This window comes from Sciurus carolinensis, chromosome 7, assembly GCF_902686445.1.
Source record: "Sciurus carolinensis chromosome 7, mSciCar1.2, whole genome shotgun sequence".
NCBI classification, from domain to species: Eukaryota; Metazoa; Chordata; class Mammalia; order Rodentia; family Sciuridae; genus Sciurus; species Sciurus carolinensis.
In genome coordinates this window covers 99,932,106-100,220,463 of record NC_062219.1, presented here as the reverse complement: position 1 = coordinate 100,220,463, position 288,358 = coordinate 99,932,106, and the positions used below count along the sequence as shown (strand labels likewise).

Below are 288,358 nucleotides of genomic sequence, written 5' to 3'. Positions count from 1 at the left end.
CAGAAATTCATCACTGTGTAAAATATACTTTGTATTCCCCTGTGCTTAAGAGCATTTGTGTAAATTAAGAATACTTGAGATCAGGGCCATGTCTTATTTATCTTTGTTTCCTAGCACCTACTACAGAGCCCAAAAACCCATCAGCATTTCAATAATATCCATTTAGTAATATTGAATTATGTTGGTTAGAAGTGAATCATTTACAGTTAAGAGACTCCCCCACTGAGACTAGGTTAAATGCAAGGGAATGTGTAGAAAGGAAACAGGGGCCTCTCAAATTCCAAGAGCAGGAATAGAGTTGAGTCTCAAGTTCAACTGGGACCAGGGGTCTGCATGCTGTCAGAGCTTTTCATCCATCTCTGTTCTTAGCTCCTCTCTTGCATCTCTTTAATTTCTGCCTTCTCTATTATTTTTCTGATTCATGCAAAAGAACACAGGACTGCTAGAAGACACCAAATTTTGAATGCTGCAGTTTTTTCACCTCATGTACAAAGCTTGCTTTGATTAGTCCCCAGTTCAGCTTCTCTAGTGGACTTTGGGGAGAGGAGATTGAAAGTCCTAGAAGAAAGCAAAGAGCAGATATTCCCACCAGAATCCATTCTGTAAGAGAATGAATGCATGAATGAACAAGTGAATAATTTGGCACCAGAATATTAAAACAACACAGATAATACAAGAGCATATACAAGGACCAATTCATAAATTAACATAGTGATTCTCTATGTCAGATGGTTGTGAGAGGTTAATGTACTCAGTTAATTTGGCAAGCAATATACATATGATCAATGTGATAGTTAGGAAAAAAGCCAGAAAGATTAAATAAACTGAAATTCCATTCACAAATGGAACCATTTTATGGTGAAGTTGAGTCTCATAAAACTTATTAAAACATAAACATTTTTCCTCTAAAAACCCTGACAATCATAAATTTATTTAACACACAGGTTATGTAGACTATAATATTGGACTATTGGAAAACAGAAAAAATACTTTTGGGGGGCATCTGGCAAATTTACTTTGGTTTCAGCCACATTGTCACTGTTTTTCCCCCAAGTAGAATTAGCCAGATTGAATGTGAATTTAATGTGTTTTTTTTTTTTTAAACAGGATTATTCCTTCCATCACAAACCTTTAAAAAATAGCTTCTGTGGGTTTTCTAAATAATTAAAACAGTATTTGAACATCATCCAATAGCCTGATGCCTAGTAGATTCTCAGTAAATATTTGTTCCAGGGGCAAATCTCCCCTGCTCACTTTCAGTTCTCTGGCAGCATGCACAGTGCATTTCTCCAGTTTCTAAATGGGGAAAAAGATGGGAGAGACTAGTGGAGGGCAAAGAGTAGAGAATGAGAGGACTTATATGATTTCAGAAGTCAGAGAATTTTCTAGGTTAAACGTCTGTGGTTATATAGTAGATATTCGGTCTGTACTTTAGATAAAACTGATATTCAGGAAGTAATGACCTCATAAAATGGAGCTCTCTAAGGTTTGAGGGATTCTGAGCAAATTAGTGATTCCCTAATGTTCCTGTGCAACACTTAGGACTAACCAAAGTTCAAGCCACAGAATTGTATTAGCAGAGAATAAATCATCAGAAAATAATTCAGTTCTCTAAAATCTCACCTGATAAATTTTCAGGAATTTCTAGGAGAGGGAGAGAGAGGGAGGGAGTGTGTATGTATAATAGATATGCATATATGTATATAATCCTTAAGAAAATGAAATAACCACCTGGAAACTTCCAAACACCCATGTGCTAATGCACCCTAATGAAATGCAGGTGACATGTCTGCAAGGTTGACAGGCAAGCTACCATGCTTGGCCTGCATTCCCACATTTCTGTGCGTTCCTCCAGTTGATGTGATAAGGTAAAACCCTCCCTCCCCATCATCCTCATTTCTCTTGGAGTGGAATGGAGCTTTCATTTCTCTTCCTTTTTATCTTCCACACAATGGTCCTTTCACCAAATAATCTCTCATTATAGCCAAGTAAAATCCTGGATTATGATTTGTATTTCCCTTGTTTTTATTGAATAACAGGATTGAAGTACTACAAATCCTACTAGTTTGTCCTGCATAGTTGAAGTATTGTTAGAAAAGGGCATGATTTGTTTATACAGGGATAGATTTCACTTTCTTTCCTTTCTCTGTTTCATCTAGAAACTGGGAGTTTAATCAACCTCCTCTGACTAAAAATTGCATGGTTCTATCAGTATGATTCAAAGCACAAATTAGGCTTAAAGATCCTTTATAACATGTCCTGGGTCTCAGTTTCCACATCCTAAGAACCATTCACAGAAAGGTCAGATGATTTGTTGAAATTTCCCTTTCAGAGTATTCACTGAAGATATACAAGAATTTCTATGCTATGATATACTTGATTAATACCCTATTAAATGTTCTAAATTATAAATCTGGTCCATTTATCCAGGAGTTAACTTTCCTTAAAAATAGGGAAAGTACTCTTTATATTGTTCACTGTTGTTTAAGGATTTTAATGTTTGAATTATGTCATAATATTGTGTATATTACTATGAGAATGTTACTAAATTGTTGAATTGCCATTATGCAGTGTTAAAGATGAAATCACCATTGAAACTCACCTTAAACCCTGAGCTTCAACTAATTAATCATTTTAGTTTCACATTTACTCAGTATGATGTTAATGTTGATTTATTTTTATTCAAATTGGATTTCGTGGTTCCAGGGATCAAACCCAGGGCCTGGCAAATGCTGGGGAAGTATTCAACCACTGGGTCACATTTCCAAATCCTACAAATAGGTTTTTCAAACTGCCTTTATTCCACTCACCGTGTCCACTCAAGATCCAAAATACAGTACTGATAATTTAATAGAATTAGCTCTTTAGTTATGTTGGTCTCCAGTGTAAACATAAGAATTTAGTGCCTAATAGTTTATTTGATACTACAAGGTATCTTAGTAAATTAGTAATCTTTGATATTTTACTTCATTTAGAACCAGTCTCAAATAGATTAGGCAAGCATTCAAACACTCACATAGTTTATAAGCACTTAGGAAAGGTGTTGCCTGAGGAGACCAGCACTACCTCTTAAGATGGTAATAAGAGAAAAGACAGGACACCCCACCTTTTCTCGGTACCCTAATATTCTCTCTTCTAATTTCATGACATTCTTCCCTCCACACACTTTTTGTTCCTCCTCTAGCGTTCACATACAAGAGAAAACGGACTTTTTGCTTTGAGTCTGGCCTACTTTGCTCAAAATTATGGGATGGGGATGGGGAGATGCTGAGGGGAGGAAAGAAGGGTCTTAGTGAAATTTTTCAAATTGTGGCTTTTGTATATGTGTAAATATATAATAATGAAATCTACCTTTTTGTATAGTTGAAATGTACCAACTAAAAATATTTTGTTCTGATTATAAAAATGAACAATATAACTTCATATGCCAAAATAACTTTTTAAAAATAAGACATTTGTGTGCAAAAAAAAAAAAAGGCAAATAACACTCTCAAATAAAAATAAATTTTTGGAAATTAGATCTAAAATAAAACTTCTTAGGATATCTATAATAGACTTGATTTTATCTATTGTTGATTTTGGATTTTATTTAATATTAAAATTAAATCTAAATTAGTAAATTTATAAAATCAAAAAATTTAATTACCCAATTAGAGACCTTAACATGTATAATTCCATTCCTAGTACCTTCTAAAATTATTTTTCAATTCTAAAAATTCTTTAAAAATTCACTCAGTGTAAAAAAGAAATGGTTTTAGATTTAATAAAGATGCTGTAGAAAATTGGCTTCTTAGCAAGGTTTCATACATTAAATATAGCCTGTTATAGTTTTCCACAGTCCACTTACATGTTTTAAACAAAATAATTATCTTATCATGGTGTCTATTAAAATGAGGGCAAAGAAAATTAATGTATTTGGATATAACTGAAAACAAAAGGAAATTTGACCAGTTGTCTCACTCCAAAATGGTTTACTTCTGTGCACAGGAGAAAAATTCAGGAAATATTTATATTTCTCAGATTAAATGTGACTAACCCTTAGACTAGGAGTTTTTTAGTTCCCTTAGAATTCACAGAAGTCACATAAAAATCAGTGTACATTTCATAGGATATAAGTGGGGCTTGTGCCAATTTTATTCACATTTCCCAGTAAGCCTTTCAACAAAGAAATTAACACACACACAAACAAACAATAACAAAATTTCAATTAAACAATACTTAATGAAAATAATAACAATGAGAACACTGTGTAACAAAATCCATGTGATATATTTAAATTGGTGATCAATCCATAATAATACTGAATACAAATAGTCTCAACTCCCTAATTAAAAGACATAGATTGGCAGAATGGATTAAAAAACAAGATCCAACTATATGCTGTTTGCAAGAAACTCATCTCACAGGCAAAGATACCCACAGGCTAAAAGTAAAATGATGGGAAAATTTTTTCCATGCAAAATCAAGTCTGTAAACAAGCATGAGTGGCTATTCTCATATCTGACAAAGCAAATTTCAAGTAAAAATTAATCAGAAGAGAATGATAAAGAAGGTCACTACATACTGGTAAAGGGAACAGTTCAACAAGAACATATGATGATAGAAAGTGAAGAAGGACTTACTTAAGGAGATGGAAAGACTTCCCACGTTCTTGGACAGGCAGAATTAATATTGCCAAAATGGCCACATTACCAATAGCATTAAACAAATTCTATATAATCCCCATCAAAACCAATAACATTCTTTGCAGAAATTTTTAAAATCTTAAAATGTATATGGAAGAATAAAAGACCCAGAATAGCCAAAGCAATTCTGAGCAAGAAGAATGTTACTGGATGCATCACAATACTGGATCACAAATCATATACAGAGCTATAATAACAAAAATGGCATATTATTGTTGTCGAAATAGACACTAAGACCAATGGAATAGAAAACACAGAGACAACCCATCATAGTTACAGCATTTGATACTTGAAAAAGGTGAAAAAAAAATATGTTGGAAAAAAGATAGCCTTTTAAACAAATGGTGCTGGGGACTGGATATACACATGTAGAAGAATGAAACTAGATCCCTATTTTCATCCTGAACAAAAGTCAAATCAATGTGGATCCAAGACCTAGGAATTAGACCAGAAACTTTGCAACTGCTAGAAGAAAACACAGGGTCAACACCACCATATTGGCACAGGCACTAATTTCCTCAACAAGATCACTAAAACTTAAGAAATAAAACCAAGAATCAATAAGTGGAACTTTTCACCAAATTAAAAACCTCCTGTACAAAAAGGGTAATAATTAGGAGCATAAAGGGTGAGCCTACAGAATGAAAGAAAATATTTGCCAACTACTCCTCTAATGGGATTAATATCAAGAATACATAAAGAACTCAAAAAATATAATACCAAAAAAATGTAGCCCAATCAATAAATGGGCAAAAACTAAACAGACATTTCTCAAAAGAAAAAATAAAAATGACCAACAAATATATGAAAACATGTTCAACTTCCCTGGCAATCAGGGAAACACAAATAAAAACTCCATTGAGATTTCATTTCACTCCAGTCAGAATGGCAATCCTTAAGAATACAAATAATAATAGATGCTGGTGAGGATATGGGGGGAAAAGTACACTCATACACTGTTAATGGGACTGCAATTAGTATACCTACTTTGAAAAGCAGTATGGAGATTTCTCAAAAAACTAGGGATAAAACCACCATATGACCCAGCCATTCTACCCCTTGGTATTTATTTAAAACAACTAAAATCAGAATTCTATAGTAATTCGGGCACATCAATGTTTATAGTTGCACAATTCACAATAGCCAAGTTATGGAACCAGTCCAGGTGTCTGTCAATAAGTGAATGGATTAAGAAATTGTGATATATATATAAATATATCTATATATATTTATATAGATATATGTATATATATTTATATATATATATATATAAAACACAGAGTGGAGTTTTATTTAATGAAATTATGATATCTGTTGGTAAATGGATGGAAATTGGAGAAACATCATGCTAAGTGAAATAAACCAGACTCAGAAAGTCAAGGGTCAAATGTTTTCTCTCATATGCAAAAGCTAGAGCAAGAATCAATCATTAAAATAACTCAAACAAATATGATACAGTATGGCAGCAAGACATATAATTAAAACCTTTAAGCACAAATAACCAAGTAGAGATACATAGTGAAGAATCCTCACTTATAATAGCAATAGAGATTAGGGAATAGCAAAAAGAAACTTGTAAAACCTATATGAAGAAAATTCTAAAGCACTTCTAGAAGACACAAAAAGGAAAATTTGAAAAAGCGGCAAAACATTCCCTATTCATAGCATGAGGACCATTTCAGAATGACTAAGTTTTAAACATGAGAGAACACATCCTACTGGCAAGGCTGTGGGGTAAATAGGCACATTCATACCTTGTTCCTCGAAATACATCTCTGTACTATTTTTGCAAATTTCCTGTAAGTCTAAAGCCTACAATTATTTTTAAATAAAATATTTGGAAAAAAAAGTCTCCAGGAATTATAAGATGACTTAAGTTGATATCTGGGCAACATGTAAAATGTAAATAATTACTTATGTTGCTCAGAGATAATATATTTGAAAATTCACTGAAAGATCCTAAAGTATTACATAAATGTGAGGAATTTTATCAAAATTCTGAATCAGTCACTTAACAGAAAGATACTACTGATTTTATTTAGGCCTACAGATCCAACTTAAGGAAAGGTAATAAAAACATCAGTATTTTGAGGGCCAGTTCTTTCAATATTGCCTTTCAGCAACAAGTCCAACCTCCTAATGCTGTCTTCCTGGATGCTGGAGCTAATCTCTGCAAACTACTTTCCCATGCCCTTTGCCAGTTTGCATTCTGCTAGTATATGCTAATGGTAGGCAATCAGAGAAAATTGGAAGGCATGAGGCAGAGAGAAAGGACTACCTTCCTGTACTCTACTTCCTGTCACCATTGCCTCTGTAGCTGCGGACTTCTATCTCATCCCTCAGCATTGCTAATATGGGCTTCTCCACAATGCCTAAGAGACACCAACAGCAGCTAGCAGTGCTTTCACAGTTTGAGAATCAGCCAACCCATGTGCTTTCCAAGTGATCCCTAGCCAGGGACCATCCAACAACCCATTCATCACCTCTCCATCAGCAGTCTGAGTGCCCACCAGGCAAAACCCCCTTTCTTGGTCTGAGACCACTCTACCAAGTCACCCTCTTCAGAATCCCAATACAAATTATATAGAGTTCCAAGCACCAGCCTCACTAAGCCCTTCATTAAACTCCTAGGTTCTATAACCCACTTTTCCCTGTTATTCCTTGTGTTAGTCAGTTTTTTGTCAACATGACAAAATATCTGAGAAAATCAACTTAAAAAGTAGAAGGTTTATTTTGACTCACAGTTTTAGAGGTTTCCTTCCATGGACAGTTGGATCCATTGTTTGGAAGTCTCTGGGGAGGCAATGTTGTGCCTGGGAACCTATAGTACAGCAAGGCTGCTCACCTCATGACAGCTGGGAAGCAAGAGAGAAAAAGGGTGGGGCTGAGGTCCTAACAGCTCCTTTCTCAACCATGTGCCAGTGACTTCACTTCCTTCCACTGGACCCCGCCTCTTAAGGAGTCCACTACCTACCAATAGCACCATAGGCTGGCAATCAAACCTTTGGGGAACATTTGAGATATAAATTATAGTATTTCCCTAGCTTCTTATTACAGTCATTAAATGAAATACTTTAATATTTATCTCCTTTTCATTTCTTAAGCCTGTGTAGTCATTCCATAATCAACTCTGAAATTCCCAGTAAAGTTTCTATTTTCCCATACACAATAGTCTGAGAAAGAATTTCTGGGTTGAGTGGAATTTTGTTTATAGTTCATTTATTAATTGATTCAACATTTATTAAGCAAATGCTTGGTCATAGTGGCAGATGATAGAAATATAAAGATGAAAGAGACATAGTTCCTGCCTTTAAGTATCTACTACAAATAGGTAAGGTAGGTATTGGAATGAGCAGTCTCCAAGTAGAAAAGGTCCTTAACAGAGCAATGCCCAAAGAGCCGTGAGTGACACAGGGCACCAGGGTGCAAGAGAAGGCTTTTTGGAGGGGTGATGTGAGAGCCTCACAGTCATGTAGAAGACTGAAAAAAGAGAAGGACAACCTGCCAAAAGACAGAATATCTGAAAGAACACTATAGATTCAAAGACAGTTGAGTAAGTCCTGTGACATAGCATAGAAGGGGGAAATGAGTTGAAGCCAAACAAGAAGACAATTGTGATCATGGGTGGCCTTCAAAAATAGGCTATTTAATTTGAAATTCACCTAAAGCAATGGAGGACCACTGAAAGATTTTTTTTTTAAAGCTATCTCCTCTTAAATAGTATAAAATGGTACTTACATTTTGTATTATTTTTTTAAATCCTTCAACCCCTTGACCCACCTTCCAAGAAAAGGTTGACTAATGAACAATTTAGAGTAAATATTAATATAGATCTTAAAATACGTGAGATGCTACTCAAAATAAGTAATATATGTATATTTCTTTTTTTTTTTTTTGATACAAGGTCTCACTATGATCTTGCTATTTTGGGGACTGTAGGCACCAGTTGCTATGCTTAGTAAGTTATAATTTGTTAACCCATTAAATTCTCACAACAGCCTTATTTGGTGATTACAATTATAATTCCCAATTTTCAAAGCAGAAGTTAAGGCTCAGAAAGATTAATTTTCCCAGGAATGTAGAGTTAAAAACAATGTTGGAATTATGTTTTCAACCCAGTGAGTATGGTCCTATGATTTACCTAGTAAGCAACTATGCTACAGTAACTTATGTGTTTTTCATGAATTTTTATGTGTGAAAAGATGAAATATTCTAAATATTCTAACACATGACTCATACTACACATTTTACTCTGCACCTTGCTCTTCCTGTTGGTAATATACATTGAAGATATTTCCTTAAGAATACATTTAGATCCCCTTTATATTTAGGGACTACCCAGTAGTCCATTATGTGAACATTCCAAACAGTATTTATAAGTTTTTATATTGATAAATATTTCAGTTCTTTTGAGTTTTGCCCTTAAAAACAATGTTGCATCAAAATTAATACCAGTGGAATTGTTCAATGGAAATATTAAGAGAAATATTGAAAAAAAAATGCCCAAACCTAAATGGAGATACCCAATAGCCTTACCACAGTGTATGAGAGTGCCTAGCAACATACATTTTGAGCAAGAGTGAATTTTCAACAAATTTGTTTTTTTAATTTTTTTCCCATCTGATAAGAAGTATTTTTCAAATAACATGATGCAATGAAATGCATATTTTGGTAAGAACATACTAAGATGATATGGAGATTAACTTTGTCATACCAAGACTCAAGGCAGAAAAGATAGGAGGCAATTACACAGACTGTGTGAAATGAGGACAGCTTAACAGGAGCAGTGTCTTCAAAGTATTGGAGGAAAAAGGAAGGGAAAGGCTTGTCAGAAAGGTCAGCTATGGAAGAGGTAGAGCAACAGAACTGATACTCACTACAGCATTAAGGGTGGATGAGAGAGGAGAAGGACTCAAGAATATCTCCTCAGCTAATGAGCTGGGAAGCCAGAAAGATTAAAATGAAAATAACTGTACTACACAACAGAAGAAGGCTGATTTGGGAGTATGCCACAGGAAATAGGGATGATAAACAAAAGTCCCCTGCAAATTTGAGAGTGTACAGTTTGTCTATGGCAACACCCTTCTTCTGTGGCAGAGACTATTTCAGAACATGCATATGTATTTAGTGTTACTGAATCACCCAATTTTGCAACCATACAAAAGCCCTTAAATCAAAGTACCCTACACATTCATAAACTGGAGTGGAATACTCTGCCAGAGTATTCTTTTAGTATTCTGCCACCTAGTGAACAACAATCATTTGTGCAACCTGGCCTGTAAATTGGTTCTTCAGAATAAAGAAACCTGAATTTTACATGTTCTCATTATGCAGCTTTTCAGTTTTCATATGCCTGAAAACTCCTCACATTCTGGCAAAAATCTTTTCTCATGATTATTCTACAGACAGAATTCCTAGACTTTTGGGCTGGGATTGTGGTTCAGTGGTAGAGTGCCCACCTAGCATGTGTGAGGCACTGTGTTAGATTCTCAGCACCACATAAAAATAAATAAATAAAATGAAGATATAAAAAAAAAATTCCTAGACTTTGAAAAAGAATAGAAACCATTTGACTCATCATAAAATTTATCTTTGGACTTATTTTGAAAATTTGTGTTTTAAGGTCACAGAAAACTCATGAGTTTCCTTTACATTTTGCCATCTCTTTGCATCATTGTAAACAAGAAAAACACAAAAGCAAAACATTCACCTATCAGTAACTTTCTCTTTTATGATAGAATACCCTTTAGATAAATGATCTTTGTCCTCCGTGAGCATTCCTTAATAATATTATCAGAAGTTTACCATTTGAAAAATTATTCTACCTGACACAGAAGAGATTGTGCTTAAATGCTCTGGATGTCTCTTAATAAGAGTGTGCTTTCTTGATATTTATTTTTATGCAAACTTCCCTGATTCCTCCTGAGTTTATCACTCATTTTGTGTCATTAATGTAACGTTGTGCTATAATGTATGATACATATTTTAACTATTTGTTTGGAAGTTAATCTTACCAAAGGACCCATGTACTTCCTGATTGAAAAGAATGTAACATTGTTTTGTATCTTTAGAAATTCCCAGGATATATGGTACCTATAGGTTTTCATTAAATGTCAATGGACAAATGGTTTGAAATAACTAAATTATTGACTAATGTTTGAAGTTCCCCTAATTTTAATTCCAGCCAAATTAATATATAATTTAAAATAAGCAATCACCGTACTCAGTTTCCTTCATTAAGCCTATGGGGAAAGAGAAATGAGCATATTGAGTGAGTACCTAGAGGGCCCTAAAATACAGATAAGTTCTCATTAGACTTATTGGACCTACATAAACAAAAATTCTCCTTTGAAAGTTGTCCTCACAGGCCATGGCATTATTTCCAGGCTTGTTAACTTCTTTCCTTTGGCCCATCTCTGTGGTCCATCTGCTAAATGTAAAGGCTGAAATGCTCTCAAAGTCACCATGTCTTATGGACACCCTTATTCTGAATGACTATACCAATAGAATACATAAATTTGAGCTAGTTCAGATTGCAAATAAAATTGTTCTCAGGAGAGTATGTCACTGCCTCACGGATAAGAGCTTGGGTCAAAACACCCAAGTCATTAAGAGTTCAGTTGATATTAGTAGTATGCATTGCCTGCAAGACCTCTGCTTGTCTAAATGTTCATTTTACTATTTCCAAGCCAATTCTAAGGAGTTTAAACATAAACTACTTTGTGGTTTTTTAAAAATAATGTTACCATTAGGTTGGAATTTAGTCGACTGTAGAGGGCAGAGCAGAACAGCTGAGACAAAGGCCAGCCCACCGAACGGTGACCGATCAATTGGGCTAGAAAATTCCACTGACCCTTAACATCCACCTGTCACTCAGCAGGACCCCCTCCCATTCCAGCCTATAAAACCCTGGGCAGCTGGGGCCACACGCGATTTTCTCTGGGTCCCTACTTGATCTGTACTCCGGGGGTCAGGAAATTTCACCCGAGAGCCAAATTCCAATAAAGCTTGCTTCTGCCGCTTTCTGTCCGATTTTATTTGGCCGCTAACCAAGCTTAGTTACCAATTTTTTTCCCTTTGGAGTGTTTTGGGATTTTGTGTGTGTGTGTGTGTGTATGTGTGTGCGTGTGTTCATAGTTTTAGTGCTCTTGCTTTTGAAGAACAACCTAACTGGGAATTTTTGGCTTATCAAAACATTTATGTACTTCACAGAGTGTTACCTCCATCCAACTTGTGGTGTAGGCAGTTTCATGAAAAAAAAAAAACAGTATTTCTCCTAAGACATTAGTATGTTTTTAAATTTGCATCCAACTTCCACAAGATACATTTCCTACATCTTCCAGTCACTTAAATAGGCATGTCTTCAGGGCTATTCCTTTTTTTTTTACTTTTTAATTTTTTAATTTTATTTGTTCTAACTAGTTCTACATGACAGCAGGAATGCATTTATACATTTTGATGGATCATACATAAATGAACTATAATCTCTCATTTTTCTGACTGAACATATTTGTAGGATCACATCAGTCATGCAGACAATATATGTACATGAGGTAATAATGTCTGTTTCACTCTACTATCATTCCTTCTCCAGACCAGTTTAGCTATTGTGCATTGAGCTGCTATAAACAGTGATGTGGTCTGTGTTACTGTTGTATGTTGATTTTAAGTCCTTTCTGACTGGTGAGCACAGGAGAAAGAACTTGCCGCAGTCTCCTTCCCCTCTTCTGTGATCTCTCCCCTTTTTTCAAGAATGAGTTGTTCTCACTCTTCGTGAAACTGTATGTTTCACAAGGGCACACACTGTTTACTGAAACTGGGTGGTATGAGGAATAAAACAAGTAGGCATCCAATTCTGGCTATAATTGGATAGAACTTAAACTCAGAAGTAATATTAGAAAAATCCATTTGACCCCAGTTTCCCATCCACCATTCCTATTAAACTATCTTTAATAAGACTGCTAACTTGGTAGGCATTTGTCTGACATGTGTCTTATTTCTCAATTAATCTGAAATTGGAGGTAAAGAAAAATAGAGTAACTTATTACCCTTTAGATATCAACATAGGCTATTAATACTTTCTTCTTTTAAATTATTGCTAATGAGCCAGCTTTTGTTTTCATAATTATCATAAGGATATATGAAATAGACTACAGCTTCTGTTACTATCTTGAACAGGAAAAAAAAAAACATGAAAGTTGTAAACATAACCAATAAGTATGAAATAGGAAAATAAGACTTAAAGATTTCTTTTAAAAGCAGAAAAATCTTAAATGATTACATAAAAATGAAAACTAATTCTTACAAAGATTCATACTCAATATTAAGTAAAGAGTCATAATTTGAAAGAGGGTATATAAAAAGGAGTTTCCATTTTCAGAGAACACCCAGGATGAAAGAATTCTTCCATATGACTAGGAGAACATTGAATAATCATGAATTTAAAGAATCAAAGATTTCCCAGATAATAAAGTACTCATGGCAATTCCAACTCCACAAAGAACGACCCAGTCAAGCCACTGCCTAAGCAATGGGTGAATCAGGCCTATAGTGTAAGTAGCACAGAGGACCTCTAGTGTCTAAAGGTTTTCCAAATGAAGGCTATCTGCAAGCTATAGAATGAATTGGACACTGATTTGTTAGAAAAGCCCAGACAAGGTCTTTTGCTCTTTCAAGATACATTTACAAATCTTTGTTTATAGTCATTGTTTTGGGTCAGTAAGATTATCTTTTTTTGTAAGTATACTGGACTGAACCATCCAGAATACCCAGCTTTTGGGTGACTTCCTCCATTGCTAGGCACTAATGTCTCTGACTCTACAAAGTTCAAATGTCCAACATCTTCAACATGTCATATTCTCTTTAGGCATTTTCATTCTAACACCTACTCCCATACTTATCTATTGTTACTCTTTTTTTGCCTCAAGGCTTACAGATTTTGATGATGATTAATCCAGGTACCAATTGTTTCCCTGCCTGATAAATATATGATTGTCATTAAGAGTGCTTGCTTCTGGGAAAAGGAATTGCAGTGTATGAAGAAAGTCAGGAACATGTTCTTGTACATGTATGTGTTGTAATGAACTTTTATATGTAAACACAGTATTTTAGAACTTAGGAAATTCAATTTATTGATGAAAATTAAAAATTAAGTGAAATAGCAGTGTTAACATTTTTTACAAAATCCTTACCTGAGCACACATAAGTATGCTCTCCATGCCAGCAGCAGCAACATCACCTGGAAAAACCATCAGGAATGCAAATTATTTTTGCCCATCCTAGGTCTTATGGATTTGAAACACTGGGGAGGAGGTCCAGCAGTCAATGTGTAACAAACCCACCAGGTGATTCTGATAAATGTGAAGTATGAGAACCACTGACCATAAATGAATCAAAATATTACCCAAGTTATGGTTCAGAATTCCATTCACTTACCTAATAAACAAATGTTGGAATTTTAAAATAAAAAAGTAAAAAACTTAAAGGTACACTCTTACATTGCTGGTGGGGCTGCAAATTAGTGCAGCCACTCTGGAAAGCAGTATGGAGATTCCTTAGAAAACTTGGAATGGAACCACCATTTGACCCCGCTATCCCACTCCTTGGCCTATACCCAAAGGACTTAAAATCAGCATATTACAGAGATACAGCCACATCAATGTTCATAGCTGCTCAGTTCACAATAGCCAGATTGTGGAACCAACCTAGATGTCCTTCAATTGATGAATGGATAAAGAAAATGTGGTATATATATATACAATGGAATATTACTCAGCCATAAAGACGATAAAATTATGGCATTTGCAGGCAAATGGATGAAACTGGAGAATATCATGCTAAGTGAGATAAGCCAATCTCAAAGAACCAAAGGAAGAATGATATCGCTAATAAGTGGATGATGACACATAATGGGGGGTGGGAAGGGTTAGTGTTGGGGTTGGAGTTGGGTTTAGGGAGGGGGGCAGGAATGGAGGAAGGAAGGACTGTATAGATGGAGGGGAGGGGTTGGAGGGGAGGGGGGGAAGGGAAAAAATGGCAGAATGAATCAAACAACATTACCCTATGTAAATTTATGATTACACAAATGGTATGCCTTTACGCCATGTACAGACAGAGAAACAACATGTATCCCATTTGTTTACAATAAAAAAAAAAAAAAAAGTAAAAACTTTAAATGGTTACATGGTAATGTGACCTAGTGTTATACTAGCTTTATACCATATTATACTAGTATTATATACCATGTTATCTTGCTTAATTTACTTCTATTAACCTATACTTGCAAAGAAGTCAAATTTTTGAAGGTAATGAAGGTTTGGTTCCTGTAATGAAGCCAAACCAATGAAGACAAAATCAAATACAAATTCCTTGTATTTAAGAAGAAAATCTCAGGTGTAAGAATACAGAACAGGAAAAAGACAGCTGGACTGAGCAAAACACTCAGCTCAGTGACCCAGCCAAAATACATCACAAATCTCAGATACCCAAGTTCTAGCTTACAAAATGAAGATAGCGCTTCGGTAAAGTGAAATTGAAGGTCTCAGTAATTGTACTATACTAATGACAGGGCCGACTGACTACCAATTCTGAATCTAGGAACATAGCTAATAAGGGAGGAAATGGATGGAGGTGAATTAAGTTCAGCCAATGAAGAACTAGCGACTGGCCTAAGAAAACTGAAAGTGATGTGTGTCTCACAAATCAAAAACTGTATTAAGAAGAGATTAAGGGGGCGGGCCAAGATGGTGGACTAGAGGGTGGCTGCATTTCACGCTGCTCCAGGACGCAAGATTCAAAAGAGGAGATAGTGAGAGGCTTGGGACCAACTCAAAGCTGCCGGGTGAGTCTCTCCTGTTGGGGAGGCGTCCCGGATGGGGCGGTAGCCCCAGAACGCAGGGAATTTGTGAAGTGGAGTTGCTCAGCGAGACGCCCCTCCCCCGCTGGAGCGGTAAACACAGACAAATGGGATCATCGTAGAGGAGGCGGCTCAGCATAGCGCTTGGACTCGAGCAGCCACTGGGGCTCCGGGCGGCTGCCTGGGGAGGGGCTGCGTGGGGAGCTGTTTGGACCAGAACGACCGCTTCTGAACACCGGGGGGTTGCCCGGAGGAAGAGGAGGAGCGCGGCGGGACGCTTGGTCTGGGAGTGACTGCATCAGAACCACAGGCGGTTGCCAGAGGAGGAGCTGCGTGGTGAACTGTTTGAACTCAGAGCGAGCGCTCCTGAGTGCCGGGAGGTTGCCCGGAGGAGGAGGAGGAGCGCAGCGTGTTGCTTGACCTGGGAGTGACTGCATCAGAGCCGCGGACGGTTGCCTGAGGAGGAGCTGCGTAACGAGCTGTTTGAACTCGGAGCAGCTGCTCCAGAACACTGGTGGCCTGCCTGGAGGAGGAGAGCGGTGGGACGCTTAGTCTGGGAGTGACTGCATCAGAACCACAGGCGGTTGCCAGAGGAGGAGGCGAGTGGTGAGTTGATTGGACTAAAAGCGACCGCTCCTGAACACCGGTAGCCTGCCTGGAGGAGGAGCGTGGTGAGTCACCTGGTCTCAGAGCCACCGCTCCTGAACACCCGGGGGGCTACCCCAAGGAGGAGGAGGAGGAACAGGGCGGGTCACTTGGACTTGGAGTGACTGCCTAGGGCTACGGGCGGTTGGCGGGAGGAGGAGACCCGAAGTGAGTTGTTTGGACTCCTAGTGACTGCGTCGGAAACCGGGCGGTTGTCCGGAGGAGGAGGTGTGTGGCAGGTCTCTGGGTCTCGGAGCTATTGTACGGGGCTCCAGGTGGTGGCTCAGGGGAGGGGCTGCATAGCCAGGCGATTGGTGCAGAGCAGGGTCCCAGGAGCTAGGTGGCTTCTTGCTGGAAGAGCCGCACAGAGACACGCCTAGGGGTGGAGCGAAGTTTCCAGGGTGGCGGGCAGATTCTCTGGGAGAGGCAGCCTAAGGAGACTCGCCTGCGAAGGGTGAGGCTCCCAGGCCCAGGACGTAGGTCCAGGCCCCTGGGATCGTTGCAGAGGAAGACAGCCCAGCCCAGGTGGTAGTTGTAGATTGAGGGGAACCCCTAGGAGGGCAACTGACCAGCGAGACGTCCCCACCGAGTGACTCTTCCCAGCTGGGGGAGGTTTTCCCACAGGGACGGTAAAACCAGAGACACAGGCACAAACAGGCCTTGCCTCAACCCGCAGTCTAGTTCCCCATAGGATGACCATTGGTCAACAAGTGGAGGCACCTCTGCCCACTAGCAGGGAATATACGCCACCTGAGGGTTACCACCCCTAGAGAGGCAGCTTCTTCGTGGAGCTCTGCATTATCAACCTCCTCCAAGACTTCAGGCTACTGAAGGATAAGAGGGGATATACTAGCAATCTTCAGGGACATTATAAGTTGATAGAGGAAATCTGCAATATCTTAATGACCCACTGATTCCTGAACAATATGAGAAAACAAGGGAAGAAAATGCCCCAAACAAATTTAGATGTTACATCAATAAAATCCAACGACAGCATGGCAGAAGAAATGACAGAAAGGGAGTTCAGAATGTACATAATTAAAATGATTAGGGAAGCAAACGATGAGATGAAAGAGCAAATGCAGGCATTGAACGATCGCACCAATCGACAGTTAACAGAGCAAATTCAGGAAGCAAAAGATCATTTCAATAAAGAGTTAGAGATATTGAAAAAAAAACAAACAGAAATCCTTGAAATGAAGGAAACAATAAACCAAATTAAGAACTCCATAGAAAGCATAACCAATAGGATAGAACAGCTGGAAGACAGAACTTCAGATATTGAAGACAAAATATTTAACCTCGAAACAAAGTTGAACAAACAGAGAAGATGGTGAGAAATCATGAACAGAATCTCCAAGAACTATGGGATATCATGAAAAGGCCAAATTTGAGAATTATTGGGATTGAGGAAGGCTTAGAGAAACAAACCAAAGGAATGAACAATCTATTTGAAGAAATAATATCAGAAAATTTCCCAAATCTGAAGAATGAAATGGAAAATCAAGTCCAAGAGGTTTATAGGACTCCAAATACACAAAATTACAACAGACCCACACCAAGGCACATTATAATGAAAATACCGAACATACAAATAAAGACAGAATTTTAAAGGCTGTGAGAGAAAAGAACCAAATTACATTCAGGGGGAAGCCAATACGGATATCAGCAGATTTTTCAATCCAGACCCTAAAAGCTAGAAGGGCCTGGAACAACATTTTTCAAGCTCTGAAAGAAAATGGATGCCAACCAAGAATCTTATACCCAGCAAAACTTACCTTCAAATTTGACGATGAAATAAGATCATTCCACGATAAACAAAAGCTAAAAGAATTACAAAAAGAAAGCCAGCATTACAGAACATTCTCAGCAAAATATTTCATGAGGAAGAGATAAAAAACAAAGAAGCAAATCAGCAGAGGGAGGAATTATCCTAAAGGAACTGTCAAATAAAGGAGGAACCAAGATGTGTCAAAAATTTTAAATATGAACCAAATGACTGGGAATACAAATCATATCTCAATAATAACCCTGAATGTTAATGGCCTGAATTCATCAATCAAAAGACATAGACTGGCAGATTGGATTAAAAAGAAAGATCCAACAATATGTTGCCTGCAAGAGACTCACCTCATAGAAAGAGATACCCATAGACTAAAGGTGAAAGGATGGGGAAAAACATACCATGCACATGGACTCAGCAAAAAAGCTGGAGTATCCATCCTCATTTCAGATAATGTGGACTTCAAGCCAATGTTAGTTAGAAGGGATAAAGAAGGACATTTCATACTGCTTAAGGGAAGCATAAATCAGCAAGATATAACAGTCATAAACGTCTATGCCCCAAACAGTGGCTCATCCATGTATGTTAAACAAATCCTTCTCAATTTTAGAAACCAAATAGACCGTAACACAATAATACTAGGTGATTTTAACACGCCTCTTTCACCACTGGACAGATCTTCCAAACAAAAATTGAACAAAGAAACCATAGATCTCAATAACACAATCAATAATTTAGACTTAACAGACATTTATAGAATATAGCATCCAACCAAGAGCGAATACACTTTCTTCTCAGCAGCACATGGATCCTTCTCTAAAATAGACCATATATTATGCCACAAAGCTAATGTCAGCAAATACAAGAAGGTAGAGACACTACCTTGTATTCTATCAGATCATAATGGATTGAAGTTACAAATTAATGAAAGAGTAAAAAACAGAAACTACTCCAACACCTGGAGATTAAACAATATGCTATTATATGATGAATGGATAACAGAAGATATTAGGAAGGAAATTAAAAAATTCTTAGAGGTAAACGAGAACAAAGAAACATCATATCAAAATCTCTGGGACACTATGAAAGCGGTACTTAGAGGAAGATTTATTTCATGGAGCGCATTTAATAAAAGAAGTAAAACTCAAAAAATAAATGACCTAACACTACAGCTCAAAGCCCTAGAAAAAGAAGAACAGACCAACACTAAAAGTAGTAGAAGACAGGAAATAGTTAAACTGAGAGTTGAAATCAACGAAATTGAAACGAAAGAAACAATACAAAAAATTGACAAAATAAATAGTTGGTTCTTCGAAAAAATAAACAAAATTGATAAACCTTTAGCCACACTAACAAAGAGAAGACAAGAGAAAACCCAAATCACTAAAATTCGGAATGAACAAGGAAATATCACAACAGACACGACTGAAATACAAAACATAATTAGAAGCTATTTTGAAAATCTATACTCCAACAAAATAGAAAATTTCGAAGACATCAACAGGTTTCTAGAGACATATGAATTGCCTAAACTGAACGAGGAGGACATACACAATTTAAATAGACCAATTTCAAGTAATGAAATAGAAGAAGTCATCAAAAGCCTTCCAACAAAGAAAAGTCCAGGACCAGATGGGTTCTCAGCCGAGTTCTACAAAACTTTTAAAGAAGAACTCATTCCAATACTTTTCAAAGTGTTCCATAAATAGAAGAGGAGGGAACTCTCCCAAACTCATTCTATGAAGCCAATATTACCCTGATTCCTAAACCAGACAGAGACACATCGAGGAAAGAAAATTTCAGACCAATATCCTTAATGAACATCGATGCCAAAATTCTCAACAAAATTTTAGCAAATTGCATACAAAAACATATTAAAAAGATAGTGCACCATGATCAAGTGGGTTTCATCCCAGGGATGCAAGGTTGGTTCAACATCAGGAAATCAATAAATGTCATTCACCATATCAATAGACTTAAAGTCAAGAATCACATGATTATTTCGATAGATGCAGAAAAGCATTTGATAAAATACAGCACCCCTTCATGCTCAAAACACTAGAAAAAATAGGGATAGTGGGAACATTCCTTAACATTGTAAAGGCCATCTACGCTAAACCCATGGCTAATATCATTCTAAATGGTGAAAAACTGAAAGCATTCCCTCTAAAAACTGGAACAAGGCAGGGATGCCCTCTTTCACCACTTCTATTCAATATCGTCCTTGAAACTCTAGCCAGAGCAATTAGACAGACCAAAGAAATTAAAGGGATACGAATAGGAAAAGAAGAACTCAAACTATCCCTATTTGCTGATGATATGATGGTTATACTTAGAGGAACCAGGAAATTCCACCAGAAAACTTTTAGATCTCATAAGTGAATTCAGTAAAGTAGCGGGATATAAGATCAATGCACATAAATCGAAGGCATTTTTATATATAAGCGATGAATCTTCAGAAAGAGAAATTAGGAAAACTACCCCATTCACAATAGCTTCGAAAAAAATAAAATACTTGGGAATCAATCTCACAAAAGAGGTGAAAGACCTCTACAATGAGAACTACAGAACACTAAAGAAAGAAATGAAAGAAAACCTTAGAAGATGGAAAGATCTCCCATGTTCTTGGATAGGAAGAATTAATATTGTCAAAATGGCCATACTACCAAAAGTGCTATACAGATTCAATGCAATTCCAATTAAAATCCCAATGATGTACCTTACAGAAATAGAGCAAGCAATTATGAAATTCATCTGGAAGAATAAAAAACCCAGAATAGCTAAAGCAATCCTTGACAGAAAGAGTGAAGCAGGGGGTATCGCAATACCAGATCTTCAACTCTACTACAAAGCAATAGTAACAAAAACGGCATGGTATTGGTACCAAAATAGAAAGGTGGATCAATGGTACAGAATAGAGGACATGGACACAAACCCAAATAAATACAATTTTCTCATACTAGACAAAGGGGCCAAAAATATGCAATGGAGAAAAGATAGCCTCTTCAACAAATGGTGCTGGGAGAATTGGAAATCCATATGCAACAGAATGAAACTAAACCCATATCTCTCACCATGCACGAAACTAAACTCAAAATGGATTAAGGATCTCGGAATCAGACCAGAGACCTTGCATCTTATAGAAGAAAAAGTAGGTCCAGAACTTCAACATGTCAGCTTAGGACCAGACTTCCTCAACAGGACTCCCATAGCACAAGAAATAAAAGAAAGAATTAATAACTGAGATAGATTCAAACTAAAAAGCTTTCTCTCAGCAAAGGAAACTATCAGCAATGCAAAGAAAGAGCCTACAGAGTGGGAGAAAATCTTTGCCAATCATACTTCAGATAGAGCGCTAATCTCCAGAATCTATAAAGAACTCAAAAAACTCTACACCAAGAATGTAAATAATCCAACTGACAAATGGGCTAAGGAAATGAATAGACACTTCACAGAAGAAGATGTACAAGCAATCAACAAACATATGGAAAAATGTTCAACATCTCTAGTAATAAGAGAAATGCAAATCAAAACCACCCTAAGATTCCATCTCACCCCAATTAGAATGGCAATTATCAAGAATATAAGCAACAACAGGTGTTGGCGAGGATGTGGGAGAAAGGTACACTCTTACATTGCTGGTGGGGCTGCAAATTAGTGCAGCCACTCTGGAAAGCAGTGTGGAGATTCCTTAGAAAACTTGGAATGGAACCACCATTTGACCCAGCTATCCCACTCCTTGGCCTATACCCAAAGGACTTAAAATCAGCATATTACAGAGATACAGCCACATCAATGTTCATAGCTGCTCAGTTCACAATAGCCAGATTGTGGAACCAACCTAGATGTCCTTCAATTGATGAATGGATAAAGAAAATGTGGTATATATATACAATGGAATATTACTCAGCCATAAAGAACGATAAAATTATGGCATTTGCAGGCAAATGGATGAAAGTGGAGAATATCATGCTAAGTGAGATAAGCCAATCTCAAAAAACCAAAGGAAGAATGATATCACTAATAAGTGGATGATGACACATAATGGGGGGTGGGAAGGGTTAGTGTTGGGGTTGGAGTTGGTTTAGGGAGGGGGGCAGGAATGGAGGAAGGAAGGACTGTATAGATGGAGGGAGGGGTTGGAGGGGAGGGGGGGAAGGGAAAAAATGGCAGAATGAATCAAACAACATTACCCTATGTAAATTTATGATTACACAAATGGTATGCCTTTATGCCATGTACAGACAGAGAAACAACATGTATCCCATTTGTTAACAATAAAAAAAAAAAAGAAGAGATTAAGATGGAGACTGTTGACAACCTGTGCTGTGTGATGAGCTGCCAAAGAGGAATGAACTAAAAACACATAAATAATTTGGCAAGTGATATTTTTTTTCCTGGGGGTAAGCAAAATTTGACCTGAAAAATAAAGGCACAATTTTGCCTCAGGAAATGGAGAACCTGGGAGAAATCCATGAGCAAACAAACAGACTTGACTGAAATAAGCTGAATCAAGAAATGTATATATACTGGGGCTGGGGTTCTAGCACAGTGGTAGAGTGCTTGCCTAGCATGGGCCAGACCCTGGGTTTGATTCTCAGCAGCATTTAAAAACAAATAAATAGAATACAAGTTGAATTCTTTTTTTTTTAAGTGTATATACTAGAGAAGGAAGAGGGAAGGCATAGGTGCAGAAAAGAGCAGACTTTAAAAAAGGAATTTACCAAATAGAAAATGAATTGCAAAAAGTGAAGAGACCCCACTGAAACTAGTTGCTGAAGCCAGTCTGTGCCAGTGTCTCCCTACATCTCATGGCTCTTGAAGTTACAGCACAGGAAATCTGCATGGTTTCTTCCCGGTTGTTGCAACTTGATTATCGACAACTGTCATAAATTCAAGCAACAAGAAGATATATTGCCTTTCAATGAATTTTAAACAAACAAAGATCCCATAGGTTTTCACCTGTATGTTATTGGCCTGTTGTTATTAAGGACACCAATTTAGATAGATACATTGTGCATAAATTTGACATAAATTTTATTTATGTATTTTTGTTGCTGTCATTGTTTTGTCTCATTAAGGTTCCTTAATATCAAAAGGATTAAGGACAGAGTCATGCATTATTGATATATATTTCAAAATGAAGACTTTGTCCTTGATACTAGAAGCACAAATTATTATAATTCTTAAAAGAAAACAAAAACTTGATGATAATGATAGAAAAGCACCAAATAGGAAGTAAAGGAGTGAAAAAGATAGGAGAAAATGTGTTAAGATGTGGTGAGAGTAAGAATATCTGTATAAATGAATGAGAGGGACATGATAGCAGCTCTCCCTCTTTTTTAAAATTTCCAAAAAAAAGTTTTAGAACATTATAATTATACATAGTATTTGCACCAGAACTAAATAACCATGAACCAGTTTATTCTGCTGAGATGCTAATTCTGTCAAGTGAGGGGTGGGATCTCTTGATTCTACTCTCACCTGCAAACACACATCAGACTCTGTTCTCTTGATACCTCTGCTTATTCAAAATTTAGGAAAGTATATCATAAAACATTTTTAACACCTGTCTTGGGGCTAATGTACCTTCATTTTTCACCCTCTTAGAAATTATGCTGTGTATTTTCACATTAATTTATTTTAAATTAATTTAGTATATTTTTTCTAACTAAAAAAATCTTTAACTTTTAGCAGAATTGCATTATAGAGATGTATTAAGGGAGTACAAAATAAAAGTGTTGACTCTTTGTAGGAATATAAATTAGTACAGTGAGTATGGGGAATATGAAGTTTCCTTTAAAAAAAACTAAAATTAGATCTATCAATCATCCAGTTATCCCATCTGGGTATAAGTCCAAAGGAAATGAGATCAATATAGCAACAAGATAGCTACACATCCATATTTATTACAGCTTTATTCACAACACCTAAGATATAGAATCAGGGTAGGTGTCCATCAACAGACGAATGGATAGAGAAAATTTGGAATATTATTCACGAAAAAGAACAAAATCCTGTCATTGGCAACAAAATGAATAGAAATGGGGGAAATAAGCCATACACAGAAAGACAAGCACCACATGTTCACTTTAATACTTTTATACATAGATGGTCAAAAAAATTTTTTTACGTTTACCTAAATGTTAGAATAGTGATTATTAAAGGGCAGAGAAGGGCAAGGGGGTATAAAGGGAAGCTGGATTTGATTAGTGCATGCCTTATTTATGTATAGAAATATCACACTGAACCCCATTCATATGCACAATTAATACATGTTAACAAAATATTAGTTGGAAAATAAAAGAGAGTGACAGTGATAACTCACTACTGAGTCTTCTTACCCAGGAGCAAGGTACACCTTTGTCTTTGCTTTCACTTTAGTCCCTTTTATTCCCTTCATTAGAGTTTTAAGTAATCTTTACATTTGTAGAGCACAATTATTTGTGTCTTTTACACATTTCAGTCATGTGCCACATATCAGTCATTAATGGATCACATGGTGGACACATAAGATTGCATGACCTAGTGACATCGTGCCCATCTACTTTGTGTAAATATACCATATGACGTTCATACACTTAACCACACATTTCTCAGAACATATCCCCACTGTGTGAAGATGTATGACTATTTTATTATGTTTTTCATCTTGTTATTATTTGTATGAAGACCCTGATGCTTTCACTGCTTTATAAATAACTCACTCAAACTTGTCATAATTTGATATGTATTTTTCAGTTCAGAAAACGAGTTCTTATGTTTTGCAGATGTGTAATTATAACAGCTGCAAAGGCTGGAGATTTGCATTCCTGCCATTTATTTTGTACACCTTTCTAATTGTATGAGAAAATACTTACAGAACACCCCCAACTAACAATCGTGATAATGTCATTTCTAATGTCATTCATGACAACTAAAGGGATGATACTGTTTCTTTAATGTACATTTTGCTATCATATTTTAAATTTATTCCTATTTTGTAAGATTGTTGACATATATTAGTAATTTAATATGGTTTTTCTTCACTGTGGTTCTCAAATGCCTCACCAAATATGGTTGCAGACTTAGAGTTATGAAATATTAAATGCCAAATGCAAACCAGTCCAACCTATTGGTCAACCTCTAGTTCTGAGTGAAAAGTGCCTCTAGTATCCACTAGTAACTCTCCTGATTTCCCTAAGACACACTATGTCTGAAAGATTCAACTCTGTTTGGCTAAAGGGAGGTAGCAGGGTTGGGTGTTTTTCATAGGTAGGTTGCAAAGGAGTCCACGGCATGGCCCACTAGTGATTGACATCTATTTTGTAACAAAATAATATGATTTGCACATTGATTAAATGACTATTACCAAGCATATTCGTCACACCCAACCTACACCCAGAAGAAATAATTCTTGAGGTGTTACCAATGATAGGAAATGAAAGCCCAACCAGTCAGAAGCCAGGAATATGGACTAATCACATTTAATTAATTAATTAACTAATTGTCACTAATTTCAGTTCCATAGATCCTTCAACCTATTTAGATTAGGAAAACAAGTATGTTTAAGGAAGAATCCCCAAGATAAATGAGTTAGTCATTCATTTGGTAAACGTCACAGAAGAAGAGTAAATTTAAGTCTGAAACAAGTGCTTCCAGGAACAAGGCTCTGTGCTCAGTAAGCAAGACTCAAAGGCAGAGAGAAGGGAATTCTTCATTCCATGAAACCCCTCTCAATAAACTGAAGTCAACAGTCCTATGCTAAGAATGAATAGTGTCAAACCAAGTAAACTGAGAAACCATTTTACTTCATGCTAGACTTCCCATGCTAGAGGGATTTTCCTTTTATTCTCAAGGAAAAAAAGGCACAGAAGATAAGGGACTTTCCTTGGTGTCAAATCAAGTTTTAGGTCTACAGCATAACTGTGAAGCCATATAAAGTGGGAGATGAGAAATAGAAACAAAGAACAAATAAATTTATAATAAATGAAACAATCTATTTTTATAATATGATATATGAAACATGGATTATTTGTCTTCTCTGTGGTGAGTCACATTTTTAAAGGTTTAGTAAGTTCTCATAGGCTATAAAATATTCTATATAGAAAGTGCTGAAACATGAGTTAGTATATAGAATCATTTTTTAGCTCTTCATTAAAATCACAAGATTGGTACAAAATAATAAATAAAACTTTATAATTAGGAGGCTTGCATACTTAACATACTGCATTTTGTTTTCTAATATTTTTAAGGTTTTATCTTTGAAGAGCATGAACCTTAGTAAAAAGCATCAATAATAAAAACAAACAGTAAAATGTGCTGTTGGAAGAATGTGTAGTCAACCTCTATGTCCTCAGGTTCAGCAAGCTCTTATTCACCCAACATGAAAAAATATTCACAAAACAAAAAATTGCATCTGTACTGAACATAGACATTTTTCTTGTCATTATTCCTTAAACAATATGACAACTTTTTGCAGCATAAATATGCTGCATCAGGTATCAAAAGTAATCTAAAGATGACTTAGAGCACACAGGAGGATGGCATAGGTTATCTACAAATACTACATCATTTTATATAAGGGACTTCAGCCGCCCAAGGTTTTGTTATCATCAGGGACCCTGGAATTGAGCCCTCATGCATACTGTAGGAGGACTGTAATTAATAACATACTACTAATAGGTCGCATTAAACAACTAAGAACAAGAATTCAGTTTCATTTTTTGCATGATACTAATAAGAATATATTTGTCATAATTGCTCATCTTTCCTTTTGGAAAGGTTTTAGGAAGCAATGCTGCATAATAATTAATTGGTTATGTTTAACATTTGCACCTCCTTTTAAAACATCTTATTCAAATTAATATCTTCCCCAAATATGAGACATAGTGGACACGATTTGATTACAATCTAAAACTTTTTTAAACTATCTTGTGTTTTTACATTTTATTTTATAACTTGATGGATCAATAGGAGACATATCCTTCTATCAATATTTTAACAAGGGGTAAGGTAGAGTGCTTGTCTGGTGTGTGCAAGGCTCTGGATTTGATCCCTAACACCACACACTTTTTTTTGTTGTTGTTTTAATTTGAGAATACACAAGCTACCTTCCTGAAATATAACTTAATAAATGGTTAAAAAATTTTAAAAATGTAAAATGTGGTGCGGAACCTAGTAGTACTTTACCCCTGAGCTACATTCCCCAGCCCTTTTCTGGACAGGATCTCACTGAGTTGTGGAAGCTACCTTGAACTTAAAGATCCTACTGCGTCAACCTTCCGAACTAGTAGACTTACAGGCATGTGACCCCACACCTGGCAACAACATTTTCTTAAATTCATTGAGTTGACCAACTATAACTAGTAAAAATTATAAAATTTAGATTTTAATTCACCCTGGCCAAGAAATGGATCCTATAAGGATTCACTGATAGACAGCTAACCAAGGAAGCCCACCCAAACAAGAGGCTGCACATACCCATATCTTTGCCAAAAATGATAAAACCCTGTACTTACACATTTCCATTAGGAGCCTTCTGTATTGTTTGAAGAAGTAACCTGATGGATAGCAGAAATTTTTTCATCACATTTGATTCCTTCTTTTCTTTCTTCTCCTCTTCCTCCTCTTCTCATTCTCCTCTCTCTCCGGTCAAAATATGACATATTAACAAAAATTGAAGATAACATAGATTGTTTTCCAGTACAAACTGGAAAATGGATTGTTAGGAGAAAAAATGTGATGCCTTCTTCACTGAAATTCACTGGACAAAATTCCAGTGGATGGTAAGGGAAAAGGCTTACAGTGAGCCCCTAGAGCAGTTCTAATCAGGTCACATATAATTCAGTCACAGAAGTTTTTCTTTTTTTTCAATAAAACTTTACAGTTGACAGATGTAGAAGTTGATATATATAGAAATGAAGGCTAACAGAACATTCAATAAATGAACTGTAAATTTCAGAAATGAGGAAAGCTCCTTAAGACACCAGGTTATTATCAATCAGAAAGTCCATAACACCTGGCTCAAAATTTCTGCTGAAGAGCTTTTGGCAGTGAGAATACATAGCTACCTTCCTGAGAACTGAATAGATGCTTCAAAAATTAAGAAACTTAAAGGTAATTCCAGGAATAGCTGCTCATCTGGTCCCTCCATAGAAAGATGTCCAAAAGACAAGTTGGCTCCTATTTTAGTCAGCTTTTTTGCTGCTGATTAAAAGATATGACCAGAACAATTTTAGGAAAGAAAAGTTTATTTGAGGGCTTGCTGTTTCAGAGGTCTCCATCTATAAGTGATTGGCTCCATTCCTCCGGGTTCAAGGTGAGACAGGACATCATGGTGGAAGAGTCTGGCAGAGGAAATCAGTTCACTTGATGATCAGAGAGCACAGAGAAAGACTCCACCCTCCAAATACAAAATATAAACCCTAAAGCCACACCCCCTAATGCCCTACCTCCTTTGGCCACACCCCACCTGCCTTCAGTTATCACTCAATTAATCTCATCAGGTGATTAACTCACTGATTGTGTTAAGGCTCTTGTAACCCAATCATTTCTCCTCTGAACCTTCTTGCATAGTCTCCTCACACATGAGCTTTTGGGGGACACCTCACATCCAAACCATAACACCTCCGTTGTTCCAAGTTGCTCTATTTTACTACTTGAAAAATGATCCAGCAAATTTCTTTTTTTCTTTTTTTCAACTTTAAAAAAGGAAAACACTTAAAATCAGCTTCTGCATCTGGATAATTGCCCACCTGCTATAACACATAAATTGAGTTTTCTGGGTATATGTTTGCCTCTGAGCTGAGCTGAGGTATGACCAAGAGGACTTTATCATTGCTCTTTCCCTGTCAGTAGGGGAAGATCTAATGACTTCTTGTTCAGAGAGATTTAACAAGAAGTTATCTAACAAGTTCAGAACTGCTACCTTCTGGTACTGTGAAACCAGCTGAGAAATAAAGGAAAATACCATTCTTGCATAGGGAACTAGGGCTACTTCATTGATGAGCAGGGGATTAAGCAGTTTTTTGCTCACTCTGAGTAGTAAATATTTAGTCCCTTACTGGAGATGAGGTGGAGAAGCCAGTTGTCCTGTTTTGTCTGAGAAATTCAAAGTCCACACCCCAGGAAACTTGCAGCTTAATGCTACAGTTGGTCACTGTTGATTTGAGTCAGATGTCTCTGCATACATGAGACATGTGACAAGGCCAATATGACGTGGTGTACAAGGTTCCACACAGGTACAGGTAAATCTGATAGAAATACAGTGTTCTGGGCCCAAATCCACAAAGGTCCTTGTTATGACTCCCTGCTTCTGGAAAACTCCAAAAGTACCAATTTGCTCTCAGAAAATGAACAAGTCACTTTAACAACTCTACTTCTTCTGAATCTAACAGATGTGTCCTAAGATGATGTGAATATGCTGATCTATAGAACAACGTCAGCTATGTGTACATCTGTGGTCCCTACCATACTTCCCTGTGGGATCCTTGGAATGAAATTTACTCTGGAACTATTTTCCCTGATTACTTGCATAAGGGAACTATTGTATACCTTTGCTACAAACTATTTAACTGATTATATATTTTTAAGTTAAATAAAACAGCATTTAAATAATGTTCTACAGTACTTTCATAGTTCAAAGTGAAAACAGTTCTGCTTTAATTCGGTTAATGAAGCTCAGGTAAGTGACAAATTATTTTAAGTGCCATTAAAAAAACTTTATTTAAAGCTTATTATGAAAGATCTTTTCATTTTATTAACTTTTATTCATGAAACCCACTGGGTACAGAGGACTCTGGACAAATATAATTCTTTGAAAAACTGGTTGCAAAGCTAATACAACGTAATTCTAAAATTATAAGCAAAACAAAACGAAGAAAATAGATTTGGAGACTTCAAAACACTTCTCTGCAAGGGATTGCAAATGGAGAACTATTTCAGGTCTTTTTGTATTGCCACACAAAAATGCAGGGTCCAGAAAGTAGCATTTATCCTCTGAGTTTTCCTCAGTCATAGGGAAGATACAGTTGCATGCTCTGTTTTATTTTTATTTTTTGAGACAGTGTTTGCTGTTGCTCAGACTGGTCTTGAACTCCTAGGCTCCTGAGTGAGGGACTACAGATCCATACCATTGTACCCAGTATAATAAATGCATTTTATTTTTGATGACACCTTTTTCTGGTTTTTAAAGCAATGAATGTTAATTTAAAAATTTATGAATAAAAATTTAAGTAAATTTTCAAAAGAAACAAATTAAAATCACCTACGATCTTTATGGTTTTTTTCTGTTCAGCATTTATGCAGTAAATTTAATGTCATATTTGGAGATACCTTTTTTAAACTAATTTAAAAACACAAAAATTAGATCTCTACTGCTCCTGATTTTCTGTGGAGGAGTGGAGTCCAGGGAGCAGTCCTGTCAGAGCACTTTCTTGTGGATGGGAGCAGTGAAATCATGCCTGGAAACAGGATGGCCACTCTTGCCAGGTTGATTACATAGTATATTCTGCCATCTGTCACAAAATTCTCCACAAAGCCACTTCTACCCGAAAAACACCAGGAAAGTGTGCTACATCTTCTGAGTATGAGTTATTCATTTAATTAATTTTTTTTTTTTTTTTTTAGCTAGAATTTTATTTTGTTGTCCCACACAAATAACCATTTTTCTTAGGAGAGGGCAAAGTGAAAAGGAAAAGTTGAAAACAACCTTTAATATATAAAGTGAAATTAATATGCTGAGAGAAAAAGGGGAAAAAATGCATATTAAAAATGCATTCTGCCAAACCCGGCGGGGCATGCCTGTAATTCCAGTTACTCCAGAGACTGAGACAGGATGATTGCAAGTTCAAGGCCAGCCAGGGCAATTTAGTGAGACCCTAACCCAAAATTAAAAGAAAATCATAAAAAGATATAGTCCATAGAGGGGAACGAAATACAGATAAAATCTGTGGGATCCATTGATGGCAAACCACAAAATAAAAGTATCTGAACTCATCAGGAAGATGTATTTCATAAAATCCTTCCATGAATTTCATTCACCTTGTCTTTATTTATTTGGATATTGGAAATGTGTTTAATGACAGCTCATAAAGGAGGCGCCCCCCAAAGGGCAGTTACCCTACTATGAAGGCATTCTGAATAAGAAAGTGTGTCTTATTCAAGCAATCTCTGCAAGCACTCTCTTTAGTATGACCTTTTAGTAACAGTCAAGAAGTTTATGTCTGCAACAGAATTTCATGAAATAAAGCCCAGCATCCACTGCTACTTCCCGAAAATACCATACCCCAACTTGTTCCTGATTTTGTTGGTTTGTTACAACCAATCTGACATCAAGAAGAAAAATCATTATTGAGATCCAAAATTCTCTGTGTCATTAATTGTTTCAATATGCAGAACAATTCTTGTATTTTTCCCTATCTGGTATTTTTATACTTAGCAACCTAGAGAGTTTATTTCAATACTTAGCAACCTGGAGAGTTTATTTTTCCTAGAATTTTTTTTAACCCATCAATAAATGAATGTTCTGTGTAATGTTGTAGGGCTTCTTTTCCACAAATCTTGAACCTCAAAGAAATATTCATTCTCACACTTCCTTGCCAGTTATCTTCCCAATATTCTGCAAACTTTGGAAAAGAAAAATTAAACATAACCTACCTGAAAGAGAAAGAAAAGTAGTGGGAAGCACATTAAGCATTAACAGTAGAGACTACAGCTCTCATTTTCAGGAACTGTTCTAAAGTACAATCAGTACCTTCATCTAGGGCCTCACTGGTTGACTTTTTCCTCTGGTGGGGTAATTCAAACCTTTGTCTCCCATGTGAGGAACTCTGTGGTATACGATAGTCCCGTGTTAACTTTCCTATTGAATATAGCTGTGGAATGAAAAGCTCTTGGGCACACATCTTACCCTCCCACCTCCACCCCTGCCAGATCTCCATTTAGTTGTAACAATCCTGTTTCTCCTAGATTATCACAATCATTAATATGGTATTTTCCTGTTTCCAAAATAGTATCATACATTCAGAATGACCGTTAAGCAGTCTCACACTCGAATTTAGAGTAGAGAGAAAATACATGTGTCCTCCACTCCTGGCTTTACCTTAGGGAAAAGAAATTTTCACTGTCTAATAGATGCATTCTTTGACCACTCTCTCACTCTTCTTTTTGTACTGGGAAATTTGGGAAAAGAAGTTTTTGACATGTGTCAATTCTCAAACTTTAGGATACAACATGACATATATATTAAACTTTTTAAGAATTGTGTTATTTTGTAAGATAAGGCACATTTCTTTCTTAGAACTTCATAAACCAATTAACAAAAGGTAATTTTCACATGAAATCTAGAATAACTTCAAAGCATCATTCCTAATATTTTGAAACAGGTTTGTTTTTTATTATTATTTTCTAAATTTTATGATGATGTAGAAGTGGTTGTGTATATTTTTACTGTGTGAATATATGTCTAAAAACTGAAGAACTACCTTTAAATGATCAAAGACTACTATGGTCAGTCTTTTTTAGAGAAATGTTATTTTCTAATTCATTTTACTAAACAACAAATCAACTGAATGCACATTAACAATTGCCCATGAGAAAATGGATATTATATTATACTTCATGTCAAATCATAAGATCATTATTTAAGCATAACCATGAACATGGTTGATTTCCCTTTGTGCCCTTAAGATGGGTTTTCCTACAATTCAGATATGAATGTTGACTCAAAGAAATACAGACTCATAATAGGCCACCTTGATTTAGAATGAATACTCTGAAAATTAAAATAATATCCACATTGCCTAAATTTCTGAATTACTACATTGGATATATGATTGTTAGATTTTAAAATAAAGTAATTAGAATGGATAACTGCCAGATGTGCTTAGACTATTTATTTTGAAAAATTGTACAAACCATGATTAAGCATGTGTTCCTAATAGCTTCTCTGTCTTATATAAATGGTTTTGAATTTATCATTAAATATATTACTCAACTTTCTGTCTTCTGATGACTTTTTATTAATTTTTCTCCTGATTTAAATCATACGATATGTTAACCATTTGCTGCCCTAGAAGAAATAAAATTCCATTCTGATCAAGTCTTTATAGCTCTGTAATGATGAAATAGATACATAAACTGCCCCATTTGGTTCCTAACCATGAAACTGACTGGTGAGCTCAAAGGAACAGGGAAAGTTTTGCCAGTAGCCTTGGTAGTTGTTCCAGTGGAAATAGGGAAGAATACAGGTGAAGGAGAAATAACATAGAGTACCTTTATTCTTTAGTTCTCTTGGACATATATATGAGGTAATATATTAAAATCCAAATGCTATTCCTTTAGTACTCCCAGTTGCTTCTTTGTATTGGTATATCATGTTTCTCTGGATTTAACGTTTGGAAAATAGTTAAATAATAGTAAAGTATTATTTCTATTTTAACCATTTTTTAAATTTTGTCTATTAGTTTTGTATACAATAAAACTTCATTAAATTTTGGGGCAAAGAGGAAGAATTATTTATTTTTATTGATGTATATTTATCATGAAAGCAGCAAGTTTCAATGTGGCATATTTGTATGTTTACATAACATAATTTGAGCAGTTTGACTCCCCAGTACTTTCCCTTACCTTTCCCTCAACCATTCTGCTTAGCCTCTTCCTCTATCCTAATGGTCTCCTTTCTACTTACATGATATCCCTTTTCTTTTTCTTTCTTTCCTTCCCTACCTTCCACATATGAAACAGAACTTACAACACTTGTCCTTCTGAGTCTGACTTATTTTGTTTAACATGAAGTTCTTCAGATCCATATGTTTTCCTGAAAATGGCAAAATTTCATTCTTCTTTTTGACAAAATGCATTTTCTTTATACATTCATCTGTTGATGGAATCTTGGACTGGTTCTACAACTTGACCATTGTGAATTGTGCTTGTGTGTACAAGTGTACAAATATATCTCTACAGTATGCTGACTTTAATTCTCTGGATAAGTACTGAGAAGCTGTACAGCTGGATCATATAACAGTTCAATTTTTAGTGTTTTAGAAACCTCCATACTATTTTCCATAGTGGCTGCACCAATTTACATTCTCACCAACAATGTGTAAGAGTTATTTTTTTCCTCCAGCACCCTCACCAGCATGTATTGTTATTGTATTCTTGATTAGTTTAGCCAGAGCAATTAGGTAAGAGAAAGAAAGAAATGGGAAACAAATGGAAAAAAAAAAGTCAAATTATCCATATGGGCAGGTGATATTATGCTACATTTAGAATACCTGAAGGTCACACCAGAAGACTTCTAGATCTGATAAATAATTCAAAAAGTAGCAAGATAAAAAAATCAACATACAAAAATCAATTGCCTTTCTATACAGCAAGTGAGAAGAAAGCAAGGAAATAATTCCATTCACAATGCCTTTTAAAAAGTAAAATACCTAGGAATAATCCTAAGCAAGGAGGTGAAAGACCTCTACAATGAAAACTATCTAACACTGAAGAAAGAAATTGAAAAGACACTAGAACATGGAAAGATTTCCAATGTCCATGGATAGGTTGAATTGATATGATTAAAATATCCATACTACCAAAAGTGATCTAAAGATTCAATGCAATCCCCATCAAACTATCAAAGGCATTCCTCACAGAACTAGATAAAATCCTAAAAATTAATATGGAAGAAACAAAACACCCAAAGTAAACTTAAGCAAAAAGAGCAATGCTGGAAGCATCACAGTACCACATCCCAAACTATATTACTGAGTCATAGTAATAAAAATAGCATGATACTGGCATAAAAAACAAAACACAGATCAATGGAATAGAATACATGATACTGAGACAAACTTACACAGTTTCAGTCATTTGATTCTCAACAAAGGTAACAGAAATCTATGTAGGAGAATAGACAACCTCTTAGACAAATAGTGTTGGGAAAACTGGATATTCATACATAAAAGAATGAAGCTAGATTCCTATTGTTGCTCCATATAAAAGTCATCTAAAACTGGATCCAAGACCAATGTGTAAGATCAGAAGTTTTTCAACTGCTAAAGAAAACTGAGGTCAACATTCCAACACATAAGCACAAGCAATGACTTTCAAATAGGACACAAATAGCTCGGGAAATATAACCAAGAATCAATAAATGGAATGGCATCAAATTAAAAAGATTCTGCACAGCAAAAGAAACAATTAATAACAAAGAGACAGACTATAAAATAGGAGAAAATCTTTGACAGTTATTTGTCTGACAGAAGATTAACATTCAGAATATATAAGGAACTCAAAAACTCAATACCAAAAAAATCAAATGACCTATTTAATAAAAGCACAAATTAAGAAGTACATTTTCATTTTGATGTGAAAAAATGGTCAACATCTTTGGCTACCAAGGAAATGCAAATCAAAACTAAATTGAGATTCCATTTCATTCCAGTTACAATAGCAATCATCAAGAAAGAACAATTCTATCTGATCATTTTTTTTAATTTTCTGATTTACTCTTATAGTGGAAAACATTGTTTATAATAGCAAGAAAAACCCATTTTATGTTATGAAGCTTTATAGATGCCATTTTCCACACACCAAACCAAAAAATCTGAGTTAGAACAAAACAAAGTATTTCATGGGGCAGTGGTAGAAAGGAAAGTGGCAAAAGGGGAGTAGAAAAAAAATGGGCTTTGAGTTGAGACAGAACTTCAGTTGGATGTGGACTCTTTCACTGTGTATCCTGGCTTCCAATTTATTCAACATTCATAAGTCACACGTTTCTCATCTCTAAAATGAAAATAATAGTACCCACCCAATGACGTTGTAATGTGTAAGTCTAGACACCAACACACATGGTATTTTACTAGTGATTCCATTGGTATTGTTTTAGTCAGCTTTTTCACTGTTGTGACTAAAAGACCTGACAATTTTAGAGGAGGAAAAGTTTAGGGGCTCACAGTTTCAGAGGTCTTAGTTCATAGACAGCTGGCTCCATTCCTCGGGACTCAAGGCAAAGTAGAACAACATGGAGGAAGAAAGCAGCTCACATAATGATCAGAGAGAAGAGAGAGAGACTCCGCTCACCAGATTCAAAATATATACCAAAGACAAGCCCCTAAGGACCCACTTCCTCCAGCCACCTTCAGTTAAAGTTTTGTTAATCCCATCAGGGAGATTGATTCACCAATTGACTTAAGACTCTCATAACCCAATAATTTCTCCTCTAAACCTTCTTGCATTGTCTCACACATGACCTTTCAGGAGGCATTTCAACAGGTATCAAAATACTCCTTGCTTCTTTACCCTCCAAATTGCCTTTAATTAATAAACATATTTTCAGGGAAATATTACTGATGCCAGGAATAGCAAAATACAGAAGATAAAGAGATAAGATTTCTTCTATGTAAGTCGTTTTAAAATAATAAACAAATGGATGTCATATTCTAACGAAGGACAGCTTTGCCAAGTGTTCTTACCACTTGAGAAAACATATCTCCTAACACTTTACTTCATTAACCAAATTAACAGGATATAGCTTCCCTAATCCTCCTGTGCGATATGATTATTAAAATCCTTGGCAGCTGAATGTGCTGGAGATGAGAACAGATTAACTCAATTATAACTAGTGAAGCATGCATTATTAGAAAACTACCTCGTCTCTTATTACTTGGGTTTAGCTTGTCAAGAGTAACAAATGAAAGACTTGACCTTCTATAACTTTTTCCTGCTGTTTCACCTATTATATTCTTAAATGTTCTCAAAAGTACTTTTTAATGCCCCAGAAAAGAAATCTAGACTTAGATAGTCTTTGAATTGCAATATTGAAGTGTTCATAACATTAACTTTGCCAGCCAAAATTTGAGCTTTCTATCAGAGGATAAGTTCTGCCTAACAATTTTTAATTTGTTTATAAAGATGTTCTGTTAGCAACACTTGACTCTGGGGAGACACAAAGGAAGTCAACTCTATCTAGTGCCCAACTAACTACCTCATTGCTCCTTTTTTTAGCTGCGAATGAAAAATTGTTCACTTCATCTTGTAAATTAGAAGTATTTCTAAACTTGCTTTTGATTCTAAAATCTTGTGTATCTATTTATATCACAACTTATTAGGCACCCTACATGGTTTTCCCTAGTAAGGTACAAAATAAGTCACAAAATAAAACCTTTGAAACAGGAGATTAAAATTCAAGCTTCCCTTCAACGTCAATCCTTAACTAATGATAACTGGGTTTATTTGCTCAAAGTAAAAGTAAGTGAATTTTCGCTTTTTTTTTTTTTAATTACATAACTATGCACAAGGGACTGTATTGCAAAGGTAAACAGATAATCACTGTCTCCATCCTACCCAAACCCAAAGTCAAAGATGGGAGATAGGCAATTAATTAATAATAATAAGATCTGGGACAAAGATTTTGAGAGGAACAAAGATTCAAAGTCTTTGTTTCTGGTTCTGGTTTCTGGCTTGGATAACTGAATGGTAATCACTGTCAACCCCCAAGAGAGCACCCAGAATATTAAGAGATTAGAAGAAAAATGATGAGTTGTTTGGAATATGTTAGGTTTTAAGTGACTTTTCCAGAAGAGCTTTAGAAAACTTATTACATTTCTTGAATCCTACTGTTGCGCTAATCTGGAATCTTCTGACAAGATTAAGGAAAATAGAATCCCCTTCGGTCATTATTTTTTATTCCAATAAACCCTCCATCATGGAGAGAGATGGAGACCATGTTCCATCACTGGTGGAGGTAAGATGAGTCCCAGACATCAAATTCTTTTATAGATACTACAAAGACAAGGAATGTAAAATGTAGTACAACACGAGAAAGATGATTTGCAGTTTGGGATACATTTTATTCATTTTGAGAGCAAAGTTTAAAATTCGCCAATTGAAAAGAATATAGCCACAGGAGTCTCAAAATCAGTGGTCAGTTTCTTCATTTCTTCTTTAGTCATATGGGTTGAAAGAAATATTTGAGTCAAGGTCTGTAATGTGAATTTTTTTCATTTTGTAGATGAACACAATACCTTTATATTATTTATTTTTTTATGTGATACTGAGGATCGAATCCAGGGCCTCACACATTCTAGGCAAGCACTCTACCACTGAGCCACAACCCCAGCCCTGTAATGTGGATTTTTATAGCTGCTCAGCAGGGAAAAGCAATAAAAGACTTCTTTTTTATTAGGTTGGAAACAAAGGATCTCAAAAGAATAGTACAAATGGACATTGCTGTGGGAAAGGAGCCCCAAACTCAGAGATTTTGATAATCACTTAAAACTCAAACTGAATTAACACAGGAAAAGATAAAGACACTGTATTTCATTGATTCCAAGTTCAAATTCTTTCACTATAAAATGTTAAATGACCTCTGAAATTGGCTTCCTGATCTGCCATCTTAAATTTGGTGTTGTTCTGATGGCATCCCAATGTAACTTTTATGCTTAAGTATGCACAAACTTGCTAATAGATATTTTGTCATAATCTGAATAGTTTTGTGCATTTTGGTTATGCATACTGAGTTTAATCACCACAAAATGCCCTCAGACAGTTATGTTATGATTTATCAGTGAATAAAATGTTACCATGCTGGTGCAGTGGTGCATGATCAGGAAACTGAGAGGAGGATCTCAAGTTCAAAGCCAGCCTCAGCAACTTACAGAGACCCTATGCAACTTAGTTAGACTCTGACTCAAAAAAAAGAAAAAAAAAAAAAAGGACTGGGTATGTGGCTCAGCAGTTAAGCGCCCCTGGGTTTAAATCTCCAGTACCAAACAAAAACAAAAAAAAAGTTACTACATACCCCATGTACCAGGAAGGCATAGAAACAGAACAGTGTAATATCATGTAAATATCCATGTCTGGTAATTACAACTTTTTCAAAAAGTGTAATATAAAAATTCTAAGAGATAAGAAACATTGTATCATTGTTTATCTGACAATGTCTTTTCCTTCTTAGTGGTACATTAAAGAATGTTACCAGTTACAGTCAAGGACATCTTACACTTGAAGAAATGCAATAAATGAATGTATTTCCAAAGCAAGGCATTGTCTCTTTAAAATGTCAGTTATGTATCTGTTGAATGTTGATTATGTTTAGTAGATTTTTTAAAGTTATTTCAAAATCTAGAGTCTGTATTTTAAAGAATACTTGTACTCCCCTTTTTAAGGTACTTCATTTTTAGTGGTACCTGATGACTAGAATTCCTAATCATTGGGGAAAGTGTTTAAAAGAGAAAAAACAATTTCTAAAGTGCTAAAATTTTAAATTTTAAATTCTAGCTAATGATGGCAGGCACTTTTATGGACTTGGAGGAATAACTTCACGGGAATGTGTACATGAAGTGATATAGTAGATTAAGATTCTGCAATAATTTTTCCAGGTATTTCAAAGAACATTTCTAAGCCAAAGTTTGTAATTGAGGAGGGATATAAATTTCAGTAATTCAGTTTTTCTAAATTGGTAGCAAATAATTTATGAATTCTACAACTACTGAACACCTGTTTATGTAAGTAACTACACTGGACTCTGTAGCAGATGCAAACAAATGGGAAAAGTTTTGAACATCAGGGAGCTCATCATCTGGACAAGAAATCGGGTGTTTATACAAATAAACATGACTATATTATAAAGAGCTTCCAAGGTCACATAACCCAAGAACCCTGGCAACAAGATGATCATATGCCTCTTATTATGAAAAAAAGTAGAAGGGGGTGGGGGAGATCAAGCAGCAAAATATGATTATGTAATCCGAGGAGCTACTCTAGAAAATGTAAATGCATTCTTCCTCAAAGGTAACTTCAGTGTACACTTTAGAGTGACTATTTTATTCTGTGAGACTGTAAAAGGAAAATAGAAAATATCACTTTTGCTTATGATGCCACAGCCTTGGATTTTTTAGATAAAATTTAAGTCATACAAATTGAGTGAGATCTCTCCTTTAAAAATTGTGTTATCATTTCAGAATCCAAGCTCAAATAATTTAATTTCATAATGTTTCATAAATGATTTGATGGTCCTTACTCCAATAAATAATCAGCTTTGTGTTAATGGGCTAATACACTGATTTAGTGCTTTCTTTTTTACTATACACTTCAAATAAATACATTTGGTGTCCAAATCTTCTTTTGATTTTCTGTGCTATGACTTTTGTACAGACCTATTCATTTCACTTTCTACCATAATTATTTATTTATGCAATTATCCCTCTAAATACACCTAGATAGAGCAGCCAAGAAGTTGAATAGAGGTAATTTGTACCTGCTACTGAGAAGGGCCAGAGCAATAAAGGAATAATTGTGTTTCAAAAAAACTCAAGGAGAATGTTGGAAAACAGCAGGGAGGTGACAGGAACCCTAAAGAGCACATTCAGAAAGGCAATCTAAAGAAAAGAACAAAGCAAATTTCAACTTTCAACCCTGGGAGAAGAGGGCACTGCAGGGGAAAAGGCAAACTGAAAAGCATGAACACCAATCTTAACAAGGGAAAGTCCTTAACTGCAGGACTCCATAGTCCTTACAGATGAGTAATCCATGCTGTGGAGCTGGCTGGTTTAAGACTGGCTGCTCTACTCCACATAGGAACACATGGGTCTTCCCCAAACTCCAGAATCCAAACTGCTACAATGGTCACAGCTAGATGTCATCTTGCCTTAGGGGACAGCACCTGGGCCCTGATAGAAGCCTCCAGTCAGTGTGCCCCATTGGGTAAAAAAGTCCCCCTCAACACCCTGAAGCTTCTGGACCAGAGGCCATAATGGTCACCAGTCTGAGTGCCATCCATGCTTGTCCTAGTGAGAACTAGGGAAAGTCTCCTCCGCAGCCCACAACCTTGGGCTTGTAGCTACTGTTTCAGAGTCCCAGCTTCACTGGCACCTGTCCATTGGAAGCTAGAAAATGTTATAGTCAAGTCCTGTAGCTCCAGGAATATTGCTACCAGTGTCCCCAATCCCCTGGAAATGCCTGTGTTCACCCAGCCAGAACTAGGCAAGGTCTTCCCAGTCCACTGCCTTGGAAATGCAGCTGCTGGTGCAAAGGCCTAGGCATCACTCAAGCTGGTCCTGGGAATAAGGGAAAGGACCCATCTCTGTCTTGCAGCTCTAGGACTATGACTATCAACATCATAAGCCTCATTTTAAGGGAAGGTCCCCTCCACACCCTACAACCCTAGAAGCATGGATACCAGTGTCACAAGCCAAAGGCTACCTGCCCATGCCTAGGGAAGTTCTCTTCCATGGCCCAGAGATTAAGGACCATAGCCACTGATGTCAGAATCCCTGGTCCCACTTGTGCTTGTCTATTAGGACCTAGAGAAGGAATCATCTGCATCTCACAGCACTGAGACTATGGTAACTGCTACCACAAGACCCAGAGCCATCAGTGCTCAACCCTATGGAGCCAGAGTGCACATACCTTTGACCTGGGATGCTGGGAAGGATTGTATTGAATCTGTAGATCAGTTTTAGGAAATTGCTATTTTACCAAAATTAAGTCTTCCACTATATGAACTCACAAAACTTTTCCATTTATTTAGACCTTCTTTAACTCTTTTCAACTTTATTTTCTAGTTTTTAGTGTATAAGTCTGAAACCTATTTTAGTAAATTTATTCCCAAGTACTTTTTTTTCTTTTTGATGCTATTGTGATTATTTTCTCAATTTCATTTTTAGATTGTTGCTAGTGTGTAAGAAATGCAATTAATTTTTGCATATTCCTCTTTTGGATCTTTTGTATCCTCCAATCTTACCAAATCCATTTATTAGGTTTAGTAGTTAATTAGTGAATAAATATTTAAGTCCTTTTTTAACAACATATAAATATGGATAAATTGTCAAGTCAGTTTATACATGTTTTTGTAACTTCCATTTTAATAGTTGTAAGGTATTCCATATTACATGACAAAATTTGTTCATTCCCCTATTGTTAGGCATTTACATTGATTTCTCTTGTTTTTGCTTTATCATTACAAAAAACTGAATTAAATATTCTTGATCAAGCCTCTAACTCCATAGTTACACTCATACTTTTATAGTCTGATTCTAAAAAATGAAAATCAATTGGCTGTAGTGTATATTTATCTAAAATTTTAGTAAATATTGTAAAATTATCCCCCAAAACTGTCTAAAATTTCTTTCATCAAAAGACAAGATACTTGCTTTTATTTCTTGTGCTATGGGAGTCCTGTTAAGGAAGTCTGATCCTAAGTCAACAAGTTGAAGATTTGGACCTACTTTTTCTTCTATAAGATGCAGGGTCTCTGGTCTGATTCCGAGGTCCTTGATCCATTTTGAGTTGAGTTTTGTGCAGGGTGAGAGATAGGGGCTTAATTTCATTCTGTTGCATATGGTTTTCCAGTTTTCCCAGCACCATTTGTTGAGGAGGTTATCTTTTCTCCATTGCATATTTTTGGCCCCTTTGTCTAGTATGAGAAAATTGTATTTATTTGGGTTTATGTCCATGTCCTCTATTCTGTACCATTGATCTACCTGTCTATTTTGGTACCAATACCATGCTGTTTTTGTTACTATTGCTTTGTAGTAGAGTTGAAGATCTGGTATTGCGATATCCCCTGCTTCGCTCTTTCTGCTGAGGATTGCTTTAGCTATTCTGGGTTTCTTATTCTTCCAGATGAATTTCATAATTACTTGCTCTATTTCTGTAAGGTACATCATTGGCATTTAATTGGAATTGCATTGAATCTGTATAGCACTTTTGGTAGTATGGCCATTTTGACAATATTAATTCTGCCTATCCAAGAACATGGGAGATCTTTCCATCTTCTAAGGTTTTCTTGAATTTCTTTCTTTAGTGTTCTGTAGTTCTCATTGTAGAGGTCTTTCACCTCTTTGTGAGATTGATTCCCAACTATTTTATTTTTTTCGATGCTATTGTGAATGGGGTAGTTTTCCTAACTTCTCTTTCTGAAGATTCATCACTTATGTATAAAAAGCAAGAATCAACAACTGGGATAGATTCAAACTAAAAAGCTTTCTCTCAGCAAAGGAAACTATCAGTAATGTGAAGAGAGAACCTACAGAATGGGAGAAAATCTTTGCCACTCATACTACAGAGAGAGTGCTAATTTCCACAATATATAAAGAACTCAAAAATTCTACACCAAGAATACAAATAATCCAATCAACAAATGGGCTAAGGAAATGAACAGACACTTCACAGAAGAAGATGTACAAGCAATCAACAGATATATGAAAAGATGTTCAACATCTCTAGTAATAAGAGAAATGTAAATCAAAACTACACTAAGATTCCATCTCACCCCAATTAGAATGGCAATTATCAAGAACACAAGCAACAATAGGTGTTGGCGAGGATGTGGGGAAAAAGGTACACTCCTACATTGCTGTGGGGTTGCAAATTAGTGCAGCCACTCTGGAAAGCAGTATGGAGATTCCTCAGAAAGCTTGGAATGGAACCACCATTTGACCCAGCTATCCCACTCCTTGGCCTATACCCAAAGGACTTAAAATCAGCATACTACAGAGATACAGCCACATCAATGTTCATAACTGCTCAATTCACCTTAGCCAGATTGTGGAACCAACCTAGATGTCCTTCAATTGATGAATGGATAAAGAAAATGTGGTATACATATACAATGGAATATTACTCAGCTATAAAGAATAATAAAATTATGGCATTTGCAGGCAAATGGATGAAATTGGAGAATATCATGCTAAGTGAGATAAGCCAATCTCAAAAAACCAAAGGATGAATGATATCGCTGATAAGCAGATGATGACATATAATGGGGAGTGGGAGGGGTTAGCGTTAGGGTTAGGGTTAGGGAGGGGGGCAAGAATGGAGGAAGGAAGGACTGTATAGAGGGAAAAGAGGGGTGGGTGGGGAGGGGGGAAGGGGGAAAAATGGCAGAATGAATCAACAACATTGCCCTGTGTAAATTTATGATTACACAAATGGTATGCCTTTACTCCATGTACAGAGAATCAAAATGTATCCCATTTGTTTACAATAAAAAAAGATAGATTTATTAAGGATAAATCTCAAAATATCTAACAGAATCTTATAAATCTTTAGCTTAAGTAAAAAGAATTCTCCTCCTCCACTGTAAAGTAGCAATACTCTTCCTTTGGCAGTAAAATAAACTTAGAGCAAAGTATATACACCCAGAATAACTGCTGGAGAATGCATCTTCCTTGCCCAGAAAGTTTTAATCAGAAATATCAAAAAGGAACTAAGAGGATTTACTTAGGTTCAGATGATCAATCATAAACTCTGTGAAGCTTCCTGACATTTTTTTTTCCTTACTGACTCCCAGGTGAATATGATTCACCAGGTCTCAGAATAAAAGGCACATGTTTGAAATGCAGAAACACATGATACAGACTGGCTATACCTGTATGCTCAAAAAGTCCATCTCCAAATAAATAATTCCCAAGTTTGCATATACCTACACACTGATACACAGAAAAAATATATATGTATATACACACACAGGAGCTCCATATATAGGCTCTCCATATGAGTTTTGGTATGAAATCATTAAACACTCTTGAGTTTTGGCATGAAATCATTAAACTCTCTTGCTGCCAGAGAGATAGAGTATGGTCATATTCCAAAGAAAGTATCATGGTACTGCCACAAGGAGATCCTTGTTAGGTGCCACAAACTTCTAAAGAGAGTTTTAAATACTTCATTGCCCAGAGTGGGAGGGCTTCAGACTCTTAAGAAGATACAGATCAGAGGCATAATGCCTATACCTTGTTAGCGTCACAGTCTTTATTAGATTATGAAACTGTCAGCCAGAATTGTGCAGAGGAAATAGAATGCAGGAAAAAATATTCAAAAGGAATCATATAACAAAAACTATATGATGAGTAAGTGTATCAGACTCAACATAAAGACTGAGGTTCTTTCTGCCTTACCAACAAGTTCTCAGAATCAAGAAGTGGACTAAAAATGTGAACCCCACATTAAGTGGTCAAAAGAACCTGGAAAGAGAGAAATACAGGCCATTCTAACCCAGAAATTATACACTTAGCCACAAATTTAAGATTTATTGATGATTTTTTAGTAAGAAATCACAAATTGAAGGCAGAATCCAGGGTATAGGATTTCTAGTTGATAGGTACATAGGGCTAAATTGATACTAGAGTGAAATCTAACTCACTATTAGTCAAGATTTATTTTCCTTGATTCAAAATGGTTTTTTAGCTTTTATCTAATCAGGAAAACACATATCTACTAGGGTATTTCCATATGACAGCCATCGTGTTAGGAGCAGAGGGCAAAACAACCTCTACAATGAAAACTACAGAACACTAAAGAAAGAAATTGAAGAAGTCCTTAGAAGATAGAAAGACCTCCCATGCTCCTGGATAAGCAGAATTAATATAGGCAAAATGGCCATACTACCAAAAGCATTATACAAATTTAATGCAATTCCTATTAAATCTCAATGACAGTCTTCATAAAACTAGAAAAAGCAATCATGAAATTCATTTGGAAAAATAAGAGACCCTGAATACCCAAAGCAATTCTCACTTAGCAAGAAGAATGAAACAGGAGGCATCACAATATCAGATTTTAAACTATACTACAGAACCACAGTAACAAAAACAGCATGGTATTGACACCAAAACAGGCACATAGACCAATGGTACAGAACAGAAGATACAGAGACAAACCCACATAAATACAGTTATCTCGTCCTAGACAAAGGTGCCAAAAAACATTCACTAGAGAAAAGAGCCTATTCAACAAATGGTGCTGGAAAAATTGGAATGCCACATGTAACACAATGAAAATAAACCCCTATCCACTGATCTTCTATTCTTCCCTTCTCCACCTGCCTTGTTGTATATTAGCATCCACACGTCAGAGAGAACATTCAACCTTTGATTTTTTGGGATTGGCTTATTATACTTAGCATGATACTCTCCAGAACCATCCATTTATGAGCCAATGTCATAAAGCCATTCATCTTTATTGCAGAGTAATACTCATTGTGTATGTATATAACATTTTCTTTATCCGTTCATCTGTTGAAGGGCACCTAGGTCGGTTCCCTAGCTTAGTTATTGTGAGTTTGAGCTGCTATAAACATCGCTGTGGCAGCATCACTATAGTATGCTGATTTTAACTCCTTTGGATATATACTGAGATGTAATATAACTGTGTCAAATGGTGGTTCCATTCCTAGGTTTTTGAGGAATCTCCATACTGTTTTCCAGAGTGGTCACATCAATTTGCAGTCCTACCAGCAATGTAAGAGTATAACCCACATCCTCACCAACATTTATTGTTACTTGTATTCTTTTAATTGTTGCCATTCTGACTGGAGCGAGATGAAATCTTAGAGTAGTTTTAATTTGCATTTCTCTAATTGCTGGAGATGTTAAATAGTTTTTCATATTTTTATTGACCATATTTCTTCTTTTGAGAAGGTCGGTTTAGTTCCTTTGCCCTTTTATTTATTGGGTTATTTGTTTCTCAGTATTAAACTTTTCAAGTTCCTTATATATTCTGGAAACTATTACCTTTACCTGAGGTGCAGGTGGCAACAATTTTCTCCCATTCTGTAGGCTTTCTCTTCATGTTCTTGTTTCCTTCGCTGTGAAGAAGTTTTAAGTTTGCTACCATTCCATTTATTGATTTTTGATTGTAAAAATTTCCTTTTGATTTCTAATTTTAACGTTATATCAAAGTTCGTTAAAAACCTAAGATAACACAAGTATATCTCCTTAACTTCTCTAGTTCCACTTTTTACTTTTAAATTTCAATATAGTGACTATTTTAATATGAACATTGTGAGGTATAATTTTGAATTTCTTGTTTTCCTCATCAACCAGTTATTCTATTACCATTTGATGAATAAATCAATATCATTAAAATGTTACATTTGTAATACAAATACTGTAACTATAGATTTTTTTGGTTTTTTTGTCCCTTATCTTAATGTCTACTTAGACAATTGACATTAATTACTTTTAAACAATAAACATTTTCTAAACATTTAATACTTTTAAAACAACTGTATTTTTATGTTATCTTTCATATTATGTTATCATTTTTATTAATATTTTGTTGAAAGTCTCCTCTCTTTAAGGTTAGCATTCCAAAGTTTCTGGACTGTTCTTTCATGTTTATTTTTTCTGAAAAATATTAAAATATTTTAACTAGGTCTTTCTCCTTAAATCTTATTGAAATTAGTTCTGTAGTTCTCAGAATATTGTTTAAAAATTTCTCCTACAAGTAGTTACTTTGCATGAGTTATTAACAAAATTTTAATAGATATAGGACGTTTTGCATGAAAAGGTAACCAGTGGAAAAATCAGATCTGGATGGGAAAATTCATGATGTCAAAAATCTCAACAATGACCCACAGATCATTCCTTTGTAGGGAACCTTGGGACAAACATTCCCAAAACCCAAAACAACAACCACAAACCTGTATTTTAACCACCAGAGGGCAGTGCACGCTCAATAATGGAACTCGGTAATCTTAAAATGAAACCCAGAGTTTTACTTATATTGAGATGAAATTCATATAAGAATACCAACAGATTATAGATTTACTTTAAATTCTAAATGATCACAAAACTTGATTATGGTGCTAAGAATATAACACACACATATAATACTTATATAATATTTATAGAAATGCAGTCAACGTTGAATTATTCATATTAACATGTCAGGCACTACTTGTCCAACCATATTGCTGAAGACCTAAATGAAATTGGGAGCCATATGAATGAGAACTCTGAAGACAGGGACTGTATCTTGCTCACCAGTTGTTTCTTCTGTACATGGATAAGACCCAGTTTATAAATAAATATTTGATGAAAGAAAACATTTTCTCTCTTTATTCCTTATATTTCTGGATCATATAATCTTTAACAACCATTATATACTACTTGCATAGTTTTTTTTTCAATACAGAGAAAAAGGTATAGAAGTAAAATCTACTTGAATTAGGGCTGTCCATAATTGGATGTTGAAAGTGTCAGGGAGTAATTGATTTCATGTACCTTCCTGGCTTAGGGATTGATTGAATGTCATCATCCATTGAAATTAGGAATTCAAGAAAGTGAATGGAGTTGTAAAGAATGATGAATTCCACAAAGAAAAAGTTATAATGAGGACCTGTGTAATGCTCACATGCAAATGTTTGAAAGGCACTTAGAAATTCTAGCAGAGATGTCAGGGGAAGGTTTTGACTAGATCATGTGTCTGGAGGTATCTGTGTATAGCTAACAACACAAACAGCCCACCCAGGGAAAATATATATACTACACAGCAAAAACAGCCAATGTCAGCATTTAGGGAAGTAAAAGCCACTTAGGATAAAAGGGAAGAAGATAATGAATGATCAGACAGAAAGAAAAAGGACCAGAAGAGTAGAAACCAAGGAAAAGATGCAATGAATACAAAGAGTTATTGATGTCAAATGTCGCAGAGAAGTCATATGTGACACTGTCTGGGTTTGATCACCAGGAGGTCACATGTGACCTTGGAGAAAGTCGTGTCAAAGGGTTGTTGGGGTGAGCTCAGAGTGCACCTGGCTGAACAATGGACGGGAGGTGGGAAGAGAGCTACCCGCAGTATCTATGTTTTCAAGATTTTGTCCCTGGAGAAGAGAAGGAGGAAAAAAGTGCAGATACTTTCCATCTTGATAGGAGAGACTACATCTAGAAGATGCTATAGATTAATAATAAAGTAAAAATATCATCTGGAAGACTGTCCCCAATGCAAACCCAAGCATGACCTCTCACCTTGGTCTTTTCCAGATACCTCTTGATTACAATTGCCAAGATCCGTCCCTAATGGTACCAGTTAAAAATATGGCTTTTCTTCATCACCATTTAATCATTTTCTTAAAATTTGAATGTGGTAAATGAATTCTCAATTAATTTACCAGACATCTAGACAATTAAGAGTTCTAAACAGTAAAGAATAAGTTGATAGGCAAATTTGGTAGTGCCGAATCTGAAGCTAGTGTAAGAAACCTAAAGGAAGTCAAGAGAAATGTAGGCAGACCAGAGATTGTTTTAGATGGCTTTGATCTTATTTCCCTATGAATAGATTAGTAAGCAATGAGAGTTTAGTGTGATTTATGCCCACTTGGACATTAATGGGTTAATTATTGGTCTAATTCAAACATCCCTGCTCACCTCTTTCCGGAGTCACCTTCCTCTGGCATATACTTCAAAACCCCCTCTCACCCTGCTCCTCGTCGTCTCTTTTTCTGTCTCACATGCCTCTAGCCATTGCTAGTGGAGCAGTTGGCATCCTGCCACTCCTATGATGCTTAGCGAGCTGCTATCTATATAGAGAGGAAGCACAGCTGTAAATTCAATATGAGACTTCTAAAGTACAAGGGGGAAACCCTAAGAAATTAAAAGCTTTGCCCTCTTCAAGTGCTTTGTGCACTCTACAAAGTAACTCCTTCTCAGTTCCCCTGTGAGACTGTCCATTGCTTTTTGAAAATCAAATTTTGCTTATGACATGTGCTGTGGTTCAGATGTGGTTTGTCCCCATCAGGTCATGCTGAAGCTTGGTACCAAATTAACAGCATTAAAAGGTGGCAGGACCTTGAAGTGGGACCTAGTGAGAGGTGATCAGATCTTGCCAGCCCTCCTAAAGAGGATGATTCTGGAGTGGGTTAGACAACTGTGATGGTTTGTCTGTGAGGTGCCTCAAAAGCTCACAGGTGAGAAAATGCAGGAAGGTTCAGAGGAGAAGTGATTGAGTTGTAAGAGTCTTAACCCAAACAGTAGGTAGGGTGTGACTGGAGGAGATTGGAATTGGGGCGTGGCTTTGGGGTATATATTTTGTATCTGGATAGTGGAGTCTCTCTCTGCTTCCTGATGATGTGAGTTGCTTCCCTCTGCCACACTCTTCTGCCATGATGCCCTGCCTCACCTGGAGCACTAAGGAACAGAGCTGGCCTTCTATGACCTAAGACCTCTGAAATGATGAGTCCTCAAATAAACCTTTGCTCTTCTATATTTGTGCTGGTCAGATCATTTAGTCACAGCAGCAAAAAGCTGACTAAAACAACATTAATTATGAATTAAAAACATTAAAAATGAATTAATTTCCACAAAGGTGGGTTGTTACAAAAGAGTAAGCCTGGCCCCTTCCCATTTTCTTGCTTAGACTTATCGTGCATCTGCCCCCCTTTCTTTTTCTCTTGCCTGTGTGCATGTTCATCTACCATGTGATGCTATCCGCCATGCTGTGATACAGTTAGAGGCCCTCACCAGATGAACCACACAATTTTGGATTTTTAGCCTTCAAAACAATGAGATAAATAAACTTCTTTTCTTCATAAAGTACCCAGCCTCAGGTACTTTGAAAAAGTAACACAAAATGAACAAAGATAATATCCAACCACACTCTCACCCACTCTCATCTTACTAGTGGAACACTCTAAATCTGATTCATTCCATCCCTTTAATACTTTGAGATCGGGGTCCAGGGAGAGTTCAGCAACATAACTGATGAGAAACAAATCCTTTTTTTTAAAAAAAGGAATACTGTGTGAATTGGAACAAAATCCAGCTGGTGCTTCACGTTTCACAGGGCCTTTAGAATTCTATAATTGGATGCCCATGTATAGACAGATCTATGGGACAAAGAGCACACCTCTCTAGGTCAAAGACAAATTGTCAGACACTACAGCTTGAACCCAGAAGGAAGCATAAAATAGTTTCCCAGTCGCCTCGTGGTTGCTTTAAAATTTGGGAGGTACCACAGCCTCCTCTGATACAGTGAGTCACATTATTAAATGGAGAAAGAATTGTATTTCTCAAGGGTGGATCCCTTAGAAAAAAAAGAAACTTCGAGATAATTGTTCTACCAAGTCCTCAATAAACTTTTTTGCCAAATACCCTTGTCCTAAATTTCCATCCAGGGGAGTGGAAAGTGGTTATTTATTATTCAGTTATATCTGCTTATTTCATCTAGGAAGAAAGAGACCAAAATCCACCCATTGTGATATGATGCCTAGGATGCCAACTGAAACATCTGATATGTCAACTAGTTTTACAGTAACCAAAACCTTCTTATCACAGCATCTCATCACAGTGAACAAAAGACGTGTTTTTGGAGTTATTCTTGCATATTTATATAGCACTTGTGATATGATTCAAGGCATCCTAAAAGAATTACCAACACTGGATAAGATATTCATTCAACAAAACTATTTTACAGTGTCTAGCTACAGTTGTGGGAATTATAGTTGACATTAGGAATATAAAGTAGAAAAAGACAGGGGTCCCTTTCCTGGAGGAGTTACAGATAGGAAACTGCCAAACTCCAAAAATTTGACCTGTGCTGTAATAGAGTAAGGTGCAAGAGGCTATGGGGTGAGGAAATCCAGGATGGTTTCCTTGAGGAAGTGTCACTAAAAGAGAGTCTAGATGGAGAAATAGGAGTTATTCTGGCCTAGAAAAGGCCAAAGTGTGTTCTGATAAAGGGATAAACCAAAGCACATAGAAGTCCAAGTCAGCCCTGCACAGTGAGAAAGCTAAAATGGTTTAGTATGACTAGAATGCAAACTTTAAGGTAAGTAATTTTACTTAAGTTTAATAAATGCAGGATGTATAGCAGAGATGTAATTTGTTCAAGAAAAAACAGTCAGTAGTAGAATCTTAAATAGAATTATTGATCTTGATCTTTAAAGTACAAGATTTGAGCATGTAAAATTTGGGAATTTGGGCTGCTAACATTTAAAAAGCCTCAAAATACATTTTCTGAGACACAAAAACTTAGCAAACTTTTTTATTTTAGAATAGTTCTAAATTTTCATAAAAGATGCAAGACATCAGAGTTTATACATACCCTATGAGCAGTTTTCTCTATTGTTAACATTTTGCATTATTATGGTGTATTTTTTATAATTAATGAACCATTATGGATATGTTATTATTCATCTATACTTAGTTCAAATTTCCTTAGTTTTACCCCCACATCATTTTTCGCTTCCAGGATTTCAAACAGTATACAACTACCCACTACCCTTGTTTGTCACATGCCTCTTGGTGCAGACACGTGTCATAGCTTTCCTCACTTTTGATGACCTTGACAGTTTACATAGTACTTGTCAGTAGAATCCTGCAGTTTACATTTGCCTGATGTTTTTCTTTGAATTGATGAGTGATTTTAATAAACTTTAATTTGTAAAGAGGTGACTGATAGAGGAGTATAAGACAACAGAGAAGGTGCCAGAAGCTCAGTGGTGTCGAGGAAGCAAAAAACCACAGCAGCAGGATGGAAGCTGGTCTTGGTGAAACCCATCTGGGTTACTAACTGCTGCTTTCGGTAGGTAGGTTCCTGCTTTCCTGTGAATGGAAGTGGGAAGGCAGACAGGGACCTCATTTTCAGGTATTTACTGACAAGCTGGAGTTTCTTCACAGCCTTTGGTTTGCCCAGGTGGGCACTTTAAGTTGTGATAGGGGTTATTCCCGGATTACAGATCTTGAGAAGTCAGAAACTCTATTAGTGTTTGGCTCAAGTCTTCAGAGACCAAGGTTAAGATTAGTCCATAACAGGACTCAGAGGAGCAAGGCCAGAGTGTGATCAAGGAGAAAAGCCTTCTCATTCACAGGATGGATGATATACACAATTAGAGTACACAGAGTGGCAGTCAATGTCCCTATCTTACACAAAGAGACACTTCCTGAAAAGTGCCTCCTGCAAACTTGGAAGGGTAGACAGGGCAGTTCTAACCTCTGCTTTATCAGTCTTCCCTTCTTATCCTGGTGGTAACCCTCTACTCTTTCAGCCCTGGAGTGATCTTCAGCTTTTACCTCCAGTCTCAGGGTCACATAAACAGGGAGACTAAAGGAGGAACTGAGTGTGTGATCAAGCAGATGGGAGGGAGTTCAAGAACCCAAAAGTGAGAGGGTGTCTGATGTTTTCCTCATAATTAGTCTGAGGTTATGAACTTAAGGGAGGATATCTGAGCATTTTAGAATATCTCATGGGAATAAGGGTAAGGCTGGTCTTAGTTAAAATAGAGTGCCCACTAGACAATCACTTTACCACTGTATCTACACATGCTTCCTCCTCACTTCCCCAGCCCAAACACCCTGTGCCTTCTCTGATTTATCTCTCTATGCCTCTCAGGTTCCTCTCATGGAATGCCCTGCCTATCTCCTTCTCTCTCTTACTGTTTTCTTCTGAAGTCACAGCTCATTTTAAGGTCTTAGACTATGCATCCCTCATTCCAGAGCTATTGCACATGCCATTCTCTGTCTGGAAATTTCTCCACAATGTTCCCCACATCCCTTACTATCTACCTCATTGCATCCCATTCCATTGACCTGATAACTTCCATTCACATGTCAGGCAAATATCAGCTTTCTGGGAAAGATCATCAACTGCCTCTGAACAAACCCTGCCTTATAATTCCAGAGCCTTCCTCTCTAAGAGTGGATCAGCTATCCTTCATAACATTTGTCTGAGGTTGTGAAAGGGGGCCCATGTGATTCTGTGATTAATGCCAAAATCTTCCTGTTGTCTATAAGCTATATCAGGGCAGAAATTATTTCTATTTTTTTTCACCCAATATTTTCACCCAAGGCAGAGTCAGTGCCTTCCACAGGCTCTGGTAGATGCTGCATATTTGTTAGAGGGAGGAAAAGAGAGAAGACAATACTGACTTGGTTCTTTGACTTGATTAATTTGCTCTCTGGGATCTTTAGTGCAATTTCAGTTCTTCTCAGTGAATGTGCTAAGAAGCATTCAAAGGCAAAGCTTAGAGAGGATGTTTTAAGGACCCAAATCACCACCCTATGTACCATAGTATGGGCTGATAGCACCTTCAGAGATAAGAACTTTCTTCTTGCTTGACACATGCTCTTCTGCCTTATGAGACAGAGAACACCTTCAGACCAACATCCTCTATATATCCAAAACCATCTCAAACATAATTACTGTAATTGGAGTTCATAGAAATAAAAATATGCTAAAGATGCCATTGTGAATAACATTTTCTGATTATCGAAAGTATAGAAATAGAGAAAGCAATCATGAACTTCATCTGGAAGAACAAGAGACCTCGAATAGTCAAAACAATACTGAATAGAAAAAGTGAAACAGGAGATATCACAAAACCAGACATTAAACTGTACTTCAGAGCAATAGTAACAAAAACAGCATGGTATTGGCACCAAAATAGGCAGGTAGACCAATGGTACAGAATAGAAGACACAGAGACAAAACCACATAAATACATTCACCTCATAGTAGACAAAGGAGCCAAAAACATACAATGGAGAAAAGATAGCCTCTTTAACAAATGGTGCTGGCAAATCCATATGCATATGGAAATCCATATGCAGTAAAATGAAATTAAACCTCTATCTCTCACCCTGCACAAAACTCAACTCAAAATGGATCAAAGACATAGGAATTAGACCAGAGACCCTGCACAGAATAGAAGACAAAGTAGGCTCTAATCTACTGTTGGCTTAGGATCACACTTCCTCAACAAGACTCCCAAAGCACAAGAAATCAAAGCAAGAATCAATAAATGGGATAGACTCAAACTAAAAAGCTTTTTCTCAGCAAAGGATACAATCAAGAAGAGATTGCTACAGAGAGAGCTACAAAATGGGAGAAAACCTTTTCCACATGCACTTCAGATAGAGCACTTATCTCCAAAATTTATAAAGAACTTACAAAACTTTACACCAAAAATACAAAGAACCCAATCAATAAATGGGCCAAGGAACTGGACACTTTACAGAAGAAGACACACAGGCAATTAATACATATATGAAAAAGTGTTCAACATCTCTAGTAATTAGAGAAATCCAAATTAAAACAACTCTAAGATTTCATCTTACTCCAAATAGAATGGCTTTTATCAAGAACACAAACAATAACAGATGTTGGTGTGGATGTGGGGAAAAAGGCACACTTTTACATTGTTGGTGGAGTTGCAAATTGGTGCAGCCACTCTGGAAAGCAGTATGGAGAATCCTAAGAAAACTTGGAATGGACCCACCTTTTGACCCAGTTACCCCACTCCTCAGTCTATACCCAAAGGACCTAAAATCAGCAAACTACAGTAACACAGCCACATCAATGTTTATAGCAGCTAGTTCACAATAACTAGATTGTGGAACCAACCTAGATGCCCTTCTACAGATGAATGGATAAAGAAACTGTGGTATATATACACAAGGGAATACCATTCAGTCATAAAGAAGTATAATATTATGGCATTTGCAAATAAATGAATGGAATTGGAGAATATCATGCTAAGTGAAATGAGCCAAGCCCAAAAAACCAAAGGTCGAATGTATTCCCTGACAAATGGAGAATGATATATAATGGCGGTGGAGGTAGGGAATGAGAGAATAATGGGGGAACTTTAGAATAAGTAGAAGGAAATTAGAGGGAGGCGGGTATGAAAAATGGTGGAATGAGACAGACATCATTACCCTATGTACATGTATGATTACACAAATGGTATGAATCTACATTGTTTACAACCATAGAAACGAAATTATGTACCTCATTTTTGTACAATGAATCAAAATGCAGTGTGCAAAAAATTAAAAGCTAAAAATAATAATAATAATAAAAGCAGTTAGAATAACTCTCAATCAACCTATGACAGTAACTTCTAAAGTGACCTCCCACCAGAAATAATAGTTTCACATTTGCACACACGTGTGTATGTTTTATGAAGACTATAGCAGCAAGGAAACCAGCTTTAAGTATTATTTGGAACCTCAAAGAATATAAATAATTAATTAGTGAGGAATTAAATGTATTTTATGTATTAAAAAGTTGAATAAGCAATTGACCTGAAGTAATATTACTCATAAAGAAATAAATAACATCCAAAATATCCCCAGTACCGCAAAAAAAAATATATATATATATATATCATAGATGAAACACTACAACCACATATTCCACTATGGCTCCCACCTAGAATGAATGCTAATGTAAGGATTACAGTATTCTAATTACAGGTTTGGAACACTGGACCTAACCCCAGTTGCCTGAGCTGACTAAAACCCACAACCTCAAAAGCATGCAGTTTTTCCATACACATACACACCTCCCTAAATCCAGATTAACAAACAGTGGTTTCTGGAACTGAATCACTTAGCAATTGCTTGTTTGTCTACAACTGATACAGTCTTGGAAAATGTGAGTCTTCTCATAAAAGAGAAGTTCATAAATTGCCATAAGGTAACAATTTAGGTAATTTCAGAGTTGTCATGAAAAATCCAATAAGCAGGTCTTCTTTGCACACACACACACACACACACACACACACAATACATATTTTTTTCTCTCCCTTTATTCTTTCAACTTTGCTAGAATTGTTTTCAAATACCTAAATTGGCACATTTTCTCTTTGTTCCTCAGTAAGTCAATAAGCATTTAAATTAAATGCCTGTGCTCACTGTACCACGGATACATGGATATGGATAAAGATGGTAACCATTCTTGCTGTCATGCAGTTTATACCCCAGAGGCAGAAGACAGATACTGAGGGACTGGGGACACAGCTCATTGAGAGGATGCATACCTAGTATGCAAGGCCCTGGGTTCAATCCCGAGAACCAAAGACAGATCAGAAGACAGAAAATGAGCAAATAAATCACACATATGTACACTAGTAAGAATTTAAATTGGAAAGTTCTCTTTAAGCTGGAAGTAAGGATTAACAAGAAAAACCCAGCCTTGAATCCACCTGATGGAAACATTCCAAAAGGAGAGAAACCCAAGCACATGAGCCCCTAAGGCTGTAGCAAGCTGAGTATTTTTTTCTAAAGACATTTTTCAATTGTTTTATTTTATTTTCACTTTTTTTTTTTTTTTACAGACTGCATTTTGATTCATTGTACACAAATGGGGTACATCATTTCATTTCTATGGTTGTGCACGATAAAGATTCATGCTGAGTATTTTTGAGAAGCAATTCAAAAGCCAGTGACTAGGACATCCTATGTGAGGGTAAAAATAATAAAAGATAAAATTAGGAAGTCATCAGGACTCAGATATTGTAGTATTTTGTAGTCACCAATAAGGAGATAAAATTTTATACTAGTGAAGTGAGAAATCATCAGAGGTTTTTAAGTAAGAAGGTGAAACCAAAATATAATTTACATTTTTAATATATTATCCCAGGTACAATATGGTGATAGATAAAAAAGGATAAAGGTAGAATCAGAAAGGATAGTTAAGAAGCCCTTTTAGTAATTCAAAGGAGAGGTGACGATGGCCTGAACTAGGATTGTAATAGAGGAAATACAGAAAATGAATCCATTTGAGGTACGGCTTAGAAAGTCAGCTGAGACTACCCATGGATGGGTTAAATGCAGGAAATGGGGAAGAAAAAAATGAGGGATGACTCTTACATTTTGAACTGGGCTTCCAGTAGGGTAGAAGATGATACTGTATACTAAGACAGGGGAAAAAAGTTGGGGAGGAGGGAAGAAGAGGGAGCCTTGAGTTCTCAGTTAAGCATGTGAAGTTTTGGATGCTGAATAAAGTCATGATACAAACAAGAAATCCAAAGATAGTTGTTAGATAACATTCCCAGGATTGTACACGATACATTTTCTAGTTTTGGGAGTCCAGTCCTCATTCCAAAGGGAATCCAGTTTGAAGAGGACCTCAGAAAATACCTTATTCATCTCCAGCATTAGACTACCTACTGTCCAATACAGGTGGATTTCTCTGTATTGTTTCAGATACTTGCTGAGCATTATTATAGACAATAATAACAAAAATAATGAAAGCATTACCATACAGAACTCTTCTTCAAATTTACTTAAGTTAAGGATCACTTGGCAGTTTCTCTGCTCATGACAGACTCAGGCAAGTGAAAGTTGGTTGCATGAGTTTGAATGGCTTCAGGGAAGAGGTAACTAAAAAGGATAACTGGTTCAAATATCATTTGGACTGGATCCTGGAAAGCAAAAAGGACATTACTGAAAATACTGTTGAAACCCAAATAGAGTCTAGTTTTGTTAATAGTATTTACTGCATTGATATTTATTTCTTAGTTATGACAAATATATAATGGTTATATGAGATTTACTCTTAGGGAAAAGGAAGTGCAAAATATATAAAGACTCTGTAATATTTTTGCAACTTTGTGTAAGTAAAAGATTCCTTCCAAAATAAAAAAATACCTAAAAACAGACAAAAGATACTAACATATCTTATGAAACCCAGGTGATTGAAATCCCTCATAGGGAAATAGAACCTGGAAAACAGAATTAAATAGTGCTGACAAACATATGCAAAATATTCTATATTGTTAGTAATTGAAAAAACACAAATCAAAATGAGATAGAATGTGTTTCCCATGAGGCCAGTCAAATTATAATGATAACCAGTACAGAGTAGGGTATGGAAAAATGATACTTTAACACACTGCAAGGGATATTGAAAATATCAGGATCTTCATATAATAGCTAATCAAAAACTTAAGACTACATTAGAAAAGGGAAGGAATTTTGGGCTCAGGAATCTTAAAAGTTTAGGTTGTTTCAGGTGTGGGATGGTCAAGTACATTATAGTTCAAGTTCTTTCTGTCACTCCATTCTGCTTTCCAAAATGATTATTGTGCCCTAAATTTGACTCCCCATGTGCCATAGGACCACCAGCAGTTCCTACAGTCATATTTTTCCTCGTTTGCACCAAGAAGCTAAAAGAATGATTTTCCCAATAGTGCAGAAAAAGAAAATATCTCTCACCTTAGTGGCTTCAGTTGTTATAATTTACCCCTGAGTCATTCCCCATGGCCTGGCAGACAGCCTCATAGACAGGACCAAGTCCTCCAACATCCTCTGAATAAGAATATCAGAGGAAAGTTCTACCAAAGAAAATGGTCTACACTATGGCAGGCACTGGGATACATCAGTGAAACAAAATAGCAAAGATATCTATCTGCTCTCCTACGCTTAACTTTTGAAATAATATTACAAAAATAATATGACTGTTTAAAAAGACAGTATTCTCAGATGCATGCACAAATACTTGTGAAACAACTAGATTTTCACATGCCTCTGCCCACAAATATCTGCAAAATTCTATATTAATGTTATCAGTGGTTTTCTCTGGTTGATAGTTTAAAAGGGATAGTTTTTATTCTTTTTGGTCCTTTATTTTCTAAATTGTCTACCACAAATATATATGAGTTTGCTACTTTTTAAAGAGTGGATACTGACTTCTACTGATACCTTGTCACAGGCAAAATACCTGTTAAATGCCTAATTCTTTTCTTTTCATTCTTATAGTTTGGGATTGAGTGGTAAGAAAGGAAGAATGTCATACTGATTTTTCTACACTGGAGAACCAATGCCATTTAATTGTATCAAGTCAAATTTATTTTTGGACCAAACTTTTTATTTTAGTAAATATTGCTGATGGATTTACATTCTCAAAGTAAAATTGCTACCTTACTCTTGTTTCTTTCTGGGATAAATCTTAGACTAGTTTTGGATTTAGGAAAACCCAAACTGGATGCAGAAAATGGACATCACCTACTTCTACTCAGATATGATTGCAGAGAGAGATTTCACATATTTAATTCACACAGCATGATTTCTGTCATGTATTTTAAATAACTCCAATGCTGTTCAAATCATTCTGTATTAACCTTGGTTGTGAATTCCAAATCCATTCCCAGAGCAGAGATGTTTTTTAAAGGAATTTCCCATAAGAAAAAAAAGCAAATTAATTTGGTGATATGAAAAAATAAATGTTCATTCAAATTGTCATCTTTTCTATCTTAAATTCTCACTACCATCATTAGTGCTAAGAACCTCCTTAGGAGGTACAGGCTAAAGATAAGGTTTATGAGGAAGCTTGTCCTATACAATGAATTCCTATACTGAGTTCATATGATGTATTAAATGACTTGATACACTTTGACCTTTTAGGGTTGAACATTTGGTCAAACAAGACTATAAAGATTCCTGGAATTTGTTGCCTGAGTGATGAGTGAATACAAATTTATTCCCAGGAGTATCATAATTAAGTTACTATTCCCTCACATATTGAACAAAAATCCCTGGAAGTCCTTTATGGTCAGGAAAGTTTATAAAGGTCTTATGCATGTGAGGTGTTTTCTGAGCATTCTGACATTCTAGTTTGAAGGATAATGATTCCCTAATTCCCAGAAGATTCTGTTGCAAAGTTGGCCTACAAGTTGCCCCACAAAGAAATAAGAACAATCTTCCCACTAGACCTTTGACACCTGTCCTTTTGCTATTTTTAAACACCATTTAAGGAATTTTAAATCATTAAAAATAAGTATCAGACAAATCAATTATTTTCATAAACAGGATACCCAATGAACAAGTTTATCTCATTTCAAAATATGTTTGAAAATCTTGGGTAATAACAGATAACAGATTTATAATAATTTAGTATGGGGAACTGCTCAAAGTACATGAACTGAAACAATCACTTCCAGAGAATTGAAACATTTATTTATAACAGATCCAGGCAGGCTAGTCATTTCATAGAGATTTAGCTTCTTTTGACTCAAGGGCTGGTTAAGTGACAAAAACCAAAGCAAGTCACATGTGCCTGACAGAAAATAATTTCTGCAAAAAAATTCTGAAAAAAAGAGAAAGAAAGAAAGAAAGAAAGAAAGAAAGAAAGAAAGAAAGAAAGAAAGAAAGAAAGGAAGGAAGGAAGGAAGGAAAGAAAGAAAGAAAGAAGAAAGAAAGAAGAAAGGGAAAGGAAGGTAGGAAAAAATTAGAAATAATATCAGGTATAAATAGATTTAAATAATTACTAGATTAATAGCATATACATTTATTGTTAATATCTTTATGATTTTCTCAAAGGTGTGAAACTGTTTTAGTTAGATGAACACAATATCTTCATTTTATTTATTTATTTTATGTGGTGCTGAATATCAAACCCAGAGTCTTACATGTGCTAGGCAAGTGCTTTCTACCACTGAGTTACAACCCCAGCCCAGGTGTGAAACTTTTAATGAGCCAAAATCTCTTACAATATTTAAGAACAAATATACAAAATCAAGGTCCTCAGAACAATAGCAGTCAGCCTTAAATGTAATTTTTAAATTCTTTTGCAAAAAATTCTAATAATAATGACCTATTTAACCCACAGCTAAAGAGGAAAATATACATTGGACATTCATAATTTAGTATTAAGAAATCCATAAAATAGAAGACCAGGAAGAATTTCTAATGTCTAATATGAGCCACAGTGCACAAATACAAATTAACACTCTGAAAAAAAATCTACTCTGGCATTTAAAAATCACAAATTCCCTTTTACTGATTATAATGAAGTATTCTATTGTATGACAAAATGTACAACTGTAAGCTTTATAAAAATAAACCCTTTAAGTTTGAGAAATAAAATAAGCTAATTAACCTAATAATCAGGTAATTAATTGCTTAGTATACCCCAGGTGGGTATCACTCCTAGCACTATGCAAAGCAATTTAAATTTTCTTGGCCTTGATTTTCTAGGAGATTGCACCCTGGACAGTTCAGGTTAATATGGATTTTGTGGGTGGAATTTTCAAATTCTGCCGTTTACAAAGTCAACTACCCAAAAATACATTTGTCATGACAAAGCTTAAATACACTTCAGGATCTTTAATATGCAGGATTCTCTTTCAAGGCCCTGGAAGGTGCTTTAGCAATGTATTTACATGGTGTTAGGTTTTTGATAACTTAACTGCAACCAGGTAAGATTCCTGTTTTTTTCTACAAGGATCTCCTCTCCTTCATTCCTCTCCTTACATTGAATAGTGTGGGAGGTATCATGGGCATCTGGGGGTGGTCATATTAAGAAGATTTTTGAGGATTCCATTAATTTTGATTTGGAGGGATACATTCACATATTTTGTAGTGATTCTCATGTATAGTTAGATACCCTTAACCACCTTACTGTAGGCTTGGTGTCCAAGAACTGTCCTGTTGCTTCAGCTCATCTAGTATCGAGGCATGAAAATGCAGGACTTAAAGGTCATCAAACAGAAATTTCCTGTGGTATCTGGCACTGGAAATATGAGAATGAGGAAGGGGAAAAATATTATCAGAGAAATGTATTTCAGATAAATTCATACATAATCTAATAAAATGGCAATGTGGTTTTAGATTATTCTGATATTTTAAATGCATTCTATTTTAATATTTCACATTATATATTTATAAAGGATGTAATATGTTCAGGCTAAGATGTATAGATATGTGGATACCCCTCTTTGTATTTATATTTGTTATTGTTTGAAAGTTGTGCAATATTTCAATGTTGCTGACAACTATATTTTATTTTTGCAAAGTTATTTCAGTTGTTTCATAACAGTATAGAATTTTCCAATTTGGAGAAACTTCCAAAGGCATAGCTAAATCAGTTACTTTGCTCCAAACCTTAGACACGGGTGGTGGCAGATCTGGGAATACAATCTAGTTGTATGTTTCACGTTCCACTACTGCATTAGGTCCCAGAGTAGAGATCTTCCTCTCATAAAATATGGAACTCAAAATTATGTTTTGAATTCAAAATTATGTCTTTTAAAAACACTTCTTTATGTATATTCATATTTGAGAGCAAATTTGAACATTAAAATGCCCCATATTTTCTTTTGTGATTTTTCTAAATAAAAATACCAACTGATAATATATATATATGGAGAAAACTATGAGTATCATTTTTTCTATTAGAAATTCAGGGTTGTAAAATCTTTAATTATTGTGAATGAATTTCTCATTTTTTAATTCTTTTTATAGCAGAAGTGTCATACATTAATATTAGGATGAAACTGGAGTTTCCAAATACAATGCTCATAACAAGAAGCAAACTAAATTTTGAAAGTCATGTTCTATGGAAATTTCAAATTAGAATCCTTAAAGATCACTCATACTCAGAAGCTGTTTGTCATCTGAATGTAATTTTTCCTGCATTTCAACAAACTGTAAATTACTCGGCTGCAGAACAGATGACTTCAGCTATTTTAGTATTAAACCAACATATGTTTAAATCACTTTCTAGTTTTTGTTGATGAAGCTAGTCAAACAATTGAGTACGGGTAAACTTCCTATTTTGTGGGCTAAATGAATTTGCAACTTTAAATGTTAGTAACTTTAAATGAATCATTGAAGGATTTTTATCTGGTGGGATTCGCCTCATTTGTTTTTGTTCTATCAGGGACCACTATCTTGTCTAGTATCTTGAAAAGTTTTATTATATATATTTTTGTCTGTTTTTCTTACTACTACTTGAAGGAGAGGTAAATTTGGTTCCTGTTACTACTTTTAGACAAGAAACAAAGTATTTGAATTCATTTGAACAAGAAAGAATTCATATAAAGTTTTTTCAAGAGGGAAAGCCTATGTTGAGGTAATCCTACGTGGTAACATAAAAAGCACTGTGGTAAAATAGCACAGAAAACAATGATTAAACATTTAACTGACGTATTGTTTAACTCAGGCACAGGGAGATTTAGTCTACTATAGAAAATACGTATCATCATACTTACAAGTTAGCTTAGCATAATTTTTACAGCAGACACAAAGAAAATCCTTAAAAGTTATTTATTGTTCCCACATAGGACTCAATCTGATGGGGCAGCTCAATCTGGGATATGCCTAGCTTGATGGTAGAGGTAAATTAGAGAGGGCTGGAAGCTTCTTCCTGGACATGGCACAAGTCACATTCACCCATATTATATCCACCAAGCTATTCATATGCCTGTCTTCATCTATGGAGGACTAAGGAGGAACCCACAGGTAAGGTTCTTGATTATATTGAGAGCAATGATAAAATCCAGCATGCTAAATACAAACTAAACTGGTGGGTCTTAACCTCTTTTGAATTCCTATGAAGGTTTGAACTCCCTTCCCATAAAAATATAAATGTGTAACAAATATAAATTTTCCATATGATATTCTAGGCTTTGTAGAAACCCTTATTACAGTACCTCAGAATCTATCTAATCATCTGGGGCTATGGCCCAGAGGTCATAGACTCTAGGTTAAGAACGTCATTTAAGTAGCTCTAATGATCTATAGCTCTGGTGCCAGGAGAAATCTTAGGCATTACATTACAGAATCAAAAGGTCTTGTTTTGAGAAAAACAGAATACACTCTCATTCTGCTGACTATAAACCCTAATCTGTTCACAAGTATATCAAAATAGTTCATTAAATAAACATAAATGAACATATTAACATTTGTAATGTTATTTACAACTAACATTTAATCTAACATGGATTCTTCTTGTCAGAAATATTAGTTGAGCCATCTTAACAAAAATGTCTTTAGACTGAAGCAAGTTTGCTAAACTTCATTTGAACTCTTAACTCAGTCACTTGATTGAGCCTGTGAGAATAACAAAACACCTGTTGGTCAAGCAGTGTTACTTCTATTTATTTTAAGAAACCTTGCCAAATTTGTTAGACTGTGAGAACATACAGGCTCCATTCAAACTCAGAAAAGACCATAATAATATTAAAATATGAAATGAAAGAAATGTTATTTCATTTGCGTTTGAAGAATGGAAAAGAAAACAAATGAAGAAGGAGAAATGCCAAAAAGCCGAAGATAAATTAAATATTTTTATGGTACAAGTTTACCCATCTCATTTTAATCTGTATTTTTGTTGTTTATACCAATAATCATTACAAAGTATACAAAAATAAGTGAGAAAACACTTATTGGTTTCAGGAAGAAATATTATTTTGATGAAATAGATTTGTTCATAGTTAGTTTCAGATAGCTTGAAAATTATAATTTCAAACAAAAACAGTATATAATTTTTCTTAGTTCTTTTCAGGATAAGGCAGGAAACAAATAAATGAATAAGATATAAGATAGTTGAACAAACACTACAATAATCAGAGTCCCAAATTTCAAAATAGAGAAATTCTAGGAACATTCACTTACAAAGGAACTATTTTTTAAAATACATGCAGTCAGAGGGCAGGGGAACCACAGACTATGGCAGCTGGTTACTGCAGAGCTCACTGCTCCAGTGTTCCTAGACCCATGAGCAGCTAATAGAACAGGAAATTGGAGAGTAATCTGCCTGGAGAACATTGACTCTTGGTGGAAAGACACTGACCCAGGGTGATCCTCTAAGGAGGAAGAGATCCAGACTTTGCCCTACTCCCTTGCTTCCATCTCATCTGCTAGGGCTTCCCAATAGTAAAACCCAACTCGAGGAAGATGGAAACTAAGGAAAACATTCCATGCTGGGAATAGATGGGGGAGGGGAGAAATGGGAGGTATCTGGCCCAAATATATAAATAGAGAATTGGATGATTTCTGGGGGAACAATGAACATATGAGTGGATTACACTGCCGACATGTCTGGAAAAATAACATTAAATCTTGTTTTATCTTTATTTTTCTCTGATACTACCACAGGCTCAGGAGGAAGGATGAAGAGGGGGAGCAAGTGTTCTCAATGACTTACCATCTCAGTGGTCTGTAAATTCTTTGCAGTAGGATGCCACAATTTATGTGTCTTTCTGTTCTGAGCACCTAGCACATATTTTGCACACAATAAACATTTATTGAATTAATTGAATGGATAAGTGGACAAATCACATTTAATGGGATGGGACTGATATAAATAAATCCTAACAGTAAAAACGGAAATCCACATAACACAGGTTGTTAATCCTAACGTAACTCCTTCGGTGGTTTCTCGTAAATCTATAAGAAATAAAAGTACTATAATTCTGTAACACCCTAGTCTAGGTTTCAAAATTATTCCTTTAGGTAATCTCATATGATTCTCTTTATATCCAAATACATAACAGGCCCTATGTTTTTAATTTATTTTATGGTAAGATGGTTCTCAAAATATATCATTACTATTTCCTCCAGTTTTCTTTGGGTGTTATATTGTAACATATTAATCTCTAAATGAAAACAAGATGATTTGTTGGAATGAATCACTACTCACTTAAGCCACCCCAGAGAAATAAATCTCAATACTTTCAGAAGAACCAGGGGAACCTTTGTTCCTTTGGCCTCAATTTGGCTCAACCAGAGAGCAATCATCTTTAAACAACATAAGTAAAAGTTGAGTCCCTTAGAGACCTAAAACGTGTAACTAAATCCATTTCTAAGTCGCTTTTCACTTGACCGAAAGCACTGCTCCCTATGTAATCCACACTAAGAAATCTTATATCCTCAGGCTAATTATGAAGTCATTCTTCTCTTTTCCTTTCCCTTCTCTCTTCTCTCCTTCTATACCAGGAGACACATATAAAATATTCACAGTCACTTGTGTGGAAAAGGAAAGAGGACCATAAATGTGTGTATAATTTGCCAACTCCATTATGATGTAGCCTAAGGTTTTGTTTTCAATTTTGTTAAAGTTTACGCATTTTACCTTGAACATGAGTACAACAAAAATATCACCTATATAATAGAGGGTGGAAGGGGAAATTAAAGAAAGGGTAGGAGGGAGAGAAGAAAAAGAGGGGAGGAGGAAAGAAAAAGTATTTTCTTTCTATCTTACCCATTCATAATTCTTGGATCAGATTCTTCATATCAAAATAACAAGATAAAAACTGGAGAAAATACTTAAGGGAAACAATATATCACCCCAAATACTCCAGAACTCTAAATAGATCATGGTCTTAGCTTGATGGATCCTAAACTATAATGTAGAAATTATTGATTTGGGTAAACTCTAAGGTAAAGAGAAGGATTTAGGGGGAAAAAACCTGTAAATTCCATATAAAAGAAAGACCATTGATTTGGAATTAGAATGTGTAGTTTGGACTGTGAATATAATTTTTGGTTGTGACTGCAAAAGTTCTTTTGACAAAGCAACACAGGATTCTGATGAGTTGCACAGTTAGGTGTCCATAAGATGAACTGAAAAGAATTTCTGAGTAGAAGATTCTCCTGTGACTGAGAGAATTTCTTCTGTGGTTTCTCAGTAAAAAGACATTATGTGATGCAAGAAAAATGAGATGAAACAAAACAAAAACCCTAAACAATAAATACATGAGATTAGTATACATAACCTATAAAGACTCTTCCAACTCTTCCAGAGTGTTCCAAGTACTCTGAGGTCTAGTTGAGTTACCTCTCTAAATCAAAACATTTATCTTTGGAAAGCTGCTTTCAACAATCAACCAATGTACAACTAACGGTCCTATAAAACGATTCAATGCAGTTCATTACCAAAGGGTACATTTTGACAACTAGTTTATCTTAGAGGTTATAGTACAAAATTATATTGTTTAAAGCAAAGCATTCTTTGTGTGATTGAGGTTTTAGCGGTAGGAATTCAATGACATCATTTTTTAAACTTTTTTTTTTAACATTTTCAAACATACACATGTCCTAGGATATGACAGAAACTGAGATGGGTAGAACACAGTAGAAACTTGAAGCATAAGATGAGACTATCAAAGTTAAAGTAGGGAAAAGACTAGATAACACAGATACTTCTAAGCCATTATTAGAAAACTTATTTTAATCTTGGGACAACATGAAAAATTTGAAAGGTTTTAATCAGACGAATACATGTTCTAGTCAAATATGTCTACATAACTTACTAAAAACTGTTAAATTTCATATGTTAGACCACAAAGTTTATCAGGACAGTGGCAGAAAAGTTGTCCTTTTAAAACTCCTCCAACATCTAGCACAGTGCCCGATATATGGTACTTTCCAAACAAACCTTGGTGCCTTTCTGGGTGATTAACAGTGCTTTTGAGGGGTGTGGTAGGCACCCCCTCCAGTGATCCCTGCCTCCTGCCATTCACTCCTGAGTAATCCCACCTTTGAGTGTAGGCAAAAACTCTGACTTGTTTTTAACAAACAAAATATGTCAAATATGATTAAGAATCATCAGTTAAATGATTATAATTTCCATGAGTAGGTTAAATAAGATAACAACTTCTCTCTTGCTAGCTGACTTTCTTATTCCTGGTTTACATATTTCAATGAAGTAAGGGGCCATGTTGGAGAGATTCACATGGCAGAGAATAACCTACAGTTGATTGAGAACTGAGACCTTCAATTCAACTTGAGAAACTGACCTTTGCCAGTTTCTCCATCTGCAACTAGATCCTTCCAAAGCTGAGTCTTCAAATGAGACCCCATGCTGAGCAACAGCTTGATTGCCTCCTGAGAGATCCTGAAACAGAACCCAGCGCAGCCACATCCAGACTCCTAATCCACAAACATTGTATTACAATAAATGTTTGTTTATTTTAAGTCACTATGTTGTAGCAATTTGTTGCATAGCAATAGATAACTAGTATTGGGGGTGCATGTGCTCAATTCATATTAATTCATTCTTTTCTTTAATAACTAACATACAGGTATGAATAGCCAGGAAGCATTTTAGGGCTAAGAGACCAGGCACCCTGGCCACACTATTAATTATGACCTGAATTGGGTCATTCAGAACCTGTCTCCCAGGGATTTAATATTTGTGAGAGATAATGGTGTAAGTCATATTACTATAGACAATCCAGAAAAAAGATTGAGGGACTCCTGTTGCCTAGAGTGTAATTCACATATCTGCCTATGAGAATGGAAACTGGATGGATTTTAAGCAATCTTCTATAACTTTAGACCAAACAAACAAACAAAACCCTGGAATTTATCCATACCATGATTTTGATCATAATTCAGGTATGAGATAATAGTTACAGAAATGCATAACCTCATGGCTAAGTTTCCCTAAATCAAGAAAGTCTTTAGGAAAATGCCAGTTTTCATAATGACTTTATTTTATATTAAGGAAAGAGTTGAGTGAAATTTGTGGATGATTTTTTTAATTAATAAATCTAAATCACAAAACAATGGTTAGAGAAAGTAATTAATGACAACATGAGCTGAAAGTGGAGAATGACTGAAATTACTTACAAACAGTTTTGAGAGAATAATATGAAAAGTACAGAAGAGCCTTCTTTCAAAAGACAAAGATAAAGGCTGTGATAAAAATCCATTTCTCAAGCTGTAAAATAGTTTGCATGGAACTACTGCTAAACTCCCTTGAAGCGCTAACTTTTATAGCCATACAAAGAACTCACTATAAGAAAAGAAAAGAAAACCGAAAAAGCACAAGTGATAAAGCAGTATGTACCCTGCTGCCACCCTTCCAAGTAGAGGGGAGCACTAAGGTATAAAGGTGGAAAATGGAGCACTTGCCTTGTAAATTCTGGAAATCCAGTTACATTAAATGTCATAAATAGGCCAAGTTGAAGAGATGCCTGGATCCAAGAAAAACAGATAACACATTTAGAAATTTTTTTTGGCATAACGCAAAGGTATAAACCTGAACAATTAATTACTCTACTTAGTTAATCCTGCATCACCCATCAACACAGTTACAATAAACAAATCTAATGGAGATAAATTAGGGTTAGGATCAGGCTCCTTGCTACTTAAGAAAGTTTTGTGGTTCAGTTAGATATTATCTACACTTAAAATTTCAATGCTCATTCAGGACACCAGGGGGCAGAAGTAAACCTGAAAAGAGAGACTAGAATGCAGTTAGCAGGCATTCCTGGCTGTGCAGTGAGAGCATGGAAATTTCAATAGCTGCTTTCCTTGTCTTCAATATGTATTTATTATCACAAGAAATGGGGAAACTGACTTATAAGATTGGAATGAAATGAAATATTTTTTCTGTGTATTCTTTCTTCTTAGAACTGAATTCAATTTATTTACGAAATCTACCAAAGTCATAGCAGAGAAAAATGGAGAAACTCTGAATTATTTCAACTCCTGCTTTTTCTTTTTCAATCCCTCAAGCTGCATACAGACATAACAACCAAGATCTAAATTTGGCTCTTAATTGTGGCAAAATACTTACAGAAAATCTTACGTATGGATGCATAGTAGAATTTGGCACCGTATCCTCTCTTAGGTGGATTCAGTTTTCTTTGTCATATTTTTCTGGTTCAGTAGTCATGACCTTGAATGTTTTTGTTGGTGTATTTGTTAATGTATTCTGAAAAAGCATAAAATTATGCAATGCATTTTGAAAACAGGAGATATTAAAAATATGTTCAGTCCAGGAATATTTTTATAGTGTATGGATATGCATTTTCATCATCAATGTTTCACATTTTTCACATGCACTTTACCTACAGACTACAGCTTTTAGCATATTCACTCATTGGAATAACTTAGAGATTCATTATTGAAATAATTCAAGAACACAAATAATTCAAAGACAAAATAATTCAAATACAACATAATGTATAAAAATAAATAAGGCAGAATTCTGAATTTTATGAGTACTATTTAAGAAAAAAATCTTTCAAATTTTTAATAAAAAGAGAATTATGTTTTGAAAAATGTGAATGATTGCTTAGATAAATACAATGGAGGATATTTGGAGTGTATAAAATGTGGACTCTGGAACAAAATAAAATAAATCATTTGTATAATAGCAAAAATTATAATGCTATAAATATAAAGATTCTGGAATGGAATTCAGGAGACAAAGAATTAGACTAGGGCTAGCAAATAGCTTCAAGTTAAATGTCAATTCCGAACAACACAGATTTATACCCCTGAATGCTTTGCTGAGGATGAGCCCCATCTGGGTTCAGCACTGTTTAGCACTATTTGCTCTAGATAAGTATGGAAGAATATGTATTGGGGGGAGTCAAGGAGCGGAATGTATGTAATATCCCTAAGTAATATTGCCCACATCTAACCAGCTATGTGATTTCTCTTTATTTCTGTTTCCTAATCATCAGGGTTGGACTATATCAGGTCTATAACTCTTCCCAGTTATATAATTTTAAATCCAGTTCATTATACTTATGTATCTTAAGGTATACGCAGTTAAGAGTATGGATAACATAAAAGCATTGTAAAGATATACCTCAACTTAGCATTTTTATAGAATTGAGAGCAAAGAAATAATCCAGGATTATCATAAAATCTGATTCAAAAGATGTGAACAATTGTGCTCACTAAATAATATTTACAATCCACTCATGGATTTATTAAAACAAAACGTTAGGGTGTTCCAAGGAGAAATCATTGCTTATTGTTTTCCCACCAGTAGTTAGAAAATCTTCACAAATAAGTCTCATGACATTGCAACTAAAACATTGAATACACTTTAGAGACCGGCCTAACATCCTACCTACTCCCTTAACTATCAAGGATTACATACCACCAGTAAAAATTTATAAGGCACTATTAATCATAGATAACTTTTAAAACTCTGAATCTATCAATATTTTAAGTCCAAACATAACAAAAGGAAAAGGATGTGCTTATTATAAAAAAGAATATCAAGATATAAAAGGAAAGAAAAACTAGTAATAATGAGAAGCACCTTAATGTGGTGTGACTAAAACCAAACGTGAACTAAACTAAACTAATTTGATCTAGGGATGCCTGTGTACTTTGAGTCCTCACATAAGGACATGAAACCTAACTTAGTACATAAACTAACAGAAATCCTTAGGGTTTTATTTTTATAACAAAAGTCTGAGTCTCATCCAATCACAGCAACCAAGCTTCAGTCTAATCACAGGCTGCCAACTGATCAGATCATATTTTGAGAAAATGAAAATATTCAAAGGGAAAATCTGTGTTAAATACATAAAGTAATTTGTAGAGTAGCTGAAATTCTACTTCCACAAGCCAGTACTTTTAGTTAAGTGTGGATAGGAATCAGGATTAGAGAGTTGGAGGGAATCATTTGGAAACACTAATGCCAATATAACCCTTCCTAAGTTGGGGAAAGATCAACACAAGCTCTAATACATACAAATAAAATAATTTTCTCTTCTCTTCATTCTTTGTTATAAAAAGGCAAATGAGAACACTTAGTTGAAAGGGGAATTTTGGATCAAGTCAAATAGAACCGAGAGATTCATGCATTAGACAACTAAGTTTCCTTATATAGGATATTGATAAACAGTGGTAAAAAGTTAAGAGATTCATGAAAGCTGTTAATTCTTTTCCTTTTAAGGCTTAAGTACGTTGTTACATGAAGTCTTTGAACCCACTGAGAGCTAGAAAAGGCATATTCTCTAGAGTTTTCCTAAGATGCAGAATTTTATCTTTGAAGTAAGAGTAAATGGTGATCCATACTTTTGTGAGGAGGGAAGAATATTTTATTCAGGTACTTAAATCTTATTAAATAATCCTCCTTTGTACACATTTTGATAAAGTACCTTTGGAAGTGATGGCTAGTTTTCAACAAAATCCATCCCCCCTTCTTCTACCAAAAGAAATAAACTGGGCACTTCATCAAGTCAGAAATGCACTCCCCAGGACCTGTTACAGTCTGGTCTGCCATGCGTACTCAGTTCTTACTGCAATGAAAACAGAGGACATGGGAGCCATTTCCTGGTCTTGGTCTTCTTTTAACAGTGGACATCCATAATCTTTCCTCCCTTCCTGTGAGCTGGGACAAACACACACCTGTGACCCCAGTGTTCAGCACGCAGATAAGGACAACACCTTGGGGAAAGAGGGAATGCTAAGGGGAAAGAGATCTGAGTCCCTGAAGGACCGAATGGAGTTGAAATTCCCTAATAATCTAGGATTCTCAATAATCTAGATTATTCCTCTAATAATTGTTACATATGAGAATAATAATCTTTTAATTTTTTCTTTAATTCACAATATCTGGGAGCCACTTTGTTGTAGCAGCTTAAATTTTGTACTGAGGATTTTCTGTACGTATGTTAAAATATATTATGCAATGTCATATATATCAATAGATTTAAATACAGATGAATATAGATAATAAAAAGTAACTTCCCTATAACCTCACTTATAATGAATAAAACATTACCAATATGATTATGACTCCCATGTATTTTTCTTGTTTTATACCTTTATTTTATTTATTTATTTTTTATGTGGTGCTGAGCATCAAACCCAGTGCCTCACAGATGCCAGGCAGGCTCTCTGTCACTGAGCCACAACCCCAGCCCCCATGTATTCTTTATCAGTCAAAATCCTTCCTCCCTCCAACTTCCAAGGTCACCACCAGGCAGTCAGGACTGATGTAAACTTGATGTTTACTGTTTTCACACATTTTCATAGTTTGAGTAAATACATGTTTCCATATATGATAAAGAGTTTTATTTACAAGTTTTGTAGGTTTATATAAGCTAAGAATCTTAATTGCAAACACAAAAGAACTTACCTAGTTTAAGTAGAAAAAAAAAATCTATATATATTGTAGAATATCGTATGGTTCATAGAATCTCTAGGATTCTTGGAAAGGTAGACAGTAAAACTGCCCATTTCCATCACATTACCAAAGCTTCTCTAATGAAAACACTCAATCACTAATCATTTTTGATGCTATGGGATACAGAGGATATATTACTGTGTTTTTGCTCTGTTTGGGCTTTTCAAATAAATTTTCTGAAAACTTGGAATCCTGGTTAAAGCAAGTGTTGGGAAGTTACTTTACAACTGGAAAGACAGTGAAAGAACTCCAGAGAGATTTGTTTAACTCTGGAGGCATGTGCTTATGTTTCAAGAGAAAATGAGCCCATGTTGGCAACATCTGTAGGTCATAAAAGCCAGAGAGACACATATATGGCCCCTGTGTACATTCCAGAAGGTTAGAGTGAGAATCCAGGATCCTTTTCACCCATCTCTATACAAATTTTCTCTATCCTTTTGGGAGGGAGAGGGGAAAGTTACTTGTCTCTTTTTCTTGTATATAAGAAAAGAATCCACTTTCGTGCCTCTCACCAATGGAGTGTCCAGCTATGCATAATAGCGGATTTTTCCACCTGGCTTTCATCATATCCCTCCAGAAGTGAGGACTGAGATTAGGGGAGAATCACAAGCTTATTTATTGTAAAGTAATAAATAAATCTGTCTTTGATCCGGAACACCTCATGTGGACATTTTGAGTTAAAATTAATAAAGATGAACATAAAAACCCCAACAATTTCTGGGACCAGATGCTATAAATTCCAAGACTTCTTCCTGCAATAGTGGAGCACCACCACTGTACTTAGTCAAATGTCTTAGGCCAGGTTATGAAGAAGTAGACTCTGAGGCAGAGATTTCTACACTGGAAGTTTCAGGACTGGGAAAAGATGCATTGGGTTGGGGGACAAGTTGAACTGAAATAAAATTGTAACAAAGGCTTCAACCAATCCTTTAGGGAATTGTGGACACCTAGAGTAGTTCCAGATTAGGATCTTGAGTTTGGACTCCCAGAATTGATTAGACATTGGATACAAACTTCCTGTGGGCAGCCACCGAAGGCAGCCTTTTTTTTTTTTTTTTTTTTTTTTTTTTTTTTTTTTTTAAATGCTGTTCTCTGAGAGTAATGCCTGGAGACAGACTCCATTGAGAGCTAGCACAAGCAACTCTCCTGGAACTCCAAGATGAGGGCTTTAATCTTGAAGGAGGATCTAGGCAGTGCAATTGGGCATCTGCTATACTGAGTCACTTACTTTCAATGTGTCCACCTCCTCACATTGCTCACTTCTGAACCTATGGACTGCATGAATGTATCTGGTTGAGGGAAACACTAAAAATATGGTGGACAGAAAAATAAAGTTATTAAAATTACATTGTATAATTTGACTAATGAAATAAATATGGGAAAAAAAAGGTGCATCAACATTAAAGTTTCTGTTCCAACAAGAGCAAAATTATTAAACTAACCCGCTATCAGTTGACTTGCAGTCCTCCAGAGTATGCAATGGTTATTTTGGCAGGAGAAGAATTGGGGTAAGAAGGAAGGGGATGTCAGGATTGGCTTCTGCTGCTCAAAACCTAGGCACTTAGTGTTGTCAGTAGCTCGTCAACATTTATTAGAGAACATCATATTGAGTTATGAAAACTTATTAAAATATTCAGACTGATGGTAAATCATACAGAGATATGTCATAGGTAAGTGAAATTAGACTATACTGTGTTTCCTTATCTTACTATAGAAAAAAAAATAGTGTAATCAGGACACTAGAAAGAGACCAGGATGATTTTCCTTTCATAGATAATGGTATGAATTTCCATTTTTCCCTAAAAAGAATAGTTTGGGGTTAAAAATCTGATTAAAATTTATGGCAAACTTTCCTGAAGCTCAAATACTTCTCTTCTAGACATCAAATATATTTAAACCTGTGAAGCTCTTGAGAAGCATCATGACTGGGAACCAAGCCTTTAAGGCACCAGCATGTAGGAAACCTCCCAGATCCAAATTATACCATCCTCTAAATCAGGTAACTTCATCATCTCAGTGCTTTATAACATAAAATGTGATGCTGGATTAGAGTACAGATCAATGGAAGGGTTCATTATCAAGGGTTCATTTATCACCCATAGCCTCCCTTGTTTAAGTGTTTTTCTGAAATCAGAGTTAAGAAACTAGAGCAATGATTACACCCGGAGTTGTGCTAAGAGATCCTATCCCTGTTGACATTGAAGGTGCACTGCTATTTTTTCCAGAAGAAAGTTAACTCTTTCAGGACCATTTATTGAAATGGAGAAGGGGTATCATTATTTAGTTCAATTTCTCCATATCAAGTACCAGAAACTGAGTTGATTTGCTCTGGTAAAGAGACAGTGGAGTGACCACTCTATTAAGCTAACAATCACAAATATTATTTTCCAAGGTCCAAGCAAAACTGGTGAGCTAAATGAGTCTGTAATAAGGAGAACCGCACCTGCATTTCTCAAGTTTTGGTAGTGGAACTAATCCCTATGATTCCCTAGAGATGTAGTACTTCTTTGGTTTATATTTTGATAGAAAAGCAGTATCATTTCAATAGCTACCATTGGAATATTCTCCCATAATAGTCCTTATGCCATTTTGGATATTTACTGAGTATATATGAAATACTTAAATAGGATAAATATTGGAAGACAGAGTTTGTACACCTGATAGGCTCAGAGTGACATGGTCTTGAGTCAAAATTCCATTTATTACCTGATGTCAGTTTGTTTTAAGCCTACAGTGACTGGTGAACCAGAAAAATGTTCTGTTTATCTGTACCAGATTCATTTAGATGATTAAATAATTTACCACAAATTTAGCAGCTTAAAACAATGCTCATAAATTATTATATACATTATATTGAATAACAAACTGTAGATATGACAGTGGACACAAAGCATTTAGTAATATATGCAAACTAAACAAAGTAAATGCCTATATTAAAGCATATGTACACATAGTATTGTACTTCATGTAGGAAAAATACTACAGTTTGTATTAAAGAAAAGATAGCAGTATTTGTATATACACAAACCAATTACATTGGTAGTCAATTTGGTATTTACTAGAATATAGATTTTGTAGTGTATAACAGAGAACTAAAGTAGTATTGGCTTGAATAAATTTGCAATTTATTTCTCTGTCTTGTAACAGTGAATTGCCCATGAATTGTCCAGGGCTGGAATGACACAACTGTGCTGCAAGGTCACCTGGGTGCTTTTCCATCCCTAGTATATTGTTCTTACCAACTTGCTCCAAGAGGATTTGTTACTGTGTCCATGATGCAGTTCAGGAAAATGTCACCAGAGAGCTTCTCTCCCTCCCAAAGCACAACCTAAATAGAATACACCTTTTCTGACAACTCTCCATGGGCAGAACTCAGTCATAAGAGCTATAAGAAAAACTGTAATACAATCAACACTAATATTTACATTAAATTTATTAAACACCTATTAGTCATTTTATTGAGTCCCAGAGGTAGAATTTTGTTTATTTTCACTTAATCTTCATAACTAACATAGGTTCACATTACGGTTGAGTTGTCTGAAGTGACAGGTTGGAAAACTAGGATTATACCAAGTTTCCTAATTCCTTGTTCTTTTTTCTTTTCACTCTATAATACATTGACCATATGTGTAATATACATTACATATTATACATTAATATTACATATATCGTCAATGAAATATATTTGTATATGTGTGTATATATTTTACATATGTATATAAAATTCACTGTATAGATCATATGATGATTTTTGAGTTTAGTGCAGAAGGGGCATCACATGTAATATGATGTAGACTTAGGTACTAGCAAAGTCAAAATGCAGTAAGTCTTTTCCAAAAGGTATTCTAAACAGAACACATTTTAGGTGCTTTTGCACTTGTCCATTGAGACAGTTAATAAAAAGTGGGAGGCATCTTGGTCCAGCCTGAACATCTTTCCAAATACCACTCATGAGGATGAGCATATTGAAATTCATGACCAAGATGTTGATCTGATGATGCCAACTACAATAATGCTTTTTCAGTCTGTCTGGCACTTTCTGTTCAGTACAAGTTCCTGTAACACAACTGGTACTATAACAATCCCTCTGCTACGGAAATTTACCTTCCTCAGGGCAAAATAAGCTTCCACTTAAATAGCTCTATTTCAGTTGCAAGTTAATGAGACATTAAATAACAACGCAATGCCTTGTTAGAAAATATATAATAATACACAAAGACTTCATTTATAGAAAGCATGGTGTAGTTCAGGAGTTGGAATAGGACCAAGATGAAGACTTAGCAATAAAATATATTATGAATATCTATAGAAAATCTATAGAAATAAATATCTATAGAATGAATATCTATAGAAAAAAATTGAGCAGTTTACGAAGCTTGTATCTTTTATGAGAACAGAAAACAGCCAAATTTCAAGAGTGAATAACCCAATCAGGAAATTTTGGTAGAAAAGAATTGGAAAACTCATAGCTCTGAGTAGGGAAGCTGATGTTATGGACACATTCAAAGAAAACTATTGAAATAACAGAGCTCAAGCACTTTAAATGCCCCAATATAGAAATGATTCCAATGGTTCTATTCTCCACTTTGTGTGTTGGGACAGAAAACTAGGGATTGAACCCAGGGCACTCCACCACTGAGCTACATCTTTGCTTTTTTTTCTTTTTTTTTTTTTTTTGAAACAGAATCTTATGCTTTGTCCAGCCTGGCCTCAAACTCCTCCTGTCTCTGCCTCCAAGTAGCTGGGGATTTGCAGGCATGAGCCACCACACCCAGTTTTCTCCACTTTTAAAAAGGAAAGAAAAGAAACCATAGCAAAGTGCCATGTAATCTGGTATAAATTAACCCTCAGAGAAGAAACTGTGCATTTGGCATCTCATTGTTTGGCTTCCCTTAACTCATGGTATAAAGGGACATGACAAAAACAAAGACAAATTATCTTCTGCTGAAGCTACTCACCCACTATTCCAATTCATGAGAGCAATTCCCTCTTTTTAAACACATTACCCTTAAGCAGAAATTATCCAAGGTGATGAGTAGGTTTAAAAATTGATTCAAGGACACAAAGAGCTCTATCTGCCTACAGACATGAAATGAAATATGGAACACTCCGTGTTTCTGCCTCCTGAGAGTTTATGGTCTTGTAGGTAACAGATAAAGAGATTTTGTTATCTTAAACGCCAAGTGCAAAAGTTTTTTGTTTCCTTTGTTTTACTAATGAACTCTATTTTTTAGAATTGTTTAAACTTCACAGCAAAATTGAAAGGGAGGCACAGAGATTTTATGGTATATAATTCACTTTATATGTCATTGGGTTCAATTTGTTAATATTTTGTTGAGTATATTTGCACCTATGTCCATGAGTGATATTGGTATGTAGTTTTATTTTCTTATATTTATATCTTTTTCTGGTTTTGCTATTAAGGTAATTCTGGCCTAAAAGAATGAGTTAGGAAGTATCCCCTCTACTTATATCTTCTGAGAACTGGAATAATTTCTTCCTTTAATATTGGTAAATTTGTCAGTGAAGACACCTGGGCTTAATGCTTTGTTTTAGAAAGTTATTAATTATTGACCCAATTTTATTTATAGATATAGTTCTGTTAAGATTGGCTATTTTTTCTCATGTGAGTTTTGGCACACTGTGTGTTTTAAAGAATTGGTCCATTTTTATCTACCTTCTAAAATTTGTGGGCATAGTGCTATTCATAATTCTTTATATCATTTTAATGTCAAGGGATATGTAGTAACATATTCTATTTTCTAATACTAGTAATTTATGTCCTCTTTTTATTTTTTCCTTAGCCTAATTAGAGGCCTATCAATTGTATTGGTCTTTTTAAAGATCGGGCTCTGGTTCACTGATTTTTCTCTATTGATTTCTTGTTAAAATTTCACTGATTTTTGACTCCAGTTCTTACTACTTCCTTTCTTCTGATCACTTTGGATTTAATTTGTTTTTCTTCTTCTAATATCCTTATATATAAGCTTACATGGTTGATTTTAGAATTTTAATCTTTTCTAATACATGAACTCAATTCTATAAATTTCTAAGTACTAACCTCACTTCATCCCACAAATTCCAATAAGTTATAATTTAATGTTCATTTAGTTCAAAACATTTAAAAATTTCTCTTGAAACTCCTTCATTGATCCATGTATTACTTAGAAATGTGTTGTTTTAATCTCTTTTTTTCCATATATCTTTCTATTATTAATGTTTAGTTAAATTCCTTTCTGGTCTGAGAGTAGACATTGTAAGATGTCTATTCTTTCAAATTTGTTATGGTCTGTTTTAAGACCCAGATATGGCCTCTCTTGGTGCATATCCCATATGACGTTGAAAATAATGTATATTCTGCTATTGATGAATTAAGTTGTCTACAGAAATCCATAATACCCAACTGACCAAAATGATCGATGATGATATTGAGTTCAACTTTATCATAATCTTCTGCCTGCTGAATCTTCTGATTTCTGATAGAGAAGTACTGATGTCCGGGGCTTTAATAGTTGATATCAATTTATCCATGCAGTTTGGCCAACTGGTGCTCTGTTATTAGGTGCTAATGCGTTAAAGATGGTTACATCTTCTTAAAGTGACCCATTTTTCATTAAGCAATATTCCTCTTTATGACTGATTCTTTTCTTGTAACATCCGTATTTATTATAGATACTCCCACTTTCACTTGATTAGTGTTAACATAGTATGTCTTTCTCTGTCCATTTGCTTTTAATCTATATGTGTATTTATATTTAAAGTGGGTATCTTAGTTGCTAATAACAATTCCACACACTGAAAATCTATAAAGAAAAGAGGTCTGTTTTGGCTTATGGTTCTGATCCAAGGTTGAGGGGCTATACCTAAAGATGGCTTTCTTGCTGGCATTGTCCTGAGACAGCATGTGATATCACTCAACTGGTTTTTAATAGCAGACCCACTCTAGAAATAATACATGAATTTATCAATCAAGTAATGACATGAATGGATTAGTCCATTCTTGAGGTAAGAACTCTAATCACCTCTTGCCTCTTAATATTTCATAATGAGTATTAAATTCCAACATGAGTTTCTATGTACTGGTTAGCAGAACCCAGGGGTTCATCTACTGTTTTGTCCTGGGAACACTGTACATTAGCATAAGGAGAACTGCCACAAAAGATGTCTGCCTGGTTGACAAAAGGAGAACCCCTTGCTGAAAACAGTTTGCAATCTTGATTCTCATGCCAGCATCCACAGAATTTCTACCTTTAAGTCTCTGAAAAATAAACTTCTGGTGGCAGTATTCCACAGAGGACACTGTCTCAAGCCTTCTTTCTTTCCTATTGCTGTGAGCCACTAGGAAAGATCTCTTCCTTTAGCAACTTCCTTGACAAGGTCTCAAGTTGTCACTGCTAGCAATTTCCTCATGTTAGGATGATTTAAAGGCTTCATGATTCTTATTTCATGAGACAGTTTCTAGAGACTGGAGTTTTATGGAATCTTGTCAATGATCTTCACAGTTACCTCTTTCCCAGTTAGGGCACACCAGGCCATCTTCTCCTTGACAAATTTACTTTTGGTGATGGTTTTACAAAGCTGGCGGCTGCCCATACGGGGTCTCTTCCTCAGTATACATGACTAGTTGAGAGACGTTGCCACATATTGCCCTCTGGGCCAGGAGTCAAGATGTCCCAAGGTCTGCTTATGATCAAAGAAAACTGATTAAAAACGTGGTCCAAATTGCCTTGAAAGAAAATCACTTCAAAAGTCCACTGATGAACTGATCTTTATAATGGATTCAAAACATTGCCAGACAAAAAAAAATGTTTAAGTGACAAAAAATAATAAAAATGAAAAAGTGGTGAAAAGGGGAAAAAATAAAATTAAAAAAATGAGAAAAATAATAAAGAAAATTAAGTAGAAAATGAAAAATAAAAAAGAATAAGATGAGAAAAAAATTCAAAGTAAAGAAACAAACAAAAAGAGAAAACATAATAACAAACAAAATAGGCAAAACCTCCACAATGCCAAAGAGGAAACAAGCTAACTCTTCCTGATGGTCAATGAAAACCAACTTCTTGAGCACAAAGGACAACTGTAGCCCAGCAAGGATTTAAATGGGGGCTTGGAATTCCAAGGTAGCAATGAGCAGGAAGCTACCAAGTCTGGGGGTGAACCACAGTGCTTTCTTACATTTTGTTTTCAAGAACCCTTTACTCTAAAAATCTTGATCGAGGTCCCCAAAGTACTTTGGGGGTTTGAATCGATATTGGTTCTATTGAGTATTAAAACTCAAAGACGTCTCAGTGGCATTTTCATTTCTAGTTTGAAAAACTTACAAATTTTGACTTTTAAAGAGCTCATGATGACTATACTTACATTGTTCAATTCCTTTTTCTTTAAACTCTGAGCAATTAGTCCCCAAATGATTCCAATGTCAAACTCATATTATGAAGATACACAAGTGTCCTATTGCATAAGATATGACATGTATTAAACATATATTATTAATATTTTTAAAACTGAGAGAAGGATAGCCTTTATCACATTTTCATTCCTGATTCATACTTTTAGCCAGTTTCTTTGAAGTAAATGCCTCCTTTCTGTGAGTCAAGGAACTCATTATCTACATTTCAATGTCTTTAAATATCTAGGCTATAGCTATAGATTGAGAAAGCAAGGTTTCTTCTCTTTCTGGGTTTGTTGTTGTTCTTTTCAGTTATACATGACAGTAGAATATATTTTGACATAATTATACAAACACGGAATACATCTTATTCTAATTAGGATCCCAGACTTGTGGTTGTACATGATGTGAGGATTCACTGTAGTGTATTTACATATGTACATAGGAAAGTTAAGTCAGATTCATTCCACCGTCTACTCTTTGATCGAGTCACATACCCCTTCTATTCTGCATGGGTAGTGGAGTCTAGATGCTGGACTTGGTACTGGTGTCTCAGAGGGTGAGCCAGGATGCTCCCACATGATTTTAAAGAGCTATTTATCAAAGTATAATCTGAACACAAGAAAGTGCAAAAGGCATCAGTGAACAGCTCGGTGACTATTTACACCAACGTGTAACTATGGAGACTAGGAAACCACCTGTTTAATGAGCATCCATCTTGAGACACAAAACACTACCAGCTCCCCTTCTCTTCTGTAGTCATTTCCTCCATAGTGGTCACCCACATTCTGTTTTCTAAAAGCGTGGATTTGTTTTGTTTTTGAACTTTACATAAATAGAGCCATGCAGTATTAAAACTTTTGTGTCTGCTTCCTTTGTTCAATATTTTGTGTGACTTGTATATATCATTTACTTTGTTATTCTAAATGCTGTATTGTGTGACTATGAGACAATTTGTTTATTCATCTATTCCTGGGCGATTGGGTAGTTCTGAGTTTGGCCATATTAATAGTGCTGCTCTACACATTCTCATTCAGGTCTTTTGATGAACACAAACATCCTTTTTTGTTGGACATAAGCCTAGAAATTTCTGGTTTTTAAGGTATTATATTTTTAATTTTAGCAGATCCTGTACTGGATACCAATTTAAGCACCCAACACCAGCAAATGAGAATTCTTTTTCTTCTCTACTGCCTACTTTTACCTGCCTTTTAAATTTCAGTCTTTGTCTTAGTCTGTTTATTGGCACTATAACTAATTAGCTCAGATTGGTTTGTTTATTTATTATTTTACTTTTATTTGTTTCTAATTAGTTATACATGATAGCAGAATGAATTTTGATTCACCATACATGAATGGAGCACAACTATTCATTTCTCTGGTTGTACGTGACATAGAATCATACCATTCACGCAATCATACGCATACCTAGGGTAATGATGTCAATCTCATTCCACCATCGTTCCCACTCCACTTCCCCCTTCCCATCCCTCGCTCCCCTCTGCCCAATCCAAGGTTTATTTTTAAAGAATATAGGGTCTGATCTGGTGAGGGTCTTCTTGATGATGAGAACTATTGAGTCCTGAGTTAGCAGAGGGTATCACTTGGTGAGAGGGACACAAACAAGAGACAGAACCACACTGATTTTTACCATACACCACTCTCAAGATAACCCATTAATCCACTAGTTTATCACCTCACCACCTAAAGGTCAACCTAGTTGCCCCTCTTAATACCTCACAAGAGGAATTAAATGTCAACATGAGTTTCGAGGGAGCATCCACATCATAGCACTGTGGAAGTGTAGTGCTATGGTTTTAATTTGCATTCTCTGATGCCTAATGAACTAGAATAACTTGTCATGTTTTTATTGCCCACTTCCTTTCTATGAAGCACACTTCCAAGTCTTTCAAACATTTTTTCTAGTGGGTTGCCTGCTTTTCCTCCTGGCTTGGAACTGTGCCATTTTCTGTTATTTTAATATGAATTCTTTGTGAGACATGATCCTGAACGTATCCTTCTCCTCCCTACCCATCCCTGTGAACACCACTTCCCACTATTTTATGCATTTCACATCTTCCTCCAGCCTTTGGACTTGGTGTTCCTGAACCTGACAGGCTCACCTCCACCTTGCAGCTCTGCGCTCATTCCTACTTTTGCCTGCACACGTTCTTCACCACGTAGAGAACCACGTAGCTGTCTCCTCACACCCCATCTCCCCTTTGCTGTAACATCACCTTTCCAGTGAGTTCATACCTGATCTCCCTGTGTGATTTGCAGTCTTTTAAATATTCTATCTGATACCCCTATTCATTACTTTCTCTTTTATAAAAAGTTTTGTATTATGGATATTCTCAAACTTCTATAAAGAAAGAATGATACAAAGACTTATGCATCTATCATGCAAACATTAATATTCAATATTGTTGCAATCTGAATTTATTTTGTCATACTTTTGTCTGCACCTTTGAATATATTTTTGTTTTTGTTTTGTTTTTAATATTGTTTTTGGTTTTTGGTACTGGATGGAACCCAGGGGTATTTAACCACTGAGTTACATCTCTAGCCCTTTTTATGTTTTATTTTGAGGCAGGGTCTCACTAAGTTGCTTCAGACTTAAATTCCTGAAGCTGGCCTCAACTTGCAATCCTCCTGCCTCAGCCTCCCAAGCCACCAGGATTACAGGAGTATACCACCACACCCAGCTAAAATGCAATGTTTTTAAACACAGACACCATGTGCTATCACCAAATTTAACAAATTAACAGTTCCAAGTAATAGTTCATATTCAAATTCCCCAGTTGTCTCAAAGTTATCTTGATATGTTGCAATTGATATATTTGAATAAAGTTCCAAACAAGGCTAAAAAATGTAATAAATAATTAACTTTTTATCTTTCCTTCTAACCTTCAAGCTCTATTGATATTGTTTTAATTTTGTTTTGAAGACCTAAGGAATTATACGCATTTCAGAGGAATTATGAATGTATTTTCTGTAAAAGCAGAAGCTACAGTAAAATCAGTTCCAAATATGATCTTCCCTTAATATTATGCTTATTCAGACTGGTTATTAAAATACAGAGATACAGAAGATGGGCCAACATTCTCATAACTTGAAAATCCAAGTTAAAAAATACTTGTAATCCCCAGGGTGGACAGATTCAAAGTTCACACAAATATGTTACATTGTCTAAAATATATCAATAAAAATTAAGTATGCTGTAATCCTGATATTTAAAAAAGAATGACATTTAAAGTTCACAATTGAGAAAAAGGGATTAATTCAAGAATTAATGTGCATGTACATGCCAAACCATTCTAAGAAATTTATTAAATTTTTATTGTTCAAATGCAGAGTCCACAATATGTATGCTGCATCTATTCATAAACTATTAAAACTAAAATGGATGTAAGACGATTGTTAAAGGTTTTTGACATGAGCACACAGTTAAGAAAATATGTTGCACTGAGAATTAAGATATAAAATTTGTAGTACGTTCTCTAACTAGATAATTGACATTAGAGAAGTCAATGCTTCTAATTCTTCAGCATCTTTCCCTAAAATGACATTAAAAAAAAAAAGAAAAGAAAAAAAACTTGTCCTATTTAGTTCATGGGATTGTGAACTTCCTTTGTAAAGTGAGATTTGTCTACATATACCAATAGCACTTTCTTCCCAAACATACCCTCTCTTTGACAGACTGTTTTCAACAAATACAAGTGTTTTATAACCTGTTTCTTTTTTTTTCTTTGCAGAAGCTGTAGATATCCACATTGAATTTTGAATTTAAAATGAAGCAACTGTACTCTGAAGCTCATGAGGCTGAGTTTTCAACACTTGATATGTTTGGTGGCTATAAACACTGGGGAGCTGTGGCCATCTGTGATGGGCTACAATCATTCTTTCCAGTCACAGCCACATCCAAGACCATTTCACCACTCTCCCCACACAATGATTGAAATACAGTGTTGTGGTGCTTGCAGTAACATTAAGATACCCATTGTCCTCATTTCAAAGTTCAGCCAACGCCTATGCTTTTACTGAAGTCCACAAACAACATGGGGCTTCACCTGACTTTAGAAAGGACTCCTGTATAAATGTTACTCTTTTTTTCTTTCATAACTACTATTCAACTCATCCCCCAACCTTCTTCCCTCTAATTTTAAAATAGTTTTAAGAAAGTTGGCTCTCCTACACTGCACTTAGAAGCAGTCCTGAAGGGTGCTGTAGGAAGAGATGACTGTATCTGAATATTCTAGAATTTCTTTAAAGTTCATTCCAGATTTGAAGACTCCCAAACCTTTCTCTCAACTTTTATTATGCATCATCATGTGGGATATTGAGTTTTATAAGTTTATAACCTGCTATGCAATGTGGTACCATATTTCTCCTTTGATTTTGCTTAAAACCACCCCTTCTCCACATGAGGAAACGGGCTTTGCTAGCAGTAAGCACAGAGATTATCAGAATGTAGCCAGACTGTGATTGCCAGAATCTGGGTCAGCATGAAGTGCAAATTCTGGGGAGCGAAGGCATGGCAAGATTCAGATGCCATGGTTGGCTAGGCTGGTGTGAGCCTGGCAGTTGCAGGGTTAATTGCAGAAGAAAATATGAGATCTTTCCTGCACATCTTTCAAAAAGACACCCACGAAGAAACAATTGAATCTCTCTCCTATTTCCTACAGATTTCATATATAGGTCACACACACACACACACACACACACACACATATGGAAAGTTTATATATACATATATATATAGAGAGAGAGAGAGAGAAAGTTTTTATTATTCTTAAGGAATCTCTTGTATTACCCTTTCCTTTAATTCAGGATTACAATAGCCTTATTATGCTTTATGGGCTTCTCTGTCTTACTAATACAATTGGTTAGTCATTTGGATAATATTTTTTATTGCTTTTCCATTGTTGCATTGCTATGCAGTAACTTTGACATCTATTATGTTTGCTAAATATTCAATTTCATAGTTTCAAACTGTCTATAAACATATTGCTGGTTAATTTTTCTAATATATACTTTTCAATGCTTCTAAAATCAAATAACTATATAATGAATTTGCTTGGACTTTTTTCCTATCTTAAGTAGACTTAAGGATATCATTTTTTAAAGGTAGGTGTACATAAAGATCAATTGCATTTTATGAGGTAAAAACGACACGGAATATCGCCCCTTCTTTACCATAATTTAAAAAGGCAAAGAAAATACAGATTAGCATTAGACATATTAGCATCTTTAAATCATGTGTTTCAAGACCACTGCTGTTTCTGAAGATTACTTCACCAAGAGCCTTAAGAATAGATTCACTACTTAAGTAAGTTTCAAGATAAATATGGGTATACACATCCATTCATATACATAAACACACAAAAACTGTTCAATAAAATTTCATAACATCACTTATTAAGGAAAATCTATTAAAACACAGCCAGAAAAAAGAAACATTGTAAACAAAAGAACAAAGATAAAAGCCACCACAGATTCTTCAGAAATATGCAAGCCCATTGTTCTTACCAGCAGACCTGCACACAATAGATGTTAAAGGAAGTTCTTCAGATGTAAAGAGCATGATGATGGAAAAGTAAACTTATACGAAAGAATGAATAGTTCCAGAAATGATTAACACATGAATAAATTCTATGTTCCCATTTTAAGTTATTTAAAATAGTAGTGACCATTTAAAACAAAAAATGATAATGATGCATATATGGGGGTTAAAGAACCTTTAAAGGGGCTGGGGTATAGCTTAGTGGTAGAGCACATGCTTAGCAGGCATGAGGTCCTGACCTTAACCTCCAGTATGAAGGAAAAAAATGTAGAAGTAAAATGTATGATAGTAGCACATAGAATGAGAAGAATAAAGAAATCACTCATTGTGTGTTAAATGAAATGATATTATTTTAAGGTATACTATGATAAAGATACATATTATAAACCCTAGAAGTGCTATACAAAAATAAAGTACATAAGCATAGTTAGCCTCAATATTGGAGATGAAACGGAACACTAAAATATATTTAATCCATCAGAAAACAAGAATAAGTGGGGAGAGGTATAAAAAATATTTGGAATAAACTGGAAACTAATAAAAATAATAGCTATACACCCAATCATGTTAACAACTACTTTAAATATAAATAGTACACCCCAAACCAGTTATTAGAAAACTTTGGCCTATAGGCCAAATCCAATCTGCTACCTGTTTTATAAATAAATTCATATTGGAACTTAGCTATCCTCACTTATTCAGGCATTTTCTACATCTGCTTTCATACTCGTGTTAAAGTTCACTAGATTCAAGGAGGGACTATATGGCCCAGAAAGGTTAAACCATTTACTATCTGACATTTTACAGAAAAAGTTTTCTGGCTTCTGGTCAAAACAATCCACATAAAAACAGAAATTGGGGACCACCCACAACTACCTGCTGCTTCCGGAGTCGGTGCCCCGAGCTGCAGTTCCCCAGCGTGTTTGGAGGCTGGTGCAGCCTTCTTGAATTATTCTAAGGGGGAGGCCACCATCTTTGGGTGGGGCAGCTCTATCCTAAGATGCTGACTGGAGACTGGAGGCTCATGGACAGGTACCTCACTTGCATCAGGATACAGAGGACTGGGAGGTTTGAGTGGAGGATGACTCTTGTATCATAGATATTGTTTTAATTTTCAACTTTTTATTTCTTCTTTTTTCTCACTTTATTTTCCTTTTATTTACCTGTCTCCTCAGAGTCTCTTTCTCCTTTTTCTCATGTTAACGACCAACTTATTTTATTCCCACTCACACTCCTCTCATGATCTAGTACCTCATTTCTTATCCCATTAACAGTGACATCTTATGCCCCTCCTGATCCTCTTTGCCCACCATTAGAAATAGTAGAGCTCACTGCAAACCTATTGGCTATATTGTACATAATAATCAAATCCATTCTGTTTATTACAATACTGTTAATATCTCTATAGGTGCTATGTGGCTTAGGGCTGCATATTGTTTATATTGGGTGCTGCTAGTATTGATCTCTCCCTGGAAACCTGCAGGGTCACAATAAGCCTACAGGGAGAAATGGCAATACCCCAGATCTTCACTGCTAGAGAGGATGATACAGGAACAACATGAAAAAAACAGGGGAAGAAAGTGTCCCTACCAAACCAATATGCTATTTTGATAGAATCCAATGACAACATGGCAGTAGAAATGACAGAAAAATAGTTTGGAATATACATAATTCAAATGATCCAAGAAGCCAAGGATGAGATAAGAGAACAAATGCAGGCAATGAATGATTACTCCAATAAATAGTTAAAAGATCAAATGCAGGGAGCAAAACAGCATTTCGGTAAAGAAATAGAGATTCTGAAAAAAAAAATACAGACATACTTTAAATGAAAGAAATAATAAACCAAATTAAAAACTCAATAGGAAGCACCACAACAGAATAGATCATATGGAAGACAAAATCTCAAATGATAAAGACAAAATATTAATTTTGAAAACAAAGTTGACCAAACAGAGAAGATGGTGAGAAATCACGAGCGGAAACTCCAAGAATTATGGAATATCATGAAAAGACCAAATTTAAGAATTATTGGGATTGAGGAAGGCACAGAGATGCAAACCAAAGAATAACCTGTTCAATGAAATGATGTCAGAAAATTTCCCAAACCTGAAGAATGAAATGGAAAATCAAATACAAGAAGCTTAAAGAACATCAAACGCACAAAATTACAACAGATCCACACCAAGGCACATTATAATGAAAATACCTCACATACAAAATAAAGATAGAATTTTAAAGGCTATGAGAGAAAACCATCAGATTATATATAAGGGGAAACCAATATGGATATCAGCATATTTCTCAGTCCAGACCCTAAAAGATAGAAGGGACAATATATTTGGAAAAATATATTTCCAACTTCTGAAACAACATAGATGTCAACCAAGAATCTTATATCTGGCAAAACTAAACTTCAGATTTGACAATGAAATAAAATCTTTACTTGATAAGCAAAAGTTAAAAGAATTTACAAGTAGAAAGTACACACTACAGAACATTCTCAGCAAAATATTTCATGAGGAGGAAGTAAAAAACAACAATACAAGTCAGCAAAGGGAGAAGCCAATCAAAGGAGAATCCAAGTGAAGTTAAAAACCAAAAATAGGTGAAAATGACCAGGAATACAAATCATATCTCAATAATAACCCTGAATGTTAATGACATAAACTCATTAATCAAAAGATATAGACTGGTAGAATTAAAAAGATTCTAAAAGAAAGAAAGACCCAACAATATGCTGCCTTCAAGAGACTCATCTCATAGAAAAAAAAAATCCACAGAATAAAGATGAAAGGATGGATAAAAACATACCATGCAAAGATGGCAGACTAGAGGTAAGCTGCATTCCTTGTTGCTCTGTAACTCCGGTTTCAAGCAGAGGATATCTTGTTTCTCCAGGAGGCAGTTTTTGCTGCTTATTGATCCCCTGCTGTTTACCCCATTTGTCTGCTGTGATGACCTACAGTCTGCCAGGATATCAACACGTTTTTTGAGTGCAGATTGCTCACTGTCAGGTGTCTATCATCCGCCATTTGCCTGCCTTTCACCTGTCCATCACCTGCCTTACAACTATCCATCACCCAAAGCACGAGGTTCACCTGATCGCCAACCGCCAGTGGAGCACCAACTGCCTGCTGTTGCCTGGAAGTTCTCTGCCATAGTACCTGCAGGTTTGATTACACGGGGCTGCCACCATTTTCAGACAACAGCCAGGCTCTGTAGGACCCCTGGCCGGACTGACTGAGCCCCATCTCCAGGATCCCTCAGCCGGACAGATCACTCCCTGCCTCTGGGACCCTCACATCGACTGACTGCTCCCTGCCGCAAGGACCTCCAGACCAATTGACTGTGCCCTATCACCGGGACCACAGACCAACTGATTGCACCCAGCCTCCAGGATCCTGCAACCACACCAAACACACCCGACCTCCAGGACCCCTGCCTGACCAACCGCACCCCACCTCCGGGACCTCCAGCTGACCACCTCCACATCCTGAGCTGCAGCTCCCCATTTGCCAACACATTTCGAATCCAGAGCGGCCATCTTGGATAATCCTGGAAGCCGTAGCTCCAATCTTTAGGTGGGGCAAAACCCATCCTGAGACGCCTGCTGGAGGCTTGAAGCTCATTGTCAGGTACCTCTCCTGCATCAGGTTACTGAACTCTGGGAGGTTTCATTACTATATGACTGTTACACTGTAGATTTTCTTTTTTCTCCTTTTTGAAAAAATTTAAGTTTTTGGTTTTTGTTTTTATTATTTTATTGTAAACAAATGGGATACATGTTTCTCTGTTTGTACATGGCGTAAAAGCATACCATTTGTGTAATCATAAATTTACATAGAGTAATGCTGTTTGATTCATTTTGTTATTTTTTTCCCTTCCCCCCATCCCTCCCACTCCTCTTTTCCCTCTATACAGTCCTTCCTTCCTCCATTCTTGCCCCCCTCCCTAACCCTAACTCTAACCCTAACACTAACCCCTCCCACCCCCCATTATATGTCATCATCCACTTATTAGCGATATCATTCGTCCTTTGTTTTTTTGAGATTGGCTTATCTCACTTAGCATGATACTCTCCAGTTTCATCCATTTGCCTGCAAATGCCATAATTTTATTGTTCTTTATGGTTGAGTAATATTCCATTGTATATATATATACCATAGTTTCTTTATCCATTCATCAATTGAAGGACATCTAGGTTGGTTCCACAATCTGGCTATTGTGAACTGAGCAGCTATGAACATTGATGTGGCTATATCTCTGTAATATGCTGATTTTAAGTCCTTTGGGTATAGGCCAAGGAGTGGAATAGCTGGGTCAACTGGTGGTTCCATTCCAAGTTTTCTAAGGAGTCTCCATACTGCTTTCCAGAGTGGCTGCACTAATTTGCAGCCCCACCAGCAATGTATGAGTGTACCTTTCTCCCCACATCCTCACCAACACCTTTTGTTGCTTGTATTCTTGATAATCGCCATTCTAACTGGGGTGAGATGGAATCTTAGGGTGGTTTTGATTTGCATTTCTCTTATTACTAGAGATGTTGAACATTTTTCCATATGTTTGTTGATTGCTTGTAGATCTTCTGTGAAGTGTCCATTCATTTCCTTAGCCGATTTGTCGATTGGATTATTTGCATTCTTGGTGTAGAGTTTTTTGAGTTCTTTATAGATTCTGGAGATTAGTGCTCTATCTGAAGTATGATTGGCAAAGATTTTCTCCCACTCTGTAGGCTCTTTCTTCGCATTGCTGATAGTTTGCTTTGCTGAGAGAAAGCTTTTTAGTTTGAATCTATCCCAGTTATTGATTCTTGCTTTTATTTCTTGTGCTATGGGAGTCCTGTTGAGGAAGTCTGGTCCTAAGCCGACATGTTGAAGTTCTGGACCTACTTTTTCTTCTATAAGATGCACGGTCTCTGGTCTGATTCCGAGGTCCTTAATCCATTTTGAGTTTAGTTTCGTGCATGGTGAGAGATATGGGTTTAGTTTCATTCTGTTGCATATGGATTTCCAATTGTCCCAGCACCATTTGTTGAAGAGGCTATCTTTTCTCCATTGCATATTTTTGGCCCCTTTGTCTAGTATGAGAAAATTGTATTTATTTGGGTTTGTGTCCATGTCCTCTATTCTGTACCATTGATCCACCTTTCTATTTTGGTACCAATACCATGCCGTTTTTGTTACTATTGCTTTGTAGTAGAGTTGAAGATCTGGTATTGCAATACCCGCTGCTTCACTCTTTCTGCCGAGGATTGCTTTAGCTATTCTGGGTTTTTTATTTTTCCAGATGAATTTCATAATTGCTTGAAGAAATCATGAACAGAATCTCCAAGAATTATGGGACATCATGAAAAGACCAAATTTAAGAATTATTGGGATTGAGGAAGGCACAGAGGTACAAACCAAAGGAATGAACAACCTATTCAATGAAATAATATCAGAAAATTTCCCAAACCTGAAGAATGAAATGGAAAATCAAATACAAGAGGCTTACAGAACACCAAATGCACAAAATCACAACAGATCCACACCAAGGCACATTATAATGAAAATGTCTAACATTCAAAATAAAGACAGGATTTTGAACACCGTGAGAGTAAAGCATCAGATTACATATAGGGGGAGACCAATACAGATAGCAGCCAACTTCTCAACCCAGACTCTAAAAGCTAGAAGGGCCTGGAACAACATATTTCAAGCTCTGAGAGAACATGGTTGCCAACCAAGAATCCTATACCCAGCAAAACTAACTTTCAGATTTGAAGATGAAATAAAATCCTTCCATGATAAACAAAAGTTAAAAGAATTTACAAGTAGAAAGCCTGCGCTACAGAATATTCTCAACAAAATATTCCATGAGGAGGAAATGAAAAACAACAATGGAAGTCAGCAAAGGGAGGAACTACCTTAGAGAAAAACCACTCAAAGGAGAAACAAAGCCAACTTAAAAACCAAAAATAAGCCAAATGAATGGGAATACAAATCATATCTCAATAATAACCCTGAACGTTAATGGCCTAAACTCATCAATCAAAAGACATAGACTGGCAGAATGGATTAAAAAGAAAGATTCAACAATATGCTGCCTGCAAGAGACTCATCTCAGAAAATCACATCCACAGACTAAAGGTGAAAGGATGGGAAAAAACCTACCACGCACATGGACTCAGTAAAAAAGCAGGGGTTTCCATCATTATATCAGATAATGTGGACTTCAAGCCAAAGTTAGTCAGAAGGGATAAAGAAGGACATTTCATACTGCTTAAGGGAACCATAAATCAGGAAAACATAATGATAGTAAATATTTATGCCCCAAACAATGGTGCATCCCTGTACATCAAACAAATTCTTCTCAATTTCAGAAATCACATAGACCACAATACAATAATTCTAGGTGACTTTAACATACCACTGTCACCACTAGATAGATCTTCCAAACAAAATCCAACCAAAGAAACCATAGAACTCATTAACACAATCAACAACCTAGACTTAATAGACATATATAGAATATTCCATCCATCCATGAGCGGATTCACTTTCTTCTCAGCAGCACATGGAACCTTCTTGAAAATAGACCATATGTTATGCCACAAAGCAGCCCTTAGGAAATGCAAAAAAAAATAGAGAAACTGCCTGGTGTTCTATCAAATCATAATGAACTGAGAATAGAAATCAATGACAAAATAAAAAACAGAAATTACTCCAACACCTGGAGACTAAATAATATGCTATTGAATGAAACATGTATAACAAAAAACATCTGTACCTTACAGAAATAGAGCAAGCAATCATGAAATTCATCTGGAAGAATAAGAAACCCAGAATAGCTAAAAAACAATCCTTAGCAGGAAGAATGAAGCAGGGGGTATCGCAATACCAGATCTTCAACTCTACTACAAAGCAATAGTAACAAAAACGGCATGGTATTGGCACCAAAATAGACAGGTAGATCAATGGTACAGAATAGAGGACATGGACACAAACCCAAATAAATACAATTTTCTCATACTAGACAAAGGGGCCAAAAATATGCAATGGAGGAAAGATAGCCTCTTCAACAAATGGTGCTGGGAAAACTGGAAATCCACATGCAACAGAATGAAACTAAACCCCTATCTCTCATCCTGCACAAAACTCAACTCACAATGGATCAAGGACCTTCAAATCAGACCAGAGACCGTGCATCTTATATAAGAAAAACTAGGTCCAAATCTTCAACTTGTTGACTTAGGATCAGATTTCCTCAACAGGACTCCCATAGCACAAGAAATAAAAGCAAGAATCAACAACTGGGATAGATTCAAACTTATCGCGTCCCCTCTGGCCGCAGAGAGAGACACGACAAATGTCTGAAGCTTTGGAAGTTTATTGTGCACAGTCCCTCTCCTACGCTTCTCTTACTCCTAGCTCCCGCGTACTCCCAGCTTCCAGCTTGGCTTCAACCTCCGCCTTTGCCGCTTTTGCCGCTTTTGCCGCTTCTTCCGCTTCTTCCTCTTCTTCCACCCCCTCGCTCTCCCACCCACCAGGCTTATATACACTTCAACCAATCAGGGGAGAGTACACGAGATAAACGCGGACAGCTGCAGGCATAGGATGGGTACACGAGGGGGGCATGCTCTAGTCACATCGTTAACTAGCCAATCATTGGAATTCGCTGGTTGTTTACTGTATAGCTGGCCGCTTTTGGCTCAGCGTCAGGCGCCATCTTGACCATGCCTAAGGCTGGGGGCCCTAGAAACCCCGACAGATCCCCCTTCTTTAATATTAAACTAAGGCTCGGGACCGTGTCTGTCTTAGGCTGAGTGGTCAGCATATGTCCTTACCCGTCATCAGAGCCTGCAGAGCATGCTGCAGCTCCTGTCTTAGGTTGGTACACAGCCACCTCCTTCATTACCCGTCTTTGACTACCGGTCCAGCATCAAGAGCCATACTAATGGGGGGCTGTCGGCCTTTAGGGCGGTCATGGCCTGATGAAAGATAATTTGATCTCTCTATTGGCTAGCTTGTAGATGCATGCCAAAACGAGTGAAGAGAAGGAGGCCAAGGCAGAGGAGTACCACCATAGCTCCTAAGCCTGCCTGCTGTTTGACAAATCTATAAACAGAAGAAAAACCATATAGCCATATTAAATACAGAAACAATATACATCCCAATGGAGTTACAATATGGGCAACACAAACAGTTCTCAGGGAATAAACGCATCCCAGTCCCAAAAGTTCTTGCAAGGTATCCACTTGTTCTTATAATGAGTCCATTCTCTGATAGAGTCTCTATGGTCTGTAAGGCTGCAGCTGCATTTTCGGCCAAATTATCGTTGTTGTGGTTGTGTCAATGCTGCTACTGCAAGGACTGTGGTGGCAATGATCACGGCTGTTGCAATGTCAAAGCCTCTTCTGTTTCTTGATAATAGCGCTGGCAATTCTATATCTGCAACAGAAACTAGGACTGGTAGGAAGATAGAAATGTGCAAATTGCACAGGTGGCAAAAGAACCATTCCAGTATTGTGAGAGATAGCACACAGTTAGTGAACAGTTAAGAGGTGTTATTAGAAATGTTAGTTGGTAGAAACATAAAAAAGAGGAAATACACAAGCTGACGTGGGAGGAAAAGCAACATCATAGCTAGGGTCAGCAGAACGAGTTGCTCTACTCTGGATCTGATTTGTAGTATGACTCCAACGGCAAAGTGCAGAAATTCCTCCTGTTAAAGCAAAGAAAGGCTAGAAATATCCTTATCTCCAAAAGCAGCACGACCTGAAAAATCATCAGTAGATTGGACAGGCTTGTAGAGGAATTGGTGAAAAGCAAGAAAAGGAAGGATAAAAAATGTGTTAGTTAGAAATGAAAAATATGGCCAGGCTAACAATGGCCCATAGGTTCCGGGTTTGCCTTTCCGTCTGAGTTTTTGTTATTGGAGGAAGGCTCAGACTCGCCATTGTGAGGAGGAGCAGCATCACTTGCATGCTGTAAAACTCTGATTAGCCTTTCTGGAATCCAGACTGGAGTCTGTTGATCCTGTGGGAAAATACAAACAGACCCTCGGACCCAACGAAGGACTGGATTCGGTCCTTTCCAACAACCTGTCAGGATATCTTTCCATTTTGCCCATACTTGAGGAGTATTATGGGGATTATAATGTCGATCAGCTGCAGAATGGCCATCCCTATCCAGAGTTAAGAAATTTAGAATGAAAAGAACTAAATTAAGTTTATCTTTAGGAGACTTGTAGGAGGCTCCTATTCCCCCTTTTTGTTTATTTAGACAATTTTTTAAAGTAAGATGTGCTCTTTCCACAATGCCCTGTCCCTGAGGATTATAGAGGATGCCAGTGACTAATTGGATGTTAAATGTTTGTAAAAACAACCGGAAGCTTTTGGAAGTATAAGCAGGACCATTATCTGTTTTAATAACTTTAGGTATGCCCCAGCCAGCAAATGCTTGTAGGCAGTGTTGAATGACATCTTTTACCTTTTCTCCAGAATGAGCAGAAGCCATAATGACCCCTGAAGCAGTGTCTACTGACACATGTACATACTTAACAGTACCAAATTCAGAAATATGGGTTACATCCATCTGCCAAACATGACCAGGCAGCAGTCCCCTGGGGTTAACTCCAAAGGATTGTACTGGGATTAAAGGAGCACAATGTTGACAATTTTTTACTATTTGTCGAGCCATACATTTAGATATAGGAAATTTTCTGCTCAAAGTAGTGGAATTTACATGAAATTTTTCATGAAAGAGTTTTGCTTGTTCCTCTATGGAAAAAACAAAAATTGATTTGGTGGCCATATCTACCAAGTCATTAGCATTGGCCAAAGGTCCTGGTAAATTAGAATGAGCTCTAATATGTCCTACATAGAATAGATGTTTATGCTGTAGGATAAGGTTTTGTAGCGTTGTAAAATAAGAAGCTACCGTGGACATGGAAGAAATATGGGGTACCGTTTCAAGAACCTGTAAAGCGTTAACGATATATAAGCTATCAGATAGAAGATTGAATGGCTGATTATCTGCTAATTTAAAGGCTAATATTACAGCTGCAATTTCAGTAACCTGTGCGGAGTTGGGTGGAACTATTATGGTGTGAAGTTGTTTACTGATAAGTACTGCACCTACTCCATTTTTGGAGCCATCAGTAAAAATGGTTACACAGTCTTTAAGAGGCTGGACACTAGTCACTTTTGGAAAAACTATGGGAGTATTTTTACAGAATTGAATCCAGGGATGTTGGGGATAATGGTTATCGAACTGAGCTGAAGTGGAACAATATAATACTGACCAATCATCATCATTATTAATTAACCACTTAATTTGCTGAGTGGAATAAGGAGTTATAATAATAGACGGATGGATTCCAAAAACAGTAATGCAAGATTCTATTCCCTTGAATATTACCTGAGCAATAGCTTGGGGATATGATTGCAATGTTTTAGCCAGAGAGCTAGGGAGATTTATACTTTGCAGAGGTCCTCCTTGCCAAACTATGCCAAAAGGGGTATGCTTCTCTGAGATTATGATTAAACTTAATGGTTGAGTAGGATCACAACAATCAACGTAACACTGCTGAAGTCTATTCTCTACTAGCTGTAAGGATATCCGTGCTTCGGGAGTAAGTTTCCTAGGGGAATTCAAGTCAGGATTACCTTTTAATATATGGAATAAAGGTTTTAATTCTCCTGTGGATAATTTTAAATAGGATCTGATCCAGTTAATGTCACCTAAGAGTTTCTGAAAATCGTTCAAGGTATTCAATTGATCTGTCCTGATGGTCAACCTTGTTGGTCTGACTGTAGTAGCAGTGAGCCTTGTACCCAGATATTCTTGGATCTCCTCTAATTGTAATTTTTCAGGGGCTATCGTTAGTCCTCTCTTTTCTAATGCTTGAGTTATAAATTGTAATGCTTCTAACAAAACTTCTTTTTCTGGATGGCAAATAAGTATGTCATCCGTATAATGATAAATCAACAATCTCTTAAACTTTTGTCTAGTAGTTGTTAACGCTTTATCTACGTATATTTGACATATAGTAGGACTGTTAGCCATACCTTGAGGCAACACGGTCCATTCGAATCTCTGGTCAGGCTGAGTGTGATTAAGAGAGGGCAAAGTAAAAGCAAATCTCCAGCAATCATTTTTGTGTAAGGGTATAGAGAAAAGGCAATCTTTTAAATCCAGAATAATAGTAGGCCAATTTTTTGGTAGTGCAGTGACAAGAGGGAGTCCACATTGGATGGGTCCCATAGGGTACATTTGTTCGTTTATGGCTCTTAAATCCTGTAATAACCTCCATTTTCCTGATTTTTTCTTTGTTAAGAATATTGGAGTATTCCAAGGAGAGGTAGAATGTTGTAAATGACCTGCTTGTACCTGCTCTTGTACTAACTTATGAGCTGCCTCTAGCTTCTCTTTTGTTAGGGGCCACTGTGGAATCCAGCTGAGGCTTATCATCTTTCCATATTATAGGGATTGATGGTTTATCAGTGGCCCCTAGGAAAAACCCAATCCATGAGAATCATTTTTTGGTGGAAGTAAAGGCAGTGGTTGGGTAGATCCTTGACTATGTTTTCCTAATCCTTTTTTATCATCATAGTTCATATTTTGTAACATATTTCTTACAGGAGTCCCTTGGTAAATCTGATCAGTGGTGAGTTTCATATCCATTTGCTGCAGGACATCTCGTCCCCATAGGCTAATAGGAACATTACAGACATATGGTTGAAATATTCCTGTGTGTCCCTCTGTATCTTTCCACGATAATGAGGAAGCACTTTGATTGGGGCTCTCTGCTACTCCTAAGCCTCTCAAGCTCTGAGCTGCTGTGATCAATGGCCAGTGCTTTGGCCAGACCATTGCGCTAATAATACTTTTGTCTGCTCCCGTATCTAATAAACCTGTAAATTCCATATTTCCCACTTTTAATTTTAGGAGGGGCCTCTGTTCCATATCCATAGTAAGGTTTATTAAAGTGGTTCCTGTTGATCCAAAACCTCCTTGTCTTTTATTTGTATTTTTACTGGGCCACAAAGAATGTCGACTGGGCAATATAAGCATTTGTGCAATGCAATCCCCTGGAGAGATGACCGTAATTCCTTTTGGTGAAGAGACCAAGGCTTTTATTTGTCCAGTGAAATCAGGATCAATAACCCCTGGGTGTACTATAAGTCCTTTTAGTGTTGAGGAACCTCTACCTAGTAATAGTCCTACACTGTTCTGTGGGATTTTTTCATGCCAATCAGTATCAATCATCTGCACCCCCATATCTGGGGTTAGTATGAGTCTGGAGGTGGCACAGATGTCCAATCCGGCACTTCCTGAGGTGGCTCTGCGCTCCCCTTCTCTGTGGGAGGATACCACCGTCGGGGAACTTGTTGAATTACCCCGTATATTTGTTGCGGGCCCCAGGGAGGGCCCTGTCTCCCGTTTTTTTGAAGTTCAGGATTCAACCCTAGGAAATTATCCTCCCTATCTCTAATAGGCTGACAGGCACTATTCCGATGACTTCCTCTTCTGCATCTTGGACATAGCCCTGGAGCATAAGGTGTAACAGATTTTACTATAGTTATCTCTTATCTTTTGTTAGGGCATTATCTCCTTGCTGCTGATTTTGTGCATCTATTGAAGCGTATTGGTCTTCTCCTATTAACATTTCTATCGGGAAACCTTGCCACTATGTTTCTGCAAGCAGTTTCAACAGCTATTTCTTGCCACTAAGCTCTCCAATAACACTGCTCTGCATACCTGTTTCCAAATAGTCTTAACTGCCTCTTTAAAGTTTTTCTAATGGTTGATGGTATCTCCATTTGCTCCTCAAATACGGGCAGGTTCTACAAATTTTGAAGCTCTTTTTATTAGGCTTAGGTTTCTCCTACCTTTTCCCCTTGTTCTTAAGTTTTCACTACCACTTGGTTATTTCTTTTGGGTGTTCTTTATGTTAGACTTAGTTCCCTTTTTTTTTTCCTTGTTCTTAGATTTTTTGAGCAATTATTTTCTAGGTCACCACCACTCAATCTTTCCTCACTTTATTCTCTTTAAGCGTTCTTTTCTGTTGCTATTAAACCCTGTTCATGAAGATCCCCCTTGTGGCACACTGAGCAGCTTTTCTTACTTTAGCTGTTTTTTTTTTTTTTTTTTTTTTTTTTCTCTCAATGGCGTCCCATTGTTTTTTAATAGTTCCCTGAGGGGTTGCTGCATTCAGACCCTATTGTTACTAATTTGAATAGCTTTAGTTATGGCAATTACAATAACAAACAGTGGCCTAGCTGCCAGGAGCAAGGAGATTACTGAAAGGAAAGCTATCAAGTGCGCATTAGAATTTTTATAGCGGCTTTTCACGTACTACCTAATTGGACCGCTCCAAGCGTGTTCCTACTTTCACTTTAATTAGACCGCGTTCCACGCGTCAGGACCGCTAATGGCGTGTCCCGATACCCCCCGACCCGCGTTCTACGCGTCAGGATCCCGATACCCTTCAACCCGCGTTCTACGCGTCAGGACCGCTGATGGCGCGTCCCGATACCCGCGTTCTACACGTCAGGACCCCGATACCCTTCAACCCGCGTTCTACGCGTCAGGACCGCTGATGGCGCGTCCCGATACCCGCGTTCTACGCGTCAGGACCCCGATACCTTTCAACCCGCGTTCTACGCGTCAGGACCGCTGATGGCGCGTCCCGATACCCGCGTTCTACACGTCAGGATCCCGATACCTTTCAACCGGACCGCACTCCGCGTGTCCCCAGGACCGCCGATGGCGCATCCTGACACCCTTTAACTTTTTTATAACCGGTTTAACTTGTATACAAAAAAAATTTTTTTCAAATATCTTACCTTGTTTTCTTTTATAAGGCCTTCATCTTTCCTTCATGTCCCGGGTTTCGGCACCAGTTATCGCGTCCCCTCTGGCCACAGAGAGAGACACGACAAATGTCTGAAGCTTTGGAAGTTTATTGTGCACAGTCCCTCTCCTACGCTTCTCTTACTCCTAGCTTCTGCGCACTCCCAGCTTCCCTTCTCCCAGCTTCCTCCAGCTCCCGCGTACTCCCAGCTTCCAGCTTGGCTTCAACCTCCGCCTTTGCCGCTTTTGCCGCTTTTGCCGCTTTTGCCGCTTCTTCCGCTTCTTCCTCTTCTTCCACCCCCTCGCTCTCCCACCCACCAGGCTTATATACACTTCAACCAATCAGGGGAGAGTACACGAGATAAACGCGGACAGCTGCAGGCATAGGATGGGTACACGAGGGGGGCATGCTCTAGTCACATCGTTAACTAGCCAATCATTGGAATTCGCTGGTTGTTTACTGTATAGCTGGCCGCTTTTGGCTCAGCGTCAGGCGCCATCTTGACCATGCCTAAGGCTGGGGGCCCTAGAAACCCCGACACAAACTAAATAGCTTTCTCTCAGCAAAGGAATCTTATCAGCAATGCGAATAGAGAGCCTACAGAGTGGGAGAATATCTTTGCCACTCATACTTCAGATAGAGCACTAATCTCCAGAATATATAAAGAACTCAAAAAACTCTACACTAAGAATACAAATAACCCAATCAACAAGTGGGCTAAGGATATGAACAGACACTTCACAGAAGAAGATCTATAAACAATCAACAAACATATGAAAAAATGTTCACCATCTTTAGTAATAAGAGAAATACAAATCAAAACTACCCTAAGATTCCACCTCACCCCAATTAGAATGGTGATTATCAAGAATACAAGCAACAATAAGTGTTGGAGAGGATGTGGGGGAAAAGGTACACTCATACATTGCTAGTGGGGCTGCAAATTAGTGCAGCCACTCTGGAAAGCAGTGTGAAGATTCCTTAGAAAACTTGGAATGGAACCACCATTTGACCCAGCTATCCCACTCCTCGGCCCATACCCAAAGGACTTAAAATCAGCATACTACAGGGATACAGCCACATCAATCTTCATAGTTGCTCAATTCACAATAGCCAGACTGTGGAACCAATGTGGATGTCCTTCAATTGATGAATGGATAAAGAAACTGTGATATATATATATATATATATATATATATATATACACATATATATATATATATAATGGAATACTACTCAGCTATAAAGAATAATAAAATTATAGCATTTGCAGGCAAATGGATGAAATTGGAGAATATCATGCTAAGTGAGATAAGCCAATCTCAAAAATCCAAAAGATGAATGATCTCACTGATAAGCGAATGATGACACATAATGGGGGGTGGGAGGGGGGCAAGAATGGAGGAAGGAGGGACTGTATAGAGGGGAAAAAAGAGGTGGGAGGAGTTGGGGGAATAAAAAAATAACAGAATGAATCAAACATCATTACCCTGTGTAAATGTATGATTACGCAAATGGTATGCTGTTACTCCATGTACAAACAGAGAAACAACATGTATCCCATTTGTTTACAAGAAAAATAAATTAAAAAAAAAAAAACATACCATGCACATGGACTCAGTAAAAGAGCATGGGTTTCCATCCTCATACCAGATAAAGTGGACTTCAAACCTAAGTTAGCCAGAAGAGATAAAGAAGGACATTTCATACTGCTTAAGGGAACCATAAACCAGTTAAGATATAACAATTGTAAATATTTATGCCCCAAACAATGGCCCATTCATTGTATGTCAAACAAATCCTTCTCAATTCCAGGGAAAAAAATAACACAACACAATAAAAGTGGGTGACTTTAACATACCATTCTCACTACTGGATAGATCCTCCAAACAAAAACTGAACAAAGAAACTATAGAATTAATTAATACAATCAATGATTTAGACTTAATAGACATATATAGAGTATTTCATCCATCATCGAGCAAATACACTTTCTTCTCACCAGCTCATAGATTCATCTCTAAAATAGATCATGTGCTTTGACACAAAGCAGCCAGTAGTAAATACAAAAAAAAAAGATACTATGTAGTATTCTATCAGATCATAATGGAATGCAATTAGAAATCAATGATAAAATTAAAAAAAGAAAATATTCCAACACCTGGAGACTAAATAATATGCTATCAAATGATGCAATTATAACAGAAGACATCAGGGAGGAAATTAAAAAATTCTTAGAGGTAAAGGAGAACAATGATACAACATATCAAAATCTCTGGGACACTCTGAAAGCAGTACTAAGAGGTTAAGTGCGTTGCATTGAGCTCATACATTAAAAAAAATAAAAAGTCAACAACTAAATGACCTAACATTACATCTCATGCCCTAGAAAAAAAAAAAAGAACAGATCAACACCAAAAATAGTAGAAGACAGGAAATAATTAAAATCATAGCTGAAATCAATGAAATTGAAACAAGAGAAACAATTCAAAAAATTGACAAAAAGTTGATTATTTAAAAAGTAAACAAAATTGATAAACTCTTAGCCACACTAACAAAGAGAAGGAGAGAGAAAACTCAAATTACTAGAATTCATGATGAAAAAGGAAAGATCACGACAGACATCATGAAATGCATAACATAATTAGAAGTTACTTTGAAAATCTATACTCCAACAAAGTAGAAAATATTAAAGACATTGAAAAATTTTTAGAGACATATGATCCTCCCAAACTGAATCAGGAAGACATACACAATTTAAACAGATCAATTTCAAGCACCAAAATAAAAGAAGCCATCAAAAGCCTACTAACCAAAAAAAGCCCAGGACCAGATGGATTCTCAGCTGAGTTCTACAGACATTTAAAGAAGAACTAATACCAATACTCCTCAAAGTATTCCAGGAAATAGAAAAGAAGGGAACCCTTCCAAACTCATTCTATGAAGCTAGTATCCCTCTGATACCAAAACCAGACAAAGCCGCATCAAGGAAAGAAACCTTTAGACCAATATCCCTGAAGAACATAGAAGAAAAAATCCTTAACAAAGTTCTGGCAAATCGCATACAAAAACATGTTAAAAAGATAGTGCACCTTGATCAAGTGGGGTTTATCCCAAGGATGCAAGGTTGGTTCAACATCTGGAAATCAATAAACGTAATTCATCATATCAATAGACTTAAAGTTAAGAATCATATGATTATGTCAATAGATGCTGAAAAGTGTTTGATAAAATACAACACCCCTTCATGCTCAAAAGACTAGAAAAAAATAGGGATAGTCGGAACATATGTCTACATTGTAAAAGCTATCAATGCTAAGTACCCAGCAAACATCATTCCAAATGGAGAAAAACTGAAAGCATTCCCTCTAAAAACTGGAACAAGGCAGGGATGCGCTCTTTCACCACTTCTATTCAACATCATCCTTGAAACACTAGCCAGAGCAATTAGACAGACCAAAAAATTAGAGGAATATGAATAGGAAAAGAAGAACTCAAACTATCCCTGTTCGCTGATGACATGATTATATATTTAGAGGATCCAAAGAACTCCACTAGAAAACATCTAGAACTAATAAGTGAATTCAGGAAAGTAGCAGGATATAAAAACAATATGCATAAATCTAATGCATTTCTATTCATATGTGATGAATTCTCTGAAAGCAAATTTGGAAAACCACTCCATTCACAATAACCTCAAAAAAATAAAATACTTGGAATTAATCTAACATAGAGGTTAAAGACCTCTACACTGAAAATTATAGAACATTAAGGAAAGAAATTGAAGGAAACCTTAGAAGATGGAAAGATCTTCCATGTTCTTGGATAGGCAGAATTAATATTGTCAAAATGACCATACTACCAAAGGCACTATACAGATTCAATGCAATTCCAATTAAAATCCCAAAGATATTCCTCACAGAAGCATAGAAAGCAATCATGAACTTCACCTGGAAGAATAAGAGACCTCAAATAGCCAAAACAATCCTGAGCAGGAAGAGTGAAGCAGGAGGTATCACAATACCAGAACTTCAACTAATCTACAGAACAATAGTAACAAAAATGCCATGGTATTGGCACCAAAATAGACAGGTAGACCAATGGTACAGAATAGAAGACACAGAGACAAACCCACAAAAATACAGTTACCTCATACTAGACAAAGGAGTCAAAAACATACAATGGAGAAAAGATAGCCTGTTTAACAAATGGTGCTGGGAAAACGGAAATTCATATGCAGTAAAATGAAATTAAACCTCTATCTCTCACCCTGCACAAAACTCAACTCAAAATGGATCAAGGACCTAGGAATTAGACCAGAAACCCTGCACCAAACAGAAGATAAAGTAGGCGGGAATCTTCATCATGTTGGCTTAGGACCAGACTTCCTTAACAAGATTCCTGAAGTGCAAAAAATAAAAGCAAGGATCAACAAATAGGATGAATTCAAATTAGAATGCTGTTTCTCAGCAAAAGGAAACAATCAATACTGTGAAATGAGTGCCTACCATGTGGGAGAAAATCTTTTCCACACTTACTTCAGATAGAGCACTAATCTCCAAAATTTATAAAGAACTTACAAAACTTTATGCCAAAAATACAAAGAAACCAATCAATAAATGGGCCAAGGAACTGGACAGACACTTTACAGAAGATATACAGGCAATTAACAAATATATGAAAAAGTGTTCAACATCTCTAATAATTAGAGAAATCCAAATTAAAACAACTCTAAGATTTCACCTTACTCCAATTAGAATGGCTATTATTAAGAATACAAGAAGTAATAGGTGTTGGCATGGATGTGGGGAAAAAGGTACACTCATACATGGCTGGTGGAGTTGCAAATTGGTGCAGCCACTCTGGAAAGCAGTATGGAGATTCCTCAGAAAGCTTGGAATGGAACCACCTTTTGACCCAGTTATCCCACTCCTCGGTTTACTCCCAAAGGACTTAAAATCAGCATATTACAGTAACACAGCCACATCAATGTTTATAGCAGCTCAATTCATAATAGCTAGATTGTGGAACCAACCTAGATGCCCTTAGACAGATGAATGGATAAAGAAACTGTGGTGTATATACACAATGGAATATTATTCAGCCATAAGGAAGAATAATATTACGGCATTTGCAGGTAAATGGATGGAATTGGAGAATATCATACTAAGTGAAATAAGTTGATTCCAAAAGACCAAAGGTTTAATGCATTCCCTGATAAGTGGATGATGATACATAATGGGGGAGGGGAGGAAGAGAAGAATGGAGGAACTTTGGATTACATAGAGGGAAATGAGAGTGGGGAGGGGGTGGGGGTATGAAAGATGGTGGAAGGAGACAGACATCATTACCCTATGTACATGTACGATTATACAAATGGTGTGAATGTACATCTTGTACAACCATAGAAATGAAAAGTTGTACCCCATTTGTGTACAATGAATCAAAATGCAGTCAGTAAAAATAAAAAAAATAAAAAAATTAAAACCAGAAATTGGCAGACTAAATAAAAAGCAACATCTACATGCTCCTGAGACTGGGGCAAAAGAACAGGCAATCAGTGCAGATGTGATCAGGTTGGATTGTGTAAGAAGGGGCTGGTTTAAAAGGAAATGGAATGCTAATACTTCTTCCTCCTCCTCACCTGTCATCAAGATCACCTGCCTCCAGGGAATTGTTCTTCCCAGTAAGGAGTTGTTGATGTGTACTGCTGGGTGTCTCCTTTCCTGCATTTTTGGGCAGATATGGAAAATAGGGAGATGTACCCACTAGACTGCTCTCTTCCTTATTCCTGCCCTTTTGGTCACCAAATAGGTGGGATGGGAGGAGGAAGTATGAGAAAAGGAAACCTGAAATCTATAAAAAGAGCAAGACACCCCCACTCCCTCAGGCACCAGCTCTGGAACCCCTCCTCTCCTGAGGGGTGTCTCTCTCTCTCTCTCTCTCTCTCTCTCTGAACCCCTCCTCTCCTGAGGGGTGTCTCTCTCTCTCTCTCTCTCTCTCTCTCTCTCTCTCTCTCTCTGTTCTATCCTTTACATAAAACATTTTGCTCTTCCCTCAGAGTTTCTCAGGTGTTCAGTCTTCAACACTGGGGGAACAAGGTTCTGATCCTGTTTTTTAAGACCAGTTTCACTACCTATAAGAAATTCACTTTTGATATGAACAGGTAGATAAAATTCAATGGATGGCAAAGTATTATCTTGCAAACTCTTTTCACAGCAATGCTGGAGTGTCCATATTAATGTGGGCAAAGTGTATTTCAGAAGAAGAATGATGGTCAAGGGTAAGAGCAGTATTAATACTGAAGAACGAATCATTGCATGAAGGAAACAACATTCCTAGAAGCAGATGCACATGGTAAGAGAGCTGTGAAATACATGAAGTAAAACCTGATAAAACTAAAAAGACAAATCCACAACTATAAATGATTTTGTGACTCTTCCCTAAGCAACTGAGAGAATAAGTAGACAGAAAAATCATTAAAAACAAAAAAGTAAACAACACTATTCACCAATACTAACCATATTAGCCAATATGGCTTAACTTATAGAAACATGCCATCTAATGACAATAGAATACACATTCTTTTCAATTGCAAATGATATTCTTCCAGAACAGATCATACACTGCTTCATAAGGTAAGTCTCATTAATTTGAAAAGAAGTGATAGAATCTGTTTTCAGAAAATGAAATTGTTAGAAATCCATAACAGAAAGGTATCGGAAATAAATCCAAATATGTAGAAATTAACAATTTTAATTGAATCTTCTGTTAAAGAAGAAATCATAAGGGGAATTAGAAAACATTTTGAACTTAATGAAAATTCAAAAAGCAATATTATCAAAATTTTAGAATGTAGCTAAAGCAAGATTTAGAGGAAAATTGGTAGCATTAAGTGCTTCTTTAGAAAATTGGAAATACACAGTCAGGTAAACAGTACCTACCTTAAGAAGTTAGAAAAAGAAGAAATTAAATCCTAAGTCAGAGAAGGGAAAAATAAAGGTAAGAGTAGAAACTAATAAAATACAAATGGGAAAAATACAGAAAATTTATGTAACTAATATCTGGTTCTTTGAAATTATACAAAATCTACTTGAACTAAATAATAACAAATGCATTTAACAAATTTACAGGACAAGAGTCAATATATAAAAAATCAACAGTATTTCTATGAACCATATTAGCAAGGAACAATTAAAAATTGATGTTTAAACACTGCATTTACAATAGCATCCATGAATACATATAGTTTGTGAATAAATTGTATTAAATAATGTGTTTAAACCTATACAATAAAAACCACAAAACAATACTTAGAGAAATAATATAAAAAGATAAATAAATAAATAAAGAGATACACCATGCTCAAGGATGGAAAAACTAAATATGTTTTCATGTGAATTCTCCCCCAAATGATCAATAGATTAACTGAAATTTAAATCAAAATTCCATCACGCTTTTTTTTTTTTTATAAACTGACCATTTTTATAGAAACTATTTTTGCTTTTTTGTGGAAATGCAGAAGACTTGAAATTGCCAAAACAATTTTGGAAACAAAACAAAGTTGAAAGGTTTATGCTACCTAATTTTGTCTCCCTATGCAGCTAGAGTAATCAAAGAAGTGTGATATTGGTACAGGGAATCCTACGCCACACTTATGACCAAGTAATCATAACTATAAATGTACAGTCTAAACATTGATAAAACATAAGCATACCCAGCATTCATGATAGTTGATTTTTGATAAAAATACTAAAGTAATAGCAATCTTTTCAAGGAGCAGTACTGGATAACCTTTTTTTGGCAATAAAAATAAAAATATCTAGATATGTGTTGTCCAACTGAGTAGCCATTAGATCTATGTGACTATATAAATTTCAATAAATTATATTAAAAATTTAGTTTCACATTTGCAGTAGGCACATTTCAAGAACTTGGCAATTATGTGTGACTGCTGGCTACTAATTTGAATAAGTTTTTCATCATTGTACAAATTTCTATTCAACAATGCTATTCTAGCATAAAATTAAAGGGAAATCTCCACAATCTCAGCATATACAAAATGTCTTAACTAGAACACAAAAAGTACAAATTACTAAAAGAAAGATAAAATCATACTTTATAAAATGTTTCAATTTCTACTCTTAGAAAGATTACTTTAGGAAAATAAAAATGCATACCACAGACTTGGAAAAATATTTGCAATATATATCCAAAGGCATGATCCAGAAAATACAGTTGCTTACAAAGTTAAGAATACACTTATATTCTCAGGAGAAATAAAAACATATCCCCTCAAAAGAATTATAAATAAATGTTGATAGCAGTGTTATTTAGAATAGTCCCACACTGGAAATAATCCATCTGTCCATAAACAAGTGAATGAATAATCAAATGGAAATACAGTCATGCAAAGGAATACTACTTGGTAATATAAAAGGAATAAATTATTGATATGCACAAGATCATGAATAAATCTCGAAACCACTGAGTGAAGGAAGCTGGAAACAAAAGAATCCATAAAGTATGATTTTATGTTTATAGAACTCTAGAAAAGAAAGTGTAATTTATAGTGACAGAAAGCAGGTCAGTGATTGGTTATAGCAAGGGAAGGGTACTGGGAACTTTTGGGGGGATGATGGAAATGTTCCAAATGTGTATGTGGTTTCATGGGTGCATATATATGTCAAAACCTGACAAATGTATACTTTTATAGAATTATTTTATTGTATATAAGTTATGCTTAAATGAAGCTGATTTTTTAAAAGTTAGCTAGTTGTATTTTTTAAATATATGCAGTTAACAAAGTCAAGTTTTGATTTTTATTTTGGGCTTTATATAAGCAAGAAGGAACAAGGAGAAAGGTAGGAGGTAGGGAAAATAATAGAATTCAGACCAATTTCAGTTTGCATCAAAATTATGAAATCGGACAGGGAAGAAAGTTATTTGATTTATTTGAATTTATTTTTATTTGAAGTATCTTTTGTGCAATCAGAAGTACAAAAGCATCACATTTTTGCTATTGGTATTTTCTTTCCCCTGAGTGACATTCTGTATAGATTTCACTTCATAGGTATTTAGGCAGATTTTCATGTAAATACATATTTGAGGAAGAACTTTTTTTGCTGATTTCCAATGTAGAAATTAAATAATACTCAGCATAAAAAGTTATGTATTCAAATATTTTTCTTTAATATCCATGCCAATAGGCAAGAATATCTAATATTTTACAAACTCCTCTAATTTCATTGACAGTGAGTCTTTTGGAATGTAGTTTGGTGCCAGAAAACCATATTATTCCATTAACAATTAGGCAACACTGTCAGCCCTTATAGTGCCAATATTAAGTAGAACATCAGAAACAAATGAAATTGAAATTAAGATTTTCCTAAAGATGTATGTATTTTTTTTTTCCCTCTATTACCTGCAAACCTGACTTTTCCTCAAACAGATAAATGTTCAGTGTTTTCAGGTCATTAAATTAAGCTTGATGCTTAAAATTCTTAGAGCCTTGTTTTTCTACTTACTATGAAATAATGTAGGATTTGGAAATGCTAACAAAGACAACACAGCACATTTTGTTTTTTTACAAATTTAACAATGGGAAAACATGTTTGAGCACATTATTCTTAGGTAGAAACAGTCTGATTCAAATAGTAAGTTAGTTTTGCCAGAATCACAGAAGAAAGTAAATGCTTTCATTTTTCCCATGGAGTTATTTAATGAGCACTTTTAATGAGTGGATTCATTAAATAGTAATAATCATTTACAAACTTCACCCAAAAAATCCTAAAAATTCACAATCAGATGGATTTATTCAGGAAAACATTTTTTCACATATTTCAGGAAGCAGAGGAACAGAGCAACTTATCATGGCCCTGCCAAAAGCAACCACAGAAGCCACAATCTAGATGTGAGGAGGCCTGTTCAGTTACTGTATAAAGGGAGCAATTCCCTGGCTGATCTGGGGTCATGGTGGGGCTACCCTTAGGGATGACAGCAGTCTAGTAGTCAGTTTCTTGATACCTAATGGTAGAACATTCCACTATAGAGAATTCGCTTATTCTGTTATATGGAGAACTAGACAAGAATAATTTAGAATCAGAATTCAGAGATGAGGTCTGATCACTGTACGAGTCAAACTTGTCCCAATACTTCAGCAATTAGCCAAAATAACATTTTGGTGGCTAACCTCAGACCCCTAGTTCCACTGGGGATCATAACAAGATGTTATTAAATCATCACATTTAAAAGCAATCCTCTATTATTGCCATTCATTCCCCTTTCAGGGATAAGAACGGTGGGACTTATCAGAATTAAATTCAAGGCCACACAACTAGGAAATGGTGGGAGGTCTGTGTGAATCCTGCGATGTAAAAGATGTTTTGGTTTCTATACCTTGTTCTTCACATAACTGCAAGCTGTTAATAGAAAAAGTCAATCATCAGAAAGTTGTAATAATGATAGCTAATATTTATTGCTCTGTTCTAGGTTCTCTTCTAAGAATTTTGGCTTATTAACTCACATCTTTGGTTTATTAACTCAACACCTTAGGACTATAGTCATCATATAACCATCTTTATATGATATTTATACTCACAAATAGGGCTCAAAAAAGAATCTCAAATCAAGCCTTGGCAAGAGGCAGTCTGCAAAACGTATTTTCCCACTGCAAGAGGCTTGCCTTTAACAGGCTCTCAGTCTCTCAGGAGAGTGTAACAAAGAGCAATTGTAATGCATGGTTAAAAACAAAAATTGTAGCCAGGTGCGGTGGTGCATGCCTGTAATCCCAGCTGAAGCAGGAGGATAGTGAGTTCAAAGTCAGCCTCAGCAAAAGCGAGGTGCTAAGCAACTCAATGAGACTGTCTCTAAATTAAATACAAAAAAAGAAAAAAAAAATAGGGCTGGGGATGTGGCTCAGTGGTTGAGTACCCCTGAGTTCAATCCCAGATGCCTCCCCACAAAAATCATATTATAGGAGATTGTAGAGGATGTCAGTGGAACACTTAGGAGAAGTCCCCAAATTGGGAGAGTCAATTTAAATTTGCAAATGACATTCCAAAGGACAGAAAAAATGAAATGCAGCAATGTAGCATCTCCCTCTTTGATAACTGAACAAGATGAATTTCAGGCAGTGAACATTTCTTCCAGATGAACACAGCTATGAAATGATTAGTTGACCTGCAGAGCCAAATAAACATTGTATTGCAATATAGACTAGAGAGTCAGCCCACTTTTGTTTGAATTCTGGATTCATCACTGTCTAGAAGGATGAAGCTCAGTATTTTCATTTATAAAGTGAAAATAATGCTTACTCCTAAGGAAGCTATGAATACTAAAGGAGGCACCTTTCAAACATTCTCAAAGTCAGTGAATCAATAGTCACTTTTGTTACTAACATAGGTTGTGACTTCCTAAGGTGACATCCTCCTTGACAGGACTCAACAACAGTTCAGTGTTTCTTTCCTTTCAGGCTCTTAAGACCCTTATAATCTTCAGGGCCCATTAACATTTCATGGGGACAAACAGTGGCATTCATCTCTTTTACTCTCAGGGTGTTTTTGGAGACAGTGATAATTTTTTATGTGAGGTTATGACCCTAAAATTTTAACTAGTTTGCCTTGAAATGAACAGCAGAATCATAGTGTCATGTGGCATAAGAATAATCAGAGCCAGCTGTCTTTCCCCCTTTGCCTAAGTGGGTGCCACTCATTCATATGATGTCTTGAAAACATCTTCCCCACTTCCCAGCTCTTGACAAGGTATCAGGAGCCTTTGTCAGTTAAATGAAAGGCAGAGTAGGGGCTGTCCCAGAACTTGGAGAAGATGAAAAGGAAAAGTAAGATTTCTTAAACTAAAATATGAAAATATCATCAAAGGATCCCTGAGGAAATAGAAATGATTTTAGATGTCTCTAAAATTTTGAAGGGGATAAATTCAAAAATTTATGCTTGGTTCTGTATATTCTTTCCTTTTATGCCCAACAAATCACCATCTTTAACCAAAGACTTCTTTTTCTTCTACATAACTCTTTTGCATTGGAAAATACTAATTAGCATTAATACTTTGCATCTAAAATTAGAAAGTTAATTCACAAGATCCATGATTAACCCAATCCTCAGCGGTCCCACTGATTCTTTCCTCTTGTTCCCTAATTTTATTTTGACCAGATCTCTGATTTCCCTTGACTCATAATTAAAGTAGAATGGGAGAATACTGCCCATATTTCAGTCTTTAAGGTGTGAGCATAAGGAGGCTCATCTTTGAATACATCCAGCCCATTGTCATGAAAACCTATTCTCCATTATAAAACCATCCCAGCCCCAACCACTACTGTTCTGTGTTCTCACTCAATCCTTCCTGAATAATATCAGAAGCACATTTCCTGGCCAGGTTTAAGCCTCTCCAAGTTCCCTTGAGGCTGTGCTCTTTCCAGTGAGCCACTTCCTACCGAACAAGCTCCCTGCCTTTATTTTTTGCCCCTCCGTTGTGAGCATAGTAAAGAACTGTTTCCTTCCCAAAGTACTGAGCAACCTCCAAGGCTCGATTATCCAAATAATTCTTTTCAATACAAAAGTTAAATACTTGAGAACAAGTCTGATGGTATTTCTGAAATGACATGAAATACTTCTCTAAATTGCTTTCACTTCTTGACTAGTCATTTAAATGAAGTTATTACACACATTTCTTAATCTACGATCTGGGACTCTTTTACCACATGACCGGAGAAAGAGGTTTTCACTAAGAATTTAGGGGTAACCACAAACTCATCTGTGACTGGACATGTCACCCAAGTTCTACTTCTTCTTAATAATTCTTCAGGTTAAGCTCAGAGATTTATTGAAACAAAATGTATCACGAAATTCACAAGAAAGAGTAGGGAATGTCTTTTAAACGGAGGAGTAAAAACTCTCACAAAAATTCACTTTACCTAGAGAGGGGAAAAAAAAGAAAAAGAAAAAGAAAGGTTGGGGAAAGTTGGGGGAGGAGTCTCAAGAAAATCAAAGGGAGATCAGTAGAATAGAGGAAAGGGACCTGGGGATGGGAGGAGGGAAGGAGGGGGAATTATCGGAGTTTGATATTTGGCCAAATTATATAGGTGTACTGTGTCCTTGTGTGAATATGTAATGACAAATGCCACCATTATGCACAACTTTAATGCACCAATAAAAAAATGAAAAAATTCACTGTGCTTTTAATTCTCAAAAAAGAGAAAAATATACATGACCTAATCTTTGGAGATAGGACTTAGGTTTGAATTCTTGCTGTTTGCCTAATTCTTGTGTAAACAAGAAAAATCTGCACCTGTGTTTCTTTAATATGCAAAATGCACAAATTTTATATAGTTGATTCTGAGATTAATTAGTATTAAAGTTATGAATTTAAGTTTGTTGTTCCAAATCCCTAGTTCACAGATGGAAAAAATCAATTTCAAATAGATTCTTTCTTCTAAATCCAACCCCACCCCACTTAAAACCTTTCTTTCTCCTCTATTCCCACCCTTTAATCTCACCACTTTGTCCTTAGGGCAAGGAAAATCACAGCTCAGCTTTTTTATTCCTCTAAGCAGCCACTTAAAATCACTGCCTTTTAGCTCTAACAACTTCTATTTACCCTTTCTGGTTTAAAGACTTGAATTTAAATAATGATCTGGGGAGATTGGAGTGTTTCCTTTTATCTTAAGTATTCAATTTGATGTACTGAGCATTTCCAGCCATTACATAAACTTTCAGCCATTACATAAACTTTCAGCTCCTCATCCAACTTCGTGCACTTTACCTTAGTGTCATAATGAGAAGGCCCATCCATCACATCCTTAACACAGGTGAGGTTGACAAATGCCACACACACACTTGCCACTAGGTGTTCCTAAAAGATCCCAGCATGAGCAAAATAGCATTCTCTTGAATCCTCAAGCATCTTGGAGAAAGAGAAACAGATGCCTTGCAATCAGTAAAATGTGATGTGAATAAGACTTGAGAAGAGAGACTTCTGGTCACCAACAGAGGTAGTCAGAAAATAGTTTGGCACGTTTTGCCCCAGGGGAAAGACCTAAATGAATACTTTTCCATTCACATTTCAGATCACAACATCTTCAGAGGAAGTCCCTAAAAGATGCAGCCCCGAACGCTGTAAACAAACTTATCCTATGTCCAACCAAAGGACAAAACCTAAAGTTTGGGTCAACATGTTAGTTTCACACTCTGTAACAATAAGTTTTACCTTCCTGGAGTCTTTGAAGACTGAAGTTGTGGGCACATTCTGAATGTTATGCAGATTTAGTAGGATAAATTGATTTTTTTTCTACCATCCTCTCTGCTTCTGTCTTATCCTCCTATTTTTTCACCATCATCCCTTTATGCCACTATAATGAAGTTTATTGAGCTTCTCAATTTGGAATCTTGCCTGGTTTCATTTGTTTTCCCTGCAATCAAAGTGGTCCATCTAGAAGGCAAATCTCTTCATACTATTTCCTCCTTAAAATCTTGCAAAATTCTTTGACATCTCTTCTTTCCTTTTCTATTCCTTTCCCATTCCCACAGTGCGAGTGGGAATTATTCTTACTCTTAAGGTGGAGTTTTATTCTGAATGACAAGGAATCAGTTCAACTTTACTCAGTTACACATTTAAAATTTTTTTAATAAGTTTTTTCTTATTTTTTGCCATGCCACACTATCATTGTTCTAGATTTGAAAATACAGAAGGACTTTCACTCCCATTGAGCTGGGCACTGGCTCAAAACCTTTGCAGAAGCTATTTCCTCTGCCTGGAAAGCAAACCAGTCATGCCAGAATCTCTGGGCCCAAGTAAGGGAATTTCTTAGAAGGTACCTAAGAAATTATAAAGTATAGCCACGGTTGAAAAGCAGAGTAAATACGACCTTTTGTTTTATATATTAAAAAAAAAAAAAAACCCACACAAGTGATTCAGGGAAGTTTTAAGATTCACTCAAGGTCACATGACACAGAAATTTTTCCCCAAATGATTTATGCTAAAATTAATTTTACTTTGGATGTCAATAAGAACTACAGACACTTTCTAAACATGATTTTAAAAAATATATTATTTTGAAATGGCAGCTGAACTGAAGACATGATGGAAAACACTTTTACTGCTTCTCAGTTCTTCTCTTACACAGAATGATCCTAGTGTCTATTGCTAGTTGTATTTTTTAACCTAAAAATACCAATATAGGACTTTTGGTGTCTGTTTATTCAAAATTCCTCTTTGGAAATCTTCTTTGGGGAAAGTAATAAGCCAGGAATAATTTAATGAGCTATCATTACAGTAATGTTCCTTACTTCAAATGTGTTATTTGGGGCAAAATTAAAATTTCCATGGAACTTTAAACATGAACTTTTGTTAAAACATTCCAAAGAGAAACCTTTGCAGCTCAATTTAACTAATGTAACTAATGTGTGGGTTGGTTTCTACCCTTTCCATTCACAACTACAGAAAAGGCTTTTAAATTTGAGGTTCTATTTGTGCTCCCCCTTCTGCTACTTAGGGTCGTCAAACAGCAGGCTCTCAGTGCTTCAGGCACAGAGCTGGTCTCTCATGCTGACATTTGATGAAAACTACTGTACCACAAGAAAGCATGTCCTTCAACAGCTGGCTGAAATATGTAGACAAATTAAGGACAGTTTGCCTCCCTCATGCTCAACACAGCTGAAATCCTGCCAGTGGGCCAGGCCCATGACTGTTAACAGGGGTGCCCTTTGAATCTCTCCTCTGAAAATCTAGTTATCAATCACCACAGTACTTTAACAAAGAGAATCACATAAAGGTAAAGTAGACAGGCAGGGCATCCAAATATAAATGTATCATCTACAGTGATTTAGTGTTTACTTCTGAAAAGTTTTTTTTCTTCGTTGGAATAACTGTGTTTTTATGGATGTAAACCTAACCATACTTACAAATATGAGAAAATTCCCAGGCTAAAAATTTATAGTAATAACTTCTATGATTTTACAATGAGAAAAAGGTTATAATAGCTCAGAAAGGGTGGGTAGGATTTATGTGTTTTGCTGCCCTCTGCTGGAGATCAAGAATGAGGTCCAGATCCATTCAAAGTATGTCTTCATGATGGAAATGAAAGCAAGCACCTTGTAAAGTTTTAAATACAGAAACAAACTACAGGACCTGAGACTATATACTCCAAGGTATTTTTTTTTCTGCCTAAATTGTTCCTACTTTACACTTTAGACCAAGGTGGCCAAATGGGGTAAAAACAGCCTTTACTGAGAATTATTCTTACTCTTAAGGTGGAGTTTTATTCTGAATGACAAGGAATCAGTTCAAATTTACTCAGTTACACATGTAAAAAATTTTTAATACATTTTTTAAATGTTTCACTCTGCGGATCTGCTAACCCCACACTGTGTGGTTCTGGCAAATTGTATTATTTTGCTCCACTGATAATTTCTTTCATTTCATCTCACTTAATCCTCTTAATGCTATGAGGTATTATTAACATTTCCCCCTTTAACATGTGGAAAAATTTAAACACAATGAGTTAACTGAATTTTCTGAAGACTCACAGTTAGAAACAAAGTAGGAATTTGAACACAGGCAATCTCACTACAGAAGCCATGCTGTTTTGGTTGTGGTTGTGGCTGCCATGCTAGGGAAGAACCCAGGGTCTCATGCATGCTACACAAGCACCCTACCCCTGAGCTACCCACCAGCCCAGAAGTCGTGCTTTTGATGACAATACTAATTAAAAGATGCTGCTGTAATATAGTGCTGAGGAACTACTGTGGTGCAAAAATGACTTTGTGGGACAAAATCATTCACTTATACCTTCTTAAAATTAGGTGCATTATGGGTGTGTCTAAAATTTGACCATAGGAAAAATATGTTGGGACATAAAAATATGCCATGATAAAACACAGAAATAATTCCTCTTGATACTACCAATTTAAAAAATAGATACTGAAAGAAAATATGGTTTATATCCCATAGGTTTTCTTGTTCTTAGAATCCCCCACGCTTGCCCTGATCCTCTGTGCTGTTCTCCTTTTCACTATCTTTACATGATTTGATTATGCTAATGCCTCCTAGACTTTCAAATCTCCATTTATAATCCTTTCCTTAGAGAAGCTTTCCCCAAAGGCACCCACATCAGTTGGCTTGGACTTCCATAAAAAGTATCACAGACTGAGTGGCTTAAGCAACAGAATTCTATTTCACACAGTTCCAGAAGCTGGAATTTCAAAATCAGGATGGCAGCATGTTTGATTTCTAGTGGGGGCTCTCTCCCAGGTTACAGAGAGGACTTTGGACCATGTGCTCCCACAGTAAGGGGAGAGAACAGGCGAAGGAGAGAGGCAAGCTCTTCTTATGAACCACCAATCCTATCCTATTTAATTAGGACCCATCCTTATGACCTCATTTAATCTTATTGTCTCCTAAATGACCTACCTCTAAATATAGTTATATTAGTGTTAGACTTCCAATAGGACTTTAACATACAAACTGAGAGAGTGCAGTGGAGTCCTTGATATCATCTTATACTTTTCTGTAGCACTTCTTTCTTAGAATGAATGCATTTGCATTTTAATCACCTAATTACTTACCTGTGTCTCATTAGACATGGGTTCTCTCAGGCCACATTCTATCTCTATTGCCATTGTATGTCTGGCACAGTGCCTAGCACTTAATGGTCATGGGGTAAATGCTGGTTGAATGACAGTATGATACCAACTATCTTATTTTGTTTCTCTACAAGGTCTTAGAAGCAAAGGCCATAATTAGAACAGGGGTAGCAGGATTGTAAGGCCTAAGCAGATATTTGGGCGGTGCTGGACAGAACATAAAAATAGCATTATGCTCACTTGGTTACTAAACTTCATGGATTTTATCTCCAAAGTCCTCGTCAAAATTGTAAAATTTGCACATCGATGTACCTAAACACTGATCAAAGGCCATGACTGGGCTAGGAAGCTGGAGCTCTGTTCTACCTTTTTGGGTGAGTAGCTCATCAAATCAATTTGTAGGTTCTTATTTCAGATGAGTCAATTATTTGAGGATAGGGTAAATAATCTAGTAAGTGAAATGATATACAAATCACTCTACAATGTGGATAATGTACTCAACAATCAGTTAAAGTTAAATATATATATATATATTTTTTTTTTTTAAAAAAAGACCACACTCAGGCTTGTACAAAACTTTATTGTACTCTGAATAACAAGCATGTAACAAAATTTTGAGCATGACAAAGACAAAATATCTCAAATTCTGTTCCTTACAAAAGCATTAAGTACACAAAGACTGTTCATAATAGTTTGAAGTATACTAAAGATATGAAAACATACTAAGATTTGTGGAATATTCTTTCCTTTAAACTATAGCATTTATTCCCACTAGTTTTGCTAAAATGAAAACTAACATACATGAACATACACAAGTGAAATGGAAAAATGAAGTCATACAGCAAACATTTCTATTAATCAGTAAGTATAAAGTCTTCTTAGTACTTCTGAAGTGACATTTCCTTTGAATTACATTGTACAATGAAACATTTCTTTTAAAATGTTTTTAATGTGAGATAATTTTGACCATTCAAACGTAAGCAGTACTCTTTCTTAGCATTATCACAGATCTGAATTTAGGGTTTGAAAGTGAAATAAGAAATACACTAATCATATTCAGAGGTGATATTAAGAACACTGAACAACAAGCAGTCCACTGACCCCAACCAATAGGCACAAACACCAAAGTAAATGGCCTATGTGACAACACGTCCTATCTCAGCATCGTTGGGGGGTTGGTTCTAGGCCTTCTACCAACGTTCCATGGATACCAAATCCACAGACACTTAAGTCCCTTTTATTAAAAAACGCATAGTATTTGGACATAACTATGCACATCCTCCCATGTACTTTAAATAATCATCTCTAGATTACTTACAAAACCTAAAACAAGGTAAATGTTATGTAAATAGATATTATACTGAATTGTTTAGGGAATAATGACAAGGAAAAAAGTCTGTACATGTTCAGTACTGACACAGTTTAAAACAATATTTTCAACCTGCTGTTGGTTGAATCTGTGGAAACAGAGGGCCAATTGCACCATTTATCCCAGATGAATATCAGCCCTGATCATGTTTCCAATGACAAGATACATTATGGCTAATGTGACACATGAGCTATGAGATATGCAACATGAAATACACACAAACATGAACTCAAATCTCCACGGCATGGAGACTGAATGTGAAGTATTTCACAGTGACAGACTGACTGGCTAACAGGCAATGGTGGATTTTTATATTCAACTCTGATTCAAACAAATGGACTTTACAAAATACCCTTGAGACTTAATTAATGCTACTGATCTCAAGGCTCCAAATTATTGTAGAGCCTTTTAAATCATTATGTGATCTTTTATATATTTTTCCTTAAGGAAAAAAATAAAAACACCGAGGTACTTTAGTTTCTTTTCAAGGGATTACTGCTGGTTATCTTCCTGAGATGTAAAAGACCACAAAAGAGAAGCACCATGCCTAGGTTGCTGAATGAGGCATCAGACTCTAATAGTTTGGTCCTTTTCTAAAGGGATCTCTTCCAACAATTACACTAAAACACAGTGATGGATCACAGATCCCAGGGGGTCCTGGCTGCCCTTGGATTCCAGGCTTCCCATGATCTCCATCTTTGCCAGGGATTCCTGGGTCTCCTGGAGGACCTTCTTTGCTTATTCCAGGAGGGCCCTCGGGACCTGAGATGGGACATGAGCAACAATGTGAGTAGGGCACCTGGACTTTGATGGGGGAAAAATTTGAATCTGCAAGAAATTTAAACTGAAAAATAATTCTTTGAACATTTTACTTATTTGCACTAATTCTCTTGGGATTCTACAAGCTTCTCAGTTTGAAAAAGAACCATGAAAAAGTAAATAGCAACTTTTGTAAAAATAGGCTAAGCCTAATCATGTTACAAATTAAGACACTGAGTTAACATTTTAATATTCCATTTTGTGGATTGTTCAAACATATTTTTTCCTTTCTGCCTACCTTTTGTCAATAAATTAAGTTAGCAGGTGATATATAAGTAAGCCAAAGCTTAATGAAGTCAGTTTGTGCCATATTTGCAGTAAAAGTGACTATTTCAATTATATATATATATTTATATTTCACATCTAAATACATTATCATAGTATACTAGTCTTCAATATGTACAGGTATTACAACACTAATTTATCAACATAACTTGGGTAGTTCCTTTAGTATATTCAAGGACAGATAACTTAGGATACTGGCTTTCTAAAGATGATGATATGAGATGAAAATTCAGATCAAGAGACTGAGCAGAGTGATTGGGAGCACTTCCTATGACTCTACTTCCTGCTACTACTATTGATAAATATTTGCTTAGCACTTAACCTTCATTATAGGTAATGTTTCTAAGTATTTCAGATAAATAGTATTAAATCATTTGTTCTACTCAAAAGCTTCATGAATTATCTAAAATAATAGTAATAGCAAACATCTATTGAAAGTACAACTGATTGCTAGGCACTGTTCTGAAAGCACTGCATACATTAACTCATTCAGTTTTTTAAAAATGTTATAATACATTATCATCACCATTTTAAGAAAAAGGTAACAGGCACAGTAAAGCTAAATAGCACAGGTAATAGAGGTTACCTAAGACTCAGCTTTAGCATTATTTTACTCCCCCAGGAGTCAGAAAGACTAACCAGCCTTACACACCAGATAGGCAGAGGTGACTGAAACCACTCTAGACTTTCCAAGGACTCCAAGCAACAGATAATCATAAATGATTCATTGATAAAAGGTATGCATGACAAAATTCTAGTAGCTAACCCTCCATGTTTCAACTGTGATTAAAAAAAAAATGTCTTGGCTTCAAAATATTTGACATAGGTTTATAATGATTTTTCTTAAAACAACATTCGACAAGCTAGATATGGTGTTACATGCCTGTAGCCCCAGCTAATTGGGAGGTTGAGGCAGGAGGATCACTTGAGCCCAGGATTTCAAGGCCAGCCTGGGCAACTTAGTGAGACTTCAACTGAAAACAACAACAACAAAAACAAAACAAAACAAACAAAAAACAGTGTCGCAACACTTACCAGCACACACCAGTTCTTACCTGGGGGACCAGGAGGACCTTGCTCTCCAGGATACCCAAACCCTTGGCTCCCCTTTGCCCCATTTCTCCCTGGTAGGCCTGTAGAGTGTCAAACATGTGAGTAAGATGGTTTTCTGTAAAATCACTGCCTTCTAGGATGTTTCCCTCAAAGCTAATAATATACATATTAAAAGAAAATTATCTATTCAGATATAATCTGCCATCTATTCTTTTTTTATTACTAATAGAAAACAGAATTTTTGAAGCAAAATTTTAAAAACTTATCAGTGGTCTAGATGAAAGACATAATGGAAATTAAATATTGAGAAAAGGTAAAAATCTGTCATCATTTGTTGTGTTAATCATAATTGTTTTTTTAATTTCATGAAATGTTCAAAATGTTCATAAAATATTAAATAAAAAGGGAAGAAGTACCAAGCAACATTTCACATAGAATTTCAAAGGTGGAAAAGTAAATTGTGGGCTATTGGATGCAAAACATAATTTTTCCTGTAATAGAAAATAAATTTGAATATGACGACAGTGCACAAAGTACCAAAGTCAAAGTAAAGGAAATAGTGTCTGTGATTTTCTTTTAAAGACTTTATTAAACTCAATTAAAATTTCTAAATGTATTGTCAACATCTGTAACTTCACATGTTCACAATTTTAACCTCTCTGACAGAGAATATTGCTTCAATAAATTTTTAAAAATTCTTTAATTCAGTTGACAAATTATTTAAAGGTTTAAGGGTTTACAATTTTTTTTTTCATTGTGGACACAAAGATGAACTTTTGCCTACTAGGTAAATGACAGGGTTTAAATTTTTTAAATGCCCCTTTGTTGTTCATTATCTTACTCAAACAAATTGAGTACCTTTTAGTCCTCTAGCACCAGGACGTCCAGGAGCACCCATTAGTCCAGGAACACCATCTCTTCCTGGCAAACCAGGAAATCCTCGAGGACCTTCAGGGCCTATGGGACCAGGTGGCCCAGGAACACCCGGAGAACCATGCTGGGATTGGCAATGATCACAATTTTGAATTCTGCCACTCTGAAGTAAGACTGGTAGCTGGGCTTAAAAACAAAGAACCCCGCCTCTAATGTTTAAATGGTGAAATGAAGTTAATAATATTTCTAAGCTATTTTTAAATGTATGGAAAAAAAATCTGTGATCACTGACGACGTGCATATCTCTTAGTCAATAAATTTAATTTCTAGGAATTTACAGAAATAGTCATTATTCTCAATAATTTTATTATAGCAACTGTGTAAAATAGGGCAAAAGGTAAAAGTTACCCCAACCCCAAATTGGTAACTTACAGACATTCATATTTAGGCATTATCATGATGTCTATCACAAATTTAATTAATGGTGAAATAATAATAAATAATAATAAATTGCTTCACTAAAAAACAACAAATACATATAATATTTCTTCTTTATAAATCTATCCATACCAAAAATGCTTATCACATCTTATAAATTCTATTTCCTTCTTTATCTTGGTTATGTCTTCCATAATTTCTACTAAGGATCTGCATTATTTTTGCACTTTGAAAGAAGTTATTAAAAACTATGTTTGAGACTTACCTCTTAACACATCAGTGCAAACTTGACGAATAAACTGTTCTGAAAATTCTCTTCCCTGCATTAAATTATCAGGGGTTATAAAATGCACATACAGCATAAAAAGCAATGAAAATACACAAACACTGAAAGAAGCAGTATACATACCGGCTTTCCATCCAATCCTGGAGGTCCCTGAGGACCTGCTTCCCCACGTTGTCCCTTGGGACCCATAGGCCCCATCAAGCCATCCACCCCAGATTCTCCTTTTGGTCCAATGGCACCTCTGATTCCAGGTTCTCCCTTTTCACCTCTCTAAAGCCAAAGCAAATCTTTTAAAGTTCCATTTAAATACTTCAGAAGGCATAACTGCATCATAAAATCATTAAGGTTATGAACATGAGTATATGCAGGTATATACATATGTGTATATATACATATAACAAGTTATGGGGGAAAATATCATCATTGACCAGGAAAGAAATTTCATACCATCTGAACTGTCAGTTATCTGCCCATCCAGCCAGGAAACCCTACAAGGTACACTGTTTACTGTGCATATTGCACAGCAGCAGAGCTGTAACAGTGACTTGCCATGGTCCTATTCCGAGGCGCTTGCATTCTAGTGAGTCAAATACAGATATGCACACTACTCTCCCTTGAAAAATATGTAGAAAAATGCAGCTCCCCATTGTGAATAATAATCAATGATATTCCTAAATGCATGATCATTTATACTTAATTTAGTATAAATGTCCATATTCTTTTTTCTAACTATTTTAATAAGCATTTATCCAATATCCATTATGTCCCAGGTACTGTATCAGGAACTAGGGATATTTAAAGAATCATCATATATGACCTCTGCTCTCAAAGGCTCACAGTTTAGTCAGGGATAAATGTCTATATTTGAAGAACCACTAATTAAGAGCTTCTACTGAAGATCATAGAAGACATTTTCTATTTACAACACCAAAATCTTAGACAAGTACAGTATTGAAAACCCAAACAATGAGAACTGAACAAAGAGAACATCATATGTGAAGAAACATACCTCTCCTTTTGCACCATGATGGCCTTGAATTCCCTTTGAAAATCAACAGGAAAAAAAACTAATAAATGTATAAACCTACAGTACTTAGTAATATGACAAGTACCTTTACCACATATTTAATTGAATATCAATTTTCAGTTTGGAAACTACTGATAGATAGAACTAGTGTCATGAATAGACATAAGAAACCATTTTTCCTTTATAAAGGAGGCTAGTGACTAGATAATGTTATCTGAATAATGCAAAATTTATAAAAATTGTTCATTATCAGATATTGATATTTAATATGCTACAGTTCAAATCATGAAGATTAGAATGGAATTATAACTGGATTTAAAATACATTATTATTTTAAAGAGAATAAAAACTCAACGGAGAGTAAATATAAGGCATATTCTTTTTATTCTGTGATTCAGACAGGTAGTCTATTTTCCCAAGTTTATGTTCTTAAAATTAAATTTTGATTGAGTACTATAAGGAATAAATTAAAGATACTATTAAAAGTGATTAGAGACATTCCATGTATGTATAATATATCACAATACACTCTACTGTCATATATATCTAAAAAGAACCAAAAAAAAAAGTGATTAGAGAGAAAATACTTATTTCTCCAGTGCCTAAACCACTCATTGCTAATAATTAAGAGATTAGAGAGGTAGTATTATATACAATATAGCATTTTTTTTGAAGTGGTAAGAAACACTGGGGATCATTCACTCATTGTTATAATTACCAGATACATATGAATGGCTCATTAAATTCTTTCCTTCTTATCTCTTTCACATATTCATTCCAATGACATATTAGATGATAAAAATTCTCAGGAAAAGTATTAAATTTTTTTATTTTTAAAATTCATTGTATATTCAGGTTTCAAAATCACCTTCCATCAGTTCAGGAAAAGGAGTACAACTTTTACACATACAAGTAGAGTTTCATATTTTGGCTTTAAAATTAAAAATCTATGTTAAGCAATTCAATATGAAATTTAATATATAACATTTTACGTGATGAAGTTTAAGTTGGGGTGTACCTTTTATTTTCATGTTCTTTAAGCATGGATATTCAAATTAAACAAAGGGAAGAACACATTAAGTAAAGTCAATGTTTGTTAGGAAAGAAATGTAGAGATTTGCATATTAAAATGTGAGCGTAAAACCACCAAATTAAATTTAGTTTTCATATAAAAGTCTATTACAGGTTAAGCATCCCTAATCTGAAAATCCAAAATCTGAAGTGCTCCAAAATCTGAAATATTTGAACACTAAAATGATGCCACAAATGGAAAATTTAAAACACTATACAAGGGCTGGGAAAATTTAAAACACTATACATGGCTCAGTGGTAGAGCACTTGCCTGGCAAGTGCAAAGTACTGGGTTCTATTCTCAGCACCACATATAAATAAATGAATAAAACAAAGGTCTATCAACATCTAAAAAAAATTTAAAAAAGAAACGCTTTGCAAATTTCCTTAGGCCTATGTGTCTAAGGTGTATATGAAACATAAATGAGTTTCACATTTAGACCTGGGTTGCATCCCTTAGATAGCTCACTATGTAATATGCAAATATTCCAAAAATTTTTTTTTAAATCTGAAATCTGACTTACACTTGGTCCCAAGCATTTTAGCTGAGGGACACTCAATCTATAATGAACAAAACACTCTCTGTAAGGCCACTCTTTAAATATTGAGGCTTGTTTCTGAAGATGCAGAAGTGACCCCTATCAGACAAAATCCTACAAACTGGAGTCAATGTAAGAGGATAGAGACGGATGTGCCATCTATTGGGTTTGAGTCAAATTGAGGAGCACGAAAAGTAAAAGAGTCTTTTAATTTTACATAGGCAAACTCAATATCTCAGTGACTTTTGATCTTATTGTTAGCTTCTAAATTCTTAACATCTAGCACTTACCTCCATTCTATATTACAGACAAACTAATACAAATGTGTGTGTGTGTGTGTGTGTGTGTGTGTGTGTGTGCACACACATGCACACTTTACTGGGAATTGAACCCAGTGTCATTTTACCACTGAGTTACATCCCCAACCCTTTTTGAGACAGGGTCTCACTAAGTTCCTGAGGCTGGCCTCAAACTTATAATCCTTTGGCCTCGGCCTCCAGAGTCACTCAGATTGCAGGTTTGCACCATAGTGTCCAGCCTGTAATATACTTTCAAACATTATTCTATGGGCTATCATATTCCTCCAAGTGAGGGACCCAGAGAGCCCTGTCCCTGGACACAATGCTACAGTTTTATTCCCCTATCTCCAGAGTTGGCGTAATTACTCAATCTTTCTTCTACTCACATGTAGAGCAAGAGGGCCACCTCACAGGAAGACTCACATATACTACTTGCCCTTTCAGTCCAGCCCTAGCAGGAATTGAGCTGACACTGAGGTTATGACATGCTACATAAGTATTAATCACTTCTGTGCTTTTGGCTCTGACCGATCTTACATACCACGTGGCATCTCACTGCAGAATTACCTAACGAGGAGAGTTGGGTCAGGAGAGAAGCAAAGTGACCTTCTTATGTATGTGTTTCACAATGCATTCCCTCAGGAGAGCATTTTAGTAAGTCTCTGGAGTAGTAAATTATACCTCTGAGCAAACTAGAGGGAAACAAGTAACATTCCTTCACCATATGTGCCCCCAACTGTGAACATTTCAAGAAGAAAAGATGAAATGGCAAATATGGAGATGTGGTCGTTGTTCAGCCAGCTGCCTCTGGTCAGTCACTACTCCAAGAAATGGGTGAAATGTTCTACTTTCAGTCAATTACTTAGTCAGGAGAAAAAAAGAAAAAGAAAAAAAAAAACTATAAAACAAAATTCACAGCCACTACTTTTATCAGAATTAGAAAATGAAAATATGAAACAAAATCATGATTACTACTACCACACAGCATTTTTGTCCTTCTATGCTTAAAATGTGTTACATCTACACTTATCTCACTCATTTTTACTTCAAACTAACCTTCTCTCAGCATGGCCCCGTTACATGGCTCATTATTTTATTTTTTATCAAAGAAAAACAAAAATACCTGTTGCCCAGGAATCCCTTGTCTTCCAGTTTCTCCCTTTTGACCCTTTAAAATTTAATAAACATTAATGATTAGTTTATACATATGGTATGATCACACAAATATGTTCTATATTTCCTGAAGTCTCAAAGAAATGTCACAAAGGCAGTGATACAAATGTGTAAATTAATAGGAAAGCTGGTCAATCAGAGGAAAAAAGAAGTGAGAGGAAGTCAATCTAAAGCTTATGGTTAAATGGATAGAGATGGGAATAAACTACTGACTTCAGGGGAACGTATAAATAATTTTAGGTAATGAAGATATTCTACAAGAAAATGGTTGTTTTTTGTTTGTTTGTTTGTTTGTTTGTTTTGTACTAGGGATTGAATGTAGGGTCTTGCACATAATAGGCAAGATCTCTACCATCCACAGCATGAGAAGAGTTTTGAAATCCAATGGATATGAACATTTTAATAACTTCAGTGACACAAGTATATTCCGTTTTAACTACTTTTAATTTTTTCTTTAAAAATATGAAAAATGTACTATTTTAATAAGATGTTTGAAAAAATCTTTAAAGCAGAATAAGAGAAAAATAAAAAGCTGAAAACACATTTCTCTATCAAAATTTTTGATATCAAAATAAGACATTATGCCAGATTCAAGCACTACATCCCTTTAGTATACAAGATAATTAGCAATTTCTAAGATGATAAATGACTAGATAATATAATTGATGAAAGATCTAGTGACTAAAATTTTAAATCATTCTTGTCTAGTTATTTATTCATTTACTTATATAAGTGAATTCCCAATATTTATTGAGCAGCACCTATTTGCTGGAATGCAGGAACAGCGACACAAAAGTATCATTGTTGCTTACTATGTGATGGGAAGGTAAGCACATCAAATGAGGAAAATAGTGTCTGATAAGTATACAATATATAGTTAAATATCTGGGCTGGGAATTTAGGAAGGCATATTTGAGAAGGAAGGGAATGTGACTCACCCTTGAGCACCCTTGAGCACCCCTGAGCACAGCCCTGAGGGATAAGTAAGAGGCAGCCATTTAGGGAAAGGACTGGGGAGTGAGACAGAGAGATCAGGCATAGGGCAGAGCAAGCAGCTCCTTTTTGTTAAAGCAGCTGAGCAAGAACAGATAATAGGGGGCAGAGGCACAAAAAAAAAAAAAAAAAAAAAAAAACGCTTTCAAAAGAAGACTCCATCAAACCAGGAGGCATTTATGAGACAAACCATCTCAAATGTGTGGAGCTCCATTAAAGGATTCCTAAGTAGGTACATGATATAGGTGTTGCACGCTGGAGAAAGTCCTGGAGGAAGAGAGTCGACTGGGCTCAAGAAAGCATTTAGGAAAACATCACAGTTACCCAGGATGCCCAACAAGAAATCATTAGGACAGCAGGGACAGGATAAAGGGACCACATTCACATTCAAGATTGAACAACTGGATGTGAAAAGAGAGAAAGAAGGTTTGGGGTCGATCTATAATATTTTTGTGAGGGGGAGGTGTTTGTGTGGTGGTACCAACTACTGTGACAAAGAATAAGGAGCAGGAAGTGGTTTATGGGGAAAGATGACAAATTCAATTTTGCACAAGTTGAATTTGAGGCAAATGAAGCATCCAAATGTAATACCAAGAAGGCCATTGGAACATACAAGTCTGGAACTCAGAGACACTAAAAATTTACCTCACTACTAATCTCAAGGTTAACTTAAAGGAATTAGAATACTTGAAGATTTTCAATTAAAATGAAACCTAGAAAAATCCCTGAATTTTGTCATGCCACTCTATAAGATTGCATACACGTAATGAAGAATAAATTCATGAGAACAGATGATTGAGACTATGAACTTAGCAGACTGCATTATTACTTCAATTTGAAATTTCTTCCTGCATCTCCATGATTTTATATTTGTGAATTGTTTCAAAGTGTTTTTTGTTTTACATTAAGCATAATTTTTAAAATTCATAAAATTTAAGAAACAATAGATATAATTTATTTCAGATCAGTATATCATTGACTCAGCTAAGGGCTTCCTATTCATGTGTGATTCTTCAATTAATGAAAAAAATCACTCTACAGTCATTTAAGTTAGTTAAGGTGGAACTATCCTTGTCTTCCAAAGTAGAAGCATGGCTCTTCTCTTTACTTTGTTGCTAGGACACCTAAAACTAAATGTCTTTCTAAATCACCTAGGATTCTTCAGTGTAACATAACTTTCTAGTATAATTCTCCCTCCACATATTAGCTTGAACATACTTTGTACTTGGTATTAGTGGTTTCTCATCAAATTTTTTTGCCATAAAATATGCACACTATAAATACCTAAATAAATTGGTTTCAGAAGTATGTAATAAAATCTGTCATTATCTTGTTGAATCATTTGGTTCTTAAGTTTTCTACCACAGAAAAATGGTAAAGAACCTTGAAGTCACATTTGATATCTGAGAAACTCAGTAGCAAAAGGAGAATGATAAGATTGCACCATTAGAAATTGATGGTAAAACAGGAAGAAACTGTAAAAACTTTAAAAGAATTTAATAGAACAAAGTCCTGATTTTACTAGTATGCCAAAACAAAAGCAAAGCAACATACCTGACTGCCTTTTTCTCCTTGACTTCCTTTGTCCCCCTGCAAAAAAGCAGTTAATATGTATTATAATTTAGCATATTCTGTATCTTTTAAAATGAGCATGCTTTTCTTTAGCAAATTCCAACAGTGCTTTCATATACAAAAGCCAACTCCAGACCCAATTATTTGGGGAGACAGTAAAACCATATTGTGCCAAAATTATATTCTGAAAGAACACTCTTGTCTGCCTACATTTGAAAGCAGATTTCCCACAATTTCTATTTTACCAGGAAGAACATGTTTCTATATTGTTCATAGTCTGAGGTTAAACAAAATAACAGAAGAGGGCTTATTTTGACAAACATTGTTTTTTAAAATCAAACTGAAAATCTTCCATTAAGCTAATAGTAGCCACAAGTTTATAGGAAACAATGACAAAGTAAAATATGCTGCTGTTTAAATGATATTTTAGAAAACAAATACTTAAAATGGGCTTTTGAAGGAAAATTCATGTTCCATAATAATAAGTTTCACAGAATTTCTCAAGTAGAAGGGAAATAAGAGACCAACTCGATGCCCTCATTTTCATAGATACAAAACTGCTATCAAGAAAGGTAAAAGACTTGCTCAAAGTTGGAGAGACACTGTTTCCAAATTTTATTTCTACCTCACCATCCTATTTAATTGAAGTTGAGGGTTTACAAAAAATGCAAATTTTCTTTTAAATGACATGTTTTTTAATAATAAATTTCTCTCAAGCCCAAACATACATCCACAGAAGATCTACTTAACATCCACTAACATTTTATGAAGGGTCATCCCTGTCTCAGCAAAGGCTGCCTCCTGCCCATTGGAACAAAAAGGTCAAGAAGTGTGTATCATAATCTAGAGGCAAAGTAGCGCATAAAAAAGGGAGAGCAAAATGAAATGATAGAAAACTGATGTCACCAGGGAGATGGAGACATGAGTTTGTGAATTTCCAGAGTAACAGTATATTTATTTTTAACATGAATTTGCAGTAGCATGGACTCCTTTGGCACACATGGCCATTGTTGCTGAATCTTTTCCAACAAGCAATGGTTTTTAGACAGATACAGTGCGGGATTCCTTTACTTGACCAAAATGAGAGAAAGAGGGAGGGGAGTGGGAGGACACTTGGTGTAACTGTCCCACCTCACCAAAACATTTAAAATAAGATGTATGATTTGTTTTTTTAAATCACTTACATTAATTTTAAGTGAACCTCTATGTAATATAGTTATAAACAGCAACTTCATGGTCAAACATTGGTTGTAAGTTTTACCCTCTCCGAATTTTTTTCCAGTTTTGGTAAGAATGGTGTTCATATTTTGGTTTAGAGTGCCAGATGTTGAATAAAAGCAAATTCTTGACTCATTTGGACTGACTGCAAAAAAAAAAAAAAATCTGAATTTATAGGATATTTTTTCATCATATGTTTATATTTTCTCATCTGCATGCCTCTTCCCAGGTCTTCACGTAGGAGACAATGCCCACAGAGAGAAACGAGAGATGCCAGAGCTATTAGCATGGGACAGAACACATTCCACACACATCAAACATGAAAAAGAGGCATCTCATTATAAACGTAATCAGCCCTGTGTGCCAATTTATGAGAGGAAAATTTAAATGAATATGACTGAACAAAAGAGACATATAAGTCCTAAACAATGCATACCATTTTTCCTTGAAGTCCCGGTAAGCCCATGTATCCAGGTTCCCCAGGGAGACCTCTTGCTCCTGCTTCTCCCTAGGAGACACAAAAATTCTATGAATTTCACAGATCTGCTTATGAAAAACACTACTGCTTTAATCTCTACCTAATATCTCAAATTTAAGATACACAGTTTAAAAATTGGTTGACATTTAGAGTTATTACCATAGAAACTATAAAGAATGAAGTTTATTGAGTCCCAGTAAAATTTTCTATATATTTCCTATCTTTGCCAGCTGAAAAAATGATAGCATTCATATTTTAATGACACTTTTATTATACTTCATAAGCATAACAATGAACTAATCATTTAATAAAAATACACATTTTTGTTACCTATTTACTACTACCTTCTTCCATTTTTTAAGATTACTTTTTCTCATATTGCTACTTTAAAAAGAACCTTTTTTGTTACAAAGCAAACAAGAGTAATAAGTGATTGAAAACCTCATTACCCACCATTTTTACTTTATTTCTCATTCCAACTCACAAATATACACACGGTTTAGCTAACAAAATGTGCTCACTACATATGCATAATTTTGTCTTTTAACTTTCAAATATATTAACATTGTAAAGCTCTTTATATCGCATTAAATATTTTATAAAATTTTTCAAATTTTTTTAGTCGTTGATGGGCCTTTACTTTTATTTATTTATATGCTGTGCTGAGAATTGAACCCAGTGCCTCACACGTGCTAGGCAAGTGCTCTACCACTGAACCACAGCCTCAGCCCTATAACATTTTTAATTACAGAAGAATATCCAATTTTTTAATTTACTGTTTTACCTAATAAAAATTCATACTATTTGCATTATAGGTTTCATGGTCTTTATATTGTTGGAACAAACATTCTTGTACATATATTTATGCAAGTTTACATTTTGTTCTTTATACATATGGAATGTTACTGTCTTAGAAAAATTCATGAGCTGTTTTCAGTACAGGGAATATTATATGAGTTAACTCAATTTCTCCACTCCCCATCATCCTGTAGAGATTTTCCTTTCTGAAATAAAGGTTTGTAAAAAGCATTGACAATATTTAAAATATGTGTGTGTGAAAACATGCCTCATGGGATTTTGTTTTGTCATTAGTTTATCCCTTAAGTATAGTCTGCTCTCTTATGAAAACCGAGTTCATTCTCTCTCTCTCTGTGCGTGTGTGTGTGTGTGTGTGTGTGTGTGTGTGTATCTCTGTCTCTTTCAGTGCTGTGATGGAATTCAGGGTCTCACACATGCTAGACAAGGGCTCTACCACCATGAGCTACATCCCCAGGTCCCAAGTTTTATTCTCTTTGCTCATTATGCCTACTCCTGAGACACTAAATATTGCTCTAAATTTTTAAAGACTGAAGAATTTTAAATTCTGCTGAAATAAACATCAATCTTTTGGCTTGAAAGAAAACCAGTAAAAAGTATTTGTAAGAATCACATAACCTAATTTCCAGCCATTTAAGAAAGTTGCACACTAGGACTAGAAAGTATATTCTCACTAGTGTATACCTTTTCTAGAAAAAAAAATCAAGCCTAAGTTTATTTCATGTCTTTATTACCCAAGGATACAGTATCTAAAAAATAAAAGCAAAACCCTGTATTGACCATTTCCTTTCATGTATATTAATTTTGTGATATAGGTAATCCTTACTTTCAAGTATATTTTAAAGGATAAAAAAATGGTAATCTTCTTAATTAATACATGGAGTGTATAATTCCTTTAAAAATATTCTAAGGGAATCAAAAAACAATTACCTTGAGTCCAGAAGCTCCAGGTATCCCTTGAAGTCCAGGCTCACCTTTGCTCCCCTATCAATGCATCAACAGCATTTGAATTAAAAACAAATTTAGTCACAACATGTCCAATACAGACACTTAAAGGAGTGTATTTAAAATAAGCTTTACATTTTCACCTTTCTAATTGCTTGAAACAGATGCTATACATTAAACCTATTTATTAATAGAAACTCATTTAAGAAAATTAGTGAGCCTGCATATTTATAAGGCTGTTTAAAAGCAAGTGTTAAAGCTGGTAGCTCTAAGAATAAGGGAAGAGAAGGAAATCTTTTGAGTTTCCACATTGCATAGGTGGGAGCCATAAACTTCAATAGCATCTCCTGGGCTGAGAATCCTAATCCTTGTCTTGTTTCTGGTTTTTTTTTTGGTATGACTGACCTTTAGTATGTAATTGAAGAAAAGAAAGGTAGCTTCAAATATATCGTGGGTTTTTGGGAAGAAATATGAATCAGAAAATGTTTAGTTTCATTTCTTTTTGAGGATTCTGATGGAGTTCTTACAGTTGAAAACTTGGAGAGTAAGACCAAATTGACAGAGCAAAGAAATTAATACAGGAAAAGAGAGCAATATACTGTAGAGAGAGAGAAAACAAGACTGCTGGCTAATAAGATGAGTTGTCCAATGTAGTTATGGTTTTCAAACACTTGGATATCTGAAATCACAAGCTCATGTCTGACTAAAGCCCCTAGTTAAACAGGTTAGTGTGACATCTAGCAGGGGAAGTAATCACCCGGCATCAACTTGGGTTCACAAACAAGTAAAGAAAACGTTAAGCTTTTAAAATGTTTTCTGGACGACTTAGTAAGAAACATATAAGTGTAATATTTGGATTTAATTTAAGCATTTAAGCATAATATTATTGAACCATAAAATAATGGTTCCTTAAAATTTCTAATTTTAGTTAAAACGTAGAGGTAACAAGACTTGCCAAAAGTTACATGATTTGATTATGTTAATATATCCTAATATAATTTAATGTTAAGAAACTTAAGTATACAGTAGTATGGAAAAGTAGGCTAATAAGTGGTTAATAAATATTTTTAAAAGAGGAACTGTAATCTAACTTGGAAGATTTCTGAGGATCAACTAGACGGTCAGCCTTACCCATACCCTATTTAAAACAACATTTTTGTCACACTGTAGTAGAATTTCTACCAATGCTACCGAAGGCACAAAATTGATAAAACTAATGATAAAATTCTCAGGAATATACTAATACACAGTTCAGTTAACTGAGCTAAATCCAGCCAAACACATGTTTTTGAAATAAGGTTTTACCAGAACACAACCATATTCCAAATTCATTCATTTATATATTACCCGTGGATGCCACATATTACAACAGCAAAATTAAATAGCTACAAAGAGAAAATATGACCCTCAAAACCAAAAATATTTAGTACCTGGTTCTTAGCAGAAAATGTTTTCAATACCAGAGATAACAGATTATATGAAAAGAAGTTGAAATGTTTCACAGAATATACTAATAGGTATAATTTTAAGTTCTTTGTCTTTAATAAAATAATTGCATAAGTACAAGATGAAGGAAAACAAACCATTAGGAAATCATGTAAAAGTAAACAAACATGAATAAATGGCTATTTGCTAAGCCAGTTACTTGCCTGTAGATCTAGCATCTACTCAAATGGTGGATGCTGTAACAAAAGCATTGTTCTAAAGTCTTTTTATGGAAAATACAGATTTAACAGACCTTCAGCTCAATGTGAGCCAATAGTATAATGGAGCTAATAAAAAAAGATGGTGATGTGTCAGGCTGCAATCTTAGGAATTAGAGTATCCAGAAGACCAAGGGAGAGACCACTATTGGCCCAGTTATTAAGAGGTATTTAACTACTCTATATCCTCCTTACTTAAGAATTTCCACTTAACCAGTTCAGTCATTCAGGAGTTTCATACCAATTCTTATATCAATACCTACTGCTGACTCATGATACTCCAAGTATCCACAAGGATTCACCACCAATAAAGGACTAGCTACTTTTCCCTAATCATTGGACTCTTATAACATTTCAGTATTTCCTTTTTCTTTAATATCTTAGAAATTAAAAGTAGACTAAATTAGATCATCTCCTCATCTGGTATGCCAGGTCTTTTGCCCTGGAACTACGTCTGGTCAAAGGCCGAATGCTTTCAAAACAGTCATTCTATCACTTCCTTTTGGAAAGTTAACCTGAAATCTGTTCACTAAATAGTTGGGAATGGTTTCCTGAGTTTAGCCAGAACGAACCTGGTTTATTCTCTGTCTGATATATACAGCTGCTTTGTCCCACCTTAGAACTTCTGCAAACAATATGGAAGGTATAGTTAAGAAGTAGTTCATTGATAAAACTGGCAGGTATAAGTTCACACAGAGGTTGGTAAATTGGCCCAGAAGCTAAATCCAAGGGAGGAAAAAAAGTAGGTCTCTTAGCACAAAACTCTATACTTACAGATTGGTCAAACTGTTATATTAGAGAGTTTCAGTTTTACCTTAAGGATAACCTAACCTGATGTTCTAAATATATTTGTCAAGCTTACCTTACATTTTTTTTTAAAAATCTGAAAGTAAAAAAATCTGAAATAAAGATATCTTAACCACAGGAATAAGGGAGTGTGTGTTTTAATAAACCTTATTACAATGGATTTTACAAAAATCCATATGTATTCAACTAAATAAAAATATAAAAAAGAAGACTGGAAAACTGATAAAAGACTTCTTCAGCCATAACTATGAATGCTCTTGGGCTTGGTGCCTTTGTCACCAAGTTCCAATAAGCAATAAACATCCCTCAATGTTCCCTGAAACACCAAAAAGGAAGGAGGGACCAACTGATGAGGGACCGTTCCCCCTCCGCAGCTTAAGCCTGATCTGATTTATTTTAGCATGTTTCAAATGCTGAACTTTTGCCTAAGGTTTCATTCTTACAAGCAAGTGTTTGTAGAATGAAAAACACACTCGTAACAGAATCAACATAGTTAAAATTGTCACTATAGTTATAAATGGTTACTGTGATCCCATAAACTCTCAATCTTGTGACCCACATCATACCTACCTTCAATCCTGGTATGCCCGGCTGACCTGGTGAGCCATTGCTTCCCATCAAACCCTACATTTAAAGCAGAAATTTCAAGAGTGATTTAGAGAAAAATATTTTAAAATACTAAATGCATTTCCATGTTACACATTCTCATAATTAATCCACTAAATCATAATGTAGTATATTCAAACAAAAAATTTTAGAAATGCAAGACAGAATGAAGGCCAGCAGAGACCTTTTAATGTTGTTGCTCAAAAAACCTAAAAGAGCAAAGAAATCTGTAAAAGAAAAATGTGAAGAAAAGTTTATTTTTTGCAAACTCTTCAATTTATCATGATAGCTAAGAAGTAGTTTTCTTCATAGGTATTATCTTGACCAACATTGCTTAAAATTTATAGTATCTTGAACAATATTTTAAAGGAATTATAATGCAAAAAATTCTCTATGATAATGTTTCCTCAAGTTATAAAATTGCCACATTTTTAACTAACCATATGGTTCAAAACAAGAAAATGATAACTGCTTTGGCAATTAGGACCTGATTTAATTTAGATTCAACTTTACTATTATTTGATAATATATGTATATACATACATATATATGTATACACTATAAATAGACATGCATGCATACACATAAACACTTAGCAAAGGAAATGTGATTTGGAAATTTTTCAAATACTAGAAAACAGAAATTCAGTATGGTCATAATAAAAATACCATGACACTAAAAGTCTTTGCTGTCAACATAGGATATTATTGCCACTACAAAACACAAAATTTGCTAGTTCATAGCAAGTACACAAAGTATTAGAAATGTTACAATAGATATTCTTGAGGGTCAATGAACACTAGTCAAGTCCTTCATTTTGCTAAATAGCTTTTACTGATAATTAAATTTAATTATTTTAATTAATACATAACTTGGTAGTGATGGTGAAAGTAGATAAAGAGTATTCTATTTTGAAGGGAAGAAACTTCTTTAAATCTCCTTAAAAATTAAATTCCTATTTAACAAACACTTTCCTTATTTACTCTAGCAGCAAAATTAACCAAATCTTTCATTCACTGTCAAATGTCTATTTTTAAATTTATTTTTCATAATTAAAAAGTCATCAATTTTCAAATACAAAAAATGATCCGTTTTACTCAAAGAAAAAGCTATTAGAGGCAGTTTGATCCATAAATTAAAGTCAACATCATGTCTAGCAATGAACTTTCAATTTCTCTGGAATCTTGTGCACACAATTGAATTTTCATAATTTCTAATATCAAACTCATATGTTCCTTCTACTTCTAAAAATTCTAAAGCTATTTCTTTACTGGTTTAGAAATTTTTGCATATGACCTCTTCTGAATATATTCTTTCATTAATTTAATACATCTGTATATTATTAAAAATGAAAAAAGAATGTTTATTGAGTCATATTTTTTGATGGTACTTAACTTTCTTTTTTAATGAATACCTAACATATGTGTTTTCTGATTTATCTACAGTAAGGGCCCTGATGTTTGTTTTTAAGTAAATGGTAAGTGTGTGTATGTGTGTTATGGGGGTACTCTACATGTGAGCTACATCGTAAGTCTATTTTATTTTGAGACAAGTTCTCACTAAGTTGGCCAGGCTGACCTCAAACTTGCAATCATCCTGCCTCAACCTCCCTAGTTACTGGGATTACAGGCATGCATTACCATGCCTGACTTTGATCTTAGAGTGGCCAACTCTTCAAGTATCTAAAGAAATCTTGACACCTACAGAAAAATGGAAATAAATATAATTTTTTTTAAAAAAAAATGGATGGAATTTGCAGACTTTAAAATATCATTGTTGTATCTTATTCAGTTTCATGAACACCAAAACACAAACTCCTGGTTCTTGGTAACAACATTTCAAACACCATCATAATAATGATTTTGACCTACTGGTATCCCTGGAGCTCCTTTCTTTCCTAGTGGTCCTGGAGGTCCAATTTCTCCCTAAAAATAAAATACAGACCATATTTTAAAACTTGCATATTAACAATTTATTCTCAGAAATTTTCTACCAAAGCACAACAGAATGAAAAATAAATACTACTCAGTACAATTTGTCTGTCTTTCCTTCCTCTGAGCCAACAGCTGGGTAAAGCAGAAAATCAGGGATTTAACACCTTCAAGACCTAGGTCTAGAGTATGTATAATTGCTGTCTTATAATTTCATTGTGAAATTTGGAGTGACACTTGCCATTCCACTAAAGGCAGACCTAGTAGCTGAAAGTTGATGAGGTGAGACAAGAAAAACTTTTCTTATTTAAGTGCTATAATAGGGAATGAAAATTATTAAAGAAAAACTAGAATATAAAATAACAGGATTTAGATTTCAATTTTTGGTATTGTGACTGACTAGACACTCTGAGGGACTCTCTAAATTCAGAACAAAAATTCTAAAAAGGACATCCTCCACGAGAGAGTACTGGTCTTCTGAGCAGTAGGGGAAATATTCAAATATCTCTCTTGTTAATAAAATATACCATTGGATCTATATTTGCTAAGGATTTGGAACTGTGAAAAAATCTTACCAAAGACAGAGATGCAGGACTCAAGAACGATGAGTGTTAGCAGATGCATGCTTAGTTATTGGGCAATGATATGGATCAGACATGGGGAGGAAGCAGAAATCTCAATAGCTATGACAACCTCAGATTTTCAAAGTGGGCTAAAATGATATCTACTATCTTCTGCCAGGTGTCAGTTCTCCATTTGCGAGCAAGGTTGACAGGACTCCCACCAGATCAAATAAAGCAATGAGCTTACAATTAACAATAAAGCAATAGGAAACAGCAAGCCATGAGATTGAGAGTGAACAAGAATAACAATCAACAAAGTACAAATATTGGAATCATAAGAATTTAGAACTATACATGAAATCTTTAAAAATTAAAAAATAGAATCATGAATAACTATCAGGACTGAAAATATAATGAGACTCTTAAGATATGGTTTGAAAAATTTGAAATTCTAGAAGTTAAAAATGATTGCTTCTAAATTAAAAAAAAAAAGAAGACAATTGTTGGTTTGAAAAAGATTCAACATTGTAAAGAAAGAATAAGTAAAGCAGAAGACATGTCCAAGAACATTCAACCAGAACATAAGATAAAATAAAAGGTATGAAAATTGAAGATGGTATTAAGAGACATAGAGCATAAATTTAGAAGGAATAAGATATTCCATAAATAGAGAACAGAGAGAATGAAGTAGAGGTAATATGAAGATAACAGCTGAATTTTTTCCAGAATTAACAGAAATTATTTCATAGAGCCAGGAAGAAAACTGAATTCCCAGCAGGATGAATACAGAGAAGTCCACATGTAGACAAAATGTAGTAAATTTCAGAACACTAACAATCAAATAAAATATCTTGAAAGAATTTCAAAGGAAGGAATAGATCATTTACAAAAGAATGATAGTTAAAATGACGGCAAAATTTTATGGTGTTAATTAACAATGGAGGTCAGGAGACAATAGAAGGAAGACTTCAATTTATTAAAAGAAAATGAGTCAACTTTGAGTGGCATACTGTACAAAGTTATCTCTCAAAAATAAGTAAAATAAGGTAATTTATAATTAAATAAAAACTGAAAAGTTTGCTTCCAATACATTTATACAAAGGAACATCTAAAGACATGGTTCAGGAAGAATGAAATTTTCCGAAAAAAACTGTCTTAAAGCACAAGATAGAAAAGTAATCAAGTAAAACAGCACACATTCAGGTAAATCCAAGATTAACAGCATCTATATACAACAAAGAGCTTCTGAAATTATATTTGAATTACTAACTGTTGCCATGTATGCTGTAAAAATGTATGCTGTGTGAAGGCAAGCATACAGTCTCTTCATTCTTAATAAGCAGATCCACATCCACTCCTTCCAACTCTCATTAATACTTGCCTTTTGGCCCATTAACCCTTGGTTTCCAGGAAATCCTGGGATTCCCTAAAAACAAACAAATATTTTAATTTAAAAATTACAAACTATATTACTAAAGAAGAATCAGTCATCATTGAAATTATGTAACTTCCAAATACGTCTATTTGTAAAATATGTATAAATACGTAAATTTGTAAATAATGCATAATTTAAAACTTTTGTTGCTTATATTACAGTATAAAAGTGTTATCTGCAATAACCCAATTTTGGGTAAGAAAAAATGTGATTCACCATTATGTGAATTACTGATAGTTAAGCCTTGTAATAAAAACTTTTTAGAAAGAAAAAGTTGCAAGGAATTAAATCTTGGTTCTTCTTTCAGACCAACACAAGTGATAATCAGGAAATTTCATTTTAACATGTCCTTATGTTATTTATAATGGATAATTCAAGAAAAACTATCAATTAATAGGAATTTGGATTCAGTACAATAGTTCTCAAGGTTTTTACAATCTCAGACTTAATTAAAAATTAATGAAATGAAATTATTTCCTCCAAACTGAGTCTTTAAACACCCAGAAACCTAACTATGTATGTAAAATGTTGTGATCTCTCCTTATGATCCCTACTGGAGCAATTATGAAGAATCTGTTCCAGTCTACCAACAGAAAGAAAGCAGCACAAAGAACTCTTTTAATGTGGCTTAACCTGAAAGTACAAGTTCTCTAGCAAGATTTGAAGAACAATGTTACATTTATAAAAATGGATTTAGCACATTTATTATTAGTGGGAAAGTAATTCAATGATTAATCATTCAGTGAATTTACTCAAAATGACCATTTGTCACCCAAAACAAAAATGATATTAATCTATTTTCATTTCTTATTCACTTTTCTTAGCTCCTTTTCTGATGACACTCCAGTTGAAATGATTAACATTATTTTTATACACACATATTGACTCTCTGGCAGAATAGGGAAATTGAAAGACAAGGAAGTTAGACCCATCAAAATATCCTTGAAAGACCTCTACATCATCAAAGCTTTCAAAGAACAGCAGCACTCTCCAATAACTGAGGACAGGTGGTAGAGTCACCACTATCCGTAAGATCAAATACTTCTACTACATGGAGAGTCTGCCATTATTTTACTTTCTTTCACATCTTCAGTTTTCAAATTTAGCACTGACCAATGTTTAGACACAACCATAATGTGAGACACAAGCACATCATTCTCCTTTTAGAATCTGAACTTGGAATTCAGTTAGATTCTATTCACAATTTGATTCTATTCCTCTCAATTCATTTTCCATTTCACTACACCCTCTCCAGAAAACAAAAGTTGTATCTGAGTAATGCCTATCAATAGGGAGCTCAAAATCTAATGGAAAAGACAAACCTTTACAAATATACTAACTAGAGAATAAAAAATACAAATTGAAATTTTAAGCATTAGAAAACATGAACACATTATACCCCTAAGCTTTTTAAAACATAAAGTAAAAATATATCATTGAGTTATAAGAACAACAGATGGAAATGAGTTAAATTCTTCTAAGGCAGAAAATGTAAATTTTTTATGCAATCGATTATCAAAAAAAAAATGTTCAAAATAAGGCCATGATTGGGTGAGAAGCCACTCCTCCCATTGGAATCCACACACATAACACACCCACACATACAAATTTACTGTAAGCTTAGATTAAGTTCTGAATTGAATTAAAATTTGTCTGTAAAATATTATCAGGAGCAAAGGGGCTATATGCTGTTCTACACTGGAAAATTGGTGCAATTGTTTCAGTAAGATGTCCCCGGCCCCCAGAATCTCTAAAGGGGACATGGAGTTAGTTGTCCATGATACTGTCAGACTAGAGCAGCTGAATTGCTTGCCACCGAGGGTTCTTTATTACATAGGGTTACTATCACTATTCAACTTTCTATGCCCTTACACCATCTATGATATGAATAGGAATTATTTACAGATAACCTGACTCTACTGCTGATTCTGCATCCAAAGTCAGTCTCTTCACATACTTGAAGGACTATAGTTATGCCCAAGTATCCAATAACAGTACCCTGACTTCCACCTCCCAGGAGCCCTTGAGAACCCATTTCCCTACAGTTCTTTCCCTGAATTTGACACTCTTTTATCTGAAATCTCTTAATGTTGAACTTTATCTACATTAGAATATAGCCACATATCTTAAATCATTTCAACACATCAGGTACTGATGTCGTTTGGAGAAGATCCAGATTAGAAAAAAATTCTATTGTCTGTCCTCTCAAAAATAATATACATTTCATAGAAATTAAAATAAGCCCGAATATTTTCTATAAAAAATATGCTAAGAAATATTACTTATTTTAAAAACTCCAAGTAACATTATATAATATTAAAACAATGTAAAGCTTATTTAAGCAAATTTTGGCAAGACTAATATTACAAGCAAATATGAAATAGAATATTGCTGAGAGAGAGGTTCACCAGAACTGAAATCATTCAGAGCTATATTAGTTAACAAAACTCTCTGAAGTAATATTTTCCTGGGTTCCCAATATGTGTACTGAAATACACAAAACTTTGCCAGATTTACATTACCAGAAATATCATTTAAGCCGAGATCATAAATCCAAAAGCATTTAGTGACAATTACTTCATAGAGCAAACGTTTGTCCAAGAAAACTATTTTATATTTTACATTCAGACTGTGTGGTTATGGGTCCAGACAACTGTGAAAATGTTTAAGTATAGACAGAAACAAGTATTTTATTTGTTAAGAAAAAGTGGACATGTTTCCTCTACTACTGTGATTACAGTTTGGGTTTGAAGAAGAGCAGAAAGTCAACTGGAAAATCTGCATACTGCTGTGGTGAAAGAATGTTGACAAGGGAACATTTCTAGAAGCTTCTCTGTAACCATTTAAACCATTACTATGTAGCAAATAAGTCATTGAGAACAGAAACATGTATTTTAGAACAGTTTGGCCTCTATTTCCTAGAAGCTGTTTTATAATGAAGATAATGTGTTCATTATGCATACTTAGGAAAAACAAAATATCATGATACTGTCCCTCATGCAGTAGATGTGTTCACCTTACCCCTGATATTGAACCACCTTGGATCAAATTTCCTTTAAATAATGTAATATTTTCAATCCACTAAAACGGATATATTCCATTGATGGTATTTAACCTTTCTACACACTGGCAGACATACTTAAGATTATAGTTATGAAAATATCAGAAACATATTGTGTGCTTTCTTCTGTTGCATCAAGAAGTGATTGATTCGTTACTAAGGAGCCAATAAAAGAAAATGACATATGTTGCAAGCCTCATTCTTATTACATGAAAAGCTTAGAAAATAATTATTAATAGGAAAGAATGAAGCAGTTAAATGTGTAGATGCTGGACTCAGCCAACCCATTTCCCAGTGGCTGATGGACTACAGCTAAGTGAGACTTAGCTGTGAAGTCTCGGTATCCCATTTTGTACATGGAGAAAGTAACATAACTTACCTCACAGGGCTGGTACATTCTATCAGTTTACTTTTGCAAGTATAGTCCTAGCTCAGTATTGGCACTAGAATGAACCAATTTTATAATCATCTTCATAGCTCCTCCCTAACCTTTAAAAATTATGAAATAAATGAAGTCAATTCTTTTCCAGGTCTCAAAATTTTGTTCTCTTTCTCCATTTTGAGGATTACCCTGTGTGTGTGTGTGTGTGTGTGTGTGTGTGTGTGTGTGTGTGTGTGTGTGTGTGTGTTGCACTTTGCCTTTCCCCACCCTCATTTTCCAAGGTTTCCATAGTACACAGATGACAGACAATCTACCATTTCCCACTGGGGGGCGCCAACAAGTCGCCATCGCTCAGCATTGTTTGGCTTTTTATGTGTGGGTGACTTTGATTATAGAATACTACTACAAAGACTTTTGCTTTTTAAATATTTAATAATTTTGTCACCACTTGTTCAGAAGAATATGATTGAGATTTTGAAATATGTTTGCAGTTAAGTCCCACAATGTTTTTCAATTCCTTTATTTCCACAATAACTGACAGAACATTATGAATGATACACAACAGATTGCTCTGTGGTAAGATAACTATAATAAGAAGTAACTCAAAATCACAGTTGCCAGACCTAAAAGAAACCAACATACAAGTACTTGTAATAAACCCTTAAAAGGAGATTGCTAGTTTTACTACTCCCACATTATGCTCTAATTAATCTCTAAGGGGAAAAAAAATAATCTAAGAAGAGTGGACAGATTTACTAATTCCAGTCCACAGGTCAGGACCCACATAGAACTGGTCCCAAATTGTCAATATTTTGGGACTACTCATGTTTATATACATCAGAAAGTGTCACCAATTTGACATTATATGTTGTAGGAAGAGGCCAAGGACATCATAGGAAAGAAAGGCTATTTGTATTTGCAAAGTTATTTCCAGTTTTGGCATGACTCCTCCACGCCTAAAGGCAGTTCTACCATCTTTAAAAACCAAGATAGTCTAAACAATGTTACTGTTACAAAACTGCTGTTTTTTAAGGTCAAGACTAAAAGACATGTTTCCTAAGCTAAAATAACCCTTACCTAAAAACCCAGAGAAGGCAGAGGACCACCCACAGAGGAAAGAACAGGATTAAGAGCCTGGGAGACAGTGCACAGACTGTCACATCATGGGAAAATCCTATCACTGCCCCATCCAAAAAAGTCCAGAAAAATCACCTGCCCCTTTATGTCAGTAAGTAAAAAGAAATACCTATGAAAACCATCAATGAGTTCAAAGGAACATATACAAAGAGCTATAGAAAAACTGAAAATTGATACCATTTTAAAAGAAAATATTCCAAATAATACCAACGCTATTTTAAAATGGGCTTGACCCTCTGAAAATCTGAAAAGGGTAGATCACAATTTTTGGATACATGGACTGTCACTGTATAACTCAAAATAAATTATGGAGAGCTGTTCACTAAGAAAACCAAAAATGGAGTTTTCAGAGGTCTTTATAGCTGACTCAGTTGTGGAATAACAGTTACACACCATTTTCCCAAGAAATCTAAAAACTAAATAAATTCTCATATGAGATAAACATTATCAAACAAAAAATACTTTAAAACACCAAATCAAGGGTGAAGGTAGTTTGATGAAGAAAATAAACTAATGAATGAATTTGAACTTTAATTTATACAGTAAAAAGTGAACGCTGAATTTTTGAAAATTATATCTATTATCTTCTTTGCATTTTTACTTATAACCTCACATTCTTAAGTATATGTGCTACTCCACCTAAATCCTTGCACTGCTTAATTGTTTAACTGAGTTCATGGTGAATTTTGTTATGTTTATGTAGTACATATCCCCACCTTCCTATAGAAAAATAATGATAGACTAATGAGTATCAAATAGAAACATTTAAAGGAAATTACACTAGTTTTCTACTGATCCATTTAAAAAAAAAAAACTGCATTTAGTGACTTAAAAACACACAAATTTGCTGTCTTACAATTGTGTGGGTCAGAAGTTGAATGAGTCAGCAGAACTGTGCTACTCTCTGAGTCTGTAGGCAAGCGGCAGTTTAGTTTCCTGACTGTTCTGGTCATTGGTATAATTCAGTTCCTTGCAGTTGTGGGGTCAAGGACCCCATTTTCTTGTTGTCTGTAAGCTGAGGGTCATTCCCAGCTTCCAGAGGCTGACATATCTCTTGGCTTATGATCTCATTGCTCCATCTTCAAAGTCAGGAATGGTGGGTCAGGTTTTTCTCAAGTCACATCTTTTTGACACATTCCTCTTTTGCGTTTTGCCAGTTTTAATCATTTGTGATCATATTGGGTCCCCTTAGACAATTCAGGAAAATATCCCCTATCTCAAGGTCATTAAACTTAATCACATCTGCAAAATCTCTTTCCACATAAGGTAATATATTCACAAGTTCCAAGGATTAGGATGTGCATATCTTTATGGTGGAGAAAAAGAGGATGTCATTATTTTGCCTACCACAAAAATATTTAATATAAAAGGGTCAGATAGTTTCTACATGATTTAAACTCCCTTAAGCCTTAACCAGATGGAAGATAATCTAAACTAAAATTATGAGGCTACTAATCCTAAAACTAGTCAAAAATAATACCTCAGAGAAATCTACAAATTAATTTGTTAATGTAAATACAAATGGATTCACCATAATAAGTAAATCATGTAATAGTGCATTAGACCAATCAAGACCAAGTAGGGTTTGTTTCAGAATACGAAGAGAGTTCAACCTTAAGAAATAAATCCAATATCACCCAAAACACTCCTCCCCTCCTTTGTTTATCATGTGCATGTATGAATATGTAACAAATCCCATCAGTATATACAACTATAATATACCAATAAAAAATGTGGGAAAACAAAAAAAGTAATAAATCCATATAATATGTTATCTCATCATTGATTACTATTTTAATAATGTAGAGAAGAAACATCCAAAATCATCTTACAAGATACTAAAAATGCATCTTCTCAAACTTTTCATGTAGTATTTGTGGAAAATCTCTCAATCATCTAGGACTAGAACTTTGTAAACCAGAATCTGAATAAATAAGAAATATAAATTATATCATACTTGGGGAAATACTAGATATTTCTGCTTAAATTTAGAAATAAAGCATAGACTACGTATTCAACTAGCAATTCCCCTTGTAGGAATATATCTTTCAGGGAAAACGTTGCATAAGAATGAGGGAATATATGTATCATCAATAGGGTGAAATATAACCATGTTATAGATAAAATCAAATGAGATTTTATATTTTGTCTTATAACCTGATATAGTAAAACATTCACATCATAGTCAAATAAAAGTTTCTGTGAAATTTATTTTTTCTTTAAGAAATGTGTATAGCTGGGTGCAATGGCACACACCTGTAATCCCATCAGCTCAGGAGGCTGGGTCAGGAGGACCACAAGTTCAAAGACAGTCTCAGCAACTTAGGGAGGCCCTAAACAACTCAGGTAGATTGTTTCAAAATTTTTAAAAAAAATTTTTTTTAAAGATCTGGGTACGTGGTTCAATGGTTAAGTGCCCCTGGGTTCAAACCTTGGTACAAAAGGAAAAGAAAAAGAAACAATGTATGAATTTTTGTTCACATATTTGTATGTACAAAGAAAAAGTTTGGAAGTAATCTTGTAAAAGGGATAACAGTTGTTACTGATAGGAATGGGATTGAGGTAATTTAGGCCAACTTTCAAATTCAAAGTATAACTTTAGTATATTATGAATATTTAAATAGTTAAAAGCTATAATGATAAATAAAAATAATAAATTCATGCAAGTAATGAATATAGTTAATAAGATATAATAATTTATATAATAAAAATGGCTCATAATTTTTGTATCAAAATCTTAAAGAATAGCCAAAGAATTTTTTTTCCCCTCACATAAATCATCCAAAATTTCTTTTCAAAATGTTGGACTTTCAAAATAAAACAGTAAAGGGTTTAAAGGCTGTGACTGTCATTTGGTCAAAGAACTTAGACCAACAAAAAGAAAGGCTCTTGCAGACTCAAAGATCTAAGTGGGTAGATCTTAATACAATTCACTTGCCGTGACCTCAGAGAGTAACACACTTGATTAATTTTCATGCATCAGTAGGTTATTCTTACAAACAAGTCTCACACATTGCTAAGTATACTGTGTTCCCAAAGGCATCAGTATTTTTTAAGGAAGGAAAACACTGTCATTAAGAAGCACTTTCTTCAAAAGAAGAGCTAAGAATTTGGCATTTATTCCTCTTGTAATTTCAGGGCTCAATAAAACTTCTTTCCAATTATAAACATTTGCATAGAAAAGACAAATTTTTAAATAAATGTTTTAATAAATAAAATGTTTTAATACTTAGTGATTCTTCAAATTATAATATTCAAGAATATTTATTCAGAATGCAAAAATAATCAGTGCCATAGACACAGTTTCTAAATTCAAAGCCCATAAAGTTGTTTTATAAAGTTGTTTGATAGTTTTACTATGCCAATGATATTTATATTATTTTAGATAGGAAAGAATCAAACAAATCCATAATTAAACTTGATGGGGCTTTATTATCTTGTACAATGACTAACATTTGCTTGGTAAGGTTAAATAAAACAGTATATTTTCACAGTTATTGCAATGGCAAATGTCATATTTTGGGAGATCAAAAAGCTGTAGGTATTGCTTGCAAATTTAATCACTTCTATAGATACACATGCTATAGATACACATTTAATTATGTGGACATTCACATAATTAAATTCAGATAAAGCCTATTTCACAAATCATTCTAAGAGTTATTCTCAATCTGGTTTAAAAAAATAATCAACAGAATCCAGAGATTATTACAATGGTAAAGACAAAAGAATTTTTAAATCATTTCATCTAAGTTGTTAAAAGTGGTTTGTCTTCGCACCAAGTGCTGTGTGAAATTCCTAAGAGCAGATATGAATTTCATGTTAAAGTTGGTTCACTCAACACATACCGAGGCTGTGCCATACCCAGAGCCTGAAAGAGGGTGGAAAAAAGTATTACAAATCTGTACAAAAGATTTAAATATCATACCACACAACTACAATAGAACTATGGGGTGTACTCCCTTTATCTTTCTTCCCAATCTAAAACAAACAAACAAACAACAAAAAAAACCCGCAATCAAGTGGGCAAATAAGTCATCTCTACATTACTAGTTTATTTAATAAGTAGATTGTGCCACACAGGAAATCACTATGGCAATTCCACATTAACTTTCCCCAAGAATTTCATGAATGTTTTCTGGCTTTATACATAAAAACAATACGTCAAATAATCAGACCACAGAAAAGGTGATTAAACAAAAGATCTACTTGTCTCTTAAGTAAATGATGACTTGGACTAGCTTAGCAGTTAACATTACACCACAGAGACAACCATAACATGTGGGTTAGCAAGAATTTGAAAAGCATGAGGAAAGGAAACAACAGAAGACTCCAAGAGTTCATGTTCTCAAACATGCTGCAGTGAAGCCCATCTGTTTGTTCTGGGAAACATGAAAAACAAACATTTCCATAATAAAAAGGCAAAAGATATATTAAGGATTTAATTAATATTATGAACTCACCTTCATAGATCCAGAAAATGTGCATCCTTTATCCTCAAGGAGCTCCAAGGGTCTCAGTTCAGACAGTGGAACCGAATCCCTGCCTACAAATCTTCACCATGAGCCATAAGGCTCCCTGTCCAAAAGGGTCTGGCTGGTGAGCAGAGAATGAGCAAGTATTTAGCTCAGGCTGCCTGATTAAAAATATTAAACTAAATACAACAAGGAAGGAACACCAGGACAAGAATAGCTATGATGAATTAGCAATAGAAATTTTGATACTATGGTGATTTGATTGGCATCAATTGGCCAAAGCAAATTTGGTCAGCAGGATAATTGGTTCTAAAAGTTGATTTAGTTGAAAATGAAAGTTCTTTTTTTGGTTAAAAGTTAATTTAGTTGAAAATGAGTGTTCTTTATTATTTTTCATCTAGTGGTAAACTGGGTTAACTGCTATCTTCATGTTGCTAGTTTCTAACCAGTTACTGAGCTGCCTAAGATAAAATCATGGTGATTTTGTGAAAAACTCAGGAAAACACACTTCCCATATTTGAAGATTTTTTAAAACAACCTGATCATCCTTCATTCTGACAAGTTAGCATCTTCTAAAAAAATGCTCATGGTAGTAAATAAGATACAATTAAGCAACAACAGACATCAAAATCCCACTGGGGAAGTGAAAAAGTAACTGAAAATTGATTAAACCTTATGATGTTTGTCCATGTAGATCCATTTTGGCATACATTTATAGATTATTTCTTAACTGTGATTTATATGCCTAGTACATTGAATATTATACATTTAAATTATCTCAACTTTGCAATATCAAGAATACTACAATAAAATATGAGCAAAAACTAAATGTAATAATGTAAAAATACAGAAAATGAAAAGTGGACAAATTTTTAAAACTGCATGTTAATTTAACAAAATTGATGGTAATATTGGTGACCACAGGTTCTTGCTTTTAAACAAATTGTCATTTAAACCAAGTTTTTTTTTTAACTTGCTGTAAACCTAATTTTTTTTTTTTTTTCTTTAAGATAGGGCCTATGTTTCCTAGCCAGTCTCAAGCAACTCTCCTGTCTTAGCCATACCACCATACCTGGCTCAGTAAACCCAGTGTTTTTGATAAATATATGACCTAACAAGAGTTTGTAATACATATTCATATGCATGTTTACATAAGTTGATTGCATAAAATTATTGTTAAGGATTAACAATGTACTAGTTTCCTCATGGCTGCTATAACAGATTACCATGAATTTGATAGATTAAAATAATAGATTTTATTCTCTTACAATTTAACAGTCCAGAAGTCTGCATTCAAAGCCTTAACTGGGCTGTGTCCACCTCCCCTAGAGGTTCTGAAGAAGAACCCATTCCATGACTTGTGGGTACATCATTCACTCCAACCTCAGCCACCATGATCACATTGAGTACTCCTCTTATATGTGTGAAAATTCCCCTTGTCTCATTCTCACAGGGACACCTATGATGTGATGATATTAGGGTCCACTGGGATAAGCCAGTATGATCTCCCTATCACAAACTGCTTCATTTAATCATATCTACAAAGATCCTTTTTTTGCAAATATGGTAATATTTTCAGGTTTCAGGTGTAAGGACATGATATCTTAAAGTGGGGTATACAGTTTTCAAACTAACACAGTCCACCCTCTGACCCTGAAGATTCAAATATACCTCAACCCATTAGCCCCCAAAAATCTCAACTCATTTCAGTGAAGTTCAAATTCTTACCTAAACAAAATCAGCTCAAAATAAATTTGTTTCATTTTATAAATCAGCTAAGGGTGTGATAACATCCTAGAACAAAATCTTTTTTCCATTTGTGAACCTGTAGACTAGAAAGCAAGTTATTTACTTCCAAAGCACAAATGTTGAGATAGTGTAGGATGACAGTTATAGACATTCCCATTCCAAAAGAAGAAAAATGGAAGGAAGAAAGGAGTCACTGGTCCCTATCAATTTTAACATCCAGAAAGGAAAATTCCCTCAGATTTTAAGGCCTGAAGCTAGTTCTAGGCATGAGGATCTGACCTCTGAACCTGTGACTCCCATCTTGGAATCACTATTCTTTCTTGAAGATAATACATCTGAACAGCTGAGTAGTTTATCTGATTGTTTCCTGCCTACAGAATTTGGGGAGTACAATAACCTTCCTTCATTTCACCTTGTCTCCATGCCATTCAGTCTAAACTGGCAGTATTTTTGCTGACATCAAATACTTAAAATTTGCAGGTCTCCTGTATCTCTCATGGGGATTCATGCAATTAGACAAGAGGTTCTTCCACATGTTTTTCCTGGATAATCTCATCTTTATTCAGGAATTCTACTGGAATGGTTGGGTCAATCCAGGAGGCATACTCCTAATCTATTTAGGACCAGTAAAAGTTGGGTCAATCATGTTCTTAGCCTTTCTGCCAGCATGCTTTTCTAACAGCAAAACTACCAATTTTGATATCTCCTGCAATATGGATAAGCTGAGACATTCCCAAATCATCAAGTGCTGGCTCTTTTTGGCTTAACAGTTTTTCCTCAACTTACCATTTTCTCCTTACACTTTACTACAAGGAACAAAAAGAAATCAAGTCATACCTTCATCACTTTGCTTGGAAATCACCTCAGCTAAATATTCACTAAGTTCCACTTTCTACACAACTATAATCCAGAGATCTATGGCAAGGAATTACCTTATGCAATTGTGCAGACTGGCTAAGTAACTACCAAATCCACAAGATGAGCCATCAGGAGGGGCAGCTGAATTACACTGAACTACATTATTTATTTATTTTTGAAATGGGGTCTATCTTGGCTAGGCTGATTTCAAACTCCTGGACTCAAGTGATCCACCCTCCTGAGGCTACAGGCATGTGATCCACTGTTTCTAATTAAAAATTTTATTAATACTCATTTTTATGAATCTATTCTTTTTAATTACTCAAAGACTTAGATTACCTCCCCAAACATCTTTATTATTATCTAGATATGTTCCATTTCAAAATGCCTTAAGTGATTCCTGGCTAAAATTGATTCTTCTTGTTCTATTCCTGTTATTGCTTCGTGTTTCTCTGCCTTCAACCATGCACTAAGACACTGAGAATCATGTCTTACCCACACCCAGTTGATCCTCAAGTTCTGCTACTACTGCTTTAGTTCATTTGAAATCAGTCCATTCTCTCACTCACAATTCTGAAAGTTTTTGCCTTTGTTGGTATTGAGGTGACAGAGTTCAGATAGACTGCGGCCAGGCTTTGTCCTCTCTTGACCCACCCTTACTTCCTATTTGCTATTGGCATTTTTCTAAAATCTAAACCTGATCAACCCACTTCCCTATGAAAACCTTTGAATGGCTCTAAATAACTCAGACAAAAGGCCCTTCATGACCTGACCTCTACCTATCCCTACGACTTCATCTATTTCTATTCCTTCCACTCTGTCGACCCTAGTCAGCCTGAACTAGCACTAGCTCTTTTGAGAGTATCATGCCTTCTTTTACTTCTATGCTTTGGAACATGCCACATGCTCCTGCCTTGCCAACTTAACGCAGCTAGACAACTCCTATTTATCTTCCAAACTTTGGAATGCACCATGTACAATGTAAATAAGCAAACTACACTGTGTGTGATTTTTGTCTGTTAAAGGTATTATTTTAAAGAAAGAACGCATCCCTTTCAGTGATACCCCCAATTACATATAGAGTTATACACATTTTTACAATTTTTCAAGACCCTGTGCCTAGTTCCATAGCATCCATGCCAGGTTGTCATCTATTGGCTCATCTGACTTTTCGAAGGCAGTCTAACCTTCACATTCTCTTGAGTTAATATAATATCTAGCACAAAGTAAGTACTCAGTAAATGCTTTTGTAAGAATATTTTTAATTGTTGAAGGACCTTTTTATTTTACTAATTTCTTTATATGCAGTGCTGAGGATTGAACCCAGTGCCTCACACATGCGAGGCAGGGCTCTACTACTGAGCTACGACCTCAGTCCAAGTAAATGCTTTTTGAATGAATACCTGATAACTGATATGATCCTTAAACATAGTAATTCAAGGCTGAAATAAATTGTAATTAAAATAGCAAGTGTTCAAATTTAGGTTATGGTTAACAGAGTTGAAGTTAATTGGATATTAATTGCCACACATAATGTAAATTGCTTTTAGGATTGGATTGTTTTTAGGAATGATCAATACTAGCCTTAAAATTCAAAAAACTGGAGTGCAAATGTGCTTGTAATTTAAAGCAACATAATCATTTCCCAATGAAATACAGTCTTTGCCCTCAGTTTGAATTCCAGGAGATGGTGTTCATATGTATCAATCTGCTTACAGGGATGAATCACTATGAGATTGCCATAAGCTGTGTTTAATTAGCTTTAAAGCATTTTTTTAAGAGCTTCTGTCCTTCCAATTTAAGCTCCATTAATTTTCTTGGCTGCCACATTGCAGAACAAATATATTGAATATGTCCTTTTTAGTCAGGCCAAAGCATTCATTTACAAATCCTTAAAACCAGTATTCACACAAAATGGAAGTATTCGTTTCTTTGAATCACAAAACAAATAAAAATTAGGGGGTTTTCTTTATTCGTTTTCAAAACCTTTCTACAAATGGCAAAAATCAATTTTTGCAGCATAATATTTCTAAAAACCACATTTTCATTAATTGTCAAAATAAGAGAATAGCTTATAATGTTACACATTCTTATTTGGAAGTGAAGACAGACCAGAAGGATGGGGCAAATTTACCAGACATGGGCGAATTTTAGATGCATTATCTATTAATTGCTTTCCCAACAGACTATGGTTCCTGACTTAGAAAACCTGATTTCCTTTTTGCCATTCATCAGGAGAGAGAGGGGAGCTGGGGGGAAAGGATAAGGGATCCTTCTGCCTTTCCATCTGGCAGGCTGGCCTGGGAGAGTTGCTAAGAATCTCACTCAGTAACTCCCAGTTTTCTGTCTACTTGGTTTAGAAGAAGAGATTGAATCTATATAACCACTATCCCATTCTGATCGTTTCTTGCCTTAGCCCCCTTGTTGGCCTATCTTTTTGAACATCCTAGTTTCCTTTCTGTTTTGTTTATTCTTTGACCATTTGTTATTCCCCACTAGGCTGTAAGCCTTGAGAGGCAGTCCCCGTGATTCTGTCAAACACTAGAAGAATGCAGCTAACATTGGTAGGAAGGAAGAAAAGGGAAAATTAAAAATCTGAAGAACCACACTACCTTTGATGGGAATTTATTCCAGTGCAAAAGCTCTAGACAGGGATAAGTCTTGGGTGGTGGAGGTGGGGGGACAAAAAGGTGAGAGCATGCAGGGAAATAGCACATGCAGACCAGTTCGGCTTCTGGCACAAAGTGAGGTATGGGCAGTCGGAGGGAAGGAAGCACCCCTAAGCACCCTCATTTCCCATTAAATATTCTTTCCTCTTCTCTGGTTTTATTAAAAAGAATTGAAAAAGTTTCATTTTCAAAGTACATGCATTCTCCTCATATCACAATATGGCTTACATAGATTTGCTGGTCAGTCTTTCCTTTATAGCATTATTTCTGCGGGAAAATGAGTCGCAGATTCCAAATAACTAAGTCACAAACATTTACAAAGTGGTTGCTTCACAGATTATAAGCTGGTTCTCAGCAACCCCTCCCCTATCTCTGTATCTACTTCTCTATGTCTCTTTCTCATCATATTCTTTCTGTTGAAAAAAGAACATAATAGTCACACCCAAGCTCATTTTCAGTTAGCAAGTCCTAACCAAGTTCTCTCTTCAATAATGATGATTATGGCTCAGGAATACTGAGCCACACTCTCTAAGGAACTAATCTTCTGTTAACACTCTGGTTGAGGCCTTATACCCCAGGCCTAGTCTGTCAAAATGGCCCAGGAATTGTTGCCCTGATTCCAATCTCTTCCTTTTCATCCACTGTATACAGTAGCTCATAAACTGCCTCTAAATCACTTCTTAGATGTGGTAGTGGCAGGGGTAATTCAGATGCAATCTCTCCTAAACCAAGTAGACACTCCTATCTACCTTTCTAGTTTTATCCTACCACCCAACCTGGACCCGTCTCTACAGCCTTAGCACATTATTAAGATAATTTCATGGTTGCTTGGGCACATCTGTAATCATCACAACCTGTGTGTTTTCACTCATATTAATCCTCTCTCTTTCTTCCATTCATGACCAAACCTAGCACCAAATCGTTGGAAAAAATACATTAACCATCCAAGATGCAGTATTATCTTCTAATGCCTCCTCAGTACTTAGGGCTGACCCCCATGCATTTGTATGATGTTTTACAATTTTGGGGGGTTTCCTAGGTAAGACTCACAACAAGCCTATGAAAAGGGCATTTTAAGTACAATTCAGATAAAAAGGAAGGTATTCAGAGGTGTGAAACTTGACTTACAGGGCTTACACAGGTGGAACATGGCAGAGATTGGCTTTAAACCTTGGTCTTTTGAGTCCACTGCAAGTTCATACATAGCATTGATGACAAAAAGCCTTAAGTTGGGAAACATTTGCATCCTTTATTTCAGCTTCCAAATCAGACTATATACTTTATAAAGGCAGTAGCTCTATATAGAATTGGATCCAGTGCAATACAATACCCACAATGAGAATTTGATGAAATTTGAGTAATTCTTAGAGTAATCAATCCCTCTACCTTGTTTAAGATAACTTGGTGATTTCTCTTTCCATGTATGTCTTATCTATATTTAGATTTTGAACTCTCAACTCATAAATACTAGATAAATAATATCTAGCTATCACTTCACTTCTTGACCTAGGTCCCCCCAAAGCAGATGTGAATTCCCTGAGGACAGATAACTTTGATGATTAAAATGAGATCTACTGGTGCTTAAATGTTGGCCATGAGTTTTAGGAATAAAGGAGGAGGGTCCTGTATGTCCAAGACCCATCTGAAGTCAAGAGTTATCTAGGACACTTGCTAAAAACACAGAAAGCTAGGATTCAGTCAGTAGTCTCTTAATCATGTCTCTGCACTCCTTTTATTGAAGATGCAATCCCTGACAGCCTACTAAGAAAAGGCAGACATGTGGCAAAGCAAACTGACTAAAGATCCAGGAACAGACCATGATGTTTACAAATGGCTTATCTGGGCCTGAGCATTTGTGGTCATGATTCATACCCCATGCAACATTCTCCCAGGTTTGTGAAAGAGGGAGGATTCAATCTTTCAGTATGTTACAGTGTTCCACAAACCCTTCCACAACATCCAAACTCTGGAAGTTAGAAAGAGAATTTAAATGTCATGACTTGCCAAGAAGGTACTCACAGGCTCTCCCCGTGGTCCATCCTGCCCTGGTGCACCTGGGGATCCTGCTTCTCCCTGTAAATGATTTAATAAAAAGAAAATTCCATTTTTAGGATGACTTACTAAAAATAAAATTACATTTTAAAAATTACGTATTAAAGCATGCTAGACACAAATGAAAATAAGAATTACTTTCGGATTATTGAATAATAACTTTTCCTGACATCAAATAACTTTTTCAAAGTTCATATGGTGACTATATACACAGCAAAAATTTATACCTGGTAGCAGATAATTGACTTATGTTATAAAATAACTGTGAGCCTGTTTAGTAATTATTAGGAGAATAGATATTCTTATCTTCAATGTAAATGTGACCAATGTTCTATATTAGGCCTTTCATATTTATTTTGATAATAATCTTTACTTTAAAAATGGTCTTCCTACTGGACCTAATTTGATATTGCTTTTCAAGAGTTGCATTTTAAAATCTAGATAAACCTTATAAGTAGAGTTACTTATAAGTTATTACTTGAAATTGTCCAGTCATTAATTCAGTATTTACCTATTTAAAATAAACACCCAAAATGAATATTTTTAGGTAATCGTCAATACTTTTTAATAGTTTTCAGTTATATACCTTTACATTATTATACTCAGATTATTTAAACATCTTGTTTTATATCCACTTTCTGTTAAGATAAAAAAATTCCCACACGAATCAATTGCTAATATACACAAAGTATCTAACACCCTATCTAATAAAACAATAAGCACTGGTTGAATATAATCCCAATATATAATATCCACAGATTAATACAGCTAAACTGTCTGAATAAAATTAAAGCAGTAGAGGAGCTTCATGATCCCCCAACATCTAGAACATTTAAACCTAAGAGTAAGAGTCATGATTTTGCTTCTGTCTAACCAAGTGCTGCATCACAAGCCAAGTTTGCTGTGAGTAGTTATTTCACATCTACTTCATACCAGAGGGAACATTCTCTCCTAAGTGAACAGAAGAGTAAGAAAAACTAAAGCATCTTTCTTACAAATATCTCAAATACCTGTGCTGAGACAGGCTTAAGGGGGAAAGAGCCTCAGAATATATGCACAGAAGCATATTCCAACTTTATTTCCATAGTTTCAAATTTCCCGAAATTGTAGAAAATGAAGCAAATTGAACAAACATAATCAGTACTCAGAAGAAAATTTAACCATATCACCTGTATAAACTAAGATTCTCTCATGTCTATGAATTCTTACATTTCATTAGCACAATGAAATATCAACCAATGCCAAATATTTTATCTGTTCCACTTTATTTACAAACACCAGATGACAGTTGAGGATAAAAGCAGCAAAGAGTGTTTCCCTGCTGGTCCAATGGTCCTACAGAAAAGCTTATGAAAATGTCAGACAAAGAAAAAAGGTATGTTGGGTCCATTTAGTTTGACAGATATACTTTTTAAAAGCCTGAAAAAATAGAGAAAAGGGTCACAAAAGTTCCTAAATACTATAAAAGAATGATAAAATATCTGAACTTGACTCTATCAATAATAATGAAGACTCATCCAAGTCACTGGTTTTCAAATATGGTCCTGAGATCAGCTAGATCTGGCTCACTAGCTTCTTTCTCCACAGGGAAACTTCTTCAAAACGCAAAGTTTCAGTTTGCAGGAGGTGCTGATACTGCTGGCCTTGGGACCACGCATTGAGGGCTACAGCTCTGGTCCAGATTTCAAGATACAGACTTACAGATACTTTCTGACCTTATAAATCCCTCTCTTTTGTGAACTATTGTTGCATTGTATAGCTGTACACTTAGTGCTAAGTGTTATGATGGCCAGGTTGTTCAGCGGGTATCTTGTTTACATGAGTGCTATTTTCCCTATTTGCCTTTTTGAAAGGCAAGAAACTCATCTTACATGATTTAAAAAAAAAAAAAAATTTGCCTACCATGCTTGAAATAGCTGCAAACATAAGACTATATGTCCTCTTCCTTACACCCACTGGAGCATGTCAAGGAAGAAGCAATTGACTACTGATTCTTAAGTGCTCAATTTCAAGGGAATAAAAGAAATGAAAAAAATATTTGTGTATAGAGTTGGAAAATTATGCAGATTAATTATCTGGTTAGCCAGTGAATCTTTACCTAGGAAGATTATCTTCATCCTTTTAATAATGTATTTTAATAATTTTTCATTCAGAGATGAAAAGATAATTTGACCCTTTCCCCTAAAATAAAAATGTAATATACAGCTAGCCTGGGAAATTAAGTATTACACCTAGAACTTAACCTGAACACTTGACTGATTTCCTGACCTGGAAAACCTGGTATGGGTCAGTTGTTTGGTTTATGGAAAAACATAAAACACAGTTCCACTCCTGACATCATTTTTCTATTCTACTATTAACTTCTTTTTTGATGTAAAATAATCGAAAAACTGTCATGTTTAGCATTTTCCCTCAATCTGATTTCTACAGCTAATGTCTAAGATGATTTATTCCATAATGGACCCATAATTTTTTAAAAAAGGAACTTTAACCAAAAACAGACATGTGAAACTTGCACTGCATATGTATTTCTTTTTATACTGTGGTCTTTGGTACTTACCCACAAAAATAAAAGAACAGCCAGTAATTTAGATCACAGCCATAGCAATCCTCAAAATCAGGTGGAAGGTATGGTTTACTGACCATGATAATACAATTGGAGGAAGATCCTTACTTTCTATTAAGAAAACGCTTTATTTTGACTTTGATCTTACTGCATAGTTTATTCTTAGTATGTAAACAAATCTCAAGCATGCTTAAGGATGTACTGAAGATGTTAGGCTGGTGAAGCTTCTCCAGGCTGACCAAATAAACACAGACAAGATGTGTGGAAGGAATTGTGTGCAGGGCTGCACCCAAACCAGGCATGGGATTCTCACTCTGCCGCAGAATGGACTGTACATATTGAACAAAATCCTTTAATTTCACTGAACATGAATTAATGTATTAAGTACCACTGGCACCCCCAACTTCACCAATTTCTTTCTTTTTTTTTTTTTTTTTTTTAGAAAAATGGAATACGAGATTTTATGAGAGTGCTTTGCGCAAGTCTAGCCAAAAAGGGCAGATCCACTGATATAAAGAAGTTGGGGTTTTAAAAATCCTTTACTCATGATTTGTTTTAGGCTACATAATTTTCAAATAGCATATATTAATTTCATATTTGAAATGCTATGGTTTGCCATAAGGAAAAAGAAATATTTTTAAAAATTAGGTTAGTCCTCATATAAATCTAGTTTCACTGTCATAAAAAATAATGGAATCAATCACCAGTTTCATCATCATGTTCTATATTTGGGGGAAAGTATTTGGATGTAACATCATTTTTCAATAATTTACTAAAAGGAATTTTTATTAGTTATAAAATGATGTCTACACAATCTTAAACAAGTTATTTAATCTTTCCATTACTTGGATTTCTCATCTATAAAAGGATAAAAATATTTTTCTCTTTTAACACAAAATGATTCATGATATTAATGAGCAAATTCACATAAAGTAATGGGGAAAGCTGGGTATGGTAGCCAATGTGTGCAATCCCATAACCTAGGAGGCTGAGGCAGGAGGATTACAAGTTTGAGGTCAACCTCAGCAAAATAGCAATACCCTGCCCCAAGGTGAAAAGGACTGAGGATGTAGCTCAGTGGTAAAGTGACCCTGGGTTTAATCCCCAGTAGCACCCCCTAAAAAAATTTTTTTTTAAGTACTGGGGAAGGAACCAGGCATTAGGTAAATATTGAAAAAAAATATATGTATATATATCTTTTGTTGCAATTTGTCTTTTCTGATAATTTACTTTCATCTCTAATTTAAAAACCATATTTCATTATTTGAACCACTCTCTAAAATTCTTACCCCTTTACACCTCACCATTCAGTCACTGTGGTTGTTTATGCAAATTCCAGTGTTGAGTAAACCAACCTGAAGTCTGCCTAAGACCTTTCCCTGTTCTAGGTTTGGGGGAAATAGCATTAAAATCACACAGCTTAAACTAGACTTTGGTGCAACTTTCATATTTGCTTCATCTCCTCTTGTCACATTTTCCATAGATATATAATAAGTTTTTGCTATAGAAAAGATTCTAACAATGCTCTTGGTTCCCTTTCTTCTTTCAATAGGTGAAAACACCTAATAAAAACAAAAACAAAAATGGGATTAAAACACCCTGCCATCAAACCAACTTACTATCTGCACATATACCTGTCTGTGCCTCTCTTTTATTACCCTGTATGGGTGTTCCTCATCTAAAATAATCCCTTCCAACTTTGCTCAGTGCCCTGTTCCTTCCCCTTCTCAAAATGAGAGGCTGTGTTTACTGGACATCTTCCCATGGAAGTACCATAGGAAACTAAAGTGAATACATTATTGTTCCCACTCCCCCTTCCCAGCAGAAGGCATGCCAAATCATTCCAATAAATAATTTCACTAATTTAAAAAAATGTTAACTTCACTATAAATAAAGGAGACACTAGAACTAAGAAGCCTAGTAAGTCATTCAAATTTTACACCCCGCTTATTATTACAGATACAAATACATAAGATATTTCAAACCGTAGAAGAGTTGGCAGACAATATGCAAGAAAAAGAAGTTAAGAAGAACAACTAAAAGAACAGAAAATGAAAATCAAAACATTTCTATAAATTTCTCTTACACAAAAAACACAAAGCAGAAGCAAAGTGCAACGAAATGCTATAACCTGGATTAGCAAACCCAGAAGCATTTTCAGCTACTGAAAAAATTAGAAACCAAACACTTAGAATGAAATGGAGGAAAAAGGAAAATGAATCAAACTCAGAAAAGAAACTGAAACCAGGTGCATACCCTGCAATGCCCATGACTGGGGGCGCTGAGGCAGGAGGATTGCAAGTTCAAGGCCAAACTGGGCAACTTAGCAAGACCCTGTCTCAAAATAAAAAGTAAAAAAGGGCTGGGGATGTATCTCAGTGGTAGAGCATCCATGGGTTCCATCATAAACAAACAAAGTAAATAAATAATTGAAAAAATAATCATTTCAGATATGATGAATGTGATAGATAAATTATTAGAAATTATAGGAAAAGAGATTTAACTTAAAATTTAAAAAGACACTGAGGAGAAAACTAACCACAGTCAAAAAAAGAAGAAAATATTTGAAAACATAAAACAAATTAGAAAATGATAAAGGTAGAAGACAAAGAAATCTTGTAATTCAAATTCTCCAGACATAAACCAAAACTATTTAAGAGTTGTTAAATTGTTCCAGAATTTTTTTTTTAAAAAGCATTGAATATAACTTTCAAAAGTGGTTTGGAGTAATTAAAATTCTTAATTCCAAGATATACTTATGCTATTAAACTTAAAATAAAAGTGGTGTTTTTCACCCCTTTGAACTTCCATGCAGAAAGACAAAGTCACCTACTAATGAAAGACAATTAGATTGACATCAGCAGTGTACATGATGGCAATGGAGCAACATTTACAAGAAATGAAAGAAAAACAGTGAGAAACCAAGATAAAAAATTTATAGTTGAAGTTATTATTCAAGTAACGAGAATATAGAAAAACAAGTTAAAATAGAAGAGTTCATGGAATACCATATGCGCAAACTCTAAGGAATATATTAGAGGACAAACTTCAGCAAACTCAAATGATCATTATGAAATATTGGTAAGGAAGCTGGTAATAAATACTAAGTAAAATTAACTGCAGGTCTGAACTGATGGTGGGGAGAATGGATAAATAGTTTATATTATATGATCTGACAAAGAAGTATGATAATTAAACTGGTAAGAGGAAAATGATAAGGGGAAAGAGAAATAGAATGAATTCATTAATAGTCATGCAGTGGGGTATAATTTAAGGTTAACATAACAAAGAGCAGATGCTTAAGTAAGGCAAAAGGGAGACTAAGGGAATTCTGAAATGCACATGTATAATGACTAGAAAAGGGTATTAGCATAAATACCACTACAACAAAAATATAAATTTTCCTAAACACTAAAGAAATTAAAAGCAAAAAAAGGGGGGGGGGGACAGATCACACTGAGAAACAGTAAATGCAGTACAATGCACATACAAAGCATAATAAGATTATAGCATAAATATTATCACAGCAATAACAATAAACCTATCAATCAATGAATAGAAATAGATAATCTACTAAAAGAAAAAACTGAGTTTGCTTTAAAAAGTAAAGCAAACTCTATGCTGAATATAAGCAATACAATTAAACAAAGTTACTGAAAGCTAAACAATAGAAAGACTGACACAGGTATAGCAAGCAAATAAAAATAACCAGAAAGAAGAAGGTACAATCCTGGTATAAGAAAGAAAGCCAAAGGAGACAAAAATGATATTTATAATCCAAATGCTACAATTTAAAATGAAGAAATAATAGTCATGAGTATTTGTGCAACAAATAACAGAAATCACATTCCTGAAATAGAAGATGGAAAGAGAAATAAACAAAAATAACTAATGATAGGACACTCAACAAACAAAAAATTAAATTAAAAATCTAAAGAAAACATTCAATAAGAAAGATCTTATGAATGTATATTGAGTTTCACACTCTGAAAATAGAGATTTACCTTCTCCTATGCACAGGGAACATTCCTGAAAATCGAACATACAATGAGTCAAAGAAAAAAATTAAGTGTATAAAGATGAACTATTACAAATAACATTCTTTGATACAGTGCAGTGAAACAAGAAATTGGCAACAGGTCAAATTAAAAGGCCTCCAACCTAAAAAATATTTTAAACTCTTTAAATAACTCTTAGGGAAAAACAGACATAAAAATAACAATTGCAGAATTTCTAAAAATTAATGTTTATGAAGATATTGCTCATCAGAATCAAGGGGATAAAATTGAAGCAATCATGCAATACATTTCAGAATTAATTTAACTACTCAGATAAAAAGTAATAAGAAATGAAAATAAATTTATTCAATTCTCAAATCCTTCTCAATTCCAGGGAAAAAATAGACCACAACACAATAAAAGTGGGTGTCTTAAACACACCACTCTCACCACTGGATAGATCCTCCAAACAAAAACTGAACAAAGAAACTATAGAATTAAATAACACAATCAGTGATTTAGACTTAATGGACATATATAGAATATTTCACCCATCATCAAGTGAATACATTTTGTTCTCACCAGCTCATGGGTCCTTCTCTAAAACAGACTATGTGCTATGCCACAAAGCAGCCAGTAGTAAATAAAAAAAAAAAAAGAGAGAGAGAGAGAGACATACTACCTTGTATTCTATCAGATCATAATGGAATGCAATTAGAAATCAATGATAAAATAAAAAACAGAAACTACTCCAACACTTAGAGATTAAAGAATATGCTATTGAATGATGTAATAATAACAGAAGACATCAGGGAAGAAAGAAAAAATACAACATATCAAATACTCTTGGACATTCTGAAAGTAGTACTAAGAGGAAAGTTCATTGCATTGAGCTCATACATTAAAAAAATAAAAAGCCAACAACTAAATGACCTAACATTACATTTCATTACATCTCAAAGCCCTAGAAAAATAAGAACAGATCAACACCAAAAATAGTAGAAGACAGGAAATAATTAAAATCAGAGTTGAAGTCAATAAAATTGAAATGAGAAACAATTCAAATAATTGACAAAACAAAAAGTTGATTCTTTGAAAATGTAAACAAAACTGATAAACCCTTAGTTACACTAACAAAAAGAAGAGGGAAAACCCAAATTACTAGAATTCATGATGAAAAAGAAAGATCACAACAGACACCATGAAATACATAACATAATTAGAAGCTACTTTGAAAGTCTATACTCCAACAAAATAGAAAATGTCAAAGACATTAAAAAATTTTTAGAGACATATGATTCTCCCAAACTGAATCAGGAAGACATACACAATTTAAACAGATCAATTTCAAGCACCAAAATAAAAGAAGCCATCAAAAGCCTACTAACCAAGAAAAGTCCAAGACCAGATGGATTCTCAGCTGAGTTCTAAAAGGCCTTTAAAGAACTAATGCCAATACTCCTCAAAGTATTCCAGGAAATAGAAAAGAAAGAAGCCCTTCCAAAATCATTCTATGAAGCTAGTATCACTCTGATACTAAAACCAGACAAAGATTCACCAAGGAAAGAAAACTTTAGACCAATATCTTTGATGAACATAGATGCAAAAATCCTTAACGAAATGCTTGCAAATCACATACAAAAACATATTAAAAAGATAGTGCACCATGATCAAGTGGGGCTCATCCCAGGGATGCAAGGTTGATTCAACATCCAGAAATCAATAAACATAATTCATCATATCAATAGACTTAAAGTTAAGAATCATATGATTATGTCAATAGATGCTGAGAAAGTGTTTGATAAAATACAACACCCCTTCATGCTCAAAACACTAGAAAAAAATAGGGATAGTGGGAACATATGTCTACATTGTAAAGGCCATCAATGCTAACTAAGCACACGGCAAACATCATTCGAAATGGAGAAAAACTGAAAGCATTCCCTCTAAAAACTGGAACAAGGCAGGGATGCCCTCTTTCACCACTTCTATTCAACATCATCCTTGAAACACTAGCCAGAGCAATTAGACAGACCAAAGAAATTAAAGGAATATGAATAGGAAAAGAAGAACTCAAGTTGTCACTATCTGTCAATGACATGATTCTATATTTAGAGGATCCAAAAAACTCCACTAGAAAACTTCTAGAATTAATAAATGAATTTAGCAAGGTAGCAGGATATAAAAACAATATGCATAAATCTAATGCGTTTCTATTCATAAGTGATGAATCCTCCGAGAGAAATTAGAAAAACTACTCCATTCACAATAGCCTCAAACAAAATAAGATACTTGGGAATTAATCTAACATAAGAGGTGAAAGAACTCTACAATGAAAACTACAGAACACTAAAGAAAGAAGTTGAAGAAAACCTTAGAAGATGGAAAGATCTTCCATGTTCTTGGATAGGCAGAATTAATATTGTCAAAATGACCATACTACCAAAGGCACTATACAGATTCAATGCAATTCCAATTAAAATCCCAAAGACATTCCTCACAGAAACAGAGAAAGCAATCATGAACTTCACCTGGAAGAATAAGAGAACTCAAATAGTCAAAACAATCCTGAACAGGAAGAGTGAAGCAGGAGGTATCACAATACCAGAACTTCAACTATGCTACAGAACAATAGTAACAAAAATGCCATGGTATTGGCACCAAAATAGACAGGCAGACCAATGGTACAGAATAGAAGACACAAAGGTGAACCCCCATAAATACAGTTACCTCATACTAGACAAAGGAGTCAATAACATACAATGAAGAAAAAAGAGCCTGTTCAACAAATGGTGCTAGCAAAACTGGAAATCCATATGCAGCAAAATGAAATTAAACCTCTGTCTCTCACCCTGCATAAAACTCAACTCAAAGTGAATCAAGAACTTAGGAATTAGATCAGAGACCCTGCACGTAATAGAAGACAAAGTAGGCCCAAATCTTCATCATGTTGCTTTAGTGACTTCCTTAAAAAGACTACCAAAGCACAAAAAATCAAAGCAAGAATCAATAAATGGGATGGATTGAAACTAAAAAGCTTTTTTTTTTCAGCAAAGGAAACAATCACTAATGTGAAAAGAGAGCCTACCAAGTGGGTGAAAACCTTTTCCACACGTACTTCACAGAGAGCACTTATCTCCAAAATTTATAAAGAACTTATAAAACTTTACACCAAAAATACAATGAACTCAATCAATAAATGGGCCAAAGAACTGGACAGATACTTTACAGAATAAGACATACAATTAATAAATATATGAAAAAGTGTTCAACATCTTTAGTAATTAAAGAAATGCAAATTAAAACAATTCTAAGATTTACTCTTTCTCCAATTAGAATGGTCATTATCAAGAACACAAACAATAATAGATATTGACATGGATGTGGGGAAAAAGGCACACTTTTACATTGCTGTTGGAGTTGCAAATTGGTGCAGCCACTCTAGAAAGCAATGTGGAGATTCCTCAGAAAACTTGGAATGGACCCAATTTTTGACCCACTTATCCCACTCCTCGGTTTACACCCAAAGGACTTAAAATTAGCATACTATGGTAACACAACCACATCACTGTTTATAGCAGCTCAATTCACAATAGCTAGATTGTGAAACCAATCTAGATGCCCTTCAACAGATGAATGGATAAAGAAACTATGGTATATATGGACAATGGAATATTATTAAGCCATAAAAAAGTATAATATTATGGCATTTGCAGATAAGTGGATGGAATTGGAGAATTTCATGCTAAGTGAAATAAGCCAATCCCAAAAAACTAAAGGCCGAATGTTTTCCCTGATAAGTGGATGATATATAATGGGGGTGGGGGTGCGGGGGTGAGAGAAGAATAGAGGAACTTTAATTATGTAGAGGGAAATGAGAGGGAAGAGGGGGCACAAGTATGAAAAAGTGGTGGAATGAGACAGACATCATTACCTCATGTACATGTATGATTACATGAATCGTATGAATATACATCGTGCACAACCAGAGAAATGAAAAGATGTACCCCATTTTGTACAATGAATCTAAATACAGTCAGTAAAAATTAAAAACAATAAAAAATTTGATTAAATTTAATACTGTGATTTTCAAAAAAAAAAGCAAAATTTTAAAAAACTATCAAGGGACTAGAAATTAAAAGGGATCTCCTCAACCTGATGAAGTTTCTTTGTCAAATCAAGAATGAATACTCAATGGTAAAAGACTGAAGGTTCTCCACTAATTTCAAAAACAAGGCATCAAACTCCTATTTGATATTGTATTAGAGGGCCGGTGCAACAAAATTATTAAAATAAATAAATTCATGTATATTAGTACAGAAAAAAGAAATCTGCCCTTATTTGCAAAAATATTATCATCTATGCAGTATAAGCAAAGGAATCTGTAAAGAAAGTCATAAGAACTAATAAATGAGTTTAGCAAGTTTGCAGGATATATGATTTATAGTCTAAAATTAATTATTCCCATATACTAGCAACAAGAAAACCAGAAATAAATTTTTAAAAATCTATTCACAATATTATGAAAAAATCGAATATAATTTGTATGAGTTTTTAAAAAGACATAAAAGATCTGTACACTGAAAAACTACAAAGATTTGCTGAGAAAAAAAGTAAAGAAAACCTACATGAGAAGACTCAAATGCCATGTTAACAATATTGTTAAAATAGCAATTCTCCTGACTAAATGTAAAGGTGTGAAGATACCCCGCCCCTGTAAGAGTTGGAGCTTAATCTCATCCCATACCTTAAATTAAGGCTGGATTTGGTGAGTTGCTTCCAAAGACTAGAAGATGAAAAGTAAAAAGTAGTAACTTCCTGTAGAGAAACCTGGCAAGTACTCATCTTATCCAAGTGACTGAGGTAGGTTATCCGTGAATAATCCTGTGGCTAGCATGTATGCTCCCACATGATGAGAAAGGCGCTTCATCTCTGTTACCCTGCCCCAAACCAGCCATAATCTCAGTCTAGTCATGAGGCAATTCCAACTCAAATGACATTCTAAAATGTACCTGACAAATACTATTCAAAACTGTGAGTCATGAAAACCAAAACAGGACTGATAAACTGTCACGGATCAGAGATGAATAAAGAGGCAAGAGAAATTAATGCAATGTGATATCCTGGATTGAATTCTAGAACAGAGAAAGGTCATTAGTAGAAAAATTAATGCTTTATCCAAACTAATGTAAACTAATGAAACCCAAATAAAGTACAGACTTTAGTGTGTAGTAAAGTGTCAGTGCTGGTTTCTTGGTTTTGACAGATGTATTTGCAATTTTTCTATAACTCTAAAATTATTCCAAACTAAACCAAAATTTATTTACCAAATTAAACAAATCCCAGAAAACTTTGTTTGTTCATTTTTGTAAAATCATACAAGCTAATACTAAAACTTTTCATGGATCTAAAATATTTACTATTCCACTATTGCTTTTAAAAAGAAAAATAAATCTAGAGTATTTACCTTATTTCAAACATTAATTTAGAATTATGATATGACTTAAAATAACAAAAAACAAGGAAAACTAATATTAGTGTGATGTTGAGGAAAGGAGAGTTATAAATTAATGAAAGAGATAAAAGAATCTAAAGATAATTTCACATATATTGATACATGGTGAAAGTATTAATGTAATTCAGGGGGAAATAATAGGTTTCATTAAATAGTATTAGAAGAACTATTTCCACATGTAGAAAAAAATGAACTTTGTCTCTTATCTCCCACCATATGAAGAAAATTAATTCAAAATAATTCATAAACCTAAATTTATAAACATTATAAAAATTTAGAAAATATTCAGAAAACATAATGTGTCCTGAAAGTCACATATTGATAGTGACCTGATCTCAATAGTTTCACAATAATATTTGTATATCCTGAAATATTATCAGTTGTTTGCATATTCCAGATACACTGGTTGAATACATATACCAATATATCCTTTTACTCAACAAGCTACTCCATAGAAAAGTTCAATTCTATTGACAAATGCCTAAAGTTTCTTTATGTAATTTATGATGGTGCTAGCCTACCATAAACGGACATGTGCTTTTGAGTTTTTTCAGGAATAAGGAATGATTGATACTCTGAAGATCCCTTTTGCTCTAATTCTCCCATACTCATATCATACTGCACAAATGATAGAAAGTTTTCAGACTTAAGCACAAAATTTCTTCCTTTAAGCCTTTGGGGGACAGAGACAAGACCTTGTGCTCCAACCCACCAATAAACCAATATGAATGGTTTATCAAAGATGCTCAACTTTTAAATATTCTGTGATTTTATTCCTAACACATGAGAATTCATTATATACTCCAGGTAAATTCAGTATCATTTTTAAATAAGACTAAATATAGTGTTAGTTAATTTTACCCCAATCTGTATATATAAAAAAAAATTCTAATATTGGCATATTCTTCTAATGTTCACTCACAAGTTACAAGAATCTTTTTCATTTTGTTTTACTCTGGTAAATACCTTGAAACCAGGAATACCCATTAATCCATCTTTTCCATGTCTTCCTGGTTCTCCCTAAAAAATAAATATATGTGTTTTAGTATTTTTTTGCACGATTTTTTTCTTTTTAAAGAGAAGTACTTCACTTTTTTTTTTTTTTTTTTTTTAGTTGTCTATGGACCTTTATGTCATTTATTTATTTATATGAAGTGTTGAGAATTGAACCCAGTGCCTCATACATGCTAGGCAAGTGCTCTAGCACTAGGCCACAACCTTAGCTTTACTTCACTTTCTATTTAAAGCAAAATACTCAAGAATGTTTTTCTGTTAAACTCACAGCACGTCCAGGAAGGCCAGGAAAACCAGCATTCCCCTTTTCACCTTTTGCGCCCTGCATTTAAAAAGAACACTTAAAGAACAATCCCAACAATAATATATTCAAATTGTAACTCAACTACAAATGAAAGCTTATAAGTTAATTTCAGTACACAGTGTCAGAACTGGTGGAATTGTGTTGTCTCTGCAACTTTTGGCAAAAGAATTATTTTACCAGCCCAGTGGACACAATCTAAGACACTGAAAATGTTAATACGCAGAATTTTTATCATATGGATCTAGACACAGCAACCATCTCTTGGCAAATCTTAAATGTAATGGTTATTTTAAATACATGGAAAAAAACAAATTTTCTTCAGTGTGAGGATATAGGAAGTTGCATAACATCGATTCTCAATGGAAGTTTTTAGCAGCTACTGCTTCTGCAGAAATCATTCACTGTAAATATTTTTGGAAGTTCACAGTGACCAATACCACAATGCATTTTTATAGAGTACCATGTATTGCAAACACCAGATATACCCCTCCATTTTATCTTTCATCATTTTAAAAAAATCCCTCAGAAGGATGATCAAACTTAATAGCTCTAATGTTGGGCTAGGACTGCAATTCAAGTTTGGTATTTCCACTACATTAAAAGTTCAGTATTGATACTTTATGTGATCTATACTTCCCTTTTTGCCATAAAATCCAGGTGATCCTTTATCTCCTTTGGGGCCCATTTCACCCTAAAAAAAAATAGAAATATTGAATTTTAGAGTAACAGGAGTATTTCCTTAAGGAAGAAAAAGCACATTAAAATAACAGAGTTTAATATGCCAACATCAAAATAAATAGAAATAAAATAATTTATAGTTAGTGTATAAGCTTCATAAGCCAAATTAGTACTATAATAGGGTTTACAGTTTAGGGCTTACATTTAAAATAACTTGTATAGTAAACTTGTTTATCAATTTTAAATACTGTATTACACATTCATGACTAAAAACATTAAAGAGAATTTTTTAAATTTTTATGTAAACCATGATATTAATCTTAATCATTTACTTTAATATACTTGTCTTTATTTATATATGAGCATCTACTTACAACATATTTGTAATATAAAAGAACTTTCATTTTAATTAAAATTTGGCATTGCTGAATTGAAAAGGAAAAATGTTTTCAACCTTTGATCCTGGAATTCCATGAAGCCCAGGAAAACCAGGAAGTCCACGGTCACCCTGAAAATAATACTGAAATTAACTAAAGAAAAAACATTTAACTAAAGAGAAAACATTTCAGCAAATACAGTATTATATATACTTCAACATCACCCTTATCAAAATCCATTGGAACTAAATCTACAAACACTTAAATTCATATGTGCATCAAACCCTAGCTCTATGAAAGGTTAATCCCCATTTATCAGTGTATCATTTATGATCACAGAAAGAAGGTATTTGGGAGCTACAGGAGTCTCATCAGCAATCCTGCCTGGATGCTTAGTGAGTTGCTAATGAAGCAGGTGAAAAACCTCTATGATAAAAACTATAAAACAAAAAAAGAAATGGAAAAAAACCTAGGAAGATGGAAAGATTGCCCGTGTTCATGGATAGGGAGGATTAATATTGTCAAAATGGCCATATTACCAAAAGTGGTCTATAGATTCAGTTCAGTTCCCATCAAAATACCAATGACATTCTTCACAGAACTATTAAAAAAATCCTAAAATTTATATGGAAGAATAAAAGACCCAGAACAGCCAAAGCAATACTGAGGAGTAAGAGTGATATTGGAGGCATCATGATTCCTAAACTCAAATTATACTACAGAGTTGAAGAAACAAAAACAGCATGGTATTGACATTAAAAAAAAAAAAAAAAAAAAGGTCTGAAGACTAATGGAATAGAGGAATAGAGTGGAAGACACAGACATAAATCCACATACATATAGGCACCTTGACAAAGTGCCTAAAACACGTTGGAGAAAAGACAGCCTTTTTAACAAATGTGCTGGGAAAACTGGATTTCCATATGTAAGAGAATAAAACTAGATCCTTATCTCTTACTCTGCACACAAAACAACTCAAAGTGTATGAAAGACCTAAGAATTAGACAAGAAACAGTGCAACATACAGTCAGCACTCCAACATACATATGAGTGCAGGATGACTTTCTTAATGAGATTCCCAAAATTCAAGAAATAAAATGAAGAATCAGTAAATGATAAGACTTCAAATTAAAAAGCTTCTGCACAGCCAAGGAAACAATTAAGAGTGTGAAGATAGAGCATATAGAATGGGAAAAAAATCTTTGCCAACATCTCTTCAAGTGGGGGATTAATATCCAGAATATATAAAGAACTCAAAGAACTTAACACCAAAAATTTTTAAAATAACCCAATCAACAAACAAATGAACTAAACAGGCATTTCTCAGAAAAATACAAATGGTGGACAGAAATATGAAAAGATGTTCAATATCCCTAGCAATAAGAGAAATACAAATCAAAATTACATAGATTTAATCTCACCCCAGTTAGAATGGCAATCATCAAAAATACAAATAATAATTGCTGGTGAGTATGTGGGGGGAAATGTATACTCATACATTGTTGGTGGGATTGCAAATTAATACAATCACATTAGAAAGCAGTATGGAGATTCATCAAAAGACTAAGAGTAGACCCTCCATATAACTCAGTTATCCCACTACTCAGAATTTATTCAAAAGAACTAAAATCAGCATACCATAATGATACATGCTTATAGATGTTTATAGCAGTGCAATTCACAATAACCAAGTTATGGAACTAACCCAAGTGCCTGTCAACAGAAAAATGAATAAAGAAATGTGATATATATCCATATAAAATGGAGTCTTAGCCATAAAGAAGAATGAAAGGTAATTTGCTGGTGTATGGATGGAACTGGAAAACATCATGCTGAATGAAATAAGCCAGATTCAGAAAGTCAAGGGTTGAATACTTTCTCTTATATGTGAAAACAAGAGAGAAATATGGAATTTTTTAAATGGAGGGATCCCATGAAAATAGAATGGAGAATTGTAAAAAAAGGAAGGGAATCCAGGGGTAGGAATCCAGGGAACAGAAATAGGAAAGGGAAGAAACTGCACAATGAATTTGGCCAAACTATACTATGTGCATATATGAATATATCACAATGATTTCCACTTTTATGTGTACCTCTAATGCATCAATTAAAAAGAAAACAATAAACTAATAGAAGATAGGTGAATAGAATAGAGAAAGGGCATTAGGAGGGGGAAAGGCAGCAAAAAGGGAAACACTTAGGATTAATATGGAGCAAATTTTATTATATGGATTTATGAACATGCCAAAATGAACCCCATTTTATATATAACTATAATACACTACAAAAAACATTAAAATCTTAATTATGAAGGCACATTAAAAGGAGAAGCAATGACTGTTATGATAAGATTAAGGTCAAGTTCAGTTTTATCTGGGAAAATTAAGATACTATATACAAACAATGGATTATACTCTAAGATTGTCAGGTAGAAAGAGAGAGGAGGAGGAGGTGACCCATTGTCTACAAATGATATAATTTTAATAAATGCTGTTCACTCACATGTTTTGAAGAGTAATACAGTTGTTCAAGGCTTACAGAAGGCAACCCTCTAAAAGCAACTCTTTTTAAATTTAATTTAATTTAATTTAATTTAAATTTAATTTAATTCTTTCTAAATTTCTATATCTTTAGTTTCAAATTGCCAAACCAAGTTTACATGTTTTTAATTTTTAGACATTTTTAATGTATTATCTGTGAATTAAGAGAATTAACTTCTCAAACCACCCAACACCCCCTCCCCACCTACACTTTTAACAGGCACAGATCCTCTTAATGTTCTATTACAGCTACGGTTTTCAGTATTATACTAATGTTCACAGATAAGCAATATATTCTGATTACTTGCCTTCTCTTGCCCAAATATTAATTTTACTAGAGCCCAAAACTGCCTGTTTTATTGCTTAGTTTCCCATAAACTTATTGCTATATCCAATCCCAAACTCCCCCCGATTGTCAAAATCACTCCTGAATGCACTCATATCACATTGAAAATTTCATACCCTTCAATGAGTCTCTCTTAGGTCTGTCTCTTGATTGGGTATGGATTCTCTGTTCTTTATATCTGTGTTTCCTTCCTTGTTTAGGGGAGCCCATAACCCAATGACATCTTGAGAAGGAATTCATGGGAGATAAAATTCTGAGATCTTAAGTCTCTAAAAATGTCTGTAGACTACTCATTTACATAATTGATAAATCACATAGAGAAGCATAATTTTGAATTCCCTTCAGTCTTTTGAAGGATTTGCTCCATTCTGTTCTTGACAGAAATGTCATTAATGAGATGTCTGAAGTCTTTCCCCTTATATTCGAGAGTCCAGAGATAAGGGGTGTTTTTCTCCTCACAAAGCTTATACAGCTACCTTTCATTTGTAGTGTCCTGAAGTTTTATACTATCATGCCCTGGCCTGGCTTACAATCATCCATTATGCCAGGCATTTCACAGGTGGCATTCACCAGACACAACCTTGCTTCAGTGTGGGTGGAGAACCCACAGCGAGAGGTGAACAACTGAGAAAACAAGATGCCGGGATTATGAACTGATTTTTATTGGCTGTACTTGAACAGGGTACTATTTTTTTTAAAGATGAACTCAGAAAAGAATTGGCTAGTTTGTGAGTAGTAAGTAAAAGGAACAGATTATGTCAAAAAATAAAATTGGGAGATATAGCTTTTTCTTTTCACATCTCTAACAGGGAAACAATTAAACTAGAAAATGCCTTTAAAAATAAAATTTCCAATTAAAAACTCAGCCCAAGGAAAAGAATGAATCAATTACGTAGCTATACACACCATTCTTAAAATCTGTAAATCAGTTAAGGTGGATTCAATGAAGTCTTTCAATCCTGACAATATGGTTCAAAGAAAAGAAACAAAGAGTGTAGTGAATTTCTAATAAACTTAAGTCACCTATTATCATTAAGTGTAGAGAGGCAGAAGTGACTGAAACAGGAATTTTGACTGCTGCTAATGATTAGAAACAAAAGCCAAAGGTACAAAATTGCAAATGTATATAATGATTATGCACTGATGGGTGTGTTTTTCTAACAAACGAATCACTAAGCATCATGGAGAGACTCTGCCTGTTTGGAATGCAAGGAAACAAGTTACCCAGTATTAACATAATTTTTAATGTTTTTCTGAACTAGCCAATGAATTTAGACAAGACACAAAAATAAATTGGTAAAAATAAGATAAAAACAAAGTATCTTTATTTAAGATTATACATCTACTATACCAATATACCTAATACCCAGAGATAATAAACAAGAGAGAGCAATAAGTTGGTGTTATCAAACACAAATATACAAAACTAAATAGCTTTTAATATATATAAAATAATAATAATAAATATATTAAAGAATGGTTCCCTTTACAATAGGAACAAAAGATTTTTTAAAAATTTCTAGTAATTTCTAGTATTATAAACTTAAAGCAATGTTAAGAATCAGTTAAAAAACACCTTAAGATTGTTATGTGAAGTTTTCAAGAGTAATGCAAAAAAAAGATAATCCATAATCTTAAATAGGAAAACTTAATAATGAAGAGATGTCAATCCCTATAAAAGTAATCCACAAATTCAAAGCAATATTAATTAAAAGATGAATAGGGATTCTAAGAAACTGGAGGAAATGTAACAAGCTTTATCTGGAAAAATAAGCATTCAAGAATAGCCAGGAAAATTTCGATTATAAAAAATGATCAGGAAGGACTAGCCCTGCCAATATGAAATCATATTATGAAGTGACAATAATTAAAACAATTTGGCTGTGGAAAAGATTCCAGGTCAATGGAATAGAATGGAAAGCCAAAAGCACCAAACCAAATGAAACTGGAAAGATGATTTTTCAAATAAGTGGAGAAAAAGTGATATTCCACAAATATTGTTGTGGTAACTGACTACCCATTTAGAGGAAAAAAAGAAAAAATATGAATGCTTATCTAACTTATTCTAAAATTTAAAACTTTAAAGGTTAAAAATCATAAAATTCCAAAAATAATTTTATGAATTATTACATTCAAAATACTATAATGTGAAACCTTTTCATATAGACATAAAACAGGAGGGAAAAAAAACCCTATGTATATATAAAAAGTAAAATTTTTGTGTATAGGTGAAATTCAAAAAATGAATCAAAACACAAAATTCATGTAAACCAGGAAAGTATTTTCATACCTATAAACAATTTCTGAAATATATATAAAATCAATTTTTAAAAAGAATAGCCCAATAGGAAAATGAAACATGAACAAAACATAATCTTCCCTCAAGTCACAGATTTTGATAATGTATCTCACTAGCAAAGAAATGAAAGTCATAATTCCTTTTAATCCTTTTCTCACTAAAATTTTATGGTGGTTGGGGAAGGGAGTTAGTGGCACTAACCTGACAGTTATGACCAGGAATTTGCTTTGTCTCACTGCTAGTGTATTAGTAATCCAAGATCTCAGAATCACAATAGTAAAAAAACAAACAGGGGTCATTTTTTCCTAAATTATTCTATGTTCAGATGTGGAATTTCTGCCTCCCAAGAAGAAATGTGACTTCAGTTGGTACCGATGGACAGAAAATTCCATTTGTGTTATACAGGAGAAGTTTGGAATGCACTTAAAAGTTGATTTTTACACTTTGATTTCAAAGTGGAAAGAAACTGATCATGAATCTCTAATTTCATTCTTAAACCAGTAGGAGCTTAATGTTTTTGATTTAATTAATGCCCATTTTTTAATTTCAAAGGCTCTATTAAAAATTAGGATCCCAATCCCTTGTCCTCTAATTACCCGTGGACTTTACCAAGGTATAATGGGGTTTTATGCAAAATCCAATTAATCATGCAATCTTTTTTTTTAAACTATAACAAGGAGAAATGACACTCTACCTTTTTCACATATTATTGGTTATTATGGTCCAGAAATGCCAAATCTTTTTAAAGATGGTACAACTTTGAGTCTTTGGCTTAACTTTACAGGCTTGGGCTTTATGGCTTATCAATCTGCCATTTCATAGGAGAGCTGTGGTATATGGAACAGCTCAGAATTGAAGGCATCACATATGAACGATATGGAAACTTTAAGAAATGTCTGTATTGTATTTGAAGACTGTTTACCATAAATGTTAATTTGGTATGTTAACAACTGAATTAATGTAAAATCTTTTTATATAACATTGTAATCTCAGTTCAAAATTTAACTGAAAATATAAAGCCCAAATGATTTCTATATAGTAAATCAAACTGTAAAGGTTTAAAAAAAAATGAAAGTCAAACCAGTACCATTTTATTTCATTTTATTTTTAGAGGAAGAAAAGTTACTTAGGAGCTCACGGTTTCAGTTTCAGAGGTCTCAATCCACAAACAGCAGGCTCCATTCCTTGGGGCTCGAGATGAGGCAGAACATAATGGCACAAGAGTGTAGTGGAGGGAAGCAGCTCACAGGACAACAAGGAAGCAGAGAGAGAGAAGCTCCACTCACCAGATACAAATATATACCCAAAGCCACACCACCAATTCCCACCTCCTCCAGCCACACCTTACCACTTCAGTTACCACTCAGTTAATCCCTATTAGGGAATGAATTCACTGATTGGGTTAAGACTCTCACAACCCAATCATTTCTCCTCTGAACCATCTTGCATTGTCTCACACATGAGCTTTTGGGGGATACCTCACATTCAAACCACAACAAAAGCTCACACTCATCTGACAACACATTTAGTCCACTTCCAAGATTACCCAAAGTCTCAACAGTTCTGATATTGCTCAAAGTTCACGTCCAAAGTCTTCTCTGAGGCTCAAGGCAATCTCATATTCTGAGATCTTATAAATTAAAAGCAATTTATAAGTATCCAATATAGAATGGTACAGAGTATTTATTCCCATTCACAAAACTAGGAGCATAGAAAGAAGGGACAGAACCAAAGCAAGACTGAAATCCAGCTGGGCAAACAAGTCCTATAGCTCTGTGCCTGGCATATAGGGCACATGGCATGGTGATATTCTCTCCAAAGGGCTTGCGTAGTTCTGCCCCTGTGTCCTCATTGGTTCCAGCCAAAGTGGCCTTTCTGTTGGCTTTTCTCTGCTCAGTTCCTGCAGCTTTCCTAGGACTATGTCCCATGTTACTGGCATTTCTTAATCTTGGAAGTCTCCACTGCAGCTTCAGCTTCCTCCTCAAATCTCCACACATCACCTTCTCAGGGGCTGACTGCAGGGACTCCAGCACTGCTTCACTTTTCCTGGTCTCCCAGGCCTTCCTATGAAATCTTGGTGGAAGACTCCCTGACCCCTTCACTCCAGTATTCTGCATTCCTACAGAACCAGCATCATGTGGTTGATGCCAACGACTGCAGTCATCTCCAGCAGTAGCCAACCCTTCAGGAACCCTGGCTGAAGCAGCCTCTGAGTACCTGGGTGGCAGCTGAGCATGTTGAAAAAACTTCCTAGCCCCCCTTGAGCAAGAAGGATTCCCCATTGGTCTCTTCTCAAGAGAATTTTTACTTCCTTGAACTGGGGTGTGATCTTGCCCTCAAGTCATCTTTCTCACTGCCTCTAGGCAAAGTCTTTAGCATTTCTTTAGAGGTGGTAATGTCTTTAACAACTTCAACTTCCTTAACCCAGTTTTACTCTCACCTTTCAGGTCCAAGTTTTAAAATCTTTCTGCTCTGCTTTCTGCTCCTGATTATCATAATAAACTTAGCTAAAAGCCACCGGTAATATCCATGCCACCACCTGAATGTTATGCTGCCTAGCTATTTCTTCCACCAGATTAAGAAGTCCATCACTTTTTAAATCAGTTTCACAGAAAGTCTCAGGATATGGACAACATGCAGACAACTTATCAGCCAGAACATAACATGAATGGCCTCTAGTGTAATTACCAATGGAGTCCTCCTTTTCCACTAAACCTCTTGAGCCCTGCCTTCACTGTCCATGGTCCTATACCAGAATTGACCATTAAGCTCCACTTACAACAATCTAAAGCATTTCCAGCTTGCACTGCTAAACATCTCAAAATTTCTCCCACCATTTCTAAAAAGCTCAAAATGATTCTGAACCACATAGCCAGGTTAGTCACAGTAATGACCCCTCTTCTCAGTACCCATTTCTGTTTTGGTCAGCTTTTTGGCTGCTGTGACTAAAAGATCTGATCAGAATAATTGTAGAGAAGGAAAAGTTTATGGGGGAGAGGAGGGGCTCACAGTTTCAAAGGTCTTAGTCCATAGAAAGCTGGCTCCATTTCTTGGGGTTCAAGGTGAGACACAACATCATGGTGAAAGAGTATAGTGAATGGAAGCAGCTCACATAATGATAAGGAAACAGAGCGAGCATAGGTACAATTGAAAACTTAAATGGGTAAATTAGTGTTCATTGTGTTCCAATGAAACACAATGTTGATAAGAGCATGAGGAAAGATATTTTCAAACATGTTTTGGGGAGCAAAGACTTCCTTAAGGGTAAATGGACAATTTGTATCAAAATTTAACTATGAACTTAACCCTTTGCTCCAAAAAGCAATTCCACCTTAGGGAATTTCTCCTATAGATATACTAAGAAAAACTTACTGAGAAATGTAAACAGAGATGCTCCTTACAGTCTTGTTGATGAAATAAAATAAGTAAAGATAAGGACCAAAGCATCTCTAACTCAGAGATTTCTGAAACTGGGTAAGAACAGTCCCTATACCACATAGCTGTAATGAGGCTTTTCTTTTTGGTTTCTTTCACGATGTGTTTTCAATTTTTCATCTGATCTCTAAACAAAAAAAAACAACAACAAAAAAAGAGTTTTATTTGATTCTCCTCTTTCTTGAAATACAGACTTTCTTGAAATAGTTACTTTGAATGGGTTATATCCTAAATTTGACTTCACTCTGTTTGATGAAGGAATTCATCCTTGATTCACAGCTATTTTTCTTTTCAGAAATGACTACTATTGGTCTGGGGGTTGTAGCTCAGAGGTAGACAGCTTGCCTTGCACTTGTGAGGTACTGGGTTTAATTCTCAGCACTACATAAAAATAAATGAATAAAATTAAGGTATTGTGTCCATCTACAATAAAGAAAATATATTAAAAAATAAATGACTATTTACTAATCTCTAGATTCCTCCTACTTCATGGCATATGGGAGGTATCTCTTGATGTTGATGTGGTTTGTACAACTTTCTCTAGTTAACTAAGAAGGAATGGAAGTAGCTGAAGAGCCAGTGTTGGATTCTCTGTGCACTTGCTATCATGTTATAATCTAGATGGTAAAGCATCTGCTAGCCTAAGTCTCCATACAAAGACAGGGGAATTCCTCATTATTGCTGACAAATGTGTAGTTTGATAAGTAAAAAACATTTATTGTTTTAGGCCATGGGCATTTGGGGTTTGCTTGTCAGTTTTGCATAACCTACTCTATGCTGGCTAATGCCCTAATACGATTAATGATTATTTGCTAAATATACAAAATATTTTCATTTTCCTAAACATAGTAAACATTCACGAGTCCTCAAAGAAAACTAAATAAAACAGGTGCTTTGGGGTCCCACACTCTAGATCCCATCTGAGTTTATGAGTGATTAGAATCAAGGAGAATTTGAGATGTTTCCATTTCCCATGGGTAGCTTCCAAACTTTTCATGGCCAATGAATATCTGTCCATCTTATAAGTTCATCTAGAGTCATGGCATTCAAAGTCAAGTCAAAATTATTTATTTGGGTAGCCAGATAAGAAAACATGAAACTACTAATTTTTAAATCTTATTCTTTTTTAAAATGTCTTTTTGGGTGGGTTTTATATTTACAGAATGCTTTATTTAGTAGCACAGAGATATAATTCCTATGTAAATATGGGGCAACACACCAAACAGCCTTTTAGTGTAAAGTTTTTGCAATTCAAAAGCTTGATATTCTATGACTAATGGGAATGATCCCTGTTTCCTCAAGAGATATTTAGCATAAAGACATTTTATTTCAACACTTTGATACTTAAGTAACTTCAGACAAATGACAAACTCTTCATTTCTCACTTTTCTAAATTGTGAAATAGAAATAGTTTGCCTCATAATTTATGTAAAAATGGTCATATAAGTATGGTTTCATTTAATAACATTATAGGACTTTTGTGAGGACAAACTATGATAAGAAATGCATACAGAAAATACCAATACAAAACATACACAGAATAAAAGGTATACACAACAGTAAAAACTTTCATGTACTCAATCTTTGGCTCCTTCTTGGGTCAAATGAAAAGACAAATGCTAAGTGACTGGCAGGAAAATGCTTAAATCTACTTAGATACTTCCTTTCTCTAACACAATGGTGGACATTGCCTTTGAGATTGGGAATTATAATTGGATTATTCAGTTCTACAGAAAAAATAGATTCCCAAGCTGCTATTGTAGAGTCACTGCCATAGCTTCTTAATGACCATACAACAGACTGTACCCAAACTGAAGATAAGAAATTGAATTTAGAACCAACAAAATATGAAGTACACTGTGAAATTCAATAAAAATGTTAAATTTCCTAATAATTCCAGTAAAGAGAAAGAGAAACCAGGGCAGAAGAGGAACAACTGCCAACAAATGAGGCAGAACATGGAATTAATCATTCTTTTATAATAAATGAAGATGCTAAATTCATTATGTAGCCTTAAAAGAAAAAAGACTAAAAGATCAGGAAATAATCATCACTTTGCAAAAGTGGCCATAAAAGTCACAAAAAGATCAGCTCCACATATATAGGAGGGATGCTCAACAAAGCCAAATATTATGAGAGAATTTTTATGGAGCACAAAGTCAGTGCTGCTTGGAAGAAAGTCTCTGAGGAAGGGCTTATCTTTGAAAAAGGGAAATTATGGTACTATCCCTTTGATAAAAAGCAAAAATTTTTTTTCTGAAAATCCCTGGTTGTAATGTCAACTATTCAGAGTTCTCTAGATTCAGATGAAGCAAGATATTTTTTAGAAAACAAATTGTGAGTTGGGCATGATGGCCCACACCTCTCGTCCCAGTACTCAGGAGGCTGAGGAAGAAGGATCTCAAGTTCAAGGCCATCCTTAGAAACTTGGTGAGACTCTCTCAAAATTAAACATAAAAATGACTAGAAATGCAATGGTAAAGTGCCCTGGGCTCAATCTCTAATACAAAAGAAAAGAAAAGAAAATAGATTGTGTAAATAGATGTATGTTTGTGTTTATCTAATATATTTAGTATTTTTATAGTTATATCAATGTAGTAATCATTTCTATATAATCATAAAATACATCTATGTTTACATAATCAATATCTAAACATATTCATATAAGTTTATACTTAATAACATAGTAAACTCTATTGAGGAAGGAAACAGGGCTGAACCCTGGAACTTCCCACCATTTTGAGAGTGAATATAGGAAGAAAAAACAACAAGTAAGCACTGAAAGGTAATTATTGAGGGCAAGGAGAAAAATCTAAGGGCCTGTAGCATTCCAAAAGCCAAGAGAAGAAATGCTTCCAAAAGCAGAGTAACCAACTGGGTCAAATGCTGCTAAGATGCAAAAATAACAAGACAAAGATAATTGAACAAGACTGACCACTGGATTTCACAGAGAGTAGACTAATGATCTAAATATGCATCAGACAGTTAGGATAAAATCCTACCAGAAGGGGTTACAGTGAGGAAGAGAGATCAGAAAGTACAGAAAACAAATGCAAAGCTTTTTGGATACTTACACTCTGAGGAGAAAAAAAATGGAATAGTAGCCTCACAGGCCATGTAGTAGAGGAAAAGAGAATGAGTTTGATTGGTTTCACCTGGGTCACCTTTTGAGCTACTGGGAGAATCTAACTAGAAAATTAAAAAAAAAAAAAAAAAAAAACTAATTTGGAACTCCACTAGCAATGTCAAAGTGTGCCTTTTACCCCTCATCCACGCCAACATCTATTATTATTTGTGTTCTTGATAAGAGCCATTCTAATTGGAGTAAAATGAAATCTTAGAGTTTTTTTAATTTGCATTTCTCTAATTACTAGAGATATTGAACACTTTTTCATATATTTATTAATTGCCTGTATATCTTCTTCTGTAAAGTGTCTGTCCAGTTCCTTGGCCCATTTATTGTCACGAATGGCATGAATCTATATTGTGCACAACCACAGAAATGAAAATTTTACCCCATTTATGTACAATGAATCAAAATGCAGTCTGTAAAAATAAAAAATAATTAAAAAAGAATAATCACAAAAGAACAAAGTTACTATCAAATACAGTCAATAAAACACATTCTCAGAAATGATGAGAATGCTTACAAGGAAATAAAGATAATATGGGTAAAAAAAAACTAATGACATAGAAGAGAAGGCCAATTAATAACACAAAGTAGTGGAGAACAATGGGGCTTGTGGATTGTGCAAGAACTGTTTACCTGTCAACAGAGAGAAAAGCTGAATAGAGGTACCACACACAGGGAAGAGGGTTGATGCAATAGGAATGAAGTTTAGGGAAATTCTGTCTGATTATTTTAGACAGGGAACTTCAACATTTAGAGAAAGGATAAAGGATAAATCAAAGGTATTTCCAAAACTGTCATCAGAATGGTGGTTCCAGTAATAAAGTAAGCCTGTAGCCTCTACTTTCCAGATGATAAAACAGCCTTAAATAAATTAAGCCTGATGTAGCTAAGCAGTTTGAATTCAGAACCCAACTTTTAACCTAAAACTGCTTTAAACCCACACACACACACACACACACACACACACACACACACCAGTATTGGAGTGTGGTGCCATCAGAAAGCTGTATGGGTAGATTGTCTTTTTTTGAGAAAGCAAAACGAGGCCACATTGCTAAGCTGCTTCTATTTCTCCCTCATTTACCACTAGTAGCTTTAATTTCAGAAATATTTTTTTTGTCTTCAGAAACACTCAGTAAGCAATATCACTAACATACTAAATTTTATCATACCATCCCTAATAACCCTTTTAACTCGGCTCCTTATTATTCTCTCAAAATGTATGTTGGGAGTTCCTTGATTATGACTGGCTAAATACCAGGAGCACCTTTAAAACCACTTAGTATTTCAGTGTTAAAAACCCAGAGATAGGAGACCTGCTTGTGGAGGTCACATCACATCCTGGCACAGATGCTGAGGACATCATTATCCTGCTGATGATTAAGAAGGTGGGGTTTGAAAGGGAGACTCTGATGTTAAACACACTAACAAAGAAAATAAAATGATTTACTCAATAATGATATCTGAGATATAAGTAGTATATTTTATTTCTTAAGCCCAGGGGGGCAGGGAGGCAAGAAATGAGCTTTATGGATATTAAATTATCAATACTTCCTGCCTCTCCAAAATTGAGTCTGCCATAGAAAAGTCCTTTGCTCAATTTGAAAACTCATGAATACATATCAATTAACCATTACAGCCTAATATATATTTTAATAAGCATATTTCTGCACATAATTTAAACATGCTACATGTCCTTAAGAGTGAAAAAAGTATTTAAAATATATTTTAGGTTAAAAAATAACTTTAAAGCTGTAATAAAATAAAATAAATTACCAGTTCAAGACCATTTACTGATTAAGTACTCCTTTTGACTTTGCAAGTTCAAGGAGAAAAATACCTGAAGAATGTATATACATTCCATTGTCTGATGTATAAAAAATAAAAGAGTCAGAAAAAAAAAAGTGAGTCTAATGTTAATCATCTTAAGTGGAAATTTGTACTGTGGAAATCTTCAGAGAAAAGCTACAAAATGGAAATTATTCTGGGAAAATGTTCTAATGGAGAACAGTATCATGTGGAATGACCTCCCAACGGCCACTTGTGTGATGGCTAGGAAGCATCTCCTACATCACCACAAGTCAGAGACATCTCAGGGGTGTACTTCTTGACCTTTCCACTTCTGAAAATCAAGGAACAATATTATAAAGGAAGAAAAAAGGGAAGAAAGCCTTTAACTAACAGCAAATTATTTAATCCTGAGTAATGAACTCTCAGAAGCCCCATGGAACATGAGGAGGAAACCTGTAAGAAGCACATGGTGATTTTAGGCTCATTCTGTTGAATCAGAGTTTAACTTCAACAATGAACTTCACAAAACAAGCAAATCTGAATGAAACAATACTGGTCTGAAAACAGAGGCCCCTGCAAAAAAATACAACTTACTTATCTTCTCCAACAGAACATATGGCTTTGTAAAATTTATGCATCTATATTTACGAGTTAGACCCGTGACCCAAAACAATAGAGCACTTAAAGATGCTAACAATACAGTTATTAATGCAATTTTATTTTTAAATAAGGCACATCTATTCCTACAAAAATTTTACTGAAGTTCTTCTAAGATGTACAAATAAACATATATATTTGGTCTCTAAAATTCCATTGAAGGAAAAAGTAAGTCATTTTCTTCATTCATTCATAAATACTTTCACAGATACATGCATACTTTTTTTTACATCCCACACTGTCCCCATCAGACTATTTGTGAGAATGTAAAGACAGCAATGATCCTGTCAACTAGAACATAGGAGAGATGCCTTGCACCTGGGTTCCTCAGAATATGTATCCTCAACTTCCAAGTGGAATCCCTGTTCACCTGGAAGAGGTTCAGCTGCCTCATGACACCCCCAGGGCATAAGTATGTAAGACATTTTCCATTTCTGTCATCTGGCCTGCTCTCTATTGTCTCTAAAGTTTCCTCACTCATTTAAAGTTGGCAGAGATTTATCAATGACCAAAAAGAACACATAGATGACTGGGGTCACCTCAGTGGACAAGAGGATTTAATACTTCTGCATTGGAAATTAGGTCAACTATTGCTTTTGCTTTACCTACTCTAACTTTCTACATATTATAAACTGGCCCTTACCTATTTCATCTTTTCTCTGTTTCTTTTCCAATCACTAACCTTTCTACTTGCTCTTGTTACTGCTCTAACCCATGCTAGTCCAACCTGTGCTACATCCCATCTACAACCATGTTACTTGATGAACATAACAGAACACTAAAACCTACATTTGTATAAGAAAACCCCTGATCCAGGAACCATGCTAAGCAGTTTCCTATATTATCTCACTTAATTCTCACAATAAACCTACAAAGAAATTCCCATTTTGTCAATAAAGAAAATAAGATTTGCTAAGTGAGATAAGCCAATCTCAAAAAACTAAAGGACGAATGATCTCGCTGATAAGCGGATGAGGACATATAATGGGGGTGGGAGGGGTTAGCATTAGGTTTAGGGTTAGGTTTAGAGTTAGGCTAAGGAGAGCGGTAAGAATGAAGGAAAGAAGGACTGTATAAAGGGAAAAGGGTGGGAGGGGTGGGGGGGAAGGGGAAAAAAAAGAAACATCATTACCCTATGTAAACGTAAAAAAATAAATAAAAAAAAAAGAAAATAAGATTTGAAGACATTAACTTGTCCAAGACTAAACACTTTGAAAATAGCTGACCCATCACACTCAAGAGATATGCTTTAAATAGTTGCAATTTTATGCAGCCATAAAAACATAAGATGGATAGTTTAGATCACTGTTTCTCAGATGTGAATGCTGTGCATGTTATTTTCCAAAGGTAAAAATTTTGTGAAGTTGGCAATAGAAGATTACTATAGGGTTTTTATCAGGATCAAATAGCAGAATGCCGTCATGAAAACTGGAAATGAGATTGTGTCCTAGGAATTAAGCTAACAAATCAACATAGGAATCCAAACAAATACAAATGGGCATCTTGGGCAGGGAAAAGTACCAGGAGTCAGTAGGCACTGACTGTGCCCACGGGAAGGTACTAACAGATTTAAAGGACATGTACTTCAATAGGAAGCATGGCAAATCTCAGAGTTGTAAATAGAGCCAGTAATTGAAATGTGTGTACCCATCAACACCCTATGGGAGAAGTCAGGTAGAGCTAAACAAGTAGATCACTTGCCAGAAAAATGGAGATGGTCATGCAGGCACTGGGCTTCCTTACTCTAACACATTACCACATTATATTGATCTGCTTCACTCCCCTCTGCAAAGGGAGCTTAACCGTAGAGAGAACATGCCAGCTGGGCAATGCAGACATTTGCTTCATCTGATGGGAGTCATCTAGTGATAAAAGCCCTCTGTGAGTTCTGCTGGTCAAGGGCCACTGATAATTTGTGAGTCATAAATCTTATAATTCACTAAGATGAACACTACAAATGAAGCCATCATAGATAACATTCTCATTTTTGAATTACTAATACCACTGACCCATTTTTATCTGTGTGTATTTACCTTTTGGCCATCCCTCCCTGGTTCTCCTTTGTAACCTGGTAGTCCTTGAGATCCCTAAATTAACCACAAAAATAAGTTGTTAATTATGTCTTTGGTTCACTAGAAATGAGATTCATAGACTGTGTACAAATGGATCACACACCTGCATTCCTGGAGGTCCTGGAACACCTGGTGATCCTGAGATTCCCTGATATCCCTAAAGAAAAAGAAATAATAAATAATTGATATTTCATCATATTTACAAAGAGTAGCTTTCCATTTCAGGATTTATTTATGTCTCAAGTTTCTCATACTTAAAATTTCACATTGTGACTGTTTACAAAACCAAAATAGGAAAGCATAAAATGCTTCATAAAGTATGCATACCCCCCAATCTTAATGATATCCTTTGAAAAACATATTGAGAAAGGTTTTTAATTTCTCTAGATTAATAAAAAATATACACAGATCCTTAAATTAAAAGGAAGGCTTTGGCATGGAAACACTGAGTCAATGTTCTACAAATACAGAGCCCCTAAAGAAATGTTCTGCACATTAGGAGCACATTCAACACATTTAAGAGAGGATTAGACACATGTAAAACATTTTTTAAACTGCCTGATTAATGGTAATCTAAATTAATCCTTGGAATTAAGTAAATCTTGATGAATGTTATTCTTTAGGTTAAGTCTATAACAACCTTCAGATTGCTCAGTTTATAAAGCCACCACTAAACCCAAGAACATGGTTGTAAAATGTTCCCCCTCAATCCCCAAAGCAATAATGTCTGCTAAGGGTGGGAGAAAGGGGAGTCATTTTTAATTCCACTGCTTTTTACACATCCCTCCAAAAACTGGACCCTTGGTAAAACAGCATAACTCTTTCAGACAGAAGTAAATTATTCATCTTTGTTCAGCACTAGGCAACTAAAATCTTCACAATCTTGAAAACCTTGAATATTTATTTAGGTTTCCTGGAGCCAGCATCAGGTTAATTTAGACCACTTAGCACCTACAAACACATTTGACACTCTTTCATCTTCTATCATTCTCTTCTCTGTTTGGATACAAGTATCCATGGTCAATAGTATTAATGCAGATCTCATTATGGTTTCCAAGTACATCCTCATTCTTAAATCCAAAAGCTTCAATTCCATGTGCTATTTATGCATATCTATTCTAGGCTTCTTAGTCATCTACTCATTTGTCAGTATATTTTAACTATAATTTTAGAGGCATTATAATTCCCTGATTTTCTACTATTTTTAAATATTCCTTCTAATATTCTTTGCTGGCTGTAACTATAATAATATGGTCATCTCTGAAAATTCAATCTTAGATTACTGTTATTCTCCCTTTACATGGATTTATATCTCCTCTCTTATAAAATGCTTTCTCAATTACTTTCAGAATGATAATGACTATAGAAATTTTATTATCAACCACCATCTTTTCCTTCATATCCCATTCAATTCTTCACAAGATATATTATTATGCTTTCTCCATGATTTCTCAAATTCAAAATTTTCTCAAGTCCCTTTGTCCAATCCTCAAATATTTCACTTCACCAAATAATTGGTCTCATAATCAACTTTTCCATACTGCATGTAAGGCAAACTGCAATTTTCAAGCCCACCATCTGCTCCCTGGACTGGCAGCATTTCTGTTTCAGGGATTATGTATCCCCTTGAGATGATGAACCAAGTCCAATTCTTTTCTGCATTTAGAGCATTGAACACATTGTTAGGCACATTTTTATTGGTCAAACATTAGAAGAATTCATCTTTCGGTTATCCACACTACATACAAGCACATAAAATCTCTTTGTCCATGTGTCGCTTACAGTACAAAATTTAGTAATATAATGTAGTTCATGTTCTCAAGATCAATCAAAAGAATGAAGAAAGTCTCTCTACCACTCCTGTTATTTTTGAATTTCCTTCCTTCAACCACTTAGGAACAAGAGCTAAAAATAAATTTAAACTCTGTCAGTGCTATCAATGAACAGAACTAGATTATTTATAAATGCCACCACTTAGAATGTCTGTCGATTCCTTTAAAGCCCTCTGTTGTTCTTTGGGTAATCCAAGATGATTTACAGCAGGCCCTAGTAACTGGGGGGGGGGGGGGGGGTAGCAAAGATTTATATTATATTTATCAAGTCCACATGGAATACTTTATATCTATTAATCCGTATAATCCTCAAAACTACTCTTTAGTGTAGGTTTTAAAGTATACCCATTTCAGATTAGGAAACTAAGGCACAGAAGGTTAAGTAACTCGCCTGAAGTTACCTAGTAACCTGGCAGAGCCAGTAAGAACAACCTCTATCAGAAAAATGCTTCAGAGGGAATCAGATCTGATCATTCTAGAATGACTCGTCAGATTTACAGAGGTCCGTTTTTCCAGACTGTTTTTAAATTGTTTACAATTTTGAATGCCCAGAGGAAAGGAATGTTCATAAAATTCCTCAAAAGAAAGTTACCACGGAGATTGGCTATTGATCAAAATGGCTGGTCATCTACAAAGTTCACATTAAATGAATTATTTTTCTATCAGATTTTTCCAAAAGTTAAATCAAATGTCATATCTGCTTTATGACTTTTAAGAAAATTAATATTTATTATAGAGCAAAGCTGTTATTCTGTCTCTCATCTTTGAGAAGTTTGATTTGATGTATTTAATATAGAGAATGAATCGTTTTTCAATGGGATAAAAAATGTGGAGTTGCCCCAAACTTGTTCCCAGTTTACCTCTGACTCATAACATGACCTCAAGTAGAGTCAACAAATCCCCAAATCCGGGGAGGCAACACAGTGAAGTGGAAAGACAATGAATTTTGAATTTGGAAAAGACCTGGGGCTGAATTTTTGCTCCTCCCTTTACTTTCTATGGGATTTTGGCTAAGCCACTTGACCTACCAAAGTCTTGGTTTTATACCACAAGATACAATAATAATACCCACTTCACTTTTGAAAAGAAAGAAAGTGTAGTCACAGTGAAGATGTCCAGCATATGTTAGGAACTCAATCAATGAATATTTCTTTACTTCAGACTCAATGACTAAGATCCAAAACCTCAAGAATACTTTTGCAAAATGTTACTCTATATGTTTAACAGTCATCATTAGTCCATTGGGAAGAACAGGTTCTCGTTATCCTAATTTTGACTTAAGCCCTTTCAACATTTACACAGAACTATGCTGAACATACAAACATGGTCTCAGTATGTTTCATGGCAGCTGCTTGTCTGTTTTGGGAAAAAGTGCAATGTAAGAATAATAAGCACTTCCCACAATATGAGAGTGTAGTGGGATATGTCTTCTTTAAACTCACAATGAGATGCATTCCTGAAATCTTAGCCGCAGAAAGAAATTCAAAGATTATTTTAGAAGTGAGAGGAAACATGCTTAGTAACAAAATAAAACCATAACCACATCCAACCTGGGGGATCCCCAGGCAAAACTCCAGCAGAAATTGGATAAAATTCAGAGAGACAAATTTTGGGCGAAAAATCAGGAAAATAAAGGTTAACAGGGAGAAATGTTACAACACAACAATTTCCAAGAGGAGCAAGGAATAAAACATTGGTTGACTCATAGTAGGGTACACTAAAACAAGAAAAGTACCCTAAAATAGGAAAAATTATAAACTTTTCCTATAGTTTACTGAGCGTTTGTTTTCTGAAAACATGAGTTTCTGTGTTTCATTTACAACTGCATCTTTCCTATGATATTTTGACTGATTAACACTGTTTGATATGAATTTTGCCATTTTGTAATTATTAGCAGATCCAAATACCACCCCACCCCCACCCACAAGATTTCTGACTTAGGTCTTTTCCATGTTCAGTCTCTTTGCAAATGAGTCATTTTTTAGGAAAGAAATATTCTCACTGCCAAATTGTAGGGTTTAAGAATACAGAATCAATTTAATTTTGTTCCATGAATCATAGTTACATTGCTCCAGGAAAGATATATAGCATTGAAATGGATATTAAAGAAACAAAATCCTCAAATGTGTAGAGGTCACCATTTTTTCTGAGCCTAATTCTAATCATTACATAAAAACACACTTAAACTAAATAGCACAATGTATAGCTTTTAAAGTAATGAGGAAGACAAATTATTTTCCTTTAATATTATAAACTTAAAATGAGAATAAATTCCAGAGAAATCATTTTGATCTCACCCTCCTTTTAAAAATGGAAGAATGTGATTTCAAGTTTATTTTATTACATAATTTTCTTCAAAATTTTCCAAAATTCCAACAGACACTCTTTGGTACAGAGCCAGGAAAACTAGGTAACAAAAATCAAGTGTGTACTTTTAATGTTCTATCTGGTCTTCTAGTCTGGCAAACTTCATAGTTCTATGCAAAGAAACTCCAATAAAATTCATAAATCTTTGTCTTTCCAAATATAACTAATACAGAAACTAGTTTCTTTGCTACCTAACTCAATTATTAGATAAGTATTTGATATGATTTAACTGATCACTCAAATTATATAACACAATCACATTAATATATATAAAATTAGACCTGAGCTAAGTTCTCAGGAAACTGTGATGCAATTGGAGCTAAAGAATAGGCAGCAAGAGGAAGCTTTGCTATTAAACAAGCTCAAAAGAATAGAAAATGAAGAACAATTCACAAGAGGATGCCCTTCAATATACTATGTAGCAAGATAGGTCCACAGAGCCAGAAAGACAGCAACTAAGGTAGTCTGAAACAACAGAGTAGAGGTTACACGTGCAGCTTGTGAGTTTTAAGGAGGACAATGATCTTTACCCAAGCCACTGAAGTCGTTTAAAGAAGGAGGATCACACAATCATAGTGAGCTCTGAAGAGATCACTTGCTATACTGTGGAGGAGAAGTTAAAGGGGGCAAGGGACAGCTATGGAAATCAGACGGGAGTCTCCCACAGGGGACAAACAGCAGGAGGTTCAACCTGAGTCCACTCACTGTATGGGTTCTAAGCTGATGATAGGTTGTGGGAGGTATAGATTCTGAAGTTGTGAAAGGATGCCCAGGTCTCTGGCTCCAGCCATGTCACTGCTGATGAAGCCTCTGATGAAGAGAGGCACTCTGGGGGAAAATGGAGTTGAATTGATGGCAAAGTATAAAGTAACACAAAATTAAAATATTTCATGGACTAATATAAAAATATATTTGACAGTGAAGTAAACAGAATTTTCACTTCAAATTAAAGAAAACTACATTTACTATAAAGGAAATTTCTAAATCTTATTCTGCCTCCCCTAAGGAAAGGTGTATGAAAGATTAATACGAAACATCATCATCTGATTTTCTATAACAACTTGCCTTGAGCTAAGCACATAAATGAAGAAAAGTACTGTCTATCTTTGACAAATAATCTCTGCAGAGAAAGCTAGTTCTTAGACCTGCAGAATTAATTAAACTTCAGTGAAGTGCTTCATTCCCTAAGTAAGGTTACACTTAAAGTTATAACAGCCTTTTTAAAAAGGAGAATGCACAACCTTTCCCCCCTCTCTGTACAAAGGATTGAATCCAGGACCTCGCATATACTAGCCAAGTGTTTCTATGACTGAGCTATGTCCCTGGCCCTTTTTATTTTGAGTCAGGGTCTTGATAAGTTGCCCAGACTGGCTCACACCTTTGATTGTCCTGCCTTTAGCCTCTCAAGTTGCTGGAATCACAGAAGTGTACCACTACACCTGGCTAAAAATGCACAATTTTTTTAAAGGTAACTGATGCCATTTTTAATAATTCTTACTTTGCAACCTAAATTTTTCATGTTTCAATAGCCAATCCCCATTCCATCTCTTGTGGTCCTATGATGTCTTTTCCCACAGTATTCAATACCATGTGATTGTGTGTGTGTGTGTGTGTGTGTGTGTGTATGTGCATATCTCTGTGTTTACTATCTGTCTCTGTACAATGGAATATGAGCTTCAAAATGTCAGGGGATTTGTTTGTTTGTTTACCACTCCATTTCCTTAGCCTAGAAGATTGCAAGGAACACAGTAAACCCCAACACACACAAGGTACATGAGTAAATGAATAAGTAAGCAAACAAACAAATGAATATTGAATCCAGTCAGTTGTCACTGCTGAGCACTATAATGGTAGAAATAGCTCTGCCACAGCCCTGCAGTCACACAGGTTGCAATTAAAAGATGATACAACATAAGAACTTATCCTTAACATCACAATACTACATGTGTCACTGAAGAATTTCTTGAAGATTTTAATATACAAATAGCATTAATGTGTGCATATAATGTATGCACACATTATCACATTATATATACTACCTATGATATGTAAAACATAAGTAACCAACCTAGAAGACAAGAGATAAACAGGGAAATAGTCACATGATTTCTATACGAGAAGAATATAGAAAAGAATGACTTAGCTAGCCAGGTAAGCTTTACCAAGAAAGTCTTAAGAAGACCTAAGGTTGATTTTTTGGGTTCCCCCCACCCTTTGGTAGTGCACTATCAAAAGGCACTCTACCACTGAGCAACACAGCCCCATCCCTTTTTATTTTGAGACAAGTTCTCACTAAGTTGTCCAGGTGTTTTCTTTTAAAAAAATAAGTTAGATCACATCACTTCAATCCTCCTGTCTCATCCTCCTGAGTAGCTAGGATTACAGGTGAGCTCCACTGTATCCAGTGAAGACATAAGTTTTAAATAATATTTTATTGCAGAAAAGGGAAATAAATTGCCCAAATGTAGAATGATTCATTCAAGGAAAATGACCCATCTTTTAGTTTATCAGTGAGACTCATGAGGGGAGAGGGAAGAAAGGAGAAAGAAGGAGAGAGGAGGGAGAGGAAGAAAGGAGAGGGAGGGAAAAGAAAGAGAGCGAAGGAGAGAGGAAGAGAGTTAAATGACAGTGGAGAAAATGAGACAATAGATCTTTTTGCTAAGGAGCATAGAATGAAATGAAGGACATTCAGGCAGACACTCTTCTCTCCAAAAGGAGGTTCCATACATTTCACAGTTACACTGCCTCTTATAATTCTCTTCTCCAAGTTAAATAACAGCTGTCCCTTTAGCCTTCATCTTGATATATCCCATTTTTCAGTTCTTTAATCATCACGGTACTCAGCTCCCAACTCCCCACAGCTCTTAAACTGTTGGGTTCCCAGTTGGCACCACATTCCGTGAAGGGTCTGAAAGCAGGAAGGCATGAAGAGCTTGTCTCACAGGTCGTATGTTTTACTATGCATCCCTTCCCTGTCAAGCTTACTCTGCACACCTCAGGGCTGGTTTACCTCACTTTCCTCTTATTCTTGACATGATTCCTGAATATCTGGAAACAGTATCTTTTGTTTGGGCTAACACCTGAAGTTCAAGAACTCCTCCCTCACAGACTGTCTTTTGAACTCTTGCACTCTCCCAGTTACTCTCTTCTGAATGAATTTTAGTTCCTACATGTCTCTGAACATGGAATTCTGAACCAAATCCAGCATGCCAGAGGCAGGACTGTTATCCTTCTCGGTGTGCATGTTACACATCTACTGCCTGTGCCAAAACCTGCATCTGCCTTTTAGGCAACCTTATTATATATATGGATCCCATTTTCACCACAGTTAATTAATAGCTCATGGTCAAGTAGGAGCCACATAGTCACTGTGGTTCAATATCACTATGTTAGGACAGCCTAGTCTCCAAATTCCCCCAAGTCTTTGGGATCTTCATGTCACCCCAAATGCTAAAATAAATTCCCAATAAAATAAAAACTTAAAGGTCATTAAGATCAAAATACAGTTCAATTAAAGTAAATGCACATAGAGTTTAGAATGTTCCAAAAAAAATAACATTAGAAGAAACAAAAAGAGGAAACATTTGATTTTGGGAATTTTTATATTTCTAAGAATTAAAAGAAAAATTATAAGCCAAATGAGTAGTCAAAATAAATACATACAACATATATAATAAAGGATTAATGTTCTCAAAGCATAAAAAGCTCTTAATGATTGACAGGAAAAAACTCAATTGTCACTACAGTAAACAAAGGACAAGAAAGGACACTTTGCAAGAAAGGGATCTCACCCTGAATGTCAGACTTCCTCTATTCTATTGCCCACTCTAAATTTCTATTGAATGTCTCCCATACAGATTTAACATATTCCAAAACCACTCATGACTTCCCTCATCCAGTTATTGCCCACCATTCTTCCACACCCCATTAGCTTCCCCTGATTTCCCTCTTACTCTCCAACCCACATCCAACACAGCAGCAAATCCTGTCAGCTCTAACTTCAAAACACCCCAGGGACATGAGCAGCCCTCTTCACCTCGGCACCACCACCCTGATCCTGACAGCCATCCCCTCGTTCCTGGAGTACTGTAGAAACTTCCTGGCTGTTCTCCCTGCCTTTGCCCTCATCACCCTAACAATCTCAACCCAGAAGCCAGAATAATTTCTTTTAAAAAAATAAGTTAGATCACATCACTTCTCTGTATCGGTGGGTCTGGAACTCACTCCAACTGAAAGCAACGTTATCTCCGTGGCCAGATTTATGTGATCCTCCCTCCATTCTCTGTCCTACCTATCCAAATTCATTTCCTACTAACCTTCTCCTAAATATACTTAATACTTTGACAAGTCATATATTTTTTCCAGTTCTCCACCTATACTGACTACCACATCTGTAAGGTTCAATTCTCCTCAAAGCTGGTATCTCCAGCCCACTCGGCAGCACATTCAAACGGGGCAAGGCAAGCGGGACTGAACCACTGGGTATCATCTGCTGGCCAACCCACTGTTTGTCTGCTGGCAGCCCCATGCTGTCAGTCTCACCAACTTACTTCTTAAAACCACGATATGAAAAATCATCTCCAGTATTCTATGACCTGGTCTATCTCACCTATCTCAGAAATACAGTGGATTTCATGGAATCAGGAAATCAGACTGAAAGAGAAACTGGTCCTTACCAGGCAATATCTTCTCATTTCCTGGATGAAGGAACTGAAAACCATAAAAGCAAAGCAACTCTGTAAACAGAGAGCAATACAGGCCCAGATCTGTCCAATTACTAGCTAGGGCTTTTGTTTCAGTAAAGTACTTCATGAAGTTACTAATAATGACAGAAAACAGAAATAGGCACTGTTAAAATATAAAGTCTTCCAAAACCTTAAACTAGTCCTATTTGTGTTTCCACATATGGCCTTCTTTAACAAATCAATGTCCTATCAGTATAATGTCTGTACCCTGAATTACCTAGAAGACTAAATACTTTCCCCATCTTTCTTTTTATAATAGTAAAATAATAAATAGTAATATATTCAGACGCTTTACCATAGAAGTTAGTGGACTGAAAGAGAAGTGAGAAAGAAATGGAAGGATTAGAAATCGCTCTTAAATTTTGGTTGAACCACTTTCCTTACAAAAATTAGTATTTCTCCAGAGTGGAATAATTTACTATTTAAAGCTCCAGTTGACTTGGCCTGGTTATAATGTGTGAAAGAGAGTCAAATTGCTTATTGAGGGGGATTGTACAGAACCAAATCCAAACAAAGCAGAATTCCCTGCAAACTGTTCCATCCAAGTTTCCTTGGTCCAGATGGCTCCAAGAGCCAGCCAGAGGCTCCACCCACACCTTCCCACTCCAGCTGGGTGCTGGCCCTGGACACACACTAATGACCCTCAGCTGTTCTGGCTCGCAGGCTTGCTTTCTCTTCTTGCTTGGCCACCCAATCTCACATCTCCTGCAGAGGGAGAGAAACGGGGGCAGGGTGGGGGAAATTTAAGAAAAAAAATCATACTTTAGGGAAAACAGGATTTGGGTTTATATCTCAGTTTCTTATTGCTGCTGTAACAAATTAACCCAAACGTAGTGGCTTAAAACAACACAAACTTATTATTTTATAGTTCTGGAGGTCAGAAGTCTGAAAGAGGTCTTAGGGAGCTAAATCAAGGTGTCAGCAGGGCTGTGCTCCTTCTGGAGGCTCTAAGGGAGAATCCATCCCTTCCCTTTTCCAGCTTCTGGAGGCTTCTTTTGATCTCTTGGCTCCTGCACACCTCACTCCCATCTCTGCTTTCATCATCATCATCATCAAAAACCTTTCCCTGACTCACATTCCTGCTTCCCTCTTTAAAGACCCTTTTGATTTCACTGGGACATCCAGATAATTCAAAATAATTCCATCTCCATATCCTAATCACACCTGCAAAGTGTCTTCGGCCATATGAGACAACATTTTCATGAGTGTTGAAAATTGGGACATGAACATGTAGGGGACTGTGATTCTGACTACCACAGTTGTTCATTTGTTCTCCTTGATTCTACTGTCAGATACTACATAGTTATACCTGACATAAAATTATACACACATATACAAAACATATCTACATATGTGCTGAATTAGATGAGGCAATTAGTCTTCTATATCTTAAATCAGATCATAGAGTAAAATCCAAGATTATTATATTAAGCTAACTATAATTAATCCCCAGCACTTTATTCAAGGAAAGATTTTTTTTTTTTAGATTTTTTAAAGTAAACAGGGCTCATAGCCCATGGAGGGCCTGATCAGCACTCCCCTCCAAACATTGCCTAGGGTATTTTATCACTGAAAAAAGCAAAGGTTGAAATAATTTAGCAGTGTTGTGTCAGGAATGTGCCACATCCTTACGCAGTGTCGACAGGTGACACATCAGCCTATAAAGTACACCTGTTTGGGAGCTGGTACATCACTTCAGCTGCCAGTCATAGTAATAGTAGAGCCCAGGAAAGGAACCTCCAGGCAAGAGGGCTCACATTTATAAAAACTGTCTCACCCAAGTGTGATTAGGGCAGAACTCACACAGGACCTCAGGGAAGTATCTTAGAGGGACTAAGAGCTGCAGTGAGAAAATGCAGAAGATCATATGACAACTTATGTTAAAGTGAAAAAAGGATGGATTAGAACAGAAATTACAAGGTATCCTTATCACAAAACAGAGGCTAAAGATAAATTCAAAAGGGGAGGTGTTTCAGTTTATATTTGAATTAAACTGAACTCAATATAAGCAGTCTGATAATTTTTCTCAACCTCTTCCCCAAAAATACATATCCTATCTGTTTCTATACTTATAGGCTACATAAAAGTTGACTGTCCACACTCTTATCAAGGTCAAACTTTTGTTTTCTAACTGGAGCTAATGCCCTCCCATCTACCCCTTTTCCTCCATCTACTGCCTCCCAAATCTCCCATTTTTTTTCCTTTTACCTCATTTTCATCATCATAAAACTGCTACAACACTCCCCAACATTAAAAAAAACTACTCTCATTCTACGTCATCCCCATTCTACTGCTCCATTTCTCTGCTCCCTTTAATATCCTTAGGGAAAACATCTACACTCAGTTACCACTTTTTTCCCCACTCATCCCAGGAACCTCTTCCAATTCAGTTTTGTACCCACCCTCCCAGAAGCACCATCATCAAGGTCTTTAGTAACAATCATATAGCAGATTCAACAGTCTAATCAAAAGCCTCAACTTTTTATCACCTCTTGACAACAGTGACACAACTGTCCCACTCCTTGGATGCCACACTCTCCTGGTTTCCTGCCTACCTCACTGATCAGTACTTCCTGACTTCCTTGGCTGATCCTCTGCCTCTTATTCCTCAGTCCACGATCTCCTTCTCTTCTCTATCTGTACTCATCCCCTAAATGATCTCATTCACTCCCATGGCCTTGAATACAGTTATATGGTGATTCACAACTAGAGTTTCCAAATGTTCAAAACTGCATTCTTGATTCTCCCCACAAAATTTACATCTCTCACAGCTTTTCCCAGTACAGTATATGACACCACAATTAACCCAGTTACTCAAACTAAAATCCTTTGTGATTTCTTTAACATCTCTCTTTTATACCCCATATATAAATTTGTTGGCACTGTGGTCAGCTTTCAGTTAGATGGTAATTCAGAATCTGACTACTTTTGTGTTCTGCCATATCACCCTAGTCCAAGCTTCTTACCTCTCACTTAGAATCATGAAATAATCTCCTACAGAGTCTTCCTCCCTGCACAATTGCCCCCATGTAATCTACTCTCCAGGTAATTTCATATTTATCCTTTGAAACTGTAAATCCAATTAAGTCACTTCCTTTCTCAAAATCCCTAGGTGCCATCACACTCAGAATAAACCCCCCATGGTCAGCTAAGCAGCATAGTTCCAATCACACAAAAGCTCCAGGTTTTCTGCAGTTCCCAGTGGCCATTCCTTCATTACCTATTTCCTCTCTAGAGGGGTTTACCTTCTATCTAAGTCCTTCCCACGCAACACTAGAGTCAAAGGTCTCAGTATATTAACACATTTTCAAAAGTTGACTAGTTTCTTTTATGTTGTTGTTCTTATTTGTCTTGTTTTGTTTTTATATTAAATCCATTAGGAAACTTTTTTCAGGGAATTAAGTAACTCTCCTCAAGGTTGAAGTCTTGATGATTCAACATAAGGTCTCTGGTTCTTTCTTTGAACAGCAACATCAACATCATCACTATCATCATCACTATCATCATCACCATCATCATCACCATCACCACCACCATCACCACCACCACCACCACTGTAATCATCATTTTGGTACCATTTGGGCTTGAACTCAGGGGTACTTAAACATTGAGCCATATCCCCAGGCCTTTTTATTTTGGGACAGAGTCTCAGTAAGTTGCTTATGGCCTCACTAAGTTGCTGAAGCTGGCTTTGAACTTTCAATCCTACTACCTTAGCCTCCCAAGTCACTAGGATTACAGTTATGTGCCACTGAGCCCGACTTCTTGAACATTATTGACTCGCAGTACAAATCTTCCCACACTTTCATGGTAAAGTCTCTAAGAGGAAACATTTCTTGGTGACAACTATTTTTTAATATTCCAAAGCTAATTCTTGATGTCTTCTTCAAACATGCTGACAGATGACTTACCTATAAATATTTGCCTAAAATGTGTTAAAGTTGATTTGCATTCCCTTCCAATGTCCCCAAAGTTCTCTCAAACCTTAGAGGATATTATTTATTTAGTCAGATTATAAGTGTGCTCCAGGGCACATATTCTTAGAAAAATAACATCACCTTTGAAAAGACGTTTAAGTTGAAAACCTCTATATTACATGAAGGGAAAAGACAAAAGGATTTATCATGATACTGAAATTCACCAGTCAATTTTTTTTATTGTAGTAAAGACATATACAATTATGAAGTAAGATCACCAAAAGTGTCTAGAACAGTAAAATGAGCACAATCCCTGCACTCATATGCCACCTGTAGTCACAAACAAAGCAAGCTGGAGAACCTCATCACATCTGATCCCCAGGCAAGTCCTATGTCAAGAATGCTGCTTCTGTTGGTCAAGCTGACCTTCATGTTTCCTTCATCTTGACTAAATTTAGGTCAGTATCTTCCTTACTCTACTTGATTTAGCTTTTCTTAGAGCATTTACCTTAGAAAATGTGTGAGTTCTTTCTCTCTTTGAGATACAAATCTTTTAAATAGTTTCTTACTAGTTTTACAACCTAGGAATGGTTTCTTGAGGACCTCCTTGCCATCCCTTTGAAAAAAAATCATCAGGGAAAACATCATCCTGGTCTTCCAAAATAGGGACTAACTTTAATGTGTGTAAAACAGCAAGCAAATATAGATGGGCTAATCATGGAAGAAAACATTTGAAAAACTGAGGAATAACTCAATGTGCTCCATCCCATGGCTCTACCTTCCAAGTCCTCCAGTATTTATATACTAGCATGCCCTGCATTTAAAACCTCTCCTTCCCTTTGCTCAGCATTGAGCTTGATCTCTCTCCCCTATGGTAGTAGTCTTGAATAAAATTATCTGTGCTTATTTAGCTGTGCCCAGTGCAATTTTTACTTTGACACTATATTCCCAGTACTGGAGATGACTAAGCTTTCAGTACTCACAGGCTTACCATCTTGACCAGGTTGTCCAGGGTAGCCAGGGTTCCCAGGCAGTCCAGGGTCACCCTAAACAGGAAAAAAAAAAGTTTTTCAATGACAAGCAACCAACCACATTATTGCACTCAAGGTCTATGATGGTTTGAAGTCAGTTCTATTATTTGAGGCATTTTGTAGAATTTTTTTAAAGGAGTCATTCCAAAACAGGCTTAGGAAAATTATGCTACATTTTAAATGCCTACCTTAAAAAATAATGTTTTAATCATATAAAACTAATTTATTTCTGTGAGTACACTGGGTATAACAAGTGAAGTTTTTTTTTGCTGGTGCAAAATGTCGGCCTTTATGGGAGGTTACATTTTTGGAATTTTGAACAGACTGCAAAGTGCCAGAGCAAATGTTTTTCATGATAGCAATATCTGATTCATGAGCCTGTAGACTTAATTCTATTCTGAATGTTGCACCCCAGATATCAATATCCTATAATGTAGTAATTCAATTCATAAAATAATTACTTACTGAAAGAACAGTCCACAAGCCTGGTGCATGCATATAATTGCTAATATTCATGAGGCAGAAGGATTGCAAGTTCAAGGCCAGTGTGAGCAACTTAGTGACTCCCTGTCTCAAAATAAAAAAAAGGTTGGGAACACAGCGTGATGGTAAAGTAGCCCTGGGTTCGATCCCCAGTACCTAATTTTAAAAAAATGTCCAAAGACATGTGCTCTCACACATGGGCATCTAGTTTAAAGCTTCATGGCAGTTACTTCTTTCAATGGTGTTAATGTGGTACTCTGCCTATATCACATTTGAAAATAATATCAAAATTCCAAACTTTGAATATGTTCATAAGAACAGGGCTGGGGCCAGACCACTCTGTCCCAACCTCCATAGTCCTTCAGTGTATGTAATACCAAAGAAATTAAGAAATGCCTTTGCCCTCACAAACCTGAGATCTTGCAAGAACACTGTGCCTTTCCAAATGGCAGTGAGCCCAGCACATTCTATATTAACTCCAGCATGTTGCCCTATGTCAGTACTGATCATCCAGATGGTCACCAACCATGAAATAAAGCACTAAAGAAACACTTTCTTGTGAGGTGAAGGTGCTTTCTAATGTAATACTTCAAAAGCAATATTTGTTCATCCCTGAGTCCACGAAGAACACATGTGACATTCTGCTGGAAAGTATGAAGTCTCCACCATCAGTATTGCAGAGGCAACTGATTCCATTCATTAACTCCTCCTTGTTTTTAATCAAGAAATCATTCATACAGGACTCTGGTGATTAAGACTACTTTTATAGAGCCAAATTTGCTGATCTGAAAACTACTTCGGACTCCTGGCTAGGGAGATGTGTTCCTGAAACATAACAGGAAAGATGGAAAGAACTATGTGAACTCTGTTCAGGAACCAATAAAGAAGGGATGGGCTATTCACTTACCAGTGGCCCCTCCAAAGGCTTAGCAAGAGGAAAGGCTGAGAAGGGAAATGTCATTTTGCAAACAGAGAGAGAGGAGTTATAAATCCAGGAGGAAAGAAAATTTGTAATTCTAATTCAAGGACTTTCAGTTCTGGCTGTGTGTTAGGGAGCAACTTTCTGGGTCTCTAGAGACTTAGAATTCCTCTCTTATTTTGAAAGGGTTCACACTAGCCTCCAGCCTCCAGACCCCTATTCAGAATGGACTTCCTGCCTTTCAACAAATTCCATCTTTACTTTCTGTTGGGAAAAAGGTTTTTCTCCTTTTCCACTTAAGCATCAATAAGACAAGCTTCTCTGTCATTGAAACCATCCTTGTCACTCTATTTTCTCCTGGTGTCGTTTTCTCTTTTTCTACTGAAACAATATGGCAACTCCTATATCACATCACTTTTCTCAAAGTTTTCTCTTGGCTCATCTTCACTTATCATTTGGCTTGAGGCTCCATGAAAACAAGGTCTATAATTCCTATTTTTTTTTTTTTGGTACAGTGATGGGTATCAAGTTCAATAAATACTTTTTGACTGATTTATTTAAAATCAAATCTGTCAATGAACCATTTACTTTGCAGAATATTAATTACCAACAAAACCTAGAACATTAAAAAGTTCTGAGAGAGTTTAATCTTTATTATGATGAGCTGAAATAAACTTTGGCACAAGAAGAAAATTCACTCATGTGCTTTTATGCTGCATAAAAGTATAAAACATACATATTAATAATGATTTAAATTGATGAAGACTAAGTTCTCAAGGAGAAAACATCACCCACAAGACAGATCCAGTATGACTTCTTAAAGATCATAACACTGATTAACAGCACCATGAGGGAAATTAATCTCTTTAGGAGATTCTATTATTGTTGGTAGGTTTTATGGGTTATTTTGGCTGTTGCCCCCACTGAATTATTTGTAAAAGTTCAGGTAGGTTTAGGGTTGCTCCCAAAAAATTTAAAGAATAAAGTAAAGTCAAAATTACTTTAACTGATTAGCAAGAAGACCAATTAAATTAAATTCTATTTTATTACAATAAAAGCAAACACCTAACCTTTGTTGATTGCTTATTATATACTGACCAGTGCTTTAAAGATTTACATACATTAAATTACCTAACCCTCATAATAATACTATGAAAAAGGTACTTTGATTATTTCAGTTTTCTATCTAGGGAACCTGAAGCCCAGAGAGGTTAGGTAATTTGCCAAGTTCACATAGCAGTGGTAGAGATGAGATTTAAACCCTACCAATTCAGCTCCAGAGTCTATACTCCTAAACACTACTATTCCTGCTCACACCATCAAATGCATATGTTGATCAGAACCAGACTTAGGGACCACTTAAAAATCTAACATGAAAAAAATCCCAAATGCAATAAATTAGACATATGACTTACTGTTATACAACTGTGACTAAATTCCCAATCCTTTTTCTTCTAGTTTACTTGAAACATTTGCACATTTTGAAATTTTAAAAAATATGTGCTCAGCTGAAAAGGAATACTTATTTATGCTGAATTGAATTTGTGGCATAGGAATTTTAAGTTGTTGACAGGAGTGGAAATGTCACGGACTAAGCTGAAACATCTCTGGATAAGGCCTCTTATGGAGTGTAAATATGAACCATTAATGTAAGAAACAGTTGTGCTTGCAAAAGTAAGTTGATGTTTTAAGTTGTGCATCTGAAACAAATGTATTTAGGATCTTCACCTAAGCCTTAAACCGTTTATAAGCCTTCTTCTCAAAAATTCGTAACCTCCAGGCTACCCCTCTGACCTCATGGGAGTATGTGACCTAAGACTAATTTTTACCATTCTTCACAACCAATGATTTCCCTCACTTGGAACCAAAAAAACCCCACTCTTCAGGTTATAAAGAATCCACTCAAGTCTGTAAAAAATAGCACAAAAATGTTGATATCCAGTGGCCCCTGAAATTTTCCAAAAGATTTTGGTACCTCAATAATCCAAATGAATCTCTAATTGGTAGAATTATTAGGGTAAAACAAAGGGCATCAGCAGGAATATGGCGATAGCAAAAGCCATATTGCTGGGTAAAGATCTCATTAAGAAATTATTCCAACCTGGAAAAGTAAGAAAAATGCTCTTTCTCCACTCCTGAACAAATTTTAAATTTAAGTTAGATCCAATATGGGGAGGTTATTTTCACAAATTTTTCTATGGTTATGAAATCGGGGAAGCGGGGAAGAAGCTACCATTTACATGTACAGGGCATTTGAAAGGAAGTTGCTTACATTACCAGGTGTGCCTCAGCTTTCATGTAGAACAGAGACAGTCCACATGGGCTAACTGGGGGGACTGGATGGATCTTATTTTTTCAATGATCCCATAATTCATTCAATAAAAATTATAACTGTTAAGCAATGTGCCTAACATTGGAATTCCAAGGAGAATTTCCTTTTTATTAACCTTCACTGTAAACAAAAGAATTGCTTTCATGTAAGAATTAGCCTACTAATAAACTGATTATCCCATTAATTTAGTCATTCCCTTTATTAGAAATTAGGGATAAGAAAGAATATGCTATTCTTTAATGGGCCAACAGCCCAAAGACAGGTGTATTTTTGATGCTTGATGAAGAGTTATAATGTTATAAGTGTGGAATGCCATGGTCACATGGGCCTGTTTGCACAGTGTTGTTTATTTTCAGAAATTTAAAGAGCTTTAAATAGATGAATTATTTTTTATCTTAGAATAACTGCTTACTTTCCTATTCACCCAGGAATTCCCCCTCTGTTTCAGTCTCATGATGAACTCAGCTCCCAGAACCCTATTTCTGGTTAACAGAAAGGTTAGATCTGCTCCTCACAGGTGACTTTGATGGACATGGGCAAAACTTTCCAGAAACCATGTAATACAAATAGCCAATAAGTCTCAGTGAACTCTAAAATAAAATCATCTTATCTGCTTTAGTTTGGGTTCTACTGATCTAAAAACAACCCTATTCATATTGAAAGCTAAAAAAAATCTCTAAAAGGTATGCAACTCAAAATGTTGCTAGGGGTTTCTGTTTTTCACATATGGGTCCCTGACCTGGGTAAGGACACCTCCAGAGAAAAGAGCCCTAAAAGCATGGAAGTGTAAGTGTGTGTTTGTGTGTTCCTGTGCTCCTGCCAGATTTCCTGAAGAAAATGGAAAGCAGATCAAGAAGGCACGCCAACTTGAAGAGTGGTGGAAACTGCAATTTCACTTAAAGTAGTAGGTGGCAATGGGGGTAGATCATGACTAAGAAAAGAGAATGAAAATGAAAAACACATGAAACTTGGAAAAACTGAAAATTAAAGGCTTCACCAGATAAGACAATGGGTATGCTAAAAGTTTGCTGTGAAAACATGTAAATAAAATTGAGTGATACTAAGGGGCACCTATTAGATCAGAAATGAAGAATCCAAAAACATCAGAGTCTTCAGGTGCCTCTCCAAAAGGGGGCAGCCCCTTGGAGTCCATGGAGGTGGAATGAACCTCCCTGAGAGGCAGAAAAAGACCAAGTGGGGGTCTGAACCTATTGAGAAGTCAGACATAATGGGTCTATGATTTCCCCATTTTGTTTATGGAGGATCAAATCATTTATATGTATAATATTCCAAGATGAATAGTTATATAAATATTGTCAATAAAGAATCTTCTGGTATGACATACCCATCTGTCTTACAAAGTGTCTTCTTCTAAGGAGCATCTTATAGGTGTTTCTGTCTTATGTCAGGGCATCCTAAACAAAATGTGGTAACTTTAACTAATGAACACTTGGATTAAGTTTCCTAAATGCAATCTAAAAATAATATACAAAAATAAATGATTTAGGGCTGAGACTGTAGCTCAGTGGCAGAGCACTTGCCTAGCATATGTGAGGCACAGGGTTTGATCCTTAGCACCATATAAAAATAAACAAATAAAATAAAGGCATGCTGTACTACAATTACAAAAAGAAATTAAAAAAAAAATAAAAAAAATAAATGATTTACAAGGTATGTACTGCAGTCAAATAGATGCTTATTTGGAATAAGTTATTGAATGTATACTTTTATTTCTTAAATTGTATTTCCTTGAGCTCAACAGATAGGTATGAAAATGATGGAAAAACATGCTCAACAGATAGGTATGAAAATGATGGAAAAACATGCAAAAAAGATGGGAAGACATAAACAGTTTTAGATCACAGGTTGGGAAGTGAAACTGATCAAACTGTTATATGCATGAATGCCACAATGAAACCCACCATTTTGCATAATTTATACGAATCAATAATTTTTTAAATAAATTAAATCAGTAGTTCAGAAACTAGAACTTTTTTAGTCACTGTATTAAAACAATCTTAAAATTAAATCCAAATGAACCTTACAATTCGTATTAAATGAAAATTAGTATGGTTACTTCAAGTAAGAGGCAATAAATATGACACTCTTTTTGTCTATGGAATTAGACCTTCTTTAAGGTTAGACATAACTTTTATTATATAAGGCATATTTTTAAATAATATTAAATGCACAAGATTTATTTATAGTGGACAAGCAACTCCTTAGAATCTTAGCCCATAAGTGATGCTATAATAAGCATAAACTTAATAGCATTCATATTTAATAGCAAAGGAATATATCAGAACATGGTGTTATGTGAAAAGTAACTAGTTACAATCATGCACAGGATGGTTCTAAGGATATAAATATGGATATATACATATGTATGTAAATAAGTAAATATAACTGGACACATACATATGCTCCAAGAGTAATTACTGTATTATTAAATAAAATAAATACATGTCTCCATTTTTAGAGACATTAAACTTATAATACTAAAGTCAAACTTTTTAATTCATTTTTTCATTTAAAAACCATTTTAGTAAATTAGATATTGAAAAATTTAAAGCATATCTTAATAGTTGTTCTTTTTCCATTTATGTTTTAACAAGGTTAGAAGGAAATATCATTCTTGGGTGCTAATAGCAGTATTTGGGAAAAAACAAACAATGATGTAACCTCACTTTAATGTGTGTCAGTGGGATCAGTTTTAGTTTCAAAGGGCAGTTCCAAATATACTTTTTAGAAACTGCACTAAAACTCAGGTTTTAAACTGTTGTAAGGCAGCAGGAGGGCATTTCACAATTGGGTCAAGGGCAATTAAGAATTTCTGCCTTTGAGCAATAATGACTTAACAAAAAATAGCACAGAGGGTATTACTCACTTTGGGGCCTTGTAGTCCTGGATTTCCTGGAGGACAGATACAGGGAGCTGGAGTCGAACCTACGTCACTAGGACCATTAAGGCACTGCAAAGACAAAAGTGGACATGGAAAGAAAGATAGCCAAATACAGATATAGATAGATCTAGTTCTATGTATATATACACACATGTATGTACACACATGTATATACACATATGTATGTGTACCTAAGTCTGTATAAAATGGTAAAGATATAATTACTTTCTAATTTTATTTATCTCAATCTGCTAAGAAATTCCAAACCACAGAAAACTATGAATAATAAATACATTAAAATTTTTATATAAAAATGGGTTCTGTATGTCTAATATACTTACAGCTGAAGAGAGGAAACAAACCGGTCCCACAATACAAACATTACCTTAAGGAGAATAACAGTATCCAAGCCTACCTCTCCATTCTGAAAGAAAAACAACACATGTGTTTTAAAATAAGTTTTTAATTATATTCCTAAATTATCTAATTTATAGAAAGTTCATTGTCCCGAAAAGAGAGAAACAAAACGTCAAATGCAAAAATAAAGCATTTGCTTACACCTATCCTAAAATGTATTTATCTATACAGGTTACTTCTATGTTTACAAAGGGTAAAGGAAAGAAATTAATACAGGTAAAGAATGGAAGGCAAAAATCAAAGCACTGAAGCTTCTTGATGTAATGACCATGCAAGAACAAAAATATCTCAAGGTAAAATTCAGAAACTGTGCTGAACTATCTGGAAGTTATTTAAAACCCAGAAAAAAGGAGTCAACAGATAATATAAGCAGGTCACAAACTGCTTGCATTAAAATTTTATTCATTTTACTCTAGAAGAGCTTCTCAACTTATTACTGAATGGCCCACAATTTTAAATAGGTTAATAAGATCTTTCCAAACAATGACAAATTAGATCAGTGCACACAATGAACTTTCAAATGCCATGACTTTAAATACTTTGAGATTTATAATCCAAGTTATAAGTATCTAAAATAAAACTACAGTGTTTAAATAATTACTAATCTAGAAAACCCAGAATGAGTCATCTTTAGAAGGTTCCATATTTGATTTTATTACAGATCCTTTAAATGTGCTGCTTGATGTTCTCAACTTTTCTGAACATGTGGACTTGTTACAGGGTTTGTTAGAGAAGTAAGTCATGACAGCACAGTTATGCAAATTAAAAGAACCATGGACAGTACAAATCTCCCTGAGAAATAACAAAGAAAAAAAAAATCTCACTGAGAATCCACACTGTCAAAACTTTAACCAGCATTCTATGTTATTTCCATTAAAATAATTCACAAAGTTTTGCTCAGGGGAAAAGGAATAGATTACACACACACACACACACACACACATATAATCATATGCTATGACATTTTAGTTTATAATCATTTTCCTTTCTAACCCATTAATAAAAATGACTAAATAAATAGGGCATTTCCTTAAATTCTAGAACCATAAGAAAACCTTACTGAGGCAGCAACAACAAAAACAAAATCATTCGTTATGAGTTCAGAAAATGTGCTAGTGAACAGGGAAATTATTTCCTACTCCTCAGATATATAGACTGGAGTGTTCTGTCCTACATTTAATTAAGTAGAGAAATGTATTTCACACACTGATACGCATAGGAAGCATTCTAGGTCTTTGGAGCAGGTCCAGTTCTGCTTCATCTGAACACTGGAATAATCATAGTAAAAAGTGATGTGGGGAGAGTGACGTGCTTTCATTCATACTTGCACAGTGACACATTATAATTTTATTTTCAGTTACAAACTTCAAACTATATTGCTCTATGTAACTTTATGTCCTTTGATAATAAAAATTAACACTACATATTAAATAAGTCTTGGGCATTATCTGCTTTTCATAACAGTTTCAAAAGTACTAAAGCAACACTTTAGGAGAAAAAAATAACCCATCTCACTTACAAATCCAGGAATCTCACATGCTGTCTCCCGGTTGTTCTGTTCTGGGTCACAGTAGATTCGCAACTTTTGGACATCAAACTAGGAATATAAATCCAGTATGATTAAAGCTGAGGCATAAGCTGTTTTATAAGAGCAACTCAGATATGTAGAAACTGTCACTATGTTTGTCATTCGGTAAGTCTAGGCCACAGCATTTAGCTTTTTAAAATGATAAAAACACAGAAGTTGAATACCTAATGTGTATTATAAATACATGAAGCACCCTAAGCTCCAAGAACAAATCTGATTTCCTTCAGGAACCCAGTGAAAATTTTTTAATACCCCTATATTGAGAGCTAGTCTAGAGAGCATTTCCTAGTATACTTAAAACCTTTCCCGGGTTTCCTGTTTTTATCCTAGATCTCTACAACATTCCAGATCTTATGCGGGTAAGTTCAAGAGGCCATTCTGGGTTTAGAGACTTAGTTGCTGGGATGGAATGCACCAGTTACTGTGTAAATATTTACTACAATTTGACTTAAAGCATTAATACATAGTGACCCTGTGAGTAACTATACATTGCAAGTGACAGAGTCTTCCTTAACAGAAACACAGCAGGAGGGAAATACCTTTCAAATCAAAGAGTTTTCTAGAAATAGTTTTTAACTACAAACCACCAACTCAAACACAGATATACTCTAAATAGTTGTCATAAAAGTAAAAATAAAACTTTTTGAAGTATGAACTGCACATATCACAACTGCTTTATTTTTAAGCAATAGTTTTGTTTGTGAAGAACCCTGACATGCATTAATCTAATTTTATCTTCACAGCTGCAAAGAAATTTTTATAGTTCTCACTTACAGTTCTAACCATATTTCCCTTTCCAAATTCATTATTTGAACTGTTTCTCCTGGGAAATATGAAATTAATGTTTCCTAGAATTCTACCCTCTGCACAGGGGAATATTTTTCTAAGAATTCTTATAAAATAGATGAAGTCTAATTTTGCATTTTAATACACACATAAAAATCACACAATTCACTCATAAACTGATCACATTTTGATTGAGTATTTAAAGAGAATCCACAATTAAGTTAAATAAGGTTAACATAGTAAATATTATTAAAAAGTATAGCATAAGTTTGATTTTATCCACTACAAAAAATAAATCATTATTTTCTACCTGAACAGTTTCTTCTTTCCCAGAGTATTTTCCAATTTGGGTTTGCCCACTAATGAAGATCCCTAAAGCTGGATGTAAGGGCTTAATATCAATTTGTTGATCATCAATAAACAGAGTTACATCTTGCTCTGTTACTAAGAGACGAATCTGATGCCAGCCTTCATCGAATAATGTCTGTGAGAATAAAATATGGAAGATTCACAAATAAAACCCTCAATGATCTTTTGCATTTGTCCTATTTACAACCATTGTTAAGAAAATCTGGATCACACAAATTTTCTATATTACATACTAATTCACCCTGCTCTAACATGGACCCCATATGCTATCCACCACCTCTTTTGTTAATCCTTACCTGAGTTCCTACTACATATACTAAAGTAGTTGTGTCAAACAATTTACTGAAGCAACTCTCTCAGAGTCACTAATGGGATCCTGATCTCTGAATCAAATGGCTCCTCTCATTCCTCATTCCACAAGTAGTCCATCTCTCTTCATATTCTAACTCCGCTTCCATAATTCAAAGCATCTTGGCCATCTTCATTTCATTCTCTTCAGTTGTTCATTCTCTATATCTTTGAGGGCTCTTCTTCCTCAACCTGCCTTATAAAGAGGCTATCCCTCACAGGTCTGTCCTTGATATCTTTCATTCTGCCTTCTAACTACTTCATCCATTCCTATAAGTCAAACATTATTTCTATGTAATAAATCCAATATCTACATCAATAGCCTTGACCTCTCTCTTACACATGGGTCCTAGAATTCTAATACTCAGTAGAATAATCGTGCAAGGGTATCTCACAATCAACTTAATGGAGTATGCAACAAAATGAACTATCCCCTGAACTTCGTTCCACCCCCAAATATTTGCCTTGAATGATAACACTCTCCTTTTCCAAAACATAAGTTTCTTTCCTTGAGTTGTAATAACTCACCAGGTCCAATTATATCAACTGTGTCTCTTAAAAATGACTCAATTCACCTCTCAATTTCCATTCTTACTGCCATAATTTAGGCTTGTGGGTTATCTTGCTTTGTTTTTGAACATATTTCTAGCTCTGACCTTTCCCTATCCAACCCAGCCTGCATATCTCCACTATAATTAATCTCACTCAATAAAGTTTCATTAGAGGAGGGCTGAGAGCCATCAATGAACCATGTGTGAACTGAGTGATGTTTGAGCCGTAGGCAGGGAAGTTGCTGTCTGGGAACTCCCAGTCGAAACCCACTCGAGACCACCCACTTCATGCTGGCACCCTGATCTGCTCACCACTCAAATTCAAGCACAGTCTTCCTGAGATGGGGGTAGCTTGCCAAAGGTCAATCAACCTGTTTACTGCAAGACCCCTGCCACACCGGGAAACAGGCATTGAAACAAAACTCCTTCCTGAAATCTTATCCCTGCCTTTGATGTCCTCTCCCTTAAATAAAGAATTGGGGCCTGCTGCAGTTGTTCAGTTCCAGTTCCTATCAGGACTGGAAGACCCATCAGATGCTCTGCTTTTTAAATCTAACTTTTAGCTTTGTCTCTAATCTTTAACTGATTATCTCAGACTCTTCATTTTCTCAGGCGGCTAACACCTTCTGAGCAGGAACCTGCTCTGTCAGAGTGCTGGCCACTCCATCAGAGCAGAAGTTCCATCTTATCTATTTCTTTATTCCCAGTATCTGACATAATTGCAGGATAAAGTTGAAATCATTGTTTAAGGAAGGAAAAAGGAGAGGATTGCTTTGACCATGATACACCTATGATCAAAACCTTTTAATGGAACCATTCTCATTCACTGAATAAAATCCAAACCAATTTGTATGGCTTCCCAGGATCCTCACAAATTGTTAGTCTTTTCATTTAAGCATTTATACTCAAAACATGCCATTCTCTCAATAAAAACTACATTTAACTACTCAATGCCAAACCATTGAATTAATGTTCTCTTACATCTCTCCCCATCAAAATCCTATATATTTTTCAAGGTCCAATCCAAAAGCCATGTCATTTATCATGATTTTCCCACATTTTGTGCTTTATGCTTCTATGTAATGGCATTTATTTGAATATTCCATTATAAAAAGCTCCTTAAATATGAGAAACATGCCTTATTAGTTGTTTTAATAAAGATAGCAGACCGTAAAATTTTAAATTTAATATGCTTATTGAATGAAAAAATTGCTAAATGTAAAATATCCATATGTAACCAAGCACATTTTCTAAATTGTATAATATACCTTTAGGCTATCATAATTATAATAAAAAGCAAAACAATTTTTTTATCATTGTATCTGTATTATGAACACATGACTTGGAAAATAAATATTTTTCATTTATTTTATTAAATATATGTTCCTTTGGGGGAAATAAAATGTACTCGTGATTGAGAAAAATTCTATAACCATCATCTCATAGGACATGGTAATATAAAACAGACCAACATGGACTTTGATCACATTTAAATTCAATTCTTGATGAGCTGTTTTAGTCATCTTTTTCATCACTGTGACCAAAAGACCTGACAAGAACAATATAGAGGAGGGAGAGTTTATTTGGGGGCTCATGTTTTCATAGGTCTCAGTCCACAAATGGCCAACTCCATATCTCTGGGGTCAAGGTGAGGCAGATCATCATGACAGAAAGGTATGGCCAAGGGAAACAGCTCAGAACAAGACAACCAGGAAGCAGAGAGAGAGAGAAAGCTTCACTCACCAGGAACAAAATATAAACCTTAAAGGCATGCCTCCAGTCACCTCCTTCTTCCAGCACACCCTAACTGCCTATGGTTTTTAACTAGTTAATTGATATTAGTAGATTAATCCACTGATTAGGTTAAAATACTCATAATCTAATCGTTTTCGCCTCTGAACCTTATTGCATTGTCTCACACATGAGTGTATACCTAAACCATAAATGTTTTACTTTGAGAGAGTACTTAACCTTAAACATTGGTTTGTCTACAAAATGGGAGCGATAGCTTCTTCACTGGATGGTTATTATTCTTGACACCTAGTAATAAGAATATGAAATATACTAATTTTCCCCACTTTTTGTCCGCATACTGATTCAGAAACAAATTTCCTTCCTCTGTGGCATTCCATAAATAACACAACTCTAAAATATGAAGTCAACATCCTTTAGCCATGTTAAAACCACAGTTCTCACCTAACACACACAATCCTAATGGTATTTCCCTATGATTATGAACACTATGATCATACCCAGGCTTTTTACCTTAACTTGAGAGTCAGTGAAAGTGGCCACTTGTGAGCCATTAATCACACTGGTTGTTGTAAATGATAAAGTTTTGTCCACACCATTTAAGGTAACTGCTATTTGTGGCTTTCCATCAATGGTTAATATTCTCCATAAATCCCATACTTTCTTCACTTTAAATCTCTGAGTAGAAACAAACACATAGGATGGAGGAAGACCTTCTGGGAAAACATTGCTAGAAAGAGAAGAACAAGCATCAGTTTAAAGAACTCTCAAGCACCATATACACATTATATAGTGCTATATATTACATATGCTTATGATTTTTACATTGTCTCAACATATAATGTTTACCTTGTAAATTCTGATAAATCAACTTTTGATGTTATTTCATATCCTTTTATCTTTGTTGGTGAGAGCTGAATTCTTTTCTTAACTTTTTTCTTTACACCTAAACCTAAAAGAATATCAAAACCCTTCTCATCGCGAGCTGCCACTGGAATTCGTGTTGGACAGACAGATTCTATAAAGCAAAAGCAGTAAAAACTGGTTACTCATGAACTCTTCCCACAAGAAAAGAAAAATCAAGGGAAAAATACTACAGAATATGAGAATTATAAAATCTACTTAAGTATACAAACATGAGAAAACATGAAAATATTTTAGACATTTGAGAATGAAGTTTCAGTTGTATTTTTTTACCAGAAGGTGGATAAAATTAAGATAAGAATGTAAGAGGGATATTTAATGGAGGGTTTCACAGGTAACACAATGCTTAAGTTTGCAATATGGAGCAAAGGTGATAGATAACCTTGAAATAATCACTCTCTTCTGTAGCATTAAGGAAGGAAAAGGCATTATAATACAATAAAAACTGGTGATGTAGATTTTTATTAGCCTTACAAAGGATAATGATAACCTGTAACATAGAACATCTTAGATAAACCAAGTTCATTTAAAGCAAGAAACAGGTGGGGGTGGGAAACACAGGTTTAAATTCACAAATTAATCCCTAGCAGACTAAAGTTGTAATCTTATTTTATTCTATCATGTTCAGAGACCATTAACAACAGGAATGCTTTGGTGATGAGCAGATTTCCTTGTTTATTTTAAAACTCAGTTCCAGTAATACTTGCTTTTCTGTTAAATCTCAGAGATTAGTGATATCTAAGTACTTCAGTCTTGTTGGAGTCATAAGAAATGTATTCTATTTAAAATCCTTCCATGTACAAAAACACAAAAATTGTGTATCTGGAGTCTAGACAGAGCAATCAAATACATCCAACTGGACCTTACTGGTAATACAATAAAATAATAATAACAAAAGCAAAATAAATGATCCAAATAGCAGTTCTCTTACTAAATATTAGATAAATACCAAAGAAGGCAGACCAAGATTTGTACAATTTCTTTTCTCATTTTTTGATTGAATGACCTCATCATCCTTTACTGGTAAATAACACCAGTGCCTTGAAATCTAGGATGATTTGGAGTAAACTATCCATCATTTGATGAAGTGTCTTCCAGATGCATGAGCAGCAACAATAGAGTATAGTAAGCATAGATTTTTATAACATTCCTTTCAGTGTTAAGTCAGTAGAAACAATAGGCTCCCACTGGCCTTTAGTACAACTTGTGCACAAACCAGAAAATAAAAATCATTTGTACATCACCTCACTAATAATAGATTATATTTTCTTTTGACAAAAAGATAAAATGTAGGAAATGGAAATTCATTCTTGGCTTAGAAAAATTGTTAAGTAGAATATAATTTTAAAGGCTAACACAAGAGTAAAAATAACTTGTTTGGGTTTTATCAATTTGGATATCAACCTTTTTCATTTTAAAAGGATTATACGATGACTGTTTTTGAAGTTTGACTGTTTGACTGTTGTGGAGAAAAGATAATGTCTTTTCTTTACACATATCAGACGGCAGTATTATCAAATTCCCTTACCTCATTCTTTACTCCTTTTCTCTTTCATTTTTAATTTGAAGTGGCAGAACTTTTGTTGAATGTTCAGTATATACAATTCTAACACAAAAACAATTGCTTGGGCTTTAGTTTAAAGAAATAGGGTTTGTGGGTTGTTTATTTTAACCAGACATCCAAGCACCTCTGTTGACGTGTACCCGTGCTTCTGTAGCATACCACTCTTAGCATTCCTAAAAGGTGGTCAGCATCACCAAGGCTGGTGACTGTCACTCCACCCAAGTTCCCACTGCAGCAAAATGATGTTGACAAAAGTAAGGAATCAAACTCAGACCTGGGCTGACTCCAGAGATGGCTGGAACATGGTGCAGCCACAGGACTAAGGTTCACAGGAAAACAACCAGGAGATCTGAGTGGTTTACTCAGCACAATGTCTGAAGCCATCCATGCTACAGGATGTCTCAGTTTATTCTTTTTTCTTGCTATGTAGTATGAAATGTAGTAAGATGCATTCATCCATTTTTCTGTGGGCAGTCTTTGAGTTGTTTTGAGTTTTTGACTGTTACAAATGTAAAACTGATCACACATTCTAGAACACATCTTTTGAAAGACATATGAGCTTATTTTTCTACAGATAAGTACTTAGTAGTTGAGTTGCTGCTTCGTGGGGTATGTGTGTGCTTCACCCTAGTAAACAGTGCCAAACACTTTCCTAAAGTGGTTGTACTGCTTTTCCATCTCAGTAGAAATTCTACTTACACTTGCAAGGGATAAAAGTATGCAATTAGGTGATAGTTATCACACATAATATTTCAGAGAGAAAAGAGGGTAGACCGTGCCATTCACATGACTTTACATGTTCTTAATAAAAAAGCTTTCTTGTTTCTTTCTGAGTAGTAATTGACTAGATATTAATATAGTCACATCTTGATGGAATTATAAACACCAGCAGCAAGGTCTGTATGCTCTCCTTTGCATATTTTATTTCACTTTTCCTATGAATATCCAAACATCAATTTTCATGCATAATACAAACATTGTTTCCTTATTTAAAACTGTTGCTCTATCATAACTCATATTTTATCAGAGAAAATTCATGTTTTGGAATACAATACACACCCCTGAAAAGTCAAGTTATCCTCAATTCAGATTAGAATTTCATTCTTATAATGTAAAAATTGAATACAAAGAGGTCCTCTAAATAATTAGTGAGCTTTTATGAAATACTTTACCCAGTTCTAGCCTATCTACCAAGTTTCACCCTTACTCTCAACTCAGTGGGTGGAAATTCATGAATTGGCGGGGCAGAAAAGAGGAATCAGACTCACGTGGCATTAGAAAAATGCATTGTGAAATCATGAGAGCTAAAATATTAGCCATCTTCATAAAAATTTCAATCATCCAGGCCATAGTCCCTGTTATGTATACCTTTACCCCCTGAGACTTTTACTGAACTGCAAATTGAACTGAGCAGAGTAGGACAATATGCCAATGCACATTTAGTAAGCATCATAAGGCTTGAATTAAATAATAAAATTATTGAGCAATCTCCAATAAAGTAACAACAAGAAGCATAAGAAATTTTTGATTAGAGGAAAAGAAATCAAAAGTCCAACTTAAATTACCTCAAGGAAAAAATCTGGAAGAGATAAAAGCCCCAAAGTTTACTGGGGATGAAGGAGAACAAAGGTTCACTAGAGAAGGCAGTGTCTATCTCTATCCTTCCTGGGTTCCCTCTTCACTTCCTCCTTTCTCTCTCTCTATCTTTCTCATTTGCGATGAGAGAATGGGAGTTTCATCCTTGTGAAAAACAGACATTTTACCATACAACATCTAACTTAAAAACTGAAACATTATAACCAATGAGCAACATACAAAAACAAATCATAAAAGGAGTAATGTGGATAAAGTTCTGATACAGATGATACAGAATTGCCCATCTAATCCAGCCTTCTTGCTTCACAGAATGGAAAAATGAGGCTTACTCAAAGGAGCTAAAGGTTGTATGGTTGTATGGCTAATTGGAGCCAGAACTACACCTATATTCTGTTCTCTGGTCCTACTACACAAGGGAATATCATATGCTCTTTCAAAAAATACATAAATTTCCTGTATCATCCAAACATCAGGACAGCAGAAAACAGAACAGTGAGCATACACAAGCAGTTTCCTAGAGACTGAACTTTCACCACTTGCACCTGCACATTGGCAAGCTCAACACCTGTGAAGCAGAATATGGGCCCTGAAACTCAATAATTCCAACCACAGAGAGCCGAAAACTCTTCAAGATACCTAAGGGATACTTTCAGGGAATAAGGGAACAAGAGAAAATTACGGTTTTTTTCCTCCCTCCTCAGTCTGTTCTATCAAACCCATGTCTGCTTGACTTGAAACAGAATCATGACATAAGAACCCAATATAAGAACCATTTTAACAATGATATACAAACCAAACTACCTTTATAGGAATTGAAGAATCCAGTTAGAATACTGCAGAAACCTGGGTGAGCACAAAGCCATGGACAGTCAACTGAAATAGGTAAGAAAAAAATTTCACTTTGCTCATGTCAGACCATCCTCTAAGTAGATATGAATAGATGCAGGAATGCACAACTTCTCCCTTGAAGAAAAGTGAAGTGTGCCTCTGATGCTTTTACTTTTCAGAGGACTGCCTGAGGAACTGGTTTTGATCTTGCCTTATTTAGAACACTGACAGACCTAGAATAGCTTAGATGCCTGGGGGAATAATAAGAACCAAGAAAATAGGGGTGTGTCTTGCTGTGGATAGCACAATTCAGTATAATCATCAAAGGGTTCACAATTGAGGCTTCTCCCACAAAAGGAAGGGAAAGGGATTGAGGATGCATCTGGTGTTCTGACTTTCTGAAGGGCTACCTGAAGGACTAATATCTATCTTGTCTAAGGGTACTGATGGGAGCAAACAAAATGTGAATGATTAGTGGAGGCTGAGAACAAGGATGAGTGGGATAGCTGTGGCTACAGAACCAGAGAACATGCAGTGTCACAGATGTACACTAAAGGGAAGCAGTTTTTGAAAAATTAAACAGTAAGTCTCTCTAACCAAGAAGTCGCACATACAAGCCTGGTGCAGTGGCATATGCCCATAATACCAATTACTAAGAGGTTGAGATAGGAGTACTATTTGAGTTCAGGAATTTGAGACCAGCCTGGGCAATATGATTGGATCCAGTTTCAAAAAACAAACAGAGACGGAGACAGACAGACAGAGTCAAAAGGAAAAGACTCACAGAAGTTGCATCCATTTAAAAAGGAAAAGGTTTTTGAGGTCCTTCAGAATCCCTAACCAGCTGATTGATAAGGATCCTCTCCTGTACAAAGTCAATCTATGAAAATGGTCAGATGATCATTTTTAGCAAATGTTTGGATCCTAAAACAAAGCTAAAGTACACATACACACACATACACAGAAAGAGAGAGAGAGAGAGAGAGAGAGAGAGAGAGAGAGAGAGAAAGAAAGAAACATGGCACAAAAGAAAAAGGTAAATCTCCAGATACCAATCCTAAAAATATGGAAGCATATGAATAACCTGAAAAAGAACTCAAAATAACCATCATAAAGATATTATATGATTTGAAAAAAAAAACACATGAACAAAATGAGAATATCAACTAAGAGAAAGAAAATACAAAGAGGAACCAAGCAGACAAAGTGGAAATTGAGAAATATAACTGAATTGAAAAATTCAATAAAGGGTTTCAATAACCAACTTAAGGAAGCAGAAAAAAAAAAAGAAGGAAAGAAGCCATAAATTCAAGGACAGGTCATTTGAAGTTATCCAACCAAAGATATATAAATTAGAAAGAATAAGAAAAGGCAAAAAAAAAAAATGGCTTATGGAATTCCATCAAGCCAATCAATATAGCATTATAGGAATCTCAGATGGAAAAGAAAATGAGAAAGAAACTGCAAGTTTTGTTGACTGAATAACAGCTGAAATTTTTCTAAATCTGGAAAAGAAAATGGATATCCAGAAGAACTCTAGCTAAGGGCAACCCAGGAAGGTCCAAACTAAGAAACACTAAAATTAAATTATCATAAGTCAAAGTTATAGAATTTAGAAAGCAGCAGGACAATAGTGATTTGCCAGATAAAGGAGAACTTCCATAAGACTATCACCAAATTTCTGAGAAGAAACCTTGAAGGACAGAAGAGTATGGGATGATATACTCAAAATATAGAAAGACAAAAGCCCACCAACCAAAAATATTCTATCCAGCAAAATTGCTCTTCAAACATGAAAGAGAAAAAAAAAATTTTTCCCAGATAAAAGTTAAAAGAGTATATCATCACTATACCTGCCTTATAAGAAAACCAAAGGCAGTCCTTCACATCGAACACCAGAAAAGCATAAGACAACATAAAACTTGCTACTATAGGAAAATATATAGACAAATACAGAATGATGCAATAGTAAAAAAGTGGCACATAAATCACTTTCAATTCTAGTCTAGGACTTTAAATGTAAAGGAATAAACTCCAAATCAAAAAAGAGAGAGAGGGGCTCATGGATAAAAATTTTTTTTTCAACTATATCCTGTCTTCAAGAAATTCATTTTCAATTTAAGGATACACACACACATAGAAAGTGAGGAAATGGAAAAAATATCCCATACAAATGGTAAACAAAAGAACAGGGCAGTTATACTTATGAGAAAAACAAGTATATTTTAGTCAAAAATACAAAAACACAAAAAGAGATATAATAATAAAATGGTCAATTCACTCAAATGATCCAATAATTATAAACATAAAAATACCAAACATCATGGCATCCAAATTTATGAAGCAAATAGTGACTAAATTGAAGGTAGAAATAGCAACATAATATTGTGAGATTTCAATATCCCACTTTCAATGATTAGAACATCCCAATAAATAATCAATAAGGAAATAAATTAGCATTTGAACAATACTATAGACAAATGAAAATAACAGATACTTAAAGAATAGTCTATTCAACAGCAGCAGAACACATACTGTTCTCAAATAAACATGAAACATCCTCCAGATTGGGTCACATGATAGACCTCAAAACAAGTCTTAAATTTAATAAGAATGAACTCATACCAGTACATTTTCCAACCACAACGGAATGAAACTATAAATTAATAGCAGGAGCAAAACTGGAAAACTCAATATATGTGGAAATTAAACAACACATTCTTGAACAACCATTGGGCCAAAGAAGAAATCAAAGTGGAAATTAGAAAATATCTGAAGACAAATGAAAAAAAAAGAAAAAAAACACAACACATTAAAACTTATAGGATGCAGCAAAATAGTACCAAGGGCAAGTTTGTAATGATAAATATCTATGAAAAAAATAAAGATCTCAAATAAGCAACATAACTTTATAAGTCTCAAAAATCTAAAAAAAGAGGAATAAACTAAGCCACAGTTAGAAGGAAGAAAATAAATTAGAACAGAAATAAATGAAATAGAATAGAAAAAAATACAAAAATCAATGAAACTAGTTTGTTTTATTTAAATAAATCAATGAAATTGGCAAATCCTTTACCTAGATTAACTAAGAAAAAATACAAGACAAAATCAGAAATGAAAGAGACATTACAACTGATGAAACAGAAATAAGATCTTATAAGAGACCACTATGAAGAACTATATGCAAACAAATTGGATACTCTAGAAATAAATTCCTAGAAAAATAAAATGTGCCAAAATTGAATTAAGAAAAAATAAAATATATGAAGACATGTATGTCTATTAAGGAGATGGAATCAGTAATCAAAACTTCCCAACAAAGAAAAAAGCTCAGAACTTGATGCCTTCACTGGTGAATACTTCCAAACATTTAAAGAATTAATTCCAATCCTTTCTAATTCTTTCACTTAATATGAGACTAGCATTATTCTTTTAACGAACAAAAAAAAAAAAACCAACAAAAGAAAACTAGGTTAATATCACTAAAATAAAGATGTAAAAATCCTTGATAACAAACTGAATTCAGCAGCTTATCACAAGGATCAAAGAGGCCCAGACGTGGGGCACACACCTGTAATGCCAGCTACTCAGGTAGATTAAAGATTAAATCTCAAGTTCAAGACAGATCCAGTAAAATCATTCAGCAAAATTCAACATCCTTTGGTGATAAAGAATGTCAACAAATATGGTATTTAGGAAATGTACTTAGCATACTAAAGGCCATTATGTGAAAATTCCATAGCTAACCTTATATTCAATGGTGAAACATTGAAAGATTTTCCTCTAAGATCTGGCACAAAACAAGGATGTCCAGTCTTACCACTTCCACTCAAAATAGTACTATCCAAAGCAATAAGGCACAAGAAAATAAAAGACATCCAATTGAACAAGAAATTATCTCTGTTTGTACCTGACATAATCTTACATGTAGAAAACCCTAAAAATGGATCTACAATATGACCCAGCTACCACAGTTCTGGGAGTGTGTGTATGTGTGTGAGGGTATCCAAAGGAAATTATATCAGTGTATCAAAGAAACACCAGTATGCCAAGGTTTATTGCTGCATTATTCACAATAGTTAAGATATAAAATGAACCTAGATGCCCATCAATGGATGAATGAATAAAGAAAGTGTGGTGTGTGTATATATATGCATGTGTGTGCATGTAAACATACACACCACAATGGAAAATTATGCATCCACAAAAACCAATGATACCCATGTATCATTGCAGCAAAATGGATGAAACTAAAAGACATTGTTAAGAGAAATAAGTCAGACAAATACTGATTGTTCTCTCTCTCAAGTGAATATTTTTAAAAGATTTAATGATAGATTTGGATGCATAATACAGTGATTATTAGAGATCATGAAGGGTGGAGAGAAGGAAGAATAGAGGGATGCTGGTTATTGTGAAGCAAATCACATTTAGAGAGAATAAGTTCTAGTGTTCTAGACCACAGTAGAAGACCTATGTTCACAGTAATCTATTATATATTCCATGATAGCTAGAAAAGTTCAAAGGTTCTAAATGCAAAACAATATATGGAGATGGAAATGTTAATTATCCTTAATCAGTACACATTGTATAAATATATTGAAATTTCAGGTTGTACCCCATAAATAAGTACTATTGTTACATGTTAATCAACAATGATTAAAAATGTTTGAGACAGAAATATTAACTACCCTGATTTGATGATACACTGTCCACACATATACACATATTTGTACAATTCAAATAACACTAACACCAGAAAATTCTAAAGATACCACTGCTACCTCTCCTGGCAAAGGTGCAAGATACAAGCTCAACATAAAAAAAAAAATGTTGGGCTTCTATACACTATCAAATAATTCAAATAAGAAATTAAGAAAATTCCATTAACAACAGCATCAAAAAATTAAAATACTTAAAAATAAACTTACCCAAAGAAGATAAAGACCTGTACACTGAAACCTATAAAACATTACTGAAAGGCACAAATACACGGTGCAATCCAGTGTTCATGAACTGAAAGACCTTAATATTGTTACAATATTCATAATACCAAGAGCTATCTACTTATTTAATGCAATAATTATTAAAATGATAAGGGCATTTTTCCACAGATCAAAAAGCCCTAAAATCCATGTAAAACCACAAAGGACCATGAATGGCCAAAATATATTGAGAAAAAATAGACCTCATTCTTTTTGGTTTCAAATTATCTAATAAGTTTGTAGTAATCAAAACAGTATAGAATTGAAATAATGACACATATAAAGACTAGAGCAACAGAAAAGAGGGCCTGGAAAGACATACACATACATAATGATCTTTGACATGGGTGCCAAGACACAATGAGGAAAGAATCATTTCCTTAACTACGACCCTGGGGAAACTAGATCCACAAACAAAAATAAATAAATAAATAAAACTGAACCATTTTCTTCCACCAACCCACAAAAATCAATTCAAAATGGATTAATCATCAGACCTAAAATTATAAAACTCTTGGAAGGAAACAAAGGAAAATAGCTTTATAACACTGTTGTTATGGTTTAAGATATGAGGTATCCCCCAAAAGCTCATGGTGAGACAATACTAGAACATTCAGAGGTGAAACAAATGAGAGCCTTAACCTAATCAGTACATTAATCCATTGGTACAGGGTTAAATGGGGGTAACTGTAGGCAGTTAGGGTATAGCTAGAGGAGGTGAGTCACTGGGGGCTTGCCTTTGGGGCATATGTGTTATTCTTGGTGAAGGAGCTCTCTCTGTTTTCCCATGTGATGCCCTGAGCTGCCTTCCTCTGCCACACCCTTCCACCATGATGTGCTGCCTCACCTCCAGCCTAAGGAATGGAGTCGTCCTTCTATGGACTGAGACCTCTGAAACCATGAGCCCCGAATAAACTTTTCTTCCTCTAAAATTGTTCCTGTCAGGCCCTTTGGTCAGAGCAACAAAAAGCTGATTGAAACACTGGTCTTGGAAATGATTTCTTGGAGTAACACCAAAAGCACAGACACAAAAGAAATGATAGACAAAATGGAATGACATCAAATGGAAAGGTCTGTACAGCAAAGGAAGCAATGAAAAGGGTGGAAAGAGAACTGCAAAATGGGAAAAATTACTTGCCAACTATATATCTCATAATTGGATAATATCCAAAAATAAATAAGGAAGTTCTACAGCGTGATACTTTTTTAAACCCCTATTAAAAAATGGGTTAAGGACTTGAATGGATGGTTTCTCAAACATAACATACAAAAGACCAACAAGTAAATGAAAGATGCTCAACATCATTAGTCCTCAGGAAAATGAAATCAAAACTACTGTGAGTTATCACTTCACATGTTAGGATGGCCATTATCAGGAAAAACAGCAGAAAAATAACAAGAGTAGACAAGGATATTGAGATATTGAAACTCTCATACACTGTTAACTGCTATGGAAAAGAGTATGAGGGTTCCTAAAAATATAAAAATGAAACCACCATATGATACGGCCATCCTACATCTGGAATTTATTGAAAAGAAATGAAAACAGGATCAAGAGATATTTGTATACAGGTTCACTACTGCATGGTTCACAATAGCCAAGAGGTGAAAACAACCTAAATGACCAAGAATGGATGAATGGATAAAAAATAAATAAATCATGGTGTACAAGTACAGTGAAATAGTATTCAGTCATAAAAAGAAAGTCTACCATATGAGACAACATGGATGAACTCGAAAGATGTTATGGTAAGTAAAATAAGTCAGTCACAGGACAAAGGCTGCACAATGCTACCTGTGAGAGCTATCTAAAGTAGGCAAAATCACAGAAACAGAAAGAAAAGTGATGGTTGTCCATGGTTTGAGGAAATGCAGAATTGTTCAAGAGATATCAAATTTTAGCCAGGAAAGATGAAAAATTCCTAAATCTGTTCTTATGACACTGCACACAGTTCAAGTATTGTATACTTAAAACTTGTTAATAAGGTATATCTCATGTTGTCTGTTTTTCTGAGAAAGGGGTGGAAAAGGAGACAGAAGTGAGTAAGAGAGGGGCAGTTGTAATCATAATAAGAAGATGACTTTTAGACATAAATGAACAATTGTCCATTTAAAAAGTGATGGCCTTGACACCAGGAAAATACTGGAGGCGATCCCTCCAGGGAAACAGTGAGTCCTTGAAGATGAAACAAATTGTGAGGCAAAAAAACAGGCTTCATTCTGAAGCAACCATAGCAAAGCGTAAAAGTGAAAAGTACTAGGAAATAGTAACCTTAGATACTGAGTACTTCTGGACTATGTGTCACAGAAATATGAATTGGTCAAATGATTCAAATACAAATTGCATGACTTGAGATTCTGAAAGAGAAGAATGCCTTAATTTAGTGCATTAACCCTAATCTAATTGGTATAAAAAATCAAGTGCAAGAAAACCCATATATTCCATAAGTATAACTTCAAACACTGCATTTTGAATGATGACTGTTGTGTAGCACATAAAGGAACTAAAGAGACATGGACATTACTTACATTCTTTCTTTGAGTGTAGATGAAGTAATATTTGGCAAGATTTCACATTCTTTTTTTTTTTTTTTTGCAAATTGCACATTTAAGCTGAAAGACCTTTTTACCCCTTTTAAGCACAGCAACTCTTTAATGTGTAATTAGTTTGTTAAAAAAAATGCATTTACCAAAATACATATCTACAGAAAGACTCTGAAGAAATACTGAACAGATGTATTTTTTCAGTTAAATTTCTATTTTAGTATTTAAAAAATAAGTGAAATTTATTCATGAAAAGTCTATTTTAATATTGAAATATGCCTGGCTTCAAAATAAGAGAATTCTAACTAATCTGAAAAGTTATTAGAGAATATCATGCTAAGTAAAGTAAGCCAAACCAAAAAAAACAAAGGCCAAATGTTTTCTCTAATATGGGGATGCTAATTCACAATAAGCAGGTGAGATAGGGAAGAATAGAGTCACTTTAAATTAGGTAGAGGGGAGTGAAGGAAGGTGAAGGGGTATGGGAGTAGGAAGGACAGTAGAGTGAAACAGACATTATTACCTAATGTGCATATATGACTACATGACCCATGTGATACTACAATATGTATAATCAGAAAAACGAGAGATTATACTCCATTTATGTATGATCTATCAAAATGTATAAATGCATTCTACTGTCATGTACAACTAATTAGAATAATTTTTTTAAAAAAATATGAACCCAAAGATGACAAAAACCTACCCTGCTCATTAACACATATGCTTGCTGCAGCTCTCTTTTTCAAAGTGTGATTAGAGAAGATCCTTGATTTTCTATACTTTAAGAAAATCTTTAAAATGTTTTTCTTCACTATTACCACTAAAAAAAATTATGAAGAAAATGGAACAGCTATGGCATAATTTGTTCCCTAACCACAAACATAGCATTTTTTCCATCAAATGTAAACCAATTTACTTGTGGAGTCTACATAAGTAAAGTGGAAAATAAGTAAACTTTTTCTTTTTATATTAATATTACTTCTAAAGTAAATGAAATATTCAATGCCTATAGATACTCAAAAGATATGAACAAATTATTCTCCCCAAATAATCCAAATATAGACATGTCTGTGCCCTGACAAGATTAATGTTTACCAAAAACTGGAACTTTCTCAGACTATGTAGTTATTGCAAACATGAAGTTAGATTTTGTCGGATGATACAGAATCATTGTTAAGCACTTTATTTCCAAATGTCCCATGAAGAAGGAATTTAAGCTTTTCTTAAGTGCAATGTTTAACATTTCCCCTGATATTGTCAAATGTCAGTAATTTGACCCTTTTTTCTGAAGAAATGAGAAATTCCCATCCAGAGTTATGTACCACAAATTCACTATTATTATTTGTATTAACAAAACTTAGAAATAAGCTAAGTGTACAAAACTGGGAAATTACTAAATAAGCTTTAGTAGAAGATTTTCTGTTATCATGTTCAAAGAGTAAGAAAATTATTTAGACAACAAAATGAAATAACGTAAAAAGTAGTGTGTGAAATTATACATATAATAGTGTCCTGTTTTAGGGAGACAAACTCTAAGACACTTAAAGGGAAAAAAAGGAAATAGACTGGAATGAAAAATACTGAAAAACTCTTCAGCAGTAGTTTTATGTAAGTAGTTGATTTATTTTTTATTTTGTTTGTTTTCTACCATCCCCATAATAGATGTACTATAATTGAGAGGGACAATAAATGTAACAAAATATCATGCTTCTATATTTAGATTTTATAAGAGTAACTGTTTCTAAAAGCAGTTTTTATCCAGAATATAAAACAGAAATCTGTGCTCACTTCAACTCTAACATAAATAACGTGACATCAAATAAAACTACACCAGTGTTAATGGAAAAATTACATATCAAGATGCAAAAAAAATTGCAATTGTTCAATGTTTCCAAATCACAGGAGGGCTTACCTTCGCAGAGCTTCTGCTTCATTATCTCCCTGATTTTGGAGATGGCGATGTAGTCTTCCACGTAGAAGACGTACGTTGACGAGGGCTTGTTGGCAATAGCTCTGAGTTCCGCGTCTTCTGTTTCTGAACCAACACCGATGGCGAACAGTGTTATTTTATTGTCTCTTGCTGCTTCTGCTGCATCCTTGACTTCATCTTGGGATTTGCCGTCTGTAAGCACCACCGCTATCTTAGTCAGAAATCGTGAGGATTTGGCAAAAAGATAATCCAGTGCAAACTGGATGGCCTTCCCGGTCCTCGTGTTCCCTCCCAGGTAGTGTATGGATTCCATGGCAGCTATCAAATTCTCTCCGGAATCGTAGCTTCCCAGGGGAATCTCCAGCACAGGGTAGTCGCTGTACTGAACCACTCCAACCTGAATAAACTTGGGTCCTATGTCAAATTTTTTGTGATATTAACAAGCCACTTCTTCACTATTTCAAAGTTTTCTGGGCCAACACTGTAGGAGCCATCTAAGATGAAAACTAAGTCTGTCGGAGCAGTACGGCAACCTAAGTAAAAAGGAAAACCATCAGAGTGCATTCGTTATATATATATATATATATATTTTTTTTTTTTAAAGGTGGTTTTAGATATATGAATTTTTGAATACATGCTAACATCTTTGCTTGTTTTAAGTAATGAATGAAACATGCTAAGGTTGATGCTAAACTTAAACATTGATAAAATATAAACCAAGGAATTAGGAAAAATTTAAAAATTTTCCTGCCAACTTGGACTTAACTAGCTAATACAATTTCATACTATTATTGTTGATAAAAGTTAAATGGAACAAGATCACTAAAGCAGTCAACACTTTCACTACATCCAATATTGGTGTCCAAAGGTTTGCTCTCTCATCTTCAGCCAATAATTATGTAGCAAAACATCAGCTTCAATGAATCTATATTCAAGAGTATAAAACTATTTCTTTCTCTGTAAACATTTTTATTTTGAGATAACTAGGAAAATATATATAGTCTTAAAGTTCAATTAGGAAAAAAGATCTTTTGGTGCAAGTTAGAGCTAGAAAAACTATAAACAGTTGCGGAAAGAAAAAATATCTTAACTCTACAGCATATGACATTAAGCCTCTAACCCTATTTCATTCTTTCAGAACCTGGTTATTGTAGGCCTACTCTGTGCTGACATTATACTAAAGACCCATAAAATTTATCAAAAAGCTCACAAGCTCACAGTCTAGTAAGACAGAAAACTGGCTGGTTTAAGAAAGTAAAAAGAATTAAGTGAACACTGAAGAGGGGATACCAACCTAATTGTGGAAGGTTTTATGGGAAAGCCGATAGGCAATCTGAGATATGAGTGTTTTAACCAGGTGAAAAAGAATATATTCTAATCAAAAGGAACAGCAAGTACAAAGGCCCAGAGATGACAAAGACACAAATTAAAAGACAAACTGGTTAGTTTAAATAAACCCAAAAGTTGGGAATAGCTAGGCTGCGTGGGCAGGAACAGCCATATTGCTTTCTCCTTTTATAATTTCTGCACTCAATACAGCAAAATTAGCCATCATTTTATGATCTACAATATATAATTTGACATTCATTTCTGTTTATATTTGACACATTTACATTTAGTATGGGGAAAATCACATCTCCCTGGAGATGATGAATTGAAAAGAATGAAATGAGAAATCAGAATACTATGATTTTACTCATATTAGTAGTTTCCCTTAAGTAGAGATCAGATTCCCAATTTAAAGTTAAAATAAAGATGATTTATTTTCTGCAAATATTTGCAAATAAGCTATCATAATTGTAAAGTAAGTACTAAAGAAAAATTAATTTGTGATAATGGGTATTACTGTCTTTGTATCTCATTAGGAATAAATTAAGCTCTTTCTATTTTTTCTCTCTCTTATCTTTTCTTCCCTCCCTACCCTTCCTTATCTACATCTACTTAAATACCTGGGATGTTGACAAGGATCCCATGAAGAAGTTCCAACCTTATAATTATCTTAACTCACTCATCATAGTCAAAAATAAACACTATTGTGAGGTGAATATATGTAACAGCTAAGAAGTTACAAAAAAAATTGTCATAACATGGATTTGACACAAAAATTCAACAGTGATCATGACATTATTTGTAAGTTGCTATACTGCAGGTGGTGGTGCCCTCAGAAGGGTATAGCAGACCCAGCTCTACCAACCTCTGCCAATGTACAGGGCAGGGACCACAGGAATGGAATTCTGCCGAGAGGCAAATCTGAAAGCCCAAGAGAATGCCATTCTTCTGTTAGTTTTGGAAGCTTGACTGGGATTAAAAGGTTATGCTTCTAGTAGTTTGGAGGGAGAAACAAAAGGATAGGAAAGATGTGTTTGCAGAGCTTTTCAATGTTGACCCTTCTTAAATACTGAGACTCATTGTCTGAACCTGCTAGTGTTTGTGTGCCACCTGATTCAGTGGTTTTAGATCTTACAGGGTTATTCTTGGCCCTCCTTACCCTTCTCCTGTCAGAGCCACAGAGCATGTATTTCATAGCTGTAAGTTAGCCAAAACCATGAGTACAAAAGCAAGTATTGGCATTTATGAATCCCAGACAAAATACAAGAGACCTCCTCTTTAGAGAGATGAATAGTGTCAGAGGAAAGGAATGGAATTGAAGATCAAAAATATAGTTCAAATACCAGTTACCACTCTAACCAGCTGAAAGACACCAAGCCCCCTAAATTTTACATGTCTCTTTTCACCCTCAAAATATAGAGACAAGGTAATCTATTTTGTAGAGTACTTGGGGGATTAAACACTAGTTATTATTGTTTTAATAAATTTGAAGTCAAATTGAATCAAGTTGTCAAACCATACGATGTAACTATTACAGAGACTAATATATAGCAGGGTGTTTATGAGTTTTTAAATGTGAATGTAAGTAGATTTTTGAAAAAACTATGCTATCTATACATAATGGTCTCTGTATCTGATCCACAATTATTACAACTCTTTGTCTCTAATGCAAGCTTGCTCAGAGGCAGTAAGAACATGGTCAAGCTAGGCACAGTGGCACACGCCTATCATCTCAGTGGTTTGGAAGACTGAGGCCCTAAATAACTCAGTGAGACCTGTCTCTAAATAAAATACAGAAAAGGGTTGGGGATGTGGTTAAGCACCCCTGAGTTCAATCACTGGTACTAAAAAAAAAAAAAAAAAAAAAAAAAAAAAAAAACCTGGTCACAATTACTGAAAGGTCACTGTGCTGAGCCACTTACATGCATCATTATCCCATTCAGTCCTGGTAACCACCTAAGAGACATGCATTTTCTCTCCATGTCTACAAAGCTCAGAAGTTGCTGAACATGAATTCCAAACCAGACTGGGTACTCCAAAGCCCAAAGGATTAAGAGAATAAGGTATTACCGTAGAGTAATCTCAAAACTACCTCTGAGGGAAGCTCTTCCTCTCAGTTATAACTACAATTCATTTATCTTAGGGCATTATAGCATCTAAGACAATAAGAACAAGATCCTTAAAACTACTCTTTGAATTCCCAATATTTGATTTCCAGAATCAAAATCTGATGATAACAAAAAAGAGACGATGCTGACAACTCTTACTTGATCTTATTTCCCCATCTTCAGCTAATACAAAATTCTGAAGAAGAACCAAAACTATCCAGATAAATGTAATGTGATGAGCCATGTTTGTTTTCAACTTAATATTTTGGTTTTAGGATTCCTGAAAAGACAAAAAGTTAAATATATTAGATAAATGAAGACAAACAAGCAGTCATTATATATTTAAGTTTAAATTAACTTCATGGCTTTAGAATTTAGATAAGTCTAAAATAGATAAATTTTAAATATTTTAATATAGGAGGACAATTAATAGGGTCTGAGGAAGACCATGATATAGCTTTCAATTCATAAGTGTCTTGGAAAAGTATAAGCTCTTTCTAAAACTTTGAGCTTTGTTCAAAATGTTCACTAGAAATTCTGCATTACACAAATTCTGTGAAATATTTTCATGTTCTTTTTAATATCTAAATGGTTACAAATATTCTTTTAAATATGGATTTGTGTTTTTTAAAAATAGTCCAAGGTATCAGATATTAATTATGAACATTAAGAACTGCTTTATCTGATTCATAAACATCATTTATTTGATTTTAATATATCTCTAGACATCAGTTCAGGGACTTCATTTCTGGCTAAAAGGTGGAAAATTTCAGGATTTCATCATTTACAATCATGAGGACACACCAGATAAACCACAGATCCGCAATGTTTAACCCAGAAGCAAGGAGAGGATTTAAAGAAACCTAATGAACTAAAGCCCATAAGTTACTGACCCTTTAAAGAAGAAATACATTGCTGCTTTCATCCCTGACAGAAAGAAAATCCTCCAGAAGAGAAGGAATTTGCCAAAACATGAGCGAAATCACTCAAAGTTGGTATGGCACATTGGAATTCAAATTAGAATGCTGAGAAGCCCCAGTGAGAGAGGATAAGCCCCAGACAGCATTTCTTCCTCATGAGCCTAAGTCAAACACAGAGTAGATGGGAAATACAGTGACTGTTTAGGAGAGTTGGAATAGCCCACGGAGGCTCTCTCCCATCTTTCCCTGAGCAGACACCCAGAGATTTCCTCAAATACAAAGTAGAGGTAGGAGCAAAAAGGCAGAGAGGAATCCGTTTAAGGCCCTGCAGTCCTGCAAAACAGCACGGAGAGAGATCTCAAAAAGCAGAAGCCCAGAGAAGGATTAGAAAAACAACTCTCCAGAAGTATGAAAAGCTAAAACCATACAGATGAGCTGAAGGAAATCCCAACTGTCCCAAGATATGAGGTGAAGCAAGAAAATTTGATTTCTTGGGAGAAAAACACTCTGGTGTTCTCAACTCCAGAGATTATCTAAATATCAGAAATACCAAATAGGGTTTGTAAAATGGATACAATAAGTATCTTAAAGGATCTAGGGAAGAAGATGAACAACAATGATTTTAAAATACCCAAACAGAAACACTTGCAATGAAAAATACATCAGAGAAGAACTCATGCAACAGGCTTACCTGCATACTCCAGAGTGCAATATCAGTAACTTGAAGACAAGTCAGTATAAATTATCCAAAAATGAAATCCTAAGAGGAAAACGAGAATGATGAAAGGAATAAAGCATCTGAAATTTATGAGACAATATCAAGTGGTTTTTATTTAGCATACAGTAATTTTCTTGAGATAGAAAGAGGGTAATAAAAAAGTTTGAAAACACATGGCCCAAAATTTTCTATGCCACTTTTACTCAGATCCAAAAAGTTCAACAAACCCCAAGAAAGAGACAAAGTGAATCACATCTAGATACATCATAATCAATCAACTGAAAATCAAAACAAAAGAGAATATTTCTCAAACTGGTCAGAGGGGGAAAAAATCACATTATAATACATAAGGGATAGCAACAAGAATTTTAAATTGATATTACAAAGTCATAGAAATGGAAATCAGAAACTATAAAAATCATAAATATGTAGATATCTAATACTAAAACATCTAACTATATGGAGCAAAATATGAAAAAAAAAGAAATAGACAAGCTGAAAACATAATGTGAAGTTTTAACATCCAGGATTCAACAAGTATACTGTACTGGCACAAAAGATTTGAACTCTATCAACTCATGCCATCTGTAGAATATTCCCCCTGACAATAGGAAAGTACACATTCTTCTGAAATGCATATGGAATAGTCACCAAAAAGAGCATGTGCTGGGAGGGACATTCAAGGAAAAACAAATTAAAATCACACAGATTATGTTTCTTGACCAAATGGTGTTAAATTAGAAAATATTGGTGAGGCTATCTGGACCTTAGAAAGGTTTTTGCTCATGTGCATTTTATTTAATAGATAATTGGACCTAATTCAAAAGATTTGAATTTTTTAATCAAAAACCTTCCACAGAGAAAATGCCAGGTCTAGATAACTTTGCCAATAATTTCTACCAAACATTTATTTAAATGATCAAAATCAAATTCATTGAGTGAAATTAAATGAAAATAGAGGAAGGATGAATTTTCCCCAAATTTTATCATAAGGCCAACTTAACCCTAAATTGAAAACTACAAATAGTAGTCTACTATTCTTCATGATCATAGTTATAAAAATCTACAACAAAAAAAAACAACAAATCAAGTCTTGCAATATATACAATAATTACCAAGTAAAATTTATAACATATTAGATTGATTTAAGACTCAAAAATGAACATATATAATTTTTTACACTAAGGAATAAAAAAAAATCTAGGTCTATTTTAATTTGTGAAGCAAAACATTTAACAAAATTTAACACTCATTCATAACAAAACTTTCAGCAAAATAATAAAAAGGAACTTAACATGGTGAATGCCTTCCATGAAAAACCTAAATAAACAGCATATTAAGAGGTGAAATTCTCAGTAATTTGTCCCAAAAATCAGTAGCCAAAAATATATTCTCACATCACTTCTATTTAAAAAAATGTACAGGGAGTCCTAGTGGGTACCACAGGCAAAAAATGAGAAATAACAGATGTGACGATTATAAAAGAAAAAAAAAAAAACTGCCATTATTTTCAAACATACGATTATCTACATAGAAAAATTTCCAGACAGCTTTGCCTAGTGCCACACACCTATAATCCCAGTTACATGGGAGGCTGAGGCAGGAGGATCACAAGTTCAAGGCCAGCCTGAGCAACTTAATGAGCCACAGAATTGGAAGAAAAATTTAAGACTATTTTTAATAGTATCAAAAGTATCACAAACCTACAAATATGGCTAATGAAAAATATGAGAGGTCTCTGAAACACTGTTAAAATTTTAATGACTAAATAAATGTAATGATTCATATTCATGTACTGGTAATGTGTCCATTCTCCTCAAATTATACATTCAACGAAATCCCAAGTGAAATTAACAAGTGTATTCTAAAAATTACAGAAAATGCAAATTATTTTGAAAGAACAGTCTTGTTTTAGAAAAACTAAATTGGTAAATTTACATAATCTGATTTTGACTCAATATAAAACCACAATAATCAAGAAAGTAGGGTACTGGTATAAGAATAGATGTAGAATGAAGCACAACAGAGCTCACTTCCATGGTCAGTCAATTTTGAACAAAGGTGCCAAGGTAATTGAATAGGAAAGTGTTTTCAATAAAATAGTGTTGGGTCAAAATGAAACTTGACCCCAGCTTGTTTCATACAGAAAAAATTAGATGGAGTGTAGTTCTAAATATAAAAGCTAAAGCTATAAGGCTTCTAAGAAGAAAACATCTTTATGACTTTAGAATTAGTCAAGTACATTTTAGGAAACAAAAATCATTAGCAAATATTTTTAAATGGGTACATGAGATTTCATTAAAATTAAACATTTCTATTTTTCCAAAGGCAATATTAAAAATGTAAGCCAAAATTCAGATTAAATGCTTATGAAAAATGATACATATCCAGATTTTTATATAAATACAAAAGACACATGTAAATACACACATACATATACACCTATAAATCCTACAAAGCTTTTATTTTCAAAAAGAAAAACAACATAATTTTTTTTCAATTGGCAAAAGGTCTTCAATAGAAATATTATAAAAGAAGATATAGAAATGTCTAATAAACATTAAATGATATCCATCATTATTAGTCATCAGGGAAATGTATATTGAAAATGGAACAAGATGTCATTTCACACCTACAAAACTGGCTAGATTGAAAAGACTGACAATATCAAGGTTTGTGGAGAAACTGGAACTCACATGTTGGTGAAAGTAAAAACTGATGTAATCACTTCATAAAATTGTTAGGTACAATTTCTTACAACTATGGCCAGAAGTTCTTTCATGCCAAATATATAACCAAGAGAAATGAAATTGCATGTACACACACAGAAAAATAGTTTAATAATGTTTTGCAGTAGTTTATCCATAATATTCCCAAACTAAACATAACTCAAATGCTAGAAACAAGTTGTGTGACATATTCAGACAATGGAATACTGCCCAGTAATAAAAAATAAACTACCAAATAACGTGAATTAATTTTAAGTGCATTCTATTTCATGAACAAAGCCAGATTCTGAAGAATACATTCAGTATGATTCCAGTCATATGAAGTCAGACAAATGTAGTCAGTCATATGAAGTCAGTCATATGTAGGTTAGATAAAACTAACCTACAGTATTAGATATCAAGTAATGGTTGCCTTTGCTGGAAGAAGTCAACTGGAAAGTAGCAGAAATAAACTTGCTGGTGATACAAACATCTTCCTTGTGGCATCAATATTCAGGTACACAAAATTGTATAAAACCATTAAACTGAGACTTGACTGAATAATGACCATATATAAAGTATACCACCATGAAAAGCAATCCATCCAAAAGAATCACTGCCGTCTTTGAAATTAGGCTGAGTCCTCTACACAAAGAGCTATAAAGATCAAAAACCATCAGTGAGAGACATTTTTGGTAGGCCATCACCAGAATGTGCTGTTTCATGACAATGACACATACTACCAAATACTAACTTCCTCCTCAAAAGTCTCAAACTTTAGTTATGTTCTATCAGAAAATATCCCCAGTGTTTCTATATAAAATCAGAATTCTTGGGCTAAATTCCTTAGTGGTGTTATACTCAGAATCTACAACAATTAAAGTAGAAGAGAGAAAACACATTAAAGGTATGTTATTGTAATGTTAATCACTGAAGCAAATTGGTTTCATAAATGTTTACAGGTATTTCATTGTCTATGTGCTTATGTACAATTCATATAAAGTTAGACATATCAGATTTGAGCATTGACTTGAATCCTGGGGAACTTGTTAAACCCAGGTGCCTCGCCTGACCTAATAGCTTCAGGTTACTGGGGAAGGTCGAAGCATTGTTTAAGAATAAATAATGCTCCCCATATGCCAAGATTCCTTAAAGTTCTAGAAATTCTTGCCTAAGACACTGCAAAAATGATGACCAAGGAAAAATTCCTATGGTCCCTCTTCGCTTGGTAGAGAAGTCAGCTAGCAGCCTAACAAACAAAAAATGCTGAAGTCTTATTCCTCAGAGTGGTTGGGTGACTTTTAACATCCCCTTTTCTCAAATACTAAAGTACCTGAAAATGACTAGAGATCTTTAAATGCAGATTCTGATTCAATGGGTTTGCTTCATAGCTGGAGTTTTCCATAACAACAGACTCTAGGTGACTCTGATCCTGCTGACCCACTGACCATACCTGGAATAGTTAGGCTGTACAAGGCACTTCAATTTTTGTCTTTGGTGATTTTCTCCCCAAACTAAAAATAATGTTGGAATTTCTACAATGGTGAAAACAGAATCCCTAGTTTTTAGACCCACACTTCACTATTTATCTTTCTGAAACAAACGCAGTGGTGGGGTAGAGACCAAAATTCTGACCTCAGGAGCAAGAACCAAGAATCCATCTATTCTATGTCAGTAAGAATACTATGAAAAAAGAGAGAAGACACAAATAAAAACAACTATAAATACAAGAGGAGCCATTATATTGGATACTGCAGAAATGTAAATAATCACAAGAGACCATTATGAAAAGCAAGAGGCCAACCAATTGGATAACCTAAAAATGTATCAATTCTTAGAAACATACAACCCACCAAAACCAAATGATGAAGAAATGTGAAATTTGAATAGATCAATAATGAGTGAGGAGCTTGAATTAGTAATTAAAACCTTCCAACCATAAAAAAATTCAGGACCAGAAGCCTATAACAAACATTCAGAGAAGAACTAACCCTAATTATTCTCAAACTCCAAAACTTGTGGCTCACATTGCCACACCAGAAAAAAAAAAAAAAGAGTTTTCACCAAAGTGGAGCTAAGTAAACATTGTTGAATTTTCTATACAGAAAAATTGTAAAAATTTTCTCTCATAATGAAAAAAAGAAACATACATACACACACAGGAATACTATTCAGCCTTAACAAAGGAAACCCTGCCATTTGCAACAACATTAATGAACTTGGGGGATATTATGCTAAGTGAAAACAGCCACACACAGAAAGAAAGATTTGATAGGATCTCACATGTATGTAGAACTTAAAAAAAAAAAATCAAACTCATAATAATAGAGAGTAGAATGGTGGCTAACTGAAGCCAAGGAGTGGGAGAAAGAAGAGAGAGATGGTAAAAAGGTACAAACTTCAGTTGCAAGATGAAGAAATTCTGGAGACCTAAGGTACAGCATGGTAACTATAATTAATAATAATTTATCATATACTGAAAATTTGCTAAGAGTAGTTCTCAAGTATCCTCAGCACACAAAAATAAAACCTAGGTAAGTGATGGACATGATATCTTGATTGTAATAATCATAATGTATAAGTACTCCAAAACAATATGCTGTGTGCCTTAAATACATACAATTTTATTTATCATTCATACCATGAAGAGCTGGAGAAAAATGTTTAACCTTATACAAGTAAAAATAAAAATGAGGAAAAGAAGAAAAAAAAAAATCCAGCACAGAACAGCAAAGCCCAGGGTGCAGTCGGAAGGCCAGGGCACATGGAGGGGTGAAGGAAGGGGAGAAGGAGGAGGCCTGCTGTCAGTGGTCAGGTCTACTTCAACTGCCTCAGGGACACAGACTCAAGAGCTCCTCTACATTCTCAGCAAGAAACTAAAATGAGTCATTCTGTCTAAAATCTGCTTTCAAAAGACTGGATTATGTGTGATTAAACACTGTCTTCACAGGAACTTTAAATAACTATGTTGGCAAGAGTCACGTAGGCCCAGATAGGATGGATTTCCAGGAGAATGATTTCCACTGATCAGAACATGGTTCCCTTTGGTACTAACTGAAAGTGGCCCTAATCATATAGAAGAACTAGGATGACATTTTGGTGAGAGACCACAAATCTGCCCCTTCCTAGCTCTCTCACCGTCACTTTTGGGAAGTGCTATCCCAGAGACACAGGCACAGTGCCAAGTTCACCAGAGGCCTGGGTCTACCCTGCCACCAGAGCTGATCAGAATCTGGTTGTGGTGGTACTTACTACAGTTGCATTTTTAACAGAGTAAAGAACACAGTTGCTTGCCTCACTCATAATGGACGGGCTGCTAAAGAACATAGGAATATATGTCATCTTAAACATGGAATTCTGTTTTGGAAAATCTTAACCTTGAATGTTGCATATGTAGTTCTTAATGGGTTCTGGAAAAAGAGAAATTTACTTTTACTGGAATTTCAAAATGTAGGAATTTAAACTTAGATTACCTTAATGGGAATTATACATGAGGCTACATATGCATCAGGAAATCCAAGTTATAGATTTAACATTGACATTAATTAACTAGAACTTAGAGAACATCCTTCTTATAGTACCTTTTAAAGCAAGATAAACCTGGGGACCTTTAATCTTCCTTTCAACTAGGGAAATAAGGATCCATATTCTTTGTCCTCACAGGATTATTATGATAATGAAATTTTAGTTTAAAATTACTTTGAGACAATACTAGTTCATTTAAACTTGGTAACTGTGGAGAAGAATAGGGTTTACCTGTATAACGTGACTTGCCTCTTGCCTGCACTCTAAACAAGAGACCCAGAATTTAAAGTGAGGGTCTCTTATTCTAGAACTATTTCTTCTGTATTCACTCAACAATAAACACTTAAGTGCCTTCTATATAACAGACACTTCTTAGCTGCTAAGAATTCAGAGGTGAAATATTAGTGTGTTAGAGATTAAACACATAATTGAGCGAGATAACTTCAAATAGTGGTAAGTGTTACAAAGAAATGAAAACACTAATGTAAAACTGGGGGCCAGGAGGAAAGGGCTCCTTTGCATTTGGAGGTCATTTTCTTAGTGCCTCTCTGAAAAGGTGACATTTGAGCTGACACTGTAGTAACATGAAGGAGCCTTGCATGAGGGGACCTGGGGGCAAACTCTTCCACTGGTGGAGTCAGTAGTGCTTATTCTAGGAACAGGTCAGTGAATCATGAGGAAAGAATGGCGGAGGCCAAGGTGAAGTAGCAGGATTCCCATGGACCATGTTTAGTCATGGAGCACATTTAGCATAGAACAATTCCCTCAAAGGCAAAGTAAGTTTATCAGAGGGCTTTCAGCACGGGCACATGGTGATCTGGTATCCAAATTAAGTGTATCATCCCACATTCAAAATCAAAGAGCTCTATAAAGCTTAAGAATTATTTTATTTTCAGGGGAAGCAGGAAATAAATGGATCAACTTACTAATTACTGTTCCCTTTTGTTGCTTTTCATATTTCTTCCATTTCCTTACCTTAGGTGTCACATTCCACTGTCCTCATTGCTAATATTTTATTAATGTCAAAATAAATATTTATGAATAAACTTCTCAGAATAGTTGCTACAAATGAAAGTGTTTCTTCTTCCCTCACAATTACTATATCTTTCAGAGAATCAGGAGAAAGGTAGAAGAATTAATATGAGGAGCCACTAGGAAAGCAATAGAAGCCTTCAAAACGAGGGACTGTCAGCAAAGAGGCCATCTCAAAATTTAGTTGCTATGCTTGGCTCTAAACCTTCAAATAAAAGTTAAGACTAAAAATAGTCTACTTATGAGACACTAATTCATGCTTATTTACTAGCTTTGTCTTGGAACTAAATTATAAAACAGGAAAAGATGGGGAAACATTCTGGTCCTTGCTCTTTTACATACAATACACAAATGTGTAGTGTTCTACATTCCCATATTAAGATATTAGAAGTATTAATTAAGACAATAAAATTTAAAAGGGCAAAATGCTGACAACCTGGTAAAAAGATAAGTAACCAATTAATATATGTATGCTGACAGAGTTTAGTTTGAGTTGTTAAAAATTTAATGATGTATAACTTTAATGATGTATAACTTTTGGAATTACATAGAACAAATCACATGCAAAAAATATATAATTAATCACGTCACCTTAATTATATGTAACAATATATGGTTAACTGAAAATTGACATTTGTTATTGAATTTCTCTAAACAAGCACCCAGCATAATAGGCAGGACAGATAATTATAGCCCCCATTTTAGAGATAGGTTAACAGATTAAAGGAAACTATTATTTTATACATTGTCTTAAATGCTAAAAATACAAAGATCTCTCTTTTCTCCCTTTCTCCCCCATCCCTTTTTCTCTCATTCACACACACACACACACACACACACACACACACACCCTGCAAAATCTGATGGGGGAAGAGAAACCTGAGTTGTTCAGACTTCAAATTTGCCATGAGTTGCTTTCCTTTGCTGTGAAGAAGCTTTTTAGTTTGATGCCATCCCATTTATTGATTCTTGATTTTACTCCTTGTGCTTTAGGGGTCTTATTGAGGAAATCTATTACTGAGCCAATATAATCAAGAGTTGGGCTTATATATCTATAAGCATACATATATTAATTGGTTATTTATTCTTTTACCAGGTTGTCAGCATTTTGCCCTTTTTCTTCTAGTAGGCACAGAGTCTCTGGTCTAAAGCCCAGGTCCTTGATCCACTTTGAATTGAGTTTTGTGCAGGGTGAGAGAGAGGGTTCAATTTGAATCTACTACATATGAATTGCCAGTATTCCCAGCACCATTTGTTGAAGAGGCTATCTTTTCACCAAGGTATGTTTATGGCACCTTTGTCTAGTATAAGATAACTGTATTTATGTGGGTATGTTTGTCTCTGTGTCTTTATTCTGTTTCACTAATCTTCAATTCCATGTTTGTGCTAATACCATGCAGTTTTTGTTACTATAACTCTGTAGTATAATTTAAGGTTGGTATTGTGATGTCTTCTGCATTAATTTTCTCATTAAGGATGACTTTAGCTATTCTGGGCCTCTTATTTTTCCAATTGAATTTCATAACTGTATTTTCTATTTCTATGAAGAACGTCATGGGAACATGAACAAAGAGCCTAGAGAATGGGAGAAAATCTTTACCACCTACACCTCAGATAGAGCATTAATCTCCAGGATATACAAAGAACTCAAAAAACTTAACACCAATAAAACAAATAAACCAATCAATAAATGGGTAAAGGAACTGAACAGGCACTTCACAGAAGAAATACAGTTAACGAATATATGAAAAAACGTTCAACATCTCTAGAAATTTGAGAAATGCAAATTATAGCTACACTGAGATACCATCTCACTCCAGTCTGAAAGTCAATTATCAAGAATACAAGTAAGGATAAATGTTGGTGAGGAATATGGAAAAAGGTTCACTCATACATTGCTGCAAGTTGGTGCAACCACTCTGGAAAGCAGTATGGAGATTCCTTAGAAAACCTGGTGTGGAATTACTATTTGACCCAGTTATCCCACTCTTCAGCTCATACCAAAGGACTTAAAATCAGTATACTGCAGTGATGTAGCCACATCAATTTTTATAGCAACTAAACTAAAGATAGCCAAGCTATGGAACCAACCTAGGTGCCCTTCAATAGATAAATGGATAAAGAAAGTGTGATATATATACATGATGGAATATTACTCAGCTATAAAGAAGAATGAAATTATGGTATTTGCCGGTAAATGGATGGAACTGGAGAATATCATGCTATGTGAAATAAGTTAGTCCCAAAAAACCAAAGGTTGAAAGTTCTCTCTGATTTGTAGATACTAATTCATAATAAAGGGGGGTAGAAAGGGGAAGTATTGAATTAGACAAAGGGGAATGAAGGGAAGAGAGAAGGAATGGGAATAGGAAAGACAGTAGAAAGAATTGGACATAACTTTCCTATGCTTATATATGAATAAATGACTAGTGTAATTCCACATGTCAACCACGAGAATGGGATCAAAATTGTAATGGGCTGTACTCCATGTATGTATAATATGTCAAAATATACTCCTACTGTCATGTGTATCTAAAAACAACAAATAAAAAAGATACATTCCTATTTCAAAACACACATGTAAACCAGGGAAAAGAAAGGAATAACACCCAGAAAACAGTGGACTCAAGCCAGAAGAGCAGCAAAATGATATTCCAAGACATGAAGAATCATACCTAGGTCACAAGAAAACAGCATATCCAAAAGGAATCCAGAGAAGAGGGGGCCCAGAAGGGTTTCTTGCAGGAAGGGGGGAAAAAAACTGTAGCAGGACACAGAGAATATATAGTACAATAGAGTGGGAGGGGGGTGATTGAGAATCTATTGGTAGTAGCAGAAAGGGCAAGAGAAAAAAAAAGGCGATTATGAATTTTTAAAAAGACAACTAACACTATTCAAGAAAGGAAAGTATATTACTCAGCTGAATAGTGAAACATATCTATGTAATTTTAATAATGTAACTGATTATTGATTTATAACTGATGCACTGGGTGGGCAGGATAAAAGAAATAGAACTGGTAAAAGGAAATTCTTCACTAAATACATTGAAAATGTATTGCTGTTATACAAAACTGATAAATCAGACAATGAGTATAAACATGCTATTTCAAACTATACAGAATTACCAGGAAAAAGTTAAAAGAAATTAAAACTTGTGCTTCTGCAGTATGGACAGATGGAGCAAGGAATTTCTAAAAACTTTATTATAAATGTTTAAATAGTAAATTTTGACTATTTTCTTGTGCTAAACTTGCCAAAATAATTTTAAAATGGAATTTAAATTCAGCATTTGTTCCATAAGACTGTAATTTAATCAGTTTTTCACTGATGTTACTAAAAGTCCTAACAAGAACAATTTTAGGGAGGAAACATTTATTTGGGGGCTCACAGTTTCAGAGCTCTCAATCCATAGACAGCTGGCTCCAATCCTTGGGGCTTGAAGTGAGGCAAAACATCATGGTGGAAGAGTGTGGCAAAGGGAAAGCAGTGCATATGATGATCGGAAAGCAGACAGACTCCACTGGTCAGATACAAAATATATGCCCCAAGGCACACCCCCAATGACCACCTCCTCCAGCCACACCCCACCTGCCTTCAGGTATCACTCAGTTAATCCCCATCAGGGTACTAATTCACCAACTGGGTTGAGGTTCTTGTAGCTCAATCAGTTCTTGCAGTGTCTCACACATGAACTTTATGGGGGACACCTCACATCCAAACCATAACACATTGAGATAAGGCAGTCAGGTAAATTATGGGAAGCACAAAGAAAAGGGCTTAACAATAAGTGAGCTTTCAATAAACAGAAGTCATTGTCATGAATATAAATGATAAATACATTTAAATTTTATGAAATGACAGCAAATTCTGGAATAAGACAAATACAAAATTATAACCAACCTGCTATTTGATAAAATTGCTACATTTGTAGTTTATTATAAAAATTAATGAGAATAAATCATTCATTTTTAGTGTTTTTCTTTTAAGGTTTACTCTTACTGTTACCAAATATTCCTAAAAATTATTTGAATATCATGTTTGAAACAAGAACAAAATAATGCATTTCTGATTTAAAATGTTAAGGGTAAAAATGGAATCCCCTAAAACATTAATTTTTATTAACCACAATCAAGGATAATACAAATAAAAGATTGAACTTTCAGTCTAGATAACAGAGCACTGAATCATCTTCTTACTATCTCCAAAGAAGATTATATTTTTAAAAATCTAAATTATATGATGTGATGATTAAAGAGTATACACAAAAAATGCAGGGATAAAAGTATTATACAGATGTCAGGCAATTATTTATAAATATAAATTATTTATAAATATAATTACTTATAATTATATATAAATTATTAAATATATAAGTATATATTAAATAATTTAATATATAATATATTAAAATAATATAATTATATATTATGATATATTAAAATGATATAAATATATATTAAATTATTTATAAATATAAATTATCATAAATAATTAGCAGAAATATCAGTAGAGGGAAGGGAACCAGAGAGGGAAGCGGGGGACAAGGGGAAGTCTTGGGAATGAATTAGAGCAAATTATATTCCATGCTTGTATAATTATGTTAAAATGAATCCTAATATTGTGTCTAACTAAATGGAAACTAAAAAGTAAAGAAAGAAAAGAAACAACCCCTCTGTTATTTTTCTGGAGAAAAGAGTCACAGCATTTTCCATAACTCCATTAACAGTACTGGTTTCTATTCAGATACTGAAGCTAAGACAAATGGACAGAAAGCTGACATCAAAATGGACAGAAGCACACATTCATATTGCTACCATTAAATGAATGACCCATAAGGACAAGACTTTGTCATTCTTTTTCATCACTGCATACCTGTTGCCTAAACAGAACCAGGCACATTACTAACACTCAAAAGACATTTCCTTAACTAAGTCCTTTCCACTTCTAACATCTCTTCTATCAGAACCCTTAGCTTTACCCTACTGATGATGCCGACCTTATCTTCTATGTCCATATCTACAATGAGGTCTCTCTACTAAACTGCTAGTTCCAGAATTTTCTTTCCCACTGCAGTTGATGAACACTTTCTTGATATGTTTGTAGAGTATATTACACAGTGTCCAATAAAGCCACACAAGAGAGAACTGCAGAAATCTGATTTCCTGGAGTTTGGAGGATAGCTTAAAATCCAATCTGGCCATAGCAACTTCTAAATATTCAAACAACAAAAGAATATACATGTCTGTGTAACCGCTTAAAATAAGACTAGTAGAGGATAGCCAAGGAACATGGAGTGCATTTTATTTCCCTGTGCCAGCAAAGCCACTAAAAATAGGCCATGGGATTCTGTTGGTAATCTGAAACTGTGCTTATAAATGTAGTCTTTGTTTCTATTCCTAAATTCCTCTTATATTAATGTGTGTTAGCCTAATTTCTTTTTTATCTTAATTCAACTCCAAATTATGATGATAAAATATCAGAAAAATATTGATTGACATTGATTCCCAAAGGGAAAACTAATGAAATTTTAAACATCTAACTCAGTTCAAATTTTTTCTCCAATGATTTAAACCCAGTTCATCCATGATATATGAAAAAGTATTCTGAATTGTAAGACACAAGAAGTGAATGATAACTGGTTTTACTTTGCCTGCCTATTTAAAAATATAATGAAAGGTGAAGAGTTAAATAATAGTACAAAATAATAAATCCAAAGTAAGTAGTACAGAGGAAAGAAAAGTAAATGAAATTGATAGGAATGAGAATTTTATGTTATATTCTAATATTTGAATGCATAAAATCATTAATAAGCAACTCCAGCATCCCAGTTAGTGATTTTAAATACCATTTCCTATTCAAAGGAACAAGTCTCTTAGGAAAATACCAGATTCCAGATCAGGACACCTGAGACTTGAACAGGAAAATTTTGTCATTCTAAAGCTATGAAAATGCTCAAAAGGTATTGAGATAAGCTTGAAAGAATGCAAGAGCCAATTTGAAGAGTTTCCACTAATTAAAGATGAAATCATTTGATCATTTTAAAATAACTGGCAATAGTTTAAAATATAACAATTTATTAAAGCTACATGTTCATAATGATAATTTTTTTAAATGATGGGTCATATTTGAAGGTTACTGGGTCATAAATAAGGAGAGTGAATCACACATTTAGTCTCCTTTTATTACACAGATTTTTCAAGATTATAAAACTGTTGAGACAACAGAAAAAGAGAAAGAGCAACCAAATACACAAAATTTGAGATGAAAAAGGAGACATTACAAGTGACACCACAAAAATTCAAGGATCTTCAAGGAATGGTTTGAAAAAGCTATTTGCCAATAAATAGGAAAAACTAGAAGAGATGGAGAAATTTCTAGACACATATAAACTACCAAAATTTAACCAAGAGGATATAAAGAACTTAAGTGATTCAATAATAGGTAATGAGATTGAATCCATAATGGAAAATCTCCCAATGAAGTAAGGCTCAGGACAGATGGTTTCATGGCTGAATTTTGGCAAACTTTTAAAGAAGTAAGACCAATGCATCAAACTGTTCCATAAAGTAGGAAGGGGGAAATGCATCTAAACTCATTGAAGCCCAACCTTACCTGTTGCCACAACTAAACAAAGACACAACAAAATCTCTGATGAACATAGATGGAAAAATCCTCAACGAAATGATTGCAGATCCCATTCAACAGCACATTAAAAACAATCATTCTCCATGATCAAGTTGGTGTCATTCCAGGAAAGGCAGAATAGTTCAATATCTTAAAATCAATAAACACAATACCACACATAAATAGAGTCAAGGATAAAGATCACATGATAATCTCAACAGATGCAGAAAAAGCTTTTGATAAAATTCAGTATTCCTTCCTAAGAGCCCTGAAAATATTAGACATAAAGGATCATACCTCAAAACAACAAAGCCTATACATGACAATCCCAGAGCCAATATCATACTGAATGGGGGAAACTGAAAGCATTTCCTCTAAGATCCACTCTCACCAATTTTATTTAATATAGTACTAGAAATTTTAGAGCAGTTAGGCAAGAGATAAAAGATAAAAAGCATATAAATAGGAAATTATCCCTGTTTGTGGATGATATAACTGTATGCATAGGAAACCAGAAATAACTCCAGCAAGAGACTTAGATCTGATAAACAAACTTAGTAAAGTAGCAGGATACAAAATCAACATATAAACTTCAGTAGCTTGGGCTGTGAATGTGACTCAGTGGCAGAGTACTTGCATTGCAATGGGGCCATGGGTTGATCCCCAGCACCACACACACACACAATCAGTAACTTTTCTATGTACCAATAATGAACTTGCTGAGAAAAAAAAATCAGAAAAGTAATCCCAATCACAATACACACACATACAAAATACCTAGGAATAAACCCAACTAAGGAAACAAAAGACTGCTACAATAGAAATTACACCAAAAAAAGGAAGAAAGAAAGTAAAAACACTAAAAAGTGGAAAGAATAGGAAGGATTAATATTATTAAAATAACATTCTGTCCAAAGTAACCTACGGATTGAATGAAATCCCCATCAAAATATTAATGACATTCTTCACAGAACTAGAAAGTACAAAATGTCCTGAATAGCCAAAGCAATTCTGAGCAAAAATAACACTACAATATCTGATTTCAAATCATATAACAGGGCCATAATAATAAAAACAACATAGAATTGGAATAAAAACATATATACCAATAGAACAGGGTCAAGGATCTCAAAATAAATCCATGCATCTACAGTCAACTGATTCTCAACAAAGGTAACAAAAATAAACATTGGAGAAACGATAGCCTCTTCCATAAATGGTGCTAGGAAAATTGGATATTCACATGGAGAAAACTAGAACTAGAACACTATCTCTCACCCTATATAAAAACCAACACGAAATGTTTTAAGACCTTAATATAAGAACTGAAAGTCTAAAACTACTAGAGGAAAACAGGTGAAACACTTCAAAATATTAGCACAGGGAACAAAACCCTTAATAGGAATCCAAAAGCACAGGAAACAAAAGTAAGAATTGACAAATAGAATTACATCAAATTAAAAAGCTTCTGCGCAGAAAAACAGAAACAATCAACAGAGTGAAGGGACAGTCCACAGACTGGAAGGAAATCTTTGCCAGTTACTCATCTTACAAAGGATTAATATCCAGAATGTATAAAGAAGCTAAAACATCTTAACAAAAGTAACATAGTAAACCAATCAAGAAATGGGCAAAAGAATTGAACAGGCACTTCTCAATAGAAGAAATACAAATGGTCAATAAATGTAGGGGAAAAAAATGCTTGACATTACAAATCAAAAAGATGCAAATCAAAACTACAATGAGATTCTATCTCACCACAGTCAGAACAGCTATTATTGAGGGGGGAAGAAAAAAAGAGCAAAAGCCGGTGAAGATGTAGAGAAAAGTTAATCTTTATACGCTATCGATAGGAATGTAAATTAGTACAGCCACTATGGAAATCAGTATAGAGGTTTCTCACAAAACTAATATTATAACTGCAATAGTATCTAACAATCTCACTACTGTGTTTACATCCAAATGAAATGAAGTCAGCACACAAATCAGATACCTGCATACCCATGTTTATTCTGGCACTATTCAAAATAACCAAGATATAGAATAGGCCTATGGGCCCATCAACAGATGAATAGATAAAGAAAATATGGTATATATGCACAATGTTAACTTCATGTTAAGCAAAGCAAGTCAGAGAGAAAAACAAAAGTATCATGTTTTCTCTTACATATGGAAACTAAAATTAATTAATTAATTAATTTTTAAAATGAGGATGACCTGAGAAAGTGGGTCAAGGAAGCAGGTGGAGGGAAGAAGGTGGAAGGGTGGGTGAACATGATCAATGTACAATATATGTAAGTATGTAAATGTCACAGTGAATCTCATTCATTTGTACAAGTAATATATTAAGAAGTATAACAATAATAAACACAAGAATAGAATTTTAAAATCACATTTTGCAACCCTAATGAAATAATTAGATCTAGGCAAGGGTCAGTAATGCCTTATAGTATTTTTAGGGCAAAGATTAGAGACACAATTTATAACACACGCATTAGGCTGAACTGTACCTGCACCTACTAATACACTTCAACACAATTAAATTAGAATAGACATGTATTCGCCCTGGCATGATATAATAGGAGAAGCACATCACTACCTGAATTATTTTGCCAATAAAAAGTGAAACCTAAATGAATTCACTCAAGTCTCTATAGCTACCAATGATAAGAAATTCAGGAATGTGTTAACTGACACCAAGAAGATGAACAACAGAATAGATAAAGTGGAAAACTCTACAATTATTCAGTAAGTAAATAGCATTTAAAAAGATTAAGAGGACATAAGAGAGATGTGATTGCACATAACTGAGGACATTTGGGGGATCCTTATTCAAACCACCAACTATATGTACATATATTTAAGACAATCAGATAAAATTGAACGTGGACTGGATATTAGGTGATAGTCACCATTTTAAAAAATTCTTTGTTCATAATAGCATGAAGGTTGTGTTTTGCTTTAGGTTCTTAATCATTCAAAGGAAAAAAGATTGTAAGAATAATAAAAGACAGGTCACACAATGGAAGAAAATATTTGTAACATGTAAACAACAAGGATTTTGTACCCATAATACAAACTTTCATTTTTAATAAAAATGAAAAGTGAACCCATTTTGTATTATATACAAGTTTTATACCAATGGTTTGTTTTGTAACCAGTTTGTTATTTTCTTACTTTAAATCTTTTTAACAGTTGGAGTTACTTTAAAAATATGTCAGACACAAAATTCTTGGGTACAGTTAATAGCAGCAGTATTCTCAAAGATTATGCATGATAGTAATGCAAAGGCAGAGATGGCAGAGAGAAAAGCATGATATAGTGGACTATTTTTCCTAGTTCAAAACAAAACAAAACCAAATCTCATGTGGTTTGCAGTATTTCTAGACTAATTCCCACTGACAGGGGGAAGTTACGCAGGAAGGGAGATGGCACTTGAACCTAATACTTAAATGATTAAATTACCACAACTGTCACTATTAAATATCATGAGGCACTCCACTGCCTCATTCTTTAAAAATCCAAACTACTATTAAATCGCCCCTTCTCCTGGTCTCTAGTTTAAAGTTCAATTTGCTTAAGACTGCATAAACAAAATACCTTAATCTGTACCACTTTTATCAAAATTCAACAAATGTGACTATATCAGGAATTCTAAGTGTTACGGACGGTTTTATGTGGTGCTTCTAATCAAGTTTGGTGCGTTTCAGAAGATTGTGAAACTGTCAAATGGACATAAGAGAAAAAAAATGGCCATCAACTCAAATTTCCTTCAAAGTGTAACCTGAATTATTCACTCCTAAATCATTCTTAACACCAAGAGGGAAATAGAATTAGAACTGTTTCATGAATATTTCTTACATTCAAACTGTACTTATGATACACTAAAGGGCTTCCTGGTAATGCTTTATGGTACTTTGGGCTTTCACATAATTGATATGTACTGTGTACTTGGGTCATTGTTTTTCTGTTTTGCATTATCATGGCTCTATGATCACTGTCATGGGATTACCTCTGATGTTATATGTTAACTGATTGTCAGGAACAGAGACTCTCCCCCAAATACTAGTATTCCTTTTGCGATCATGAAGACCATTAATGTTTCATCGCATAGCTTTGCTACAAATACAGTACCTGCCCTTATTCTCAGGTGTTCTAAGTTTATAGGAGAAACTCTAGTGTTAGACTCATGGCATATTGATAAAGACAGTATGTAAGTAGAATAAGGATTATAAACATCTTTCTGAAATTAAAACTTTTCCCCTTTATAGAAAGACAACTAAACTCTGAAAATAAAAATGCACAGCACCTACATGGAACCCAAGAGAAGAGCTAGGGGAAAACTATAATTTATAATCATATATTTGATGATGAACCAAAATACTACAATGTAAAAGGCACAGAAAAATAAGCAATGGATAAATGTGGACCATCATCACCCAATTTAATATTGCTCTCAAAGTTCTCAGTAATCTCTAAAATTAATTTCCACAGTAAGATGTTTCTCTAATAGTTTATGGTATATGAGAAATAAATGTAAAAATTACAAGTATTTTTATTCACCAATACATACTTATGTACTATAAATCAATGAGTGAAAGAGTTCTCTGTGGCTTCTAGAATGTCAGACTGGATGTTGGAAGAGTTGAGTTTAGTCTTATTCTGCCATTATATAGATTTAAACAAGGGGAAAAAAGACTCACTGGGACTGTTCTCTTTACTTGGTTTTCTTTACTATTAAAGGTGATAAACATTGACAAGTCTGACATTCTGCAAGCTAATGTTAAATAGTAAAATCAATTTGCACATATTTTTGTCATAGTTTTTAAACAAAAGTGTATTTACACCATTCCATGCCCCTTTCAAAAAGATAAATAACAAGTTTTAAATACCTCAACAAGTCTAAGTGTCAGGATATTTATAAAACTATAGTTAAAACAGTATTAATTAGAGAAATGGTTTAGTGCTTACCATGTAGTAATCCTTTCATTTACATTATCCACAATTACTCTCATCACATCACCTCTCTTTGAACTCCTCACATCCAATAATATCTAGTAGTTCACTCATTGTTTTATGTGCAGAGAATTGTGTCTCCAACTAGTATGTATACTGCCAATGCTGGGCTAGTATTCAACCCTGGCCCTCCCGTCACCCTATGGGCCACTTATGTGACCTTGGTTAGGTACAGTTATCTCATATGTAGAATCAGTAGGTCACAACAGTCCTTCTAAGACTATTATAAAGATTAAATGGACATTTTTCAATATGTTTGTTGATTGCTTGTAGATCTTCTTCTGTGAAGTGTCTATTCATTTCCTTAGCCCATTTGTCAATTGGATTATTTGCATTCTTGGTATAGAGTTTTTTGAGTTCTTTATATATTCTGGAAATTAGTGCTCTATCTGAAGTATGAGTGGCAAAGATTTTCTCCCACTCTGTAGGCTCTCTCTTCACATTACTGATAGTTTCCTTTGCTAATGTTCAACATCTCTAGTAATAAGAGAAATGCAAATCAAAACCACCCTAAGATTCCATCTCACCCCAATTAGAATGGCGATTATCAAGAATACAAGCAACAACAGGTGTTCGCGAGGATGTGGGGAAAAAGGTACACTCATACATTGCTGGTGGGGCTGCAAATTAGTGCAGCCACTCTGGAAAGCAGTGTGGAGATTCCTCAGAAAGCTTGGAATGGAACCACCATTTGACCCAGCTATCCCACTCCTTGGCCTATACCCAAAGGACTTAAAATCAGCATACTACAGAGATACAGCCACATCAATCTTCATAGCTGCTCAGTTCACAATTGCCAGATTGTGGAACCAACCTAGATGTCCTTCAATTGATGAATGGATAAAGAAACCATGTTATATATATACAATGGAATATTACTCAGCCATAAAGAATGATAAAATTATGGCATTTGCAGGCAAATGGATGAAATTGGAGAGTATCATGCTAAGTGAGATAAGCCAATCTCAAAAAACCAAAGGACGAATGGTATCACTAATAAGTGAATGATGACACATAATGGGGGGTGGGAGGGGTTAGTGTTAGGGTTAGAGTTAGGGTTATGGAGGGGGGAATGACTGTATAGAGGGAAAAGAGGGGTGGGAGGGGTAGGGGGGAAGGAAAAAATAACAGAATGAATCAAACAACATTACCCTATGTAAATTTATGATTACACAAATGGTATGCTTTTACGCCATGTACAAACAGAAACAACATGTACCCCATTTGTTTACAATAAAAAAAAAGATTAAATGGATAATAATACTCAGGCTATTGTAAGGTAAAATAGTGAGTAACAAGCACTTACATTTTTTTAACCCTCCCTAGATTCCAACTTTGCAGACTGGAAAGCATCTTTTGTATACCACAGAGCCCTTAATAGTGCCAAGCCCAGAGAAGTTACATAAATATTGGTTGCATCATTAAGTAAGTGATAAGCATTTATTAAAATCTATTTGTGTCTGGCTTTGGGGTAGGCATGTGAGAAAATAAAACTGAAGATTGTCATAGCCCTTTTTTCCCTAAATCAGCTAAACACTAAACCATAAGGATATTAGAACTGTGAAGAAATTTCAGTATAGCTTGGAATAATGTGACTAGTGTCCAAAGTATTTAAAAATACAAAACAAATATAATAAAAACTCATAGTTCTACCTACATAGGAAAGATTTTAGGCTAAAGACATAGTTTATTTTCCTAAATAAAAATGTCCCTTGGAGTTAAACTTTAATGAGCTAAATGTGAATATTTGTCTCATTGAAAACCTGTTTTATTTTTCTTGGAACAAAAATCACAGGAAAAACATTGCAGAGTTTCAAGTTCCATGATAAAGGAGAAAAAACAAAATGGGTTTTCATAGATGGGATGAAATCATGTTTCCATGGGAACCCTGAACTGGTTCTTGCAGTCCAACTTAAGTTGGCAATTTGGGTGTACTTCAACTATAAAAATAAATTTGGTAGACTAAAAAAATTTATATATCATCATGAATATAATTTTCAAATGATAGTTAAATGTGTGGAAAGCATTTCACTGGATTAAAGACATATTTTTAAATTCTTTAATCATTACCAATTTCACCTGGCAAAAGTATCATTTAAATTAGAAACAAATCCAATGAATTAAATGGTGCCAGAATAAACAATCTAGAATATGGTTGTCCTCTGATTCCAGTGCTGGAGCATGAACAGGGACAAGGACTTCCTCTATTACAGACTAGCAGAGTCTGTGGGTTTAATAGTTTTTACTGAATCATGATAACCAAAATAGACTCAACATCTAAGCCCAAACCATCAAGGTTACCATTTTGTTTAGAATTATTTTTTTCCAAATTAGAGTCCCTTAGATCATGGTATATGATTGTTAAGCAAAGCAAAAATAAGACACTTCAATGTTTCTGATTTTTATTTATGATTTTTAAAATATTTTGCCTTATATTTAAAATTTATTAAAGCTTTTTACCCTTAAGTACCTCCTTGCTGTATCCAGATTGACTCCAGTCTTTGAATTTGTTTCATGTGAATTTCTTTTGTATGACTCACTGTTTTCAGACACAAGAGTGAAAGGATAGCAAAATATACCTCAACAATCAACTCTGAATTAAAACTGTTCAGTCATACAACCTTGATCACCAATTCATTATGTCCAGTAATTGTCTCCCAATCAAGCTTTATCCATGTGACAATAACAAAACAGAAATTTACAATTAATTTTTAATGTATTATTCTTCCCTCAGCTCTTACTTGCATGTTCCTTTTCTTTCTTTCCTGTTACAGCCAACCTTGGGAGGTAGGTTTTCATCTGACCCTCTATTTCCTTACCTTCTGCTAAATCTTCACTCCATTGCAGTGATTTTCTCTAAGAGCTTGGGTGGCTGCTCATCTCCTATATCCCCTTTTATCCCAGATTAGCTGATTTTCAAAGACCATGGGTAATGCAATATTTCATATTCTCTTTGCACCCCTTCCTCTACACCTGACTCACACCCTCCACCTGCAGAAGTGTCCACCACACTGACCTGGCAGTGCAACTGCCTATACATCAAGATGGAAACATTTTTGGATATTTGCCCAAATGCAGGTTCTTTTGTACTTTCCTCACACACTGCTGCACATCTTGTATAGTATCAATTTTCTGCTAAAACAGGCTTAAATTCTCAATCCACCAACCATTGTATACTCGAGTTTCTTAATTCTCTCTGAATCTTACTGTCCCTCTTTTCTAAAAATAGGGATAAATCTATCCTTTCTGTCTTGAAGGGTTATTGTTAATGCCACCTGAAATGACATAAAAGCACTTTGCATAGTCTCAAACCTACTGTAAGAACTAAATAAAAAGAATTTTTCTTCCTTTTCCCTTAAGTTTTTTTAACATCAGGATTTGGGGAAAATATGAATGGAAAAGCAAATGATTGCTATGGTTTAAGGGAATCCTCCTCTCTTGAATGCTCATAGTACATTATCAGCAAATATTAAGCAGTCATCTACCACTTTCCTGTATGGTACATACATTCGTGTATGTAAGGGTAGTTCCCAATTTCCTGACTGGTTACCCATGAGTCCCTTGAAGGCCAGGTTTAAATCAATAATTCTCATCAGTAAAAATTTACATGTTTCTAGGCAATCCATTAAAAATTTTAATGGCTTACACATCATTGGTATGATACTTTCATTTTTTTCACAATGGTTATAGATTTATTGTACTCCATCTCCTCTTTTTTTATTTCTTTTATTATAGCATTGGAGATCAAACCCAGGGCCTCCTCTTGCTAAGCATTCACTTTACCACCATACTATATCGCCAACCCTCCATCTGCATTTTCTGAGATGACTTCTCATAGGACCACACATCAGTGGAATGACTGACTAGGACAAAGTGTACAGAATATGGTTGTGGAATGCTATATAGTCCACTGGGACTTGAGATCTATTGCTGTGTTAGTGGCTACGTTCCAACCAACCAAGCCAACCCAGATACCATCCAACTCCACAAAGAAGACCAACATTATTATTTTTGGAGAATAATTTATTTTAGGAAATTCATATTTTAGCTTTGAAATGGTGAACCAAATAGAATCAAAAGGTGAAACAACCAACTATATAAACAGCAAAAAGATACCCTTTGTCTGTTTACATACACTCACATGACTTTCCTTTTTGGCACAGGAAGTCTTTTAAAACCAAATTCACGATAACAGAGAGGTGCTTAGAATCCTAGTCTCTCTCCTTTTACTCTGTTCTGTTATCCAAATAATTCCCACTAGAATCATCATCAGAGATTCTTGATGAGGGTCAATATCATGCAGATGTGAGACTCACTAGTTGTACACAGGCAAGGCTAGGTCAGGGTTAGCCACAGCCTCTGACCAGGAGTCCAGTTCAATTCTTTTCTCCTCACACCTGTGAAAACTTGAAGCTATATTTTCTTAACACATGTCTTTTGACCCAGGCCCAAATTTCTTAACACATGGGAGCTAAACTGGATTTTTCCACACCTGCTAGCATTTTTTAAACAACAAAAAATTTTATGAGATCTTCTACCTCAATATATTTCTGTAATAGCAAGGTTATTATTTATTTCTCAAAATTAATTTCTTCAAAATAAGAAGAAATAATGCTGGAAATAATACTCTCAAATGTAATTAAAGCATGTTGTTAGCTTTTCTACTGAAGTGAGATTTCTATAAAGGACTCTATGTGTGTTTTATTGAATGGTATCCTCTGTCTATACAACTGGACCAGTGAATAAGAAGGACACCACTTGGGATCCCACTCCTGGGTCATGTGAAGCCAAACTACCAATCAAGTCAAGGCTTTAATCTCAAATAACCACCAAGTTAGTTCAGAACCATTCAAACTGTCACTCCCTCCACAGCAGTGACAACCAAGAATTTCCTCAGAGACTCAGAAGAGCACACACACAATATATCTAAAGAGTAAAAACCTTTTCTGTGGAGAGAAAAACAAAGGGAATAGTCCTTAAGAAACATGAACCAGAAGACTGAAAGTTACCAGAAAGTCCTTCCAACAATTTTATTGTTTAACGGACAGAAGCTGTTAACTTAATGAAGTTAAATATTCTAAGCAATAAATATGCTATAATGACATGGCCAACATCAAACTTAGGTCAACTCATCCACAAACTACATTCTCTCCAATCGACCACACTGCCTTCCTTAAAATGGGAAAAAGGTTTAATGTGACTGCTCAAGAACAACCCTTATGAATCAGCACACAGCTTAACCATAGTATTCCAGAAGCTTCAAGAAAACCCCCTGTGGTCCTCAACACTGGGCAAGCAGAACCATTCCATCTCTAATTCTCACTCTGCAAAGCACCAGATAGGTGATGTTCCTGGTCACTGAGCCCTTCTGAGAGCTGGAGGCGTAAGTAAAAGGAGATAGGGGGCTAGGGAGATAGCTCAGTCGGTAGAGTGCTTGCCTTGAATGCACAGGCCCTGGGTTTGATCCCCAGCACCACAAAAAAAAAAAAAAAAAAAAAAGGAGATAGGAAGCCAGTTCTAATCCAGCCCACCCCGTCATGGGAACTACCTGTGACAACAAAAGGTCAAGAGTTTCTCATTCTGTGACATGCAATACTAAGTATTAAAAATGCTGTGCTCTTAAATGAGAGGATCCTCATTTCTTGATCTGTATGTACTATCTGAAAACAATTCAGTATCTTTCTAAAGAGCTATGCTTTAAAAGTGTTTATAGAACACTAGCTTGTTAGAAAATATTCTGATACCTTGTTTATGAAGTATAGAAAAAATACAAATACTCAATATTCATATACTCATGATGGTCCCCTAACAGTATTTCCAGGCATAAAAAGGCTTTGTAAAAAAAAGAAAAGAAAAATATCAGAATAAGTTCATAGAAGTTGTTAATCATATTACTGTTTTTCTCTTGATACATTTCCTAACACTGCTTAAAATCAAATGTTTTTTTTTAACACATAATAAGATCACCACATGGACTGCTATTGCTATAGATTTGCAAGATAATCGCTCCCTTTTAGATGGAAATAAAACATATTCCTTAGTCACTTTAACCACATAGAAATTACCCAATATATAACTGTCTGTAGTTTCTATCACACATACATCATTTTAAAATAATTTCTGTACTCACTTTGCAAAATGAGGGCTGTTATATAACTTCTTGAAATGTCTTTTAATTTCTGAATTATCACGCTTCTCTTCATGTTGAATATAATATGAAATGTTGAACACCACTTGTTTGGAGTTTTTGAAGCAGTGATTACTGTTTTTTACTTGTTTTTAAAAATCTTAGAATTGTACTATTTTCAGAAGTCAAACCCAAAGATTCTTCCATTATAATGTCTCTATTTCAGGCATGCTTTTAGTCTTTCTATATAAGACTAAAAAAATAAATAAATAAATAAAGTAAATAGATAAATTGGTCCAGGTGTATATGTAAGTCCTCTAAGTGATTAACTAAATGAATGATTACATTAGTGCTAGGGTCATAAAAATGACACTTTACTCTCAGAGAAAAATTCTTCTGGAGGACAGGTATTGATCACATTATAATTTTGCCTTGAAAGTCAAATTACATGGAAAGATGGATATGATGCCAAAGTGGTGAAAGCTTTTACAAATAAAAATTATTTAAGATAAAAAATATGATTTTGTTTATAAAAAAGTAATTAGCAAAGATTGCAGCAAAAATTCCATTGCATCATCAAAGCATACCTATCCTTTAAGAGAACTGGAACTTTATTGAGTACCTGATTTATTGAATCCCTGATATTTATTGAATATTTGATCAGCATTTAGGTGTAAGGAAGATGTAATAATCATTTTCAAGGCACTTAACTGTGTGGAGGAAATTTATTATAAATATATCCTGTTTCTCCAGGATATATTTTACATTTTTAGATGTTTAATAATAGCTGGATTATATTATTACCAAATACTTAGAAGAAGCTCAATCAATGTTTATTTTTAAAATAATTTCTTAGTATTCATTCAACAAACATTTATTGCCTGTGAAATGATATTACACATGTACAGCACCCTGCACCCCACTGACACACAAGGAGTGTCCAATAAATATCTTGATAGATAAATATTAGCCAGCCATGGCTGTACATGTATTCTATAAGAGATAAAGAATTTTGGTACTGAGGAAATACAAAAAATAATCTGGAGAATCCAAAGAACCCTAGTTAGCAGAGGGAATTAAGGCAGCAAGTATGCAAAAATTTTACATTTTGGTATCAACACACATAGCAAATTTGATATTACTAAATATTATCATTGCCATCTATGCTCATTTCATGTCAATACAACTAAAATTTCTTAACTCCTATGGACTTGAGAAGGATCGTTATTTTGTATTTTATTTAGGCATGGTTTTATATAACTAAGAAGGATGGAATGCCATGTAGCCCTCCAAGTTGGAAGAAACACAAGATGTTTTCCACATTCTACTTGAACTCATCCAGAAAAACTTGCTACCCTCTAAACAAACCATTTCATCTTTAAATAATTCTAACCATACATGGTTTTTCCTGATAAAACTCTGAATAATAGCTCATTTTTATTGATGCTACACAGACCAGGCACTCGACTAAGCAATTACATATATTATTCCATGATTCTATAAGCCTTTGAAGTTGGAACTACTGTGTTAGCTCCATCCTTCATGAGCACAGTGAGGCTCAAAGAGATTTAAAGGAAACTGGTCACACAAAAGCAAAACAGGGAGTTGTGGTGAAGTTCCTTTGAGGCCACACAACTTCTGCTTCCTGCTCTACAATTTGATAAAGTACTTGAGGTAAAATTCGCCTCTTGTGAATTCACATTTTGTACATCTTAATGCATGAAATGCAGTGCTGGGGTTTCCCAACTATTGACATTTGAGACTAACTGTGGCTTCTGTCCTGTGTATTTTATTACGTCTGCAGCATCCCTGGTCTCTACCCAATAGACGCTCGTAGTACTCCCTCCAGTTTTAACAGCCAAATATCTTCCCAGGTGTGGCCAAATGCCTCCAGGGCACAAAATCTCCCCACTGAAAATCACTGATTCAGTCAATAAAGGTTTGTCTCAGGACTGAAAATTAGACTTTAATGTAAGAAACTAAATTTAATTTTGTTTTAGATTTCATGCCAAGAACCAATCCATATTCTTTGCCCCCAGAATAAGTTAATAAGATAAAAAGCATCCACTTGTTTAACACATTAAAAAGACTTGAATTTGCATCTTAGCTTTCTGTCTCAGGCTTGCAATAAGCTCTATTCTACTATCAGTATTTTGAGGATATTGCCTTTATTTCAGAATTGAAATGCTTTTGAAATAGCACACCAGGTATTCTCAAAAATCAATTTAAAAGCAAATCAAGAAACACACACAAGTTCATGGTTTTGTCTGATCTTTATAGCTTGGCCATGAACAATCATAGTCATTTTTAAATGTTCTTTTATTTTAGTTTCACAGACAATTAACTGTAAAACAGCAGGTGAATAACATTGCTTTTGAGGAGTTTTGTTACACTTCACTCACTCACATGATAATAGTTGTTATATTTTTCATGTTTTTCAATTCACACATCTACAAAGCTCTACTTAGGTCCCAAACCTATAATGCATTTGTTGTATAATCTGAGTCTTTAGTACATTCAAAGAATATAACATAAAAGAAACACTGCTTCTCTAGGGAGGAATTAAATTTAAGATATCCAATCCATCTTTATGATGAAATGCAGATTTCCTATTAGAAGACAAATCATTCATTTAAATCAATTGGATAAGATAGTACTAAAAGAAAATTCATCTGGTTACATTTAAGGTTAAGAATAAAAAATCATGTACAAAAAGATTCTTTGGCTTTCAGCCTAGAGAATTTTCATATGATTGTCAATTGGATATATTTTTATTCAGTTTAAACTAATTTTTCAAAGAAAGACTCGTAGGGTGATATTGGGAGAATTTCAAAGTGGATCACATATCAGAACACTCAAATTCCAACAGACTAAAGCCTATTTGGTGATTTTCACTGACTGGGTAGACTAATTCCATGTCCTTGGTTTTTACTATCCTTTCCATTTTCACTCCCATATTGAGATACCATGTGAGTCACTTGTGTATTCATTTTTTATTAAATGGTGACAAGGTGTATATCAGGCCATATAGACCCTTGGTCTATTCAGAATTTTAAAAAATAACAAAAATTTAACAAGTTTTGGAATACCTGAATAACTGGTGTTGAATGTTGGCCCACTCACTTCTGGGATAAACCCTAGTCCTACCAATATTACTTTCTGTGATAATCAGTTCTTGTATTAGTTGTGTTCCATTTGAAGACAAGCTGACAGGAATTGGCAGTAACATCAGTGAGTAGAAGGGGAGTAACATGTTTTCTTTTTATATTCTTTGCCTTTTATTATTACCATTTCCTCTCCAGTGAAAAGTATTCTTCCATTGCCTAATTGCTCTGGCTAAAGATTCAATTACTACATTGAGTGGTAACAATGGGCACCCTTGTCCTCTTTCAGACTAGTGAAAATGTTTTCAGTTTTTCCCCATTCCATGTGATATTGGTTTGCAATTGGTAATGTATAGCATTTATGATGTTAAGGTAAGCTTCCCCAAAAGACTAAGAATCAATAGAATTTGGTCCAGCTATACCACTCCTCAGTATTTACCCAAGAGAATTAAAGTCAGCATACCACAGCAATACAGACATACATTCCACCGTAAAGAGAATGAAATATGTAATTTGCAGGAAAATGGATAGAACTGGAGAGCACCATGTTAAGGAAAATAAGCCAGACATAGAAAGTCAAGGATCTTTCATATATGGAAGATAGAAAAAAGGATAAAAAATAGAAAGAAGAACACTAGGATAGAGGAAAAAGATAAGGAGGAGGGTGGAGGGAAGAGCAAAGAGAAGTACTGGTGAATAAAATTTATCAAAGTAAGCTATGTGCATGAATGAATATACCACAATGAAACCCATAATTCTGTATAATTATTATGCACCAATAAAAAAAGTACAATTTTAAAAGGTGTTTTTTAATGTTTTTATTATTTCATATTTTATCCATGCCCGAAGTAATATGCTTCATTCTATAGCATAACTCATTGAAACATTTATTTGCTTTTCCAAATAACTGAATCATTAAATTTTAAAAATAAATTATTCTAAGAATTCAATACTTGATTTGTATAATTTGCTTTACAATGTTCATTAAATCTTACAGAGACCACCAGTAATTGGTTTCTAATGATAAGAACAGTTATTACATTGGTTTTAATAAGGACATAATTCTAATTTCAAAAAACCATTAAAACAATATAGAATTATATTTACATAATGCATTCGTGGTAAACTACTGACAAATCAAAGATGTCCAGGAATGTAATATCTTTGGAAATTGCCAGAGTAACAAAATTCACCATAGTTCATGTTGATATTCATCAAAAAAGGTTTTTACCTTATGAGAACTTAATTAATTCAACAGGTAGTATGTTTTAAAATTTCCATTTTAGTTGATTTTTCACCTACAAGGTGTGGAAGATAATTCTGCCTGGCTTCTTTGTATCTTGCATCAGGTCATCCTCCAGTCTATCTTCCCAGGAATGTGCAGACACATCCCACATGACCTTGGGAGATGGATAGCATCTCCCTTCTGAGAGGAGGACAAATTTGTTTCCCAAGTGGTGTAATAAAGATGCTTTCTTCCTCCAGTACAAACACTGAAGAGATTTGCCAGAACCTTTTTATAAGATTAGGGATTTCTTGAGCTCGGAGTTCTTCAGCTGTGACAAAAGACCACTGGTACACAGCATCCACCTGGGTCCCTCCATTCACCACCATCCCCATGGGACTTGATGGGAAAAGCAACCAATGCAAACATGAAGCTCATGCTATCAGTTGTGAGTAATAAAGTCTTTTGTCTCTGTCCCAAGAGTTTCCTGCCTGTCAGCATCTATAAACTGTGGAAGACCAACTTGTCAACTTACGAGTATGGTAAAATCTGACTCTTTGCAGTTCTTAACATAAAAATTCTTATGAATAATAATTATTTGTTAAATAACAAGGACAAATCACCATGCATAACAGAATTCCACTATTTAGTATAGAGGTCTGCAATATTCTTTAGAAAAGTACATTGTCTAGTCTATATTTTGTGTTATATACAATTAAAACAAAATATATACTGATTTTAATACTTTCCATCTTAATATATATATAACATATATCAGTCAGTAATACTACTTAACAAATCTCTATCTCCTTTTTGAATGTAGGAGTGAAACTAATTTTTTAAATTCATATGTAATACTGAAGAAAAGAATTGTGTTTCTAAAAATCAGCAGATTTGACTGAATCCAAACATAAAAATAATGACACTATAGACTTTTTCCTGACATTGTTCTACTTTACCAAGGCCCTTACTGGAAAAAGTACATCAAAATGAGACATTTGATGAAAATAATGGCATATTAGGTTTCATTTGGACAACTATGCTGAAATATTATAGTCGGAAAGTACTCCATTTAATTAAACTCCATTATTTAACAAAAAGCACTGCTTGACCTATCAGAACAAGTAAACCAAATCACACCAACCACTTTTCCTTCCTCTCTCTAAATGGATGGTGTTGAAAAATAGCCCGCTATTGAGCAAGACACATACAACATAAATTGTAACAAAAAACTAAAACACAAGTCAATATACAAGGAAAGAAAAACAAAGTCCTGACCCTCCTTGGTGGGAGGGGAAGCCAGAAAAAGTATTCTCTTCTCTCAAAGTTCAAAAAATGATCACTTTAACCCATAAATTAGTTTAAACACCACTGACTCCTCCAAAGCCACAAATTTTAAATTCATCCCCCTCCCCAAAACTCTTAAAATATTCCATTTTCCTTTAACATTGTGCAAGTTGTAATAGGCTTTCATTAAAGCAAACAACTTCCCAACTTCCCCTGTACTAAATCATTACTTCTTTCTATCAGTTTGAGACCCTCAGCTATCAAGAAACTATCTAACCACTATGTCAACCGATCTTCATTGATTCTGAACATCTGCTGCAGAATGACTCAAAATTTCTGAACACTTCTAGAGATTCATTCTTGGTAGCTTCTACCAGTTCCTAAGTAAGGAGTCCTGAAAGCCTTATGTAGTCTGTTCTCTGCTGGCGCACAGTCAGAACTTGCAGCAACTAAGGCCACAGGACCCTGCTCTAACAGCAAAGGTCTGACATTCTCACTTCCTAAAGGCTGCCATTTGATGAATGTTCATATTATTCCAGACCAAATGATGTGCTGTTTTCAGGTACTCAATGAAAAGAAAATAATCTACATCAGGAAAGAATCTGGTAAGGATTTTGGCATGAGAAGATCTTTTCAGAGAAAAGGACTTCAAGTGGCAAAGTTGTGCCACTTGGCATGGGTCACGGGAAATATTTTAACAGTTTTAAATATATTCACAGCCTTGAAATTTTACAGGGCATCTTGTATGTGTTACAGAAGTTATAATCAGTATTTAGGTGTACATATTATAGAAGTTACAATCAGTATTTATACCTATTGTTTTATAATACCATTTTTCATCTTATTTCAAATATTATTCCCCAAAATCAACAGAGTAAAAGTAATAAGCAGAAATGTTTAAAGAATCCTAATGTCTTGAGTTTTAGTCTTTAACAGTACAAATCTTATCAGCGTATGCCATTGAGAAGGAAAACAACAGTCAGGCAAAGCTAAATTCCCAACAGGGCAACTTTCATGGTCAAGTTTAGGCCAACATAAGTCACTTGGCTTTCTTCACTTAGGAAAACAGGAATATTCCACTACTCCTTTCTAGAACTAGAGCAAAGTATTTTTTACAAAATGTTCTTCATCATTTAATATATGTGGACCATCTACTAATGATTTGACTTTTAAAGAAAGATATTTGCCCTTCTTCATAATTCCAAAGGGAAAAGTCAACTACATGATATATATTTTTAAAGTCTTATGAATTAAATCATATAAAATAAACCAATTCCTCAATTATATTAATGTTACCTGGCTTTTCAGGACAGAATTCACAGAGGACGTTAAGAATATAGGCAAACACCAGGTTGTTAGCCTTCTACTTGAGGCAGCTGCCAACAAGCAGGTCTGCTTTGACTCACACTGTATTCAGAAAACCCCACTTTCTTAACTCAATTATCTTGAAGTATTTATGTGGTGGTGGTGGTGTTTGGTTTGCTTTTATGATACAATGCACTGCTTGGTTATCTGCAACATTACAGTTTATATGAAAATCAGATGTTCTGCACTGCCACAAAGAACAGAACAAAGTGACAAAAATAAATTAGGCAGGAGTTAAGCTGGGATGACAATGAAACTTTTAATGAGACCAAATGGGTCACTGAAAAAACATTTGTATGCACTTTCTGCAGAGATTTTTAAAAAGCAAGAAAGGTTCTCATCCCTGCAGGAAGGCATCTGAAGGGGGATCCCAGAAGATGATAATGGACTTTGAATCACCCAAGTCCTTTTTCAAGTCTATTATGGTGACATGGAGAGTTTTCTTAAGGGAGCAACCTTCTCGATAACTAAAAACGGTATAGTACCAGATCACTGCAACAGCAATGCTGGTTTTGTGACCCCCAACTCTGAGTTACTGGGATGAACCAGGAAACCACAATTCTTGGCAGCTGCACATTCTATGTGAAAATGTTTACCAGATGTGAAGTTCATATGATCTGTGCTGTGTAATAGAAACAAAAATGAATGTGCTGTGTAATATGACATGCTAGTCCATTCTGTGAGCCAGAAGCACAGAATTGGTCTCGTATTTAGGCAGACCCTATGGGGTAGTAACATGGAGCAAAGAGAAAATTTCTTAAGCCCCACCTCCAACCCCCAATTAAAACTAATCTCATGTGCCTGTTAAGCCTAAAATTCTACCAATAAAGATTCCTTTCTTTAGATAAAGAATTCTATCTTTGTAAAATGGAAAGCCCCTTGGGAGATATAAACTGTTATCAGTTATTATACTTGAGGGTAAATGAATTTCAGATCCTGTCTTGACAGCTGGTTTTGATAACAGGAATACATGAAGCTCTGTTGTTTGGGGAGAGAGGGAGAGGGAGGGAGAAAGGGGAAGGGAAGGAAGAAGGGAGGGGGTAGAGAGAGAGAGGGAGGGAGGGAGGGAGGGAGGGAGGGAGAGTGAGAGAGCAAGAGCATGCAAGCACTCACACAGAGAAAAAGAAATGGAGAAATCTCTAAGAGATAAAAAATATGAATGACTACTTAGCACTATTATTTGTCTATTCATTCATTCATTCAATAATATTTACAGATAGCTACTATTCTCCAGACAATGTACTAAGCATTGCAGATGTGAAGCTAGAAACATCCAGTAATGGCCTCAACAAGTGTAGAATTTTTGGAGGAGGATATAAATACACAACTTTAACACATTAGTAGGTCTATTAACAAAGGTAGGCACAGGTTCAAGCAGATCTCAAAGAAGTGAAGACCTAATTCAAGTCTGGCAGAGGGGAGAGGGGTGACTTTTCAAGAGGAGGCCAATTTGAACTGTGACTTATAGGAGAACAAGGGACCTGCTTGATGACCTGAACAGGACTGGAAAAAAGTCCTTGTAAAGGCTTGGAAATATAAAAGGACGCAATGAGCTCAAAGAAGCAGCAGGTCTTCAGTGAAGTTCCCATGGATGGAGGGAGTGGAAGAGGTGTTAAGGGGATGAATGGCGGGGAAGGTAGTCAGGCAGCAGTGTGAAGGGCCTTTTACATCAGTGACAATCAGTGGGCTTCTAAAGTCCTTCAAGCTCACAACAGGAGCAGTCCAAGCAGAGGTGACATTCTGGTTCATGTTTTAGAAAGTAGCAATAGAGACAACAGTCTATAGGAAGACAGAAAGGTCATGTATAGCAGCAGTCTAGGTGAAAGACAGGAAGGGCTAGATGTAGGGCAGAGAGCACAGAAACAGAGGCGAGAAATATTGCAGAGTTCAAACAGGCCAGCGGGTGATGGCTGAGTGGTATGGTGGAGCAGGGGACAAGGCAGGAATGAGAACAACCCCAGCCTTTGGCTTCACCATCTAGTGATATCTTTCCTGGGAGAAGAAAACCAAATTTGTTGGCTGAAGGGTAGAGAAGGAAAAAATATAAACTTCTTAGGTTTTGGGCAATTACATATAAGTTTCATATGAAGTATGCATGTATGGAAATGTTTACTTGGCAGCTGAATATATGAACTCATATGCCAGGACTGGAGGAGTCAAGGTCATTGGAGACACACTGATGCTAAGCAGAGAGAGTAGATCCTGCTCTGGCCTACTATTTGTCTTTTAGCACCAGAGGCTCAGATTTTGGCCCAGCAAAACTCTTTATATTAAAAATTTTAAATATCTCAACAGTACAAAAATAAGTAATTGTCAGTTCAACTACGTTATGGAGTACTACAGAAGCCACAAAACTCATGTGTTCCAAGAACACCTAAAGACATTTCATAAATACCAGTAAGGAGAAAATTAAAATGCAAAACTACATAGTAAGCTGTAAAAAATACATGTAATTCATATAAATGTCAAAAATTGTTACCTCCAGATAATAGCATTATGGAATGTAATTTCTTTTTTGTTTCCAAGGTTTTTTTTTTAAAGATTATGTATTATTTTAGGATAAGAAATAATAAACATTTTCAAATTTGTACATGTTTTAGATAAAGTTAATATTTCAAAAGAATACTCTCTATGATCAGCAAAACATAATTGAATTATCCTATGCCAATCATAACAGATTAGATTACACTGAGTAACAAATATATTCAAAAACTGTTGTGCATCAAAACAACAAAGATTTGTGTTTTGCCCCACTAGGAGCTGGCTAGTGGCTCCCCCTTCACATCATTTTAGTCTGAGGAGCAAAGCCATTTACCATAAAGAGCTCTGACAGGTCTACACTGAAAATTAAATTATCCCATCCAGAAATGTAACTGGGACAAAATATATGATCCTACCATATAATGGAAATGTATTTATCAAACAGAACTAAGAAGGATCACATAGAAGTTTAAATTCATTTCCCCTCTACCACCACCAACCAAAAATAAAACTATGGAGGATTTTTAAAGCTGTACTGTTAAAAATGTAAATCAAGATCCTTCAGTAAATTGTGAAGTCAGTTTAGAGGGCAATGACCAATATGACTTAATAGAATGGAATGGGAGGGAAAGGTCAGAACACAGTACATATATAAAAGGTAAATAAATAAATATATATATAAAGTAGTTTTTTTTTATATATATAGATGTATCACAATCTAAAATCTGTTTCCTCCTGTGAGTTCTATAAAAAAAAATTATTTGGAAGTCATTGTTCTATAAGAGCCTTGGCTAAGTTAGATACACAGAAATATGACAATTCCTAGACCAGGTTTTTCAAGTCCACTATCCTCTGACTACCGTAAGAGATGGGGAAAACTTGGTCATCCTCCATGGCATCAGTCTCAGAGAACTGAGTCAAAGCTTTACTCTTTTCTTAATATCATACCCATTCAATCAAAAAAAAAAAAAATCAATAAAGCAATTTTGATTTTAGTATCTTCCAACTATTAAGAGTACCATTGTGGGCTGGGGAGATAGCTCAGTTGGTAGAGTGCTTGCCTTGCAAGCACAAGGCCCTGGGTTTGATCCCCAGCACTGCAAAAAAAAAAAAAAAAAAGAGTACCATTGCTTTTTGTTTCTCCTATAATAAAAACTTTCAAGCTTCTGAATAGGGTTTCCTTAATTCTTAATAGGGTTTTCTTAATTCTGAGCTTGTCTGTTAGGATTTGATACTATTCTTATATTAATTTAAGTGACCAGATGAATAGTAATATGATTTTTTTTTACTTTGTGTTACTATTGTCATTATCATATTTTATAAGGTGTTAATTTTCATCAGGCTTACTTATGTTTTATTTAAGGAAAGAAAACATATTTCAAAACCATATTTAATTGCAAAATACCTATATTTCTAGCTCCTTGTCACTGGTTTACTAGATATAATTTTCAATACTCTATTTTTTATCTTCAACCAATAAAATACATATTTGAAATATGCTCATTCTATATGTTTATAGAGAAAGTACATTTATAAATTTAGTTTCACATCTCATTTCCAAAATAAATTTATCTTAACTCTTTCCATCATTCCTTGAAATAGCTACAATTGTTTACTTAAACACAAGAGTAACAACCCATTTCAATGTTTCCAACCCTATCCTCAAACACATGGCCATGCTTTTTCCAACCTATTCTTCACAGCACTGCCAGTTCAAAAGCCAGCCTTTTTTTTTCTGCAGGAAAAATGCTGGTTATGAGCAGGGTGTGTAGCTCACAATGGTAGAGCATATGCTCAGCATGCATGAAGCCCTGGGTTCCATGCCCAGCATCAAAAACATAAAAAATTAAATGCTTGCTAAACAGCCAAGAATAACAAAGCGCTCACATGGTACAATCTTCTTTTACCTCCCAGATGACTCCACTGCCATTTACTAGGAATGCCAGATGAGGTTTCCTGAGGAAAAAAAGAGTCAATGTGAACTAATATAATCTACCATCCTGACATTCAAGAGAACCAAATAAAACATGACTAACTGTGTTTAAAAGAATGGAAAATAAAAAGACCATCCTCAAAAATAAGCTAGTGTGCAATTTTTTACCATATAAAAGGAAGCTCTGGTATGGAAAAATGATGAACATCCTGCATTTGTTAATTAAGGAAGGATTACATTCAATTCAATAACAGCAACTTGTTAAAAAGTGATGAGTCACAATATGTGGTTCCTTCCTGGTGTTATTCAGATAGAATTGTACTGGGGACTAGACTATACCCCAGGCCCAACAAGGCCACAAGGACACTACAGTGTAGGAAGCTGAGCAAGAAAACAAGCCCAACTGGACTTCAGTATCTCCTCTATAAAACCTGGGGGAAAGGAGATGAATGAGCTTGAGGATCGTTCCATTTCCAATTGCTGCAATTCTGTTCTCTTGCATATTTTACTAATTATTTATACCATTAAATACAAGGTCAATAACTAGTTCTCTAAAACAATTAAAAAAGTCATTTCTTTCCATTATTCAGAAAAAAGATCTAAATCTAATTCATAATGAAGGAATCTTCTATGAATTAACATTTTATATTCAAAATTGTACCTATTACATTTCTATTCCATTCAGAGCTCTAAGGACATACAGTTCATTTCCTACCCCCACCCCTCTCTTTTAGACTATCCAGGCAAAAAAATAAGCCCATGAAATTCCTCCACTTAAAAAAATGATAACCATAACATAACTCCTACTGCATGCCTGCAGTATGGTTTTGAGTCTTAAAATGTGAGATTAAACTTTTTCATATTGTTCTCAATACATAAAAAATTTAGCAAACAAATACCACAGTTGAATTTTGACCCTCGTCCTAGTGATGCCAAGAGAGAATTAGTACAATAGTCTTAAATGCTAGAGAGGTGGAGGGGGATTTATAATTGGGCATTGGAACATGTTAATTCTTATATGCTAATGGAATTATGCCTGGCATTCTATAAATTAATAGTACTACACTTCAAGCTGAGTAAATAATGAAAATATCCTAGGAAAAATCAACTCAAGAGTTCTAGACAACATCCCAGTTTGTAAATATTTGGGTTCACACCTTAGAAAATGGGAATCGTGTGCAGTGTTTTAAAAGATATTGTAACCCTCTACACTGTTAGACTTAGTGTGATAAAGAGGCTGAATGATAGACATTGATGGTGTCATTAAATATGAATAAAAATTCTTACAAAAAAAGTTCTAAAAGGGATCATAACACATAAATTCAAGACAATAACATTGTTATCATCAAATTTGCCTTCTACAATGTGAGAAACTCATGAAGTGGGAAACCCTTATGCTTCATTTCTCATTCAAGTAAGTTGGTTACATTCTGTTATGTAGACTTTTTTATTCAATGTTTTAAAACAGAAACAGCTGCATTGGACTTTGTTAATCCTGGAAAACTGACATTATTAAAGCAAGTTCCAAGTGTGGTCTCAGAATTCCAATATGCAAGACTTTATCCAAAAGGAGATGCTCTTTTTTACTACATCATCCAAACACTTTTCAGAATAAATTGCTAACAACATTCCCCAGGGTCATATGACCCAGTGGTCCCATGGAATAATTCTAATGGTCTACATAGTGTTTGATCCAAAATGTTCACTTCATAGCATAAATGATAAAGCAGGCACCAAAATGATTTTTATTCCTTTCTACAATTACAGGTGCTTTAGAATATTGTCAGATCAACACTGAACATGGTAACTTCACAACCCCCCGACCTACATTGCTGGAGACATCGAAAGAATTAGTATTAATTAGAGCTTGAAGAAAAAGGATTCAAAGCAGGAGGAGGAAAATTACCATGATGCCTCTCAGACTGAGAAGGAAATGATTTACAGAAATGAGGAAAAAGAAAAGTCTCTTAGGTGTTATGCAACTCTTCCCACTTGTATCCATGGAATCCATGAGTTTGCACTGGCAAAGTGAGCCTCAGATAGGTTCCACAGCTAGCCAAACCCAAGAGGAACAAGAAGGAGGCATGTTCAGAAGAGAAGACATGAGTACACTGCCCAACTCCAGTCACTGGGAGCAAGCTATAGTGAACAGAGAAAAATATATATATCCACATAGTATTGAATAGGAAATTGCAAACACTGGTGGGTATACAAATAAGAATGAACAAAAATTCAGTAAAATCCAGCATCATGGAGGAAGACCACACACTCAGCAAATATAATAACTGACACTCACAGAAGCATAATAGTTAAAAAAGTAAATGCAATTAATATAATGAGACATATGTAAGACTACTGATGCATAAAGAAGTAAAGAACCAATTAGTATCTTGGAAAATTAAAAAATAATGGGTATAGTTGAAGAGGGAAATAGCTAGATGGAAAAATCAAGCTGAAGAATTCTGCCAGATTACAATGCAAAAGGTCAAATTTTACAAAATATTTAAAAAGAAACTTCCGAAAGAAAAACTAAACATAAGGAGAAATAATGAGAGAACAGGTAAAAGAAAAGTTTTCAGTGTCAAGTAAACATTTAAATCTTTAGACAGAAAGAGTGTCACAAATACCAAACTGCTCAAAAAGCAAAAAGACTATTGTAGACACATTTTGGTGAAAAATCATAATTTAAATAAAGTAAAAATCCTATGAGTTTCCATGTATATGGAAGAGGAGAAGGAAGAGGTCACCTAAAAGAAATGAAATTGAGATTGTCTAGAGATTACTTATCACAAACATGAGTCAAAAAGAAATGAAGCGAACCTTCAAAATTCTTCAGGAAAATAGTTCAGGAGTTAACCAAACAAACATGCACTTTTTAAACATTTTAAACTTCTGGACACCAAAGAACTCAAAACTTCATTATCATTCACTCTCCCCAATTACTAGAGGATGAAAACCAAGAGCTAGTTGTGGGATAGAAACTTTTAAATGACAAAATTTGCCACCTTCCCCAACAACCTTCTCAAAATAAACTTCAATCTGAATTTGTTTTTGAAAAAGGTAATAACATTCCAGAAATAAAATGTTAAGTTCTGAAGCTGAACACACATGCTGGCAACGTGGGAATTGATGTATCTGGTCCAGTTCAACAGGAACACTTGTTTTGTGTGTGTGTGTGTGTGTGTGTGTGTGTGTGTGTGTTGGGAATCAAACCCAGGGCCTTGTGCTTGCAGGGCAAGCTCTCTACTGACTGAGCTATCTCCCCAGCCCATGGAACACTCCTAAAGAGCTCAGAGCTCCCCATGCACCCAAGTCAACAATTAACATCTGCTCCTAACAGATACTGGGCTCCCCTGGTCCAGCCAGCAAGTGTGTCAGTGTGTGGTCTCTACTAAAAGTCAAAAACCCAAATAATACATTATAAACCTGACTCTTTACACTTTTTTTTTTTTTTTTTTTTTTTTTTTTTTTTTTTTTTAGTGGAGCATTATAATTATACATAGTATTTGGGCTCATTTTGACAAAATTATACATGCAAGGAATTGATTTCAATCCTCATTCTCCTACCTTTCCTCCCTCCTCCCTCCCCCTATTCTCCTTCTTCTAAACTTCTTTTCTTCTATATATACATAAGGGTGAAATTCCCTTTGGTACCTTTATATAGGAACATAACAAGATTTTGTTAAATTCATTCCATATTTCTTCCCCTTTCCCTTCCTTCTTTCTTCTCTCTAGTTCTTCTTTTTCTCCACAGATTTTGCCTCTATCTTGATGATATTAATCTCCTCCCAACTTCCTACTTTCCCTTATTTTGCTCTAGCTTCCACATATGAAAGAAAACATTCAACCACTGATTTCCTGAATCTGGCTTACTTCACTTAGCATGATTTTCTATCCATTTACCAGCAAATGTCATTATTTCATTCTTCTTTAAGGCTGAGTAAAACTCCATTGTTTACATTTTTTAAAAATAGGAATACCAACTTATAAAATAAACAGAAGACATACTTTAAGAAGGAAGAGAGCCCTAGCTCAGGTTCTGAAGAAGGCTAAAATGAAGCACAATCACAGCCTAGAACTATTTGGAAGTATTTATTTGAAATTCATTCACAATGATACACAGAAAACCTTTTCTTTTTTCTTTCTTTCTTTTTTCTTTTTTTTTTTTTTTTTTTTTGTATTGGAGATTGAATTCAGGAGTGTTTTACCACTGAGCTACATCCCCAGCCTTCTTTTATTTTTTTACTTTTATTTTTGGTTATTTTGAGATAGGGCTTCACTAAGTTGCTAAGGCTAGCTTTGAACTTGCCATTCTCCTGCATCAGCCTCCAGAGTCACTAGGATTACAGATGTTCACCACCCAGCATCCAGAAAACTAACACTTCTTCATTGGGTTCTTATACAAGTGAGCATCTCTAATTCAAAAATATGAACTACAAAGTGCTCCAAATTCCTAAACAGTGTGAGCTCCAACTAGATGGTACTAGTGAAAAATTTCCACAATTCCCCTTGAGTTATGGGTCATGCTAAAAATACTGTATAAAATTAGCTGTGGACTGTGTGTACAAGGTGTATATAAAATGTGCATGAATTATATGTTTAGTCAGCATCTCATTCCCATGATATCCCATATTCCAAAATCCAAAGAATCCAAAATCCTTACTTCTTGTCCCAAGTATCTCAAATAAGGAGTTCTCAACCTCCTGAGCCTCCTCTTTTCCCTTTATATTCCAAATTCCTTCTCCTTCTCACATGTAGATGAACATGACTGAATTTTTTTTAAGTTGAAATGCCACAAATCTTTGCATTTCTCTTGGTGGATATTCCACAAACTAATCAGCACTTGAATAACTGAGCCAATAGGATTTTTCCAAGTACCAGCAAGAACACAGTACTAAAGGGAAAATTGTTCATTCATTCTGACATATTCTTTAAATAAAGAAAATTTTTTAACAAAATTGTAATGGCAACTAGATGGGCAGAAAGGTTAAATTTCCTTTGCTTAAATCTTCTTTGCTCTATAAATTTTTCTCTCCTGTTCTCCATTGATCATACTTCTCAAGCAATTATTGTACACTTCTTACAGCTTCAAGAGCTCACCATTCAAGCTTTTTATCCCTATGACCAATGGAAATGCTCACCTAGCTACTAGTGACCTCTTCACTTCCCACATCAGTGACCTCTCTTACCCCCACCCCCGCACTTCACTCAATTTCCCACTGCTTAGGATCACACACTGCATTAGAATCACTCTTCTTGTGATTTTTCATATTCATCTTTTGACAGCTGTACTTTCTCTTAATGGGTCATTTTCTTTTGGTCTTTTTTTACCATCCTATTAACAAATGTGTTCTCAGCCAAATGACCACTGCTCCTCGTTCAGAAAATACAGCATGCTCCACTGCTTAAGTGACCACTTTTATTCAAGAACTCCTGGTTCCATATAGGGAAGTATCTTATTTCCTACTTTACCCACAAAAGCTTCCATTCCCATCAGGCAAGTTTTATCAAGCCCACTTAATGTAAGACAATCTGCGCATACAAGAAAGAAAAAAGGCAAAAGGAAAAAGACCTAACTATGAATATCAAGAATATATATATCTTGAGTAAAACTATAAGCTGGAGGGTCAATTGTGAACAGGGCCCATACTCAGCTGGTAAGCCAGTGTTGATGTGTGGAGTGTGTACTCATGTGCATTCTCACTGGGCCTGTGCCCACTGATTGGTTGTTGTTCTGCCCTTTCTGATTGTTAAATATTTTAAAGCTCTGGGAGCACTTATAAAATTTACAAAAGAATGATTCACTCAACAACATGCAATGCTAGCCAAGTACCTGAAATCAATCAAACTAACTTATACTTCTTCAAGAGGACTACCAGGCTGACAACAACATCAGATACTGTGCTCATGACAATTCAGAAATGAAACGGAAAAGTAAGTCACATATAAAACTAATTAAGTGTCTCCCCAATGGAGAGTTAACACCCAACATCAGCTGGATCAGAGGTTCCTAATGATATGTTTACAACTCTGCCATTTACCCTCTCCAGTTGGGTTATCTGTACTTTGAGTGAGGGCAATGATGACTATAAATTAAATTTCTAGACAAAGAACCGCTTAGCTACGTGACTGAACAAAAGGTTTTGGGGTTACAAATCATCTCAACTGGATGACTGGGTCAATTGCAATGAATCAAAATTCAAGGGAAACACACATTAAGTTCTGAGATCCAGAATGTGGATTGTAGAATGCTAAATAAGGAATCAAATGGCTTAACAGCAGCAGGTCTGAATAAACCAAAAGATCTTAGTTGATGGCAAACTGAAGCCAATAGTGTGAACTAACTGCCAACTATTAGTTTGCTCTTGGGTTAAACTGAGAAAAGAACAGCACTACACCTCTTCTACTAAACAATCAATGGTTCAAGAGAATAATTTCCTTTTATCTACCTCTCCGGTGGTGTTTGAAGATCAGCCCAGGGTGCTGCCATGCTAAGCATATACTCTACACTGAATTGTAGCCCCAGTTCCAGCAAAAGGAATCAAAACCGAATGTGTCCAGGGAAAGCCAACCACAGTGGAGATAGGACTCCAAGCCACCTCAAAAAATTAGTTCAGGACATGATGTTCCCCTTGGGGCAAGATGTTAGTTGTCTTCAAATGCTGGCAAGATTGCCACACAAAAAAGAAATTAGCTTCTTCCTGACACTCCCAGAGTACAGAATTAGATCCAAAGTTTGGAAACTCCAGGAAGGAAGTTCACAGACTAAGGGGAAAATTTTTTAATAGATGGGGATGCCCCTAAAACTGAGAACTTCCCATCACTGACAGGGTCTGGCATAGGATATGTGCTCATTAGGTATTTACAACAGGGTTAGAACATGAAGAATTTTTGGAATAAAAAATACTTGCATTACAATTACAATTATCTGTAAGATTCTTTCCAGCCCTATGATTTATATAGACTACAATGTGTCTAATCTGAACCATTTGTCCAATCAAATCACACTTCAAGATGCCACTTCATGCCCCAATGCCTCCATAAAGTCAATTGTGGCAAAAACTTATCATTTCATCCACAGTGCTGACCTCTGCTGTTAGAACATTTGGTGCTCAATTATGCAGAGTATTATTGTGCTTCCTAAAATGTTTTATTTGAAGTAGTCCATCTTATAACTATATCATAAAGCACCTGGGTCCATGACCTGTCTCTATCTACTACCTATCTAGAAGCCACTGAAAAGAAACTTGCTGATACATTGCTTTTCTGGTTTTTTGGAGAGCACATATTCAGTATTTTTATAATTATCAATACCTCCTTGTTGTAAAAGTGATGAAATATACAGTAATAGCTTCTTTAGGAATAGTGCCACCTTCTCCCTATATCCAAATTCCTTTATTTTTCCACTTAAAACTTCCTAACTCCCTAATGAGAAAAATCATTACAAAAACCAAAACCCATTCTTAAAACTTTGTAGATAATAAAACATGCCTTTTTCCTTTCCCCCTTTCCCTTAGAACATATCTACAGTGAGCTTGAGAAAACAAAAATCCTAGGAAAAGAAAGATTGTGAAGGACAAAAAAGCAAAATCTGAAAATCTAGTCGAGTCTAAAGTAACAGTATCAAATTCTTGCACGTTAGAGAAGCAGGGCTACATCTCTTCTTCAGAGCTGAAAGTTTTCAGCTCTTAATGGAGTCCCTAACTGTTTGCCTCCCCTAAGGGATTGGCAATTCTAAAAAAACGAAAATAAGAAAAAAAATTTTTTTTTCTTATGATAAATGCTTATCTCTTGGGATAGAATGAAAAAATGAATAAAGAGTAAATTTATTTACATAATCAGTTTCCATTAATTCATTAGTATTTAAATCAAGTTTGAAATTTTTAAATTATAATTGCTTCCCTAGTCTCGATTAGGATATTTTAATCCCAAAGTCAAAAATGTGGCAGAATACTGAAAGGGAGATTTGGAATTCAATTTAGCAACCACATCCAAAATGGTGTAGAAACATTAAAAATGCACAAACTTATTAAATCACTCAAGCTTATTTAATAACATTGTCTAGCCAAAATATGTCTAACGTGAAATTACACTACCCAGCTAAAAATTAAAAGTATTTAGAGACACAGTTAAGGAAACACAGATGCACAAATGGCTGTAACTATTCTATGTAGGTAACTAGCCAGACATTCATTTAATTAACTAATTTAGAATGAATTGGAGATCAAAAATATCCACACTTTTTTTTTTATACATTTTTTTTTTTTTTTTTTTTTTTAGTGATCTGAAATGTGTAGTCTAAAAACAATTGATTCTGATTTTCCTAAGAGCCTCCATGGCTTTCTTCTCCCGAGTCTCATTCAATTCTATTTATGATGTTCTTTTGTTACTAGACTACATGCTTAGGCTAAGTACTGTGCAGAAACTTATGTACTTTAAATGTAGAGGCTTGACCACAGACTCCAACTATAAACTTTTGCATTATGGGTGTGGAGGCAATCAACAACCTCTTCAGAGGACTCTACTATCAACATCAACTGATTTGAGTGAAGAACATGATAGAATGACAACCAATGACACTCCAGGGCATCTATGGGGGAAGCTGGCTTAAGAAACTGAGTCTGCGAGTACAGGAATCATGTCTTATTTATTGCTGCATCCCTAGCACATAAGACTTTATGTATGGAAAGGACCAACTAATTGGATGAATTAATGTAGAAGTATGAAGGCACTGGCTGACAGTGGACACTGAAACTCAAGGCCACATCTGCCCAGAGTAAAACCTATCTTCTAATTTTCATAAGGTGTGATGTGGGCTATGACCCTTACCAAAAAGAATTCTAAGTTGATAAATTCAATAACTCACGACAAATCACCTGAACTGCCTGAGGATATCCTCAATTCCACCCAATTACTACAGCGGTCTTCCAAAACTGGACCATGTGGCAAAGGATAACAGCCTCACAGACCCAGACTTTTAGTCTCAAGAAGTCAGTCTCAAAAGCCTCTGTTAGAGCTGCCCATGCATTGCCAGCTTCAGATAGCAGCCCTCTCTGCATCCTCACTTTTTTCTCTCCCACAAGGTAGATAATGGCTGGAACCTAAATTTATACCTGGTCCATAGCCTAGGTATATGAAGATATTCTCATGTAAACAAGTAACAAGCTTTCCAAAAGCCAGGTGTCCAAACCTGTGTGACAAAGCTTACAAGTAGGAAGAAGGTTAATACTTATGATAGTAGTAACTAATTTGAGCTTATCTGAGTATTTTCTGTCACTAGGCACCACACCAGAGAGTTTATGTATATTGTTTTCTTTGATGCTCCCAACTACACTATGATGTAGGTCCTATGATTTATCACTTGATGGCAAATTAAGCTTCCAAAGGTCAAATATCATTCATAAGATCATATAGGTATTGTCATCCATGTCTTAACTATTACCCAAAATGGCCTTGTGGTATTAGAGTACATAATGTTCTTTTGGCAATCACAAGAAGTAATAATTATTTACTGCTTTAAAAAAATCTCGTTTCATTTTAGCCAGACTTTGTTATCTCTAATTAGTGTATATTTTATTTAAAAGTACATCTGGCACAATATGTACTTCATGAATTGCAGGAACATGAATTAATCACACTCACATTCATTATCTCTTATTTATATGTGAATTCCAAATTCTAATTCCAAACGTTTACCTCTACAAAGCACATAACTACATATCTGTCTTTGCATTATAAAAGCAATGCAAGAGTATTAAAAAAAATAGAGAAAAAGAAAACTAGGAAAATAAAATCTATCATCTCACCACCCAAGCACAACTGTTAACATTTTGGGAACCATGCAATTTAGAGCTCAAAAATATAATTTGATTACTCATATAAACATGATTTCCCTCAAAAAGCCCATAATTCAGAATCAGCGATTTTTTTCAAGTGTTGAAAGGACCAACGAAAAACATTTTATATAATTTCTACATGGAAGCCAAAGAGAAATTTGTTTAGGCACCATGAAAAAGAGCTTGCAACTTTCTTGAAAGAAAAAGATCTGCTAGTTCATTTTTCATCATTCACAGGAATATCTATCTTCAGTACACATATAAGAAACATGCTGCTCTGGTTTGAATATGTCCCAAGTCAGGTGTTATCAAGTGTTAGTATTAAGAGGAAATATGTTTAAGAGGCAATTTGTCCAGGAGGGCTTCTCTCATGAATGCGATTAAGACCCCATGTAAAAGAGGTTTTCTATGGCTTTCAGCTAGCTTGCTCTTCTGCCTAATAACACATAATAAGTCTTTGCTCCCCTCTTGAAGATACCAAGACAAGGTACTCTTTTGGAAGCAGAGAACAGACCTCACCAGACAACCAAGCCTGCTGACACCTTGACTTTGGACTTTACAGTCTGAAGAACTATGAAAAAATAAATTTCTGTTCTTTATAAGTCACCTAGTCTCAGGAGTTTTGTTATAGGAGCATGAAACAGACTGCGACATAAGTCAACAGGAATCTTAGGAATAAATTAATTCTCCATTTCTCAGCAGACTAACATCCTAAAAGATATGCTACTTGACATTGACTTAAACTTCACATATAGATGCTCTAAAATACAACTCTTTACATGGTCCATCACGGCCTTTAGCAAACAGCAAAATGAAAGGAATCTTGTACAGTCAACATGTGCAACTATCCCTGTTAGATGATATATAATTGAGATTATAGCTACCTACTTGCTCACACTACACATTCATGTGCTCACTAACACATACAAGAATTTAAATCAAGTTCCATGTGCCTCTACTTGCCTTTAAGAACTCTGCATTTCACCTTCCATTTTCAGTCTGCTTTTTGCTGATTCCTTGGAAACCAAAGTAGAAACTCTGCCTACACCACTCTAGTTAAGATAATCATTACGTTGCTATGATCTGAAATGTGTTCCACAACCTCAAATGCACATGTTGGACCCTTAACTCCCCAGTGCAATGGTACTTGGGAGAGGACTTTGGGAAATAATCATATTATAATAGCAGAGCCCTTAGAATGGGCCATTCCCATATAAGAAGAGACCAGAAAGAGTTTGTTGCTTTCTCTCCACCATTGTAAGCACACAGCAAAAAGCTGTCTGCAAGCAGGGAAGAGAACACTCACCAGGAACATAACAGATCAGCACCTTGATCTTGGACTTCCAAGTCTCCAGAACTGTGAGAACTAAATATCTGTGAGAAGTCAATTGCTGCTGCTGCTTTTTAATTAAGAAATCTTTTAAATAAAGCCCTGCAATCCTGGCTAGAGTTCAGCCATGCACTCCATAGTGTTTGTTTCGGTGGTCCAAGCTGACCAAGTCACATGTCATCCCTGCTGCACAAGTTCTATCTCACCTTCTCTCAAGGTTTCCCTTCCAAACCTTAGCCCAAAGGTATCAGCTAACTGGTGGTTTAAACAGTGAGAGAAAAGTAAAGGAGCCATCAAATGATGTAAAGCACAGTACCAAAGGAAAAAAACAATTTTCTAAGGGAAACATCACAGAGTTGCCTTCATTTGCAAAACCCTGGATACTCACCTTCCTCACGATACCTGTCTGAGATGATCTTTCCACTGTGTGTCATATTGAACCCCAACAATTGATACATAGTACAATTGCAAGTGAGAATCATAAACAGATCGAGAAGAAATCGAGTAAGACATCCATTGTGGCTGGCGCATTGGTGGTATAGTGGTTAGCATAGCTGCCTTCCAAGACATCCATTGTGCTTTGCTTGTTGATTTTTCAAAATTTAAATCACAACTCTTCTTGCTTTATTCATTTTCTTCAACTCAAGATATTTATAAACTGTTATTTTACAAAATAAACTAAAAGAACTTTTCCATTTTCAAAAACAAAGTTACGAATTGGCTTTGAACAGACTTACTAGATGGAACTTAGCAACTTTTCTTCTGAATTCCCTTTACCTAACATAGCCAATTACTTGGTAAGCACTTAAAAGCTATTTGATGAATGGCTGAACACTTACCAGGAATTTTCCTCCCTGTCTTATCTATAATATTCTATCTTCTACTGGGTGCTGCTGTAAAACACGTGCTTAGACACACCCTATGAGTGGAATCTAACTCTCTCTTCCTAATAAAGTAACAAATACACAGAAGGTTTAAAATTTTAATTCTATATTACAGGAAATTGTTTCAATCACTTAATCACCTATGGATTTGAGAATTTACTATAAAAATATAATTAAATGCTTTAAGTATTTGTGTTCATTTAGTAGTTACATAATAAAAACATAAAAAATAAATTTTCAAATGTTTTCAGAAGGATGCATTCTATAAAGCTCAAACTTCACTAGAACTTTGCTTTGATTTACCAAAAAGAAATAAGACATTTTCTTGGTTCTTAATTTTCTTCTTGACATCAAGAACTATATAAATGAATGATTAATAGGTAACACAGTGCTGCAAACATGGCCAAATTGACCTAGATCAAAATGTCAAAATAAAAACATTGCTGCATCAAACACAGGCAGCTGGCAAGAGTCCCAGGAGGTCACCAAACTTGGACTTGAGAAAATTCTGTGTTTCCTGAAATTTTCAAAGCTATCTCTGTGTTTCCTTAATAAAAAACAAAATGCCACAATAACAACAAAGAGAAAACACCAAATTAAATCCTTCGAAAAGAGAAAACATAGTGAGCAAATTACCATTTTCACAATGGATGCTATGAATGTATTTTCTTGATGTTTTAAACATTGCTGCCACTGCTTTACAATTAAAGAAATCTTTTAAATAAATATTCCTGAAATCAAACTGGGATAAGTGTGACAGGCAGTAGAATTCTATAGTATTCTGATAGTACTCTATAACATGGATTTTGTGCCTCTTTGTCAACATTATCCAATATTTCAGAAAGCTAAAAAGTTGAATGCAAAGCCTACTGAGCAGAACACAGGAAATTTGAGTTGTTAATCAGTGCCACCATTAACTATTACGAGCTCTTAGCTAAGAATATCTCTAAGTCTGTTTTCCCTCTTATATTACACAGATCCTAATGTCCTTTCCCATTCTAAAATTGCATGAATACACAGGAATCCCATGGATATAGTTAATGTACAGACATGTTACAAGGCCTCTCATTATAAAGAGTATGACTACTCCATTTCACAATAAAATTGTAAGACATTCTAATACATAGTAGTCTTTTAAGAAAGGGTTCTCAAGTTATCCCAGTGCCCAGCTGAGCTGGGAAGGTGGGTTAAAGCCGTGATTCTCAGTGTGTGGTCTCTAGTCAACAACAGCAGCTTTACCTGGGACCTTTTAGCAATGTTGTTCAAAATGTTAGTTTCTGAGAAATTTGAAGTAAGTCATCTATTCTGAAACAAATTCTCCCACTACCTGAAACATAAAAACCATGAAATGAACAAATATATAATAATAACCTCAATTCCCGTTTGCTTTCAGGGTCCCAGTTTCAGAGGTAAAAAGAGAAAGGAGAACTTAAAAAGAGAGTTTCAGTTAAACTATTCCTTAGTGTCCAGAGTGAAATATCTGTGGATTCTAATGAAGCATTTACTATAAGACATACAGTATCTTAAGAAGCTTACTCCTTACAACAACTCTCTGAGGTAGGTCCTATAACACCAATTACATAACTTGTCCAAACTCACACAACTAGTGACAGGGCCAGGATTCAGAGCTGGACAGTCTGGCCACAGTGTATATCTTTAACCGTGAGTATGTGCAGAAAATTGGGGAACTCGGTCTCCATGACTAATTTTCTTTGTGTGAGACTGAACCACATGCCAGAAATAAACATTTCAACTTTGTTTCTCACAAAAATGATAATGAATCAAGCTAAAGACTTACTATTGCATGGTGAGAAATATAATCCAAAAACAATAAATATAAAATACAAACATGTATCCATTTCCTGTGATGTGTTTTGCTCACAAGAATTTCGAGATTGACCTTAATAGTAAAACCATCCATGATGGAACAAATAGAAGCCTGAAATGAACCTAAATGAATTCCAGGTAATGTTCATCAAAACATTGCTAAGTGAGCCAGGTTATGTAAACCAAGCCCAATTAAGCTGACTTCTAGATGATTATTTGTGCTCTGGCCCTTGTGCCTAACAGTGGAGGATCATAAAGTCACCATGAGGCCCTGCAGTATTGATCATTTCTAATTGGTCACTCGCTCACTGCAAGCAGTGCTGCCACATCTGTCACTCTGAATTGCGACATCAAACTCTCTTAGCTTTTCAGTTAAATTATCCAGAACACATAATTTGATTACTGAGTTTGAATTTGCTTCCACATGCCTTCTTGTTTCCCATCAACAGATGTGCCTCTAATCTTTCTTTTTAAAGTTATTTCAGAGCAAGCCAAATAGAATACCCTACTTACAGTAAGTTGTAATTACATTTAATTTAATAACATTCGATTCTAATTCCATTCAACTTGTTTTCATTTTGTTGTTTGGAAGTTAGGGTTTTGGTTTTGGTTTTTGGTTTTGTGTATATGTATACACCTTTATAACATTAAATTATAATTTTTAAAATATCCTAATGACCTGATTTCCTGGGAATAGAGCATTTACTAACATGGGGCGGAACTTGCTTTCTATCTAGTCTTCCAGAAGTCACACAGGATAGCAAATAGGCACATATCCTTGTACTTAAAGATACAAGATGAGTCATAAAAATACATTTTCAGAATCTTATCACTGAAATTAAAGAGAATTGACAAGAATTTTTTGGAATAAATACCATAAATATTTCTCATTAGAGTTTTTTGATCCTAAGAGGATCACACAGAAGATTTCCAGTCTAACAATGTAAAATGAATCCATTTTGTGTGTATGTGGTTCAAAGCACTTTGAAATTACTGCAGTTAAGGGAGAAAAGAACTCTTCAGTTACTTCACCTACCTTTTTTGCCAGTTTAGGCTTGTCCTTGTTCTGTGTCCTCATTTTTCCCTTTTCTTGAACAAACATTGATGTAGCTGGATAAGGTTTCATGCATTCTGTCAAGAGCTAAGAAACACCAGGCGGTACTTCTAACCTGGTTCTCTTGGAGACTGCACCCTCTCACTTTTACATGCTCTCTCATGGTTCACATTTTTTTTTTTTAATGTAAAGAATGGTATTTTGAAAAGTCAGATTGTAAGACTATTTGAAAATGTGAATGTTAATAGATTATAAACTCCACCAGAAGTCAAATCCTTCACCACAGGTAGGAACTATAAAAAGATTAGACTATTGATTTGAAGCTAATCTGCTAGGAATATTTTTAGAAAATTCCATATAAAACATCCAACATAATTGTGAAGATAATTTGAGGATGTCCATATATTCACTTTCTGGTAGAAAGGAAAAAATTGTAAATTCCATTCTAAGGGTTTAGTTAGCATATAAATACATAAATCTGAGCAAGTATCAATAAATTTTTAGATTTGGTATTTGCAAGTTAGTTTTTTTGCTTTTCCTTTTGTGTATACATGTTTTGTGTATTTTAGCTAACAAATATTTAATATATGATGCTAGACACTTTAGAAGTATTACTTCATTTAACTCTGATAACAATGTGAGAATTATGAGGTAAGTCCATCCCTGTTCTATAAATGAGGCAAGTTATACAAGCATCCAAGAGAATGAAGAAGCAGAAGATCAGGTCCTGAACCTGGGTCTGCCTTTAAACAAGGCTTTTGTTCCTATCCCCTATCTATACTTACCCCATTCTCTAAACATAAGCTTAGTACCTGTTCCTTAACAAGTGTACATATACCTCAGGCACGAATTGGCAAAGAAAATCACAGCTTGTGAAATAAATATTCTCTGTACAGAAAGTCTTGGTACAGTGAGCACCACGTTCACTACAGCACACATGTGCTGGGACTGGAGTTTTGCCTAGTCTAGAATTTTTTATCCAATGTCAGATTTTCTAATCCTTTTAAGCCCATTTGCAAAGTCATTCTATTTCTGTATTAATAGCTTAGGAACAGCTGGAATTTTTTAAGCCAAAATTTTGAAATTTCAGATCTCTATTGAGAAAGAGAGAGAGATCCATTTGAATAATCAAGAGACTGCATTGCTGAATTTTCTTTCACTTATGAGAAACAGAGTTAATCCCTCAAACCCCAACTACTTTAGGGGGGAAAAAAAGTCCTATACATGAGTGTCTATAATGTGCACTGATGACAGTGATAATCTAGGATTATCTCATCAGGATCCAAAGACTAATGTTATTACAACTAGAAGACTCATCTGTGTTTCATCGTAGTTTTATTTTAGCTCTTAGAAAAGGAAAAAATTCTTATTCTCTCCTAAAGTATGCAAACTCTATGCAAAAATTACTAGAAATCATGGTTCTTTTATGTCCTTCATTGAACCCTACAAAATTCAGTATTTTGTTTTTAGCACTGGCAAAACACTACTGACGAATACCTAAGATTTTCTGGAAAGTGGTCTCTTTCTCTTCCCTCTATAGAGGGGAATTTAAAGGTGTCTGCCCTTATCTGAACTGAAATCCAACTCCAGGATTCTCAATCTGCAAGCACTAGCATCAGCTGGAGGGCTCACTGAAACAGATTGCTGGCCTCAACCTCAGAGATTCAGATTCAGTAGGTGGAGCCAGGGCCCTAGATTTTGCACTGGAGAAAGTTCTCAGGTAGTGCTGCTACAGCCGCCCAGAGACCACACTTGGAGAATCGTGCTCTCACTCACTACTTCCTAAACTCTAGGCTGCTGGTTGAAATCACCTGAAAACAGTTTTCGTTTCCTTTTTTTTTTTTTTTAAGGTTGATACCCATATTCCCGCCCCCAGAGATTATGATTAACCGGTCTGGGGTGTCACTCAACAATTTTTAAAACTCTACTCCAGGGATAAGTCTACTCTAAGATAGATCTTAGAGGTTACATTGTACACGATATGTACATTCAATATCTATTTAAAGTCTGGGGGGTTTATTGTTTGCTTGTTTTAAGTAAAAGAACCTTTGGTCCACACCACACAGCCCCAGACCCACTGCCCTTGATGCTCGGTTTGGAGCTCCCAGGCGAGATGGAAGCACCTCCAAGTAGACCAAGGCAGAGTGAGGATGAACTTCCAGGAGTTAATCACTATACGTTATCTCAGAGGCCAAACTCTGAGGCAGAAATCGACTCCCAGGTAACCTCCCAAGATTCATGAACACCAGGGAAATTTGCAAGACAAACCTTGACGTCTCAGCCTTCAGCCTGGACATGAATTTTACAGGACAGTTCACCCACTGCCTCAGCACGGGGGGAAAAAACTGCACTCTCGGGACACCTCACGCCAAACTGCGGTCCCCGAAGGGTCAGCCCGAAACCCCCTAGACGTCACTCTGGCAGGGAGAGGGGAGACGGCGGTGTCGCCTTACCTGGTGCGAGTGTCCAGGTTCAGGGTTGCAGTCGCAGCCAGCAGCGTGTTGTGCCAGGGGAGCAAGGGTGTCCCAGGCAGTGACAAGCCCGGACCGGGAAGAACCTGGGCTGAATCAGGTTGGCAGCCCTCCGCCCGAGTCCGGTCTCTGCAGCAGCCAGTGCAGAGCGCCCCGGCTTGGAAACTCCTCAGCCCCCTGGAGGCGGAGCCGGGGAGATAAGGTTCGCGCGCCCCACCCGCCCCCTTGGCCCGGCGACGACCAGAGGGTGGGGTTTGGGACTTGGATCTGGAAGTGAGAACTGTTACTGTTAACTCTGGTAGAAACACGGTCAGTTCAAATCCTGCTGGAACCAGAATATGCACGACTGGGGATTGAAAGTAAAGATGAACAAGGACATCCAAGAGGGATTAGGAAACCCCAAAGAGAGGCAGAATGAGGAACTAGTAGGAAAGCAGAAAAGAAGCAGATCAGGTTGAATGGGCAAGCACTAAAAGAGACCACACACCTGCACTGACCCATGGGCACTCCTGGACGCCAGGGTCAGCTGCAGCAAGCTCCTTTAAAGTAAAACCTGAAAAGCCTTGGGGAATCACTTTCAAATGTCAGGTTGCCAGCTGCCTTGAGGATTCAGGAGTTACAGGGAAGCCTGGGTATAAGGTCACTGTCTTATGACAAAGGAACTGAAGTGTACACTGCCCCCTTTGAGACCCTCACAGAGCAGCCAGAAAGTCCTTTAACATTCATGTGCTTAAAACCCCAATAGCTTTCCTTGGCCTCTGACCTGTCACACCCCTGCCACCCACCATCCACTGTCTCCCCCCACATAGGGCTTGCTTGCCTTGTG

At 35.2% G+C, this 288,358-nt stretch overlaps 1 protein-coding gene across 1 annotated transcript; it reads right to left on the bottom strand.

The window, feature by feature from the left end:
• Positions 1-119,074: 119,074 nt before the first annotated feature.
• Col21a1 (collagen type XXI alpha 1 chain) lies at positions 119,075-287,658 on the bottom strand. Its single transcript, XM_047559626.1, is given in 33 exon segments — positions 119,075-120,639; positions 122,037-122,114; positions 122,893-123,093; positions 123,611-123,665; positions 123,755-123,901; positions 124,641-124,673; positions 127,691-127,735; positions 130,288-130,323; positions 131,960-132,031; positions 133,748-133,801; positions 136,843-136,896; positions 138,750-138,803; positions 140,754-140,798; positions 157,158-157,211; positions 170,236-170,289; positions 170,552-170,605; positions 171,225-171,278; positions 171,720-171,773; positions 187,877-187,930; positions 188,019-188,072; positions 201,760-201,822; positions 208,429-208,512; positions 208,859-208,867; positions 210,380-210,457; positions 211,545-211,718; positions 214,768-214,984; positions 215,104-215,272; positions 228,611-229,054; positions 229,057-229,161; positions 232,225-232,345; positions 233,677-233,745; positions 270,085-270,153; positions 287,515-287,658. Coding segments are annotated over 30 exon segments (2,868 nt in total). The 5' UTR covers positions 232,310-232,345; positions 233,677-233,745; positions 270,085-270,153; positions 287,515-287,658; the 3' UTR covers positions 119,075-120,451.
• Positions 287,659-288,358: the final 700 nt, after the last annotated feature.